Source organism: Maniola hyperantus, chromosome 12 (genome assembly GCF_902806685.2).
Source record: "Maniola hyperantus chromosome 12, iAphHyp1.2, whole genome shotgun sequence".
NCBI classification, from domain to species: Eukaryota; Metazoa; Arthropoda; class Insecta; order Lepidoptera; family Nymphalidae; genus Maniola; species Maniola hyperantus.
This window is the reverse complement of record NC_048547.1, coordinates 13,756,317-14,044,674: the sequence shown is the minus strand read 5'-3', so window position 1 is coordinate 14,044,674 and position 288,358 is coordinate 13,756,317. Positions and strand designations below refer to the sequence as shown.

The following is a 288,358-nucleotide window of genomic DNA, read 5'->3' as shown; positions in this document are numbered from 1 at the left end:
AAAAAAACAAAAAAAAAGAAGTTAATATTTCTTTCTCTCTCTCACTGTTACGTAATCCCATACAAATGACAAAGACAAAAAGTCAGTGGGCGTTAAGCATGTTGATTGACTAACCAATCACAAAGCCTGTTCTTGAAAAAATAAAAAGTTTTAAGTTTTTAGTTGTTGTGCGCGAACTGACTCCTTGAAAAAGGACCCCGGATGGGATCGAAACTAGTCGGGCTAACGTCGACTAAACATGAGTATAGCCGGGTGTAAGATATGTATTTAAAAGTTTTTTATTGTGTTTATTTTTATTTTCTTAGACATGAGGATCAAAACTCTTCAAGGTTTTCTGTTATTTGAGATAAGCGACGACTTTTATTGGTTTTCCTTTTACTAGTTTCTTGGCATGTTAAAGAACTGACGTAACCATAAATTCGTAAGTAAAAAGTCGTGGTAGTTTCTGCCTGGCATTTGATTCACTTCTCACGACTGTATAGATCTTACGTCACCGTTTAAGCTGGAGATTGACTTGTACCGTTTGTTTGTAATGTACCATTCGAGGCGGACTTGTTACATACAAGCGTCACAGACTGACTTGTAACGTGTGTTTGTAATGTATCATTTTTTAAAGAATATTAGCCACTAGATGATGCCGCGTATCAGCAAGCGCAGTGTGGGACGACCTCCAACCCGCTGGACTGACGACCTTAAGAAGATAGCGGGAAGTGGGTGGATGAGGAAGGCGGAGGATCGTGTGTGGTGGCGTGCTCTTGGGAAGGCCTATGTCCAGCAGTGGACGCAAGCAGGCTGATTGATTGAGATGATGCCCACGACTTCGTCCGCGTGGATTTAGATTTTTTAAAATCCCGTGGGAACTCTTTGGTTTTCCGGAATAAAAGTAGCCCATGTCCTTCCCCAGGATGCAAGCTATCGTTGTACCAAATTTTGTCAAAATCGGTTGAACGGATGGGTCGTGAAAGGCTAGCAGACAGACAGACAGACACACTTTTGCATTTATAATATTAGTATGGATGTTTATCATGACTATTATTCCCCTTTCCCCTCCAACTAAGCGTCAAGCTTGTGCTAGGAGTAGGTAAGACAGTTATAGTGCAATGGGTAGGGTTTGAACGGCCGACCTTTCAGATTTCAGTCCGCTCCTTTAACCGTTGGGCTATTGAGGTTGATCATTCGAGCTCTTGGCTCAAGTGTGCTCCATTTTTACGGCTTGCACTTGTCATTTGCTCTCGCGATGACGCGACCTGCATTTACTTGTAACGTAACACTCAAAGGGAATTCGCGAAAAACCCGACAGTCGAGTTGAGCACAATGAATGATACATTACAAACTAACGTTACAAGTCAATCTCAAGCTTTAAATTAATACAATACATGTGTAATGTAAGTTGTAACACCCATATTTCTTTAAGAGAAGTGTCCCTAACGCGTACCCCAGCGCTCTCCATACAAACGTAGTTTGGTTATCATTTGAATAAATACCAATCAAACTGGAAGAAACTTTGTTGACACGTTCTAACTAGTGTCCGTGTCTGCAGTTTGCCAGATTTCTTTAAAAATATCTAGTTTTAAAGTTACACGGGTTTAAAGATATATATGTGTAAATCCTTGAGCCCGTGTTTGAAACTTAATATTTTAACGGAAATCTAGCCATCCACAGACACAGATATTATAGTTCCTAGAACGTATCTACGATAAAATAAGAGAACTAAGTTTGTTTGGAGCGCACTACCAATAAACTCCTTTTAACATCTGTTATGAGCTGATGAGTGATGCCAATAGTTAGCCTGCGGCCGAGGCGGGGCGGGAGCGGCGCGTCCTGCGGGGCGGCCAGCGTGTAGGACAAACTCGAAATACAAGAAATTGTAAGGAAGACGTGCGGACGTGTCTTAGGTAGGTACTCGAGAACGGGTGCCGAGCAGCATTTTATTTTTTATTTTATTAACCGACTTCATTCAGATAACCCAAGTTAACCCTTGACTGCAATTTTACCTGGTGGTCTGGTAAGTGATGATGCAGTCTAAGATAGAAGCGGGCTAACCTCGAAGGGGTATGGCAGTTTTACTGACCTAAATTGCTCGGTGGCACGGCTTTACCGGTAGGGTGGTAACTAGCCACCGCCACAAGCCTCCCACCAGACCAGACCAGTAGAAATTATTTTCAAACCCCTGCCAGGAATCGAACCCGGAACCTCCCACTAATAAGACCACAGTGCTTAAGTGCGCCACGGAGGTCGTCAGAATGGGATGTCATCGCGCCTGCTGCTCGCCCCGCCGGACGCGCCCGCTCCCACATCGCGCCCGCTGCCCGCCCCGCAGGACGCGCCCGCTCCCACATCGCGCCCGCTGCCCGCCCCGCAGGACGCGCCCGCTCCCACCGTGGGCGGTAGGCTTAGTCATACATATAAAACATACTATATTGAAATTTACCGAGGATCTTCCTTAACCTCTGCCTCGGCCTATAATGTATGACAACACATTGTTCAATGATGCCAAGGTCCCCAGTGATAAAGTTAAAAATAATTACCCACATTACTAGCTACAAACCTTAATTACTTAATGTAAGCGATTACAGTAGCCTTTGACTTTATTTTTAGGTTAAGTGTGATAAAAATGGAAAGCCTCCATCCAGAGTTTTATTTATAGGTATAGTGCGCGACAGGTCGAAATGGCAATCGGCGGATGAGGCGGGGGGACGTCCCGCACTGGAATAACGCGGGGGCTGTGCGGGTGTGCAGGGCGTACCCACCCCGATTGCTATTCGACCTGTCTCGTCCTATAGCGTAGTTGTAAGTTTACGACAAAATTCATACTACCTTATGACTACCAGTGCAGTTCAACATCTTAAGATGGTGTACCTAACCTACTGTGTACACTTGCATATTCTGCATCTATTGATCTTGGGCTAAGGCCATGCGTGGAACATCGTGGGTTAGTCAGTAAGAATCCGACATAACCTCCGTGCCTCCCCGGGTACGGTGGTATCCATGAGGATTTCTCCACGAAAAAAAAAGGTCAATATTGGTTGAAAACCCTTGGGCGCCATCACCACGGACTAGACAATTGTGGCGATATAGTCTCGACGTGCCACCAATTTCGATATAACTCTGTAAAACTCACCAGGGTGAGATATACAGAGCGCACTCTGACTTGTTCTCTCACATGTTTAGGTATATTTGTATCTAACTGTGAAAACCTATTATTGGCTTCTATTTACTTAATTTTAAGATTATTAAGATCAATTTAAGCGGTTCGTTTTCCTAATAAAATAAAATAAATCTGTCTCGGTTTAACTCAATCTTAAGTCTGAGCAAAGTCAAAGTGCGCTCTAAATATCCACAGGGCGATACTATCGCCGACGCGACGATAGTAGATGCGACTCATTGCGATTCCCTCGCCCGTGGAGATGGCGCCTTAGAATATAAGTAATCTTACCCATCTGGAGAATGGTAGCGACCCTGACTTCGTTGCGTGCCCAATGGTCCAGGGGGAGCGTTAAAAAGGCAACAATTAATTACAATTCAGCGCCAGGGTTGACAACTCAGCACAATACAGACATGATAATTCATACACCATACAACATCGGGGGAATAATAAGTACTTCGATTATTATGTAACAATGGGTTACGTAGTTACTAATTAATTTACAGAAAGTTATGTTAGAGGTCCTCTTCACAACACAATATACAGCGTGTTTGATAAATCATATAACATGCCAAATGAAGTATAGTACGCGACAGGTCGTAATGGCAATCGGGGAGGGAACACCCCGCACACCCCCACGGGCGGGCGCGGGTGTGCGGGGCGTCCCGCGCCTCATACCCCGATTGCCGTCTCAACCTGTCACGGTCACGGACTATAGTACCAAATAGCCTATAGTTGTTTGCCATTCTATTCTTTCGTTGTCACTGCTCCTTGACAAACGTTCAAACGGTCTTTTGAGTTCACAGAAGTTTTTTACTATACTCTATCCGCGGAAAGAAGTCAATTAGCGCTCTTTCTGTTACGTAATCCCATACAAATGATAGAGACAAAAATCTCAGTTTGGTTGGTGACTGGTTAACACCCACTGAGACTTTTGCCTCTATCATTAGTATAAATAAAATAAAATAAATAAAAAAAATTATTTATTATTTATTTTTCTCCCACGGGTATCACGCTACGAAACTAATTTTTTCCCTGGGTAAATCGACACATCGGTCAAACTGGTCCGAGCAGCAGTTAGCTGGTACTTGGTAGGTAATAATATGGCTCTCTAGCAAACTAAAGTATTACAAACGCTATCGGAAATGGTTATAGCATTGCTACATGGAACGAATAGGTATATGATTATTGTGAGATTTTCTCTGAAAGTCGCTTACGTCAGCGTTGCCTCCAACAAACAATATTGTGTTGTAGCTGATCAAATAGGTATGCTTATTAGTTGACTTTAATGACTTAAGTGGTATTTATCTAAATGTGATTCATAGCGGAAAAACGTTTCAATATAGGTATTTCTAATTATTACACTTTGTATACATACTTACTTAGTCAATTTTAAAATGGCATACCTATACCTTTACCGATCTAAATATATAAAAGGAAAAGATGACTGACTGACTGACTGATCTATCAACGCACAGCTCAAACTACTGGACGGATCGGGCTGAAATTTGGCATGCAGATAGCTATTGTGACGTAGGCATCCGCTAAGAAAGGATATTTGAAAATTCAACCCCTAAGGGGGTGAAATAGGTGTTTGAAATTTGTGTAGTCCACGCGGACGAAGTCGCGAGCATAAGCTAGTTTATTATAATTTGAAAAAATATATAGGTAAGTAGATATGTAAATTAGAATTACTTAGGTACCTAGTTTTTTTAAATTGAAAATGTTGCAATAAAATTTATAAAATTCAAAATTCAAATATTTTTTTCAAAATAGGCAATAAATTACTCTTTTTGATAGTCAGTTGTTGGATTTGTAAGATATATCTACTGGTGATAATTATTACGCGAACTTAACACCAGTGGCGTGCACAGGGTTTGAAGCCAGGGTATGCATTAGTTAAGTAGGACCCTGTTTACTGGCAGGTCATAATGAAAAATATGCATTGAGCTATTACAACTGGGGTAAGCAGTACATTTATGCCTCTATGACCTGCACGCCACTGCTTAACACTAAAGTTCCCAACGCGCCCAGGTTTGAGAAGAGCCCACAATATAGCTAGCCAAATCTAATTACTGTACAAATAATGCTCGCGTGGAATGGTGCTAACAATACTGGCTGCATTTTCGCGCTAGGACTGATTCTTTGCGTAAAAATCCATGTCTAATTTGGCTCAAGTATTAGTTCGGTATTTCGATCTTCCAGTGTAGGATTATGTAACTTAATAGTTTTGCTTAAATCCGTGTAATTTAACAAAGCCAAGCAATCAAGAAGATGCTTATTTTTCCTCAAGTTAAGTAAAACTTATTAATTTATTTTCATTTAAAACACTTTAATGAATCTGATTACGTTTAACTATCAAAAATATTTAAACGATAAAAAAATTAATATTTTCGTCTCGTATAGGACGGCGTGCGAAACTTATCATCAAATATTTAGTTTGCGGCATCTGATAACAGTGATAAGATAAACCGTGCGCCAGAACCACTATGACGTAAGCGCCTTAAGAAATTATGAAAGTAGGTACTCAAGAGCAACACGAACTAGCAACAATATTCACTACATCAGTCCCAAGCCTATTACCAAATCGTCGGCCCTATCGTACGCGGCTTCTTCCTCGTCTTCCTCGGGCGACACCAACTTCTTCACGGCCGTCGTCACGCACCGCGCTGTCTTCTCCACGATGCTCTCTGGCTATATTATTAATCTCTTTATACATATAAATTAAATATCTACGGTAGGTACATTTTTTTGCATGAAATCATGATATATTACATGAAATCTGATTAGTAGGATTAATACCTATTAGTCACATTATAATGGGTAACTTATTAACCTAATACTTTCAGGGGCCAGCTACCATCGCTTAATGTAAGTATGTTTTAATATTGTCAAAACAATATTAATTATTAAAACATGTTGGGCCCCAGGAATCATCTACTTATGGTAGTAGATGTAATTCATTCAGAAAGTATGGGGTCAGTGAGTTTCCCACCTACCTATCTGAATGTACCTACCTACTTATCTCAGTTTGCATTCAGAATACCAAACTTGCAAAATGTTGTGTTTAATATCAATGAAGAAAGTTGAAAAACATATTATTGTTCGTCTTAAGAAACTGCGTTGAACGAAATATCTATAGTACGCGACAGGTCGAAACGACAATCCGGGTATGAGGTGGGGGGACGCCCCGCACGTCACCCGCGCTATCCCGCACCGGGTTAGCGTGTGCGGGTGTGCGGGCGTCCCCACCCCGATTGCAACCTCGAGCTGTAGTGTACCTCGTGTATATAGTTTAGAACATTTACCAATCTTGCAAAGGTCAGAATTCATAGGGCAAAAGGGCTGATTCACGCACAACTGACACAGCGGCTCTATGCTGTTCAGGTTGAGCATTTACTATAGAGCAATCGAGTGGCATGACACTGAGCACTGAGCAGTGAGGTGCGAACTGTGAACGGCGAAAGTGCGGCGAGCGGTCGACGACCCCGCGTTCGCTGCACAATCAGCTGTTCTTGTGCGAACATTCCTCAGGTGCCGGCAGCCGGCCGCCTCTAGCGACGATTGACGACCTCTCTAGTCTCTAGTGCGTTAGCGCAACTCATGAAATACATAATTCCATTTCCGGCGGGACAGATTTTAGAATTCAGCAAAACCATCTGTTACACATCTCTAAAATATCAATAGCATATTGCTGTGTTGCTATTTTCGATTGACGTAAATATAAAGTGTCATTCAACAATGCCTATAAAAGAGAGATACCCCAGCTTGGCAGCTACGGACATGGAATCCATCCAACTAATATTATAAATGCGAAAGGCTGTCTGCCTGTTTGCTAGCTTTCACGCCCCAACCGTTCAACCGATTTTGATGAAATTTGGTACAGAGCAACGGCAATAACGCACTGCAGTTCCGTCATCAGAGTTCTATCCGTCATCCGTGAGAATACCAGCAATTATCTACGACATATAATGTCATAAGCTACCATACAAAACAAAAAGGAACGTATTTTCACGGACTCTGATCGGATGGGTGCGTAACCGCAGTTAGATTCCATCCCGGGGACGGACATAGGCTAATTTTTATGCCGGAAAATTAAAGAGTTCCCACGTGATTTTAAAAACCTAAAGCCACGCGGACAAAGTCGCGGGCATCATCTAATCTTTAACCGACTTCAAAAAAAGGAGGAGGTTCTCAATTGGTCGGAATCTTTTTTTTATTTTTTATGTATGTTCCCCGATTACTCGAAGACGCCTGGACCGATTTTGAAAATTCTTTTTTTGTTTGAAAGGGTATACTTCAAAGTTGGTCCCATTTAAATTTGGTGAAGATCTGATGAACATCTTCGAAGATAGATACTAGAACTCCTCAACGGATAAGAGTAAATTGCTCGCGATCAGTGTAATAGCTTAGTAAACAGTAGATTTTTAACCAGTCATAGCATAATTCCATGGGGCCACTAAAAATTGTGAAATAAATTTTTTTTACAAAAAAAATAAAAACCGACTTCGATACACAAACACTAAAAATTGAAAAATAATTTAATTTATTACCGAATATATTATGTATACAAGAGTTAATATAGTTCCATAATAATATTTTTTGGGGTCGGTGCCAATGAGGTGCCATTGTGGAGTCTCATAAAAATATGAAGTCTAGACGATTCGCGCAGCTAAAGCTAATTGGCACCGGCACCAAAAAGTATTATTATGGAACTATATTAACTCTTGTATACATAATATATTCGGTAATAAATTAAATTATTTTTCAATTTTTAGTGTTTGTGTATCGAAGTCGGTTTTTTTTTTTTTTTGTAATTTTTTTTTTTATAATTATACTTTACAAATGTTCGTTTCAGTTTTAAAGAAAAAACAGTGCATGATGTCATCTCAATGCCTACAATTTATTTTATTAATGGACGCATCTTGGTCAAACCCCCTTCGTCGACTGGGCAACGCATTTCCCTTTAGCTATTAAGGGCCGGTTGTTTCAAACCATTGGTCTTCGTAAGATACGTTCGTTAAAATTTAACAGACGTAGACGAATTTTAACATCTGTTAATTTAAGAGCGTTGCTTCATTATACAAAAAACTGTTCGTCATTGTTATTCTGGTAACGAAACTAACCCTAAAAATTAACTTACTTTTCCGTATCCGTTTTTATGTCATTTTATATTAAATTATATAGTTATTGATATTGCTACTTCGCATTTAAAACACTTTTTCTTTTTTAAAAATTCTCTTTCATCTTCAAAAAAACTACCATTAAAAGCATTGAATTCAATTGATTCCATTATAATTTGTAAATAAAATATTCCGTTTGTAAGAAGTATGAAGTTACGAACTGATTTGACGATCACCAATGGCGCCAGCACTGGTTAACGTAAACGTAACTTTTTAACGAACGTTAGCGCTAATAGATGCTGAATCAACGCTTTTTCTTTTCTTACGTTCGTTAGCGCCATATTTAAAGGTAACGTGTCCGTCAAAATTTGTTGAAACAACCGGCCCTTAGTATTAGTGATGTTATTTGCCTCATGACTTGAGCAGTTAGTCGTTGCTGCGGAGAGGGGCTTTACCGGTCGAATCGGCTTGAAACAGGTTATCGAACGCTATCGCTCGGAGAGCATGAAGATAAACGCGTGTGTGGCTGCAAGGTCGTCTCCAGCCGCCTCACTTTCACTGACCGTCTGCCAATCCTAACTCACTACTGCACTACACGATCAGAGTTGCTGCTTATGATATGTAACTGATACAAGAAATGGTCATACAAATAAGTGCGTTAGAACACAGAGTAAGGACCAGAGAGGGACCACTCAAGCGTAGCTACGTTAGTCTCCATATTCGTGACTTTGTGAATCCACCAAAGTCACGAATATGGCAGTTCTTCGACACGTCATTTGCGGCTTTCGGGTGGGCGGGCGGCGGGCGGACGGGCGGCCGGACAGACAGACAGACAGAGATTTAGCGCTTATATGACGTCATCTTTGTTACTCACTGAAGTTATTTCACTCTGCCGAAGTAACGCAGAAATTAGAAGTTTGAACTTTGACGGTTATTGTTGAACACTTTTCGTAGTGTCACAATTCACGATAGTTTGGGAACAAAACGTCAGAGGCCTCGACGTCACCGACAGGAGTCAAATGTTGCCTACATTTTTTTAAAAGGATATTCGCCAATGATGACTAATATTCCCCTTTCCCCTCCAACTAAGCGTTAAGCGCAAGCGTAAGGCGCAAGACCGTGGCGTGTGGAAGTCCCTACAAGAGACCTATGTCCAGCAGTGGACGTCTATTGGTTGATGATGATGATTGAAAGTTAAGTTTACTTCAGCAAACGTGTTTGAACTCGTAGTAAACACAACAATTATGTTATCTGCAATTTTTAATCATAATTACCGACTACATACACCCACCGCATTAATTGTTAATTGTAATTACAATTATAAATCAACGGATATCGTTATCGTGCGTATTAATTAAAATCAAGTTCAATGCGCTAACATTATTTAATAAATAAATAATTCGCATAGCAGTTCAATGCAACTATAAATGCTTAGGGATTTAGATAACGGATTGTATTATGCGTACAAAATGACTTCTCACGCGCCATTTTATTTTTATGTGTCAATTGTCACGTCAAAAAATATTTAAAAAAAACCGGCCAAGTGCGAGTCAGGCGCGCGCAATGAGGGTTCCGTACTACAGTCGTATTTTTCCGAAATTTTGCACGATAATTCAATAACTATGATGCATAAAAATAAATAAAATCTGTTTTAGAATGCGCAGGTAAAGACCTTTCATATGATATCCCACTTGATATATAGTAATCTTACTTATAAATTGAAAAATTAATTATTAATTCATGACCACCCACAAATTCACGGTTTTCAGATTTTCCCCGAATGTCAGCTATAAGACCTACCTACCTGCCAAATTTCATGATTCTAGGTCAACGGGAAGTACCTACCCTGTAGGTTTCTTGACAGACCGACAAACAGACAGACAGACCAGACAACAAAGTGATCCTATAAGGGTTCCGTTTTTCCTTTTGAGGTACGGAGCCCTAAAAAAATATTACAGCATACCTACCCACTAAAAAACCCAGTAACGGTACCGTCCGCGTCAAGTATGAGACGTCTCAGGATCCCGCTGCAAGTATAGGTGATGGTAAGAAGCTACTTGTAAGAACAGAAGCATTACCGAGAAAAATAAGTTAAAATATAGCCTTTTCCGGTGTCTGGCTTAAGAGTCAGTATTTCAGTGGATAATTCCGTAGTCCGTAGCCCTGACTAACGCGTGCCTTTGTGCGGCTTCGCCAAATCGCCACATATCCATGCCGTAGCTTAGCAACCGTACAGTTCAGAATTCTTCCCAGAGCAAAGGAAACGATGGGTCGCGAAACGCGTTCCACAAACTACAATACGGTATTTGACTGACAACTAGTCAAATCAGTTACTTTTTATCAAACGTCAAAACGCGCACTTAGTATGCGAAATTCTATGAAATAATAGAATGTGACGTCACATCATAATAACATACTTTTTTAGTTTAATCGATAATTTAAAATGGTTAATACACTTAAAACTAACAAAAGACGTGGATTTCACGTATTTTGGAAGACCCTCTATTTAATAATCACTGAGAAATTAGTCAAATACTCAATTGCTTGTAGGCTTTGCCAGCTCATTTGGTAAGATTACTGCAAAGCGAGTTTCAAAGAGAATAAATACTTAAGGAAAGCTGTCTTTGCTAGTAAACGTTTTGAGATCATGCGTTAAGTTTAAAAGACATACGAGCTTCTTCAAAACTTCTTTCACTCTACCTTTAGTAAGGCAGCATGGTGCCGTCTTACCTACTATCCATTCTTCCTTTATTTTGATGGAAAGGTAATCAGTGTAACGATCACGATTCTTAAGGATATTTCTATTGCGATGTGACATGTCAGTTTACGGCAATCGGCCTGCTGGTACTTCTTGCTAACGGCGGCCTATACGACATTGCGGTAGAATGACAGCTACAATGTCACGATCGCAATCACCTCGGATTAGTTGACGCTCGCTCACTATTGGCTACAATGCATTGTTGCAACAAGAATTGCACAAATTCAGCCAATCACAATAATTGAGATTGTAATAATGATTGATGCAGGTTTCCCGCAATCGAGGTGCTTGTTACCGTGAGCTGACAATGAAATCATGATACGAGTGAAAACCCTAACTCCAGAAGGCCTAAAGCGCCAAACAAATCGCGTCACTTATTCGTTCTCCAAAACGGTTTCTGCCATTTGTTTATATTTTAAGTTAACTAAGTAAACTATACCTAGAGTTGTTTCCAAACTGTACAGTAGCTTAACTGCGTGAAGGAGTCAACGATGCGCGACGCTGCGCCGCCGCGTGACCCTGTTCCCACGACCGCTCATCACCAGGTGGCGAGACCTCTGTCATCTCCTACATACCCAGTTAACGACCTTGGTCTACTGAACTGTACGATAGCTAGGCTGTGAGTTTTGAGGTGATAGTTTTCTTTATACGTGTAACCTGGCTTTTGGAACATTTATTGTGCGGAAAGAATGCGTGCTTATAAATCTGGGTTTGATGCGTGTATAACTAGAAAGATTAAGTGATATTTTCATCATCATCATCATGATGAACCCATCACCGTCCCACTACTCAGCACGGGTCTCCTCTCAGAATGAAAAGGGTTTAGGCTAGGGTTTAACGGTGTAGGAAAACATCTTGAGGAAACCCTGACAATTTTCCATAATGTTTTCAAAGGTGTGTAAAGTCTACTTGGTCAGCGTGGAGTCTAATATGGCCAAAACCCTTGTCATTCTGAGAGAAGACCCGTGCTCAGTAGTGGACCGGTGATAGGTTGATGATGATGATTATGCGTCAGGCATCTCTTGCACTAGTCAGTATTGAGGCCGTATTTCGTATGCCAGTCGATTATAATTATCGGCGACGACTAAAAGCAGCATTCCGTGAGCACGAAATCGCGTGCGTGAGCTCTGATGTTATAGAACAGGACTGACAATAAGCGCTTTATGGGTTCTCTTTGTATCGGCTATATTAAAATAATCGTTTAAATAGGGCAAACTATAAGGTACCTAATTAATTCCAGAGTGTGAAGCGACGATATTATGTCAAATAATAAGCTAGGTGACGTGAAATCAAAGAAAAATAGGGCTAAATTATTATTCATGTCGTGGCAGTTTAGTCCGGATAGTGAATAAGAGAGGATCGCGTCCCGTGGAATTTGTCTAGTGCACCTCAATTGTATCTAACGACTGTCTGGATCATTATTTCACATCTGGGCACAGTCTGCGATCTGCGGACAGCCCTTTGAAAAGTGTCTAGTAGCTGTGCGACGTAGGTAGGTAATGACTAATATTTTTTTTTTTTAAATGCAACTTGATATTCAGCGGTTTGTAAAGCAGATTCTAATAAGAAGAGCTGGCAAGACTCAGCTGTTTGCCGAAATGGATGGAAACTTGGTTGAGATGACGCATTACTTTTAAATTTTGATTATAATTTTTTCTGGGAAATCCATGGAACTAGGAATCAGCTTAACTTGGAAGAAGACATATGATATTCAAGCTTTAATTATGCATTTCATTCATTTATTTGATATTTCACCACTTCAAAGAGGATTATGGTAATCTTGAATGATACTCGTATTTGAGATTTTGAATATAATAAATATTCAAATGAAACTAAAAATAACACAAGAATGGTTGAAATGTCAGCGTGCATCAAACGAGAACCGGTATTGTACTTACTAGTAACAAGTTTACAATATTTTTAAGTCCGTCGCGCTCTGGCCACTGCCTCCATCCCAGCTCAGCAAGAACCTTCCGGCTTGTTCAGGGATGACGGCAAGAGGCCAGATGGGATGACTATAGTACCATGGTCGATGGGGCGTGCGCTGGTGTGGGATGCGACCTGCGTCGACACGTTGGCAGCGTCCCATTTATCGGGCACGTGCCATAAAGCGGCTGCAGCAGCCGAGTCAGCTCAAGAGCTTAAGCGCCGTAAATACTCAGTCATTAGTAAGGACTATGAATTTGCGGCGCTTGCGTTTGAGACTCTGGGCCCATGGTCATCGGACACGAAAGCTTTTATAAACGTCGTGTCCCAAAAGCTGATCCACGCGTCTGGTGACCCAAGAGCTGGTGCTTATTTCGCTCAGCGGTTGAGCCTTGCCGTTCAGCGAGGTAATAGCGCCAGTGTTTTGGGCACAATGCCCATAAATGACCATTTGGACGGCGTATATTTTTTGTAAATATAATTTTTTTAGTCATAAGTTTTTCTGTATGTTTTATAGACTAGATATAGACTTTATAATGCATAAGTTTACAATGAATTATGATTATTATGAATAATGACGATAATTGCCGCGACGATACCGACAATATGACGTCATGACTAGATACGAGAATACAGTACGCGGCAGAAAGTATTGTACATAGGCCTTTAGAATGACATTTAGGCTTTGTAGAGCGTTGTCTCTGTCACTCATACCTATATATGACGTTTTGTCGGTCTCAACGACAGAGACAATGCTCTACAAATCCGCTATCTCCTTCTAAAGGTCGATGTACATTATTTTCGGCCGCGTACTGTACATGCCTTATAGCTGCGATAGGCATTCCATTCATCTCATGATCATGATCAACCCATATCGCCGGATAACTATCTACTGAAAACGGGTGTCTTCTCAAAAGTGTTTGGCCATAGTCTACCACGCTGGCCTAGTGTGGATTCATCATCATCATCAACCGATAGATGTCCACTGCTGGACATAGGTCTCTTGTAGATACTTCCACACGCCACGGTATTGCATCGCTGAATCCAGCGGCTCCCTGTGACTCGTCTGATGTCGTGAGTCCTAGTGGGGGTCTTCCAACACTGCGACTTCAGTGCGAGGTCGCCATTCCAGCACCTTGGGACCCCAACGTCTATCGGTTGTACGAACTATGTGCCCTGCCCATTGCCACTTCAGCTTCGCAACCCGTTGAGCTATGTCGGTTACTCTAGTTCTCCTACGGATCTCCTCATTCCTGATTTGATCACGTAGAGAAACTCCGCACATAGCTCTCTCCATCGCCCGCTGAGTGACTCTGAGCTTTCTTATGAGGCCCATAGTTAGCGACCATGTCTCGGATGTGAGTGTGGATTCATCATGAGCAACCCATAACCGGCTCACAGAGAACGGGTCTCCTCTCAGAGTGAGAAGGGTTTTGGTCATAGTTTACCACGCTGGCCATGTGCGTATTGGTAGACTTCACACACCTTTGAGAACATTATGGAGAACTCTCAGGCATGCAGGTTTCCTCACGATGTTTTCCTTCACCGTCAAAGCAAGTGATATTTAATCAATTAAAACGCACATAACTCCGAAAAGTTAGAGGTGCGTGCCCGGGATCGAACCCCCGACCTCCGATTAGAAGGCGGACGTCCTAGAGAGTGTGGATTGGCAGACGCTAATTGCCTAACTCAAGTGCAAAACAGGTGCATAATGATTGAATCGCTAGGAATTCGATAAAGGCTACGTACCTAATTAATAGGCACTCGTTTCTCAATAACTGAGTTATCAAAAACGTCGACCCGTTTAGTCATAGCGGAACTTGGCGGATGAATCAACTTTAAGTATTATACTATACTACATCAACAGGGTTGCCACTCGTCACTTATAAACTACTAGCTTATGCTCGCGACTTCGTCCGCGTGGACTACACAAATTTCAAACCCTTATTTCACCCCCTTAGGGGTTGAAATTTTGAAGTTAGCGGATGCCTACGTCATAATAGCTATCTGCATGCCAAATTTCAGCCCGATCCGTCCAGTAGTTTGAGCTGTGCGTTGATAGATCAGTCAGTCAGTCAATCAGTCAGTCAGTCAGTCAGTCACCTTTTCCTTTTATATATTTAGACTAGATGATGCCCGCGACTTCATCCGCGTGGATTTAGGTTTATTAAAAATCCCTTGGGAACTCTTTGATTTTCCGGGATAAAAAGTAGCCTATGTCACTCTCCAGGTTTTTATCTATACCCATGTAAGCTCACGTCAATCCGTTGCACCGTTGCTACGTGATTGAAGACAAACCAATAAACCAACAAACAAACACACTTTCGCATGTATAATAACGATTTTGAATCTGTAAATGTGTGCAACATTTTCACATAATCGAAAAAATCTTGAAAATAAGATGGCAACTCTATTTAAATAATAACATTTTAAAATATAATTTTAAACAATGATCCCATGTGGACTAAAATGGTAAATGACGTAATACATTGTAATTGAAAACAATTTACTTCGAAGAATCGCGTTTTGACTAACGTACAACGTATAGGTACAAACAATTAGTAATTAAAGAAATATCGACCATTATTCGTCTTACATGTTAATTTTTTATGATAGTGTTTTTTATCTACACTTCAAGAAGATTTCTATTTTTTTTTAAATACATATCAAAAATTGCGGAAGCGGCAGGATTCGAACCTGCGTCTTTTAGAATCGCACTGGACGCCCTGACAGCTAGGTCACGGTTCGCTTGCTGCCAGAGACGAAATTTATTATAATATGTATGTTTAATCAGTACTGAAGCGACTGTTAATGCCATCTAGCGACACTTTGCAGCTATCACAATGTACATCGACATTTAAAGAAGATAGATTTGTAGAGCGTTGTGACCTGTCATTGATACCGACAAAATGTTATATGAGTGACAGAGACAACGCTCTACAAAGTCGAAATGTCATTAAAATAATTCTACTAAAATGGTAGTCACACGCGTCTCCGGAGTGTGGCAACACTGCTCACAGCGGGAAAGTTGACCGAGGCGTCACCAACACGCGTTTATTTACGATTTCTCCGCGTCTAGTGTGTCGTGGAATCGTTACTCAATGGTACTGATTCTGAGCACAACCTAATTTTAGAGCAATCGCATCCTCTTCTTACTAATGTAATATGAAAAGGACAGAAGCAGTTCGACAGTTTTAAATTTAATTTTTAGATGGTAAAACCCGTGATTTTAGCGCACAGTCGCGAGCCTATTATTTAAATTTGTAGCGTGCACTAAAATTTAGAGTCTTTAAATGTAAAGTTCATGTTCTGTACCTTTTTAGCATTGTTAAAAGAAAAGGATGCAGATACTCTAAATTTAGTTTAGAGAAAGACAACGGAATCGGTGCCAATATCGGTGCCGCGCGTGCCGTGAAGCTTTTTGCTTAGATCACGAACACAGCTCGTAACACATAAATCAATAGCTCGTACCTACTACCTACCTATGTCTAACTCAGCGAGATGTTACGCGTCAACCAGGAAGAGATGGGACAGTTAGAAGCTAGCTAAATGAAAAAGATATTACAGTACACGGCAGAAAGTAATGTTCATCGACATTTAAAAGAAGACAGTAGATTTGTTGAGCGTTATCCCTGTTATTGAGACCGACAAAATGTCATATAAGTATGAGTGACAGAGACAACGCTCTACAAAGCCGAAATGTCATTCTGAAGGCACGCGTGCCGTGCAAGCTTTTTGCTTAGATCATGAAGACAGCTCGTAACACATAAATCAATAGCTACCTACTACCTACCAGTTGCGTGCAGGTCATAGAGGCATAAATGCACTGCTTACCCCAGTTGTAATGCTCAATGCATATTTTTCATTATGACCTTGGACGATCTAACCTAAGGACGCGCCTCGCATGATTATTCCCCTCTGTCAATAGTAATGGATTTTTAATCCACTGCGTTTATAAACACTGTTTGCGGAATCGATTTTGTCATTGTCAGAATCGTTTTCGATGTGTGACGACGTCTTACACGCTGGGTGAAAAATGCCTGTTTGTGCCGTTAGTGAGTGCAAGAACAAATCAAACACATCAAATTTACAAAAAGATGGAATTTCATTTCATAAGTAAGTATTTTTGGTGTAATAAACGCTTTCTATAAATTAAATTACTTAAATTATTATAATAAAATAACAATCGAGAACTTTACCGATTCAGTAATTGAGTACGTAATAATTCGGTAGAAACGAGTCACACTCCTCACGAGACTATATTTTGTTTTTTCTAAACAATTGCAACCCTCGATATATACAAATTAGGTTAAAATTTGAATACGCGTGAACAGCATGAAATTACGTAGTAGTAAAAATAACACTAGTCTCGTGGGAAGTGCGGTATACTATAGACGGAGAGCCAGCGCTCAAAAAACTGTTTGAATTTACTAAGGCTAATTTTTGCGCATACTGACCAGCTCTGTCCCCATATTCTGCTGACTAACCATTACAACTTTTATTTATATGCAATATACAAGTTATATAACAATTTTCAGCCTTAGTAAATTCATTTTATTACCTCGCAGGTACGACACCTTTGATAGCGCACCTGAGTCACTGTTCTCAGGTTCACTTGACTGACCGCAGTATGTTTGTGTACGCAACCATTCTAATGAACTATATAAAAATTAGCCTTAGTAAATTCAAACAGTATTTTGGGTCCTGGCTCTCCGTCTATAGTATACCGCACTCCCCACGAGACTATAGTGTTATTTTTACAAAATTTTTCAGTATTAGATTTAATTGCGTAGGACATAAGGTTCGATTTTTAAGAATCATGTGATAGTGATTGCGGTTCGATTATCGATATCGATGAAAACATTTTCTTTATTATTAACGACTAAATTACCGTCTTCAAGTCAAGTAAAGAATAGTTATTATTAATTACCACAATTTTTTCGCTACCTATACTTGTAATAAAACTAGTCGATTTCTGTGATTTCACGTACTTAATACATTTAAAAAAATATTAAAGCAACGCAATTTTAGTGATAGGCGCGAAACGGGGTAGGGTGTCTCTGAACTGGGTAATATGTAGCTAAAAGGTGTACCTTTCTCAAGGATGAGGATTAGGTAATAATTTATCATAATCGTTTTATTTTTACAGATTTCGATATTTTTACAGAGAGAATCGCCAAGAATATACATAACATTAACCTAATGGTAAATAATGACGTGTTAAAAATAGAAGAGGCCACCGTGTGTGTTTACTAATTTATTTTCATAGTATCATATCTGTCTTATGGAATTTTGCTGTGGGGTAAAAGCGCCTGCCGCTTATTGAGAAAATTTTTGCATTGCTAATTTGTAAGGGCAATACGTGTAATATTTAATAACTTACATTTAATTTTTTTGGACAAAGAGTACACCATATTGGAATTACCATGTAAACCCAATGCGCAATAAATAAATGATTGATTGGAAAGAAAAAAACATTTTATTGATTGATATACCTACTAATTATGTTTGGTAGGCTTTTGCGCGGTCAGGTTTATTTTGTATTATATAATAATATAAGTCATTAACTTGGACGATCTAACCTAGATTAGAACGTCCAAGGTCATTAATAAGCACATTTTCACTATCGAAATTTTAAATGAAAATTTCGTTATATAAAAAAATACAAAAGATTAAAAATGATATAAAATAAGTAAAAAAGTATGTGCATATTTTTTTAATATATATTTTTCTTATTTTTACGTTGCATTATTAGTTTTTGGGATAATTACCTATTAAGTGAGGTGAATGTATGCAAGAATACGCTACGCTGACCAAACACTGGTTTTAAGTAATTAAATACGAGTAATAAATTCTTACTTCTACTTTTGTTTCTGAAAAACTATCGATATATTTTAAAATATCGATACGGTAGCATCGCAAATCAATTTGACTGTCTTACACTCGTAATGTTTTTGTATGTTGATGTATATAACTTATTAGTGTGCGTAAAATGTAGTAGTGTTGAAGATTTAGATATGTGTGTGTTAATAATGACACAAAACTTTGTTAAGTGAGTGTGTCAAGTTGTCTATGTAGTGTTTCCTCGTCCCGCACCAAAAGTGACAGAAATTTTTATTCGTAATATTAGGCGCGTTACAAGTCCATAGGTTAGATCGTCCAAGATTATGACCTGCCAGTAAATAGGTTCCTACCTAACTAATGCCTACTCTGGCTTCAAACACTGTGCACGCCACTGCTACCTACCTATGTCTAACTCAGTGAGTTACGCGCTAATCAGGAAGAGATGTGTGACAGCATAGACTTATTATCTGTGTGGCAGTTAGGAGCTAGCTAAATGAAAAAGGTATTACGTATAGTACGCGACAGGTCGAGATGCCAACCAGGGTGGGAATGCCCCGCACACCCGCACAGCCGTCGCGCTAACACGGTGCGGGACGTGCCCACGCCTCATACCCCGATTGGCATCCCGATTCCCGACCTGTCGCGTAGGTACTATATGTATGTCGCCCTAGCTCGATGCGTTTTCGGTACATTCGCTACATAATAAATTATCTACGTAGTGTCTGTGCGACTCGTCGTTACTCGTTACTTATCGCACTTACGTAATCGTCACTCGGCGGCCTCGCGACTCGCTACCAACTACCATAATAATCGACGTTTAGCAATTCAGCACCTCCACGCCATGGCACTATCTTTGTAGGTAGGGTTGCCAGGTCGCCAAACCTACCTAATAGCCGGACAGGCCAGCCAGTTTGGCCGGACATTTGGATAGAAAGGCCGGACACTCTACATTATTGAGGATTATGTGTCTTAGAATTAGTAGGTACGACAAAAAAAATGCATGTAAAATCAAGCTTTTTTTATTATGGTCATAAATCTTGTTGTGAGGCGGCACTGCCGCCTGTGGGAGCGACCGACAGTCGACTCGCCTGCGCTCGGCCACGCTCGTTTGCGAAATGTAAAAAGCCTAACAAAAGCCGGCAAGCCGGACACCGTTTATTATGGCCGGACATGCAATCAAAAAGCCTACCTATGTCCGGCTTTATTCGGACGCCTGGCAACCCTACTTGTAGGTATAGTACGCGACAGGTCGTGATGGCAATCGGGATACGAGGCGGGGAGACGCCCCGCACACCCGCGCTATCCCGCACCAGGGCTGTGCGGGTGTGTTGTTGTGTGTGAGTTAGCGAATCAGTAGACTGCAACCCCTACATTAGAAACGGACACAGTTGCCTAGATACTAACAGAGGCTTTTGAAATAGGCAGCAATGGAACGTGTATTATTTTGGCGCCACATAACTGAGTATAATATGAAGACTAGATTATTTACTTTGTTTTTCAATGCTAAATTAAATACCTATGATAAGGAGCGTTGAGGAGAGCAACGTGATAAATTAACGATTCTATAATAATTCAAAGTTTATACTGCATTATGTTATGATTTATGACTTGTGCGTCTATAACAAATTAGCAAGAGTCGTTTATTTGAAAACTACCTGAAATGCATTTCTGTCAAATTCCACTTTAAAACTAAATATTGGGGCTCCGTAGTCCGTACCTCGAAAGGAAAAAAGGAACCCGTATATGATCACTTTGTTGTCGACTGACAACATCTGTCAAGAAACCTACAGGGCACTTTCCGTTGACCTAAAATCATGAAATTGGCATGTAGGTAGGAAAATCTGAAAACCGTGAATTTGTAGTTACATCACACAAAAAAAATATTAAATTGTGGTCATGAACTAATAATTAGTGTTTTCAATTTTCAATTTTAGTCACGAGATGTTGGTATTTCAATGGGACACACCAGGGTGATGTGTCGGAAACCGCTATAAGGTCCGACGACGCAATAAATTATGTCACTGAGTGCAGTTACACCGTAATAAGGGCGGTATTTAATTGCTGTTAGCTATCAATAGATTGAGAAGTATGGATCATGTCCGTAGCCAGGCCCCCCCCCCCGCCAATAGTCACAGAATGTCGCGTCTGCCAGCCAGCTGATATTCCAAACTTTTATAAACATTCGCCGTATCCCGAATAGTGTGGCCAGTTGATTTGCGGAAAGTAGAACTATCGTAGCCCGACATTTGCCGTATCCCGACAGTGGAGCTGTACCATAATGTAAACCATCTGGTAAAGTGCCACTGTACAAACAAGTAACTTTTTCAAAAAGTCCAACCGTGAAAAGATTAGTCATCATTTGGTTTGTCATAATATTAGTACGAGTAACCGAGGTCACCGGAATCGGTAACCAAAATTAACAATAATTATATTTATTCATGAACATTTATTTTAGGCTCAAATCTATATAAATTGACTCGGCGAAATGTATGTACGCGCATAACTTCCGAACGACTAGGACTGCACCAAATTGGATAATCCTTTAAGGTTCCGTACCTCAAAAGGAAAAACGGAACCTAGGATCACTTTGTTGTGTGTCTGTCTGTCAAGAAACCTGTAGGGTACTTCCCGTTGACCTAGAATCATGCAATATGGTAGGAAGGTAGGTCTTACAGCAACCATGAGGGGAAAAATCTAACGCCTATCAATTTGGGACGACGCGACGCCGCCATCGCTATGTGGATGCCATGGGAGTAATTAAATTTTGTCCGTTAAACTTTGTACGAGCCAAACGTTCGCCGCTCGCCTTTTACGGTGACTAATTAAGATGACACGAGCATCAAATTCAAATAGAGCCAATTAAAACAAAACCGTTTATGATTTAACGGTGAGATGGTGAACTTTGGAAAAGGAGAACCAAGGTCACATAGCCCAAACTATTAGCAAGCTGAACTGGCAGTGAGCAGGTCATGCTCGTCGTAGAGGCGATGGCCGTTGGAGCTGAAAAGTCCTTGAGTGGAGATCGCGTTTAAGCAAGCGTAGTGTGGGACGCCCTCCAGCACGATCGACCGACGATATAAAAAGGATGGCGGGAAGTGGCTGGATGAGGAAGGCTGAGGACCGGGTGCGGTGGCGCTCTTTAGGGAAGGCTTATGTCCAACTGTGGACATCCACAAGCTGATGATGATATGTGATGATATCAAAGTAAACTTGTAATGGTTGTATATAATTTATCATCCAAGCTACCAATAAAAATAAGAACATAATTTAGTTAGGTTGATAAAGATGACCGCATTAACACGCAGCGCTGAGTCACACGCATGTCATTTGCCTTTGAGATCAAGTCGAAGCGAAAACACAATGATATGTGATGTGATCAACCTCGAATGAGAAACACTTGCGGAGCGATCCCGCCTACGGCCTGAGCAATCTAAAACTTTACTCGAGACTAACGAGAATGGAACAATTTATTATAGATAGTAAATCTTTGAAAGACACGTGTAGATTTATTTGACTACGTAAAAGTGTTGGCGTCAAATTTCACTACCTGCAAAGATTCTAGAGTTCTGCGTTCACTAAATTTTCGTATAAATAGTTTAAACCGCCAAATGAATCTACCACTGGTTCATACCGAGAAGAACCTGCAAGAAATTCGGCGGTTACTCTTTCAAATATTCAATCTAAAGTATGCCATGTGTAAAGTTATCACTGTCCCGTGAATTTCTGGACTTATTAGCCCAAACTTTCAAACACATATTTAACGGGTATGGCAGATTTTTTTTATTCATTATAGGTATACGCTTGACCACAATCACACCTGATGGAAAGTGATAATGTGGCCTAAGATGGGACAAAACAAATATAACAAAGATTTCCCTACTATCTACTAAAAATAAATATTTGCATTTCACTTTTAATATTCACGATATCGTCACCTTCAATGTGAAATGATACCATGAATATTATTATTATTATTATGGATATACATCTACTCTCACGCCCGTGTACAAAATAGATACATATAAAAGCCAAAAGAGTTATAATATACTTACATACATAAAAATAAATAAACCTACATAAACATTACATACATACTTATTTGTACCGGGCGGAGGATTACACCCCGGCAGGGGAGACCAATTATTATTATTATTTATTATTATGTCTTCATATTGCGGTCTGCCACATTATCACTTTCTATGATCAGGTGTAAGTTAGATGTAACTCTTTGTTTATTTTTACTGATTGCTCAAGCATAAGTCAATAAATATAACAAACAAAAACACCTCTGTCTATCCTTTGTTAAATAGCTTACTGTATAACAAGGACACTCCTAAAAATGGTATCTTTTTCTATTAAGATAGCTAATTTTGTTACTTTTGTGGTCATTACTTTTATTTATGCATTTCTCAAAAAAAGATTCTCAAGGACGGAAGACAAAATATTCTTTTCTAATCATATGCTTTTTGTCCTATTTTGCGTACATTTATTTACAGTACGCGGCCCAAAGTGATGAACATCAATCTTTAGAAGGAGACAGTAGATTTGTAGAGCACTCTCTCTCGTTGTGACTGACAGAGCATCATATGGGTATGAGTGACAGAGACAACGCTCTACAAAGATAAAATGGCATTCTAAAGGCCACTACAGGCCACTACAGTAACTTTGACGATTAAAGTTGATAGGCAATTTGCCAGCGATTCAACACTCTCTGACTCTCAACCTTCACCCGCCAACACTCTATAAGCATTACTCCATTAAGGAAAACGTGGACTTGCCAGAGACAAATTAGGATGTCATTCACGTCCATGCAACATGTTAGTCATTCGAAAGGTCTGATTTCTGTCTGATTTAGCTTCTGTCTTCGCAGTACTGCTGCGAATGGTTTTAGCAAGAATTTTGATGCTATTTTCCACCCATGTAACCTTCCTTGTTTAAGTTTTTACTAGATTTCAACATTGGGTTATTCAAGGGGCGGCGGATCGAAAATTCCTGAAAGGGCGGCGGTGACCACCACTATTTTTTTAAGAAATGCTTTTTACTTTGAACTGTTAGCCCTAAGGTAATTATAGTCCACGACAAGGCGTGATGGCAATCGGAGTATGCGGCGGGAGGACGTCTCGCACACCCACACTCGTCCGCACCTGGGTAGCGCGCGGGCTATATTTTATAATATACATATTTAAAAGCTATCCAATACCCAAGAGAGACGTAGGTTTGAATCCTGCCGGTTCTGCAATTTTTTATATCTACGTAACTACTAAAATTATTATATTTGTTTGCTGAGTTTGTTGTGGACTCTTCTCACACCTGGGCGCGTTTGGAACCCTCGTAGCTTTAGTTTTAAGTTTGCGTAATAATTATCACCACTATATCTTACAAATCCAAAATCTGACTATCAAAAAGAGTAATTTATTACCTGTTTTGAATAAATCATTTGACTTTGACTTTGATTCAAATGAAACGCTGCTAAAATAAAAAGTACTTCATTCATCAATAAAACAAAGTAGGTACCTACTTAATAGACTTGTTTCTATTAGCTAAGTAACAGTTATCAAACAAAACTCTTCGAGTGGTTACTTTACTCAGAGGCACGTGCCCGTTTCCATTCTCACATTGTAGTGGAGATACGAAGGATTAACGACGCAGTCGCTGTCGTTAACGACGGAAATAGGTTATTAACGACCGCACAAGACACGTAAGTGTCAGCAATCATATATAATTACAAAGTTGTTGCTACGTTGCTACAAGCTGTATCGTAAAAATGTTCAGGACACTGCGTGTACCGAACATTGGCAACTCGACTACGTCAGCAGTTTTCTTAAAGCACAAACCTTGTGCTAGCGGAGTTTTGTTTAAAAGAATATTAGCCATGTTAAATGACTAATATTCCCCTTTCCTCTCCAACTAAGCGTCAGGCTTGTGCTAGGAGTAGGTACGACAATAAAGCAACGGGCGGGGTTTGAACCGTCGACCTTTCGGTTTTCAGTCCACTCCTTTACCGGTTGAGCTATTGAGGCTCAAGCATTTTATATAATAATAATCAATGAAAGTGAAAGAGTTACTCAGCGGGCGATGGAGAGAGCTATGCTTGGAGTTTCTCTACGTGATCAAATCAGAAATGAGGAGATACGTAGGAGAACTAGTAACCGACATAGCTCAACGGATTGCAAAGCTGATGTGGCAATGGGCAGGGCAGATAGAAAACCCGATAGACGTTGGGGTTTCTAAGAGCTCGAATAACGACGACTGCCACAAAAGGAAAGATAAATACTTAACTACATAGTTGTATGAAATGAATAAAGAACATTTTTGGTTCCATGCATAACAGCAAAACAGCATGAGACTATTTATTGGAACAGTTAAAAACAAACTTGATAAACTAAAAAAAAATTAAAAAAAAGATTCCGACGTATTGAGAACCTCCTCCTTTTTTTTGAAGTCGGTTAAAAAGAGCTAGTAAAGGACCAAAGACATTTGACAAGTAAAATAGACTTATGGAATGAAAGATATTACGAATTTAAACCTATTTGTAGGCAGGTTTTCATTCTTTCACTGAATTAAGAATAATATCATCACTTCTCGTTGTAGTTGTGACTTATTTGACCTTTAAAAGATCAGCAATCACTACTATTAATACAATATGTCACGTACTAATAAATATTTGAAATATTTTGCTAATCTACGCAACATATCTATTAATATCCGTCTACGATAGTATGCTGATTGCCGTACAGTACATGTGCCTGACCTATCAGATTTCAAAAAAGATAACGATGATGAGTCCATCTGACCTCTGCAACTGTTTAGAGCTCAGATTTTGCATAACTTACGACACCAAACAAGTCACCAGAGCCGCTGGATTCAGGCGACGCGAGACCGCCGAAGTCCCTACCTATATCCACTATCCAGTCTATCAGTTGATAATAATAAATAAATAAATAAAATCTTTTTATTGAAAGCACCTATGGCTCAATTTGTTAGTAGACAGACGTACTTAAAACTAATGTTAGAATAATGATGACTTCAGATAGAGATCTCTGCTCTCGGCTTAGCCACGGATCGTTATTATTATCAGAAGCGTCTATATCAGAAGTGCTTCGAGTCTTCCAAATGTTTGTCCAATCTATTCTTGAACTGGTTAACAGAACTTGACATAACCACATCATTAGGCAATTTATTCCATATGTGAACAACTCTGTTGGTCAGAAAGTGTTTTAATGGATTTGACGATGGCAATTGATATTGTAGCTTCATATCATGTCCCCTAAAAATGTGTAAATCTAGGATTGCTCCTTCTCGAAAACATGCTCTCAAAATTTGGGACATTATAATAACTCGTAAAAAAAATTCTCAAAAAATATAGTTATAAATGGAAGTAGCAAATAAACGGTCGAGTGGAATTACCACCGCCTTCGCATGTTTGTTTTTAGCACCCTATCATTGTTATATTTATTAATGATAATGTCGTCTGACACTCCTAAATCCGGTTACGAAATACATTTACACAATTATGTTGTAATTTAGATTCTATACACTCAATACTATAAATATCTATCTCTGTTTAGAGATAAGCATTTCTAATGTAACTTAATTTATTACTAGCGTTTGCGCGCAACTTCTTCCGCGTGGACTACACAAATTTCAAACCCCTATTTCTCTATTAAAATCTTTTCTTAGCGGATACCTACGTCATAATAGCTATGTGCATGTCAAATTTCAGCCCGATCCGTCCAGTAGTTTGAGCTGTGCGTTGATAGATCAGTCAGTCAGTCAGTCACCTTTTCCTTTTATATATTTAACATTACTTTGTAAGAACAATTTTGGTACATGAAAAATAAAAAAAAAAATCTTGGACTCAATCATAATAATTATCATAAATCCTTGGTCATTATTAATTCATGAATATCACCAACTCAGAACAAGACGATTTTTTTACTATGTCAAGTTATTGGGCTCCTAAAATAAATTAGATTTTTGCTTTCTCGTTTCCTATACGTGTCGCAAGAATATGAAATACTCTTTTAAAACTGCAGTTTCATCCGCTACTTTCAATTTTAAGAGGGAATAGGGGACGCTCCCCATATATTATATTGAGCCTCGATAGCCCAACGGTTAAAGGAGCGGACTGAAAACCGAAAGGTGGCCGGTTCAAATCCCACCCGTTGCACTATTGTCGTACCTACTCCTAGCACAAGCTTTACGCTTAATTGGAGGGGAAAGGGGAATATTAGTCAGCAATTAACTTGGCTAATATTCTTAAAATAAAATAAAAATATATATATATATATATATATATATTCCCATCATAACTAACTGTGAAAACCTATTTATAGCTCCTATAGTTACCTTTAAGATTGTTAAGATCAATTTAAGCTGTTGGATTTCCAAAGAAAATAAAATAAAGTAAATTTCCATTATTATCAATTCGTTGGGGTCCCAAGGTGCAGGAATGGCGACCTCGCACCGGAAGACGCAGCGTTGGAAGACACCTACTAGGTGGACGGACGACATCAGACGAGTCGCAGGGAGCCGCTGGATTCAGACGGCGCAAGACCGTGGCGGCGTGGTGGACATCTATCGGTTGATGATGATGATGATGAAATTTCCATTAAGTGTAACTGCAGTCAAAAACCTTATACCAAATGTTTGTTGACATTAACTCGAATTCTTTAATATTCAGTTCAAGATTTCTTATTATTACTAATACAAATTCAGTAACGGTAGATAATATTTTCGATATAAACACGCGCACCTTATCTCACCTTTACAATTTTCATCTAACATCGAAAATCAAATATGCAGAACCGATAGGAATGTACCGTAACCCACAACCAACAACTGGTTTGGTAACATTACACCTGTACTCGCAGTCTTACTCTGGAAGGGATTCCTATTTCAATACGATGTCTACAGAGTTTCAACACAATCTTACGATACAAAGATTTTACTCTACGAACAATTTGCACTGCATTTGGAACAAACTCCTAAAATCTCGGTTTAATGGAAAACTACTGGACGGATTGGGCTGAAATTTGAAGTGGAGATAAATTATACCCTGGATTAACACACAGGCTACTTTTCCTGAAAAATCTATGAGTTCTCACGGGCATCGGCTACTTAAAAATAAGTACAACTTGTCAACTTCCAACATACGTAAGGTATTCAATGGCAAGTCAGCGCCATAGTCGATGTAAACCACGTTTGCATTATGAGATCGCAATCGCTGTCGAGAGTATAGACGCTGTTTACCCATTCACCGAGCGGGGACAACGCGAGTGAATAGAAATACGGAATTCGAAGACTCAATTGTCGTAGAAATCGGACATTGTACTGCTTTGTAAGACAATGATGTAGGCCGCCGACATGCAGACAGTCGTTGTCTGTCACTTGTAACATTGTAGTCACTCCATGAAGCTTTGAAGTGCTTAGATTTGACTGCTTTCGCTACTGCTTGTGATTGAAACATCTTTCTATTGTCTAAATATATAAAAGGAAAATGTGACTGACTGATCTATCAACGCACAGCTAAAACTGCTGGGCGGATCGGGCTAAAATTTGGCATGCAGATAGCTATTATGACGAAGGCGTCCGCTAAGAAAGGATTTTTGAAAATTCAACCCGCAAGGGGGTGAAATAGGGGTTTGAAATTTGTGTAGTCCACGCGGACGAAATCGCGAGCATAAGCTAGTAATACATATATTATAACATATAACATACTAGCTGATGCCCGCGACTTCGTACGCGTGGATTTAGGTTTTTAAAAATCCTGTGGGAACTCTTAAATTTTCTGGGATAAAAAGTAGTCTATGTCCTTCCTGGGTTGCAAGCTAGCTCTGTACCAAATTTCGTCAAAATCGGTTGAACGGTTACGGCCGTAAAAAGCTAGCAGACAGACAGACAGACAGACACACTTTCGCATTTATAATATTAGTATGGATTCATCATAGTTGTTTCTTATAATTTATAGACTAGCGCTTGGCTGCAATCAGTCCTGTGGGGTGATTCTCTAACTCAGTGTCTAACACTGAACGATAGCCACAGAGCTCATTTTTTAATCCGTTGAAGGTTTTCTACGAAAAATATTTTACTACCACCCAGTGAAGCAGCAATGTAGAACCAACCAACCTCGGTGGCTATCATTCTGTGTTAGACACTGAGTTAGCGAATCACCTAGCTGGTGGCAAGTGATGATGGAGCCTAAGATGGAGCGCGCTTGCCTAGAAGATGCCTATTCATTCTCGACTCTTGACTGTACGCTTTGCTTGTAGTAGCTATTACTAGCAATTACTATTCGAGCCTGTTCTATAGAATAACAAGACTTAAGTTACAGTGGTCGAAGAATAAATTCTGGGCCTGAGCTAAAACTAGTTATATTTTCACTTTACCTTATACGCGGTCTTGCTTTATGAAATTATCGTTTAGGATTTCCCAACCTGTGCCTCTAAACATCTTAACTTTATTATTTTCCTTTTATTTTTACCCGACTACGGCAAAGCCAAAAGGAATTACATAAGAGTTAACTATTATCGTCATATCAAATCTGTAACCGGATGTCCTTACTTAACTTTACAGCCTACTTAAACAGCTCACACTATCTTTTTGGCAAGTTGTACCTGCATGTACAAGATGACATTGCTTTTAGCGAGTCAATGTCGATAAAGGACATGGTACAGGAAAAACGGCGTAAACCGACGACAGAATAACAAAATGTCGGAAGCACGCCTCGACGTGAATCACAATTGGACTTTGTTGGACAAGTGGGTTAGTAAATTTCCCCGACTTGTTTTTTTTTTTTTTTTAAGAATATTAGCCATATTAAATGACTAATATTCCCCTTTCCTCTCCAATGAAGCGTCAGGCTTGTGCTAGGAGTAGGAGTACGACAATAGTGCCACGGGCGGGGTTTGAACCGTCGACAGTCCACTCCTATACCGGTTGAGCTATTGAGGCTCTAAATCTATTTACCTGCTACATCTAAATATATAAAAGGAAAAGCTGACTGAGTGATCTATCAACGCATAGCTTAAACTAGACGGTTCGGACTGAAAGGCATACAGATAGATATTATAATGAAGACAGGATTTTTGAAAATTCAACCACTAAGAGGGTAAAATAGGAGTTTGAAAATTGTGTAGTCCACGCGGACGAAGTCGCGGGCATAAATTAGTCTAAATATAGAAAAGAAAAGGTGACTGACTGACTGGTCTATCAACGCACAGCTCAAACTACTGGACCGATGGGGCTGTTTAGCATGCAGATAGCTATTATGACGTAGGCATCCGCTAAGAAAGAATTTTTGAAAATTCAATTTCTAGTGGAGTAAAATAGAGGTTTGAAATTTATGTAATCGACGTGGCATAAACTAGTAAATTATACAAATTTATTCAGTAACTAGCTGATTTAGGTTTTCAAAAATCCCGTGAGAGTTCTTTGATTTTCCGGGATAAAAAGTAGCCTATGTCACAGGTTTTTATCTATAGGTAAGGTACCCATGCAAAAATCACGTCAATCCGTTGCACCGTTACGACGTGATTGAAGGACAAACCAACAAACAAACACACTTTCGCATTTATAATAAGGGTACTGATTGCCACGACATGAATTACTTACACCAAATACAGAACAGGCGGTAGAGTCTATAGTTACATACAGACTTGACGGTTCTAAAGAGCCTGAAAAGTAGAGGTTTCTTTAAACTTCGGTTAAAGAAGATACGAAATCATACTATTCGATATTCGCTAGTTTTTTTTTTAAAGAATATTAGCCATGTTTAATGACTAATATTCCCCTTTCCTCTCCAACTAAGCGTAAAGCTTGTGCTAGGAGTAGGTACGACAATAGTGCAACGGGCGGGGTTTGAACCGTCGACCTTTCGGTTTTCAGTCCACTCCTTTACCGGTTGAGCTATTGAGGCTATAAATATATAAATAAATAAATAAGCCTACCTCTAAATTTTTTTTTGTTGATATATTTGGTATATATATACATATTTTTTTATTTAATCTTTTTTTTTTCTTTCTTTTTTTTCAAATTGTTAATACCTTTTTTTTTTGTTTAATATTGCTTATAAGGTATATCTAGCTCTAATAATTCAGAGGTCATCCCAAACGCGGGCAAAGGCCTCCCCCTTTTTCTTCCAGGTATCCCTGTTAGCGACCAGACGCGTCCAGAGCGCACCAAGGCCATCAAATTCCTCCTGGAGGAGGCAATAAATATAGTTGATAATAAATAATGGACACTAGAGGAAAAAGTGGCCAAAGGTCACACTTTTCTTGACGATGAAACTAAAAACATTGAAAACCCGTTCCACGCCACAGAATTTGCCCAATTGACGCAACCGGTGATACAAGTATAGGTCTCATGCTTACAAGGTCACACCACAACACTGCGTCAGAGAGGTGGTCACCACTAATTATATTCATTTACAAAAATAATGTTATTCAAAGTGAAGGAAAAAAACCTTTACAATAATATCTGTAAAATGTCCACGGATTAACTTACGGCATTCAAAATAGTTTCGCATTGCACCAAGTAAAACAAGACATGGAAATAACACATCTAACAGCCGTACTCAGAGTCGCTAATAGAGATTGAGTTAAAACGAGACAGATTTATGCGAGAGATTTATAGCTCTGTCTCGTTTTAACTAAACTTAAGTAACGATTAAGCGACTCTGAGTACCTACGGCTGTAAATATATAAAAGGGAAAGTGTCTGACTGACTGACTGATCTATCAACGTATAGCTCAAACTGCTAGACGGATCAGGCTGAAATTTGGCATGCCGGTAGCTATTATGACGTAGGCATCAGCTAAGAAAGGGATTTTGAAAATTCCACCCCTATGGGGTGAAATAGGAGTTTGAAATTTTTGTAGTCCACGCGGACGAAGTCGCGAGCATAAGCTAGTTAATTATAAGAAGATGTTGCACTCAATACAATTTTTTTTAACATCAGGCGGGTCACCTGATGTTGAGTGATTATCGCCGCCCATGCACATCTGCAGCATCAGAGGAACCGCCTATGCGTTACCGGTCTTTTAGGAATTTGTTGATCCGCCCCTTGAATAACCCCATGTTGTAATCTAATGGGAACACCGCCGAAGGGAGTTGATTCTTCAGTTTGCATGTGCGTGGAAAAAAGGATCTGGCTGCTGGCACAACGGGCGGTCGAAGTGCACCAGGCACCCAGGTGGTGAGAGTGAAATTACTTGCGGTGGCGTGCGGTGCAGTTGTAGAAAAAGGAGGGTGGAATGAGGCCATACAAGTCTTCAGAGCACTCCCCATTATAAAGGCGATAGAACACGCAAAAAGAGCTTACGTCTCTGCGTCTCTGTACAACGATTTGTTATCTGAGGAAGACGTTTTTCAGCTCTCTTTCCCTAAATATAAGCTAAGCGTAAAAGATGTTCTAACAAAAATTGAATAGGTTTTAAGTTACTCCGTTTTGGTTTTTGAAATTTTTGTTAGTAAGTTATGTGCTTATCTTATAATTTTTAATTCACTTATCAATGTAGCGGCTATTGCTATACACAGCGTTTTTGTACCATTTAAAAAATATAAGTGTAAGAATATTCGATATCCACGTCTCCACAAATCACGCCACGAGTAATAAATCGATTATTTATTAATGTAGCATTTGGCAAACGCACGCAAAACCGTAATCTCGGCAATAAATCGAGGAGAACGTAATGTTTTCACGAATAATAATATCGATTCGACGTACGCAAACTTGAACTTATGTTACGCTGGCCACACACGGTCAAGTTTACTGTCAAGTTTGCAGCGGGCTTGAAGTGGCGTCCAGTAAACTTGACGGTGTATGGCTATCAGTCGACTGGACGCTTCAAGTCCGCTGCAAACTTGATGGTGTATGACCAGTGTTACAGCTAAAAATAAGTCTTCAGACGCCTGCGCATGTTCAGGAACATAATATTATGTATGAGAGCATAAAAACGGAAAGTCAAATAAAGGTGAACACTGAACTAAAATTACTTACTGTAAGATTGGTACTGATTCTGAGCACAACTAAATTTTAGAGCATTCACATCCTCTTTTTACTAATGTAATATGAAAAGGACAGACATAGTTTGACAGTGTGGCTAATTCCTTTGTACACAATCTCTAAATTAAACTAAAATGGCACGTCTAAATCTATTGCTATCCCTTTCAAAATGTTGCTTGCGGAAAAGAATAGCACTAGATTTAGACATGACGTTAATTTAGTTTAGTTTAGAGATTGTGTACAAGAGAATCCTCATTTTTAAGTTTAATTTAGAGCCGTCAAACCTCGTGACTTAAGCTGCCAGTCGCGAGCGTATCGTTTAAATTTGTAGCGTGCAATAAAATTTAGAGTCTTTAAATGTAAAGTCAAGAAGTAAAGTAGAGTCTTTGAATTCATGTTCCGTCCTTTTTTAACAATATTAAAAAGAAGAGGATGCAGATACTCTAAATTTAGTTTAGCGAAAAACAACAAAATCAGCGTCAGTGTTTAATAATATAAAAGTAAGAGTTTCGAAACTTTTGTACATAAAGAAAGGTGACTAAAGATTATTCGGCTATTACATTATTTTCCTACTCATGTTTTCTATAATAATAATTATTGTAGTTACCTACTTAAATGAATTTATATCTTGGAATGAAAGTAATTCTGGAATTTTTAACATGTAATCACTAACCGACCTTTTAATTATCTCTAGTAAACAGATCCGTTTAAAAAAATCTAGGAGGAATTGTCATATTTTCAGTCCGATATTTCACCGATAAAATTACACAGTTTCATCTTATGATCTAGGCATGAGCAATTAAGACAATCAAATCTTCTATTAGACGTAGTAAACTTTAAGTCTAAATCTAGGAATCATGTCCAGTTGACATTGTATAGTATACCGCACTAGTTATGAAAGTTACATATTTTCACCTTATGACCTAAGCATGGACAATTAAAACATCTCTTACTAGATATGAGTGATCAAAGTAAACAAACTACTAACCTTCTTGTAGAGCTTAATCCACGTGAGGTCGCCCTTGGAGTCGGTGTACTGGAGGCCGAAGAACCAGACCTCGCGCAGGCCGATGGTCTTCACCACCTGGTCGAAGAGTTGCTTGCCCGTGGTGGTCTGCTGGATCGCGAACTCCAGCTCCGCGTCCATCGTCGTCACCCGGACGTTCATCTGTAATTGACATTACAATTTATTAGTAGGTACACTGGCCGCGTGCTCAATGGGACTTCCCACCATCCCCTATTTCAAAAATCCTTCCTTTAGTGCTCACTTACGTTATATAAGGATTTCCTGTGCGAAATTTCATGTTTCTAGATCTACCGGTTTATACTGTGTTATCTGTCAGTTAGTCAGTCAGTGGTAATTTCGTTATGCAGATATTTCGAAACTATAGTTAGTGATTGACTAACTAGAAACGTAGGCCCCCCACTAAGAAAGGATTTTTCGAAATTACAGCCGAGTGAAACCGGATTTTTCACACCCAGGTTTACACCCGAGGGAAGCTAGTTTTTTACTTTGAGATTAATTAAATAATTAATTTATTTATAATAAAGAATATTAGCCATCTTAAATGAATAATATTCCCCTTTCCTCTCCAACTAAGCGTCAAGCTTGTGCTAGGAGTAGGTGCGACAATTATAGTGCAACGGGCAGGGTTTGAACCGTCGCGTCGACACCTCGTCGTCCACCACATTGTGGGGTTTTCAGCCCACTCCTTTATTGGTTGAGCTATTGAGGCTCTTGAACAATTAATGCACTAGTCTACAGCTTTCAGGAAATATAAGATTTAATGAGGTAAAATAATATAAGACATCTGTGTTACGAGGTTTTTTGGGTATAATGTATGTGTTTAACGCGTACTTTCGTATTTGAATATAATAATATTATGTACATAGTAAAGATACTGTATAAGTATTTCCTCACAGCAGTTTTACGGAAACTACAAAATATAGCTGGAACTTTCACTATAATATAAAGGTAAAAACTTAGCAACTAAAATGAGCCATATTTTAATTAATACCATGTAGGGGAGATAGAGAGTTGTGAATAAATTTACAATTTAGCCATAAAGGCTGTTTTGAAACACAGAAATCGTAACTTCGAACTATTTACACTAATTAGAGCTGATTATCGCTAAGAATGCACAATTACAGACATAAAATACGCAAGATAAGCGCAATAAAATAAGTTAAAATACAACTTTTACATTACTAAGTACGTACAGAAAACTACTAACATACAGCACACCTAATAACAAGTAGGTACACCTCGAAACTATTAGGAAAATTCTTCATAGCGTTTAAACTATCGTGAGTGATTTTCATTATAAATATAGGTTCTTCCCAGTCCAGTGTTCCAGCTATACCCACTTATTTAGTCGACGTAAGCCCGACTAGTTCCGAACCCATCCGGGATCCTTTTTAGGGTTCCGTACCTCAAAAGAAAAAACGGAACCCTTTTAGGATTATGATACTAGCTGACCCGGCGAACTTCGTACCGCCTAACAGTCGATTCTTTAATTTTTTTTAATACCTATTCTGCTATTCGGGACACCGCGCCGGGTCAGCTAGTAAGATGAAAAAAGAAAAAAAAAATTGTTTTGCCTTCCCGGAACCCCTCCACTAACACTAAAATTTTATGGTATGGTATTAAAGTTCAATTGACTTATTACGAATTAGTATTATTACGAATCTTTGGTATGGGAGAATTTAGAAGTGTTGTTTTTAGACTTTTTCAGGCAATTTTTTAAATTTTTCTCTCCGTAAGAACCATCATCATACTTCAAGGAATATTATAAAAAAAGAATTAGCGAAATCGGTTCAGCTGTTCTCGAGATTTGCGCTTAGCAACACATTCAGCGATTCATTATTATATAATAGAGATTTCCTTATGAATTGACCCGTACATAACTATTTCAACACACTTCAAAAACATCCAAATATTAAAATAATTAAGACGAGAAACAGAAATAAACTTGAAAAGGGAGAATCCGTTCAGAAATAGATGCAATTTGTTTTGTATCTATATTTACACTGAGACTTCTGCCAAACGGATGTGATCTTCCGGGCGACGATTGTGTCATTTGTTATATTTTACAAACCTCGCTTCTACTACCGATTCATGAATTAAAAACTAATGTTAGCAATGTTTTCGGGTTATTTACTAATTTGTGAGTAGCTCACGTTTAACTCATTATTTTGACTAATTTCTTAAACTGGACACTTTCAAGTAAAGATTTGTATATATAAGCCTGTGAAGATGATACTGCTAGGGGCTCAATTTGAATGCCATAAGTCTACATTGTCGCATTAGTGTACAAATTGTCAAAAGCAAAAACCAAAATGAATTTGAATTTCGCGGGCAGACGGTGTCTTCCACCTTAAGACATGCACTTATAATAATATTATTGTTTCCTTTTCTCGCAATCGAAATGAAAGGCAGAGTGTATAACTCGGTCATAAAGCCCATTTTATGCCCTTGTTGTACAATCTACTATTATGCGTTCGATAGTCATATTGTTTTTATCTTTGAGAACCCTGCAAGTTGGTTTTCATTATGAAACAGCAGCAAAGTTTAATTTCTCACTCCACAGAAACAAACCGGCTGTGATCATCGATATTCGGGAATATGTTTTTCAATATACAAAAGTACTTATGATTCTTATGAAAGTTCGGTTCGGTCGGTTACCTCTGATAGTGATAACGTATCTTATCAAAGCGTGTAATATGTATTTGGAAATTGATTTCGTTCTAATGTTCTAATCTAGTTTTAGACGCCATATTAGCTAATAACGTTCTCCTTGATATGAATTTTAGGTTCCGTTACTTCTGTCATATCACTGAAGGAGGCCGCGGAGCGGGAACGAGAGCTGGACGCCGACGCCCACCCGCTCCGCAGAAGAAGACAGGGGAGGAGAAGGAGACAGTATGCTCACCTTCTACTGCCCTAGATATTGGGAGTAAACTTGTGCCGGCCCAACGCCTGGACGTCTCAGTCGCATCCGATATCCGGGATCCTGAGACGTCTTATACTTGACGCGGACGGCACCGCTGGGTTTTTTTTAGTGGGTATGCTGATGGCGGTTAAAAAAAACCGCGAGTGAGTCCCACATACCCGCCCTTGTGCGGCATGCCTAATAGCATTTTTACCAGCGGAAAAAAAAAAAAAAAAGGTTCCGTTACTTAAATCAATACCATCTAAAGCTATACAAAGTCAAAATTGCGTGGCCTATTCTAATTTTTTTTTTATCCATACTTGTGAAATATATATAACCGACAGGATGGCATTAACCAGTCGCTTCAGTACTGAGTGAACATACATAATTATCACAAATTTCGTCACTGGCAGCAATCGAACCGTGGCCTAGCGGTCAGAGCGTCGGGCGCGATCCCAGGAGACGCAATTTCGAATCCTGTCGGTTCCGCAATTTTTGATATGTAGATATTTAAAATTATTTACAACTAGCTGCCCCGGCGAACTTCGTACCGCCTAACAGTAGATTCTTTTTCAGGATTTTTTTTAAATTTTTCTCTCCGTAAGAATCATCCGCGTACTTCAAGGAATATGTATTATGAAAAAAGAACTAGCGAAATCGGTTCAGCTGTTCTCGAGATTTGCGATCGGCAACACATTTAGCGATTCATTTTTATATACTATAGAGATATTTTTGCATCTCGGTTTGCATTTTGATTGAAGCTCATTTTGTTTTCGCTCAAAACTATTCCTAGTATAGTGTAGTTAGAGGTTAGTTTATAATCATCATGCGATCGTAAATCTGGGAACAATAGTATCGTGTAAGATATTATCAGTTAACAATGCGCCTTCGCGTTCATTCATCGTTATGTTTGGAGGTCGGCGTCGAGCCATGATTCAACAATCTTCCCCCATTATTAGCTGCATTAGTTACTATTACGACCCACATCGAATTGCATCTACAGACTTGTCAACTTTTTTTCTAAATAGGCATGCGCTGACTGCTATCATACAGAAGTATGAATGAATGAATGAATTATGCTTTATTCTGCAGTACTATAAAAAAACCGGCCAAGTGCGAGTCAGACTCGCGCAAGGTTCCGTATTTCAATCGTACTTTTTCGACATTTTGCACGATAAATCAAAAACTATTATGCATAAAAATAAATAAAAATCTGTTTTAGAATGTTTAAATGATGATACCCCTTTCATATGATACCCCACTTGATATAGTCATTCTATTTCAAAAGTTGAAAATACTAATTTTTTTTTTTTCGTGATATGACCACAAATTCACGGTTTTCAGATTTTCCCCCTAATGTCTGCTATAAGACATACCTACCTGCCAAATTTCATGATTCTAGGTCAACGGGAAGTAGGTAGCCTGTAGGTTTCTTGACAGACAGACAACAGAGTGATTCTATAAGGAAATTACTAAATAATTTTAAATACATATCAAAAATTGCGTGACCGGCAGGAATCGAACCTGCATCTTCTGGGTTCGCGCCCGATGCCTTGACCATTCGGCCACGGTCTCGCTTACTGCCAGTGACGAAATTGGTGATATGTATGTTAACTCAGTACTGAAGCGACTGTTTAAAATTATTTAGTAATTTCCTTGAAGTGTAGGTAAACACTAAAAAATTATAAAAATATAGATTCTATAAGGGTTCCGTTTTTCCTTTTGAGGTACGGAAAAAGTGGCTACTGATCAATTACTTAGTCACCAGTAACGTATTGACATTTGATAGCCAACTTGTTGGCAGATCTGTCGAGGGCTTTAGTCGCATCATTTATGACCCGCATCAAATAAATCGGAATCGATCCTTGATCAATTCACTTTACAATTTAGTGAATCACTTGTGTGACCTCGCCTGCTCCCGCGCACAATCACGGTCTGCTTATTATTCAAAACCAAATTTGAGTTTATCATTATGCATTAATTTTGCAAAGGGGTTGCCAAAATGAGTCACTTGGTTATTCATGAAAAAGTAAAGCTGAAAAACTACACCTCTTACAAATACTACTACGTACGAATAGTTCATTGCTTAATCTAAATACTTCTAAATCTAAATATATAAAAGGAAAAGGTGACTGACTGACTGACTGATCTATCAACACACAGCTCAAACTACTGGACGGATCAGGCTTAAATTTGGCATGCAGGTAGCTATTATGACGTAGACATCCGCTAAGAAAGGATTTTTGAAAATTCAACACCTAAGGGCTGAAATAGGGGTTGGAAATTTGTGTAGTCACCAGCTCACCGACTTTCAAAAATTCCACTCGAGCGAAGCCGGGGTAGGTCAGCTAGCTTGATAATATGTTTTATTTGCTCTAGAACTCAACAGATTTATGTAAATTTTTACTTTGCGTATCTTCGTTGTTCCTATAACTGCCATATTGGATTTCTCACCAACATTCCTTTGATAAGACCGGTTTATTGTAATAAAAAAATAATATTGAAAAGAAAATCTATTTCAATGCGAGAAAATAAATCCAATTCCGTAAAAGAATAATGGCGTGACTTGGACTTGAAGTAAATTTTATTAAATGTTTAGCCTGCTGACATGATTTTGAAAAATATATAAACTACTAGCTGAACCGCCCCGGCTTCGCTCGGATGGAGTTTAGAAAATTGAGGGGGAGGTTGAATTAAATTTTTCTCTCCGTAAGAACCTTCCTCGTACTTCAAGGAATATTATAAAAGCGAAAAAGAATTAGCGAAATCGGTTCAGCGGTTCTCGAGATTTGCGATGACCAACACATTTGGTGATTCATTTTTATATTATAGATAGACTAGCTGATGCCCGCGACTTCGTTCGCGTGGATTTAGGTTTTTAAAAATCCCGTGGGAACTCGTTGATTTTCCGAGATAAAAAGTAGCCTATGTCACTCTCCAGGACTTCGACTAAACCCATGCAAAAAATCACGTCAAGTCGTTGGTCCGTTGCGACGCGATTGAAGGACAAACCAACAAACAAACACTTTCGCATTTATAATATGGGTACCTGATGATGACAAATCTAGTTCTAGCGCCTTCAAGAAAGGAGAAATAGCAGGTAATCTTGAGCACAATGATTCAGCGAATGCAATGCAAGCTGAAGATAAGAGACCTAGCGACAATCTACAGACTTATCAGTGTAAACGTCGACGGATGTGTGCGCCAGGATTTAGCAATTTTCTGCATTACATTTACAAGTTACAACAGCGAATAGCGGATAGAATATGCGACACTGTTATCCAATTGTAATACCAAGAATGGTTGATAATCATTTTGTAATGATTATACAGTACTTGAAGTTTTATTCTTAAAAAATTAAAAATATTTACTTGAAAGTGTCTAGTTTAAGAAATTAGTCAAAATAATGACTAATTTGTGAGTAGCTCACCTCAAACTCATTATTTTGACTAATTTCTTAAACTGGACACTTTCAAGTGAAGATTTGTATATATAAGCCTGTGAAGATGATACTGCTAGGGGGCTCAATTTGAATGCCATAAGCCTACTTTGTCGTATTAGTTTACAAATTGCAAAAACCAAATTAAATTTGAATTTATCTGGCAGACCCGTATCTTGGGCCTTAAGGAAGAAATTTTGGATCATACCTAAAAATCATTTGACAATAATTAATGGCAAACTTATTTAAATGTAGTAGGTGCGTAGGTTATGTTAGCACTAAGCTCTCGCAGTAGTATGAGGAAATAAATTACAAAAAAATACTAATCTTACAGGTAAGATGTATCTGTGCATTGAAGGTCAGGCTATTAGAGATAAACATCTTCCAAGTACGCCTATTAGATAAATTATGGACATTTATAGCATCTCTGACAATGAAACTTATGCAATTTGTATGAGTAGGTAAAATATTTACGACAATTTTTGTAATAAACGTTAAATTTATACTCGGTAAATCACCTTGGTTAATTGCCTCATCAGGTGACAGACAAGCTATTTCATATTTGCGCAAAGGATCAGCCGGGTTGTTCAGCGCGGAATTGCAACTAGTAATCTTGCTACAAATCTACGTGAGCATGATTGTACGCTAATTAGATTAGCACTATTGCCATTGTTGTACTTTTAGTTTCAACGCAATGGACATTGGTAGAACCAGTGGTAGATTTTTTTTGACGATTCAAGAATATAAAATCTTTCTATTTCTATTGATAAGTCCTGAATCATATAACATCTTCAATCATTATCATCAGCCTGTGGACGTCCACTGTTGGACATAGGCCTTCCCTAAAAGCGCCAACACACCCGGTCCTCAGCCTTCCTCATCCAGCCACTTCCCGCCAGCCTCTTTATATCGTCGGCCCATCGAGCTGGAGGGTGTCCAACACTACGCTTTCTTAAACGTGGTCTCCACTCAAGGACTTTCCGGCTCCAACGGCCATCGCCTCTACGACAGGCATGACCTGCCCACTGTCACTTCAGCTTGCTAATAGTTTGGGCCATATCAGTGACCTTGGTTCTCCTGCGGATCTCCTCATTTCGGATCTTATCCCTCAAGGAAACTCCTAACCCTCTCCGTAGCTCGCTGAGCGACTTTGAACACCTTCAGTACCACAGAAGAAATATTGGATTATAATTTTAGCGGAACCTTTACTTTTACATATTCAAAAACTCTATATAACTCACCACTTCACTTGAATTTTTTTCATTTGTCGATACTAACGTCGATTTCCGACTTCTAAACCTACGGAACAAGAACTCGAACATCGCAGTTAAAATTAACTACAATTATTACTGTACTAGTAATTTTATCACTACGACGGCAAAAAGACGTGTCGACCTCACGAGAAGCCTTGGCTCAAATGTGTTATCGAAGTACATATCCCACTTTCGTGACTCAGGCCATGTAAACTGATCATGTATAAACAGATCCTGAGTAATTTAGTATACAAGATAAATCTACGACACCATTTACCTACTAAGCTGCCTTATGACATTTGTGCACTCATCCGTATTCGGTTCGTATCCGTGATTCTTCGAAGTGACCGGCAGGGTAAAGGCTGAAAGTTTCTCTGCGTATTGTCCCCAACACTGGGAGGAACGTTTGTTTGGATCATGGTGGCTTTGGGAAATAACAGGTAATAAAGGTGTAAAAAATCTGACGTCAGAGTACCTATAAAGTATCTTCTTTTATTTCCAGTGGTCGGTTAATAATGTATAGTATGCGTCAGGTTGAGATTGCAATCGGGGAGGGAACGCCTCGCACACCCGCATAGCCCTGCGCAAACCCAGAGCGGGCGAGCGCGGGAACCGCCTCATACCCCGATTGCCATGTCAATCTGTCGCAGACTATAGTAACAAATAGGTACAGTCGGTGTGTTTGAGCTGTGCACCCAAGTCTTGGCAAACAATAAAGATATGAGGGTGACATCATCGTATCTCGTGGCGTACTCGCTCCCGAGTTACAACGAGAATTATAATTTGTTGAAATTTCACTGAACTTGGTAGATAGTTCTATAAATTTTTTATAGATATGGGTACCTTTAATTTTAGAGTTGATGATCCGAAGCAAGATACAAGGCAAAAAGGAAGTGGGACGGAGTCTGGAGAAAACATCCTGGCTGATTTAGGACATTTGAGAGCCTCAATAGATCAACGGTTAAAGGTGCGGACTGAAATCTGAAAGATTGCCGGTTCAAATCCCACCCGTTGCACTATTGTCATACCTACTCCTAGCACAAACTTCACGCTTAATTAGAAGGGAAAGTTTTTATCGAAAAATTGGGTTTTACTTGCTGAATCCATCTTCTACCATACCTAATGCCTTCAGCTCGCTCTTTTCCTCTAAGACTTTAGAGGAAAAGAAGCAACAAGAGTTATTCTATTAAACAGGAAAGATGAGTAAGGCTAAGAAATTTGTTATTTAATGCTAATAAATAATAATATCTAAGGAAATAAATGTTATTTAACAACTGACGATGAAGTTACTGCGGTTGATGTTCGTGTAAACAAATTAAATACGTTTAGTTTTTGTACATGCCAAGTTGAGCAAAAACCAATTCAATACCTGTACGTATAGGTCAAAACTGACTGACACTGACATAGCCCAAACTATTAGCAAGCTGAAGTGGCAGTGGGCAGGTCATGGCTGTCGTAGAGGCGATGGCCGTTGGAGCCGGAAAGTCCTTGAGTGGAGACCGCGTTTAAGCAAGCGTAGTGTGGGACGCCCTCCAGCACGATGGACCGACGATATAAAGAGGCTGGCGGGAAGTGGCTGGATGAGGAAGGCTGAGGACCGGGTGTGGTGGCGCTCTTTAGGGAAGGCCTATGTCCAAAACTAGACGTCCACAGGCTGATGATGATGATGATAGGTCAAAAACAAAGTTGATAATAATAATCAGTAGCAGTTCGCTCGCAGCCAGGATGCAAAAAGCGGTGTTGCTGGACTCCGCTAGGATAGTCCGCCGGTTTCTCATCCTGTCGCCCTGACCCCCGGCCGTTTGGTCTCCTCTGCCGGGGTGTAATCCTCCGCCCGGTACAAATATGTATGTATGTAATGTGTGTGTAGGTTTATTATGTTTATGTATGTAAATCTATATATATAAAAGGAAAAGGTGACTGACTGACTGACTGACTGATATATCAACGCACAGCTCAAACTACTGGACGGATCGGGCTGAAATTTGGCGTGCAGATAGCTATTATGACGTAGGCATCCGCTAAGAAAGGATTTTTGAAAATTCAACTCCTAAGGGGGTGAAATAGGTTTTTGAAATTTTGTAGTCCACGCGGACGAAGTCGCGAGCATAAGCTAGTATATTATATTTCTTTTGGCTTTTATATGTATCCTAGGTATTTTGTACACGGGCGTGAGAGTAAATAATATATAATGAAAATAAATAATAATAATTTTTTTATGAGAATGCAAGTGACATACAGTTAGAATATCAGTTTGAGAGCCTTATACATTCTACCGATAAATTAATAAATTAAGTTAAATAATAACCTAACAAGTAACAACTAATTAGTTACGTAACGTTATAAGCGATAACATGTCACGAAAATATTAATCATCGCGATGTTCACTTTCTTGAAACTGAAACGGTGAAAGTAAAGTATTAATTTCACGATGAGTTTTATTTGCTCACTCGATATGATATTTTCACGTCATTCAATCGATCTAGTAATAATAAGTATTGCAAACGAAAGGTACAGTCTTTCTCTTTTATTCGGTTTATAGTAGTATAGTAGCCGGCAGGAAATATTGTACATCGTAGAAAGAGTTTTCGGCTTCGTAGAGCGTTGTCTCTATCACTCATACCTGTGACGTTTTGTCGGTCTGAACGGCAGAGACGACGCTCTACGAAACCGCTCGTTTTAAAACCCGATGTACAACATTTTCTGAAGGGTACTGTAATGATAGTTATTCAAAATAAGGATAAAATAAAACAATTATACAATATACCCATATTGTATATTTATACTACACAGAAGAATAAGCGGGCGGGAACATACAATGATGAAGAAGAAGGTATAGACAACAAATTATTGGATGGGTTCCGTACCATCGCATGAGAAATAAACATTCTGTGAAAATTTCAACTCTCTACCTATTTTTAAATTTTTATTATTATAGCAAATGCTGTGACAACTTTAATATGTTGTATATCTATTAATGTGTGTGCGTGTGTGTGTATTGATTTAAGTACCTATGTATAGATCAGCGGCGAAGAGTCAATATAACACGATTCCTATCGGCTTCCCTTTAAGAATTGGCATAATATAGCGTAAGTAGGTACTTTTCACATAAATTCGGTAATACGTTCGTAAATACAAAGGTTCGATCGTCACAAATACTAATTTTTTTATTTTTTTTTAGTTTTAGTTATTACTAATTTAAGTTAAAAGCATAACAGCTAATGTAGGTAAGAAACATACACCTACAGTCCTACACCATACAAGCCGTAAAATATCGGATTCCCTAGTTAGATTTTTGCTTAGTATTTATCTTTTTCATTTCCCTAGCGAAAGCGAAAGGAGCGAACTAGGTCTGTCTTGCTCTACGGTTGGAACCCACCAATTTGGAACTCGGACAGGTCAGACAAATTTGACGTAAGTAAGCCGCTAGAATCCGAGTTACCGTATTATATCTCCAAATTAAAAATTATATTAATAGTATTATTTTAACAGGTACATGCTACTATTTTGTATTTTGAAGGGTGATTTGATATTGATTTTGATTGATTATTATTTGTTTTTGTGAAGCGTCCATGCACGTTTGTTTTTAAAGTTGTTAGTGGTGTTTTATTTTGATATAATGAATTGGGGCTAGTGATTAATAACTAATAAGTGTAAGTTCGCGGTAATTTAGATTCAGTTTGGTAAGTCAACATCAGAAATTACCTTAATTCACATAGATTGTTGTTTAACAGATTTCCTGTTTGTTACGTAACGATAGTAATTTTTCTAAATCGAGTTTTGAAAAACAAAAAGCGTCTTTAATCGATGGGGAACAGCTGATATTCTTTTAGGTAAGTAGGTAGGTAGGTACCTTTCCGGCTTCCCTTTTTCAGATTTTCACCCTTCGCCACTGGTATAGATGTAACAATTTTTGGTTGTCCTAATAAATAAATATAAATATCTGCATGGCAACAAGAGATTAGCATGTTACGTAAACAGCTGTGCAGTGTACATCTCATAATGAAGAGTTAGCGGCCATGAGAACAGTACGGCGATTTTCAATGGATATTATTGCAAATGACGAGCCGTGGCACTAATACGGCAGGAAGTCGGTAAACGCACACGTAATGTTCAAGCCATCGATATAAATGACAAGATATGCCCAAGCGAACAAAATTTTTCACGGTTTTGAAACCAAATAAATCAGTGCCACCTCTTAGATACTAATGAACGACCGTTTGAAGTCCAGACGTCACTGAGGTTGCATTGGTGCTAAATAAACAATTTAGGACCAATGACTCGGTGTCATTTTGCTTGTTCAATGGCCCTGTGCTTACGAAGTAATATATTATGTCCATGGTTCAAGGCAATGTAAAGTAACAATTAATTTTGACACACTTTAGTGTCATGACCGAATAAACTTGGATAACCTTTTCCTAAATAATGGAAAAGATTCGCATAGAAGAAAGTGAAAACGAGAACGAACGAGGATCAAATTATCTTCTCTATCCATACTAATATTACAAATACTATCTGTCCCGGCTTACGCACGTGTGTAGTAGTTTAAACGCTAAAATAATATTACAAATGCGAAAGCGTGTCTGTCTGACTGTCTGCTAGCCTTTCACGGCCCAACCGTTCAACCGATTTCAACCAAATTTGGTACAGAGATAGCTTACGTCCCGGAAAATCAAAGATTTTAGAAAATCCATACGGACGAAGTCGCGGGCATCGGCTAATACTATATAGGAAAAGCTGACTGACTGACTGACTGACTGAACTACCAACGCACAGCTCAAACTACTGGATGGATCGGGCTGAAAATTGGCATGCAGATAGTTATTATAACGTACAGTACGCGGCAGAAAGTAATTCACATCGACCTTTAGAAGGAGATAGCTGATTTGTAGAGCATTTTCTCTGTCGTTGAGACCGACAAAATGCCATATAGGGGGGAGTGACAAAAACAATGTTCTACAAAGCCGAAATGTCATTCTAAAGGTCTATGTACATTACTTTCTGCCGCGTACTGTAGACATCCGCTAAATCCCCTAAGAAAGGATTTTTGAAAATTCAACCCCTAAAGGGGTAAAATAGGAGTTTTAAATTTTAGTAGTCCACGCGGACAAAGTCGCGAGCATAAGCTAGTATTCTATATGAATGAAGCCATCAAAACGTAAACGACTCAAAGATCGTAAAACGAAACTTTCTCGTTAGGAGCGAGCGAAACAAAACATGTAACATTTGGTCAATCAACGGCGAGGCTATCTGCTCACTGCAGGACAGGTGCTTGGGCAGGTGTTTGCACCACGTGCTTGAACGACAGACGGGAATACACCTTTAACCCCAATACGGGTTGTTCCGTATTCATCCTATGACGTCTCATACTATTATGTATAATGTTCTTTACTCATCCCAAACTAATATTCCTATCTCAACCGATCAAAATATTTTATTTTCAAACTTTTTTCTTCGTTCTTTTATGGTGACAAATGATTTGAGGACTTGTTTCTTTTACTTATTGTTACTAACAGACGATTCGAATATAATACACACTTAATTTGATACCTAGCATAATGTAATGTCGTGTGAAATAAAGGATTTGCTACCTTAGGAATTAGGATGCAAAAGGATTTATTCAGTTTGGAAGATTGTAGTCTAAATATACTATAATTAAGGAAAAGCTGACTGACTGACTGATCTATCAACGCACAGCTCAAAGTACTGGACGGATCGGACTAAAATTTGGCATGTCGATAGCTATTATGACGTAGATAGAGGACCGGTAAGAAATGTAAAGTACATTCATTAAAATATTAAAACAAGGCAATGAAAACGCACACGGCAAGGGTACTCCATTATTATGCTGAATATTATGAATCTGAATGACGGAATTTCACCAATTTTAATAATATAGTATTAAGCTTAATACATATGCAAGTAAATCCAAGAAACGCCAGCAAGCCGTTCAAGAAATCGAAGAAGAGTGTAAGTGAAACGAAGTGAAACGGGGCTACGTCCGCGGAGCATGTCGACCGTCAAATAAATTCAAGTACAACCAGTAATGAATGAGCGCCTAACGCCACTGTACTAGCGTAAGATCACATGAGGAATCTTCAAGGCTGAGATCTATAAGAGCGCACTTTGACTTTGATCAGACTTAAGATTGAGTTAAAACGAGACAGATTTATGCGAGAGATATACCTCTGTCTCGTTTTAACTCTGTCTTAAGTTTAAGCAAAGTCAGAGTGCGCTCTATAGATCTCACCCAGTGTCAAAGATTCCTGCACAATTTGCAACGACGAAACGACATACAACTTATTCTTTTTTCGATAGGTAACTTAAAAGGTAAAAAAGTAGCTTCTAGAAGAAAACATTTGTAATACACGGCGCATTCACCTACTTACCACTAAATAAAAATTAAACCATGATACAAGTGGAAAAACTAAACATTATCGAACATTTAAAACTTCGGAAAAAAGCGCCAGTAACGCGTATCTCAAAAAAATGTTTTCTGCAATTTGTTTACGTTTCAGGTCAGCTAAGGACAAATAGATCGTAGATAGGTGATTCTAAAATAGATTCAAGAATTGGGATTATAAACAAAGCTAAAGTGAACAGATGATCAAATAAACCACACAGGATTCGACCTGAAGAAGTCTTGCCAGCAATAGAAAACCTAGTAGGTATGTGACCTTTGTCCTTTGTCAAGATACAACAAAGAGAAATGTGACCTTTGTCATGATACAACAGAGAGATGAGACCTTTGTCAAGATACAACAGAGACAAATGTGACCTTTGTCAAGATACAACACAGAGAAATGTGAACTTTGTCAAGATACAACAGAGACAAAATAATATGACCTCTGTCACATTATTTTGTATCTGTTTCTTTATTTGTCTCTGTTGTATCTTTACATAGGTCACATTTCACCTATGTAAATATAAAACAGAGACAAATGTGACCTTTGCAAGATACAACACAGAGAAATGTCTATTAATCACTGAAATAGATCCCAACAAAAAGTTACTAACTTTTCAAGTTCAACATAAAAGGCTTGTTTTGAATTGCGTTGATATGAAAAAGGGACGAAATACAACGACTTAATCAATGAAGCGCGAAACATAGCATCATAAGTAGCCCTTGGGTAGGTACTAGAGACCTTTTGAATTTGATTCAAAACTTTCTAACCAGTTTCTTTCATGCCTCAAACTGTTAGACAGCTAACTAGCCAAGGTGAATAAAATTTTATAGTTCAGAAAATCGTATACTTAGGTAGTAAATAATTATAAGCCACACGTGTCAAAGATACACATAAAGGAGCAAATGTCACAGTAATTATATCTGACGACATCATGCAAAGAGACAATTTTTTGCAATATAAAAGACAATATAAAAATAGCATAACAATGGCGTCTGGTATTGTGATTTTTTACTTTAACTTCTCATGGTTTCCTTGACAACTAACGCTACATAAAATGTTCGTGTGGAACATAAAATATGTAATCATAGTTATAAAATTGTATATAAAAAATAAATCAGTTATTATCACTTTCTTACGTCATCGTCAGCAGAATATACCTAGTGCCGTTTCTAGGCAAGAAATAATCAGGACAAATACTCGGATGAATTAAGTAAAGGTTGTAGATAACGTGTATTGTGGTTCTGATTATGGTAATGTAAAGATGTTGCAAGATCATTATCTCACTATAAACAACCTATCACCGGCTCACTACTGAGTACGAGTCTCTTATCAGATGAGAAGGGTTTGGCCGTAGTTTTCGCAGGCCAAGTGCGAATTGGCAAACTTCACATACCGCCGAAAACATTATGGAGAACGCTCAGGCATGCAGGTTTCCTCTAGATTTTTTCCTTCACCGTTAAAGATGTGGTGAACAGTAAAAACATTTAAACGGCCTGGAGTCTGCGAACTCCACCCTTAGTTGCTTAAAATGCACATATTATCTACGCAAAGTGTTAGAGGTAGATAAATCAAATAAATTAGAAACAATAATTTAAAGCGAGATAGTATGAAAGTAAAGTCTGTTATGATTAAGATATTTGATGATATCGATTAGTTTTCCAGATTTCGGAAATATGAAATGGGACGAATACCTAACTAAGATGACGCGTTTATGATTATAATAATGAAAAATTCGTCTCAAAATAATTATAACCACAAATAGCTCTTATAAGGAAAATGAACTGGCCGAGTGTAGCCTGTAGGTACGAATGAGTCTTTTATTCAGAGAACAGCCGTCATGATCAATGGTAGCCAATTTAATTTATCCAACAAAGGGGTTATCTGAATATATAAAAGGAAAAGTTGACTGACTGACTGATTTATTAACGCAAAGCTCAAACTACTGGACTGGCGAAATTTGGCATGCAGATAGCTATTATGACGTGGGCATCCGCTAAGAAAGGATTTTTGAAAATTCAACGCCTAAGGGGATGAAATAGGGGTTAAAAATTTGTGTAGTCCACGCGGACGAAGCCGCGAGCATAAGCTAGTTGCATATATGGTTCACTAATGATTGACAAAAAACGTATAACAAATTATCAGTTCACCAAAAACTTTTGAAAAACTAATCAAATCACAAACGTCGTATACCGCAAGTAAACATATCATTTTACAATTTTTTTTACAAAAAAAATAAAAACCGACTTCGATACACAAACACTAAAAATTGAAAAATAATTTAATTTATTACCGAATATCTTATGTATACAAGAGTTAATATAGTTCCATAATAATATTTTTGGTGCCGGTGCCAATAGGCTACTTGACAATTTTTTTAAGTTGGTCTTAAATGGTTAATATTTGTCCTATTATATCAAAAAAATTAACAATATATTTTTTTGCGCAATAAAAACCGTAAAACTTTGTTTACAAATGCATGACGTCAGAGCACAGATAATCTATCGGCCAAACATGGCCGACAGTGTTTTCACCTGTCTAAGAAAAATATTTTTTTAAATTAAAGTTTTACGGTTTTTAGGGCGCAAAAAATATAGTGTTAATTTTTTTGATATAATAGGACAAATATTAACCATTTAAGACCAACTTAAAAAAATTGTCAAGTAGCCTATTAGCTTCAGCTGCGCGAATTGTCTAGACTTCATATTTTTATGAGACTCCACAATGGCACCTCATTGGCACCGACCCCAAAAAATATTATTATGGAACTATATTAACTCTTGTATACATAAGATATTCGGTAATAAATTAAATTATTTTTCAATTTTTAGTGTTTGTGTATCGAAGTCGGTTTTTATTTTTTTTGTAAAAAAAATTTATTTCACAATTTTTAGTGGCCCCATGGAGTTATGCTATGACTGGTTAAAAATCTACTGTTTACTAAGCTATTACACTGATCGCGAGCAATTTACTCTTATCCGTTGAGGAGTTCCAGTATCTATCTTCGAAGATGTTCATCAGATCTTCACCAAATTTAAATGGGACCAACTTTGAAGTATACCCTTTCAAACAAAAAAAGAATTTTCAAAATCGGTCCAGGCGTCTTCGAGTAATCGGGGAACATACATAAAAAATAAAAAAATAAAAAAAAAGATTCCGACGAATTGAGAACCTCCTCCTTTTTTTGAAGTCGGTTAAAAAGATCATTTGACAAATATTCTATTCACAAATGTTTTACTTTGCAAATTTGCTGAATGTTAAAATATCATTTAAAAATTTATTATTTCAACAAATAATTTGTTTTTCAAATTCGCGATTTTACAAAATAATAGATGATAAATTTATTATTTGATAAAATAACTAATTAACAAAAAACTATTATACTATCGATATATATTAAAATATGTCCTTTACCATATGTTGCATGAATATCAAATAGTTTAATTATCCAACATTTACAATATTTTTACATACTTAGCACTTGTCTAACTGAATTTTCAAGGTTCTTCCTTGTTGGAAACACTACTTGTCTCAACAAAAACACATCAGCAAAAAACTTATTAAATAGTTGATATTAACGTTTTTCCGCTGGCCCCTATCTTATATTTTAATCTCATTATAATGTTGGATCGTCTTCAATAGGAATCTTTTTTTTTCTTTTGAATATCCAAATCTTTATAGGTAGGTACTAAGTCTATTTTATCTGAGAATACCTTTGCCTCATTTGTTAAAGGTATTTTTGATACTCATCATGTTATGAAAAACGGGCTGAGTGCGAGTCAGGCTCGCGCAACGAGGCTTCCGTACGTACTACAGTCGTATTTTTTCGAGATTGTGCACGATAATTCAAAAACCATTATGCATAAAAATAAATAAAAATCTGTTTTAGAATGCACAGGTGAATACCTTTCATATGATACCCCACTCAATGTAGTTATCTTACTTCGAAAATTGAAAACACTAATTATTAGTTCATGACCACAATTTAATTTTTTTGTGTGATGTAACCACAAATTCACGGTTTTCAGATTTTTCCCCTTATGTCTGCTATAAGACCTACATATCTGCCAAATTTCATGACTCTAGGTCAACGAGAAGTACATACCCTGTAGGTTAATTGACAGACCGACAGACAGACAGACAACAAAGTGATCCTATAAGGTTTCCGTTTTTCTTTTTGAGGTAACCCTATAAATACAATTAAATAAGCCTATAACATAATAATTAGCTTGTCAGCAATTGTGATCGCCTAAGACGAAGCAATAGATTACGGATTAGATACTATTCACTGTACCTAATCACGGCGTTCGTACGTGGAATGCAGGTGGTTTTACGAAATCCACTGATAAGGTTATAATGGAATTTACAACCGCAATGTTATTGATATTATGTACTTGAGAGGTTGATGCGATATGGTTTGAAATCATTAAACCAAGCCATTTTTTTAAGAGCCGCAATAGCTCAACGTGTAAAGGAGTGGACTAAAAACCGAAAGGTCGACGGTTCAAACCCCACCCGTTGCACTATTGTCGTACGTCTACTCCTAGCACAAGCTTGACGCTTAGTTGGAGAGTAAATGGGGATATTTGTCATTTAACATGGCTAATATTTTTTTTTTAAATATTTAAAAAAAACGGAGGGGGGGTGCTACAATATCGGTGTACTAGCTGATGCCCGCGTGGGAACACTGATTTTCCGGGATAAAAAGTAGCCGCCTGTGGAAGATGTTACTCTCCGTCCTTTCAACTATGTCTATGCCATAAATAAAGCCGACTGGTTGCTTAGTTAGGGCGTGAAGGAAGGATAAACAAACACCCTTTCGCATTTATAATATTAGTAGGTATAGATCGCGATTCTGGTATCGCAGGATTTCAACAACATATTAAGGATCTGGTATCGCGTGATAATATTGATAGTATAACAGGCCACTATAGTCGTCTGAGACTTTGTCACAGTCGGGTAAATAGATGAGAAACATAATTGCAGTTGAGAGAGACGAAACCAAAAAGATGGTATGTTAGAGAAGAATAAACATAAAGAAGACAAGAATATACCTATGGAGACGTTAGAAGGATATAATAATAATATGATGATAATAATTACTGTCCCTGAGGGTAATGTAAAAACAATAAATTAATTTTTAATCTCTTAGTTGCAAATGTACCTACTTCACATATCGCTAATTGCATTTTACCGACTGGTTCGCAAAAATAATCGCTGCTTGGTAGTTGCTACCTTAATAATATCGAAAATAAAAGTACCAAGACCGAAAACGAAAGCCGCAGACGCATTAGCGAAACAGGAAATCTGTTCCGTCCCTCTCCTTCCCACCGCGAAGACAGGGATAGGGACAAAATGACGGTTAAAACCGTTCGCGAATAAAACGAATAACAAAAAGTTTTAACCGAACCATCTTGATTCAGATTCTTCGTCTTGAGTTGACGTCGTCATGACATCATCGTGGCATATGAATTTATTACGAACAAAATTCTAAGTAATATCTTGGAAATATAACTTATGTTACTGTTGCTAGGTGAATATAATAGTGCTAATTTTGCACGACAATTTAGAATTTACTTCATGAAAACGATATAATGGCGGATCTGATTTGCATTAAGTATAAGAAATCTTCGAGAAAATTTTACTTGTTTTTTGGAATAGTAGGTAGGTATTAGCTGTCGGTGATGTGGGGGCCTTCATTTAACTTTATATATCACATGTGGTTGTGGATAAATTATAAAAGCAAACTCCTGAGTCTTCCTGGTGAAATGTCGACGGACTGATGGCAAAATCTCCAAATAGTTATAGCCCTACAGAAGTAGAATTACAAATGGAGAAGCCGTTTATCACGACTCATGAGCCTTTAAGATGAGCTAAAGATTTCAGTCCAGCATCAATGAGAGGCCACGAGCAATTGCTTACCTGTCCCTCTCTCTATCCCTATACAAAAGACTGAGTTATTCGATCCATATTCTTTCCTAGAAAGGTTTATCATAACTCGTGAGAAACTACCTTATCTTACGAATATTTGCGGGTAGATCTACTCTAATATTATAAAGAGGAAAGATTTGTATGTAATAAATAAATTTAAACATAATATCAATTAAACTTTTACAAGTACTTTTGAATGGTCAAATGCATTTACCAGTACCAGAGTAGAACCAGTAAGAGAACTCGATTATCTCTGAAACTACTGAACCAATTTTAATAATTCTTTCACTATTAGAAAGCTACTTTATCCAGGAGTAAGATAGGCTACAAATTATATGTGTACCGCGGTCGAAGTCGCTGGCAAAAGCTAGTAATAAGATACGGTGAATAGCGGCGAGACACAGGGACTTTAGAACTTGTATCGCCGCATCACAAAAGGGTTACTTCAAATCTAGGTTTGGAATCGCAAGCAAGATTAATTTAGGGGACACCTATACGCGAAGGGGTCAGGATGTACAGGTGTTATATAATATATGTGATGACTTTGTCCTTTAGATGATTATGTAATAAAAACTTAAGTACCTGTTTACCACCGGCAACCATTTTGCTGTAAAAAGTACTTGCAACACTGAGTACAGAAGTCACGGTCACTGGCACAACACACTAGGTACTGCTAGTATACTGGTACAAGACGCTAGACCGCGTCTGCGGTACGCGGCGGTGGAGTTTGAACTGAACGGTCGTTTGGCTTCGCCGCGGGGATGCGCTCACGTTACGGTGCGCTTGCGCAGGACGAAGGCTGACGCGCACCGGCACACCTGACACAGAATAGCGTCTACAGACGATCCAACTTAGGTCGGCAGCGGGATTTTTTTGTACGTAAAACTTACAAAAATCCTTTAGATTAATTACAACATGGGATTATTCAAGGGGCGGACCAACAAATTCCTGAAAGGCCGACAACGCATCGGCGGTTCCACTGGTGCTGAAAATGTTTATGGGCGGCGGTAATCATCTATCAAAAAAAACGTAAATCTTGAAAACCGTAAATTGTATAGAATAGAAGCATAGTAAAGTGTAAACTGCCTAAGAATTGAAAATATACAGTTTACAATCTAAATTATACCCAAAAAGAACAGTTTCAAACTCTCGCTGCTCGATGTTATTTTCCAAACTGTGCCACACATCACATCTTATAACTAAGAGCTAGTTATTCCGGCGCTTCTTCCACCTGAGCATTAAGTGCTTCAAGCAAACGAAACGCAACTGTCATGTGTGGCACAACCCGGAAAAAGGTCCCAGCTCAGCATAATGCTGTGATAGTCTTATCTACTTATTTCAAAATGAATTTACGTTCAACACCCTGTTTTCTGGTGTTTAAAAGTGTTGTTTGGATGAGTGTCGGTTAGAGAGCACACAAACAAACTTTGAAGTATTCGCAACTACCAACTGTCCGCAGCCGACTTGTTGGCATATATCGGTCGTCTGTCGATACTTTAACACGCAAGTCACATCTGCACAGAATTATAACCTGTCTAATTACTGCCATAAAGATCAAAATCGGGTGCAATAAATGCACCATAATATAAGACCTGTAAAGTTATGTGCAATATAAAATAGCTTCTACCGACCACATCGAACGGCGAAATATGTTTTTTATAGGGGTTGAATTTTCAAAAATCCTTTCTTAGCGGATGCCTACGTCATAATAGCTATCTTCATGCCAAATTTTAGCCCGATCCGCCCAGAAGGTAGTTTGAGCTATGCGTTGATAGATCAGTCAGTCAGTCACTCACTCACCTTTTCGTTTTATATATTTACATGGGTAACTTATCGCTCATTATTCGGGCAAACAGACCGCCTACGGTTAAGCAGTTTTTTTTCACTCTACTTCTATATTGAATCGTGATCGAATCGATGACTATACATTGTCGATGACAAATGTATTGTGTGGTGTCATAATATCACTTGTCATAGTAAAGTTTACACTATGTTTACAACATTGGTAATACATATTAAGTAAATAAGTATCACTTGCTTTAACGGTGAAGGAAAACATTGTGAGGAAATCTGCATGCCTGAGAGTTCTCCATGTTTTTAAAGGTGTATGAAGTTTGCCAATCCGCACTTAGCTATGGTGGACTATGGCCAGTGGCCTAAACCCTTCTCACTCTCCGAGAGAAGATTCGTGCTCAGTAGTGGGCCGGTGATGTGTTAATGATGATGATTGTTATTTCGCACTGCGCGGAAAGCAAAAGGTTGATTGACGGACCAAACACCACCACCGTCGCCCCTAACTTCATACCACGAAATAGATTTGATATCTCCCTGGCGCAGTGGTAAGCGCTATAGACTTATGGCAGATCCCGGGTTCGATTCCTGGCAGGGATTTGGAATTATATAATTTCTAAATTTCTGGTCTGGTCTGGTGCGAGGTTTCGGCCGTGGATAGAATTATATAATTTCTAAATTTCTGGTCTGGTCTGGCGCGAGGTTTCGGCCGTGGATAGTTACCACCCTACCGGCAAAACCGTGTCGCCAAGCGATTTAGCGTTCCCGTACAATGCCGTGTAGAAACCAAAGGGAATGGGTTTAATACAAAATGCCATAACCCTTCCAGGTTAGCCCGCTTCCATCTTAAACAGCATCATCACTTACCACCAGCTGAGATTGCAGTCAAGGGCTAACTTGTATCTGAATAAAAAAAAAGTGGACCTAAGACGACATTAAACGAATCGCAGGGAGTCGCTGAATTCAGGCGGTGCAAGACCGTGGTGTGTGGAAGTCCCCTACAAGAGACGTATGTCCAACAGTGGACGTCTATCGGTTGGTAATGATGAAGTAACTAGGTATGTGAGTTTTTCAACTGCAAAATAAGGTAAAATTGTCTTTTAGCTATGTACATGTAGATTGTAGGGCCTTGTAGAGTTGTGCAATAGGAAGTGAGGCGTTACGGCCGCGCGGTGTCGTAGGAAGGAAGCTAGAAAGTGGGCCGAGAGTTATCTGGTTAGTGGACCCTGCACTCGCCGGCCAGTGCATTTGTGTAAACCGTACGTACCGAACCTATCGACTAATGCCCGTTTTCAATATTCAATTTTTTATATTTATTTACTAGCTGATATCCGTGCGTCTTCGTACGCGTGGATTTAGGTTTTTTAAAAATCCCGTGGTAACTCTTTGATTTCCCGGGATAAAAAGTAGCTTATGTCACTCTCCAGGTCTCTAAAGATACCCATGCAAAAAATTACGTCGATCCGTTGCTCCGTTGCGACGTGATTGAATGACAAACCAATAAACCAATAAACAAACACACTTTCGCATTTATAATAAGGGTACTGATGTTAATTTTTTCATTCATAAACACAGTTAGTTAAATAAAACGTGTTTATCACATAAGCTCAGTCTCACCCATACACTATGATTTATTCACAAATTCACCTTAACTACCATATACTGATTTGATTCTCAGAATCAACCAACATTTGAGAATGTTATTTTAGAATTAACTTATGCAAATAAACTGAGATCCAACTTCAAAATAAAAAGTGAATTATCTTTGGGTTAACAATTAACATGATTTAGTACTTGTTTACTGGATTATAGTCTTTGAATTCAGAGAGATAAGATTCATTTCATTTTAAGTATATTGTTAAAATTCTTCTTTGCCAAGGAGATATACTCAAAAAATTGAGCGATCATTAGTAATTCTTAATATCTAAATATATATAAAAGGAAAAGGTGACTGACTGATCTACCAACGCACAGCTCCAACTACTGGACGGATCGGGCTGAAATTTAGCATGCAGATAGCTATAATGACGTAGACATCCGCTAAGAAAGGATTTATGAAAATTCAACCCCTAATGGCGTAAAATAGGGGGTTGAAATTTGTTTAGTCCACGCGGACGTAGTCGCGGGTATCAGCTAGTTAGTAATATTTTCGTACCAAGCATTTCGATCTTATATGCTAAGTTCCACACAAATGCGAGATTTTGTCTGTTTTTTTCTTTCAAGTCCAAAACTACTGAGTTTATGATAAATAATATATAATATAAGTAATATTTTAGAGGCTCATGGGCCAATCTCACCACTACACTTAAAAATTATATAAATTCTACCAGGAGAACTATATTTTCCATACAACCCATACTTGCAAGTTGTTATTACTGAGTATCTAAAATTGCTGACTAATTTATTGTATTTAAGGCTTAAGTAATTAATGGCTTAATGCCTTAATACATAGCAAAAAAGCCAGTGGAGCCGATTCCCTTGTACACAATCTCTAAACTTTTTTCCTTATGCCGCGTCATGCATCTGCGGCTTTCAGAGGTAGTTTTAAGTATAATGCAACGAAATGTTGGAATAACCTTCCTCCACCTTATAGAAACCTTCAGACTTCTGGCGCTTTTAAAGTAAAATTCAAAAAACATCTTTTAAATATTCAAAAGTTACAGATTTAGTCAAAATTTATTTAATTTATTTATCTTACCAAACTTTACTTTCTCATCCACACCTTGCGAGCTATTTTATTTTATTTTATTTTTTCTTTATTATACTTACAAAAAAAAAAAAACTATCGTACAATTTTCCTATTCTTACAATTTACAACATCTATTTCAATGTATTATTTCTTATTTCTTCTTTTATGTCCTATATCACTTTAAATTTAAAAACTGTAAACACTTTTCATTTTATTTATCCATTTACTCGCCAACTTTATGTATTCTATGCCACTGACGTTTAGGTAATATTTAAAAGGCGGTCACTGAAAATCAGCGTTGGGGCAACTGGTACCTCAGATATTTGCTCTAGAGGTTTGTGTCTGAGGGGCCCGACGTCTCAACACAAGCTGAGTGGCCTACCTGTTCGAGGTGTTGCACTGCTGTACAGGACGATATTGCCTACACCATGTACCACCTATATACCTCGAATAAACATTATTCTATTCTATTCTATTCTATTCTAAACTAAACTAAATTAGCAGGTCTGAATCTAGTGCTATCCTTTTCCGCAAGCAACATTATGAAAGGGATAGAAATAGATTTAGACGTCTCATTTTAGTTTAGTTTAGAGTTTGTGTACAACGAAATTAGCCACATTATTTACATAAAATATTTAAAAAAGTTCCTTAAAAAGTACTGCATACAAAGTATGCGTGTCTGTCTTTTACCTTTCCATTTTAACACCTAAACTGATCATCACGAAATATGGCCAAGAAGAAGCTTGCAGCCTAGTCACTAGTGAAGGGTATGATTTTTTTATCCAGGGTAAACAGTTTCCATGGTACTTCTAAAAGAAACTAAATCCGTGCGGACGAAGTCGCTAGCAAAAACTAGTAGTTGATAAATGACAGAAAAGCGAAAAGTACACACATATCTACTTTCTTTAATTGGGAATTGTTTGTCCTATCTTTCACTAATAAAACATTAAAATATCTCTATTCAAGGCATATCTCTAATCAACCCATCGCCGGCTCACTACAGAGAACAGGTCATTATGGACAACTCTCCAGATGCGGGTTTCCTCACGACGTTTTCCTTCACCGTTAAAGCAAGTGATATTTAATTACTTAAAACGTACATAACTGCGAAAAGTTAGAAGTGTGTGCCCGGGATCGAACCCCCGACCTCCGATTAGGAAGCGGATGTCCCAACCACTAGGCTATTACAGCTTAAACCATAAATCTAACCAATAACAAGGATGGCAACGGGAGCAATAAATCAATCACAAGTTCATAACAAGGGGCAAGGCCTTTGATTGCTGTGACATTGAAAATTTAACCATGCGTGGAAAATGTGTGGGAAAAATCATTATGATTGATGGACACTTCTTGATACAAAATGGTATATAATGCGTCCAAACTAAGAATACTAATGAATTTCTGTTATATTGTGACATATGAACTGGAAACTATATTTTGATGATATGTACCTATTTAAAATTATTTTCAGATATTATTCCACCCACGCGAATCCGGGTGGGTTAACTAGTGTGTAACAATCGCAAATTCAATAGAGGAAATGAATAAATAACGCAATAACGTGAGTATAGCCGGGTGTAAGATATGTATAAAATGGAAATCACTGACGATAGTTTAAACGCTGAAATGGTATTTTTAACAGATAACTATTAGGAAGTAGGGTATTACTATTCCTATCAATTTAGTTTGAAGTTCTGTGAACTGAATAATGTGTAACTAAAGTTAGCACTTAGCATATCGCATACAAAATAGCATTCAAAACTAACTAACAAGAGGAGTATCACACTTCAACACTTCACCCCAAAATCATCACTAACCACATCATCCCCACCAGGTATTATCATTTTAGTTATATACTCAAGTATCTGAAAAATAAATATATACTTAATTATGAACATTTATTTAAAAGTAAATAAAATGGATTCTTAATTATCAGTTACATTAATGTTGAATGTAAAATGTACTAGATAGTTTTGTGATAAAATAATATAATATATATAATGAATGTATCAAACCAAAAATATGTGAATGTAATGAATAAAATACAGCCAAAAATTAAGTATAGTGCAATATTTTGAGATCTCACTCGCCATTTTTGCTGTGTCAACTGTCATGTCAAATGTAAGGTTCAACTTTGCCAATCTCCTGTGTGCCTCTCTCAAGCTACTTGACATTGGCGAAGTGCATTGTGCGATACAGGTTCGCGCACCGAGGGTTCCGTATTACAGTAGTATTTTTTCGACATTTTGCACGATAATTCAATAATTATGATGCTTAAAAATAAATAAAAATCTGTTTTAGAATGCACATGTAAAGCCCTTTCATATGATACCCCACTTGATATAGTTATCTTACTTCGAAAATTGAAAATACTAATTATTAGTTTATGACCACAATTTAATTTTTTTTGTGATGTAACCACAAATTCACAGTTTTCAGATTTTTCCCCTAAAGCCAGCCAGCCAGTAGGTAGTATAAGATCTACCTACCTGCCAAATTTCATGATTCTAGGTCAACGGAGGTACCCTGTAGGTTTCTTGACAGACCAACAGACAGACAGACAGACAACAAAGTGAACAAAGTGAAAGTTCCGTTTTTCCTTTTAAGGTACGGAACCCTAAAAACCACCAAACAAGAAAAGAAAGAAAGAAATTAAGGACTAAAATTATACTTTTCGCATCACAGTTGACACACGAGCTAAAATAGCGAGTGAGATCTCAAAATGTAAGGACAACCATTTTCAAAAAATATTTTTTACTATCAGAACATTTTAAAACTGCAATATATATACTGTGAAATGTGTTTTTCAATTTTAGTGCAAATTGCAATTTTATTGAGACTTACTTATTTGTTTAAAAATAAAAAATATTAGAATATAATCTAAATAAACCTGAATTATGAACAAAACTGTATCGTTATGACTAACTATAAAAGTAGAGATACCAACATACTTTCTGAAGAAAAATTGATAAAGAGTTGTCTTATCTCCTAGACTTTTAAAATTGATAACTCACCACAACTCTTTGATGTTATGACACTTTTATCAAGACTCTGTTATAACTTGTTAACCAAACACTTTTACTTTTCATCACCATCCATGTACAAACAAGTTTATATAAAGGCGGTTTTACTGAGTATGTAAAGAAAGTATATGCCTTTAGATAGATTTACAGGATGTAAGATGTTGGTGCTTGAACTTAATGGAATTAAAATAACTTTTTCTACTTATTTTGCTTTATACTTTATAGCTTACTCCCGCGACTTTGCCCGCGTGGACTACACACATTTCAAACCCCTATTTTACCCCCTTAGGGATTAAATTTTCAAAAATTATTTCTTAGTGGATATCTACATCGTAATAGCTATCTCAATGCCAAACTTCAGCCCGATCCTTCTAGTAGTTTGAGCATTGATAGATCAGTCAGTCAGTCACCTTTTCCTTTTATATATTTAGACTAGATGTTGCCTGCGACTTGTGGATTTAGGTTCCAAGAGAATTCTTTAATTTCAAGAATAAAAAGTAACCTATATCTATATGTATGTATGTATCTCTATACCAAAGAGATGGTGAGTGTAATTTCATCCATGACCACGATTAAGGTGCTTTTAAGAATCCCTGGGAACTCATTTTTTCCGGGACATAAAGTAGCCAATTTTTGGAATGCAAAGCACCTCAGTAACCAATTTTGTCCAAATCAGTTAAACGGATGAGCAGTGAAAAGCTAGCAATCAGACACATTTGCATTTATAATATTTGTATGAATCATAGTGCTACAACTTCGCTAATGTCACCATTATGAAAGAGCCACAGATTATGAAAAAATTACAACACGATAAATGTGTTTACTATAACTTAAACCTAAATATAAAAGGAAAAGGTGACTGACTGACTGCCTGACTGACCTATCAACGCACAGCTGAAACTACGGGATGGATTAGGCTGAAATTTGGCATGCAGATAGCACTTAGACATAGGCATCCGTTAAGAAAGGATTTTTGAAAATTCAACCCCTAAGGGGGTGGAATGTATAGTCCGCACGGACGAAGTCGCAAGCATAAGCTATTTCTTACATAAAAAGTAACCAGAGAACTTTATGATTGAAAAAATTATTTAACTACAAATTTTACATTTTGTATAGGTTTTACATGTTGAATGTGTTGTAATTAATGTATTACTTAAGCTATGTATGAGCAGTGTAAATATTTATTGGTAAGTACCTACCACTATTAATGTCTTGAATAAATAAAGCAAATTAAGAAAATAATAAGTTAAAACAACCATTTTAGAATACTGTCTGGAGATAAGACTGGCTTAAAACTTGGTTACTTAGGATTAGCATTATATGATCAAAGTGAATATAAAGTGAGTAATTATAAAATCATCTGCTATTATGAAGAAGAGAATAATTAAATGAGGTAATTTAGAAGATTTTTGTTAGAAAGTTATGTTATATTTATAATCATTGCATGCCACATGCATCTTTTGGCAAATTACTAATACAATACTATTGAAGCCCTACCCATAAAAACTGCAGTATGCAACCAAGTTGTACCATTGACAATATTTACTTTCATTCACCCAAGTAAGAGCTAAGCAACACTTATTCAATGATTTAATATGCTGCCTGATCACATTGCGATGGTGAAATCACTAAAAACACGCACCGAACGATTACATTCTGACTACAAATGTACGTAACACGGCCAAACGAGATCTGCGCGGACTATTGAATAAACACAAACATCTATAAGTTCTAACAAGTTTTATGATTTAACTTACCGATTTCGGCATGTTTGCTGCTTAGGATATCAATCTGAAACGAGAAATCGACCATGTAAAACATGTTTATAGTAACATCATACGAATAATCTAGCTGGAGGAAAGCGGGTAACAAGTACCTACTGTGTTAGGTCTGTACCGCGTGACATTTTGTGACTGAATCCGCTATTCGTAACGCTCAAAGTCTTCAGTTGCAGTTCAGTTACAGGCAATCTTTTCTAACTAAATAGGCAACGGGTGACTGTAAATATGCAAGTAGTCACCGGCGGAGATTATGCTACGTGCTGCGACACCACCAAGGGGTCACGTATAGGTTCGAAAAGATGGGTCGTGGACGAAAAGGTATTTTGCTGATAAAACTTACCCAGTAAATAGAATAGTATCACCTAATTATCCACATAAGTAGCACAACACACATGAAGAAAGCACACACCCAAAAGAGCCACAAAAATATCGCGACGTGATGTGACAACTGACTGCGTGACGTGGTAAACAGTGCTACTGAATCAAAAGTTTTAAATCCTACCATTTTGAAAACAGTTGTTGCCAACATTAAATTATATAATAAGTGGTAGAAATTATTATTGCCATGTGGCATCCAGTGAAACTGGGTAACTTTAGAAACACAATAAACATTGTCATTGGACATAAAATTGAATAACATAACTAATAATAATCAAAGTCATTTATTTTGCTCGAATATGGTGCATGTTTATTTATTGCTGACGAAACTTGTTGCTAAAACGTGTTGCGGAAACTTTCACGACTTCTTTCGCGTGGAGTAGGTTTTTTAAAAATCCCGTAGAAATTAATTGATTTTGCAGGATAAAAAGTAGCTTATGTGGTAGTCTAGGTTATAATCTATCTAAATTCCAAATTATAGCCAAAATCCGTCCAGTAGTTTTTGCGTGAAAGAGTAACAAACATACACACACACTTTCGCCTTTATAATAATTAAGTGTGTCTATAATATCTGAGATTAAGCGTGTTTGGCCTACTATGCCATGGCTCATGGGCCACGAACCATGTGTATCTTGTCAGAGGTATATTCTAAAAAAATACAAAAGTAAAACTGAGTGAGTAAATCTCTTACCCCGTCGTATTTTTCCGGAGGGAGCATTATGAAAGTTTCAATTTAGTTTATTATATTGTAAACTTAATAATATCGAGTCAGTTTGAAATAAGAGATTATTTATTTATTTATTTTGAGACTACGTACAACAGAAGTATCCGCAATTATTAATATTTGTCTGTCTGTATGTTCATTACCTATGCAATCACGAGTCAATCATCCGATTGGACTGAGCCTTTGTATAGTTTTTGTTGGGACTTGCAGGTTGGTTCCTTGGTTATGACATACCTAGTACCATAACGTACAATAAGTGGCGCGGCAGTTATTGCAATTTTATGCAAAACATTAGCTAGTATTTTATTAAAAGATGTAATAAAATTAGGAGGTAAAGATATTACATTCTTGGTGACATCTCAAATGTTTAAAAAAATAAAAATCATAAAAAGTGTAAAAAATATTTTATTGTGCAGTCAAATAAATCATTATTATTATCCATACATATTCAATCTTTTATGAAGCACAATTAAAATACTTGTTAAAATTAACCTCTTATTATTATTAAATAAAATCCATATTATTGCTCTGATTTTCAGTAAGTATTCAAAATATTTTTATATTACATGTTTCATTTTATAACTAATAAATGCGCAACGCAACATATTAAAATAATTAATTGTCAAAGTTACAGATAAGATACAAACTTTGTATTTCCAATTTTGGAAATTATGGATAAAAAGTTTGTACTGTTAATAATAAGCATTCTTACATTCAGACAAGCTCACATTTTTTCTTACCACTAGTTTTTCTGTTATCTTAAAAATACATAGGTACCTACAAAACTTATTGTACGAAAATTTGAAATCCATGGAATCACATTGTTAAATAAATAGGCATAGATCTAAAAATTCTACCAAAATGGTAGGTATTCAAAATACGTCACGATTCACATAGACTGTAGACAAGACACCAATTTTGCTGCGGTATAAGCATGTTGTATAGTCTGTGTTAGGTTGAGATGGTAATCGGGGTGTCACTGTCGGGGTATGAGGCGGGGGACACCCTGTACCACCGTACACCCGCACGTTACCCGCGCTCCTTCGCATCGGGTTAGCGCGGAGGCTGTGCGGGTGTGCGGGGCATTCCCTCCCCGATTGCCATTTCATTTATCATCGATGTTTTATCTTGTGTTTTGAGCAAGAAAACTTGATGTTAACATTGGTTTACGTTCATCATCAATATCATATACCCATCGCCCGCTAGTGAATCCGGATCTTCTCCCAGAATGAGTAGGGTTTAGGCCAGAGTTCATCACGCAGGCCAAGAGCGAGTTGTCTGGTTATTATTCCGACGCTTCTTCTGCTTGGGGCCTAGCTTAAATACCCAAGTGGTAGACGCGCCAGGATAACTTACTTTTAGGTAAAACTATATTATGTGGCACAGTTTTGAAATAAATGTTTTTTTCTTTTTCATTTCTAGTTCACGTCATTCCTTCTACAAGTATTAAGCATGATTGTCGTCAACTGCCATCTTGAATTAAAAAATCAGTTTCTCACATACAAAATTGGTGTCATATTATTTAGTAGCAGTCTTCAAAGGTCCTATCCTAATACTCGTTCTCTTCGTCCAGCTCCCCCTCAGTGGAGTCCACCCCCACTTCCTCGTAGTCCTTCTCCAAGGCAGCCAGATCCTCACGAGCCTCGGAGAACTCTCCTTCCTCCATACCCTCACCGACGTACCAGTGGACGAACGCGCGCTTTGCGTACATCAGGTCAAATTTGTGGTCAAGTCTGGAAAAAAATTAGATAGGGGTAACTTCACGATCAAAAAATTGGGTGCATCTATCTGGTAGATATGGTAGGTAGTTACTCAACTACACGAAAAAGAAATTTAGAAAAAAACCGCCACCATCCCGTTGGTTCAACGACATCACCAAGCTTGCGGAAAACCCCGTAGGAGGCTCGCCCAACACCGGGAAGAATGGTGTACCTACACGTGAGGAGGCCTATGTCCAACAATGGATAAATAAGGACTAACAAAGAAGAAGAAGTCCGCGATCTTGAATTTGGAAATGGATGCAATGTTCGTGATCAGCATTCAAAGAAAAAAAAAAGGTCGAAAATGACACTCATATAATTTTTCTCAAAAGATGCATGCCCGCCATTACCACGGTTTGGTCATAGATGTCATTTTCGTCATCAGCACACTCGAAATCTTTAAAATTGGTACACATACTTTTCAATAAAGCAACGATGATAAAGCTTCCGGCCTAGACAACTTTGTAGTACGCATAGGTCTTGATAGTTGATGCCACCTAGAATATACCACCAGACACCAGTACCAACCTGGCCCACGCCTCCGCGATGGCAGTGGTGTTGGACAGCATGCACACAGCGCGCTGGACTTTGGCGAGGTCTCCGCCCGGAACCACTGTCGGAGGTTGGTAGTTGATGCCGACCTAGAAATTCAACATGATAAACTTTTAACCACGAGCTTGGATACGAGCCTGGCATGCGTTGCAATGCGACTCGCGCGCCACCTATTGACATCGAAGATACCATTTTAAAAAACCTTCCCGTAAGTTGATTGCGCAACTGCATAGGTAACAGGAGACCTTTTTTTGTTGACGGGGGGGGAGTCATCATTTGAGGAGATCTCGGTTTATGTGGGGTTTCTACCCACTAAACCCCTCTCGGTGGCCACCCGTAGCGCGTATTAAGAGGCTCTGGGAACTCTAAAGAACGTGCGCCACTGGTGGTGCCTCTCTTGATGCCCATTGGGTTCATCTTGGAGATGATGACCTTTTTGATGTTAAAAATGCGAAAGTGTGTCAGTCTGTGTCCGTCTGCTAGCTTTTCACGGCCCATCCATTCACCTAAACGATTTTGACGTTCGGTACAGATATAGTTTGTATCTGGAAATGGACAAAAACAATTTTTTATACCGGAAATTCCATGGGATTTTTGAAAACCTAAATCCACGCGGGTCTCGCATGGTCATCTATCGTTGTCGCGGGTGTCGTCTATCGTGAGCTTGACCTTTCTTGTAGGATTTGGGACTGGGAACTCACCGCATTATCTCAAGAAAATCCCCATACATTATGTGAATAATGGAAGGTGTCATGACTCTAGCAAAGCGGATTACGACGAAAACAGAGACGTGTAAGTTACCTTGAAGCCTGTAGGGCACCAGTCTACGAACTGGATTGTCCTCTTTGTTTTGATGGTGGCGATGGCTGCGTTCACGTCCTTTGGCACCACGTCGCCTCTGCAAAATATAAAGATGTATTATAACTTAAACACTTTGGTAGGTAAGTAATTAGGTTAGGTCTTTACATTGTCAATGGCCCCGATTCTCTAGTCTCTCTCTAAACTAAATTTAGAGTATCTGCATCCTTTTCTTTTTACTAATGCTAAAAAAGGAACGGAACATGACTTTCACATATTTTAAAGACTCTAAATTTTAGTGCACAATACAAATTTAAACAGTAGGTTCGCGAGTGCGTGCTAAAATCACGGGTTTACCATCTAAAAATTAAATTTAGAAATGTCAAACTGCTTCTGTCCTTTTCATATTACAATAGTAAGAAGAGGGTGCGAATACTCTAAAATTAGGTTGTGCTTAGAATCGGTGCCAATATCTCAATGCCTGAAGATGAAATTTTTTAATCCCACGGTCCCTTAGTACAATCCCGTCGTTGGTTCTCTTCTTCTTCCTGACCTTATCCCACGTTACGTGGGGTCGGCACAACATATCTTCTTCTTCCACTCACTTCTGTCATCCGTCAACGCACTATCCATTTTACACGCTTATCGTCTTTTGCGCAATCCATCCACCTCTTCTTTGGTCTTCCTCTCCCCTTTTTTTCCTTCCACTTGCATACTTATTTAACATTCTTCTAGTGATATGATTTTTCCCCTTCCCCGTTACATGCCCATACCATGCCAGTCTATCACCCGGCACCCTTCATCAGCTGCCCTAACATCTACTCTACCCCATCAAACTTCTGATAATAACAGCTGTAAAACCGAAATCTCTTTCTCTTAGTCAAGTTACATATGCGGAAGAATCAGGGAACCCTCTGCTTTATTACCATGAGAGAACTCCTACCTTTGCGTGTTAGAAGAAATAATAGTGTACCTGTATAACATGCAGCACGCCATGTATTTGCCGTGACGTGGGTCGCATTTCACCAACTGCAATAAAAATAAAATATTTTGTGGTCATCCTCATCATCATCATCATCATGATCAACTCATCACTGGCTCACTTCTGAGTACGAGTCTCCTCTCAGAATGAGAATGGTTTGAAAATAGTCTACCACGCTGGCCAAGAGTGGATTGGCAGTCTTCACACACCTTTGAGAACGATATGGAGAACTCTCAGGCATGCAGATTTCCCCACGATGTTTTTATTAATAAGTGATATTTTATTGCTTAAAGCGCATACCTAATTAACTCCAAAAAGTTGCAGTTGCTTCCCGGCGTTTGGAACCCGGACCCCCCACTAGAAGGCCGATGTCTTACCCATTAGGCTATAACCGCTATGGACAGTACGCCGCAGAAAGTACTGTACATCGGCCTTTAGAATGACATTTCGGCTTTGTAGAGCGTCGTCTCCTTTCTCAAACCTATATGACGTTTTGTCGGTCACAAAGACAGAGACAATGCTCTACAAATCTACTTATATCTCCTTCTAAAGCTCGATGTACATTACTTTCTGCCACGTACTGTACCTACACATCTATTGTATGTATCTTGAGCGAGAAAATAGTCAATAGCTAGGCGCTTTTTCATCACCAGACCGGCTATGCTATTTTAAACCAGAGTGACCGACATAGCCCAACGAATTAGCTAGCTGAAGTGGCAGTGGGCAGGCCACGTCTGCCGCAGAACCGATGGCCGATGGGGCAGACGTGTTCTGGAGACCGCGTATCAGCAAACACAGTGTGGGACGACCTCCAACCCGCTGGACTAACGACCTTAAGAAGATAGCGGGAAGTGGGTCGATGAGGAAGGCGGAGGATTGTGTGTGGTGGCGTGCTCTTGGGAAGGCATATGTCCAGCAACAGGACGCAAATAGACTGATTGGTTGATTGATTGATATGCTATTTTAAGCAAATACAAAGGTACTAACAGTAAAACAATGCGACAGAGTCAAAGAGCTTTTACACAAAGCAGCTCTGAATAAGCTGAATAACTTCGCTGCAACATGCCACAGCTTTGCAGCATGCCAAGCATACAGCTGGGTTGTATATTATGTAGCTGACTGATGTAAAATCAATTTTATCACAGTACCTATGCTGCATTGCGTTTGCGGTATGCGGGTATTGAAAACTAGCGACCGCCCGCTCCGTTCCGCTCGATGCGATTTTCGCAAAAAATCCGGCAAGGCTCGGTACCTACCCACTGCATCCGATCCGAATCCGAGAAACTTCAGAGGTCTAGAAAATCCGGATTCATTCTGGATTTCGGAAATAGGTTTACAATAATTGGCAAATCTAAATCACTAAGCCCAGCTGTTCATTTCAATGAAAAACTTTTCTATTCTATTTTATTATTCCATTGATATCGTATTCTCAATTAAAAGCGTGTATTTTTAACTAGCTTATGCCCGCGACTTCGCCAGCGTAGACTACAAAAATTTCAAACTCCCAGAGGGTACCAACCCCCTAGGGGTTGAATTTTCAAAAATCCTTTTTTAACGGATGCCTAAGTCATGATAGCTATCTGCATGCCAAATTTCAGCGGTTATGAGCTATGTGACTGTCCAGTGGTTTGAGCTGTGCGTTGATAGATCAGCTATTAATCTGTCAGTCAGTCAGTCAGTCAGCTTTTCCTTTTATGTATATAGTTCTTACCTGGTTAGCGGGCTCGAAGCAGGCGTTGGTGATCTCAGCTACGGTGAGCTGCTCGTGGTACGCCTTCTCGGCCGAGATGACGGGCGCGTAGGTCGCCAGCGGGAAGTGGATGCGCGGGTAAGGCACCAGGTTGGTCTGGAACTCCGTCAGATCGACGTTGAGCGCGCCGTCGAAACGGAGGGATGCCGTGATTGAGGACACGATCTGTGGAAGACGTATAAGTTTTTATTAGGGTTGTGCTCCATACGTCAAATCTTTTATTCTAGCTTAGATATGATAACGATCACCACAAAGTGAACTACTTATTTTAAAGGATGTATTTGACTGGATCACTACTACACGCAGCTTGAGCACATGCACACGTCCAGTCCATACCGCGACTGGCTTCAGAGTCAGAATGCCGGTTGCCGGATCGAGGCTTACTCTTCCAGCCTCGTGTACATGATTGGCAATGCGCTATTTCTAATATTGTAAAGATACAAAGTACAAACACTACTCCAGCGCTTCTGTTCCTTTTGAGTTGAGCATTTCACTGCGAATGCTTAAATGGTGGAGGAGGAGGAGCGATGTAGAAGCTGCTCTCCATAGCAAAGGAGTGACAGAATTATGGACAGATGTTAGAAGAAAAGGCGGGGAAAAGAAAGAACATCTAGAGGTCTTGCGAGATGGATACGCCCTGCTAAATTTATTTCTTCCCTGAAGAAAAAACGCCAGCAGAAAGGTTTGAAGGTATCTTGGCTCACCTGTCCAATAAGCCTGTTGAGATTGGTGTAGGTGGGTCTCTCGATGTCCAGGTTGCGGCGGCAGATGTCGTAGATGGCCTCGTTGTCCACCATAAACGCGCAGTCCGAGTGCTCCAGAGTGGTGTGCGTGGTGAGGATAGAGTTGTATGGCTCCACCACTGCTGTTGACACCTGCCATAAAGAGTATCCATTATACGATAGGTTTCATATCAATCTCTTCCGTAAATAAAACGGTTTTTCGAAATATGTATCTACCCTGCTCATTGCCACTTCAGCTTCGCAACCCGTTGAGCTATGTTCGGTTATTCTGGTTCTTCTACGGATCTCCTCATTTCCAATTTGATCACGTAGTGAACTTTCAAGCATAACTTTGTTCATCGCCATCCATCGCTGAGCTTTAGTTAGCGACCATGTCATTGGATCCATAATATATTACCCCTGGAAGCACGCAATGCTCGAAGACTTTGCACGTTTAGAAAGTTAAGACTAGGAGCTCCCATTTGAATGCCATTGCGCTAAAAAGGTATTTACCTGCGGTGCGGGGTATATGGAGAACTCGAGCTTGGACTTCTTGCCGTAGTCTACGGAGAGCCTCTCCATCAGCAGCGACGTGAACCCGGAGCCGGTGCCGCCGCCGAACGAGTGGAACACCAGGAAACCCTGCGCGAAACCAACTCAGTCAAAATAAAAATTTGCCTTTACTGAAGAATTACGGGTACATACCAAGATTAATTTAATCTTTTTATTTGTCGATATTGTCGACCCAACTGCACGCGTCGTGTTCACGACGGGACTTCAATGCTGTGAGAGATGAAGTTAGCGAACTACCCTCGTTCTTCTTCTTTTCGCTGGAACTTCACAACCCGTGCAATTGGGTCGAAATATCGTTAAGGATTATATCTTGGATCCATATGTCATCACTGGCAACTTAGTTTTTGAAGCACTGACGAATTTTGGACGAGAAGATATCCCGAATGCGGCCAGGAGGATATTATTACCTGTAGCCCAGTGCACTGGTCAGCCAGCTTCCTGATCCTGTCGAGGACGACATCGACGATCTCTTTGCCGATGGTGTAGTGTCCGCGCGCGTAATTGTTGGCCGCGTCCTCCTTGCCGGTGATGAGTTGTTCTGGGTGGAAGAGCTGGCGGTAGGTGCCTGTGCGGACTTCATCTGTAAAACCAGAGATGAGATGAGAGTATTATTTGACGACCTCCCTGGCGCAGTGGAGAGCGCTGTGGTCTTATAAGTGGGAGGTCTCGGGTTTGATTCCCGGCGCAATTTGGGAATTTGTAATTTCTAAATTGTCTGGTCCGGTGAAAGGCTAGAGCCGTGGCTATAGTTACCACCCTACCGGCAAAGCCGTGCCGCCAAGCGATTTAGCGTTCCGGTACAATGCCGTGTAGAAACCGATAAAGGGTGTTGGTTAAAACTGACAAACCCCTTCCAAGTTAGCTCGCTCCCATCTTAGAGTGCATCATCACTTACCAACCACCAGGTGAGGTTTCAGTCAGGGGCGGCGCAAAACTCTCAGAAAATTAGGTCATATAATGCTACTACCATTTTAGGATTAACAATAAACAAACAAAAAATTGAAATCGGTCAAGTGCGAGTCGGACTCGCACATGAAGGGTTCCGTATTCATATCTAAATATATAAAAGGAAAAGGTGACTGACTGACTGACTGATCTATCAACGCACAGCTCAAACTACTTGGGCGGATCGGACTGAAATTTGGCATGCAGCTATATCTATTATGACGTAGGCATCCGCTTAGGCCTTAGAAAGGATTTTTGAAAATTCAAACCCAAAGGGGGTGAAATAGGGGTTTGAAGTTTGTGTAGTCCACGCGGACGAAGTCGCGAGCATAAGCTAGTTTTTTAAATATTTATGGCAGCCAATTTGGTTTTTTAATTATTTGTTGTCATAGCGGCAATGTGATTACCTAATTCTTTAGACCACATGTAATTAATACCATACCTATTCTAGCAAAATAAATGACTAATTATGATTATAGAAATACACATTCTGTGAAAATTTCAACTCTTTACCTATTAGGTACGGTTTACAAGATACAGCCCGCTGACAGACAGGCGAATGGACGGACGGTCAGCGGAGACTTAGTAGGTAATATCCCGTTTGCACCCTTCGGGTACGGAACCCTAAAATGCTAAGGAAGATTAAGTTCCGTACGCGTTGAAATGGAAACATTTTAACTTCACGAAAACCGTTATCTTACCTCGGCCAAATAAGGAAACTTATTTCGACTGACGACGGAATAATTGCATTTTGATTAAAGTATCCGATAAAACTTTCATCGCCTTATTCGAGCCTTGTTCCCTATACTGTACGCTTAGTAAGTATATGATTTTACGTCTCACCAAACGTGCTAGAATTCGAGAGTCGAAACACAATACCGTCAAAGTGAAATGGACCTAAAGAGCCTTCAATTGAAGTCAAAAATTCAATACCACTGATTTTAATTTCGCAACGTTTCCGCTTGGAGCGCTGACTGTAGATGTGTAAACAAACTTGAGCTTTAAAAAAAGGCACTTAAGATCCAGTTTACTATAATGCGGAAGGTTTTCGACACTCGAATACTATCAACGTTGGTGAGACATAAAATCTCGTACTAAGCGTACTGAATCGCTTATTGTCAGATCAAGTTGCCTCGGCTATATTGACAAGTAAAGACTTTACTCACAAACCGGCCAAGTGCGAGTCAGACTCGCGCACCGAGGTTACCGTAGTACAGTCGTATTTTTTCAACATTTTGCACGATAAATCAAAAACTATGATTCATAAAAATAAATAAAAATCTGTTTTAGAATCCACAGATGAAGCCCTTTCATATGATACCCCACTCGATATACTTAGTTATCCTACTTTGAAAATTGAAAATACTCATTTCAAATCAAATCAAATCAAATCAAATATTCTTTATTGCACATGTGGGTATGTATGTATATACAGATGTTACACTTATTAAAGTTTCACCACAAATAGCCGTATTATGGCATGCAAAAAAATAAAAACTAAAACCAACTTACTGACTTAAATTACAATTGAATTATCTATTATTACTTATCTTTATACAGTTAATAATTATATTTTATACATACCTACTAGATTTAACAATATAATACAAAATACAATTTAAAGACTGCTAATAAAAAAAAAATGCTTCAACTTATTATAAATTTGTGTCTGTTAAATACTCTTTAATGGAATAGTATCTTTTATGTAGTAAAAATTCTTTAATTTTATATTTAAAAGTTTTAATGTTTAGATTTCGGTCAGCCAATGATGCTGGTAGTTTATTGTACAACTGAGGTGCCATATTAAAGATACTATTACCAAAAAGTGCTGTTGTATGTTGCATAGGACACAGTTTATTCTGTCTACGCTCATTCTCAGAATATCTAAACAATTTAACATTTGTTTTAATGAATACAAGTACTTCATAAATTTTTAGTTCATGACCACAATTTTTTTTGTGTGATGTAACAACAAATTTACGGTTTTCAGATTTTTCCCCTAATGTCTGCTATAAGACCTACCCACCTGCCAAACATGATTTGACAGGTAGGTAACGGATCGGGCTGAAATTTGGCATGCAGGTAGCTATTATGACGTAGGCATCTATGCTAGTTAAGTATATTTCACTTTGACTTACCGACTACTGTAGGTTCCAGGTCCACAAAAACAGCTCGTGGCACATGCTTCCCCGCGCCGGTTTCACTGAAGAAGGTATTAAAGGAGTCGTCTCCTCCCCCCAGGGTCTTGTCTGAAGGCATCTGGCCATCAGGCTGGATGCCGTGCTCGAGGCAGTACAGCTCCCAGCACGCATTGCCGATCTGGACTCCGGCTTGGCCGATGTGGACTGAAATGCATTCCCTCTGAAAGAGACGAGGCAAAGTTAGATGAGAAATCCTTAAGGGCTTATTCCACCTTCCTAAATCCTACGTCCTAAATAGTATCATCATCATGATGATGATACTATTTAGGACGTAGGATCATGATGATGATGATACCATTCATCAACTCATCGCCGGCTCACTACAGAGCACGGGTCTCTCAGAGTGAGAAGGGTTTTAACGCATCGGCTTTTCCTCTGGTGCTGCAAATGTTCATGGGCGGCGGTAATCACTTAACATCAGGTGACCCGCCTATCTCTATTTAAAAAAGAAACAAACCTGGGAGTGGGAGTTGGGACCTCCCACTGATAATACCACAGCACGCACCACTACGCCAGGAAGGTAGTAAAATCGCTTTAATTTTGAGCTAAATTCGATAGCTTATCAAAAACCGATTTCAAGGAATGACTTGTCAAATTACAATCATTATCATACCCCAATAGCATTAAACCCATTAGAGCTTGAATCGAAAGCGATTGAATTCCTGCACGATATTGGAAGGAGTTGCAAAGAGTTCATTTCCCCCAATTCACGTGCTGAAAGGCGTACACAGCTTATTTGTACAGGTAATTTGGTTATTCTATACGATTTACGATTCACATTGAAGACTGTCAACGATTTTAGGGTTCCATGACGTCCACTTCTAACTTTATGTTAACTAAATGTATAAAAGAGAAAGCTGACTGACCGACTGATCTATCAACGCACAGCTCAAACTACTGGACAGATTTCGGCTGAAATCTGAATAGGTACCTACGCTAAGTATGGGTTTTTGAAAATTCAACCCCTAAGAGGGTAACATAGGAGTTTGGAATTTGTGTAGTCCACGCAGACGAAGTCGCGAGCATAAGCTAGTGGTATAAAATCGGAGTTATGAGCATTTTAAGCAATTAGGAAAACATCGTGAGTAAAGCTGCACGCGGGAGAGTTCGCAAAGCCACCAATCCGCATTTGGCCAGCGTGGCCGACTTTGCCCTTTTTCGTTCTGAGAGGAGACACACGAGTGATCCTATAAGGGTTCCGTTTTTATTTCAGATAGAAGTTAGTCCTTGATTCAATCTCACCTGGTGGTAAATGATGATGCAATCTAAGATAGAAGCAGCCTGGCTAACCTGGAATGAGTATGGCAGTATTTTATTAAACCCATACCCCTTTGGTTTCTACACGGAATCGTACCGGAACGCTAAATCGCTTGGCGGCACGGCTTTGCCGGTAGGGTGGTAAGCAGCCACTGTCGAAGCCTCCCACCAGACTAGACCAGAAATTTTGAAATTATTAAATTCCAAACTGCTGGGAATTGAACCCGGAACCTCCCACTAATAAGACCACGGCGCTTACCACTGCGCCAGCTGGACGTCGTCAAAAATTCGGACATACGGAACCCTACTCCCGACTCCACTCTTATCCGTCTGTTTGTGATTGCCCTTCTTAGTATAAGTGGAGGCCCGAAAAAGAAAAGTCAGCACGTAATTTATGAACTGTACGCTTAGCTACTAGTACAAGATTTTATGTCTCGTCAACGTTGATAGTATTCGAGTGTCGAAACGCTTCCGCATTATAGTAAACTGGATCTTAACTGCCTTGTTCCGAAAAGTTAGAGGTGCGTGCCCGGGATCGAACCCCCGACCTCCGATTAGAAGGCGGACGTCCTAACCTAGTGGTTAGGACGTCCGCCTTCTAATCTCTATCTTCTAATCTAAGTCTAGTGACTATCACAGCTTTACTTGTACTTTGACGGTACTGTGTTTCAACTCTTGAATTCTAGCAACGTGTGGTGAGACGTAAAGTCTTATACTAAGCGTACTGTCCTTTATCACGATCAGTTTACCGCAAAGAAACAACAAAAAGATACATTGCGTGCGTGACACAAGCACAACTACCACGCCATTAAAATGGGGGTTGTAGCAGGTATTTACGAGGGTCAGTGACACGAACTGTCATTATGAAGCCATGTTATTGCCCTGAAAATTGTGTTGTTTATGTCAATTCATGTGAAATATAAAAAAATCGATGAAGTGCGAGTCGGACTCGCTCACAAGGGTTCCGTACCATCGTACAAGAAATAATTCTTTCATGGCGGCCATTTGGAAATTTTTATTGTTGGTTGTTATACCGGCAATGGAAATACACAATCTGTGAATTCATTTCTCTACCCATTATGGTTCACGAGATACAGTCCGCTTACAGACAGACAGACAGACGGACGTAAGGACGGAAAGCGAGGACCCATTTAAGTTTGTATAAATAGAATAGAAAATAAAAAGATTTTTATTCAAGTAAACTTTTACAAGTCTTTTTGAATCCACGGAATAATTTACCACTGGTTTGGTCAAAATCACCTTTTGAACACAAGTAGTTTTGTCAAAAATCTACCATTTGCTGGAAACAAGAATAACGTAGTTTTCATAATACAAATAATACAAAAGTCCTTTAGCTATCAGTTTAAGCATTCAGGCATCATTTTCAATTTTCTATATTCGATGGGGGAATAAAATGGGAAATGAAAATTCCCGTGTTACTCATTATCCTGGCTTCGAACAGGATATTTGATGGGTTTGATGCACGCACTGATACGCACGTTTGCCTAGTATCCTGCCTAGTATGAGTATTATTCTTTATACGAATATTAATTTTACTGCATTGTCGATATTTAGAATAGTTTGGTCATTGTTGCCTGGAAAATGCATTTTTTATTTTCAACTAGCCTATAAGCTCTCGAATTTGTGCGCATGGATTACACGAATTTCAAACCTCTATTTTACCAATTTAGGGGTTGAATTTTCAAAAATCCTTTCTTAGCGGAGTTCCACTTTATAATAGCTATCTGCATGCCAAATTTCAGTGGGCTAGCCTCATATTCGGAAGGACGGAAGTTCGATCCCGGACATGCACCTCTAACTTTAAAGAAGTTAAGTAATTAAATATCAAACTCAGCAATCATAAATCGATCCCAGGATCATCCAAATAGGAGACTGAAATCTACCACTAGGGTATCACTGCTTAGCGAGTTACTGAACCACAATAAAGGAAATAAGCCAAACAAATTATAGCCCTAAAGAATGATAGAGATGACGACGGATGTCACGCTCGAGATGGCTCAGACAAAAGACCCTGTCAGCTCTGATTCACTATGCAGATCTGTGATCAGTCAATGGAGCGTCTCAGATTATAGCTAAGCGATAGCATTAACGATTTCTTAGTAACTGCGCGGTTTGAAAGACTCTTTGTGTTTTATGGACAAACAGGAATTTTTTTATCTCTGAATGAAGGAATAGGAGTATTCTTCTTTCTTTTTCTCTCGATTCCCGAAGGTCAATCATTATTGTCCTACGCAGGCAGCACCTACTATCAACCATGTCACAAAATATGGCCTCGCTACGAGATCATATGCTGCCGTGCTAGATGTTCTAATTCGATCTTCTACTCCATTCAGGCAAAACCGAAGAGCCATCCAACTTATGTTCATGTCCGTAAAGGCCTAGAGCCTCAATAGCTCAACGGGTAAAGGAGTGGACTGAAAACAGAAAAGTCGACGGTTCAAACCCCGCCCGTTGCACTATTGTCGTACCTACTCCTAGCACAAGCTTGATGCTTAGTTGAAGAGGAAAGGGGAATATTAGTCATTTAACATGGCTAATATTTTTTTTTAAAAAGGGTCAATAAATAAAAAGGATTTTCAGCGTAGGTATCTAATAGGTATGTTTGTATGGACAAGCGCGGAATTAGGTACCTATGTCAATTTCTCAAACATAATCATTCCATTAGATAGCTTTGTTTTATCAAACAATGTTTCTTGAACACGATAAATTACAACAAATCGATTGTATTTTCCTTTTTCGTAACCAATTGGTGTAGTTAGCTGCCTAATTAAGTCTTCTGTACCAATTTAAACTCCTTAACAGTTTAAATTGTAGAAGATTGCAGTTACTACGTGACAAATCTTCGGACTGTAAAAGCTTTAACCAATTACGTGGGTGTATTATTCAATTACTATAGACATCGTAAAACAAGTAACCCGCAATTAACCGCCTACTTCTCTAATTTATTTCCACTATGGCTCTTATTTGGTAACATTTTTCGTATATTCTTGCGGTTTAATTAACGAGGAACTGTCAAGGGCGAGTTCCTTAAAAGTATTTAACTATTTTATTTTATTTTTATTTTTTACTAGCTGCCCCGGCGAACTTCGTACCGCCTAACAGTTGATTCTTTTTCAGATTCAAATTCAATTTCAAATTCAAATTTTTCTCTCATTATGAACCATCCTCGTACTTCAAGGAATATTATAAAAAAAGAATTAGCGAAATCGGTTCAGCTGTTCAGCAGTGTGGTCAGCAGCGATTCATTTTTATATTATACTAGCTGATCCCCGCGGCTTCGCCCACGTAGATTTAGGTTTTTAAAGACCCCGTATAGCCTATGTCATTCAGGAATAATGTAGCTTTCTACTAGCGAAAGAATTATTAAAATCGGTTCAGTAGTTCCAAAGATTACCCCCTACAAACAAACTTAACGACATTACCTCTTTATATAATAGTATAGAGTATAGATAGAGATAGAGATGTACCGAAATTGTAGTTACATATTAGTAATAAATTAAGTTACATTGGAAATGCTATCTAAGTATCATAATATTATATGGCGCTGTTTATGCCCTTCGAATGAAAGTCGTACAGGTTTTTTAACCGACTTCAAAAAAAGGAGGAGGTTCTCAATTCGTCGGAATCTTTTTTTTTTTTTTTTTTTTTTTTTTTTTTTTTTTTTTTTTTTTTTTTTTTTTTTTTTTTTTTTTTATGTATGTTCCCCGATTACTCAAAAACGCCTGGACCGATTTCGAAAATTCTTTTTTTGTTTGAAAGGGTATACTTCAAAGTTGGTCCCATTTCAATTTGGTGAAGATCTGATGAACATCTTCGAAGATAGATACTGGAACTCCTCAACGGATAAGAGTAAATTGCTCGCGATCAGTGTAATAGCTTAGTAAACAGTAGATTTTTAACCAGTCATAGCATAATTTCATGGGGCCACTAAAAATTGTGAAATAAAAATTTTTTACAAAAAATAACCGACTTCAAAAAAAGGAGGAGGTTCTCAATTCGTCGGAATCTTTTTTTTTTTTTTTTTTTTTATGTATGTTCCCCGATTACTCAAAAACGCCTGGACCGATTTCGAAAATTCTTTTTTTGTTTGAAAGGGTATACTTCAAAGTTGGTCCCATTTCAATTTGGTGAAGATCTGATGAACATCTTCGAAGATAGATACTGGAACTCCTCAACGGATAAGAGTAAATTGCTCGCGATCAGTGTAATAGCTTAGTAAACAGTAGATTTTTAACCAGTCATAGCATAATTTCATGGGGCCACTAAAAATTGTGAAATAAAAATTTTTTACAAAAAAAATAAAAACCGACTTCGTTACATAAACACTAAAAATTGAAAAATAATTTAATTTATTACCGAATATATTATGTATACAAGAGTTAATATAGTTCCATAAAAATATTTTTTGGGGTCGGTGCCAATGAGGTGCCATTGTGGAGTCCCATAAAAATATGAAGTCTAGACGATTCTCGCAGCTAAAGCTAATTGGCACCGGCACCAAAAAATATTATTATGGAACTATATTAACTCTTGTATACATAATATATTCGGTAATAAATTAAATTATTTTTCAATTTTTAGTGTTTATGTAACGAAGTCGGTTTTTATTTTTTTTGTAAAAAATTTTTTAAAAGTCCTATGGAAACTCTTTGATTTATTGAGATAAAAATAGCCCATGTCTGTCGGATGCAAGCCATTTCTGTGCCAAATTTCATAAAAATCGTTTAAAAAATGGGCCTGTAAGAATCCCGTGGGAACTCTTTGATTTTAAAGGATTAAAAATAGCCTATGTCCGAGATGTAAGCTAACTCTGAACATACTTCAAAATCGGTTAAGAGGATGGGCCGTGAAATGTTGGACAGACAGACAACAATTTCACACCACATGTATTTCATCTTCATCATCAACCGATAGACGTCTACTGCTGAACATAGGTCTCTTGCAGGGATTTCCACACGCCACGGTCTTGCGCCGCCTGAATCCAGCGGCTTCCTGCGACTCGTCTGATGTCGTCCGTCCACCTAGTAGGGTCTTCCAACACTGCGCCTGTATTAAGTATCGATGTAAATATGACCTATTTAAAATCACCTAAATAATTTTTTTTTTTTTTTTTTTATGTATGTTCCCCGATTACTCAAAAACGCCTGGACCGATTTCGAAAATTCTTTTTTTGTTTGAAAGGGTATACTTCAAAGTTGGTCCCATTTCAATTTGGTGAAGATCTGATGAACATCTTCGAAGATAGATACTGGAACTCCTCAACGGATAAGAGTAAATTGCTCGCGATCAGTGTAATAGCTTAGTAAACAGTAGATTTTTAACCAGTCATAGCATAATTTCATGGGGCCACTAAAAATTGTGAAATAAAATTTTTTTACAAAAAATAACCGACTTCAAAAAAAGGAGGAGGTTCTCAATTCGTCGGAATCTTTTTTTTTTTTTTTTTTTTATGTATGTTCCCCGATTACTCAAAAACGCCTGGACCGATTTCGAAAATTCTTTTTTTGTTTGAAAGGGTATACTTCAAAGTTGGTCCCATTTCAATTTGGTGAAGATCTGATGAACATCTTCGAAGATAGATACTGGAACTCCTCAACGGATAAGAGTAAATTGCTCGCGATCAGTGTAATAGCTTAGTAAACAGTAGATTTTTAACCAGTCATAGCATAATTTCATGGGGCCACTAAAAATTGTGAAATAAAAATTTTTTACAAAAAAAATAAAAACCGACTTCGTTACATAAACACTAAAAATTGAAAAATAATTTAATTTATTACCGAATATATTATGTATACAAGAGTTAATATAGTTCCATAAAAATATTTTTTGGGGTCGGTGCCAATGAGGTGCCATTGTGGAGTCCCATAAAAATATGAAGTCTAGACGATTCTCGCAGCTAAAGCTAATTGGCACCGGCACCAAAAAATATTATTATGGAACTATATTAACTCTTGTATACATAATATATTCGGTAATAAATTAAATTATTTTTCAATTTTTAGTGTTTATGTAACGAAGTCGGTTTTTATTTTTTTTGTAAAAAATTTTTTAAAAGTCCTATGGAAACTCTTTGATTTATTGAGATAAAAATAGCCCATGTCTGTCGGATGCAAGCCATTTCTGTGCCAAATTTCATAAAAATCGTTTAAAAAATGGGCCTGTAAGAATCCCGTGGGAACTCTTTGATTTTAAAGGATTAAAAATAGCCTATGTCCGAGATGTAAGCTAACTCTGAACATACTTCAAAATCGGTTAAGAGGATGGGCCGTGAAATGTTGGACAGACAGACAACAATTTCACACCACATGTATTTCATCTTCATCATCAACCGATAGACGTCTACTGCTGAACATAGGTCTCTTGCAGGGATTTCCACACGCCACGGTCTTGCGCCGCCTGAATCCAGCGGCTTCCTGCGACTCGTCTGATGTCGTCCGTCCACCTAGTAGGGTCTTCCAACACTGCGCCTGTATTAAGTATCGATGTAAATATGACCTATTTAAAATCACCTAAATAATTTAAAAATGCTGCAAAGTCCCATAGTAATCAAAGTCAAAGTCAAAGTCAAATGATTTATTCAAAATGGGTAATAAATTACTCGTATTGATAGTCTGGTATGGTGTTACATTTGTAAGATATAGTGGTGATAATTATTAAGCAAACTTAAAACTAAAGCTACGAGGGTTCCAAACGCGCCCAGGTCTGAGAATAGATTCAAACATTGAGTGAAGTATAGTATTAAGTAGTAGGAATTATATCGTAGAATATCATGATAATAGGTCGTTACTCAGCTTTATTGGTGATTGATGATAGGATAGTAATGGTACCGGATGGTACATGGTATATGGGATTTATAGAAAAACTATGAAAAATGAAAATGGAATCTTTTTACTAAGTTCCATGTTGACAATATTCCTAGCTAAAACCCTAGAATGTTAGTACAAAGTTTACTAGTTAAGTTAGGAGTTTACAAGTTAAGTTAGGAGTTCGATATCGGGCATGCACCTCTAACTTTTCAGAGTTATGTGCGTTTTGAGTAATTAAATATCACTTGCTTGAACGGTGAAGGAAACCTGAGAGTTCTCCACAGTGTTCTCAAAGGTGTGTGAAATTTGCCAATCGTCACTTGGCCAGCGTGGTAGACTATGGCCAGAACAGAACAGAGGAGACCCGTTCTCTGTAGTGAGCCGGCGAATGGTTGATCATGATGATGATGATGGTATAATCTACTATCGTAAAGTGTGCTCTCGATATCTGCGGTCATGGATTTGATTACGATTTCTGATTCAGAGTTTTAAGAAACGTGTCTCGATTAAATTTCAAACATAAACAAAGTATATCTGCATTATTGCAGCACCAAAAAAGGAGTGTTATGTTTTAAGGTATGAATAGGGATACGATGTACCTATATGTAGGGTTGCCAGATCTTAAAACCGAAAAGCCGAGCAGACCAGCCAGTTTAGCCGGACATTTGGGTAAAATGGCCGGACAATCTTAATTTTTCAGTTTTAGTATAACACAAAAAAACAAGGTATATTTTTTACCTTAAAATCTCCTAAAATTCTAATAAAAGAACAATAAAATAAATGAACCAATCTTTTTTAATAATCACTTATTAATACTACTTATTTGAATTAAACAAAATAAAACAAACCTAATGAATAAACCAGTCCTACTTAAATAGTCATCATTCTTCTATTATTGCAAAATGTAAAAAATGGTCAAATTTAAAAAGCCTAACAAAAGCCGGACAGGCCGGACACCGTCTAATTTGGCCGTACATGCAACCAAAAAGCCTGACTGTGTCCGTTATCCGGACGCCTGGCAACACACCAATATGTATGGGGTAAGGTTAAAATCTTTTTACACCCCTCGCTTTAGAATGCCTAGTTCTACCTAATGGTAAAGTACCTCATAACATTCCTACGACTTAGCGGGTTATAATGTTGTACTGAAATTCGTGATGTAATGTAATTTGAATTTAGAACATCCCGCACCCGAAGCAAATTCTGTTCCCTATTAGTTTTTAGTACAAGCTGCTACTGCTGTCTCGCTTCGACGTATGATGGCGTCCCTCTCACTCACCATGGCCTCATAGATTATTGAAAACTAGGGAGTTATCTAGTAACATATGACGCCTTCCAGTAACGAAGAAGCCACGACATTTCGTTAGAAGTTCCCTAATTTCTGTCGTGAACTGTGGCACTACTCACTACATAGGAATTATGATATGGTACTTAGGGCTTCAGTTATTCCTGTAATCGCCTCGGGTCGTATTCCAGAGGGGTGACGTCAGCGTCGCTCCCAAGCCCCGTCTGACTCAACACCACTCGCGAATAAAGGACGAGCTTTTAGGCGAAATAAATTAGGTACTTTACATACCTAGTACCTCTATATCACTACCCTTATCCATACTTTTTTTTTTTTTTTAATACAGATACAAGTTAGCCCTTGACTGCAATCTCACCTGATGGTAAGTGATGATGCAGTCTAAGATGATAGCGGGCTAACCTGGAAGGGATATGGCAGTTTTTATTAAACCCGTACCCCTTTGGTTTCTACACGGCATCGTACCGGAACGCTCAATCGCTTGGCGGCACGGCTTTGCCAGTAGGGTGGTAACTAGCCACAGCCGAAGCCTCCCACCAGACCAGACCAGAAATTTAGAAATTATAAAATTCCAAACCCCTGCCAGGAATCGAACCCGGGACCTTCCACTAATAAGACCACAGCGCTCACCACTGCGCCAGGGAGGTCGTCAATGTCAACTATGTAATATTATAGAGGCGAAAGTGTGTCTGTCTGTCTGTCCGTCTGTCTGTCTGGCCACCTGAGGCGGTGAAATGTCTCGTAAAAGTTTTACCTAATTTATCAAAACTCTTTAACATTTTCGATAAAAAATCAGAATGAATGAATTTAAAAAAACCGGCCAAGTTCGAGTCAGGCTCGCGCAACGCACCGCGCACCACTGTCGTATCTTTTCGACATTTTGCACGATAATTCAAAATACTATAATGCATAAAAATAAATAAAATCTTTTTTTAAATGCACAAGTTACGCCCTTTCATAATATAATACCCCACTTGATATAATTTTTAAACTTTGAAAATTGAAAACACTAATTATTAGTTCATGACCACAATTTAATTTTTTTTGTGTGATGTAACCACAAATTCACGGTTTTCAGATTTTTCCCCATATGTCTGCTATAAGATCTACCTATCTACCCAAGATCTGCCAAATTTAAGGATTCTAGGTCAACAAGAAGTACCTACCCTTTAGGTTTCTTGACAGACAGACAGGTAGACAGACAAAAAAGTGATCCTATAAGGGTTCCGTTTTTCCTTTTGAGGTACGGAACCCTAAAAATCGCTAATCCATAGAGCTGGGTGTTGTCATCGGTTTTTGCCGCTTTTTGTGCGTTGGCGGCGTGCGGCGTGAGGAATTAGCCGGTTCAACAACCCCTCGCAATAAATCACTTATTACCTGCAATCACGTAATGACAGACGTGGCACTATTATTGTAGAAGAGTCCTAACTGTTATGAATTATGATTATGACTTTTTGATGCGTTAGGCGGTAAGGAGTGCTGGAATACCGAACGCGCATCTGAAAGCGCAGCGTTGGAAGACTCCCTATTACAGTACGAGATGGCAATCGAGGAGGCAACGCCCAGTACACCCGCACAGCCCCCGTGCTAACGCTGTGCGGGCGAGCGTGGTTGACGAGCCACAAACCCCGATTGCCATCTTAACCTATCGCGTACCTACTACGATGGACCAGAACAGGCGACATCAAACAAGTCGCAGGGAGCCGCAGGAGGCGCCAGACCACACGATACCACACGAGTAGATATTCCTACTCTGTGGCCAGACCGATGGTCTGTGGAAGTCTCTATAAGAGGCCTATGTCAAGTAGTCGACGTCTATCGGTTGATAATGATGATGATGATCTGAAAGCGCTAGGTAACAACTACATCAAGAATAAAAATACTAACAAAAATATGTCTGAACCTACGTCTAGACCTAAGTATCTTGCTCGTTACCCTAATCTAACATCCGGCGGGGAAAGTGGACACTTGATGTGGGGTGGACTTTCCTTTACATCCCTTCGCTAGCCTACCCCTACCCCTACCCCGATAGGGTTACAAAAAGTCGAGGTAATTCTTGTAAGTTGAAACTGTTTAAACTTCTAAAGTAAACTTGTATTTCAGTTGTTTTTAGGGTTCCGTACCCGAAGGGTGCCAACGGAACCCTATTACTAAGACTGCGCTGTCCGTCCGTTCGACCGTACGTCCGTCCGTCTGTCAGCGGGTTGTATTTCGTGAACCATAATAAGCATAACCATACTAGACTATAGAGACCGGTCACAGAATATGTAGATATTTCTATTACCGCTATAACAAATCCATACTATCTGTCTGTCTGTCTGTGTGCTAGCCTTTCACAGCCCATCCGTTCAACCGATTTTAACGAAATTTGGTACAGAGATAGCTTGCATCTCGGAGAAGGACATGGACTAATTTTTTCCTAGAAAATCAAAGAGTTCCCACGGTATTTTTAAAAACGTAAATATACGCGGGCGAAGTCGCGGCATCATCTAGTAGGTACCTACTTACTAAAAATCTCAAAAATACCTGACAGGCATGCAAAAATAAGACTTTTTACACCTTTATTACCTGCTATCTCCCAATGCCACTATGATCCAAGCTCTATAGTCGCTAATCGTTCCTCCCTGTGTTGGGGACAATAGGCTGCGGAACTTTCAGCTTTTATAAAATAACGAAGGTCTGACACGCGCTGGCTCTTAGTCCATGAGTCACTTTAACATTATTTAATTTCAAGTACAGACGCGTTATAATTAAGTTTGCTGTTTGTGCCGCACATTGTCACACCCCTTTGTATTAATTAAAACAATACGTATATGTAGTTAGGTATAATATAAAGAGCTTTATGACCTAGCGCGGTATGACCTAATCGTGACCACATGCGATGGCTAAATTAATAGCTATTAATACCTGACCCACCCCGGTTCACTCGAGTGGGATTTTTCAAAATCATTGAGGGGATGGATTTTCCTGCATCTAGATTCTAGTACCAACTTCTTTATTTAGTTGTAGTACCTACGTACAAAGCTGTGATAGCCAAGTCGTTAGGACGTCCGCCTTCTAATCGGAGGTCGGGGGTTCGATTCCGGGCACGCACCTCTAACTTTTCGAAGTTATGTGCGTTTTAATTAATTAAATATCACTTGCTTTAACGGTAAAGGAAAATATCGTGAGGAAACCTGCATGCCTGAGAGTTCTCCATAATGTTCTCAAAGGTGTGTGAAGTCTACCAATCCGCACATGGCCAGCGTGGTAGACTATGGCCAAAACCCTTCTCATTCTGAGAGGAGACCCGTGCTCTGTAGTGAGCCGGTCATGGGTTGATCATGATGATGATGACCTACGTACAATTAAAATAAATGTCCAATAGGAGAAATTATTGTAATTGTATTGTCCACGTGGATTTTCGCTTTTCAAAATCCCGTGGGAACTCTTTGATTTTCCGGGATAAAAAGTAGCCTATGTGTTAATCTAGGGTATAATCTATCTCCATTCCAAATTTCATTTAGATCTGTTTAGCCGTTTTTGCGTGATTGAGTAACAAACATCCAAACATCCACACCACTTTTGGTCAGCTCTATCGATTTTTTTACTCACAATAAGCTTTGTCTTGAACTACATGGACTAAAGTGTTTAATATGTTTATAATTTTTTTGTGACATCAACAGCTGTTTGACGAGAGTGGGGGAAATATATCGATTTCAGGACGCGTAGTCTGAGCTTATTGATTCCGTCCATTGTAATACCAATGTAATACTGTAGATATTTAGTTCTAAACTTTTAATTGACTTTGAATGGTTTTGTGCTACATTTCGAATATCAATGTTACTTGTGTGTATTTCGAAATAAATCGAAATATTTTTAGTTGAATTGAAAAAACCTTAATTTTTTGAACAAGTTCTGCTGTCCCAATTTTTTTCTTCAGATACAATGAAATGATCCTTACATGAAACTGAGTCGATAGTCAGTTTTGTGCACCAGTGGCAGACTTTTCCAATCCATAGGTACGATCCATACTAATATTATAAATGCCAAAGTGTGTCCGTCTGTCTGTCTGCTAGCTTTTCATAGCCACATCAGTTGATAAAAATCAACCGGTTTTGATAAAAATTGGTACATAGTACATCCCGGGGAAAGACGTAGGTTACTTTTTATCCCGCAAAATCAAAGAGTTCCCACTGGAATTTTAGAGGCCCATGCGTTTAACCGATTTATATGAAATTTAGTACAACGATAGCTTGCATCCCGGAAGTTGACATAGGCGACTTTTTATCCGTGAAAATCATAGAGTTCCCACAGGATTTAAATACTTAAATCCACGAGGACGAAGTTGCGGGCATCATCTTCTCAGTACCCTTATTATAAATGCGAAAGTGTGTTTGTTTGTTGGTTTGTTGGTTTGTCCTTCAATCACATCGCAACGGTGCAACGGATTGAGGTGATTTTTTGCATGGGTATAGATAAAGACTTGGAAAGTGACATAGGCTACTTTTTATCCTGGAAAATCAAGAAATTCCCACGGGATTTTTAAAAATCAAAATCCACGCGGACGAAGTCGCGGGCATCAGCTAGTAACATATAAAAAATCTATCCAGATTGCAGACTTATTAGTACGGCTGTTGACTTTACAAAAGCTCTGGCAGTGTTTTAATATTTCAACAATAGAACTGCATGGTGCATTGTGAATCCATTGTAGGTATACTGGCTATGGGAAAGTGCTAATTGATTATTTATTATTCCACGACATGTTATAGCTTCATTAATAGACGGCGTGACTGCATACCACGAGCATCGATGTTTAGATAGATGATAGATAAAACGTTTATTTGTTGACGAATCTTTTACAATTACCTCATTAATTTTACAAGAGCCTCAATAGCTCAACCGGTATAGGAGTGGACTGAAAACCGAAAGGTCGACGGTTCAAATCCCGCCCGTTGCACTATTGTCGTACCTACTCCTAGCACAAGCCTGACGCTTAATTGGAGAGGAAAGGGGAATATTAGTCATTTAATATGGCTAATATTCTTTAAAAAAAACAAAAAAAAAACAAATTATGCTTAGGTACAAAAAGTGAGTAAAAACTATTTCTTTTAAAAATTAAAATTTAAAGGCAAAAGACGCAAATGCGATGCGCAGTGCGAAACACGCAATTTTTCATCGAAGGCTAGGAAAATGCAAGATGCAAGAAAACAATTCAAATACATAATACTTATTAATAAAAATCACTCGCTTCTCACTGGAACGGAGACCTTGGGGCCGTGGAGCCCAGGGGCTCGAGCTTTTTTTGGAGGCATTTCAAAAATGAAATTTTGGGCTCGGATTTCGATGAATAATACAAATAAAAGTCTTTTTAAACGACTCCAAAAAGGAGGTGGTTCTCAATTCAGCCCTGATTTTTTCGAGGTTTCTTTTAGCTAGCAAGATGAAAATAATATTTTATATATTATAACAGTTAAGTATATTTTCCTTGCAGTACTTTTAAGTAGGTATAACAGATCCCCTTGTTTATACTTTAAGTACGCGTAGGTACCATTGTACAGTACGACTAGTACGAGGCAGAAAATAATATATCGACCTAGAATGAGATTTCGGCGATTAGAGCGTTGTCTCTGTCACTCATACCTATGTGACATTTTGTCGGTCTCAACGACAGAGGCAACGCTCTACGAAACCGCTATCTCTTCCTAAAGGTCGATGTACAATATTTTCTGCGCGTACTGTATTTATTGAAAGAATAGATTATTCAGGTTTACACTTGAACAGAAATCAATTCGTTGCGATTAAATCAATTCGACAAGTGAACAAGATAGGTTTTTTAGGGTTCCGTACCCAAGGGTGCCAACGGGACCCTCTATTACTAAGCCTCCGCTGTCCGTCTGCCTGTCAGCGGGCTGTATCTCGTGAACCGTAATATAGGTAGAGAGATGAAATTTTCACAGAATGTGTATTTGTATTGTCGCTGTAACAACAAATAACAAGAAATTATATCCGCCTTGAAAAAAAAGGTGTTATTTCTTGTGCGACGACGCGACGGTACGGAACCCTTCGTGTTCGAGTCCGACTCGACTTGGCCGATTTTTATAGTAGTATACGCTGATTTATAAATAGCGGCAGTTGTAGATATTATATCAACTGCAAAATTGTCATTTGCTCTGACATTCAGAGAACTAAAAGTAATAAGTAAGTAGGTACCTCTCTATCAAACGTACCGTAAAATTGAAAAATTGAAAAATACTTCAATTAGTTCCCCTTATATTGGAAGGAGGGATATTCATTATGCGTGCGCAATTTAGAGATTTATTATTTACTAGCTAATACTCGCGACTTCGTCCGCGTGGACAACCAAATTTCAAAAATCCTAATTTTTAAGTTTATTAAGTTTTTAAGGACCTTTCATCCCGTCTCGCGGAATCCACGGGGGACCGGAGGGCTGGCAGTTACCTCGGTCAGCATAATATTAGTCTGGCCATTCAACGAGGTAACGGCCTCGTTGCGGTGGTTTAGATGATATTTTCGATTTGTAATTTTTATGTTCTAGAATAAGTTTGGTATTTTGGTTTTTTGTATTTTCATTTGCAAATAGCGATCTTAGAAAATATGTTAGTAGCAATCACAGTAGATCTCGGTAAATATACTAGAAATTATTTTAACTAAAAAAAAAAAAAGTCCTAAGTTGGTAAGTAAACTTTTTGTGTCGATGAATACACCTAATATTAAAAGTCATTAAGTTTTTCAATGTAAGTAATTTTAGTTTAATTGATTTTTCTTATTTTGCGACTTAGATGTCATTTCGTCCTTTTATTCATAAAGTTAAAAAAGAAAAAAAACATGGTTTAAATGCAAGCCTATTAATATTACTAAGTATAACGCATAAACTTGCTTTTATTTCATCATCATCATCAGCCTGTGGACGTCCACGGTTGGACATAGGCCTTCCCTAAAGAGCGCCTCCACACCCAGTCCTCAGCCTTCCTCATCCAGCCACTTCCCGCCAGTCCATCGTGCTGGAGGGCGTCCCACACTACGCTTGCTTAAACTCGGTCTCCACTCAAGGACTTTCCGACTCCAACTTTTATTTATTTATTTTTATTTATACTATATTATGCTTTTATTTATTTATAAGTTATTACCTAATAATTGTATCACAAAATCAAAAGTAGGTACAGTAAACCGAAAATCGTGTAAAAAAATTCACCCTACCTAAATGACTCCAAAAGCGATAAAAGTTATTGAGGACTTACCATGTTGTCTAGGTTTGGGTCCTTACGGCTGAACTACGAGATGAGTATGAGATGAGTTGAGATATCGGGTGGCGTGGCGAGTCGGTGAGGCGACGCACCGGGCCGGACTGGTACCGGAGTAGGGGGCGACGGCTTTATATAACCACGACAAATTCGTCCACGGCCATACTATGGGTGTTTCAGGCGATAGAGCTTTTATTTGGTGGAGCTTTTAAAAGAAGTCGGATTGCGAACACTCTATTTTCACTGAATTTTAATTCGAACCGCTAGGAACGTTCTTCCGGCATCAGTTTTCCCCTACACACGTTCACGTCATTAGTAAATTAGAATCATCATCATGATCAATCCATCACTAGCCCACCACTAGGCATTAGTTTCCTCTCAGAATGATAGTCCGCCACGCTTGCCAAGTTTGGATTGGCAAACTTCATAGACCTTTCAGAACATTATAGAGCACTCTTAGACATGCAGGTTTACTCATGATGGTTAGTAAAGTTACAGGTTACCCGGACTCCAACCCCCGACCTCCAGAATAACAGGCGAACGTCTTAACCACTAGGCTATTCTATTACGGTTTTTTAGGGTTCCGTACCTCAAAAGGAAATACGGAACCCTTATAGGATCACTTTGTTGTCTGTCTGTCTGTCTGTCGGTCTGTCAAGAAACCTACAGGGTACTTCCCGTTGACCTAGAACCATGAAATTTGGCAGGTAGGTAGGCCTCATAGCACACATTCGGGGAAAAATCTGAAAATCGTGAATTTGTGGTTACATCACACAAAAAAAATTAAATTGTGGTCATGAACAAATATTGCTATTTTCAACTTTCGAAGTAAGATAACTATATCAAGTGGGGTATCATATAAAAGGGCTTCACTTGTGCATTCTGAAACAGATTTTTATTTATTTTGATTTTGATTTATCGTGCAAAATGTCGACAAAATACGATTGTACTACGGAACCCTCAGTGCGCGAGTCTGACTCGCACTTGGCCGGTTTTTTTAATTAGAATAAAACCATAAATAATGCGTACATTTTGAGATCTCACTCGCCATTTAACTCAACTGTCATGTCAAAAGTACGTTTTATCTTTAAAATAAGGGTGTAAAATAAGGATTAAAATCGTACTTTTGACATGACAGTTGACACATAGGGTTAAAATGGTGAGTGAGTTCTCATTTAGTATGCACTATAGGTAGCATACCTAATTACATGCAGTTTCAGAATAAGGACGCCCCTGAATAAGTATTATACTCATCAGACTATAGTGTCCAAACAACTAAGTATCTATACCTAATCAGCGAAATTATAAAAACAATGAATAACCGAGTGAGTAACTGAAGTGAGTAACAACAAATCTAGCTACATTTTTAGAACTTTGTTTTTAATTGTATTTTATTTCTTAGAAATATAAAGCACACCGCATACCGTCAGAGCAGCTGACTTGGCGTCTTTTTTGGTAAAAACTCTAACCAATCTTTACTATTGGTATCTACCTATTGGCTTCATGCCTTGCCATCAAAAAATCTCGACACACTTTAAGACACACGGAAGCTATCATGTGGCTCTAGATCTCAGTTGGGAACACCACTGTGCCATCAGCACAGATGTCCGTGTGGAAAAGAGGTCGATAAAGGAATACACGGGCTGGCCAAAAGAGCTCTGGTAGGCTATCTAAAGGCAAGGCTCTCTTAACGATACGATCAAAAGAGCTCTTGCCACCATAGATATTATTGCACTCACTGAGCCGGCAGAGATTAGTCAGGATGATGGCAAGAGACCTGATGGATTGACGCTGGTTCCCTGGGAAAGGGGACGGGCGCTAATGTGCGACACAACGTGCGTTGACACATTGGCCTCGTGTCATATCAGGGAGACAGCATCAAGACCGGGAGCCGCGGTAGAAATGGCTGAAAACGGCAAGCGATAAGTAGAAATAGCGAGCAAACGAGCAGGCGGGTCACCTAATGTAAAGTGATTATCGCCGCCCATGAACCCACGAGAGAAACTGCCGACGTTTATAATAACGATGACTTTTAGTCTCCTCCAGTTCATCAATAAACCAATTTCAACCATATTTTATCAAAGTACCAACTTACCTAAATAAAGCTGAGATGGATTGCTATCAAAAGTACCCCTCGGTTCTACGTACCACTCCGTAGGTATGCGTCGAGCTTAAGACCTTCTTGCCTATTAAGTATGTATTCTGAGCCTTTACGAATCTATTATTTAAGGAGTCCGCTCTCAATTCTGAGCGTATTTTGAAATGAAAACTTTAGGCGCGTTGGGTGATTTTGGGACAGATAAAAACTTCAAGGTCAACGCGCGTCACCGACATGTTAATAGTACTCCGAGTGGCAATAAATGTACCAAATGTAACCAAACCAATGTTAATGTTTTTAATTTACATATTAGAAAATTTTCATTTTTGGTAGGTACTAAGTACAAATAATTTGAAAATCCAAAAAATAAATTGCGCGCGAAATCATGATTACCATAACGCAAGGGTTGCGACGACATGAAAGGATGCTGGGGGATGTACGACGGAGGGAGTTCGCCCTTGACCCTCTGCGATGTTTTGACTGCATACATACATACATCAAACGTATATAGGTATTGTAGAAGTCTAGATAGTTAGATTTTTAGGGTTCCGTATCTCCAGAAAAAAAAACCATAATAGGATCATTTTTATTGTCTGTCTGTCAAAACACGTCAAGGAACTCAAAACCTATACGGTACATCCCGTTGACCTAGAATCAGCTAGTTATCACTCTACCGGCAAAGCCGTGCCGCCAAGCGATTTCGCGTTCCGGTACGATGCCGTGTAGAAACCAAAGGGGCATGGATTTAATAAAAACTGCCATATCCCTTCCAGGTTAACCCGCCTCCATCTTGGATAGCATCATCACTTAACATCAGGTGAGATTGCAGTCAAGGACCAACTAAAGTAGCACAAGTAAAGAGAAAAATCTGAAAACGTGATGTGGTTAGATCACAAACAAAATTAAAGAGTTTTTGTACGATAGTACTGAACCCTTCGTGTGCGAGCCCGACTTGCACTTGATTGGTTTTATTTATTTATTTGTTTCTAGATTTTAATCAAACGCACAACACGCATGTACCATATAAGTCAAGGGATGAAATGAGAATGGGTATAGCAGGGGATGTCGAGGGAGGGAGTCTGCACTGGGCCTGTACCCTCTGAGTTGGTTTGGCTGCGAACAACAAACGAACGTAGGTAGATATTATATGTGTCTAGAATCTAGATAGTGTGGTAGTTTTTACTAGATGATGCCCGCGACTTCGTCCACGTGGATTTAGGTTTTTAAAAATCCCGTGAGAATTCTTTGATTTTCCGGGATAAAAAGTAGCCTATGTCACTCTCTAGGTCTTTATCTATACCCATGCAAAAAAACACGTCAATCCGTTGCACCGTTGCGACGTGATTGAAGGACAAACCGTCTGTCCGTCTGCTAGCCTTTCATGGCTCATCCGTTCAACCGATTTTGACGAAATTTGGTACAGCGATAGTTTGCATCCCGGGGAAGGACATAGGCTAGGCTCTTTTTATCCCGCAAAATTAAAGAGTTCCCACGGGGTTTTCAAAAAACCTAATTCCACGCGGACGAAGTCACGGGCACCAGTCAGTTTATAAATAAGGGTACTGATTAAAACACACAAACGCTGAAAAGTTAAGGTCGAGAGATAGGACCGGAATCGAACTCCTGACCTCCCAACTAGGAGGAGTTCTTAAACACTAGCGTGGCTCTTAATTTAGAGTTGATGTACAACCGGAAAAGCATTATTGAAATGTAAGGGTAGACCCCTATCAGTGCGGACAAGATGCCACAGGATTTCCACGCGTTTCTTTCGCTCGCGAAATTGTACTATACTTACCTATCTGTCCATAGCCTTAAGCGAAATCTCACATCTGAGACGTCCACCAATGAGTCACTGGTACATATTCGGTGCAAACACAAAACAACTGTTGGCCAAGTAAAGCAAATAGCTTATTAAAGTACAGTCAAATGGAAAAATAATCTAAATATATAAAAGGAAAAGGTGACTGACTGACTGAGTAACTGACTGACTGACTGACTGACTGATCTATCAACGCACAGCTGAAACTACTGGACGGATCGGGCTGAAATTTTGCATGCAGATAGATATTATGACGTAGGCATCCGCTAAGAAAGGATTTTTGAAAATTCAACCCCTAAGGGGGTGAAATAGGGGTTTGAAATTTGTGTAGTCCACGCGGGCGAAGTCGCGAGCATAAGCTAGTTAAGTATAATGCATAAATTTTTAAAACTTACTCGCTGTTTTTGCTCTGTGTCAACAGTTGTCATGTCAAAAGTACGGCTGCTCGATTTAGAATGACAGCTATGTAATGTCACCAATGTCACGATCGCAATCACGTCCGATTGGTTGACGCTCGCTCGACGAATAATAAATACACTTTATGTTTAGTAAAAGAAGGGCGAGTGTTTCATATCGCATGTTGCACGTTGTACCATATAATATAAGTAGATACTAGATTTGTCTGTTCCTTGCCAATTTTATTATATTTGAATTTAAAATGATTAAACTTGTACAGTTTTATGGGCGACTGTACAATGTACATAGATAAAACAGCATCGATTGAGAACGCTTGAAAATAATTATTGCAATCAATTGCTTCTCGTTGTCCCACCACCACCGCCGACCACGTACCGCCATATGCGGCGCCTGGCTTACTACCAGCCATATGTTATGTAGATGCAACGGAAAATTAACTGTAAAGCGTTCAATTTAAAGATCAAAGTAAGTATGCTTTAGATTGCAAGTATGGTGCCTATTGCCTAGAACTAGATTAGAGTCCGGCACTAGGACACTAGAACTACTCCCCAATAATAATTAATTTGCGTTGCGTGATTAGGTATACTTAATACCTAGAACGCGGCAGAAATATGAATCAGTGGCTATTCAAAAGCACTTGTAAAAGTTTATTCAGATAAAAATTTATTCTACTTATTCTATTTTTAGAGTTCCGTACCTCAAAAGGAAAAACGGAACCCTTATAGGATCACTTTGTTGTCTGTCTGTCTGTCTGTCCGTCTGTCTGTCAAGAAACCTACAGGGTACTTCCCGTTGACCTAGAATCATGAAATTTGGCAGGTAGGTAGATCTTATAGCTGATATTTGGGGAAAAATCTGAAAACCGTGAATTTAGGCTTACATCACACAAAAAAAATTAAATTGTGGTCATGAACTAATAATTAGTATTTTCAATTTTCTAAGTAAGATAACTATATCTAATGGGGTATCATAATGAAAGGTCTTCACCTGTGCATTCTAAAACAGATTTTCATTTAATTTTATGTATCATAGTTTTTGAATTATCCTGCAAAATGTCGAAAAAATACGACTGTAGTACGGAACCCTCATTCACGAGCCTGACTCGCACTTGCCGATTTTTATTTTATTATATTAATGTAGCTGTGATGAACATTTACCTATTTTGTTCTGATATTAAATAAGTAGTTCATCAAACAATGGGAAAGACTGAGCCAGAAGAGCAGAGGTGGGGCTGCAAATGACCCGTGACATTACTGACAACATTATGACTAGGACTGCCTTGTAGTCGGTACTCCATTCAGGTAGGGTTGCCATACATCCGGGATTCCCCGGTCACACTGTCCGTGTTTTAGTTTTTAGGTTTCCTCACGATGTTTACCTTCACCATTAAAGCAAGTGATATTTAAACAAACGCACATCTCCGAAAAGTTAGAGGAGTGTGCCCGGTACCGTACCTTGGAGCTTCAGAACTGGAGGCGGATGTCTTTAATACTAGGCTATCACGTCACAGTTGCAGTACCCTACCCTAGGCGCCAAGACGAGCCAAACTAAAGGACGGGGCACTACGTACCTTTTCTCGAAGCGTTTCCTGTTCCTCGTATTTTCGAGCTGTCATAGCTTCGGTCTGGATGACGCTAGAAAGCTGAAATTTTCAGGATAAGGTGTCCTCAGCAAAACTTATAAAAAAATATTAAGTATCTATATTACACAGCCTACGTTTGTAACTTGTAGCGCAGCAAGTGATTGCGCCTGATTATTTATACGTTAGCGAACAATATGATGAACGGCGTAGTGTTGCTAATTATTTATTTGCAGGCAACATCTTAAGCAGTGATTGACGTTCGGTCTCCTAGTCAACAACGGTCGGTCGGTACCTAGTTCCTAGTTTCTCCTTTCACCAAAGGTTGCCTGTGGAGATTACTCTGACTTCAGAGTAATCGCCACAGGCAACTTTTGCCGCCTTTGCATACAACTGTTTTAGTTTTTAGTTTCTTAATTCTTTGTTTTTGTCTTCTTTATTTCATGTTTTGTTTGCAATAAAGTATTTCTATCTATCTATCTATCGAGCGGTCTGAGGTTCGATCCCGGGCTCATTCCACTAACTTTTCAGAGTTATGTCCGTTTTAAGCAATTGCTTTAACGAGGAAGGAAAATATTGTGAGGAAACATGCATGCCGGAGAGATTCATAATGTTCTCAAAGGTGTGTGAAGTCTGCCAATCTGCAATCATTCTGAAAAAAACCCGTGCTCAGTGCCTAGTGAGCCGGCGCAGGTTGATGATGATCATGATTTCTATTGATCTTAGATGCATTTCTGCGAACAAAATAAATAAAAGACAGACAAAGTTTATTTTCAAATTTATTTCCAACATTAATATTTACAACATACAACTGTAGCAGTTAATCCACGTATTAAATTAGTTATGCTATAGAATAAATTTCAAAAGTTTCAACAAAAATTCGTATATAATGGCACAATAAGTATTTTTAACCGACTTCAAAAAAGGAGGAGGTTCTCAAGTCGTCGCAATTTTTTTTTATCGTCACGACTTCATAACAGCCATATATTTAGGTTTTAAATTAAAAAATTCTTAAATTAATGAATTTAGTTATTTAGGCTGGACGCATACTTAATCAGCTGTTAACTTTATCTGAGCGATCGTTTCTTACCATTAACTGAGTGTTATTTTTGGATAGAAACAGGCGTTAGGTACTTTGCGGAAATCTATGATTGACAAAGAACGCTAAGCATAATTACCTAGTCATAATCTGCCAAAAATAAATCTATATAGTAGAACGTGCACCATGCGATATGCACCGCCCGCCCTTCCACTACTAAACACTCATGAAACGTAAGCGTTTTCTTTAAAATAGCTGCTTTTCATACTCAGGCGATAGAATCCAATAATATGCGCTTAGCCTTAGGTACTTAGATATCATAGTAAGTAAGAATAATAATATTTTAATGTAGATATCTGGTACATACCACGATTAATTTCCGCCTCTATATACCTAGACTAGTGCGTGAAATGATTGAAATTCGCAAACACCAGAATTTCAATCGTTAGGATGGTTTTAAACTAGCAAGTTATGTGGAATCCAGTGGTAGAATTATGCAAACCAGGACAGCATCGTACGCCATCGAAAGTTAATAGTGACGTTGTAAGTATATTTTGCCGGACAGCTAGTGAAGTTGCAGCGAAAAGAACAAAGAGGGTAGTTCACTCTGCGCATGACAGCTCGAATTTCATCTCTCACAGCACCGCAGTCCCGTTGGGACCACGACCCGTACAATTGGGTAGAAATATCGACAAATAAAAACATCAAATTAATCGTGGTATGTACCCGTAATCTTCATTAAAATATGTCGTTAAACCACGAAATAAGCTTAAAATCATAAGAATAATAGTGGTAAAATGTGGCAACAAATTCACAATATTTCTCCTAGACTAGCTAAGACTAGTCACGTTGTTTTAACTCTAAAGCTAAGGCCACACCTGCGCGCAAACCTGTACGCAACTACAAGGCGCACCGCCACCGCCGCACGGCTGACGCGACGCTCCCGCTTCGCAGTCGCTTTGGTCGCGCAGGTTTGGATGAAACTTTATTTTATAGATTTTTTTTATATACATACCTAATATTAAAAAACCGGCCAAATGCGAGTCAGACTCGTGCACTGAGGGTTCCGTACTTATAAGTATGTTATCGTTAAACAATCGCACGATAAATCAAAAAAGGGTTCCGTACTTATAAGTATGTTATCGTTAAACAATCGCACGATAAATCAAAAACTATTAGGTATGCACAAAATAAATAAAAATCTGTTTTAGAATGTAAAGCCCTTTTATATGATACCCCACGTGGTATTGTAATCTTATGTATAATCGTGGTATAGTACCTATTTTTATGATTCTAGGTCAACGGGAAGTACCTACCCTGTAGGTTTCTTGACAGACAGAGAGACATACAACAAAGTGATGCTATAAGGGTTCCGTTTTTCCTTTAGGTACGGAACCTTAAAAATTTCTGAAAAAGTAACAGACAGACAGACTGACACACTTTCGCGGTTATACGTAGGTACTTTAGTATGGAGTTATACCTACTTACTAATAAAAATTAATGTAAAATTACTAAATTAAGTATGAACGTTTTAACCTTTGGTACAGTACTTTAGTATCAAATATTGAAAGAATTTACAAATTACTTAACTTATATCTAAGTACAATATATAGTCCGTACAAAATGACTCTTCACGCGCCATTTTAACTCTATAGGTCAACTGTCATGTCAAAAATACGGTTCACCCTTAAAATAAGGACTAAAACCGTTTGACATGAAATTTGACGCAAAGTTAAAATGGCGCGTTATACTTAGGTACCTGTAAACATACATTATTCCAAAAACTCTTTCTACATACTTTATAGGTACTTACTTTTTTTTCGTTATTAAAATAATTAAGTTAATAAGTAATATATTTCTATTTTCTTGCCACATTATTTTCATTCTTACGGAGTAGTGAGGTATGTAAAGATTTCAATATATTTTATAAATTAAAGACCTAATCTAGTCTACCTATAAATCTGGAAACTCATGTGAAGTAATCACTCATTCACAGTTCATACCTACCTACATTATCAATAGTAGCTTTTTTGCCAACAATTTTCGATGTTGGGTGCCGTTCGGACCCCATTTCGTGTTGCGCAGTGCATCTCAGATGTTGCATCAAAATCTGCTGCACTGCTTTCGACATTCAGCAATTCCAGTATGTTGACGAAGGAATGCCTCAATGTCATCTAATGTTTCAGTTCGATATTATTGGAAAGGAGAAAATTGGGCCAAAGGGCCAAGGGATGCCTATGTGGTACCACATCCTTTAATCATCATAATTATCATAAGATATCAATTCTTGGTTGGGGAAATTCAGAATCCCAGACGTCATCGGAGCTAGTCAAAAGTGCTCTGAACCAGTCAGTCCTAAGGAATTCCTGTGAGTTTGGTCCCATGTTGAAGGGAGTGCTTTAGTGTCTGTGCTCAATATGTTGAATAGTTAAAGCTTTGCTAGAACATTTTGTCTCGTGGTTCAAGAGGAGATTTTTCTTTTTTTTCTGTGAAGAGAAATTCACATCTTCGTATACATACAACTTACAGCAGCTCTGATAGCCTTCTCTCGTGTCACAAGCGACACCCAGTGACATGAGATGAGAGTCTCATTGTTCAAGAGGAGGTTCCTGTTTCGGCTGCTCATTGGAGTTAGTCAACAGCGGAAATAAGCACGAGAGGTATGATGTCAGACTTGTCTCAAATTCGCTGGCTGAAACATGTCTCTTGATTTAGATGGAAGTTATAGTCCTAGTCATAATGAGTCAAAAGCGCCCTTCTGTTGCCCAGTGCTGAAGAACTCCTGCAAGTTATTTCCAGTAAAAATAAATGGTGCACTCCACGAGGGATTGCGGTCTCTCTTGCGGGGTCTCTTGGTAGAGAAGGAAGTCTTGCCAATCGTTGCCTCATCATATCGAGTCAAAAGCGCTCTTCGTTGGCCAGTCCTGAAGAATTCCTGCGAGTTCTTGGCAATGAATATGAAGGGGTTGCGACGCGAGGGGCAGCGGAAGGCAACTTGTCTCAAATTCGCTGGCTGAAATATGTCTCTTGATATAAGAGGAAGTCTACTTCCAACACTTGCGTCATCCTAGTCATAGTGAGTCAAAAGCACCCTCCTGTTGGCCAGTCCTGAAGAACTCCTGCGAGTTCTTGGCAGTGAAGATGAAGGGCGTGTGACGAGAGGGGCAGCGGAAGGAGTTCATCAGTACAGGAGGCACGTTGTCCGACTTGTTGCCGACCGGCTCCAGCAGGTTGTTCCACAGGAGATTCGCAGCTGGAAGGAGAACAGAATGCTTTATAGAGATGCTATGCAGACAATATTAACTATTGGTCCTGAGTTCTTAAAACTACCTTCTAGTTACTTTAATAATTTGAGTTATTCGGTTATTCGGAAAAATAGCGGTGATAGTGAGATAGTGTTTAAAACGTTCGAGAACTTAGGGGTCAAGATCCCGGGCACGCACCTCTTCGGGGTTATGAGTGTTTTAAGCAATTAAATATCATTTGTTTGATAAACCAAATATTCGTGAGGAAACCTGCATGCCTGAAAGTTCTCAAAGTTCGCAAAGGTGTGCAAAGTCGCCAATTTACACTAGAACAGCGTGGCGGATTATCATCTAAACCCTTCTTAATCTGAGAGGATACCTGTGCTCAGTAATAGGCCCGATAGTGGCATGATGATGATGTTGCTGATGCGGAACAAAATATGTTTTGGAGCTCAGAGCGAACCACACGTGGATACGTACCATTATCAGCCACCCGCATCCACTACTAGCCAATTTTTAGGGTTCCGTAGGCAAATGGCAAAAAAAAATCCTTATAGATTCATCATGTCTGTCTGTCCGTCTGTCCGTCCGTATGTCACAGCCACTTTTTGCCGAAACTATGAGAGTTATACTGTTGAAACTTGGCAAGTAGATGACGTGTTCTGTGAACCGCATTAAGATTTTTACACAAAAATAGAAAAAAACAATAAATTTTGGGGTTCCCCATACTTAGAACTGAAACTCAAAAAAAATTTTTTCATCAAACCCATACGTATGGGGTATCTATGGATAGGTCTTCAAAAATGATATTGAGGTTTCTAAGTTTTTCTAAACTGAATAGTTTGCGTGAGAGACACTTACTTCCAAAGTGGTAAAATGTGTAACTTCTAAAATAACAGAATGATAAAACTAAAAAAAATAAATGATGTACATTACCATGCAAACTTTCACCGAATATTGGTTTGAACGAGCTCTAGTAAGTAGTTTTTGATTTATCGTGCAAAATGTCGATAAAATGCGAGTGTACTACGGAACCCTCAGTGCGCGAGTCTGATTCGCACTTGGCCGGTTTTTGTTAAGGTTTTAAGCAAATTAGACCGGCTACTATATTTCTAGACTGAGAGCTCACATGGCCCGAGTATTCCAGTTATCGGAATCCGCAACAAAAGGAATGGGGCCTACGTTGTCTGTTAGGCCACTTGTCTATAGTAAGGAATAAGTTAATTACCAAGTGCATGTCCCTTCTGCGAGAAATGGAAACAGTCATGCGTGATGTAGGACTGGTGGATGACTAACGACAGCGGTTGAGTCGGCGGCATCGGCGCGTTGAACAGCCGCATGAACGGCTGCACCACCACCGTGAAGTCGTCGCGCGTGTCGTATCGACCTGAGTCCACCTGAAGAAAGAGGTACCTACAGGAATATGAAATCGACAAGCACAACACTGAAACCCAGTACAACTGCGAAAATCTTTATCAATCAATTTGGTTGCCTCAATTAGAAATTAAATGAATATTGGAAATGTGTGAGTGTTTGTGTGTGTGTGTGTGTGTGTGTGTGTTTGTGCGTGTGTGTGTGTGTGCTTGTACGTGAGTGAATGTACCTGTGTTTCGAGATCAGATGATATTGTGTGCAATGTACGGATGTTTTTAATAGTTTTCAGAGACTTAACAGGCATGGGTGTCAAATAACTCACTAGAGCAGTCTCCGCAGCCTGGTACCGCCTCGCCTGCCGCACCAGGTCCAGCAGTTCTCCTCCCCCTCGGTGGAAGCAGGTGCAGAACAGAGGGTGCATGAGGCGACACATGAGCGGCCGTAGTACCCGTACTGATACCGATACGTCTGTAAATACAAGAGTTACTGTTAGAATCTAACTTGTAGAAGTAGTATAATCTACTCGTAAGTCTGCCAATCCACACGTGGTCAGCGTGGTAGACTATAGCCAAACCTTTCTCTTTCTGAGAGGAGATCCATGCTTAGAAGTGAGCCAGCAATAGGTTGATAATGAAAAACTCTAGCTCACAAAGTAAAAGCTTTGAAAAGCCTCCGGTTCTAAAATGATTGTACTGTTTTTTTTTTATGATATGCCAATGTCCATGCAATCCAGTTATCAACAGTACTTTTGGTGGTAAACTTACCTAGGACAGGTATAAGGTTGACGATAGTCCTGGGCAGATGTTTGTGGAAGTAGTCGAGCGCCTTGGCCAGCTTGCGGGCGTGCGCGGCCGGGGACCAGGCCACGGGGGACAGGCAGGAGGCCGAGCAGAGGTCGTTGGCGCCGATGAAGACTGTTATCATCTTCCAGTCGCGCGACACGTCGATGTCAGGCGACGAGCGAATGCGGGCTACGAGGATCTGAAAAGTTTGGTCCAATTGGGTAAGGATAAGGTAACTGACTGAGTAACTGATCTATCAACGCACAGTGCAAACTCTGGATGGATCAGGTTATTTACATGACAGCTATTAATATGACGTAGATATGAACTAAGAAAGGATTTTTGAAAATTCATCCCCTGAGGGGGTAAAATGAGGGTTTGAAATCAGTATAGTCCACGCGACGCAATCGTGGGTGTAAGCTATAGTTTTACTAACAAGTTGGAGTTTCTCTACGTGATTAAATAAATCAGAAATGAGGAGATCCGTAAGAGAACCAGAGTATCTGACCGTATAGCTTAACGGATTGCGAAGCTGAAGTGGCAATAGTGAGGGCACATACTTATACTTAGTTCGCGACAGGTCAGGTCATGCCAATCGGGGTATGAGGCGACGGAGACCGATGTCCAGCTATTGACGTGTACCAGTTCATAATGATGAAAATAATAATTTTTATCACTTGTTTGTCACTTTAACAGCAGCGAAAAAATTGGAAGAAACCTAGCCTTAACGATTTATGAAACAAAAAGTGTTGTTTGAAAAACAATCGGGTCGGCTAAAAGTGTTACTATGTATTTAGTTAATTGCTTTGTAATACTTATTATTTCACCGGTACGGTAATTTCGTCAAACCAGTTATGTGAGCAGTCATTCAGCACAGTTCACACGGGTCATATTATTGTACATATCCAATACGTTTTACTATACTTTAAGTATAATAATTGCTTAGCCTGAACCATGACTTGACCTGTACTTTAGTATGGGCCGAAAGAACGTAGGAAATTTTGACCTTGATAATTTTATGGCCTACATATTTTAAGCTGATGAAATTAGCAAATAGCTGCTTATTACGGGTCTATTAATTATTATAATGCATAATGAATTCTTCTTATTTTACACTCTAATAAGTCCGAGGTCAACAAGTAAGAATAAAATTATTACAAACGAAGATGGTATGATAACGAAACATGTGATTTTGTATGTTGAAATTGTCTTCTTCTTTATAGAAAACTTTCTTATTGATAGAAATAGAAAACGTTTTCTTCAAATCAATATAAGACGTCTTCAAAAGTACCTTTGAATCTTAAACTGAATCTACGTAGTTTGGCCCTTGCCTTTCCCAACCAAAAATACCTAGTTGCACATCCTAATTTGCCGTCAGAAAAATCATGGGGTCCGTGCTTCAAAAGGAAAAAAGGAACCCTGATAGGATCACTTTGTTGTCTGTCTGTCTATCTATATGTCTGTCTGTCTGTCCGTCTACATGTCCGTCAAATAAACAGAGGATAGAAACCTTGGCCTGCTTGTAAGCGTCCTGATCAGAAGCGACAGGAAAGGCCACATTGAGTCGAGAGTTCTTCGCGAGCCATTCCCCCGTGCCCGTGGAGTAACCACGCAGGTTGGGGTTGTACTCCTTGAGGATGTTGGGCAGTGTCAGGTACTCCCGCCAGGTGCTGTCACCACCTGGAATGTTCAGAAGTATCTAAATTTTAGAAGTAAAAGAATTCTGCAGGAACCTTCAAATGCTCGTGGTACACTAATATGGGGACCTATCTCGTTCATCATCATGATCAACCCATCGCCAGCTCACTACAGAGCACGGGTCTCCTCTCAGAGTGAGAAGGGTGCCATAGTCTATCACGCTGGTTATGTGCGGATTGGTAGACTTCACACACTCTTTGAGAACATTATGGAGAACTCTCAGCAGGTTTCCTCACGATGTTTTCCTTCGCCGTTAAAGCAAGTGACATTTAATTGCTTGAAAACGCGATAACTCCGGAAAGTTTTGGAAGACTACCCCTTACCCCAATTCTAATTTGTCCTAAGCTGTAAACCCAAAAGTGATGAACCTACCTGCACACCACGAGACTCCTCGATATTCCACGATGGCTCCAAGGGCGAACTCCTCAAGTGCCCCACTGCCAGCGACCAGGGAGTCACCTATCGCAGCCACGACGTCTATGTCCCCTGGCCTCAGCCGGTGGACGGATGTGGGGACCTGCCTGCTGCGGCCCCATGGTACGGAGTCCTGGCAGGGGAACGGTGTGGACGGCGGGAAGGTGCTCTGCCGGCGCACGTTGGACTTGCGTGCTGGGTAGTGGACTGTCCACTGGAAAAAATAGAAACCAGATTAGTTGGACAGCGAATTAGGTAATGTAATAATTTATTCATTTTCTATTACTAAGTATGGAAAGATTAAAAAAAAAAAGAATATTAGCTATGGTAAATGACTAATATTCCCCTTTCCTCTCCAACTAAGCGTAAAGCTTGTGCTAGGAGTAGGTACGACAATAGTGCAACGGGCGGGGTTTGAACCGTCGACCTTTCGGTTTTCAGTCCACTCCTTTACCGGTTGACCTATTGAGGCTCAAAGATTCCCAGATTTTCTAAATTCCACCCGAGCGAAGTCGGGGCGGGTCAGCTAGTACATTATACATTCGCAAAAGTTTAAATAAAATAAAATAAATAAATAACCTTTTATTTGGGACCATAGCGCATAATAAAAAACACAACAACACCAGACAAACGTACATAAACAAAACAAAACAAAAAACAACAAAAAACAAAGCATGAAGACAAAAAAGATCACAAATACTTATCTAATACGTACGGCTTTCCATGCATTTCAACCGAGAAAACCATCGCACTTACTTAGCTCCTATAGATAGTGTACGACGTGTATAGAGGCGGCGAGTTTCGCAGCCGAATTGCATGGAATTACAGTAAAATTAATCTAAAATAAGGGCCAAGAGGCGCAAATATGAGAATATAGAAAATAGTTTCATATTTGTGCCTTTTGGGGTGGAGGATGCTAGATCCTTTTTAAGGACCTTCCATCCCGTCTCGCGGAATCCACGGGGGACCGGAGGGCTGGCAGTTAGCTCGGTCAGCATATTAGTCTGGCCATTCAACGAGGTAACGCTGCCAGCGTTCCCAGCACCCTGCCTCGTTGCGGTGGTTTAGATGATATTTTCGATTTGTAATTTTTATGTTCTAGAATAAGTTTGGTATTTTTGTTTTTTGTATTTTCATTTGCATTAAAAATCTATATATATAAAAGGAGAAGGTGACTGACTGACTGACTGACTGACTGACTGACTGATCTATCAACGCACAGCTCAAACTACTGGACGGATTGGGCTGAAATTTGGCATGCAGATAGCTATTATGACGTAGGCATCCGCTAAGAAAGGATTTTTGAAAATTCAACTCCTAAGGGGGTTAAATAGGGGTTTGAAATTTTGTAGTCCACGCGGACGAAGTCGCGAGCATAAGCTAGTAAAATATATATTTAAATAAAAATAAAAAATAAATCTAAAATAAAATAAAATAAATGTCTGACATAAACCCGAATGCGTGTCTGTACATAAACCCGAATGCGTTTCGCGTTCTTTTTAAAAGTGGGTCAAATAAACAGACTTATCAAGTCAATAGTCATGTACCCAATGCCCATATAAGAGCTAAAGAATAGCGTACAGTAGTATCTTAAGTGCGTGTTACATCACACCGGTCATCTGCATGCATGAAGTGAAGTGTTTGTTCTTGTGTTCGCTCACACTGGGAGAGTGTCACGACGTCGTGACTCGTGACCAGGAAGAGTGTGACGTGACTTCGCAAGTGAAGAGGTGACCTTGCTGATCTAGGGTAATCGCAGTGTAAGAAAAGCCATACATTGACCCAACGTTTATGATGTATGCGGAAGAGCCGGCGCGTCACAAAAGGGGGCCTTATTCGTCCGCGTGGACTACATAAATTTCAAACCCCCATTTAACCCCATTAGGGGTAGAATTTGAAAAAATCCTTTCTTAGTAGATACCTACTCTTTATAAAGAAAACATCCTCCCATGTCTCTAGGACCAGCGGCTTAGGCGGTGCGTTTGGTTGATATATAAGTCAGTCAGTCAGTCAGAACTTTGAATTTTATATAAGTTACATATAATTTTAATCCAACCATTCTAATAATGTAAACGCCAAAGTGTATTTGTCTGTCTGCTAGCTTTTCACAGCCCATCCGTTGAACCGTTTTTGACGAAATTTGGTACAGAGATAGACATCCCAGAGAAGGATATAGGCTCCTTTAACCCAAAAAATTAAAAAAAATCCGCGATTCAAAAAAAAATACTCGGACGCGACGATGTCGCAGGCGTCATCTCATTTATTATACCTAGGTATTTTGTATTCATCCGCGTCAATTTAGGCACAGAATATAATAGTAAATAGGTAGGTGCTTACAGGTTTATTTAGGTTTTACAAATCCCGTGGGAACTTTTTTAAGTTCCAGTGTAAGTTGCCACGTGCCAGGTCTTTGTCACTCTTTTAATTACTATAAAACTAGGAGTTACTTATCTTACCTTATTTTGGTATTCATTTGTTCTGTGATTGGTCACGTATTACTTAAAATAAATCAGGAGAAAGCTCATTACAGTGCAGTGCAATGTCCAAGTTGCTCTTTATACCTGTGTATTGACTTATATATTACTTCACATGGACAGGGTTATTGAACAAACAAAATGGCACCGACTCAGTGGTGCTTTAGCACTCCAATGCAACCTCAGTGACGTCTGGATTTCAAACGGGTCGTTTATTAGTATCTAAGAGGTGGCGCAAAATCTTGTTCGCTTGATTATATTTGGTCATTTATATTGATGGTTCCAGTGTAAGTTGCCACTTGCCAGTGCCAGGTCTTTGTCACTCTATTAATTAATGTCACATGGAGCTAGTAATTATGTTACCTTATTTTGGTATTCATTTGTTCTGTGATTGGTCATGTATTACTTAATTTAAGTCTGGAGAAAGCTCTTTACAGTGCAGTACAATGTCCAAGTTAAGTAGGTACTCTTTATACCTCAATATGTAAAGTAGGTAGGTCGGTATGTCCACACAGTAATTTGCGAATCGTATCGCGAACTAGTTTCGCCAGGTCACAGACATCGTTGGCTTTGACCCAGAACAAACTCCGCATCACGATCACAAAAGAATAGCAAGTGAAATTACTTCATGGATATTTAAAGTACCATCAAACATGGATGACACAATAAAAAAACTTCTTGCATACCTACTTGATGTGCTTGATGTACATGCTCATAGTAGGTACAGTACGCAGCCGAAAGTGATGTAGGTACATCGACTTTTAGAATGAGATAGCAGATTTGTAGAGCACTGTCTCGGTCGTTGAAACCGACAAACGTCATATAGGTATGAGTGACAGAGACAACTCTCTACAAAGCCGAAATGTCATTCTAAATGCCAATGTATGTACGTACATCACTTTCGGCCGCGTTCTGTATATGTATGATGAAATTGAAAAATTTAATCTTCTTTTCTTTACTTTAACGAGTATTACTAGGTATAATATTATAAAAAGGTAAAGTTTGTAAGTTTGTTTATAGGAGGTAATCTCTGGAACTACTAAAGCGATTTTGAAAATTCTTTCACACTGGTGAAAGCTACATTATTCCTGTTGAAAGGCAATAACTAGAAGATGGTTTTAGAGTGTTTTTTAAGTTTTTTTAGCGTAGTAGCCACGGAACAGAAAAAACTGTTTTTTCTGTTCCGTGGTGTGCGGGGCGTCCCCACCCAAATTGCCATCAACATCTGTCGCGTACTATACTTAGCATTCAAACCAACGTAAATAAAACTGGTTCCATACGACAATTTTAGGGTTCCGTACCTCAAAAGGAAAAACGGAACCCTTATAGGATCACTTTGTTGTCTGTCTGTCAGTATGTCTGTCGGTCTATCAAGAAACCTACAGGATACTTCTCGTTGACTTAGAATCATGAAATTTTGCATGTAGGTAGGTCTTATAGCAGACATAAGGAGGAAAATCTGAAAACCGTGAATTCACACACAAAAATAACACATCACACAAAAAAAATTATATTAAGGTCATGAATTTTTAATTTTTGAATTAAGATACTTAACTATATCAAGTTTGGTATCGTATGAAAGGGCTTTACCTGTGCATTCTAAAACAGATTTTTATTTATTTTTAGGCATAATAGTTTTTTAATTTATCGTGCAAAATGTCGAAAAAATACAACTGTAGTAGGTACGGAACCCTCGGTGCGCGAGCCTGACTCGTACTTGACCGGTTTTTTTATGTACTCCAAAGTACTTATAAAGTGAAAAGTGGCACACAATACATAAAAGTCGCCGTAATAAATATGTGTTTTATTGCAATAACACTATATTATATATTTGTTGTTATGGAAGTAACCTATAGCTTGAACTATGGCATCCGCGTTCATCATTGACATACATACAGACATACATCGATGTAGCGTCAAACGGTTATTACTATTGTTAAGTATCAAGTAGGTACCGCGTTTACAACTTCGATCGTCAAAAAGACATTAAATTTTAACAATTAAGTTAGGTATGTAATTTTATTTAAGTATATACTTAGGTGGTAGGTATAATAATAATCATTCAAAGACAATTTATTGAAATAATTTTAGATATATCTTTGTTATGTAAGTAAGTAGGTTAGTCTTGATCTTCTCAATAATTATGCTGAAACCTTCTTATTAAACTTGTTAGTTAATGAATTACCTAAAGCTTATTTCGTGGTTTAACGACATAATATTTTAAGGTAGATAATATGGCTAATTCCATTGTACACAATCTCTAAACTAAACTAAAAAGGCACGTCTAAATCGATTGCTATCCCTTTCATAGCGTTGCTTGCGGAAAAGGATAGCACTAGATTTAGGCCTGTCAATTTAGTTTAGTTTAGAGATTGTGTACAAGAGAATCAGCCCCAATGGGGCTGATTCTCTTGTACACAATCTCTACATTGGGTACATATACTACGATAAATTTGATGGTTTTATCTGTCGATATTTCGACTCAATTGCACGGGTCGTGGTCACGACGGGACTGCAGTGCTGCGAGAGATAAAGTTTGAGCTGTCAAGGGCAATAGCTTAAAAAAAAAATATTTTTCATTCAAAAAAAAGCTCTTATCATTTTACGGTGGGTTCATCTCCTAAGTAACTTAATTATTAATTGTTTAGTTAAGTAGTTAGTTAAGTTCTTTTTATTTGTCTAGATATTTTGCTGTGTACACATTTTATAGATACATTTATCAGCCTGTGTTTGTCTATAAGTGTCGTAGTTTGTGTTAAATTAATGTATTGTGTGTGTTCCTAAAAAATAAAAAAATAAAAATAAAAATAGCGAACTACTTACCCCATAGAGTTATGACCCTCTTTCTAGTTCTTTTCCCTCACCCCGACACCCACCGGGGGACACTCCACACATCTGCATCCGCATGAGTCACCCGCGCTATTCCGCACAGAGTTAGCGCGGGGGGTGTGCGGAGCGTCCCTACCTCGATTGCCACTATGAAGTACCCACTATTTATTTCTCATGTAGTTAGCCAATGCTCTCTATGTACATAATATACATTTTCAGCATCAGAAGTTATGATTGTTTATTGACAATGGAAATGCAATGAAAATTTTGAAATGTCATCTCGACCTGTCGCGAATTTTGTATTTGTATCTATTTATTTTATTAAAGAAGAATATTTACAGCTTACAATAAATTTGGTGCATTCATAAACTTTAAATAAGTTTTTCCGTGCACCAGTGCCGTCGACAGTTGATAGGTACCTACACGTAACACATTAATTTATTAACAGCTAACTAACAATTACTTAATAATATAAACTAACAACATTGAGCTAAATGTGGGTTATTTTAAACTTAATATACATTAAAAAATTATTTTAAACTTAATAATACTACGTACTATACATATACATGGGGTTTTTAGGGGAGATAAACGGAATAACCCGCTCTACCAGTGTGCATACAGCCTTCGATTTCACGTCTGTTTATTTATAAATTATCGTATATTTTGTTTCATTTATCGAAATAATGACCCAGTTCCGTGGCCCGTGGTCACGACGATACGTAACAAATTAATTTGTGATTATTATATCACTATCACAACCGATATACATATATAGTATGCATACGATAAGTACCTACTATCGTAATTTATTTAATGTGCCTATTAATCCTACTGATTAATTAATGAAATTATCTTTTGCATAAACGCGCTTTTATGTCATTTTTATAATTTCTAAACAAATCAGATAACAAGTAAAATATGTTAATTATGCACCATTCTGTAGAGCAGGCCCGTAGGTATTCATCATCATGAGCAACCCATAGCCGGCTCACTACAGAGCATGGGTCTCCTCTCAGAGTGAGAAGGGTTTCGGGCAAGGGTTTTGGTCTACCACGCTGGCCATGTGCGGATCGGTAGACTTCACACACCTTTGAGAACATTATGTAGAACTCTCAGGCATGCAGGTTTCCTGAAATACAAGTTTTAATTTGTCAAAAATCCATAAACTTTTTGACAGTTGCAGCTGTGACAGCCTAGTGGTTAGAACATCCGCCTTCTAATCGGAGGTCGGAGGTTCGATCCCAGGCACGCACCTCTAACGCACTTTTCGGAGTCATGTGCGTTTTAATTAATTAAATATCACTCGCTTTAACGGTGAAGGAAAACATAGCGAGGAAACCGGCATACCTGAGAGTATCTGGAGTTCTCAGAGGTGTGTGAGGTCTGCCAATCCGCACTTGGCCAGCGTGGCAGACTATGGTCAAAACCCTTCTCACTCTAAGAGAAGGAAGAGGTTGATCATGATTATTCGTAGGTAACATAGGTACCTACTTACTTTGTGTTTGTATATTTTGGTTTCTTAGCCGCACCCGAATGTTAGATGCTTCGAATACTAGTACACTAACCAATAGTTCTAGACTAGGTAGGTACTAAGCTATGCAATAGGTTGATCTACTTTTGAACTATAATTGCCTAAGCATACCCGAACGGACTTTTGATTTCGAAAGGGTGCAATTAACCTCCTTGATCCAAACATGCTCAAGATGAAAGTTTCTTCAAAATACCCGTTCCAGGGGTAGGTATGGGTTTAATGAAACTGCCATAACCCTCCATGTTAGCCCACTTCCATCTTAAACTGCAGCATCACTTACCACCAGGCGAGGTCGCAGTCAAGAGTTTACATCGGAATAAAAAAACGCAAATATACCTACTAAAAACCGGTCAAGTGCGAGTCAGGCTCGCGCAATGAGGGTTCCGTACTACAGTCGTATTTTTTTGACATTTTGCAGGATAATTCAAAAACTATTTGAAAGAGCTTTAAAATGTGTCGTCGGTAGCTTTTTCAAGTTTGTATCTAATTTATTATAAATTTTAATGCTCATTGCGTAAGGCGATTTTTGAGTTTGCCTAAGATTATATTGTGGCATTATTAGCCATCAAATGCAATGAGCAAATACCTACTTATTGATTTATACTTATAGGCCTAAAGCCTCTGCAACGGGGTCAAAATATCTATTTAAAATGCCTCAAAACCGCGCCGGTCGTTACGAAATACGCATAAATTGTATGGAAAGAAGTAACAAGTGTCGTTATGTAACACAACAGGTTCATGTTGATACGTTGATACGTTAAAAAATGTCGTCGACTCAATCGACATAAACTACGCCGTTTTTAGAACTTTAGGATCTGTGGCTTAGTATGAGATGCAGTGCGTATAGTTTGACGACCTCCCAGGCGCAGTGGTGAGCGCTGAGGTCTTAGAAGTGATAGATTGTCTGTTGGGGGGCTTCGGCCGTGGCTAGTTATCACCCTACCGACAAAGCCATGCCGCCAAGCGATTTAGCGTCCCGGTACGATGCCGTGTAGAAACCAAAGGGGTATGGGTTTAATAAAAACTGCCATACCCCTTCCAGGTTAGCCCGATTCCATCTTTAAGGCAAGTCACCGGACCGGGCAGCGCGGCTTGTTATAAAACCCCTTAGCAACGTTCAAATTCATTGTTTCAAACGTTAAATATGAATTTTATATATAGAAGTCCTGTTGAAAACCAAAATTTAGCAGGTTCTCTGTAGTACTTAAAGACAAATATTTCCATATGAAAATTATTTGCCAAGTCAGAAATTTTAGTATTAAATAATTCATTTTAGACTTTTATTTCGGCTTATTTCAAGATTTTATTTGATCGAGTGAAGTACTTCCTATTGTGTATCAAACTAGCACAATTAGAGAATGTCTTTAGGTATATTGTATATTTTTAGCAAGGCCGTTATTTAATAGTAAATACCTAAAACATTTGATCTAGCAAACCAGTTTTTTCCGCTTAGCCTCGGTGACTCGCCTTAAGTTACTTTACATTACATTTCAGCGTTAGCTGAATTTTTTCGACGCTCGAATTCTATCAAAGTTGGTGAGATATAACTCATACTAAAGATACGGAGTAAGATCATATAACCGTCATGTCTTACGCCGTAATTTCATCCACCTGGAATGGCTGGAATTCTTCTACTTCCCGCTGGAAAAATATCATGCATTCCAACATTAAAAGCGGTGATAGCCTATAGTGGTTAAGACTTCTTTTCAGGAGGTCAGGGGATTCGATCCCGGGCACGCACCTTTAACTTTTCGGAGATAGCCCGGCTAAAAATAAAGATTTAAAACAAATATTAAAATATATCACTTGCGCTTTTTCGGAGTTTAAGCAATTAAGAATCACTTGTTTTAACGGTGAAGGAAAACATCGTGAGGAAACCTGCATGTTTGCAAGTTCTCCATAATGTTCTCAAAGTGAAGTCAACGCACTGGGTAAGCTTGGCAGACTATAGGCTAACTGCTTCTCATTCTGTGAGGAGACCCGTGCTATTGCATATAACTGCTTTCCGTACCCGTGGTTAATTAAACTATTTGACGGTTCAAAAGCAATCGTCAAAAGCAATTGTAAAAGTTTACTTAAATAATTTAAAAAAAAATACTAGAAAAATAAAAACCGACCACAAACCTACCCACTTCAATACTTAACCACAAAATAGTATTTGTGTCGTGTATTGAAGTCGGTTTTTATTTTTTTGTAAAAAAAAATTATTTCACATATTTTAGTGGCCCCATTATATTAAAATATGCTATGTCCGGTTATAAATCTACTGTTTACTAAGCTATTACACTGATCGCGAGCAATTTACTTTTATCCGTTGAGGAGTTCCATTATCTATCTTCGAAGATGTTCATCAGATCTTCACCAAATTTATACATATATCCTTTAATAAAAATAAAAAAAATTGTAATCGGTCCAGGCGTCTTCGAGTAATCGGGGAATATACATAAAAAAAGATTCCGACGAATTGAGAACCTCCACCTTTTTTGAAGTCGGTTAAAAATATATTCTATTCAATTCTATTGAAGTATGGTAGCGTGTGCTACAGCAAGCTGCCATCTTCGCTTCCAACTAAAGGAGGAGCTATTGCGTTACTCACACCATTAAACCTAAAATGTTGTTCGTAATAATTTCAGGCTTGGTTTACGAACAATAATAAACATAAGCCAACAATGTATGAAAGTACCTTTACTTGCAATCACTACAAAGTGACAAAGTAGCAGGTCAAATAAGGGAAGAGACACACTTAGCTGGCTGCATAAACATTAAAATAATTAGGCAGCAGTGGCGTGCATAGGGTTTAAAGCCAGGGTAAACAGTAGTTAGGTAAGCAAGTCAAAGAATAATGAGCATTGAGCAATTTCAACCGAGTTAACTATTTCTTGGGTAAGCAGCTTTTATGCCTCTATGAGTTGCACGCCACTGTTAGGCAGGTAATAGTATTCATTTACTAAGGTGTACCCGACTGATTGAAATGGATCGTAATTCGTAGGCATCGATATAAATGACAAGATATAGTCAAGCGAACACATTTTTCAAGCTTTTGGAACCAAATAAATCAGCGCCACCTCTTAGATACTAATGAACGACCCGTTTGAAATCCAGACGTCACAGAGGTTGCTCTTAGAATGTGGATTAACAGACTTCACACACCTTTGATGGCATTATATTATTAGTTTACCTACAATTAAAAATGTATTAAGTTGTTACTCGATAGAAATATCACGATAAATATCGCACAAAACTTACAAAACAGGCTTGCACATTTAGGCTCTAAAGTGTAAACCGATTTATCCGATATGATGTAAGGCGCTAGTACTCCCTATCAGCTAAATGGAGCGATCAAGACCGGCCCAGCGTCCGTCTCGACCGGTATCGTGCGAGCTTTTGAGTTACCACATTGTCACAGTTTAACAATCATACAGTAGGGGTCTTTTTTAAATCTAAATATATAAAATTCAAAGTCCTGACTGACTGACTGACATATATATCAACGCACAGTCTAAACCACTGGTCCTAGAGACATGAAATTTTAAGGGTATGTTCTTTGTAATGAGTAGGTATCCACTAAGAAAGGATTTTTCGAAATTCCACCCCTAAGTGGGTTAAATAGGGGATGAAAGTTTGTATGAAAGTCCGTCATTTTTCAAGTTATTTGCATGAAAATTGGTATTTGGGTATTCGGTCACTAATGAAGAAATACGTGTTCCAGGATTTTTGGAAATTCATCCCCCACCTCGATTTTCTAAATTCCACCCGAACGAAGCCGGGGCGGGTCAGCTAGTTTTTTTATATCATAGGAAACCCTCCGATTTGTGTCAGAGTTCTATTCTGGTTTTTTTTTATTAGTCTCTTATATTATTTATTTACAGTTTGTTTGTTCTATATCCACTATATTATTACACCTATACATTTTTATGAAAGTTTATATATATTATTCTTATAATAAACATATTAAGCCTCAATTAAGCCTCAATAGCTCAAGGTAAAGGAGTGGACTGAAAACCGAAAGGTCGACGGTTCAAACCCCGCCCGTTGCACTATTGTCGTACCTACTTCTAGCACAAGCCTGACGCTTAGTTGGAGAGGAAAGGGGAATATTAGTCACTTAACATGGCTAATATTCTTTAAAAAAAAAAAAAAAAAATTACCATGGAGCGATCAAGACCGGCCCGTGGCGTCGCCCGTCCCGCCCGATGTAGTGCGAGCTTTCGAATTAGGTACCATGATATTGTAGCATTGCCACAGCTTATAGTCACAGAGATAATACTCATACAAATAACTGTCAAAACAAAATGCTTACGCTGATGACACATACATCCTCATTAATTTGGCATATGCAGACTATACGAATCGTGTTATTAATGTCATTCAGACACACACTTTCGCATTTATATTATTAGTATGGAAGTATGAATAAAATTAGCACTCTCTTATTTTGTTTTTGATGTCTCATTCTATACAAAAAGTTCTGAGTCACCTTATCGTAAATATTTTTGTGCATTTTTCTTCGTTTCCCCGTAGTGTTCTAGAGCTGTTGCACTGTAGCAAAAGTTCATATTTCATTTACCAACTATTTTTGATAGTTCGAACATTTTTGATGGTTGCCGTACTGTATGTTTGCTAAACAGTAACACTGTAAATTGACCAGTGCCCAATCTTACACTGACAAATAAAGAAAATCACAGACATTGCTGCATTTGCGATACCTTGACATTTCGGATCATCTTACGGTCAGCCTTTCTCTCAATAAGGTTAACAAAACCAATAACGGTACAGTATTTAAAGTATGTATTTTTCGTCACTAGACCTTCCTTCGTGTTGACTCATGAGACAACATGACTGATCCTCGTGTTTAAACATCTTGTAGAATAGACTAGCGACCCGCCCCGGCTTTGCACGGGGTGCAATGTAGATACTAATGTTGTCACCTGATGGTTATTTTGTTATATTTCAAAACAATAAGACAGCATTTTCGATGAAAGCTCTCAGTCAGCGCTCTGACTTTGCTTAGACTTAAGACAGAGTTAAAACGAGAAAGAGCTATATCTCTCACATAAATCTGTCTCGTTTTAACTCAATCTTAAGTCTGAGAAAAGTCAAAGTGCGCTCTATAGATCTCAGCCTATGTTTTCGCCTTGTTGGCCTACCGCTATTGCCGCGGTCTGACTCATCTTCCTTCTCTTTCATCTTTCTCCTTTTAGGGTTACGGAACCCTAGAAAAGGAAAATTGTAAGAGAATTTTGCAATAAAAGATAAAATCTAATGCCAAAATTATCGTACGACGAAAGAATTAACCGAAATAGTGAAGTACCGCACCCATTAAGCAACGTATCTCATAATAATTACGAACCATAAAATAATAATTTGCACAAAACATTACGCACATTAATTCATCATAGCTCAAAACTCGTTGAATGAAATTATATGCCAAGTTGTTATAATATCTGTTACGAGTACCTATAGATTGTTAGATTTTGGGGGATCCGTTTGTACAAAATAAATGTATCTAAGCATATTTTTATCCAAACATTTTACGAAGAAAAAGAAATCTAATTATGATTGACACAAATAAGTATAAATTGAGAGAAAAAAGTGTGATTTGTTTTTTAAATTTTAATACACTTATAAAATGTGGATCTTTGTTAAAAGAAAAAACCTAATTTATGGCTCTTTTTTAAATCATTTAAATTATTCATTACTAGCTGATGCCCGCGAAATTTCGTCAAAATCAGTTGAACAGATGGGCCGTGAAAGGCTAGTAGACAGACAGAAAAACAGACACACTTTCGCATTAATAATATTAGTATGGAAGTATGGATATAACATTAGGTTTTTCACAATAACATTATAATATTTTGAGTAAGAAATCGTATCTGTACTTACCCATACTCTCAAATCTCAACAGATTTAGACGTTTGTTAGTTTAATAGATAAACCTGTATCCAAACGTTAGCATCGACGAAGTCACGGGCATCACCTATAGTTATTGTAACTAGATATTTTAGATGGAATTATTAGAATTATGTTCATAACTAGTAATCATGGCGTATTTGTAGGCCACGGAGCCCTCTACAAAAGAGTTCAACGCGCACTTGGCTGCTTATTTTATTATTTGTCAAATTAAAATTATAAATTACTAGCTTATTCCTAAAGATTTCAGTTTTTAAAAACGGAACTTTTTGAATCTGGAACTTGACGGATCGGACTGAAAAGCATGCAGATAGTTATTATGACGGAGGCATCTAAGAAAGGATTTTCGAAAATTCAACCCCTAAGGGGGTGAAATATGAGTTTGATTTTGTGTAGTCCACGCGGACGAAGTCGCGAGCATAAGCTAGCTAAGTATAAGTACTAATATTTTTTGGAGCCGGTGCCAATTAGACGCACGAACAGTCTACTCTTAATATTTTTTGTGACTCCACATCACCTCATAGGCACCGACTCCGAAGTATTCCATTTTTTCCAACTCTTTTAGAACTTTTTCCTGGTTTCCAAATACTTTTAGACGGCAACCCTGTCATAAATACCTATATAGTTAACGGAAAAAACCCGTAAAGCACATGAACCTAATCGTTACGGCTTGTAAACTATCAGAGACAAGTCAGTTTTTGTGTGGTACTTTACTACTTTGTATTTGTTGTTAGTTTTTATATGAGTTCGTTACGCATTATTAGCACTATGTACAAATATGTCGGCCTTACGGGCCGGACGGACGCCCTCGTTGCTATTCGATGATTAATTCGATAATTATTATCTATTTGATTATTCCGATTATTTATTGGATACAAAAAACATAATGGATTATTATTTCTAATGTTAATATAATTAGTATAATTAGCACATTTTGCCGCTCTGGTTGAGTAGGTTTTGTTTTTGTTTTTGTTTGTTTGAAAAAATGTCTTTATTAATAATTAACAAATATATACATAGTTTATGTCCTATTAACCTAGGATAAACACATAAAATATAATTAAACATAGTTTGGCAGGCTAAGACGCCCTTTCAAACTTACCAGCTTCATATTTTAACGTTCTATTTACACCATAAATACACCAACAATAGGATAAAAATTTGTTATGCTAACCTTAGTACATCGGTTATCACTTGTAAACATATTTTTTACATTTAAAGCACTATTTCTAATATTCTATCATAAGTACAAAATTTAGGTAAGTAGTTAGTTTAACTAATCACTAATCTTATATTTTTTATTTAACGCTAGTTGAGGGTAAAGGGTTGAGTAGGTATGTATAGGTACTATGTACTTATCTATACCAATGATTAAAATTGAATCTAAATATATAAAAGGAAAAGGTGACTGACTGACTGATCTATCAACGCACAACTCAAACTATTGGACGGATCGGGCTGAAATTTGGCATGCAGATAGCTATTATGACGTAGACATCCGCTAAGAAAGGATTTTTAAAAATTCAATACCTAAGAGAGTAAAATAGGGATTCGAATTTGTATAATCAACGCGGACGAAGTCGCGAGCATAATCTAGTTAATATTATATTTCAGGTAGTGTAAGGGATGATTTATGCTAGACCGTGCCAGGCCCGAGCCGTGCCGCGTCCGAGGCACCAGATTGTGAATATGTGTGAGGTCACATCAGACCGTGCCGTGTCCTAGTCATCCGAGCCGTCTGTGAATACGTTTCTTCATACAAAATTGCAATCCGTGGATCGTCCGCGCATCGCATGTGCCTCGGACGTGGCACGGCTCGAGCCCGGCACGGTCTAGCATAAATCATCCCTCATACGTAGGTTTGGCCATGATAGCCTTTTTTTTCGAGGGGAAATCTTCTTAAGATAGCTAATCGGGTTATGTGGGATTTTTTATGCACTAAAACCCCCTCGGTGGCCCTCCGCGTTATTGAGAGGCTCCGGGAACTCTAAACTCTCTCTAGCGCTATACCCGTTGGACTCATCCTGGAGAATGTCCAGCCACTCGCGACCTTTAAGTCCTAGCGCCACGGACTATTATTATTATTACGGGATAGACGGATCAGGACTTTGATCAACGCCGCCCTGATGTCTCTGCCTCCGAGCAGGATCGGCTCGCTCACGAACCCGATGGCCATGATAGCCCAGTGGTTAAGACGAAGTTATACCTCTATGTATCCCACTCCGGGATTCAAACTACATCCGTGCCTTTCGACAGAAGACAAACACTATTTCGCACTATTTATATATTATATAGTAGGTAATATTTTATGGATGTTAGTAAGGCAATGTTAGTTCAACCTTGAGATCTTTTTGGGTTTTCACCAAATGACACACAAATTAGGCTTGTGGCACAGGATGTCCTTCCTTAGCCAAATAAAATCATTTCGAACTACTTACTTAGGTAATATTGACAAATCGTCAGTTGAATAAGTAATTAGCGCTCTGAGTCTGCATATTTATCATGTGATAGAGTTTGTTGTGGGCTCTCCTCATCAGACCTGTGGGGTGATTCTCTAACTCAGTGTCTAACACTGAACGATAGCCACAGAGCTCATTTTTTAATCCGTTGAAGGTTTTCTACGAAAAAAATATGTTTTACTACCACCCAGTGAAGCAGCAATGTAGAACCACCCAACCTCGGTGGCTATCATTCTGTGTTAGACACTGAGTTAGCGAATCACCTAGCTGGGCGCGTTCGGAAGCCTCGTAGCTTTAGTTTTAAGTTTGCGTAATAATTATCACCAATATCTTACAAATCCAACAACTGACAATCAAAAAGAGTAATTTATTATACCTATTTTGAATAAATTATTTGAATTTTGATAGACGTCCACTGTTGAGCATAGGTCTCTTGTGGGGACTTCCACACGCCACGATCTCGCGCCGCCACCATTCAGCGGCTCCCTACGACTCGTGTGAAGTCTGTCCTACGGCTGTCCTAGTGTGGTGTTTTTCAATGGTGCGCTTTCCAGTGCGAGGTCACCACTACAGCATTTTGGGACCACAACGTCTATCCGCTTTTCAAACTATTTGTCCTGTACAACGCACATTGCCCTTCAGCTCCGTATCCCGCTGAGCTATGTCGGATACTCAGTAGGGCGATTTCGTAAAACCTGCATCAATCGTTATTACAATCTCAATTTTTATGATTGGCTGAATTTGTGCGATTCTTGTTGCAACAATGCATTGTGGCCAATAGTGAGCGAGCGTTAACCAATCAGAGATGATTGCGATCGTGACATTGTAGCTGTCAAAAAACCGCGGTAGAGCCACGGGAGAATGACAGCTATACAGCAGAACAATTGAGATTGTAATAATGATTGATGCAGGTTTTAGACAATCGCCCTACCGCTATCGCGCAGCTGGTTCTCCTACGGATCTCCTGATTTCTGATCTGAGTAGGTACGTAGAGAAACTCCAATTCATCTCCCGCTGAGTGACTCTGAACTTCCTTATGAGGCTCATAGATAGCGAGTAGCGACCATGTCTAGGATCCGGATCAGACGGATATGACATCACTGGCAAAACGCACTGTTCGAAGGCATAATGGTCTAATAACATGGTCACATTGATAGCATTTTATGGACATATAAGTTAGGCAATGTTTGTCCAACCTTGATGTCTTTTTGGGTTTCCCCATATGTCACACTAAGGTAGGCTTGTGACACAGGATGTCCTTCTTTACCACATGAAATCATTTCGAACTATATTGACCAACAGTGAGTTGAGTAAGTGTAAGTAAGTGCAGTCAAGGTTATCGAAAGGTGATGGTTGGATGGTGTATTAATATTTAATTATAATTAGGTATTGCGTTTTGAAACGCGATGGCTATCTCACTGGCTCAGACCACAGAATAAATATTATGTGCCAAGATTGTGTGTGACTAATGCAGTAGGTAAAACCACAGTTAAGGAAAATAATTTTTGGTTGTTGCACTGTGGCAACAGGGTATTGCTCAAATACAGTTTATTTTGATCTGGATTGGTTTTATTTATCATAGTCCTATTTAGTCAGTTTTACGACTGATTTTAAGATTCAAAATCGTAGATATTCATTATGCTACATTTACCTGTAGATTTTGGGTACCCCTTTGAACGAAACCGTCACGCAAGTTCCAACAACAATGTTATTCAATTCAAACGGATGAACGATGCGCTAAATTTGTAGTCAGCAAACTAACAAAAAAAAAACCTGCCCCGGCGAACTTCGTACCGCCTAACAGTCGACTCTTTTTCAGGTTTTTCTCTCCGTAAGAACCATCCCCGTACTTCAAGGAATATTATGAAAATAGAATTAGCGAAATCGGTTCAGCTTTTCTCGAGATTTGGGATCAGCAACACATTCAGCGATTCATTTTTATAATATTAATAGAGAAGATAAGATAGTACGAAAATACAGTTAAATATTAGACAATATTATATACCACTGTTCACCACATGGGCTCAATAAATATAACATGGATTTAAAATTCTATCATTGCGATATTGAATAAATAGATTATATCGAAATGTCTGGATACAATCTATAAGTACTAATATTTATAACAGGTAAAGTTTGTAAGAAGTAATCTCTGGAACTACTGAATCTGTTTTGAAAATCCTTTCACCAGTAGAATGCTACATTATTTTTGAGTCATATAGGCTATATTTTATTTTCAAAAAAATTAGGGATCCCTACGAGAATTATAATAAACTACCCGTGCGAAGCCAGGGTGGATCACTATTTATTCATATTATGTACCTACTTAGTAACTTAATTATTGTAAAAACACGACTTAGAGTCTAGAGTACTACAAAACATGCCTTTTTAGGAAGTCATGACACAACTTGGCACAAACAAGTAATTTGTTCTATTATTTCACCGTTTCACCACAGCAACGCGCGTTCAGTAAAGTTTTAATGATGTTGTAACCACGGTTTAGCCATCATACAGTTCAGAAACTAATAAACCCAGCTACTTGCGGCACATTCCACAAAACTAAGTTTGTGGGATCTTTTTAGGGTTCCGTACCTCAAAAGCAAAAACGGAACCCTTATAGGATCACTTTATTGTCTGTCAGTCTGTCTATCAAGAAACCTACAGGGTACTTCCCGTTGACCTGGAATCATGAAATTTGGCAGGTAGGTATTAGATCTTATAGCTGACATTTGGAGAAAAATCTGAAAACCGTGAATTTAGGGTTATATCACACAAAAAAAAAAAATTGTGGTCATGAACTAATAATTAGTATTTCCAACTTTCGAAGTGAGTGACTATATCAAGTGGGGTATCATATGAAAGGTCTTCACCTGTACATTCTAAAACAGATTTTTATTTATTTTTATGCATCATAGTTTTTGAATTATCGTGAAAAATGTCGAAAAAATACGACTGTAGTACGGAACCCTCATTGCGCGAGCCTGACTCGCACTTGGCCGGTTTTTTTTATAAAAAACTAGATGACGCCCGCGACTTCGTACACGTGAACTTAGGTTTTTTCAAATTTCATCATCATCAAAATCATTTTCAAATGTTAAAAATTTTACTTTTTAGTCTGTATGTCGGCAGGGCAGTTGTGTAGTTTTTTTTTTTTAAATTACATCTTACTTTGAAAAAAAGTAATATTAATTATTATGATAATCCAATATTTTCACACAATCTAGGGATATTTCCCAACTGTACGATGACTAAACTATGGTAGTAGCGTAACAGCTTATACAAAACACCGCAAAAGCACATCCACTGCCTCTAACCTCTTGCTTATGAAACGATCAGCGTTTCCTTCCTTCACCCGGGCAGGATTAAAGCTTGAAACAAACACAACACGCGGCAACTTCTACTAGGCAAGAATTTACACAGACACAAGGAACTGTAAATTAACAGCTATAGTGTGACGATTGAAATCACCTCTAATTGGCTGCCACTCTCTTACTATTGGCTGAAATCCACAGAGCTGCTGCAAAAATATCATAAATTTATGCAATCATAACAATAATTGAGATTGTAGCAATATGACAAGTGACAACAGCTTAATAGTGGGAAAGGGCTATAATAGCAAGCATAAAAAACCGCAGACTGGAAATCAATAAAAGAATTCGAAGTGTTTTATGGCTTGTACAATTTGGAGTCAAGAGAGAATAAGCATCTTCTACGCAAGCGCGCTCCATCTTAGGCTGTATCATCACTTGCCAGCAGTTCTGATTGCAGCCAAGCGCTAATCTATTTGAATGAATGAATGAAATTATTAATAATCTATATATATATATATAAAAGGAAAAGGTGACTGACTGACTGACTGATCTATCAACGCACAGCTCAAACTACTGGACGGATCGGGCTGAAATTTGGCATGCAGATAGCTATTATGACGTAGGCAACCGCTAAGAAAGGATTTTCGAAAATTCAATCCCTAAGGGGGTGAAATAGGGGTTTGAAGTTTGTGTAGTCCACGCGGACGAAGTCGCGAGCATAAGCTAGTTAATTATAAAAAAAAACTGGAAGCCGCTGCCATGACGCATTCTGTTTTCCTCAGCCTTAAATCTCTCAAGAATAACAAACGAGAATATTATTAATTTAAAGTGAATGACCTCAAAATCACTAAATTATGCGCTACTTTATTTAGATACACAGTTATATAACCTTTTGGTATTTCGAAGTTATTGTTCGTTGGTTTTCAATCTACCTATCGATATGGCTAGATAAGGCTGAGACCCATTAGGTATGGTTTTGACTTTCCCAAAATCGCAGGTTTCTACGGTGTTTAGGGTTCCGTACCTCAAAAGGAAAAATGGAACCCATAAGGGTTCCATTGTCGGTCTGTCTGTCTGTCAACAACTAAGTAGTATAAGTAAATTACTAAATCAGAAAACCGTGAATTTGTGGTTACATCACAAAAAAAATTACATTGTGTTCTTGAACTTTCAACTTTCAAAGTAAGATTACTAATTATATCAAGTAGGGTATCGTATGAAAGGGCTTTACCTGTACATTCTAAAACAGATTTTTATTTATTTTTATGCTTATTAGTTTTTGATTTATCGTGCAAAATGTCGAAAAAATACGACTGTAATACGGAACCCTCGGTGCGCGAGTCTGACTCGCACTTGACCGGTTTTTTTATTATCACAGCTTTTATCGTGCCCATACCACCCCATACTTAGTATATTTAGCCCAAAATGTGCATGGAGGCGGATCAACAGACATGAATATATTTGAGCCCTCAGCTAACAGCTTGCATCAATCCGAGTTAAATCGACTTTAATTAGACGCATGCCGGAAGTAAAAAAAACAAAAAAATTCAATACAGAACTTTTAATTTTTTGGTTCTTGTACTTATACAATACTAGCGACCCGCCCCCGCTTCGCATGGGTGCAATGTAGATACTAATAATAATTATTGTGGTGTCATTGAGGTGTCATTGCCTCGGAAACTCAAATGAGATGATTTTTTCTGACCAAATTCACATTATTTCAATTTCTTTAGGGATCTCTAATTTTTTGAGAATTAAACTGTACCTATAAACCTTCCTCTTGAATCACTCTATCTACTGGTGAAAACCGCATTAAAATCCGCTGCTTAGTTTTAAAGATCTTCGCGTTCATACATACATACAGACAGCGGGAAGCGACTTTATTTTATACTATGTAGAAATTTTACCCTTGCTAAATATAACTTGATATGGACGTAATTTGTGAACGTTAAACATAAAATATCGATAAAAATATAAGGAAGCCAATAAATATAATGCATGCACGAATTTCTCTATACGTATATTATATAATGCGTATTATATAGCAGGTATATGCTGTATGCAAGTAGAACAATGCAGTAAGAATACCGTCCTTGAATATCAATTCAAAAGTTCACCGCGTACGGTCCTTCATCAATGGATGCAAGGCGCAATTATGTCGCAAACCGAATAGGTTGCGTTTTCTTTGCAAATTAATCAGTTATATAAACTTCTGTATGATTTACATTTCGTTAATGTGTGAATTGTACCTTGCACGTCTTGCAATAATTATTATTTTCGCAAGGAAAGTCGTAATGTAAATTTATGTAACTAATGAAATATATCGCAATGCAATGCCCTAACGGGGTGTCATGACATTGTTAACATCTTAATAAAAAAAAAACATACAGACGAATTGAGAACCTCCTCCTTTTTTGAAGTCGGTTAATAATAGGGTCTTGGACTGTATTAATAAAATGATGTGATTTTTTGTATAGTGGTAGTTTATGGGGCCAGACTAGAAGCAATATTAAAGAGTTAATTTAAAAAAATCTTGATTTTTATTTATTTTTGACGGAAAGCGAATTCCTAATGACGACACCATGCCTAAACGCCAAATATTTTTCAAACATAAAAATAGAGTTATTGTTGCTGGAAAATATTTTTTTATGCGAAAAAATTGATAAATATGTAGTCAAAGTAAATAGTAATTGGATGTAGGTATGGGATATCGCCCGTATCGAGAATCCTTACATCATTGCGAATGACACGGGCTATAGCTTTTTAGAAAGAAGTTTAACTATCTATGGCGGCTGTATGGCGCCATTTTCAAATGTGAAATTTTCCCTTTTTAGTTCGTTTTTTGGCAAGGCAGCGGTGTTTTAATTACGACTTGTTTCTTTATTAGCATTCAAGCAAGAAATACAATAATAGGGTCTTTGACTGTAGCAACGAAATGATATGATTTTTTGTATAGTAGTAGTTTATGGGGCTAGGATTCACTATTAAAGAGACAATTTTTAAAAAAAACATGATTTTTAGGGTTCCGTACCTCAAAAGGAGAAACGGGACCCTTATAGGATCACTTTGTTGTCTGTCTGTCTGTCACTCAAGAAACCTACAGGGTACTTCCCGTTGACCTAGAATCACGAAATTTGGCAGGTAGGTAGATCTTATAGCTGGCATTTGGGGAAAAATCTGAAAACCGTGAATTTGTAGTTAAAAAATTAAATTGTGGTCATGAACTAATAATTAGTATTTTCAATTTTCTAAGTAAGATAACTATATCAAGTGGGGTATCATATAAAAGGTCTTCATCTGTGCATTCTAAAACAGACTTTTATTTATTTTTATGTATCATAGTTTTTGAATTATCCTGCAAAATGTCGAAAAAATACGACTGTATTGCGGAACCCTCATTGCGCGAGCCTGACTCGCACTTGGCCGGTTTTTATACGGAAAGTGAATAATGACGTCACAATGCGTAAACGACGAATATTTTTGAATTTTGTAACATAAAAATATTTTCCCGCAGGAATTGCTGTATTTTAGTTGCAGTACGTAAAGAGCTTACAGAAGCTTCCGTCGCCCTGTCGTCTACGTCGCCTCTTTGCGTAGGTAAGTTAAGCTTCAATAGCTTAATGTTCAATGCTCAAAGCACTTTTAACCGACTTTACTAAAAGGAGGAGGTTCTCAATTCGTCGGAATCTTTTTTTTAATATTGTCTACATACTCCCAGCATTTAAGCTTTTCGCTTATATTCGGAGAGGAATGGGGAATATTACTCATCACTACCCATATTATTGTAAATGCGAAAGTGTGTTCGTTTGTTGGTCTGTTGGTTTGTCCTTCAATCACGTCGCAACGGAGCAACGGAGCATCGTGATTTTTTGCATGGACCCTGAACCGGAATTTAGGAGGTCGGGAATTCGATTGACTTGTCGTGTTCATCTCTCCTACCTTCTTCTTTTTCCTTCCTGGTCTATCACTGCTATGAGATTATGTTTGACGGGAACTCACCACATTGTTGAAGGCCACAAAGCTGCCGTTGCGGGCGAGCGCCTCACTCAGCAGCAGCAGCAGCAGTCCGAGCGTCCACATGCTGGCACCATCACGACACAGCACAGCACGACCTACCGCGCCGCTCCTGACGCAGCGGCAACAAAACCGATCGACATCCAATACATATTCTCTTCAAAACTGTCTTAGAAAAGCTGTTTTAACCAAATGAAAAACTTCTTTATTTTATCTCGAAAGCCCCTGGGTAATTTTTCAAACTAGTAAAGAAAAGGAACACTTTATAATACCTATGCTTTTTTTTATATACGTAGGTGCGTACACAAAACTTTCAATATTATTCCATGTATAAAAAAACTTATGAAAACCATAAACTTATTGCGTAACTTTTAACCCAAAAAAAAACAGATTTTTTAAAAGTTTTTGTTGTAAAGTTAAGAACTAGGAGTATAAAAACATTTTATATCATTATTAATATCACCAAATTTTTTCAGTGTTTTCAAAATAAAAAACCGTTATTCAAAGTTACGACTGCTACGTAAAAAAATTTGAATCACCACAAACTTTTTCTATAAAAGTAAACCAGAAAAGAAAAAAAAATCACCAAACTTTTCCTATCTGTACTTGAAAAAAATTCAACCTTTTTTAAACCACTTTTTTTAAACGTTCGAAATTGGAATCCAGGACGCGTGTGCGCGTATCGCGCTTGGCGGGAAAATGCGACGCACGCGCGCGGGTGCGCGGCGCGCGCAGTGTTGCCCAACAAGTCAACAGCGACGTATCACACGCTATCACGACCTTTTGCGACTATCCCCACGTTTTGATTTGGTTAGCGAGATACAAGATCTCATAACATCACACACTTGAGACTTTTTGTTGCAAAGCTTTTTCTTGTCTCGGAGGTTGTTAATTCGACTGTACTTACTTGTTTTTTTTCTTGCGACGCGATTAATCTGCCAATTAATAAATAAATAGTTTATATTTTAAATAATTATCGAAGACAGGATTTCTATATTATATACTAAACTAAAACTAACTAACCAAGGCTTTATTTGGGTGTCTTAGGTCAAACAGTTTTAAGTTTCTAGATACTGTGGTTAGAGCTGTGCGTAGATATTATGTCAGTCAGTCAGTGACCTTCAAAATGAAAAATAAATGAATTTATTTTGGTCCCTAATCTTTATTTATTTGGCAGGTCATATTACTTCAGAGGTAGTCCTATAAATTTGGCGAAGGTGAATGTCTGATGAATACTTAACTTCAGAGAACGAGAACGGAACCTTTAATACGGAATGGAACCGGACAAGAGTAAATTGCTCGTGATCAGTGTAAAAGCTTAATAAACAGTGGGTTTTTAACAGTTTTTCAAAGCAAAGCAAATCTTTCGAACATAAACGTTTTTCTTTTTTTCTTTCTATCGAGAGGTTACAGATAGAATTGATTATTATTAATTTCGGCCGTAAATCAACATTTTCTCCAGCGACTTGTCTCAAGACTGTCGTGCTAATTAGCGACACCCACACCTAATCAATCAGCCGGTTGACCGACTGGTCGTGTTGTCAGTTGACCCTCCGCTAAATCCGTCGAACACGATGTAATAATATTTCTATTATAATGTACCGGATTTAACTTTCGAAATCTCCATTACATACCTCCTGTTTGTGTGAATTCGATGCTCGGTAGACATGATGGCACCAATCCAATACTCAATGAATAATCATTAATCTATATCCATACTTTTCCATACTATACTATAATGTTATGAATGCGGGAATGTGTCTGTCTGTCTGTCAGCTTTTCACAGCCGAACAGTTCAACCAATTCTGATGGTTACAGAGGTAGCTTATAGGGTTCAGGGTACCAGCTGAAAATCAGCGCTGTATGTTCTTGCGCAACTAGGCATACAGCATAATGCTAAGCTGGGACCCTTTTTCAGGTTGTGCCACACTTGACAGCTTGTTTCGGCGCTTCTTTTGCTTGTTCTCAGATGGAAGAAACGCCGAAACTAGCTCTTAGTTTTAAGATGTGATGTGTGGCACAGTTATGTAAATAAACGTATTTTCTTTCTTTTCTTTCTTTCTTATATCCTGAGGAAGTACATAGGCTACTTTTTATCTCGGAAAATCAAAGAGGACACACAGGATTATTAAAAACCCAAGTATATAAAAGGAAAAGCTGACTGACTGACTGGCTGATTATCTTTGACATGACATTTGAATATCTTAGCTCGAAAGTAAAGTTCGCATAGTCAAAGTACGCTCTATAGCTCTCAGGTCTTCGTTGAGATCGGCTGCCGTGGCCGAATTTCGGTTAGGAGAACATTAGGTATTATCTAAGAATTTCAATTTTTTAGTGAGCACATTACGAGTAGGTTTCGGAGACGACGCAACCGGTTATAAACACATGTGCAAACATTACGTTAGAAGAGTTTATATAAATAGAATAAACACCGGCCAAGTGCGAGTCGGACTCGCGCACCGAGGGTTCCGTACCTTGCAAGGATACGTGTAATAATTTTGTTGCTTAAATTATCTTCTAATGCAAATTATGTAAGTTTGTACCTAATTATATTGTTAATGTTATCATCACGATCAACCCATCGCCGGCTCACTACAGAGCACGGGTCTCATCTCAGAGTGAGAAGGGTTTTGGCCATAGTCTACCACGCTGGCCATGTGCGGATTGGTAGACTTCACACACCTTTGAGAACATTATGGAGAACTCTCAGGCATGCAGGTTTCCTCACGATGTTTTCCTTCACCGTCAAAACAAGTGATATTTAATTAATTAAAACACACATAACTCCGAAAAGTTAGAGGTGCGTGCCCGGGATCGAACCCCCGACCTTCGATTAGAAAGCGGACATCCCCTAGGCTATTACAACTTTTTTTTTGCTATATTTTTAATGTGATAACTACAAATTAATCAACGTTTTAGATAACAAAAGTTTTCGTGTGGCTCTAGGTCTCAGTGTGGAAAAGAGGTTGATAAAGGAATCCACGGACTCTCTTCTGTCACGGAACGCCGGAACGATCGTATTTTTAACCGACTTCAAAAAGGAGGTTCTCAATTCGTTGGAATCTTTTTTTTTTAAGTGAGCAATGCTCCTTTGGCAAGAGAAATGAAATGAAATGAAAATTTATTTATAACAACTATGTCGGTTTACAATTTAGTGTCGGGAACCCTGAAGTAAGTTTAATAAACCTGTGTCTCAGGGTCCCCGCTCCTCCTCCTCAGTCTCAAAAGAAGAGAATCACGAAGAGAATTCTTGGCATCATTCCATTTTTTTTCAATAACAATAAAAAAAACATGATAGTTAATTAACGTTTTTCGGGTGTTTTAATTTTTTTTTTCAAATTTCATTAAATTTAATTTATTAAAAATTTAATTTATTCAGATAGAAGCCCTTGACTGAAATTTACCTGTGCCTTGCGTCTTGTCATTCATGTTCTAGAATCTAGATCAACGGGAAGTACCCTAGGACTTAGGACATTTGAAGACTCACTTAAGACGACCTCCCTGGCGCAGTGGTAAGCGCTGTGGTCTTATTAGTGGGAGGTCCCGGGTTCGATTCCTGGCAGGGATTTGGAATTTTATAATTTCTAAATTTCTGGTCTGGCCTGGTGGAAGGCTTCGGCCGCGGCTAGTTACCACCCTACCGGCAAAGCCGTACCGCTAAGCGATTTAGCGTTCCGGTACGATGCCGTGTAGAAACCAAAGGGGCATGGGCTTATTAAAAACTGCCATACCCGTTCCAGGTTAGCCCGCTACCATCTTAGACTGCATCGTCACTTACCACCAGGTGAGATTGCAGTCAAGGGCTAACCTGAATCTGAATTTAAAAAAAAAGACACTGACCACCACCGGATTGGAGCAGATTCTACTGAGAAGCGTTGGCAAAAACTCAACAGTTGCTCTTTAAAAAAAAAAATTCAAAAAAAAAAATGTCAAAATATGAAGCAATATAATTGGCCGTGTTTTTTTTAACGTTGACTTAAAAGCTCGATTTCTAAGCTCCAAGGGACCGCAGACCTAAATATGTAATTTTCAACTTGTACTATGTTCTTCCACGCGTTCTAGAGAAAAAGTTGTTTTGACGAACAAGGAAGTGGTCCTATAAGGGTTTCTTTTTTCCTTTTGAGGTATGGAACCCTAAAAGTTCTATAATACAGCTTATTTGCTCACGCTTTCTTTTATAATAACCAAAAGGCTTTGAACTATGAACAATGGCCAATAACCTAGTGCCGAATAGCAATTAAGTATTGTACTTGTATGTTAGTTAAAAATGTCATTAAAACGAGGTAAGTGCCGCCTGATTATGCTCTTTTGTTTTTCTTTACATAATGTTATTATTTTTGTAGCGTATGGTGCGTATAAGTCCCGCAAATTCCTAATGCGCGTGGCCGCCATTTTAGTGACGTCAGCACTAGACTGAAGTTTCGAGCTGATGGTATCATCGTCATCATCAACCAATAGACGTCCACTGCTGGACATAGGTCTCTTGTAGGGAGCTGATGGTATATTTTTACTGAAATATACGAAGGTTCCAGCGCAGTAGCAATTTGCAGGACTTATAGGTAGGTACCTACCATTCCGAATCAGTGGTCTTTAAACCGATAAAAAATTGGTCAAGTGTGAGTTGGACTCGCACAGGAAGGGTTCCGTACCATCGTCATAGAAACAATTACTCTTTTGGAGTTTTTTAATTTTCATGGCGGCAATTTTGAAATTTTTAGTAGATATATTTAGGTATACAATCAACCAAAAGCTTAATTTGCTATAATCCGCTGAAACAGGTCGAATCTGTATGGTGCAACATGCAGCATGCGAAATGCACCGCCCGTCCTCCCACTGCTAAACATGCAGGAAAAAGCAGCCATCAGGCAAGGCACCACCACGCAGCACCACACAAATCGCAAAACACACTCGAAGCACATTTGGTCCCGACATACACCGGAGCATCCTCATGTTTTAGGGAAATTTGTGTACCTAGTCTACGTGGATGGAGTCGCGAGGGTGAGCTAGTAATTTATAAATTAGCACAATCGGGGAACCGAACTCTGTACCTTCCGCTTATAAGCACAGCCATTGCAATGCACCAGAGCAATCGACCTACATAACCAAACAGTTTCAATTAATTAAAAGATGATATTCGGCTATCATCATTAGGTACATAATATTATGTGTGTCATAAAACAAGTAAATAATCTATTCAAAATTACTCGTGACGTAACTTGCACTTAGCAGAGAGTTGTCAAACTCCTAGAGCAGCTATGTTCCGCAAAATGAGTTCAATCTGAATGTGGAAGGCTAGATTTAAGTTTTATTGTAATACTAGATGATGCCCATGACTGGATTTAAGTTTTTAAAAATCCCGTGGGAATGCAAGCTATCTCTGTACTTACCAAATTTCGTCAAAATCGGTTGAATGGATACACCATGAAAGGCAGACAGACAGACACACTTTCGTATTTATAATATTAGTATGGATTTTCATTAAAAAAAACAATTCAGTTCAATTCAATTCATAGTTACAACTGTATTGCACGCGACAGGCCGAGATGGCAATAGGGGAGGGAAAATCCTGCACACCCGCACAACCCAGTGCGGGCGAGCGCGGGTGACGTGCAGGTGTGCGGGGCGTCCCTCCGCCTCATACCCTGATTGCCATCTGAACCTGTTGTGGACTAAATCTACAGTAGGTCATCACCATCATCATGATCAACCCATCCGGCTCACTACTGAGCACGGATCTCCTCTCAGAATAAGAAGGCTTTAGGCCATAGTCCACCACGCCGGTCAAGGCAGACTTCACACACCTTTGAGAACATTATGTAGAACTCTCAGGCATGCAGGTTTCCTCACGATGTTTTTCTTCAGTAATATTTAGTTGCTTAAAATGCACATAAACCTGAAAAGTTAGAGGTGCCTCCCCAGGATCAAATCCCCGACCTCCCGAATAGGTGGCCGATTTCTTAACAACTAGACTATTATCCCTTTTTTACTTATTATATGACTAAGTACCTACATAAGTAATATCTATTTTTTATGTATTGATGTTCATTAGTTCTTTCTAAGCTTTCTAAGCTAACAAAATATTAATATGAATAAATCCGTTTATGAAAACGATATTGCTTTGCTAGGAGAGTCAGATTCAGAATAATATTAATAATTGATTAAAAAGCAAATTCGTGACTTTTGCTTTTAAAAATGACACGGTAATTTACACGGTATTCTTTTAGTTAATCCACCGTAATTTAATCTAGAAACACCGTAATTTAACCCTTCAACACGGTAATTCTCGATTTACATATGGAAACACTGGTACCATCAGACAATGTTAAAATTGACAAAACTGTTTTGTTATATAAATATTTTTCATTTTCATTTTCATTTTAATTTATAGTTATTCTTATTACAGTCTACTATTCTATGTTCGAACTCAATGGCCACTAATAGTTACTTATGGAGTGATATTTATTACTGAGGAAAAAATCTATCAATCTAAGCGATAAACATTGAATTAATATGAAATCAACAATACTATCAAAAAGAGGCTAATTTAAACTAATGAGCCCGTGGGCTATAGGCCATACCTACTTTTGGTTCGGGGCCAAAGGTATAGCCTATATAGATCTATTTAACTGCAATCACACCTGGTGGTAAGTGATGATGTAGTATGTATCTACGAGTATCTGTAAGAATAGCCTAAGTATGATCAAAGAGTTCCCACGAGATTTTTAAAACCCAAATCCACGCGGGCAAAATCGCGTACATCATCACTACCCAATACCCACATTAATATAAACGCGAAACTGTGTCTGTTTGTTGGTTTGTCCTTCAATCACGCCTCAAACGGATTGGCGTAGTTTGATGGATAGATATAGTTAAAGACCTGGAAACTATCATAGGCTACTTTTTATCCCGGTAAATCAAAAAGCTTCCACGGCATTTTAAAAACCTAAGTTTTTTAATAACCTAAACCCTAAACCTTTTAAAAACCAACGCGGATGAAGGCTGAAGGCTTTTTGTTATCGTTGGGGAATGCGTTTACGCATCCCTCCCGTGAACGGGCAGGGTATGTGGGACTCGCCGGCCGAGAGGCGACACTAAAACCCAACGGCGCTCCTGCTCTGGCGGCTGGGTCACGGGAACACCGAAGCATTTCTACCGCGCCCAGCCAGCGACGTCCACCGAGGCGGACCCTCCACCGGGACCTTTAAATCTGGTCACTGCCCGTCCGAGGCGCACTAGTGCGTCTCCCGACCCTGGGTCTCAACGGGCGACAGCTGATAGGTCGCCCGGAGCTCTCGCTAAGGCGGCAGGCGGCGATCGTGCGCATGACGCCTGCGCCCCGTCCTTCTTCGACGGAGAGGATCAGCGTTTGGGTCAGCCTCCCGCTGTCGCTCCGCCGCCTCCTTCTGGGTCATCACCTCCTCGCAGAAGCATCAACACTTGCCAGCAGGTTGATTGCAGCCAAGCGCTAGTCTACAAATTAAAAAAAAAGCTCCAAAGTCCAAATTAAAACAACTTTTGTATAGTGGCCTAGTGGCAAAGATATTTATCCGGTAACGCGGACTTCCGGACTTTAATGAAATTATAAAAACCCGAAAATCGAGTTTTTGTGTAAATGATGGCCTACTGCCTGCCCAGTACCCACCGTGACATAATGTTTGTTTGAAATGGTTCGTAAAGCCAATACGTAATGTCTACTTTGGCTTGTTATACAAATCGAGACCGATGTGGATACGACCTCACTTCATCACATTGAAATAAAATGCTCAAGAAATAATAAGTGCTTCAAATGTGGTCCGAAAAATATCAGCCAAAAAGCTTACTTCAAATTACTAAACTTGCTTAGGTGTTAAGTTTTATTTTCAGTTTATTTAAAGTCACAATTATTCTATTAATAAACTTAAATCTAAAAAAAAACAAAATTAAATTAAAACTAAAATAAATTAAATTAAATCTAAAACCTCATCGAGACCACCGCGGCGAGGCATTGTACCTTGATGCTGGCAGCATTACCTCTTTGGATGGCCAAACAATTCTTTCTTTCAGTTTATTTTACTTTTATTTTAGAATAAATATTTTTGCTGTCATTTGAAAAATTCGAACATTTTAAATTTATTGTCTATGACCACAGGTCTTAAATATGTCTTAAATATAAATATTTGGCAATCGTTATTAAACTTTATGTTCGAGTGTTTGTTAAGGTTTATAATAAACTGAAATGGTTGATATTATGAGACTTTTTTCTACATTTCGTAATAAGAAACATAGATGTATAATACGCACTTTCGCATTTAGTATACTAAGTATATGTACAGTAATTAGAGTAGGCTAACAAAAACATGTTTAATTGTAATTAAAAAAAATAGTTTTACATAATTTAACATCCAAAAATTTGGTATGCGCTGTGCGCTGTACCTAACTAGGCCGTAGCAAGCTCGTAAAATGTTACCCACTTGCCCGGAGTTGTCTAATAACTAGCGATGCTTAACAGATGGCCTCACATGCAATAGTGGACTAAGAGCCCATGAGGGCCAGACCTTCGTTATTTTATAAAAGCGGAAGTTTCTATGCGCATTGTCCCTAACACAGGAAGGAACGATCAGCGACTCTGAAGCTGATCAATCATAATCATCATCTCAATCATAATTATCAGCTCAATAATCATGGGCTATGACAGGTAACAAAGACATAAAATTCTACATAAAACTATAATTTTTTTCATATTTTCGTCGGAATAGTACAATTACGTCATGCATTCCCAGACACTTAGTATCGTACCCAAGAGTGTCTGGGTGTTGAAAGATTTTATACATCTTTGTTACCTGTTATCTGCCAATGCAACGCCACCATGGTCCAAACTTCATTCAATCATCATCTCCAAATCATTTCTCCATGTGTTGGGGACAATGCGCAGGGAAGCCTTCAGCTTTTATAAAATAACGAAGGTCTGACCCTCACGGGCTCCTTCTCCATAACGTCATATAAATTATAATTGCCTTCGATAATATGCTGTGGTCTAATAAAATTGGCTGTTAGGTTAAAACATAAAGAGTTCAAACGACCAATAAAATATATGTAGGAAGTACTTAATCAAGCAAGCATCGGTAAAATAAAAGGGCCCCATTAATAAATAACGGACTATGAGAAACCAATGAGAAACCCTGATCAATTAAAAATGTCCAGCATGATAACCTAAAAAGTGCGTGGCGGGCCACGCGCAGTAGGGTTCCGTAGTCACAACTACAACTGAGCCATGATAGTTCCCTTTAAAATTGATTACTTATATATACTGCTGCCTACTGCTGTGAACATTTTCACGTTCCTATATTATACTACCATTTGGCTGATAAAGAAGGGGGGGGGGGGGGGGGGGGGGGATGACACAATTGATTCTAATCATCTTGACCAAAAATCATCCCAACTTTACATGTAGGGGAGCTACCCTAAAAAAATATTTATCACAATTTTATTTCACCACTTTGTCGGCGTGATTAATATTTATACCCATGCCAAATTACAGATTTCTAGCACTAATAGTCTCTGAGATTAACCGAGGACGGACGGACGGACAGACGGACGGACATAGCGAAACTATAAGGGTTCCTTGTTCATTTACTACGGAACCCTACAAAATCAGACCACCACACTAGCTCGGTCGGCGCTATAGTCGTAGAACTGTTAAATTAAGTATTGTTAAAAATTTATGTAAATTTCAATTAATCCTCAAATATATTTCAATAATACTTGCTTTTCTGAGTGATTCATACAGTAGATAAATACTCACTTAATTAAGTAGGTACTTAGTCTGGAGAACACGTAATTTCGCAAAATTAAGCAATAAGGCCGCCTTTGCATGCAATTATTTTTTAGTTTTAGTTTCTGTAATTGTTATGTAATTATTTTTGTGTGCAATAAAGTATTTCTATCTATCTATCTATCTATTAAATAAAAACTTGAAACATTAATAGGCAAATACTACGTACAGACTACAATAGTACCCAGCAGGAAATATTGCACATCGAACTTTCGAACGAAAAGAGATACATAATAGTTTTGTAGAGCGTTGTCTCTGTCGTTGAGATCGATGAAACGTCACACATGTGGCGAATGCTCGTGAGGCGTAACATCTGCCCTCAAAGACGTTGCGTCGTGATGACCTCGACCGCTCTGCCAAGAGTGCTATGACGAAGAAGAGCCCATTTTACCAATTTTTTACAGATTGGGCCATTTCTAAACAGTCAAAGTATTCCACGCACATCAATTAGTATTTCCTATTCACAGTGTAAAGTGTGTACACATTATTATATACGAGAATGAGAAAGTATATTATTACCATGAATTTGAATATTTCACGTAGATTTAGACGTACCAAAGATTCTGAATGTAACAGATAGGACTAAGCGACAAAAGAAAAGAGGCTATTTCTCGTTATTCAGCGTTTCCAGCAATCGCTATAGGATAAAAACCGGTCAAGTACGAATCAGACTTGCAGACATACCTAACCTAACCTAACTTTATTATTTAGGCCATTAATTAGATTTAGTTTTTTTTGTGATGTTACCATAAATTCACGGTTTTCGGATTTTTTCCTTTACTTGTGTTATAAGACCTACTCTACCAATTAAATTTCATGATTTCAGGTCAACGGGAAGTACACTATGGGTCTTCTTGACAGATACAAGAGACATACCACAAAGTGATCCTTATCCTTTTTTATTATTATAAGGGTTCCTTTTACGGAACCTTAAAAAAACTAGAAAAAACGTGTACATATACCTACTTATTATGTAAATAATGCGGTGAGATGTATTATACATTAGATGATTTAACATCTAACTAGCTCATGTCCGCAACAGTAAAATTATAATTTTTGTGGTTAATTCTGTTATAAACAATCTCTAAACAAAACCCACAAAACTAAATTGACAGGTCTAAATCAAGTGCTATCCTTTTCCGCAGGCAGCGTAATGAAAGTGATAGCAATTCATTTAAAACTGTCAAATTTTTTAGAGATTGTGTATAACATGAAGTCGGTTAAAAATAAGCCAAATGCGAATTTCCGCATGTAGGTATTTATGTTTTTTAACACACCCGTTGTTGGAACTCTTTGAGTGTCCGGGAAAAAATTATTCTTTGTCCGTCTCTGGGATGATAGTTATTCAATGTACCTACCCACCAAACGTTAGTGAAAACCCTGTGAATTTCTGGATAAAAGTGTTAAAACCTATTAAGGTCATGTCGATTAAAAGGCATGGGTTGTGAAAAGATAACAGACATGCACACTTTCGCATTATTAATATTCTCATCATCATCATCACCCGCCTCATTATATCGTCGGTCCATCGTGCTGGAGGGCCACGCGGTATACGCAGTCTCCACTCAAGGACTTTCCGGTCCATCGCCTCTACCACAGGCATGACATGACTGTCAGTGACCTCGGGTCTCTTGCGAATCTCCTCATTTCGGATCTTATCCCCCAGGTAAACTTCTAACATAGCCTTCTCCATAATTAGCTCGCTGAGCGACTTTGCGTTTGTGAATTAGTGTCATTTATAATATTAAAAAATTAAAATTGAAAAATGTGTATGAAAGTATATTATATACCTACCTACATAGATGAAGCGAGAAATTATAATTGGCCGAAAAATAGGCCGAAATGTTGGTAATTTTATGTAATGTTTACGCATTTTATTGCATAAAAATTACACAAAACTTTTAATTTTATTACACAAAACTGGAGTTATGCAGATTCAATTTCCTTGTCATAATGTTACACTTAGTGGTTTGTCCTTGACTTTATTATAAAACAAAAAATATGTAGGTAATGAATTACCTACTAATCTAACTACGTACAATGAAAAGCCATATTATACAAGGTGTAAGATAATATCCGTAACATCCCGGCAAGCTGTCGCAAGTCTGGTGCATTTCGACCGCCCGTTGTGCTAGATGCCCATGCAAACTGTGGAATCAACTCCCTTCGGCGGTGTTCCCATTAGATTACAACATGGGGCTATTCAAGGGGCGGACCATCAAATTCCTGAAAGGCCGGCAACTCCGGCCGGTTCTTCTGGTACTGCAAATGTTCATCGGCGGCGGTAATCACTTAACATCAGGTAACCCGCCTGCTCGTTTGCCCGCCATTCTATATAACCTTTAGCCTCAATTTGTAGTTTTAGTGATTTAGTATTTTTCAAACACGCAATGTATGGCGTGCAAACTTGGGTCAATGCCCCGCCTACGACGCGGCATTGACTCTGAGTGGTCGACTTACGCAACGTTCGTGGACCTTTAGCGTCAGTCAGCTGTTTTATTTGCAATATAATATATTATCGTAAACTTTTACAAAATTATAGGATTTTATATATTTTTTTCGCGTTTTTTTGTGGTAATCATCAGTAATCATCAGTACTATCACCTGCCTTCATTTTTGCCAGCGTTCTGGTTACAGCCTTTATTTAGTAGGTATTTCAAACAAACTGATTCCCTTTTGCAGGTTTGCACACCGCACTACTGAGAGTTCTTCATAATATTCTCAAGGTGTTTGAAGTCTGAATCCGCACTTGGCTAGCGTGGTGACTATGGTCGAACCCCTTCTCATTCTCAGATGGGTTGATCATGATGATGATTCACTTCGCTTGTATTGAGAGATGCCGAAATGAAAGGCATGAAAGGCCACAATGACATTGAACGATTCACTTTCATTAAGCGTATATGGTTCAAGTTGCTTCATCCGAATTATACGGCAGAAGTGAACCGTGTAATATGGTTACTCACACAGATTATTGTAATGAATATCGTTTTTAGGGTTCCGTACCCGAAGGAGCTGCCGGTTGCCGTCGTAACGCACTGTGTGGCATGCTACAGCGATGTCTATGTAGGAATTAGGATGCCGCAGCGGACGCAGCTTCAACGCAATTCATCGTGCTGCTGTACTCTATTCCTTGTTTTACTGCGGTACCCTAAAAAGTGTAGAGTAATTAACGCGGGTGACATAATTGGATCCCTCGTGTCGCAATACATTGATTACGACATTAGAAAGCCGCGGACGACGCGCCGGGTCCACGGGTTCCTGCTGGCATGCCTTAAACAGAACGAGCCGGCGTTGCCACCTGAAACTAGGTGAGATAGATATCATCATCATTATCAACCGATAGACGTCCACAGCTGGACATAGGTCCCTTGTAGGGACTTCCATACGTACGGTCCTGCGACTCGCTAGTCGCCTGATGCCGCAGCCGTCCGGTTTTCCAACGCTGCGCTTTCCGTCATGGCAGTCCTATTCTAGTGGCGGCCTCTTCGGCGCCCCGGTCGATCTGTCTGCTAGCTTTTGACGAAATTTGGTACAGAGATAGCTTACATCGCGGGGAAGGACATTACGTATGTCTTTCCCCGGGATGTAAGCTATCACTACTTTTTATCCAGGAAAATCAAAGAGCCTGCTGTTGCGGCCTGCTTGCTACGGTAGATATTTTACTTACTCGTTATAGGAAAACATATAAAATGAATCACTTTAAAATACCTACCTACCTGTACCTACTCACTGAAAGTGCAGTATTTCATAATGCAGATCTAGGCTGCGAAAGGACAATAATTGGACCAAGGTAACAGGACAAAATCTCAAAAACACAATTTCTAGGGCAAACATATCCAGTTAATTACATAACTTTTTGAGTTTTCGTGATATGTAGTATTTTGTGTTATAGCACAGGTAAAGTGAGTAAAAGTGGTTTAACACCTACACGCCTTGGCTTTATTTTATAACAAACTAGTTGATGGACCCACGACTTCGTCCGCGTAGTTAGTTACTTGAGTTCAGTTTTTTTTAATCCTGTGGGAACCTTTTAGTTTATACTTAATATATTTCTATTTATCTATTTATAATATAATTTATGAAATAAAGCAACATCCGAAAGAAACCGGTCTAGTGGGAGTCAGGCTCGCGCACCAAGGAGGGTTCCGTAACTACTACAGTCGTACTTTTACCACATTTTGTGTGTAATGGTGATGGTGTAAACTGTAGACTGACCACATAATATTGTGTAGGAGGTGTGGTGTACACCGTGTAGACCATTTCCGTATGTAAAAAGTACTCTGTGGTCTAACCTTAGAGTTATGTATATCTCTGAGTCTAACAAGCAGTTGCTGTCACCATCCAGAGCCGTAAAACCAGTTTAAAAAAATGCTGTCACCGTCTGCCTGTCATGTCATGTGCTGACTGCTGTCATTTGTCAGTGTCAGTGAGTCAACATTTCGATTTCACAGTTTTATTTATTTCAGGATTTTAAATCTGTGTTTTAAATGGAATAAAATCTCCAAACCATGGCGTATTTAACTCAACCAGATTATGTGAAATATGTTTGCTCTTGCGGCCAGTTGAAACCAATAACGAATCTATATTTCTGCCGGCACTGCTTGAAAATACGATGCGGATTCTGCATCTGCCATGAAGTAAGCTTTTTACTGTTATTTCTTTACTTATCCAGAAACTATGCTTAGAAACTTGGTCTATTAACTTAGAGATGTCTATAATGTTCATTCAATGTCCTTAAAGTCATATAAAGACGTCCAATTGGTACAATTTTCTAAATTATACATGACCTACCTTTGCTGTACATTCATTGTTATTTAGGACTAGCTGACCCGCCGAGGCTTCGCTTGATAAGAATTTCTTAAAACTCTTTTCTGAGCGGGGTTCTATGTTATGGAAAGAACCTTTACGAACAATTTCAAGTTCCTAAACCTAACCTTTGAAGCTGTACATTGATGTTTCACTCAGTCAGTTGCTTCTTTTATTTATGTTATAAACATCGATATGAATGACAAGATATGCCTAAGCGAACAAAATTTCTCACGGTTTTGGAACCAAATAAATCTGCGCCACCTCTTAGATACTAATGAACGACCCATTTGAAATCCAGATGTCACTGAGGTTGCACTGAGTCAGTGCCATTTTGTTTGTTCAATGGCCCTGCTCAAATGAAGTATTATATTATTATTTTTTTAGTTATTTTTTTAGCATTACAGGAAATTGTCCTAATTCACTAGACTGAACCTTACATTAACTAAATCTAATTAATATATTAAATTAAAAATTTGAAAAAAAATTATATCAAAATTATATACCCTCACTATCGTGGCAGATAGTCAAGTGTATATTTAAGTCAATGGTTATAAATGAAACATTTATATAATAAACTTTTATATTATAATGAATGCACACATGTTTCATTTTCTTTCAGGTTGACTCCCACTACTGTGCAAACTGTCTGGAGAATATGCCATCATCGGAAGCGAGGCTGAAGAAGAACCGCTGCAGCAGTTGCTTCGACTGCCCCAGCTGCTTCCACACCCTGTCGACGCGGGCCACCTTCGCGCAGCCACGGCCGGACCCGGCGGCTGGGGACGCCAAGGTGGAGAACAAGCAGGCCAAGAAGATGTATTATCTGTCGTGTTTCAACTGCCGCTGGACGTCGCGTGACGTTGGAATCCCTGACCAACCTGTTGGTAAGGATTTCTAAAACAACTACATATATGTGCGGGAGAGCGCGGACGACGTGCGGATGTGCGCAGCAGTTCCGCGCATCATAACCCGATTGCCATCTCGACCTGTCGTGTAGTATAGATGATGGCCATGACTTTGTCCGTGTTGTTAAAAAGTCCCGTGGGAATCATGGATTTTACGGGATAAAAAGTAGCCTATGTGTTAATCCAAGGTATAATCTTTCTTCATTCCAAATTTCATCCAAATCTATCCAGTAGTTTTTGCGTGAAAGAGAACACACACACACGCATACAAACTTTCGACTTTATAATATTAGTATTTAAGTAAATACAAGTACGTTAAAAGAGTATTACCTATTTTGAATAAATCATTTGATTTTGACTTGATTTGACTTTGACTTTGACTTTGTTAGTGTGATAAGAACACTCAGAGACACTAAGTGGGTGATGGAGAGAGCTATGGTTGAAGTTCGAGAGAGTCTTGGAGAGCCATCGGCATAGCTAAACTGGATAAGAAATTGGATGTATAGTATGTAAAGACATAATGTAACTGGTAACAGCTTGTTAAAAAATCAAAATTTTGTATATTGTGTTTTTACATGCATTTTTGCTTTGACTAGACTTGACTTTGAAATTTTTAATTCATTAGCTTCAGGAGGTTGGCCAGAAAGGAACAACCCATTCTCAGCACGCATCAACCAGCTCCTTGACTACTACAAAGCTATAGCGCAGCAGGAGAAACAGGAGAAACTGGATAGAGAGCGGAAGAAGTTCGCCATCAGAGGGAAATACATCACTCTCACTGTAAGTATCTAACTGCAGAGAGGAACAACCCATTCTCCATTCGCCTGAAAAAAGGTTGAAGTGGCCTAAACAACATTATTTAAGTAGTATTCATGTTTCAGGATAAAACAGGTTTGACTGGTGCGATGGCTCGCAACATAGCAGGGCTGCCGTCCAGCGAAAGCTCTTCCTCAGCTATCGCCAATTTCGTGCCCAGCGTGGCCAGTGCTGAAGTTGAGGAGTTACCGGAGGACTATCATCTGAAGGAGGTCAACTTGAAGCAGGGTGAGTAGTGACAGGGAACAACTCCCTGGTAACATAGCAGGGGTGTCTAGTAGTTTAGCTCTTCCTCAGCACCAATTTAATCACAGTAAATTGGCATTTGCTGTTGGACATAAGTGTTTTATGTCATTTTCGTTTCCTAACGCTTTGTCTTCAACCATTATACAATACAATACATTTTTTCTCGCTTGATGTTAAATACCGTATTAATTCATTTTCGAGTTCAAAAACTAATCAATTTATGCTTACTTCAGTAACAACAATGGCCCAACGTCTGGCTTCACCTGAATGGCAACCAACAAGCGTGTCGCGGCTACACCCAGTCGCGCGGCCGCTGAGCGTGAAGCGCAGCCAGCGTTGCCGCGCCTGCGACCACAACCTCACCAAGCCCGAGTACAACCCCGGCTCCATCAAGTTTAAAATTGAACTGCTCGCATTGTGAGTATACATTCCTTGACTTATAAAAGGCCTTTGATATTGTATCAATCCCTATCTTGCTTGACAGACTCGAACATGGGTGTTAGGGGTATTACTTTATATTGGTTCAAAGTTACCTTAAGAATAGACAGCAATGTGTTAAAATTAGCAATGCTATCAGTGAATTTTCTAATACTGTGTCCCCCAGGGGAGTGTTTTGGACCCCACCTTATAACCTACTTTGTAACCTGTCCTCAAAATCTGGACGCTTTTTTGGTTTTGCTAATTATACTGTGGTTTTAGCCAAGTCGCTTGATAAAGGAGGACCTACTTATAATCGACACCGCGAAAACTTGAATGCCTTCAAGGCAAGAGTGAATAGACATTTTCTAGGCAACTAGACCTGATCATTGCTCTGTTTCTCAGGCACGAATTCATCAAGCGCAAGCCTATCTCTCAATAATTAAAAAGATATATGTACATATTTCCAGTTACCACGTGCCAGAAGTAAAGATAATATCTCACGAGAGTGTGAAGCCGGGTCAGACGTCCGCCTTGCTACTGAAGCTGACAAACCCCACGGCGCATGAGATGACGCTGCGCATCCTACCGCCCACAGAAGACACCGAAATCATACCCGCAATCGAAGAAAAGGAAGAGCCGAAAAGCATCGAAAAGTCACTGGAGAAATCTCTTAATTTGGAAAAGGTAAAAATCTTTTGTTAACCTTTTAGGTTATCAAGACCTCAAAAATGTGTTAAGTAAACAATCTATAAGGTGCCGTGGGGCACCCGACCGAAACGAATACTACTCAATCTCATTCAATCACAAGTGCATAATATGAGAGAGCGATAAAATCATTTATTTTTGTTGGGTTGTCCTAATGTGACAAATTAAAATTTACTTGTTGAAGCTCGCGTTTAATTTATATTTTATCAGGTTATGGGCCCAGAGAGCATTAACTTCCAAAAACTCCCACACAAAATAATATTCCTCTCTCATTCGTCAGGACACGTCGTGGAGCAAAGTAATCGAGAGGAAGCCAGCTCTTCCAGCGTGCAGTCAGATCTGCGTTCCGGACGTGACTCTGACACTCGCTCAAAGAGACGACGCCGCCGAGTATGATGACGATCCGCAACACGATACTAGCGAGTGAGTGCTATTGTCTCGTATCTATAACTATCCGCATCTGTCATGCGCGTGCCAGCGTGGTAGACTATAGCCAAAGCCCTTCTCATTCTAAGACTCCGGCGCTCTGTAGTGTAACGGCGATGAGTTTTTTTTTTAAATTATTATTTCCACAAAAAAAAAACAGTTTTACAATGTTGGTTTCCTCGTGCTCGTAAGCGCTTGTCGGCTTATCTGAGCACAGCACATTCCTCTGTCGTTAGCTGAACAAAGTATGCGGTTAGTTGTACCTATGTATGTAGTTAACAATAAGAATACATGTATATATAAAACTAGCTTATGCTCGCGACTTCGTCCGCGTGGACTACACAAATTTCAAACCCCTATTTCACCCGCTTAGGAGTTGAATTTTCAAAAATCCTTTCTTAGCGGATGCCTACGGCATAATAGCTATCTGCATGCCAAATTTCAGCCCGATCCGTCCTGTAGTTTGAGCTGTGCGTTGATAGATCAGTCAGTCAGTCAGTCAGTCAGTCAGTCAGTCACCCTTTCCTTTTATATATTTAGATTACTGCAAAAAGTTTAAACAAATTTTATAATTACATACCTATTAGTGTGATGATGAAATAATGAATTACGCGATGTATGTTTCCAGCATAATCATGTGGAGAAAGTCTAACAAGCTGGCCCTCAGACTGAAAGTAGCAACGGATTCGACGGCCGAAGTGGGCAAGCCTGCACTGGTGGCGTTCTCCCTGCAGTACTCCTACCGCAACACCGTGCCCCCCTCGGCGCAGTCGCTGCAGCACAGGGACCACACGCTGCACACCACCGTGATGCTGGACCTTGGCGTTATCCGCGAATAAACAACTTGCAAACTACATTATACAGCTCCAAACTCAAATAACCAGCTGTCAAACTCCAATAAACAGCTCCAAACTCCAATAAACTGCTCTAAACTCCAATAAACAGCATTCAAACTGAAATTAACAGCTTACAAACTCAAATAAAAAGCTTTCTGCCTTAAATAAATAACTTTCAGACTCAAATAAACAGCTGTCAAACTCAAAAAACTGAAAAATAAACCCAAAACTCAAAATGGAAAATAAACTGCTGATGGCTTCCACACAACTTTGTCATGCACAGCAATTTAGGTATAGGAAGTATAATTGCCTTGACTTTTTAATTGCGTTTTTTAAGTGTAATGGCAAATCTAATGACTCTCGTAACCATAATATTAAAACCTTTGATTTTGAAATAAACAAAATGTAGATTAGGCAAAATGACTTTATTAATTAAGGCTAATAACCTGCGCTCCTTCTCTATTCGTATTAATCTGATTATCCTATTATTTATTTCTAGATGGCATAGGTACTATAATATTAAATTACTTATGTATTTTTTTAGGGTTCCGTACCTCAAAAGGAGAAACGGAACCCTTATAGAATCACTTTGTTGTCTGTCTGCTGAAGACAAGTCTGTCAAGAAACCTATAGGGTCCTATATAAACCTATAGGGTCGAATTGACCTAGAATCATGAAATTATAGCACACGCAAGGGGGAAAATACGAATACGTTTTCTTGACAGACAGACAGACAACGAAGTGATCCTATAACGGCGGTTATGCCGATCATCATCATCATTTCTCATCCGATCAGAGTCCGTGAAAATACGTTCCTTTTTGTTTTGTATGGTAGCTTATGACATAGTATGTCGTAGATAATCGCTGGTATTCTCACGGATGACGGATAGAACTCGGATGATGGAAGTGCAGTGCGTAATCGCCGTAAGGGTTCCTTTTGAGGTATGGAACCCTAAAAATCTTTAATATTGTTTAATTAAGTAGGTAGCTAGTAATTTATCGAGTAAAATATACACGCTTTTTATATAAATTGTTCTAATTATACGCTATTAACTAATATCAGGCAATTAATAGCTGAATAAAATAGATTATTTATCAATTTGGATTTTAATTCTAACCTATCATGTAAACTGTAAATTTATGTATGTATTATCATATTCTTACCTACTAGATGAAGCCTCCGACTCTGGCCGCGTGAGTTTAGGTTATCAATAATCCTGTGGCCACTCTTACATTTTCCAGGATAACAATAGCCTGTTTTTAACTACAGTGCGACAAGGCTCTCTTGGCATTTGAATGACTGACAGGGGGGCGCTGTTGGAGAACAAAGGCTGAATATTCAAACAAAAACAAAGGGGACACTTGACGGTAACGTTAGTTCCGATTTTCGCCACGCGCCAAGATAGCCTTGTCGCACTGACATTCATACAAAAAATCACGTCAATCCGTAGCTCCGTTGTGGCGTGCTTGAAGGACAAAATAAACACTTTCTCATTTATAATGAGGATAGTGATTAGTGATTTATTAAAATGAATGAGGTCAAATCAAATACATATAAACTGTAGAAAAATATATAATTTATTAACTTTGTAATAAAAACAACATAATATAATTGGTGTCACGTGTCTAGTAGTTCATAAGACGTGCATTCCACAAATTTTATAGGACAGACCCTTTTAAATGACATCAACTTTAACATAATATTTACATGTAGGTAAAATCATTTGAACATTAAAAGTAAATTATTGTTAATTCAACAATAAATTAGGGTCAATTCATACTAGCGCATAGCATCAAATTCTTCACAATTAGCGAAGTTGCACGAATGCGCGCGTATTGCACGCTTTTACATTTACACAGGTCACCTTACACCAGCTTGACGCGTAAGAATATGTTGGCACCATTGCAAATCACACAATAATAAGCCCTAATTTCTAAGGAACAAAGCAACAATGGTGCCAATTTTCACGCGTCAATTTACGATAAACGGACTATAGAGCCATCTAGGTACTCCTGTTTGATTAAGTAATGTTCTAATTAATTATTGAGATGGTATCCTCAGACCATGTACAGTCCTACTTTGTAATTATGTAGAGTATTATACAGTAGGATCAATATTACATTAGTGTCTTTTTAATTGTACAAAAATTACTTAACTATAATTATGTATAGTGCATAACTGAGTAGGCTCCTGCGATAGTGAGCGGTGCGGGAGGGTGACAGTTGTCACAAGTTGACGAATCACTGAGCTCTCGCGTCACGTCATCACACCCCTCCCGTACCGTTCCACTTCCGCAGGAACCTACTCAGTTATGGGTTATACCTTTAAAATAGGTCTAAAAGTAGTGCTATCCTGTTCTACTGGAAACATTGTGAAAAGGCCCTTCTCAATTTACGGCCAAAATTCTCATGCAATCCTTCCTGTAGTCTATAAATAAGTTACTTATAAGTCTTGCAAATTGCTATTGCGCTGCGACCATATCTCATTAACATCGAAATGACGTCAGCCGAAATAAAAACGATGGCCACGCGCATTAGCAATTTGCGTGACTTTATGCAACATAGACATTAGTCCAAAATTGTATGGTCTTTTTTGTCAAATAATGTTGCCAAGTAATTTATTGACTTAAATTACAGATTGAGTACAAGCCTATAACAAATAAATATTAAAATTACAAATCAAAAATATCATCTAAACCACCATAGTCCGTAACTATGCAGGGTGCCCAGAACTCTGGCTGCGTTACCTCATTGAATGGCCAGACTAATATGCTGACTGAGGTAGCTGCCAGCCCTCCGGTCTGCCATGGATTCCACGAGACGGGATGACAGGTCCTTAAAAAAGGATATTGTAAACTGATCGCTTGAAAAGAGCAAATGCAGAGTTTGTTGCTGGTTCTTCTTAGTAGGGACGGCATTTCGAACCAGTGGTAAATTAAACTAGTTGATGATTCAAAAGCACTTTTAAAAGTTTACTTGAATAAAAAATATATTCTATTCTATTCTATCTAGCACCTTCGCCCCATGAACCCATGGTCTTCCAAATGGCACAAATATGAAAATATTTTCTATATTCTCATATTTGCGCCTCTTGGCACTTTCCGCCTTAGTAGCCGCCACTCTGGAATATAAAATACTTAAATAAAGATAGATCGATAAGTATTAATTTTGGCTGTTAGACTATTTTAGTGGTTACATACTCTTTGGACTATACATACAAAGCATGTCATAAAATATGTCTTATTTATTAACATCCTCTTCAACTTGAGTCTTAGCAGAATAAATAACATCATTGATACCCACTCCATCATAACTACTACCAACTAAAGATATAGGCAAGTTATTTTTACACACATACTCTCTTATCTTACCCACCCTCTCGTAATGACCTATCACATACTGAGGTATACATTTGTGTAAAATATTTACATGAGATGCTGACACCGCTTCATCGATCTTTAAAATCGTTTTTATTTCTTTCACAGCTATATCTAAAAGTTTTTCTTTGGTCACGTCAGCCCCAAACTTTTCTACAAACCACCTACCCCCTAACATAACTGTCAAAACAGTGCCGTTTTGATCTGGAATGCAGCAAGAATCAAATACAACACCCAATATAGGAGAATTCTCAACAGGGGGCACTAGAAAACCAAACGCTGGCGTTATCAAAGGTTTCTGCGTCGAAAAATACAAGTTTACAATACCGACAGTGACAAAAGGGATATCATTTAATAATTTAGTCAAATCTGGGTGCTGTTTTGATACTAATTTGGCCAGAACATGCGATGGTATAGATGAGTATATGTGGTTTGCTGATAGAACTTCTCCGTTGCCTTTCTTAAGATTGACTAAGCTCGAGTCAACAAACTCTATCTCGTTGATCTTGCTGTTGAGCTGTAGATCAACATCATGGTCTTTGAGGTACTGTTGCATGGTTGCCGGGATGATGTCCAGGCCACCTCTTATTGAGTACACATTCCATTTTTCGTCTACAGCTCTTTTTGCTAGTTCACTCAACTGTATCTGAAAGAAGCAAATGAGAAATAGCTTAATTGCTGAGCACATAAATGATCTCTTGATGTATAAAAAGATATTTGATCTGGGCATCAGGCATGGACGTTTGGAGTTACGTACAACATACATATTTTTAAGCAATTAAAATATCATATACAATGAACCAAAAGCTTAATTTGCTACAATCTGCTGAAACAAGTTGAATCTGTATGGTGCAACATGCAGCATGCGACATGCCCTGCCCGCCCTCCCACTGCTAAACATGCAGGGAAAAGCAGCCACCAGGCAAGCAATACACAAATCCCAAAACACACTTGTTCTATACAACATTAAGATATTGCCTTAACGGTGAAGAAAACATTGTGAAGAAACCTGCATGCCAGAGAGTTCTCCATAATGTTTTTAAATGTCTGCCAATCTGCACTTGGACAGTGTGCTGTGTGGTAGATTTAATTGCTAAAGAAGAAATAAGAATGTTGAGGTTCTTACCCCTTGCTGGTGGTTGGATCTGAAGAATGACTTCATTACACCCCTTAGCACACCTCCATCATTCTGTTCATACTCAAACAATGTTTTCATCAGGAATTTAACAGATATCTCCTTCGCATCACCCGCACATATTCCACAAATCATTGGCGCAACTGCATAGTCTGCTATCTCTTTGCCAAACCTCCTCTCGACAAAATTATAAATCGAGTCATCTTTCAACAACTTCTGTGGCGATCTAAGATCGTTAAGGGCAGCGTAAATGAGTGGCTTCGAAAAAGGCTTGCGCTTCTGAAAAACTCCTTTCAAACTAGATGGAAGCATATGTAAAGTGTTATTAACATAAATCATTCTGTTTCTAGCAGCAGGGTGGTCCGGTTTTATAGCAGAAATGTGCTCGCTGAGTCCTAAATCTTGCATCATATTTAAAGTATTCAACCCGATCGTACCCTTCGGCCGGATCGTCCGTGGACCTTGTTCGAATATGTAGTCTTTAGTTTTAATAGACTTTATCCATCCGCCACAGTAGTCCGTTGCTTCGAGAAGCATTAATTTCAAGTTATTGTTGTTACATAAATTATTTTTCAGCAAATAATAACCTGTCGACAAGCCGCCTAACCCGCCTCCAAGAATAGCTGCCATTTGTTCCGTTTCGAGATAAATTTAAATCTAAAATATTATTAGTTTATTATTTAATTAATCAAATCACAAATGACTTAAGTTCATTTAAGAACGATCCTTAAAACACGCGTTAAACATTTTTATCAAACACAACAAAAATAAATACGACTGGCGAGTGGCGGCATAAATATACGGCAGACGACCACACATAAAACGTAGTGATTATATACTCTTTGACCACACACACAGAGTTGCACACATATTCAATGTACTCTGTGTATTCAATGTACTCTGTGGTTGCACAGAGTTGAGACCACCGACCAATAACATCACATCACAATAACATTTAAACATACACAGATCAGTAACATAATGAATATAAGCGGCAGATCACAAAAAAAATTAAAATTGGTTCGTGAACAAAATACAGTTAGTATTTTCTAATGTCCAAGTAAGATTAATAAGTACCTATACCAAGTGGGGTATAATATTATGAAAGTGCTTTAACTATACCTACCTGTAGCTAAATTCTAAAACAGATTTTTATTTATCGTGCAAAATGTTATTTTATTTTTTGTTCTTTATCTGTATTATTAATATTTTTCTGTGTTCCTTATATAATTTATGTCAGCACTCAGCAACTTATAAGCAATAAAATTTATGATTTGACTAGCTTATGCTCGCGACTTCGTCCGCGTGGACTACAAAATTTCAAACCCCTATTTCACCCCCTTAGGAGTGGAATTTTCAAAAATCCTTTCTTAGCGGATGTCTACGTCATAATAGCTATCTGCACGCCAAATTTCAGCCCGATCCGTCCAGTAGTTTGAGCTGTGCGTTGATAGATCAGTCAGTCAGTCAGTCAGTCAGTCGGTCAGTCAGTCAGTCAATCACCTTTTCCTTTTATATATATATATATAGAATATAGATATAGATAGATTTGAAAAATATGTCGAAAAAATACGACTGTAGTGCGGAACCCTCGTTGCGCGAGTCTGACTCGCACTTGGCCGGTTTTTACTTCTTGTGCGAGTCCGACTCGCACTTGGCCGAACGTTTTGGAGCGAGGCGTGAAGGGACGCAGCTGTGTCGCGGCCGATAATGAATTCCAATTTCATAGCCATTGCACTCACATCGCGTTGTTACTTGCTCGTTACCCATCTTACCACGCGCTGGATGAACCAGCCACAGAGCTGGAATACTATTAGAGAGTACTTCACGATATGGCTTGCTGCGGCTTTCGCTAACTCAATGTCTTAGGCTGAGAGCACAACACTGCGATGCGACGTCGGATCGTAAAATTCTACGACGTCGCACAATGCACTGTGCAAATTTCCGATGCGGTGCCGCACCGTACAAACTTGCGATGCGACGACGTATTCCCATTCAGTCGGTGTCCACACCACTCAGTGTGCCATTCTGTGCTGTGTGTGTTTTTCTTGATGCATCTTAACGTGTAGTGCGGTCCATGGCTCACTAGGAATTGATGGTCAGAATTTTCTCGTACGACGCCATAAGCGATGAATTAATTTTTGCGATGCGTCAACGCAACGGCATCGTTTTTGCGATTCGATGTCGCACCGCAGTATTTTGGCCACGCCCACAGTGCATTGTTCACGTCAACTCGCGGGTGCGGCCACGAAATATACATACAAAACGCAGGTGCGGTGTAAGTAGCGGGCAAGCTGGCGGTAAGATCAAACGTACCTACCTATTAAGTTGTTGAGGCAGGGCGAAATAGCGACGGAGCGCGCCGCGTCATTGTATTTTTTAGTTCGCCCGCTCTATTAACAAACTAACTCTATAATATCAAAGACATGATAGTATAAAAATCAGCCGCAGGATTCAAACCCTTTCATTCCTCCTCAGAACACTTAGCTAAGATGACCTCAAATCCTCATCAAACTAACAAAATATGCGAGAAGAAAATTAAATTAGCGGAGTTAAAATTGAGTAAAGTTCTACATAAGATAGAAAGTTTGAAACTCAATAATTATTTCATATCTCGTTTAGAGACTTCGAGTTGTAAGAGTAATTGGAATTTCCTTAAAGGCGCAACTGTGAAACATGTCCTGGTAGTTATTATTGCTGTTTTCGTGATAGGTTTTTGGTGGATTTATTCAGAATCGTTGATTACGGTAAGTGCCTACATTGATTTGAATAAGTAACTATGATTTTAAGCTTATTTAGTGGTTTAATGGCATATTATTTTAATTATGATAACGAGTACGGTACATGCCACGATTAATTTGATGTTTTTATTTTCGACTCATCGAAAGTAAATTAATAGTGATGTTGTGAGTGTATTTTGCCGGACAGCTCGTGAAGTTCCAGCGAAAAGAAGACAAGAAAGAGGGTAGTTCGCTATTGCCCTTTACAGCTCCGAACTTCAGCTCGCAACACCGCAGTGCAATTGGATTGAAATATCGACAAATAAAATCATTAAATTAATCGTGGTATGTACCTACCCGTTATCATATTTAAAATAGGTACCTACCTACTTATATTGATTTGAATAATTTTTATTTAGGTATTTAGAAATCTTTATTGCACATACAAACATATAATATGTATACCTACAGAAAACAATAAAAAAATACAGAAGAAACCCTGTAATTATATTTTTTAGATCATAAAACTTACAACGATTTTATTATAACACATACAAACTAAGATAGGGAAATCGTGTCCGCCATAAATTGTTGAGTTGTGACGTCCTACCTAGATATATAATATTTTGATGTATTTTTTACCGGATTACGGCAAAGCCAAAAGGAGGGTTATGATTTTAGCAGCGTATGTACCTACCTATTTTAATTTTTCATATACACATTTTCAATGGATTTGGTTCCTACAAAATCCATTGCAAAGTCCTACTAAATCCATTGAAAATAAATTCAATCAAAATGCATTTATTACGAAAAAAATGGTTGAGCAACGAACTTCAGTTCCTGCAATTCACTAAGGCGAGTGAACTTTACTTATGGTTAAGCGTTTACATGAATATTGCGTAAGTGTGCGTGCCTGACGGACCAATCAGTTTCGAGCAAGCGCTCGCAAACGCACACATTTACTTTACGCCACTTACCCTCGTCACTCGTGCAATGCAAAAACTATAGGTAACAGTACGCGGCCCAAAGTGATGAACATCGGCCTTTAGAATGACATTTCGGCATTGTAGAGCGTTGTTTCTGTCATTCATACCCACATGACGTTTTGTCGGTCTCAACGACCGATACAGTGTTCTATAAATATGCTATCTAGAGATGTACCTTCCATTCTAAAGATCGATGTTCATCACTATTGGGCGCTAATTTTACTTGCTTGAGATTATTTCAGGGATGTTTCCTCAAACTCCCCTACGAGACAAAGTCTCTATTCCGCGCCCCGGAAGACTGCTCCATGTGTATAGGCGTCAGTGACGTCACCCGCCTCTCCAACATCAGCGCCGAAGAGTTCGAAGACCGATACGCGTACACCACGCAGCCCGTCATTGTGACCGATGCTACGACCAACTGGAAGGCTATAGAAGTAAGATCTTAATGTCTCATGTTCTCCTAGTACCTGCTACATATTGTTCGCGACAGGTCGACATGGCAATCAGGGTATGAGTACAGTCAGAGATAACTTATTACAAGTTAAAATATTATCTTTAAAAACGTAACGTACCATCATCAACCGATATACGTCCACAGCTGGACATGGTTCTTTTATAGCGACTTGCACAAGCCAACTGTCTAGCGCCGCCTGAGTCCAGAGGCTCTCTGTGACTCGTTTGTCCACCTAGAGGGGGTCTCTTAACGCAACGCTTTCCGGTCACCATACCGGCACCTTGGGACCCCGATCCCTGACGTCTATTGGTTTTTCGACCTACGAGTATGATGGCGCTTAATAATTTACCTTTTAATCAGCTACCTAAGTGTCTGCTACTAGAAATGGACTCCCACCTTAAGAAATGTGAGCCCATGTAATAATCTCGTGAATTAACTTTAGTTTTATGGTTAATGGTTATGCTGTATGTTTTCTTTTTGTAAAAAAATAAAAAATAGCTACTTTTTTTTCAATTTTTTTAGCAATTCAATTTCAAATTTTTCGCCAACTTCTACCGGAACAACAAGATGGGGCGACGCATCAACGAGTGCTTCTACTTCCCGTACAAGTCGGGCTTGCGGTCGTTGGACGAGGTGTTCCGTATGGACGAGCAGCGCGCTAATCTCTCCGGCGATCCATGGTACTTGACCATCATCATTTCACTTGATAGCTACTTTTAAAATCATTTGTATACGGGACTTAAAAGAAATTTTACGTTCACTATCTCATATCATGATAGGTACGTGGGTTGGAGTACGTGCCACGAGGAGGAGACGCGCGCGCTGCGGCAGTTCTACACGCGGCCGTACTTCCTGCCGCGCACTGCAGAGAGCGACATGCTGGACTGGGTCTTCATGGGCGGGCCGGGGCAGGGCGCGCATATGCATGTGAGTAGTGAGCAAGATTTTACTAAAATAAGGCTTGATAATCAACGGCGTCTGAAGCTGCTATTGTTGGTACTTAGCGGATCCATCCGACTCCATGCACGACTTTTTGGCTGTCTAAATATATAAAGCACTATATGGTTCCCCAGGTGGACTCGGTGCGCCACATGTCGTGGCAGGCGCAGGTCCGCGGCCGCAAGCAGTGGCAGCTGGCACCTCCGCCCGAGTGCCTCTACTCCTGTCCCTGGATCTCCTTCACCGTCGAGCCGGGAGAGATCCGTAAGTTGTCTGCAGGTGGACTCGGTGCGCCACATGTCGTGGCAGGCGCAGGTCCGCGGCCGCAAGCAGTGGCAGCTGGCACCTCCGCCCGAGTGCCTCTACTCCTGTCCCTGGATCTCCTTCACCGTCGAGCCGGGAGAGATCTGTAAGTTGTCTGCAGGTGGACTCGGTGCGCCACATGTCGTGGCAGGCGCAGGTCCGCGGCCGCAAGCAGTGGCAGCTGGCACCTCCGCCCGAGTGCCTCTACTCCTGTCCCTGGATCTCCTTCACCGTCGAGCCGGGAGAGATCTGTAAGTTGTCTGCAGGTGGACTCGGTGCGCCACATGTCGTGGCAGGCGCAGGTCCGCGGCCGCAAGCAGTGGCAGCTGGCACCTCCGCCCGAGTGCCTCTACTCCTGTCCCTGGATCTCCTTCACCGTCGAGCCGGGAGAGATCCGTAAGTTGTCTGCAGGTGGACTCGGTGCGCCACATGTCGTGGCAGGCGCAGGTCCGCGGCCGCAAGCAGTGGCAGCTGGCACCTCCGCCCGAGTGCCTCTACTCCTGTCCCTGGATCTCCTTCACCGTCGAGCCGGGAGAGATCCGTAAGTTGTCTGCAGGTGGACTCGGTGCGCCACATGTCGTGGCAGGCGCAGGTCCGCGGCCGCAAGCAGTGGCAGCTGGCACCTCCGCCCGAGTGCCTCTACTCCTGTCCCTGGATCTCCTTCACCGTCGAGCCGGGAGAGATCCGTAAGTTGTCTGCAGGTGGACTCGGTGCGCCACATGTCGTGGCAGGCGCAGGTCCGCGGCCGCAAGCAGTGGCAGCTGGCACCTCCGCCCGAGTGCCTCTACTCCTGTCCCTGGATCTCCTTCACCGTCGAGCCGGGAGAGATCCGTAAGTTGTCTGCAGGTGGACTCGGTGCGCCACATGTCGTGGCAGGCGCAGGTCCGCGGCCGCAAGCAGTGGCAGCTGGCACCTCCGCCCGAGTGCCTCTACTCCTGTCCCTGGATCTCCTTCACCGTCGAGCCGGGAGAGATCCGTAAGTTCTGTTTTAGTACCTTCTCTTAGATACTTAAGTCTATTTTTACACCACTGCCGAAAAAAGGAGTGTAGTACCTAATGTTTTTATGGTTCGTGTATAGTACGCAACAGGTCGAGATGGCAATCGGGGAAGGGAACGCCCCGCACACCCTCCGCGCTTGCAACCTGGTGCGGGCGACATCGCGGGTGTGCGGGGCGTCCCCCCACCTTATACCCCGATTGTCACCTCAACCTGTCGCGGACTAAAATAGGTATAGATATGTAACCAAGTGAGTTTCTTTATTCCATTTTCTAAATGCCTGAACAGATTTGGTTGTACGGGGTATCGTTAGATCCTCATAAAATCATCTCAAGTAACACTTACTGTTATTTAAAAAAACCCGTAAATATTGTAAAAGCCTAATTGAATAAAAAAAATCTATGTATATCTATGTAATAGATTACATATTGTTGTCCACAGTGGTCGTGGACACCAACCGATGGTACCACAAGACCAACGTGCTGCCCGGAGACATCAGCATCACCATCGGAGCCGAATACGACTAACTTACCAACATACCAATCACTCATTTTTAGGGTTCTTTACCTCAAAAAGAAAAAGGAACTCTTATTAGGATCACTTCGTTGTCTGCCTGTCAAGAAACCTTTAGGGTACTGCCCGTTGACCTAGAATTATGAAATTTGGCAGGTAGGTAGTTCTTATAGCACAAGTAAAGGAAAAAATCTGAAAACCGTGAGTTTGTGATTACAACACAAAAAAAATGTAGGTACATGAACTAATAACAATTAGTATTTTCAACTTTCAAAGTAGGTAAGATTACTATACCATGTGGGATATCATATGAAAGGGCTTTACCTGTAGATTCTAAAACAGATTTTATTTATTATTATTTTTTATACACATAAAAGTTTTTAATATATCGTGCAGTGTCGAAAAAATACGACTGTAGTACGGAATCCTCGGTGCGCGAGTCTGACTCGCACTTCGCGGTTTTTATTCTTGTCAAATATTACTACCTATTAAAAATAAATTATATCACTGAGAGTTTGGTTTAAATCAACTCCCACATCCATAAGACAATGTACAGACATTACCCATACAGTGCGACAAGGCTATCTTGGCGCGTGGCGAAAATCGGAACTAACGTTGCCGTCAAGGAGGTTTCCAGGCAACGTTCGAGAAACTTTTCATAGATGGCGCTGAATACTACCACCACTAAAGATGAAAAATCATACCTATATCTACCTATAATGTTCGTGTCAATCAATGACATAGATGAAGAGGAGCTAGCGTGCGCTGCAATTTTCCTTACGTTTCTTCGCCACAAAATCTGTGAACTATAATAGAAGTAATTAATTAATTTCGCATCGGATTTAAATTTATTTATTTATTTATTATTATTATTCTTCTTGCATTCCAATAATGAAATCCCGTTGGGGCACAGCAATTTTAGTAGGGAGACGCCGCTAAATTAATCGTCAAGTAGATAGTCATTAATCTTGTAATAGGCTTCTTCGATTAACAATTTTTTTAATGTATTGATGAACGCTATATTATTCTCAATTTTTTTGATGTTGTCTGGAATTTTATTATAAATTTTCGAACACATGGAGTTGGGAGTTGGGACCCGTACTGTGCATTTTTAGTTTAGAGCTTGGCACGATCATATTAAGTTTACGTGCAGGACGAAGTTCATATTGACGCGACACGGACGAATTTGGCTGATTTAAAAATTTAAAGCATACAACATATAGATATAGGTATTATTTTTCATCTTTAATGGTGGTAGTATTTAGCGCCATCTATGAAAATTTTCTCAAACGTTGACTGGTTGCGTTGCCTCCTCAGTGTACCCTTTGTTCTTGTTTGAATATTCTAAAACCTTTGTTCTCCAACAGCGCCCCCCTGTCAATGTCATTCAAGAAGACAAGAGAGCCTTGTGTCGCACTGTAACCCGAGGGATTAAAATAGGGGTTTGAAATTTGTGTAGCTAAAGCGGACAAAGTCGCGAGCTAGTAGATAGAATTGTGATAATTACCGATCATGTCTGCTTAAACTTCAAATACCCACATTTTAATTTGCAATTAGCTTATGCTCGCGACTGCGTCCGCGTGGACTACACAAATTTCAAAACCGTATTTCACCCCCTTAGGGGTTGAATTTTCAAAAATCCTTTTCTTAGGGTATGCCTACGTCATAATAGCTATCTGCATGCCGAATTTCAGACCGATTCGTCCAGGAGTTGTGCGTGGATAGATCAGTCAGTCAGTCTTCATTATTATTATCCATACTAATTTTATAAATACAAAAGTGTGTATGTCTGTCTGCTAGCTTTTCACGACCCAACAGTTAAACCAATTTTGATGAAATTTGGTACAGAGTTAGCTTATATTCCGGAGAAGGGCATAGGCTAGTTTTTATCCCGAAAAACGAAAGAGTTCCCATGGGATTTTTAAAAAACCTAAATCCATGCGGACGAAGTCGCAGGCACCATCTAGTAATAAATAAAACACGACTATTTACTACGAATATAATTTATTTAAATAATCAGAAGTTAATTTCACTGCCCTACTTTCGTAAACACGGGCTACAAAGTTACGACATTTATTTTTCGTATTTATTATTTTATCGTTGATCTGTGGATATGGAAAAATCTCAAAAATGTTTTGCTATTATACACATAAAAGAGAGCCTCGGATTTAAAACAAAATTCAAAAACAGCTTTTAAGTACATTTGAACTTACTAAATGAAATTATATAAAAAAGAAATAAAAAAACATTGATTATATTTTATTTACCTCACACAACTTTTCTACCAATATAATTCTCTATACAGTAACTACCACTTTATACGTCGCATTGGCAAACCTCATTTGCGCAGAAAAGCTTCTCAAAACATCGTCCATCTCACTCTTGAGCATGTCCCGCCCGTAAAAGTTGATTGAAACAGCATGCACTCTCACTCGATTTGGTGCGACCACGGAGAGCACTCTTAGGATGAGACAGAGCGCAATCTGAATTTCTGAGTCAAAACGAGACAGAGCTATATATCTCTCATAAATCTGTCTCGTTTAGTTATAAACACAAGTTATACAATTCTAACATTGCCAAGGCGAAAAGGATTCTAATACAATAAGTACAAAGTTAGTATCTCGATTACTTTGAACCCTAACAGGTATCATTTACGGGATATTTTACGACGACAGAAAAACTAACAAGTGTGTCTAACATTGCCAATGCAAAAAGGACTTTAAAACGAGGCAATAAAGTTCACAATAACGTACGGAGCTAGTATTATATGTTACTTATCTCATTTACACCACATATGATTACAGGTGATATTTTGAACCCTATTTGTTACCGTTTAAGGTATATTTTACGACGTAAGAATAAATAACAAGTTTCGACTAACATTGCGACGACAAAAAGGACTCTAATACAATGACGCGATAAAGCTCACAATAACGTACCGAGCTAATATTTGTATCTCATTCTCTCTACACTTGATTAAAGACGATAATATAATTTGTACCTTAATAGGTACTATTTAAGGGATAATTTATGACGTCAGAATAAATATTAGCAAGTCATAATTTTCTAACATTGCCGCGGCAAAATAGACTTTAATGCAGTGCGCAATGAAGCTCATAATAACGTACAGAGCTAGAATTCATATGGTTCATCTCTTCTACCCTATACTTGATTAAAAATGATATTTTGAACCCTAACATGTACAAGGTATATTTTACGACGACAAAATAAATATTAACAAGTTATAATTTTCTAACATTGCCGAGGCAAAAGAGACTTTAATACAGTGAACAATAAAGCTCACAATAGCGTACAGTAGTGTAGTGTTTACTCCTCTGCCTGCCCGGCGGAGTCGAGAATGATCTCGAAGGAGAAGGGCTGGAAGAGGTATCCCTCACCCGCATAGAATTTGCTCTGGAACTCCACCCTGAGAAAAAAAGAATAAAATTAAAAAAAAAAACTGGATAAGTGCGAGTCGGACTCGCACACGAAGGGTTCTGTATCATCGTACTAGATATATATATTATGTACTTTATAAAAATGATCGGCGGCCATTTTGAAATTGGCTATCTTTATTTTTTATAGTTTTTGTTGTTGTCGATAGAAATGACAACTCTCTATAGTACGCGACAGGTCGAGATGGCAATCGGGGTGGGAACGCCCCGCAGCGCGGCGAGCGCGGGCGCTTTGCAGCCGTGCGGGACGTTCCCCCGATGGCTATCTCGACCTGTCGCGTATTATACATATTACAGTTCATGAGATACAGACCGCTGACAGACAGACGGACGGACTGCGGAGGTTTAGTGATAAGGTCCAGCAAAACCGCAAAAGGTTTTAAAACGTATCATCTAGTAAATAAAAATAGAACTATTAATGAATGGTTTTAACTACTGAAAGATGGCACTCGTTCGAAAAAGATCGGAGACCTGAGTTCTGCTAGAAACTTTTGAAGTTTCTAGCAGAACTCTGAACTGAACATCATACAGCGACATATAGTTAGCAATAATAATCGCGACTTCAAACAAATTTCAAACCCCTATTTCACCTCCTTAGGGGTTGAATTTTCAAAAAGACTTTCTTAGCGGATGCCTACGTTATAATAGCTATCTGCATGCCAAATTTCAGCCCGATCCGTCCAGTAGTTTGAGCTGTGCGTTGATAGATCAGTCAGTCAGTCAGTCAGTCACCTTTTCCTTTTGTATACTTAAGATTTAAAAAAATTACCAGTGCAATCGCAACGTGTGCAGGAAAGCGGACAGCCCCTCCATGAGCACGAGGATGGACACGGAGATGGCCGCCCAGCCCGCGAACACCACGTACAGGTATATGCCGCCCTCGTAGCCTTGCGACTGCAAACCTGACAACACACACATTTTTATAGTCAAAGTCAAAGTCAAATGATTTATTCAAAATAGGTAATTAATAACTCTTTTTGATGGTCAGATGTTGGATTTCTAAGATATAGTGGTGATAATTATTACGCAAACTTAAAACTAAAGCTACGAGGGTTCCAAACGCGCCTAGGTCTGAGAAGAGGCCTATAAAAACAGAAATAGTTAAAAAAAACCGGCCAAGTGCGAGTCAGCCTCGCGCAATTAGGGTTCCGTACTACAGTCGTATTTTTTCGACATTTTGCACGATAATTCAAAAACTGATGGATAAAAATAAATAAAAAATTGTTTTAGAATGCACAGGTGAAGCCCTTTCATATGATACCCCACTTGATATAGTTATCTTACTTAGAAAATTGAAAATACTTATTATTAGTCCATGACCACAATTTGATTTTTTTTGTGTGATGTAACCACAAATTAACGGTTTTCCGATTTTTCCCCAAATACCAGCTATCCACCTACCTGCCAAATGTCATGATTCTAGGTCAACGGGAAGTACCCTGTAGGTTTCTTGACAGACAGACAACAAAGTGATCCTATAAGGGTTCTGTTTTTCCTTTTGAGGTACGGAACCCTAAAAAGAAGAATATTAGCCAGTTTATCATGACTAATATTCCCCTTTTCCCCCTCCAACTAAGCGTAAAGCTTGTGCAAGGAGTGGGCACGACAATAGTGCAACCGGTGGGGTTTAAACCGCGGACCTTTTGGATTTCAGCTAGCTATTGAGGGACAAATATTTATTTGAGGCATCATGCAAGGTGTAACCAGAACGCTAGCAAAAACTTTGGGTTATTATTATACTAGCTACTAAACACAATCCTATGATAATTAATAACTATATTTTGCGTTATCTTGTAGTTTTAGTGATTTAGTATTTTTCAAACCAGCAATGTATAGCGTGCAAAACTCGGGTCAATGCCCATTCGTTTCCAATATGGAAATCAATAACGATAGTTTAAACATGTCGCGATTGCCATAGATGCAATTAGATGGCGCTGTTCAATCGATAACATTTCATGACGTAGTCCCGAACAAATGTACCGCCGACAGTAATCGCACTAACGGAGTTTTCTGCAATCTGTACTATATTATATAGAAGACTAGCTGATGCCCGCGACTTCATCCGCGTAGAATTAGGTTTTTAAAAATCCCGTGGGAACTCTTTAATTTTCCGGGATGAAAAGTAGCCTATGTCACTCTCCAGGTCTTTATCTATACCCATACAAAAAATCACGTCAATCCGTTGCACCGTTGCGACGTGATTGAAGGACAAACCAACAAACCAATAAACCAACAAACAAACACACTTTCGCATTTATAATAAGGGTACTGATTCAAGATACAACCGTCGGCCCAGCTGGCGCTACCGAGCACAATCAACCGCTCGGTGGGAGATCTCCCTTTGCTACGGTCGAGCCTGCACACCGCTCCCGTACAAACATAATTACCTTTCCTCAGCAGCATGTTCCAGGCGACCTCGGCCAGCTGCGCGTGCGCAAGGGACAACGCCCACAGGCGCAGGTACGACGCGGTGTGCGACACGCTGCCCAGCACGTACTCGATCGTGTGGATCGCCTACGAGTACCAAATATAAAACTATTATTTATCAATCAATCAGCTAGTTTGCGTCCACAACTGGACAAAGGCTTAGAATATTAAAACAAGAACAAAGGGGATACTTGATTGATCTTTAGTGGTGGTAGTGTTCAGCGCCATCTATGAAAAGTTTCTCGAACGTTGCCTGGAAACCTTCTCCTTGACGGCAAAGTTAGTTCCGATTTTCGCCACGCGCCAAGATACCCTTGTCGCACTGTATACATATAAGCCTTCCAGAGAGCACGCCACAAACGAAATTAAAAATGTCAGTAAAGTAAGAAAAAACCGGTCAAGAGCGAGTCGGAATTGAAGGGTTCCGTACCATCGTAGAAAAAATAACAATTAAAAAAAATTGTGATGTAAGCAAATTCACGGTTTTCGGATTTTTCCCATTACTTGTGCTAACCTACCAGCCAATGACAGACACAGACAGAGAATAAAGTGATCCTATAAGGACTCATTTTTTTCCTTTTGAGGTAGGGAACCCTAAAAGTTGGCAGTCACTGGTCACTGTCGAGTGACGACAGAAGAAAACTGACCTGGTGGATGAAGACTTCGGTGATGTCCTCGTCGTTGTGGCCCGAGGTGGGCACGGGGGCTCCGCCCGCGGTGCCGTTCTCGGCCGTCGCCTCGATGCTCTGGTGGCCTTGGCTCTGAGATACACAATAAAGATGAAAATATGCTCGCTCGTGTAATCTAAATACCTATGTGACGTTATGTCGTTGAGATCGATATAACGTCACATAGGTAGGAGTCACAGAGACGCTGAAATCTCTTTCTAAAGTTCGATGTGATTTCCTGGTGGGTATTGTAAGTAGAACGCTAGCAAAAACGAAAACCATGATAGTGTCAAAAAAAAAAACGCGAAAAAATAAAGTTCGCAATGTATTGCTAATAAAACACCTGACTGACAAAACAGCACGCCTAACATGCGCCTAAAATTTTGTCTACGCATTTACTCGTATTATCTCTATGAATAACATGAGAAAATGCGTAGACAACATTATCTCGTGGGATGCATGCAGTTCAACGAACGTTGCGTAGATAAATGCCGCGGGGTCAATACCCCGTCGCAGGCGGGACGGGCATTAAACTTGAGTTTTGCATGCTATACATTGTGGGTTTCAAAAATACTAAATCACTAAAACTATAACTATTGTTATTGGTAAGTATTGTATTGTGTTTAGATAGTATAATAATAGCGGTAAGTTCTTGCTAGCATTCTAATTACATAATCGTTACTCATACGTTAATGAATTAATGGAGAGGGGTGAGGGGGGGAGGGGGGGGGGGGAAGAGGGAGAAACTTTCCCATATATAATACTAGCTGATGCCCGCGACTTCGTCCGCGTGGATTTAGTTTTTGAAAATCCCGTGGGAACGCTTTGATATTCCCGGATAAAAAGTAGCCTATGTCCGTCCCCGAGATGCAAGCTATCGCTGTACCAAATTTCGTCAAGACAGACAGACACACTTTCGTATTTATAATATTAAGTATGGATTAATAGTATTTGCTTCTATGTGCACCAAAAAAAAAATTATAACATGTAATATTTGGCTTTGTTGGGTTATGTTTTTTTGAAGCAAGACATAAAAGCAGTGTGTACTCACGGCGCGCGCCTTCTGCTCCTTCATGATGTAGTAGGGCTTCCCGAACAGCATCACCGGCACGCACATCAGGGCCGCGATCACGAAGAACTGCACACAAACACGTAATTATATAGTTGTTAACTCACACCCACATTACCCTTTCACAGTGCCTTTATTAGCCTTTACACAAGTTTAAAAAATGTGTTAAAAGTATGCTCCTAAAAAAAGCATATTATACAGTCGCAGACTATGTAAACGATAAAAAAGCTTGGATTTGACTCGCTCCAGCAATACACGGGGTTGCAATGGCTTGTATAGTACGATATAATAACATTGTAAATTGAAAAATTAAAAAGAGCAACCGCCGAGTTTCTTGATGGTTCTTCTCGGTAGGAACGGCATTCCGAACCAGTGGTAAATTAAAACTACCTGACTATTCATAAGTACTTGTAAAAAGTTAACATGAATAAAAAAACATTCTATTCTATTCTATTCTAGTGGTAGGCGAGTATATTACACATTTTTGAAAAGTGTCCTAAGGTGGCAATAAACTACAAAAAATCACAAAATTTTTATTCAATCGTGTATCGATAAGACTTATTTGTTTATTAAAAAAATAAGTGCAAAAAATGCATTTTTTATTTTATTTCAAACTAGCTGATGTCCGCGACTTTGTCCGCGTGGATTTAGATTTTTCAGATCCCGCCGGATTTTCCGGGATAAAAAGTAGCCTATGTGTTAAAATCCAGGGGACACTCTATCTCCGTTCTAAATTTTATCCATTCAGCCGTTTTTGCGTGATTGAGTAACAAACATCTAAACATCCACACTTTCACATTTATAATATTAAGTAGGAATTCCCCACGAAAACTCACCTTCTGCAGGCCCATCTGTCCAGCGAACATGGTGTCGTCGCACTCGGGCCGCGTGTTGGGGTCCGTCTTGAACAGCATCATGTTGATGAAAGTAATTAGAATCGATGGTGCGCAGTAGCCGCTGGTCCTCACGTCATCTGTGCATTCATAATCGTCATTTTATATCACAAGTGCGCAAAGTAAAAAGTTAAAGTCACAAATGTGATATTATGTACGAGTTCTTAGTTTGAACGTAACATCACATTAACTGTAACATAGATGCAACTCCTCAATAAATCGATTTAATTGGAAGACAGATGATAAATAAAAGACAGTCAAATTTATTTTTTATTTTGGAAGGAATTATTCTAAATATATAAAAGGAAAAGGTGACTGACTGACCGACTGACTGACTGATTTATCAACGCACAGCTCTTGCAAACTACTGGACTGATCAGGCTGAAATTTGGCACGCAGGTATTGGCCAGCGTGGTGGACTATGGCCAAACCATTTTCATACCGAGAGGACCCGTGCTCTGTAGTGAGCCGGCGATGGGTTGCTCACGATGATGAGAAATTCAAGATGATATCAACTATTAAGGGTGTTCTGCTACTTACTGAAGTCGGGAGGCGAGGGTCCGTAGCTGGTCCACTTGATGAACATCAGCAGCACCATGTAGAAGAACAGCAGGATGAGGAACAGGATCTGGGGCACGAACTCCACATACACGCTGATGCGCCGCTTGAAGTACCTGCCCATACAAAGTACCATTGCTGTATTATGAACTAAAACTAATTTGTAAAAGTGCAGTTAGTTACATAGTGCGACAAGGCTCTTTTGGCGCGTGACGAAAATCGGAACTAACGCCGCCATCTTGTGAAAAATGTGTTGACGAGAGTTTTTGTACACACATTTTAAAGCGCCATCTATATGTGATTTGATAAATTAATTTTAATTTATCAAATCACATATAGATGACGGTGTTGTCATTATCTTGCAGTGCTGCGCATAAAAATGTAAAAATATCTTGTATATAGTACGGAACCCTTCGTTTGCGAGACCGACTCGCACTTGGCCGGTTTTTCTGCAGGTTGTGCCCACACATGACATAGTTTATTCCGGCGCTTTTTGGCTTGCGCAATTGTGAGACTGATCTAACATTTAATTTTATTTCCGTTGACCTAGAATAATGAAATTTGGCAGGTAGGTAGATTTTATAGCTGACATTCGGGGAAAAATCTGAAAACCGCGAATTTGTGGTTACATCACACAAAAAAAAAATTGTGGTCATGAACTAATAATTAGTATTTAAGATAACTATATCAAGTGTGATATCATATGAAAGGTCTTCACCTGTGCATTCTAAAACTGATTTTATTTATTTTTATGTATCATAGTTTTTGAATTATCCTGCAGAATGTCGAGAAAATACGACTGTAGTACGGAACCCTCATTGCGCGAGCCTGACTCGCACTTGGCCGGTTTTTTTCTTTCCACATGCATATTTAACATTCTTGTAGTGACATGGCTAGTTAGATATATGTATGTATGGGCGTATATGCGTATGTGATTGTGAATCTAGGTGTGCATGTGTGTTTGTACTTACAGATGGTTCCACAGCGACAGACAGACGCCGAATAACATGTGGAAGACACCGATGATGATAGAGATTTTCATCTTGTACGCGTTCATGAAGATAATCTTGTTCGCTTCAGCCAACTGTAGACAAATAATTGTTTTAGCCATAATTCCGCTTTCCGTTTCTACTCAAATGTTAAAATATTTATATAGATATCTATATTCTTCACAATATATATATTTATATATATTGTGAAGCTGTTTTTCTTTAAGAATAAGGAACTCAATACCTTCAGTGTCAATAGACAAACACAGAACAGCTTGGGGGTGAAAACTTTTCTAGCGAGATGGAACTCCATACAGCGACATCTAGTTTTAATTTGGTAGGTTGCTGCTATAATTGTCGCTATAAGTGCGACGGTTGTATGGTAGACGCAGAGTTGAAGAAAAGGACACTAAACTGCTGTCAATGCAATGCAGTTTAAAGGGCTTCCGAGACGGTCAAGCAAAAATTTACGTACTTGCCGTACGTAAATTTTTGCTTGAGTCAAGCCGGTTGCCAAACAACCCGTCCAACAGCTCGTGGATGAAAACTTTTATAGCGAGATGGAGATCCATGAAGCGCCATCTAGTGTCATGCCAATAACTCACCTGCCATACAGGGTCAATGCCGAAGGGATAGGGAGACTGCAGGTAGTCTTTGGAGTCCGGGTTGAGTTGGAGATCTTTGGTGGTGCGCAGTGTACCCTCATCGTAGTTATTGCGCCACGCCGAGCCAAATATGTTGAGACTTTTGGAGAAGATGTCGTTATAGATGAAGCCGGTGTACATGGAGAATAGACCCATGAGCAGAACTATGTAGCGACCGCCGAAGAAGATGTTCCAAATCTGAAAATGGAAGTTTTCGGAAGACGTTTAAAAGACTTGCTATGCATATAGTGCTCGGCAAACTTGGACCTGAAGCAGCCTAGTGGGAGAAAGATGGCGAATCCGGGAAGTTAACGTCGACGTATCAACCAATCGAGTGCACCCGCGCCAGCTGATCAACCAATCGTGTCAATGCTCAAGTTGTTTGCCGGACATTGTACTATGCAACGATTCGTTAAGGATTTCGTAACATCCAGGGAAAGTTTCTAGTATAAGTCCCGCAAATTGCTATTGCGCTGGGCCCATGTCTCTTTAACATCGAAATGACGTCATTTTTACATCATTTGACGTATATTTAAGTAAAAATATACCATCAGCTCGAAACTTCAGTCTAGTGCTGATGTCACTAAAATAGCGGCCACGCGTATTAGCAATTTGCGCGACTTTCTTTATTCGTGATAATGGATGGATGCTGCGATCCTTGGAACAGGACACCACATGCTTGGACTAAGATACCAGTGACGAAGATCTGCAGGAACCATGAAGTAAACTGTGCGGTACCTCCGAGTCGATCTTCCTGGCCTGCAGCGGCTTCTCCTTGTAGCACATCCAGAAGCCGAAGGCCGCCATGATGGCGCCGTGGCCCAGGTCGCCGAACATCACCGCGAACAGGAACGGGAACGTGATGATCGTGTACGGCGCTGCCACAAACAAAAACTTCAATGCATTCTAAAGTTAAAAAAAAACAGGCTTTTCTCAGTCACATACTTCACCTCTTCTGGTCATTGTGTATGCTCTAACCATACATTGATAAATCACCCACTGCACAGGTATAACGCCGCCATTGAGACGCCAAAATACAGATCGATATATCACCCGCTGCGCAAGATCAAGGTCAGTGACCTTTTGACGTGACACCATCTGTCGTTTACATGAATAAAGTACCAGGAGTATAGGAGAATAGGAGCATCTATCAAGGAAATAATGTATATCGACCTTTAGAATGACGTTACGGCTTTGTAGAGCGTTGTCTCTGTCACTCATACCTATGTGACGTTATGTCGGTCTCAACGACAGAGACAATGCTTTACAAAATCGCTACTCTTTCTTAAAGGTTGATGTACATGAAGGTACGGACAGACGTGCTCATTACTAGCACGAAAGCATGCTTTTATTGAGCAAGTGCTCATTAGTAGCACGTGTGTCATGTAATGAGCATGCTTATTTCGAGCATGCTCAAAAATCAACCGACGTTTGATTTTCGAGCATGCTACCTGAGGCGCGGGTAGAAGGGGGCGTGCTCCGAGCGCGTCTGAACAGGGTTTGCTTATTAGCATGTACTCAGTACAACATACAACATATAACTCTACAGTTTATTTAAGCATGCTTATTGCTGGCAAATGTGAACAGTTGCATGAGCATGCTAACATTAAGCTAGCATAAAAGCACGCTTTTTTTGAGCACGTCTGTCCGTACCTTTACTTTCTGCCGCGTACTGCACCGTTTTTGTTTTTTTAGTGTTTACCTACACTTTAAGGAAATTACTAAATAATTTTAAATAATTTCGCTACTAGATGGCATTAAACAGTCGCTTCAGTACTGAGTTAACATAGATATCACCAATTTCGTCACTGGCAGTAAGCGAAACCGTGGCCGAGTGGTCAAGGCATCGGGCGCGAACCCAGAAGATGCAGGTTCGATTCCTGCCGGTTACGCAATTTTTGATATGTATGTCGGAGAACAAGGGGGATGGCCGACATCAGAAGGTAGTAATTTCAATTACAATCATTTTAATACTCACTTATCACACGTGAAAACCACTAGCGTAACGTAACGTAGCTAAACCTAACCCTACCTAGCGACCGGCTCCACCATGTCCCCATACCGGCCCCAGACCAACCAGCTAACCTAGCACACCAGAATTAGTTCAATTAACATCAACTACAACGATCACGTTTGTCTAATACAAATTGGAACGATACAAAAGGACTCACCCGATAAACAACCTGTCTAGATCGCCAAAACACACTCACAGCAACCTTTCACAACCTAGTAGTATAACCTCAAACAACTGAAACCACATTAGGTCACAACGACAATGATAATAATAAAACCTACAGTACGACACACATAGTATCCACTGAGAAGCGACTCTGGCCAAAGCCAAACGAATAATGTCTCGAGACACACTGCGCATCTCATTTGATAATCTCACAATGACGGTGGGGACGATGACGCGATGTTCAATGAGCAAAGTCTTTACAATTAAATGGCGGCGAGCCTACATGTATTTAAAATTACTGTACCGTTATCTTGCGAATAGCCTCACTGACCTGGGTTGACCTCCCGGTATGTGGCGACGCCGTACGCGTAGATGAGGTTCTGGAAGGCGGAGGTGAACTTGTTCATGCGGTTGTATGTGGGCGGGTCTTCCAGCGTCTCCATGCGATTCAAGATGGGCGGCACTGAACTACCACTTCTCTCCTGCAAAGATTATACTAATTGGGTATTTTTTTACTTTAGAATTTGATAAATATTATAACTTTATTATAAACTGGGATAAAAATAATGACGTACGCTGAAAAAATATTAAAATCCAACAAAGATTTACAAAGTTACAGGCATTTTAATTTTGGAGTGGGAGGGTCTTCTATCCCTTTCTCGCAAAACGAAAATTTGTATGAAACCGCACGAAGCTACTATGGCATTAGTAAGGTGTGACGTCAAAATGCTATATCGCTATCTCTGTCTAATCAGAAATATTTAAATGTTTATAACTTTTTTGTTATTTGATCGATTTAATTAGTTTTTCAGTTTACGTCATTATTTTTATCCTAGTTTATATCATAAAGTAATAAAAAAATGGAGTCAAATACCCAATTAAATGGTTTTTACGGTTCCGTATCTCCAGAAAAAATGGAACCTATTCGTTGTCTGTCTGTCCGTCAAGTGAATTAAAACCTAAAGGGTATTTTCCAGTGACCTAGAATAATGAAATTTGGCAGATCGAAATGTCTTATAGCACAATATAACTTGCTTTAACGGTGAAGGAAAACATCGTGAGGAAACCTGCATGCCTGAGAGATTGCCATAATGTTCTGAAAGGTGTGTGAAGTGTGCCAATCCACACTGGGCCAGCGCGGCAGACTATGGCCTAGACCCCCTCATTCTGAGAGGAGACCCGCGGGGTGATTACGTAAAACGTTGCAGTAGCGACAGCAACGCGACAGAAGTAGCAATGCGACAGTTCATTTGCTGTCTCTCTTCTTATTTTGCTTTGTGGCTATTGCTGTCTTTCTCTAGCCGGACGTTTGACAGCAATGATCGCGTGATTTACGCCTGTCGCAAGCCTGTCGCGAGATACCCCGCCGAGCTCAGTAGCTGGTCCAGCGATGGGTTGATCTTGACGACTGCCGGATAGCCGAAAAGACAGCAAAACTTTTAGATTTGCCTTTACACAAGAGTATGCTCCTAAAAAAAGCATATTATATACAGTCGCAGACTATGTAAACGATAAAAAAGCTTGGATTTGACTCGCTCCAGCAATGCACGGGGCTGCAATGGCTTCTATAGTATGGTATAATAACATTGTATATTGAAAAAATAAAAAGAGCAACCGCCGAGTTTCTTGCTGGTTCTTCTCGGTAGGAACGGCATTTCGAACCAGTGGTAAATTAAAACTACCTGACTATTCATAAGCACTTGTAAAAAGTTTACTTGAATAAAACATATTCTATTCTAAAAAAGATGAATTTACCGTTCCTCTCCTCAGAGCTAGTTGGATGGTCTCCATGTCCAGAGCGGGCACCCAGCACTCAGCAATCAGGCACTTCTGCGTCACGTCCAAGTTGAACAGGTTGAGGGTGTGGTAGATGGCCTTGATCTTGCGCACCTTGACGAACCAGTTCTTGATGTTCTTGGCCGCTGCGACCAGCACGCGGTGACGGTGGTCTTGAGTTTGTCCGAGGACCTGGAAGAGGAAGGATTATAAGCTTATTTCGTGGATTAACGATAAATTTTAACGACATATTTCTATAACGTAGATAACGGGTACATCATCATCATCATCATCAGCCTGTGGACGTCCACTGTTGGACATAGGCCTTCCCTAAAGAGCGCCACCACAGCCGGTCCTCATCCAGCCACTTCCCGTCAGCCTCTTTATATCGTCGGTCCATCGTGCTGGATGGCGTCCCACACTACGCTTGCTTAAATGTGGTCTCCACTCAAGGACTTTCCGGCTCCAACGGCCATCGCCTCTACGACAGATATGGCCTACCCACTGCCACTTCAGCTTGCTAATAGTTTGGACTATGTCAGTGACCCTGGTTCTCCTGCGGATCTCCTCATTTCTGATCTTATCCCCCAGGGAAACTCCTAACATAGCCCTCTCCATAGCTCGCTGAGGGAACCACCACGATTAATTTGATGATTTCGATTTGTCGATATTTCGTCCCGTCGTGACCATGACCCAAGCAACAGGGTCAAAATGTCGACAAATCAAAACCATTTTTTTGACTGTAATTTTATTTTGTACGTATCGTAACGACGTTTGATAAGAAAGTTACTGATTTGACTAGTTGTCAAACACCGGATTCAGGAATTGTTAGTGGTGAAATATTATTGTAGGTACCAACTACCAAGCGTAGAATAAATCATTGGACACCGGATGCCGATTCCCAACTTCTGATGCTGCAGGGTGCCTACTGTACTACGTTAAGAGTACTTAAGCCGTAGAGATATCGGTTTTTTAACGGTGAATCGTTAGAATTAGTTTGGTCATCCTAAGGAGCAATGCTGCCAACATTTTGTGAGCATGAAAGCCTAAGTCAATTGAGAAATAGATCAATTTTCGAAGTGACCCCTTTTCTCAAGGTTTCACCACAAAGGTCGTCGAATTAAATCGATATAACAAAGCAGTTAACTTCGACCTTGTGTCGATTGTGTTAAGATTGTATTGCCTGTCGTTAAGTATTAGGGCAATATACAATATTGCTAATTTTAAATCATTTCGTAAAATTATTATTTTTCTTCACAGGCGATTTTTCACGGAATGTGATTTTTCAATTTTCGCACTTACAATCGTTGGCTACATTAATAATTTTTTTTATTTTTTTTTATTTTTTTTTTATTCAGATACAAGTTAGCCCTTGACTGCAATCTCACCTGGTGGTAAGTGATGATGCAGTCTAAGATATTTAACTAGGAATTATATGATCAAGATTAAAAGCGCTGATATTTATGCTACCGAGCACAACCAACCGCTCGGTGGGTCCCTTTGGTACGGTCGAGCCTGCACACCGCTCCCGTACAATTTGTTCATGAACACGTTTTAATTTTTTTTAATGATGTAACCACAAATTCACGGTTTTCGGATTTTTTCCCTAACGTGTGCTATAAAACCTACCAACCTGCCAAATTTCATGATTCTAGGTCAACGGGAAGTACCCTATAAGTTTCTTGACAGCCACGACAGACAGACAGACAACGAAGTGATTCTATAAGGATTTCTTTTTTTCCTTTTCAGGTACGGAACCCTAAAAAGAGCAACTGCTGAGATTCTTGCCGGCTCTTCTCAATCAAATCTTCTTTCCGAATCGGTGGTTAGTCTTTACACGTCATAAAAGTGGCTCAAGCAAATCTCAAGATTCTAGTTCCAGCGGTTTAAGCAGTAAATATGTCAGTCAGTTAGTTTATCCTTTTATATGTATAGAATACATAATATGTAAAGATACATAAACATGTACATTAGGACATGGTTATATTTTAAAGTGGTTTATTCAAACAATTTACCTTATGTGGTCTGGAAACAACAATATTATTATTGGTTACACATAATGATTCGTCACTAATAGATAAATAATTATAATAATTATTATTGTTAATTACCATTTACCTTATGAATTATGACTTCAAGTTGTTTGTACACTACTTGCAAATTAATATATTATTGTAAAACATATCTCTATATATATTAAACACAAAAAATGTTTCTACCTGTGTCCGTTATAGACTTTGAAACCATACAACCGAATGGGCCCCAAACCGGTTTCATTAGAAAGGCAATAATGCGTAGTTAGTTTCAGACCAACAAAAAATGCATTAGACAAATTTTTTTTAGCGCAAAAGCACACGCCCGGTATCCGCTAGTACTTAATATACATAATTCTCATAGCCATCTTCTTTCTTAGGACAAAGGTACATGGTTATCCTTGGTATACCTTCAAAGTAACTCTTACCGTGTTCAAGTCCTCGATCCTGGTCATAACCCCCATGGCCATCTCCCTCCTGTCTGCCGGTGCCTCGGGACAAGGGTACAGGGTGGCTCGGAAACCCTCGCATATCTTCTTGACGCGGGTCTTCAACTGGTCTCCTTGGAAGAAGATGATGAACACGGATTTGTACACCTGGTCCGACTGTGAAAAATAGAGATAAAGGATTAATTTTATAAAAACGGTCAAGTGCGAGTCGGACTCGCACAGGAAGGGTTCCGTACCCTCGTACAAGAAATAACACTTTAATTTTTTTAATTTTCATGGCGGCAATTTTGAAATTTTTATTTTTTTCGTTATTCGCTACTTTCGTGGCCTAATTTATATTTTTCTACTATCTAACCACAGAGCTATGACCCTGGAGGTAAGATTTAAGAATATGCTTGAAACTTAAATTCAATAAAATTTTAAATGTTTCTTCTGTGGTGTTACCACAAAATATATTATGGGTAGATAAACGAATCTATTCGAAGTTTCTACTACTTCAGATGTTCAGGATAAGAGATAATTAGGTAATCACTTCAATCAGATAATCTGCTTGCTGGTTACCTGCCTATTTATTTATTAAAATAATTTATTAAAAAATTAAAATTAAATATGTTTTATTTGAAAAAGCAGTCGTCATGTAGATTTTGCACTAATGTATGATTACAGATTGTGTACTGTTTGCGGAAAACACGCTTGCATAATATATTTTATGAGCGTTTGTTTTTAAGTACTAAAGGTACTTAAAAACTAACGGTCATAAAACATGTATTTCTTACATGAAGTGGAAAAGTGTTCTTTATGATCAAGGTAGGGGGAGTATAATATGGTTTTTTTATTGTGACATAGGCTTCCGCTTGACGACAATTATGCCTTTGAAACAGAGCAATGATGAGGTTCGTCTAGGAGATTAATACTTTTTTTACCACTTTGTGACATACGGACGAACAGACAGACAGTTCAGTTTTTCGCCATTTGACTACGGAAGCCTAAAAATGTGAAAGTGTGTTTGTTTGTTGGTTTGTCCTTCAATCACGTCGCAACGGTGCAACGGATTGACGTGATTTTTAGGGTTCCGTACCTTAAAAGGAAAAACGGAACCCTTATATGATCACTATGTTGTCTGTCTGTCAGTCTGTCAAGAAACCTACAGGGTAAACAGGTTCTAAAACAGATTTTTATTTATTCTTATGCATCATAGTTTTTGAATTATCGTGCAAAATGTCGAAAAAATACGACTGAAGTACGGAACATTCATTGCGCGAGCCTGACTCGCACTTGGCCGGTTTTTTTTGCATGCAAGCTACTTTTTATCCCGGAAAATCAAAGAGTTCCCACGGGATTTTTAAAAAACCTAATTCCACGCGGACGAAGTCGCGGAAATCAGCTAGTGCAAGATAATTGCTCCAGATTGATCCATACGTAAATTGCTTGGAATTGCCAAATTTCAATTGCCCGTGTAAGTGTTATAGTATGCGACAGTTCGAGATAGCAATCGGGGTCGGGTCGCCCCGCACACCCGCACAGCCCCCGCGCTAACCCGGTGCGGGATAGTGCGGGCGACGTGCGGTGTGCGGGCCGTCCTTCCGCCTCACCCCGGTTGCCATCTCGACCTGTCGCGTACTATACCTAACAGCGCGTGGTCTCACATGATGTTTATATTTAGCGGTATTTACTATTGCTGTTTGGCCTTGAGACAAACTAAACGTAAAGCTGTCGACTAATCTAACCCAACCCATCTTACCTGATCGTTTCAATAATGCTCAATGAATCGACGTTTATAATTCAAACCATTTCAGTGAGATCATAGAGACGGCCTTTCTGCTTGGAAAGGTATATTCTGCCGATCTACTTGTGCTTAAAGGATCTTTTTTCGTGTGATCCAGTGTAAACACACTTTAGCGTAGTGGTACAGCTGGCGTCAGGTAAAAAATAACTTTGCTGAACTTGAACTTGCGCAGTGGGTGATTTATACCATTTGGTGGTACAACCCATAGGTACTACGCTTAGGTACTTGTGCCCCGTCTTCACTAGGACTCTTCGGCTATAACGGTTATCGCTTCTACGTCATGCCAAAACGCTAAAACGCTAAACCTTAAACTACTAGATACATTTGCAGTTATTTCGCACTATTGGCAAGATCACTAAAAATTGATGATCGTAACTCTTGATTTATTAAGATTAACTAATTTTATTATTTTAGAAATATCAAGCAACTTACCGAAGAAGGGTCTTCTAGCGGTGTATCGATCTCGGCCTGTCTGAGGAAAACGTTTCCACGGCAAGCTCGCCACAGCATGCGCTCAAAAGCCGGAATACGCTCTCGTAGAATTACACCCGCAACGAAACTGTGAGTAAAACACGGTTAAAACGTACTTTTGATTAATACACCGATGCTGCTTCAACAAGGGGTTACTTTGGGACCACTTTTATTCCTTTTATATATCGATGATAAAGTTAATGTTATTTCAATAGTAAATGTTAAAATCTTTTCCTGTTTTATTTAAAGTACGGAATATAAAATTCAAGAAGTTGTCCCACTTATAACAACCTTGTTAAATATATTAGTAGCTACTAATATAATCCCAATGAACAATGGTAATGGCTGGCTACATTAGGAACTCTACGAATAAAGTAATAACTTATTTGGGTCTGTGAATAAGTTATTTCTAGTGTTTCAAAGTAAGCAGTTAGATTGGAATATTGAATCGATTTTGATTTTTCCTCTTTTAATGGTACTAAAATGTACTATATCTTACAAGCTAACCCTTTTAAATGAATAACATAATAAAAGTTAAAACATATTACACTTTTTGTTAGCGTTCATTTAGACTAATATAGAACGCGTTTTCAAGATTTATCTGAAGTTCAAATGTACGCTAACAAGATTATAATAGTTTTATTTACACGGTTGATATTTAACAAAATGCAGTTTGTAAATAATCGAAAGTGTAAATGGAAGTGCGTTAGTCACTGTGCTATTGGCCACTGTCACTTTTGGCAAAAACAAATAGTTTTTTTTGTGTAAAAAAAAAATCCGTCTATTTTAATAGTGGTACGAAATACGATTATAGCCTTCACAAACGATATTAAATTCTAAGTAGGTATTTAGTGTACTCGTGGCCTTTTAATGAAGCTTTTTTACTGAATTAATTTAACGAAACTTTTTATTAATGCACGGCAATTATACCAAGCATTGTACTGTGCTGAATTTACGCTTCTACAGTTATAATAATTAATTAGATGATTGACATATTATTAAATTTCATGGTCAGATGCTTCTCTTTAGACAACAAAAATTTTAATACAGGTGTTTGATAAATCATTTCACATGACAAATGAAGTGGGTAGTACATAGTTAGTGCCATCATTATCATAGATTCTAGCGTTGTCTCTGCTATTTGACCAAACACACAGAAGTTTTTAAGAGTTCATATCCGCGATCAGCTGTTTGCAGGATTGTCACATTGGAGTTTTAAACAAATGCTTAGTCCTCATATCTCCCACGGATATCACATTAACCGCCGTACTCAGAGTCGCTAATCGTTACTTAAAATTGAGTTAAAACGAGACAGATTTATGTGAGAGATATAGCTCTGTCTCGTTTTAACTAAACTTAAGTAACGCTAACGATTAAGCGACTCTGAGAACGGCCGTACGAGGCTCATTATTATTTTTGCTGCATCTATTCATCGGTCTTACCCTCAGCTTGCCGGGAAATAAGAACATTATTTAATACCATTGTAAATACAAAATGTTCCATTTTTACTTTTTATTCTTGAGACGCTAAAAGTAAAAGTAACTTTTAGTATAAAAAAAACCGTTCATATATATGTTTTGCCAAAGGAAAATCCGTTTGTGAATACATACGTCATTGCAATGTGATGCGTACAGTAAACACAGGACTGACTATTTACAAACTGCATATGGGAGACATTGATACGCGCATCTAATTACTGTCGTGATAAACGTATAATATGAAATTGTCGCCATACATAACTCGCCCTACATTGCCTTATGATGATACAAATTCTTCTGCTATTACAAAATGTCAAAAAGATTCCATCGTCAGGATTAAAAGTGATGCCCACTAATGATGATCTTATATTATGTAAAAAAGAATTAGATACCTACGCTACTACATACGCGTCAAGTGAAGACTTGATTTGGTTAAAATTTGTAGAGTGATATCGATCTCTTTCTATTTTCGTGCGTTTTGTATCTTCTGTCTTACTCATCAGCGATAGATAACGCATTTTATAGACTTGTAATATGGGTTTAACATATTATTTATGGTACAATATCAACGTAGCCGTAGCTAGGGAAGTTCCCGCAAAATATTCGAGGATATACCTACGATGGGGAATAATCCTAATCCTAATAATATGATAAATGTAAAAGTGTAGATGTTTGGACGTTTGTTACTCAATCACACAAAAACGGCTGAACGGATTTGAATGAAATTTAAACTGGAGATAGATTATATCCTCGATTAACACATAGGCTACTTTTTATCCCGGAAAATCAAAGAGTTCCCGCGGGATTTTGAAAAACGTAAATCCACGCGGACGAAGTCGCGGGCATCAGCTAGTACTTGAATAATTGCCATCGTCTACTATAACATAACTTTGCGTCGATTAATTAGGTAGGTAAATAGATTAGCAACGATTAAAAACATCGATCTTTCAAGCTTAACAGATTATCATTTATTCGTTAAGCCCCTTTTGAAATTATATAATTGAAATTGGTCAATTTAGTTAGTTTCTTTATATTCAGTACATAATATAAGAATATTACTAATTAATTGACAAAGGAATTTATATATCGTGACAAACAACGTATCCTTGTACCTAATTCATGTAAATTGTACCTACATTATTTTTTAGTACTAAGTGTATGCGTTAAATACATTATACCTACTACACATATAAAATAAATAAATATATAAAGCCTTTGATACTGAAAATATAGAATAATTTCATTTACAATCTTAGATTGTGTAGTCAGATACCTATATGTTTACTTACTTACTTAATATTATAACATGACATAAGAATTTCATAAACTAAAATAACTATATAAGTAACTATTATGAAATATATATATGAAAGAGAAATGTTTGTTATTAACTTATTGTCGGTTATATAGAAACTACACATATAGGTACTACATAAATATAATATACTAACTAATTCAAGCAAGTCAAAATATTAAATATACAGCTTGAAAGATATAACATGTAGGTATACCACTTGATATTACATTGGATACTCGATTAAAAAAAAAAAAACTTCATAAACGTACTTACTAATGATCGAATTCTAATCAAGCATATTTTTATGGTAGTTAAAAACTATTATTGTATATTATCTACTTACTTATTATAATATGAGTATAATATTATTGCTTAAAGCAAGTTAGTACATGTTTTTCATGTACCTTTTAATGGCTTGTAACAAACTAAATAATTTTACTTTTTACTATGGTTGTTTCATGAGTTTAGGAAAAAAATATGTACATGTTTTAAATATTTTATACTTCGTTTAAACTAATTAAGATAAAAATGTATCACCAAGTCATGTGGTAATTAAAATTTATTGAGTGGAAACACTGTAACTAATCATCTTTTCGTGATTGTTGTTTATCTGTTTGTGTATTAGGTAGGTAACTAATTGTATAATTTATCCCAGCAACTACATAATTGTAAAAAAATTGCGGTGCGGCGCCGCAACGCATCGTGTGCCCCCAGTCTCACTTACAAAGTTGTAATATAATCTTTTATTATAATATCGTAATTTATGTCTGAAAGACGATTAAAGCACTGTCTAGACTCTTTTTATGCCTATACAGAAATAGAAACTATTGTCATTAATATAACGCTCAAATATCTTTGTTCGCAACTTGATACACAGCGCATGATTGAGGAGCAAGAATAATGCAAGGCCTGTCATTGTTCTACAGTACTATGTCATTATATATTTAAATCTCTACATAGCTATACTAATATTCGGTTGATGTCATATATGAGTTCATTATGAGTTGGACAATAGGCAGTTCTTGGCTATTATGCTTCACAAATTGCTAGAACTCTGGATTTTTGTGTCTACTAGGTAGATCAAATCCAATGGATTTAACATATTTTTTTTAATTCAGATACAAGTTAGCCCTTGCTGCAATCTCACCTGGTGGTAAGTGATGATGTAATCTAAGATGGATACGGGCTAACCTGGAAGGGGTATGGCAGTTTTATTAAACCCACACCCCTTTGGTTTCTACACGGCATCGTACCGGAACGCTAAATCGCTTGGCGGCTCGGCTTTGCCAGTAGGGTGGTAAGTGCGAACTCATTGTTTTTTTCATATCGAATCACACGGTTAGGTACTAGTTGCAACTTCTTTATTCGTTGTAATTTCCAACGAGTCACACTGTAGCTTGGGTGCGACTCCCAACAAGTCACAGTGTTACACGATTGGGTGTGACTCATTGGGAACCCATCGTCTGATGATGTACTTCAAGAAGATGGCGGGAATCGAGTGGATGAGGTAGGGAAAGTTTGGTTGCGCGCTTTCGAAAAGGCATAAACGTCTAGCAATGAATGAATGAAAGAATGCATGCCGGCTGGTGGACTGGATTGGTCATAACTCATAAATACAGTGATATTTCTACCTATATAATATCTTTAGATGGGATTGGATCATGTCCAAGATTTGACATCGACCAAGAAGATGGGTTACGTCACATAGACGGCCAAACTGCTTACGTCATTTAGCTCACAGGCGGGACAAAACCGTCACACTAATTTAAAGACTGGATAGCGTCTGGACTGGTAATTTGTAGATATAAATAAGTATTTACTTTTATTAGTCATCACTTATCAGCTATATTCCTACAATCCTCTAGATTCCTGGTACTTATACGGGGGTATGGAAATGGTTTTTTATTGCGCTCGAGGGTATTATTTTAACTTTGATTTTATTTTAATTGCTTTAACGGTGGAGGAAAACATCGTGAGGAAACCTGCATGCCCGATAGTTCTCAATAATGTTCTCAAAGGTTTGTGAAGTCTACCAATCCACACATGACCAGCGTGGTAGACTATGGTCAAGACCCTTCTCACTCTGAGAGACCCGTGCTCTGTAGTTAGCCAGCGATGGGTTGATCATGATGATGATGTATGTGTACTATGTATGTACCTACGTAGCAGCATACGATAGTGCGATGACAGCTATTCACATAATCACGTGAAGTAATGAGTAATGATTGTATTTACGAAGTGATTGTCGACGTAATAATGTACCTATTATAATACGTGCATCGATTGTAGCCTACGTAACATTTTGATACTCATTCCTTCAATGAACCTATAGGTTATCTATTGCTTCATCATGATGATTGCCGGTGATGGGTTCATCACCGGCTCACTACACAGCACGGGTCTCCTCTCAGAGTGAGATCTATAGAGCGCACTTTGACTTTGCTCAGATTTAAGATAGAGTTAAAACGAGACAGATTATGTGAGAGATATAAAGTCAGAATGCGCTCTTTAGATCTCACCCTTGGAGTGAGAAGGATTTTGGCCATAGTCTACCATGCTGGCCAAGTGCGGATTGGCAGAATTCACACATCTTTGAGTACATTATGGAGAGCTCTCACGCGTGCAGGTTTCCTCACGATATTTTCCTTCACGAATAAAGCAAGTGATATTTGATTGCTCAAAATGCTTCGAATAGTTAGAACTGCGTGCCCGCGTGTCAACTAGGTCGAGAAAACGAAGTTCGATGTCGAGTATACGAAAGTCGACTTCGAGGTAACGACGTTTAATGTCGAGGAAACGAAGTTCGATGTCCAATTTCCAGGTCACGATGGTCGATGCCAAGGTACCGAAAGACGATGTCGAGGGAACGAAAATAGTCTTCGAGGTAACGATAGTCGACTTCGAGGAAACGATGGTCGACTTCGAGGTGACGAGGTTCAATGTCGAGGAAAGTTTAAGTTCGATGACGAGGATACGAAAGTCAATTTCTAGGTCACGATTGGTCGATGTCAAGGTTACGAAAGACGATGTCGAGGGAACGAAAATAGTCTTCGAGGTAACGATGGTCGATTTCGAAAAATCCGGAAATCCTTAATGCGTTCTTAAAGTTATAGATAAAAAAATATTTTTCGATCACAATGCAATTGGAGATAATTTAAGCAACAAAATAATTAGGTACACGTATTCTTGCAAAATACGTAACCCTCGGTGTGCGAGTCTGATTCGCACTTGGACGGTTTTTTATTTGGCATCAATCGACGGGAAACCACCTTTGAATTCTGCAAACAGATTACACTCGTCTGGTTTATTTCTGATTTCCTCAAACTACTGTTTTGAAGGAAAATGTGCCTTGTTTACTTAACTTAAGGGCGAAATTTTATTGGTCATTCTCCAAAAATGTTCTTTTACTGAATTTTGATATTTGATACATAGGGATTTGGGTATAAATTTGTGTGTATTTTTCTTTCAATGTTAAAAATGATGTAAGATAGGGGCGCTTTACATTGGCACATGACCAAGTCGGTCTGTATGGACGTGTTGTTTTAGGGTACCTTCTGCAATTCGATTGCGAAAAAGCTGCATAAATCATTGCTACCATCTCAATTGTTATGACTGGCTCACTTCATGGTATTCTTTCTGCAACATTTTAGGTAATAGTGATTGCGATGGTTATCCTGTATCTGTCAAACTACGGCGGTAACCCACGCAGGGACTGTATCGCGTATATTTGACAGCTACACTGTGACGATCGCAATCGCCTCTGATTGACCGACACTACTCACTATCTATTGGCTACAATGCATTTTTGTAACATGAATAAAAGACCTGCAAAGTCGATTCCGGAAAACCTGTATCAATCATTATTACAATGTATGTAATACTCTTCTTCTGTATTCTTAGTAATTTGTGCTTCAAAAATGCATTTCAGCCTTATGTATGACATACAACTGACGCAGACACGAAGGCCGTTAGAATGTAATTGACGTCAGAGGCTGCAATATCTACTTCGAAAAACGTTAACCCCTATAGAGCGCCACTTAATGATTTTAAGAGTTTGTTTATGGATGTAATAGAATAATAATTAAACCGTGGTTACAGTTGTATAGAACCCGCAGAATCATATAAATTCTTACGTAAAACTGTAATCCAAGCATCAACTATATTTAGGTACGTATATTATGATGTATTTGGGAATAACCGCTTTTTGCATCGAAATCGCATTTAGTGGAAAAAGCTGGAAAATCTTGAATTTAAATCTTATCTAGATTCAAGATAAAGTTAATAATTACGTAGGTAGGTACTCATGTTGTAGGTAATATGATTTGGAAGATGTTTATTATGTGTTTTGTGTGTTACGAAGGTCATAGCAATATACATAGTTTGCCTGACAGTTACTTTTCCCACGACCTACCTATTCAAGAAACTTACTTACCTCTGTAGTTTGTACCTGATCATGCGAAATCCTGCAAGTAGATACAGTATAGCTGAGTTTCATGATGGTTCTTCTTGGTAGAAAACAACTATCTGTTTGAAAAATAGTGGTAATAATAGCGGTGTGGTTGGTGACGATGATTATGAATATAACTAATATTATTATTATGTCGGGTTCCTCCTGAAAACCAGCGCTGCAGCTTATTTGCTCCACGTTAATTTGAATGATTTATAAATTTACCTAGGCTTACAGAATTATAAATATTTGGTGGTGGTTGATTTTTATTTATTTACATATCATATCTACTAGCGACAATTCCATATTTAGTGTTCATGTTCATATAGCTTCGCCATTTGCGAGATTTTTGCATATCAATGTCTCCTGAATGTAAAAATATTTGATGGCTGCAGCCATACATTGGCACGTTTATATATTGTTGTTTAAAACGTACAATATTCATTCAGAGTATAACGTATACAATGTAGATAATGTGAAAAGTATAGATTTAATATAGCGCGTCACTAATATTGCATATCGAACTTTAGAAAGAGATAACGGTTTGATAGAGCGTTATCCCTGTCGTTGAGACCGACAAAACGTCACATAGGTATGAGGTAGTGGTACGCTCTACGAAGCGGAAATCTCTTTCTAAAGCTCGATGCGCAAATATTTCCTGCCGCGTACTGTCATTATTATGATTACGAATAAATAGAAAATCGAACAAAGTACTGTAAATAAAGAAAAATTTGAACATAATAAGTTGTCTGCTCAAATTATAAGCATATATTTAAAGTATATAATTACCGAATTATCACATTTGACGCATAAACGCTAACGTGTAAGTCACGACGGGAAATGGAATCGTTTACTGTAGTGGAATCGGTGTTAAAGTACAAACTATGACTAACCAGTCTACTGATTCGCTAACTCAGTGTCTAACAGTGAATGATAGCCACCGAGCTTATTTGACATTTATTTTTAATCCATTGAAGGTATTCTACGAAAAAGAAATAATTTATCTACCACGGGTACCACCAGCTTTTCCATGAAAGGATAACCGCAAGACGTGCCGCGCAACGCCCCGCGTCTCCCATTACGAGGTCGAAGTCGAAGCAGTATAGTCTGATATCAAAGTTTGATGACCTAATTTATCGCAGAAATACTACTCAAGTAACAGACACATTACGCTGATTTGTTGACTCGAGTCGGTTTTGTCTGTGTCTACTAAATTAACTCAGTTGCGAAGAATGTTATGAGAAAACTAGTCCATTGCAAGGAAAAATTAAACTTATTTAGGAAATCTTTCTTTCTTCAATTGAAAAAAAAAGTTATTTTTTCTCTGGTGAGAGACTTTCACTGTTTCAAAATTACTCATATCTGGCAAAGTCGTATTTTAGCCGTATAAGATCTGCGAAGAAAAATCTAAATCGAAATAGAAACCAACATAAAACATAAAAAGTAAGCAGTATAATTTATTGATGATTGATTGATTGAAATCAATACAAATTGTGATTGATCAAAAATATTTTACCAATTACATCGACACTAGAAGCATTTATATTTTGAAACAATGTAAGGCAAATATGAAATCTGTTTATTCGATTCTATTGGGGAAACAAACTGGATATTTTATAAACATTGAAGAGTTATTTAAACTGCGTAAAACCGTAACAAACGTTGTTCTTGAAAGTGTTGAATACGGTAAGAAGTAAACTATTACCATGCCTAGCTCCAGTTACAGTACAATAATATTAAAATCTATTTACATAAAAAGAAAAGCTGACTGATTGACTCAAACTACTGGACGGATTGGGGTGAAATTTGGCATGCAGTTAGCTATTATGACGTAGGCATCCGCTAAAAAAGGATTTTTGAAATTTTCACCCATAAGGGGTGAAATAGGGGTTTGAAATTTATGTAGTCCACGCGGACAAAGTCGCGCGCATAAGCAAGTAAAATATAAAACTATAACACAATAATTGTATTGTATCAGACCCAGATAAGAAAGCAGAAACATAAGTCAATGTTATTGTTATTATACACAACTCTCAAATTCCCATCATTGATATCGAATTTATTGAAAAGATTTAAGATAACAGAACGATTGAATGTCATGGTAGTTTGTTTTCGATCAATACCGGTTTTACAAGGAAACATTTAATCTTACATCTCGAGAATCAAGATTCAAGAGACCTAATCTCGTAAGATTATTTAAATGTTTAAATCGATAGCTAAATATTACGAAAAGAACCATAACTTTACAATCACGGATGGAACTATCAGAATCCAGGATTGTAATTTAAAATAGGTCAGAAATATATTATAATATACCGAGTTAAATCAAATAAGGAACAAAATACGCATCTCTGATTACAAGAAAGGTTAGAAATCTTTTTCATAATCAAAATCTTTTTTAAATATACAAGCATATTTAAGGATCCTGAAAGACAAACATCAGGGGGGCTTTTGGAGAAAACAACAAAAGAAAAGTGTGCAGGGCATGAAATGAATATATTCAGAAGATTTGCATGACCTACAAAAATACAGCATTTTAAGTAGTTATGTAGCGAGTGCACGCTTTTGAATATAAACTACAAAGTATGTAAGGAATGGGCATTACAAATCGACGCAAAGTAGCCGGCAATATACGGCGATAAAATTTAAAATTTACCGCATTTTTTATGCATTGTAAACCCTTCTGCATGTCTAACGAGGCATAGATAAATATGATAGGCCATTGTTAGCCGTTTAAAAGACACTGACGGCTCTCTATGGCCATTGTGATGCAAAATTAAACGCCTCTTAGATACTACGGGCTTCCAAATACCTACCGCTGATATAATAAGACACTGGTACTGGCTTCTTACGACATTGCATCGAATTACAATTTACAACACGGTATCAGCCCGTGTTTGGTTTTGAAGCAGGATAACATAAAAAAGGCATATTTATTAATTCTCGTATCCATTTGAGTTAAACCGAAAGAGCCAAATTGAGATTGCTCAAATGGATACCTAACACGTTAGTCGTTATGTCCGAAGGCCTAACGAAGGCTCCCTTGAGAACATAAAAACGACGAAATATGGCTTAACGAAATATGCAGTGCAGCGTGCTTAAGGCGGAGCTTTTTATAGCTATTTATAGATGAAATCTATACTACATATAAAATTTGTAAGTTTGTGAATTTGTTTGTATGAATTTTTGGAACTAATGATTCAATTCCGAAAAATCTTTCACTGATAGATACATTACCCCCGAGTGCTATATATATTATATATAGGCTATTAAAGTATAAAGTATCGCGGTAAAATATATTATATAAAATTGGATGAATAGCGAAAATGGATTACAACTTACAAGTTGTCATCGCCTGTTAAGTAGGTCTTAATTGAATAAAAATATTTAGGTTATTTATTTCACATGCATCGCATGGTAAAAGTTCACATTTCCCTAAAATGCGCTTTGTTCGAAAACCTAGCAAGATAAGCGGTGATTATTATCGTTAACAAGAACGTTATCACTCTGAATAAATATCGTAAGTCCACTGAAAACACAAAAATAAATGAAAAAAATAACAAACATTAATAACTAAGACACTCGTACCAAGACGCTGTTAGATTTTGATTTGGAAAAAGAAATAGTATCTGCAAGTTTTCGTAGTCACAACGTTTTCAAAAAAAGTATGCCATACGAAGTTTTAACGTAAGATCACATTAATGACATATCAAAAAAGTTGCTTTACGTACGGCCGAAATTAACACTCAATCTATCCTTACACTATCGATAAGTTACTTAGCAATATTGTTTTTTGTCAAAAAAGATCATAAAATATTTGATAAAAAACAACGATGCCAAGAAACTTATTGATAGATTAATTTAATTAATTTTGGCCGAATAATGGATCAGTCAAGTTGCAATGGAAGCAAAGCGTAGTGGAGCGTAAACTTGTGTGCTTCAACAAATAGATAATTAAGAGAAAACGACAAAATCCATCTTCTGGAAGCATTAAAATATTCTTAAGATAAAATGAATTTTGTCAACAAGCTCTGAAAGGCGATAGAGCAAAAAGTTTTGAGACGAAATTTCTCTAATATGATCTTAAGCGTGTATTACATTTCGTATCAAGGCAAGCTAGTAAAAGGGTCAACGATTAAAATCAACCATTAAGTAACCATTAAGACCTGTTCTAAAATTTAGGACTTCGAGTTATTAACGCAGTAATTGAAGTGAAACCGTGTGATTACGAAACACAAATACCTCCAGCATTTACAAAATTCGCACCTAATCCGTTATCTATTCTTGAAGTCCAAATTACCTTGTATAAACATGAAGAAACGCATAGTGATATCAGAGTGATAGAGTGAGGTGTTAATAAGCAGAATGTCGATACAGTTTATAAGACTTAATTAAATCGTTGAAATCGTCACTATAGCAAAAAAATTGCTCAAGAAATCAAGTTTGGTCTTTGATTCAAAGGTCTTGATGCTAATTCGGTTTCAAATAAAATTGAAAACAACAGAACTGTGGGATTACCTGAGCTTCAGGCGGTCACTGGTGAGTGGGGATCTGCTCCTTGCTGATGATGACCTTTGGGATGACCTTCCGATACACTTAACTGCACTGATTTTAATTAAGGGGTTTCGATAGCAAGATTGTTTAGCGATAATATGTACACGTCATAGGTTAATTTTGCACTTTTTATAGGTACCTATTTTGCTTGACGGTTTGTTCAGATCACTTATTTTAGCGGATTAATTAGCGTTTATTTATTAGTTGCGGTTTTCACTTGATTTCGCGAGTTTACACACTTTTTGGAGCGGAGCGGGTGTTTTTAATTGCGTGGCACATTCGTTGTGCAAAACAGGAGCGGTTTTCAGCGTGCGTAAGCGCCAGAATGCGGAATCGGACTGAAGGGGGAATTTGAAAGGAAATGTCATTGCGTACATGCTTATGTGTGAGTTTGAATGTGCGTGTGTGTGTGTATATAATAGATTATTTGCAAATATAATAAATGGCGTAAACAACTCCCCCGGCCTAGAGGCAAGCCTCTAAACAGAACGAAAAGCGTGATAAAATTAAAGCGTTAAAAAAAACAAAATTAAAAAATTAAAATTAATTAATAGAGTTAGTAGAATTAATAGCAGCCTATTGAGAAGGTAGAGGACATATCCGTACTACTGGTCTGATGTAGTTTCCGGAACGCGTTCTAACTTTGACTGCTCGAATTACACTGTCTTTCCCTGGATAGAGTTCTTCTATAACTCCTAAAGGCCAGCAAAGGGGATGAACGTTAGAATCTTTGATAACAACAACAGCTCCAAGACCTACAGGATTGGAGGGAGTATTCCATTTCTGTCTGTGTTGTAGAGAAGTTAAATATTCTTGGCTCCAACGTTTCCAGAAAGAACAAGTGATTTTAGTTAGTAATTGATAGCGCGATAAGCGGCTGTCGGGAATATCTGATAAATCCTCGACAGGTAAATACTTTGCGGGAGTGAGATTGAGAAAATGGTTAGGCGTTAGCGCGGAAAGATCTGACGGATCAGAACTTAGAGTACATAATGGTCTACTATTTAATAAGTTTTCAATTTGAACTAGAACTGTATTCAATTCTTCATAAGTAAGGATTTGTGTCCCTATAACTTTATACAAATGAGTTTTCACACAGCGAACGTTAATTTCGCTGAGGCCGTTGAAATGAGGGCCATAAGGTGGACTATGCTTAAACTGAATACGATGTTCTGCGAGACGATTCTCTATGAAATTTTTATGAGCATTGGACTGTATGAGAGTGTAAATTTCATTTAATTTGCGTTTAGAGAATCTTAACATGTAAACCATGGTGCGCAGTAATTTAGACCAGCTAGAAGAGCGTTCGGCTAAATTTTCAATGGGATGTTGAGCGTCAGAAACAGAGGTTTCAACTGCTAAAACAGTAGTTTTTGATTCTTCAAGATCTTGATTGTGAGCGTTTACTTGAAAAGGCGTAACGGGCCATTTCGATATAGGATGCGTCGTCCATTGAGGAGAGTTGAACCAGAGTTTGCGTTCTAATAATTCTTTAGGCGTGATTGGACGAGATATTATGTCAGCGGGATTTTCGCATCCGTTGACGTGAAACCAATGTTCAGAAGGTAATTTTGAATTTATTTCTGTAATTCTATTAGCGACGAATGTGTGGAATTTATATGCGGGAGAATGAATCCATGTAAGAGTTACTGTTGAGTCCGAAAAATCGTAAATATTATTTATTTTGCAGCGTTTACTAAGAGTTTCGCGTACCAAATTGATTAAATTGGCTAATAGAAGAGATGCGCAAAGCTCGAGGCGAGCGAGTGATGTCTTCTTAAGCGGTGCGACTCTAGATTTTGAAGAGAGTAAATGAACAGTTCCAGGCGAATGTTCATCTGGGCTCACACGTATGTATACGGTGGCTCCATAGCATTTTTCACTAGCGTCAGAAAAACCTATAAGCGTTACATGGGATTCAGAGTTCATACCAACATGGCGAGGAATTTTAATTTTTTCTAAATGCGGTAGTTCTTTACAGAATTGTTCAAATCGTTGAGCGATCGAGCTGGGTACTGGTGTATCCCAGGCGAGATTTAATTTCCAACATTCTTGGACGAGAAGTTTCATAAAAGCGGTAACTGGACCTATAAGACCAACAGGATCAAACAGGCGAGCGGTAATAGAAAGAATTAAGCGTTTTGTATAATCGCGGGGACTCTCATTAGCGTTAATTTTAAAAGTAAAAGTATCGAGTTTAGGATGCCACTGCATACCTACTATTTTCGTAACATCTTGAGCATCTGAATCAAAATTAATTGCTTGCGGATTTTTATGAGAGCTAGGAATTTCACTGAGAAGTTTGGTGTCATTGGAGATCCATTTAGTTAAATTGAAACCACCTGCGTTGAACATATTAACCATTTCATGATAGGTTTCTTTGGCTTTCTCAAAACCATCGATTGAGTTTATGTAATCGTCCATATACATGTGATTAGTGGCTTCATTAGCTGCGAGCGGGTACCTGTCAATGCTATCTTCAGCTAGCTGACGCACTACTCTCATGGCGAGATAGGGTGAGCTAGATACTCCAAATGAGACGACAGTGAAATTATAAGTGTCGATAGATTGATCAGTGTCAAATCTAAAAAGAATCCTTTGAAAAGCATGATGCTCGGGCGTTAAATTTAATTGAAAATAATGTTTTTCAATATCTGCGGTTAGTGCGAATGAGAATAATCGTAGATTTATTAAGAGTTCAAATATATTATTCTGTAAGTTAGGACCTACATATAATAAATCATTAAGCGATTTTCCGGATGTAGTCCGACTGGAAGCGTTAAGAACAATGCGAGTCTTAGAAGTCTGCTTATCAGGGCGATAAACAGCTCTGTGCGGAATATAATAACAATTTATATCGCGTGAAGGATTATCTACTTTAGTGAGATAACCTTTGTCAATGTATGACTGAATAGTTGCGTTATAATCTTTTCGAAGAGCGGGATTAGCGTTTAATTTCTTCTCTAATTGAAGAAGGCGGTGTTTGGCAATCGAGTACGAGTCGCCGAGTTTAGCGGGGTCATCTTTAAAGGGTAAATGAACAGTATATCGACCTGTTTCATCGCGTGAGTAAGTATCTTTAAAGATGCGTTCACATGCCTCATCGTCTGGGCTTATGTGAATTTTATTAGGTACGTTTTCTAATGACCAAAAGCGTTCAGTAATTTCTTCGAGTGAAGGTGCGTCTACATTACATAAAAATGTTTTATCAGCGTTAGAGTGGTGAGTTGAGTGGCGAGGTTCACAATCCGCTTTCCCCATGAGAATGTAACCTAGCGTGCTTTGAATTGCAACAACAGAAGAATTAGGTGAGACTACTTTGTCACATCCAATTAAAAATGGAAACAATTCGTTGCCTATCAGGCAATCGATTGGTCCAGGAGTGTGATAACTATCGTCAGCCATTGGTAATGAGTGCAAAAATTTCAACTGGGAGACATCGATGTGAGCGTTAGGTAAGTGGTCGGTAATTGTGTCTATTACCCTAGCGGTAATAGTATAAAAGCAGCGTGGATCAAAGCGAGAATAAATTTTAAAAGTTACAAATCCCAGTGATGTGCTTTCTGTTTGACCAATGCCTTTTACGACTGACGGAGCGAATTTAATTTTTAAATTTAAACGTTGGCAACATTCTTTTGATATAAAATTAGTCATTGAACCTGTATCTAAAAATAAGCGGATAGGGTATTGCGTATTGTTACTATATACATGCACTGTGGCGGTAGGTAAAAGTACGGTCGTATTTTTTAAATAATTGCCCGAGGACGTGGTCACCGACAGTGCTAATTCGGTAGGACTAGTTGTTTGAGTGTGAGACGCGGGGGGCGGTGCTGTAATTTTTGTTAAATCACTAGATCTCTCGTTCTGCGGTAGCGGCGGCATCGGAGCGCTGCTATTATTCGCACCATAGCGGTTCTGTGAGTAAGAGGGGGCTTGCGACTGTGAGGTCCCAGGTTCGTACCTAGATCTAGAAAAAGAGCTACATAAAAGGCTGTGATGTGAGCTAGATGCACAATTTCCACACCTTCCCTGGCTTTTACAGCGGAATTTTAAGTGAAAACCTAGGCAGAATTCACAAAATCTATTTTTCCTCACTATATCTAGTCTAGTTTTTGCGTCTTGACTTTTAAAAACCTCACACTTATAGAGCGGATGAGCGTTCTGATTTTTGCATATAATGCAAGTGCGTTGAGTATTTTGCGAATTTAAATTATAATTATTGTTGTTGCCGACTGTACTTGTATACGTTTGAGTTTGCGATTTAGGTTTGTATGAAATAGGTTTTTTATTGGGAGTTTGATGAACTTGAGTGCTTCGCAAAGTTTGAATCTTTAGTTGTTCTTTTAAAAATGTATTTAAATCAGAAAAAGTAGGAATTTCAATGTGTTTATGCGTCTGTTCAAACAATGAAACAGTCTCCTTACTTAATTTCGAGAGTGCGATATGCGTTATCATAAAATCTGACAAATTCTTAATAGGTAGACGTGTCAAAGCTGCTTGCGCAGAGCAGAATTGATCAACAAAAGATTCGAGCGGTTGATTTTGTTTACAATTTAATAGTGTATCAATATATTGAGCTGCCTGTACCCTCGTGTCTTGATACTTTTCTAATAATGCGTTCCATATAATAAGATAGTTTTCAGATGTAGGCGGGATTCCTGAACAGACTAAGAGCGCCTTATCAGTTAAACAACTAATCAAGTATTGAACCTTCTGTATGTCAGAGAGTCTGTTGTTATTATGAATAAGATTCACAAAATTTTCATAAAAAATTGTCCATTTTGAAGGGTTGCCATCAAAACTCTTCAAATCTATCGGAGGTAACTTTTTGTTTAACAAACTGTATTGATTATCACACTGAGACAAAGTGGTGGACTCAGTCTTAATCTCATTAAACGTATATTGTATTTGACAGTATAAAGTATCAAACGCGCCAAGAGCGGAGTAGTTCGGAACATACTTAGGGTCAGAGTTCAAATAGGCTGAAATTAATTCATCTAAATTCGTAGTAAAATCTAGACGTAATTTCTCCAAAGATTGAATGCGGGACATGAAAGTCGTTCTGTGTGCGTGGTCACTCACCTTAAGTGACAAATCATAAATTTGCTGAACTGATTGAAATAAAAATTCCCTTTTTGCTTCCAATTTAACGATTTCTAGATTAGTTGATTCCTTTGTCTTAGCCATTTTGACTTTTGATATACGATAGTAAGCGTTATTTCAAGCGAATAAGGTCGATTATAATTATGGATCAAAGAATAATTTATCGAACGGAATGCAGGTAGAATTAAAAAAACAACTTAAAACCTAAAATACTGAGAAATACATGTAAATAATTATATATGATGCGTTAATATAATATAATGCGATGATCTGAACACAAATATGCGTAAATATACAAAATTTTTGTATATTTTTTAATAAATTCGGTACTCGATGTATGAAGCGTGATTCGATTCTTACCTATGAAATAAGTATTGGAATATATAAATAGCGTTTTCAGTGTTTTGTTGTAAGTGTTTTTTGAGGGAATATGGAAGGTTTAAAGGTCAAACGGGATAGTTAGGGAACAGATTGGATCCAGGACGATGGGAACAAAAGGATCGGATCCCGGTCGATGGAACAAAAGGATTAAATCCGGTCGATGGAACCACAAGGATTGTGGGATTACCTGAGCTTCAGGCGGTCACTGGTGAGTGGGGATCTGCTCCTTGCTGATGATGACCTTTGGGATGACCTTCCGATACACTTAACTGCACTGATTTTAATTAAGGGGTTTCGATAGCAAGATTGTTTAGCGATAATATGTACACGTCATAGGTTAATTTTGCACTTTTTATAGGTACCTATTTTGCTTGACGGTTTGTTCAGATCACTTATTTTAGCGGATTAATTAGCGTTTATTTATTAGTTGCGGTTTTCACTTGATTTCGCGAGTTTACACACTTTTTGGAGCGGAGCGGGTGTTTTTAATTGCGTGGCACATTCGTTGTGCAAAACAGGAGCGGTTTTCAGCGTGCGTAAGCGCCAGAATGCGGAATCGGACTGAAGGGGGAATTTGAAAGGAAATGTCATTGCGTACATGCTTATGTGTGAGTTTGAATGTGCGTGTGTGTGTGTATATAATAGATTATTTGCAAATATAATAAATGGCGTAAACAAGAACTTAAAGTTATATTGTAATTTTTGTCCACATTTTAGTAATAACGAATACTAGTTTTAGACCTGTGAATTTATTTTAATTTTATGTTGCTACCGAATTGGCCATGTTATTATTCTGAATTCTACCCTCTTAAGCACAACATTAATTGTAATTATCCATAGGGCTACAATCGAGATTGTTGTAATTGGCTGAATTTATAGAACTCTTGCATAAACTGTGTATTTAAGCCAATAGTGAGAGAGTGTCAGGCAATAGTCACACTGTAGCTGTCAAGCTACGGTGCTTAACCGGCTGAAACCTGAACTTCAACAGCAATAAATTTGTGGATCAGAATTGTGGATCATCCTTCTGATTGGCTGCCACACTACCAATATTGGTTTTACCAAGGGTACTGTCAATTCACACAAAGACAACAATTGCGATTGCAGTTAAAGCAATCACAAGTTCAGGAGCTAAGGGCCTGGCGAAAGAAGACAAGGCTTCTAAATTTCGATTTCAACGATTTCTAAATCAGAACCACACAAGCGTCGATCGTACATCACCACAAACCAGATTTCCTCATTACATCCCAACTACGTATTTACATTGTACACTACTAACCAAGGCAGGAATTCCAAGGATTCTTGTTTATCCCGAAAACTAGGGAGTAAATCAAGCAAACATTTTAGCAAATCGTCAATATTACATCTAAATATTTCTATCAAAGAACTCGTAAGTTAACTGCGCACATGGATAAGATTTTGGCAGCGGTCAGAAAGGTTGATTGAAATCTTTAAACGCAGTTTGGCTTTTCTTTCAGATTGATGGTGGCTTAGTTTGTAAGGCAGACTTGCACCAAACTGCTTCAAAACACATATAACAGGTTGCCTGGTGGTGTAAATGGAGTTGTTTCTTTAAACATGGTTCCCACGTTGTTGCGGTAGCTGTTCAGTCATTAGAACATTATTGTAACTATGCTGATTTTTTAAAGTTTGCTTGTCAAGCATGTCACTAAGCATGTAAGCGGGAAAACATCTTAAAAATCCCGTTTTCGCCTCATAGACCGCTTCCGAAATTTCACCGTTGGCTCGTTATTTCTTTGAGCAAAACTATTATTAGGTTAGCTAGGACAATTTTTTATTAGTTCTATTAAAATCAACATCACTAAAGCAGTTTTCCAAATTTTGCAAATTTAGGCTTAAGCATGCAATTTAGCTGTTTCTTTACAATTATTAATTAATGTCAATATTCTAGAATCCTAGTCATCAAAATCTAGGCATTGATTAGTTCAATAAGTATTAAATTATATAATATAGTAATATATATAAATAATATAATATAATATAGTGCGGAGCTTATCAATCGCAAGATTTCTTTTTATTCGATGACAAATTATCACTTGACTGCGATCCCCTGTGATATCCAAGTTAGATGCAGTCTAAGGTGGAAGAATGCTAACTGAAAATGAGTATCATTATCATCATCAATATGGTATGAGAGTTTATTAAACCCATACCCCCAATCGATTTCTACGCGTCATTGTAACGTGTTTTAATTCTAAGTTGCCTCAAGTAGCGTAAAGAAAATTAATCTAAATGTAAATATTTACATCGGAGGCTTGTTGCCTACACACAAATAATAAAAATGTCAAGATTGTGTGAGATATTGGATAGATTATTATACGTCGTGGTTAAGGGGATCGACTTTATATGTTAGTTTCTTGGTACAAAGAATTTAGTTCATCAGATTTGGAGGTTAAGCCAATTTATTTATTCAGTTGAAATGTAGCTGAATAGCAGACAAGCAAGACTGTTCCTTATTTGTCAGTGCAGCAATTGCGCAGTATTCGGTATGCTCAATATACCGAAAGCTTACCGAGCGCTAATAAACAATGAGATTCTAGATTGCCCAGACGAGATAATTCCGGCATAGAGCGTCTCGGGAAAACATCCAGTATCATAACTTAGGATTACTAATCATACACTCATGCGCTTGCAAAAACATAATGATTCCAAAATACACCGATAGGGAAAACAACACGAAATCATTTCGATGATGGAGGACATCGACGCTCACTGACCAATCAGGAAACTTTTTTAGTATTGCCAAACATTGTTCCTGAAACTTTTTCTTCGCTTCATCGTGCTTTGAAATTATATTGTGATTCTGCTGATCAGCCGCAATTCAACTTGTCAACTAGTGCAGTATGTACACGTATACATACCCTAGTTGGACCTGTCCCATATGTCGGTTGGGGTCGTCGGATATCAGGGCTCGCGTCATCGACTCAGTGGTACTGGCCCCACCCTCGTGCTAGCGGACAAACAAACATGTAGACAGACACACGCCCCAGTGACGTCACAAGCCGGCAAACGAAACCCACGAGTATAATGACATGTCCATGATAAGATAGACTTAATGAAAAAGATAGACAGGAAACGGGGCGACACAAAAACCGCGTCCGGAGAAAACCATCTAAAAAAAACGATTACTCTAGGCAAATGTAACGAGGCTTACAGCCCACCCACGACTCTTGAAGAGCGTGAAACAAATGCATTACTCTGTCCAGAAGCTAAAAGGAGTGGAGCTAAGAGGTAAGTGTACTTCAACCAGACAACCAATGAGATTATTAAGAGATGACGTGAAAAAATTATCACGGCATATATCAATAATCTGATTGGTCTGCCCAACAAATTTTCTTGGCCCTAAGGCCTCCACGCTCTATTCTTAATAGACATAGCAGCTTATTAGCATTTAGACGGAGAAATGTGGGCAATGCTCATGAACTTAAGCAGCGCGATTGGCAGCAGCATACCATGCTTCATCATAGTTTTTATGATCCCCGCGCCGCTCTAAGTCACCGCTCCTAGCGGAAAGTTCGTGGGCAGGCCATTAAGTGTACATGGACGAAAAGCAAGTGGTCTGTCAAGTTTTATGAATAAGTTGTCTACTACGTTCCTTGTCTAGCTTTTTTAAGTCTGTGGATAATGCTAAGTATAGATTGCTTGTTGTAGTAAAAAAATAGCGCCAACGCGTCTTTATTTCTATCAGTCTAGTTTCAACCAAAAAAGCTTTTTCTATGTTAGTAGTTACAACGTCTACAAGTGTTTGATACATTTTCGTACAAACATTTCAGTAACTCTAATTTGGCAGACGGAAAAAGAAATGTGATGCTACGATAAAATGAATACAAACTCAAAATAGCATGCAAATATGACAGAATACAGAAAGCATGGCGGTATGGAAACGGAAAAGATTTTTGGAAAATTCCAATGGAATCATTCGACCCGTGTTGATACGCGGATGGACTTCAAAAATAAATCGTGTTTTCACAAAACGTTGTTAGTTAAAAAACTCACTCAGGCAGCAGTCGATTAGCACTCTATAGGGGGCTCGGACTATAGGAGATCATGCCGCAAAAACTGCAAAACCCGCAAGAGCAGCAAAAGCCGAAATTTTCAGTACTGAAGATGCTTGTGACATCAGCATTATTACCGTGTAAAATGCGTGAGAAGACGTCACGACAGCACTGAAGCAGTCATTAGCATTTTAGTAATGGCCCCAATGCAGTTGACTCTTGCTGACACACCGTTCAGTGCTGAAAAAGTATTGCACACCTCTTGCGAGCGCCTCGTGGCATGCGATCTCCTAAAACCTATAGATAAGCGTCGTATTAGAACTCTCAATTATTGGGGTGACGTCGGTGCTACGCTAAGCTGGTCATTCCATCACACAAGAAGTATAGAGGTGTTAATCTGATAATGTACTATAAACGGGCTGTCTCCAATGCTTGCCTGAGTGGTGAGCCGTAGACTCCCGTATCAGCGTCACAGTACAAGCGCTGCAAAGATAACATCGCTCTGAGACCTGCTCTGACTGCTGAAGGACCAGCCCCTGGAGTCAGAGCACGTCGGAGAACAGTAAAGCTGACCGCGTACCAATCAATGCACCACACGCGCCCTCACGCTTTTTCAGTACTGAAAATCCGAATAACATACAGTACAGTTGGCGTAAAGTAAAAAGAACTCTGATCTACGCAAGGTCATTCATCGACCATTGGTGGTACGACAGCGTGAATGCCTGTACCGCAGATAAATTGATTATTCAGTCAACCTTAGCTTCTGAAGGAACATACAGTAGGTGCTTCGGTACTGTATGCTCTTTCACAAGCTAAGGTTACAACTAAGGGGACATTACCCTTCGGTGTCGTTCAGACCTCTTTTTACCTACGCCATCTCTACGCATCTACTCAATTGGTTTAATCAGTACGTATTGGTCGCATTCTATAGTCGCAATGGGTGCACAGTGCCCGAAATTCGAATGACGATACTATAAGGACTCGAAATTCGAATGACGAATTCACATACTCGAAATACGAAGGACAGATTTAAGAGTGCTCGAAATTCGAATGACGAGTATTCGAAATACTGAAAATCCTGATTGGTCCGCGATCAGCGTTAAAGTTTGTCAGTTGGTCTGCATACCCCAGTTTCAGCGCTTGCCCTCCCGCCATGAGGCCCTCCTCCCCCAGGAGCGTCACTTGTTCCTCCTCGCGCGACGGGTCCGCCATCTTGTGCACACATGCGCCGAAATGGCGCCAAAATCAATGCCAATCCCGTTGTACACATCTCCGAACTTATTTAACAGGTATAAGACTGAGATTTGTAGAGCGTACTTTTGTCTTTGCTCAGATTTTACTTAGCTCCGTATTCAGAATAATGTCTATGTAGTCTCACAAACGCATAGTAGGTTCCACTAATTCGATTATTGAATAATGAATTACCAGTCCATTTTTAATAATCTGATTGATGAAATCGTACGAAGTGCGGACTACGGATGCGCTGTGAGACTAGTGTACTATTGGGGGGGTTTAACTATCTTATGTGTGAATAAACGTAAAATATTGATCTCAGCCTAAAGGCGACAATTTTGAACTTAACCGTTGAACAGCTAACACGGACCGCTCGAGCAGTCTTTGTCAACACCTCGCAATTGTTTAGCCAATGGGGCAGTTGACAATTAAACTGCCATTTCTAATTCAATGTGCAACTTAACTGTGTTCAACAATGTTCAACTGCAATCAATTTAGTAATTGGAGGGGGATAACTGCTTACTGCGTCAGAACAGTCAACAGCTCGGTCAGTCTTGTAAGTTGTAACTGCTCGGAGCGGTCGCGACTGCTCGAATGGTCTCGTTTATGATAATGAAAGGAATAATCCGCTTTACAGTCGCAGCTAGCGATCAGTCATGCTGCACAGCTACGGCCGCCCTTAATGTAGTGCCATCCTTTTCCGCAAGGATCATTGTGAAGAGGATAGCACTATGTAGACCCATCAATTTAGTCAGGAGAATCGTGTACAACCGAGCTAGCATCAAAAACAAGTTCAATGTCAATGCCACATTTTATTGAACCGGTCGAGACCAGTTTATTATCAAAATGTCCCAGCGAACTTTCGAATTGAATGCTAAACTGTCAATCAGGTAGCAAGTCGAAACGATCTATAAAGCTGGAGATTGACATGTACCGTTTGTTTATAATGTACTATTCGAGGCGATGTTACAATACAGGCGACACAGACTGACTTGTAATGTATCATTCGAGCTCTTGGCTCAAGTGTGCTCCATTTTTACACCTTGCGCTTGAGATTTGCTTTCGGGATGACACGACCTGCATTGACTAGTTATGTAATACTCAAAGGGAATTCGCGAAAAAACAGACAATCGAGTGAATGATACATCACTAACTAACGTTACAAGCCAGTCATTGGTGTGAGTTACAAAATACATTACGCCAAAATGTTACAAGTCAATCTCCAGCTTTGAGCTGGGCGCATATTACGAAACGAGCCACAAACCACACATTATTCGAAGTTAGATTAACTTTGATAACTAGCGAATCTGTTACGTATACGCATTTCTTTGGCGAATTCCCTTAATGAATTTGCCACGTGCGGCTCGGGTTTCCTGTAATATGCGAACAGTTTAACCGTTCTAGAAACCATATTTTATTAAAATGTCTCGCAGAAGTTGTGAATCGTCTATCGTCGTATGCCAATCTAAACGATCAAAGACAGGTCAAACTAAGAATATGACATTGACTTTGGACTTTTTGAATCCTTTCAAAGACACCTAACAGTATATCCGGTTTTTAAAACGCTGTTCAAGTTGTACTATGATGAAGACCCACGACCTCAGATTTAATAGACAGAAAGTGTTAACAAACTTTGAACAGAGAGGCAGTGCGAAGAGATTTAGTGTTCTGTGGTATTTAGAAATTGTTATACAGTCAAAAACTGAAACTTTTTCGCTCTTATGTTTGCTTAGTCAATCCTCAAAGTATGGCAAGAGGTGTTAGGCAAAGCTCAAACCTTCGACTTCTGCCTTACATAATTCAATTTAAAGCTTGAGCAGTAAGTAAAATAATCTGCTCCCCGATTGTGTAAGAAAAACGTGTACATCGTAATCGTAATCGACAGCAAATTCTGCCTCTTGATTGGTTGAATTCGCTGTTCACATTTTTCACATCCAATCAAGGGGCAGAATTTGCTACCGATTACGATGAATACTTTATGTTACACAACCTGGAGGCTTGCAGCTGGTCTGGTGTGGTCTTTGACAAAAGTTAGGTTGAAGTTATTTTTTTAGAAGCAATAAAGTTACTTGTATGTATTTATAGGTTACGGGCCGATCAAACTTATTTGGCATTGGTTAGTTCTACATTGCTGCTTTAATGAGCGATATAAAAGTAATATTTCGTAGCAAATCTTCAATGGATTAAAAATAAATGTCAAATGAGCTTGATGGCTTTCATTCAGTGATGATCACTGACTTAGCGAATCATCCCGCAGGAGCCAATTTAAGTTTTTAACCTTAGACTGTCCGACATCGATTCTCTCTTAGAACTAAAGAAAAGTTCGTTTATTTCTAGTTCGTTAATAAATTCGCAAATTTCGAAAGTTTGCACTTTACCTAAAATCTCTTGCCAGACCTCAGAATTGATTAGACAAACCTGGGATCGCCTAAGTTTCAGACATTAACTGTAACAGTTATTAAAACCTTGTCTGGGCTTATAAGACCGTTTTAAATGAAACATTGATTGTAAAAAAAGAAAATAATAATAATTTGGATGGTTCAAACTAAACACCAATGATTCAATAAATAAACATCGATTTGGAGCTAGTTTTTTTCTACAACAGCAGCATGGCATCGACTGTTAACATTACATAAGCCTAACTTCTCAAAACATTTTTTTTAATCAATTACTTCATTTTAACTTGTGCCATCATAGATTCCGGTGTTTGTATGATTTGCCAATTTAGACATATTTAGCACTAACTTGTGATTATTCATATTGCGATCATCATAATAGTGTGGCTATAGTAACGAGGAGTTACCAAAATAATGGTGTAATTGCATGAAACAAAATAGGTAGTAGGTACTACAGGAGCAAAAAACTCAATATCCAAGGGAGACGCGGTTCGAAATCCTGCCGGTGCCTGCTGATCGGCGGCGGGGTGATTACGTAAAACGTTGCAGTAGCGACAGCAACGCGACAGCAGTAGCAATGCGACAGTTCATTTGCTGTCTCTCTTCTTCTTCTTATTTTGCTTTGTGGCTATTGCTGTCTCTTTGTAGCCGCTGCCGCTGTTACGTGTGACGTGTGACAGCAATGATCGCGAGATTGACGCCTGTCGCAAGGCTGTCGTGAGATACGTAATCACCCCACGGAAAATCTACCGGATTAATAGGTAATGACAGTGACTAACCCCAATGCCGAATTCGAGAAATTGAGGAGATTGTAAACAAAAATATGCCTTTGGGATACAAATATGTGTTTATCTTCGGAATGTATGTTCCCGGATTCAGATGCATTGGCATTTAAAGCTAGAGAAACTAATAGAAAACCAAATAATTGTGACGTTACGGCTGACGATAGAGTAGACCTGACATACAGTACGCGACCGAAAGTAACGTACATCGACATTTAGAAGGATATATCAAATTTGTAGAGCGTTGTCGTCATTGAGATCGACAAAACGTCATATAGATGTAAGTGACAGAGAACGCTCTACAAAGCCGAAATAGCATTCTAAAGGCCGATGTACATTACTTTAGAACGTAGTGCTACAAAACATCTTTTTTATTGTTAATAATTAAAGGACTATCATAATGATTTTTACGCGTTGATTTGATACGCAACACAAGTGACGGTGACTAGTATCAGAGATCCCTATTATCTTATCTGAACGATTAATTTACAAGTTACAGTGAACTGAACTACAGGTGGCTTACGTAAACAGCAAATATTATAAAGATTACGATTTTAATAGAACAATTTTTTCCGATAATTGCAACGCAACGTGATTCGAACAACTGCAGATAGCCGCTTCGGCTCGTGGTAGCGAGAAAAAACGAGAATTTTCAAAAAGCCCGAAAGAATTGGGATGACCGCAATATAAAGTGACTTTGAGCTACGCGACTGACACTGAATTGTCGCACGATCGACTGATATGTCCATAAAGCCGGGAATATACTAGTATGTCGTGCTGTGTCGTAAGTCGTAACGCATCAGAAGCATATCGGTTTCATACATTTAGTTTGGTTAGAGACGCATTCGATTTGGGGTGGCGTGTCGTGACGCCTTGTGTCGTATCTCTCTCTAACCATCAGTCTTCTTATTATTAATGCGAAAGTGTGTTTGTTTGTTGGTTTGTTCTTAAATCACGTCGCAACGGTGCAACGGATTGACGTGACTTTTTGCGTGCGTATAGATAAAGACCTGGAGAGTGGCAGGCTACTTATTTATCTTGGCTTTATTTCGGAAGATCAATAAGTTCCCACGGGATTTTTAAAAAACCTAATTCCACGCGGACGAAGTCGCGGACTCAGATCAGCTACTTAGTAGTAAAATATATTGTATGAAATCGATGTGTTGTGTTGTGTTGTTACGCGGCAGAAGCTACACGCTAGTACATTTCCGGCTGAACTGTGTCGCGTGTCGTGGCCGCTCACCTCAAATGCTCTCCATATTATATTTCTACACAACGCAGTGTACGCGTCGCCGTCGCGCGTCGCGGTCGCATAACTCAAAGGCTACCTTCATAATCACAAGTTTTGCAATGGAAACGCATATCCTATTGACTGGCAGATAATTTTCAAGCTTTAAGATGTAAAACTTTTAACATTAATTGATTACGAGTTAAAGAAAATAAAAATATATATTTTCAACGCCAGAAATCTGTTTGGTGGCTTACCTCGTCGAAGAATACTTGCGTCTTCCTTAGTATGTGTTTGAGCTCGGTAAGCTCTAGGTAGTTCCTCTTCAAGGCTTCCGCGTTCTGGTTCACTTCGCGAAGCTCATTCTCCAGCTTCTCGAATGTGGCCTGTGGGAAAATATCAAAAAGATGTCATGGGACAGATCGTTTTTGGCTGAGATCTATAGAGAGCACTTTGACTTTGCTCAGACTTAAGATTGAGTTAAAACGAGAAAGATTTATGTGAGAGATATAGCTCTGTCTCGTTTTAACTTTATCTTAAGTTTAAGCTAAGTCCTTCTTCCTAATGCTCCTTGATCAAGACTCACAATGAAAAAGCCTATAGCAAATTCTTTCGTCGTTCGTTGGCAATCCTGGTAAACGGAGCTGGGAGACACCCTACTATAGTTGGGCAGACGATACTAAGCTACTCTTTGGAAGCCGCTGATGACCATACTCAGTAGAAATCCTTGAAAGAGAACCAACTTACGTAGTATTAATTATATTTTGTGCCTATGTGGAGTGGACGCCTTTCCATTGAAACGACGCTCATTGTGAAAGAATAGAATAGAATCGTCAAATGCATCTACCACACTGGTTCGGAATGCCTGTCCTACCGAGAAGAATCAGAAAAAAATCTTTCAGTCCTGATCTCGGCTTTGTTTCAGTTTTGTAAACTGTGAGTTGATTTAGGATTTGTATTTTTTATCTGTATTAAAAAAAAGTTATCCAGCATTAAAACGAATCAAGCTCATTAGAAACACAAAAAGTACGTGGTTCATTTATCCAATCCTAAAACAGACGTTTAAGCAACAGATTAATGAAAATTATAAGGAAAACAATCAAATTTATTACTTGATGCAAATCTGAATCAGATTCTACCTACAACGACTTGTCAAATTAAGTCTTGAGAGTTTGAGACACGTGATAAAAGTTCAAGGTAGTTATTATAGTCATGTCCTTATGGTATGGTCAAATCGATTGTTGCTGCTAGTGAGATTGCAGCTACCAGCCTGCACTAGCATAACCGCCAAGAAATTGTTCACGCATAGTCGATAAAATACCACTATAGTCGATTTTTTAATTAAACAACATTTTTGACGTCTCCAGTGCTACCAGATTTTTATGAAAAATAAACAGTGCAGGGGGGGGGCAAAAAGAATCACCAACTGCTGAGGGCTGAGGGAAACATAATATCCTGTAGTATAAATCTCCTGATCTAGCAGAAAATTCTACCCATAATAAATGGCAATGGCATAATAAATGGTTGGCAAGATTACCTCAAGATCAATCATCTCCCTGGGCTGAGGCGCTTCGGGAACTTCCCCAGGTATCTCCAACATGGGGATGCCGTCCCTCCTGATCTCCTTCTCGAGGTAGCGGAGTTTCCGTTCCATTTCATCGCACCGACGCACCTCATTGACGAACTTCCGCTGGAACGCGTTGACATCTGGGTTTAGCTGATGAAGAATAAAACTGGTTAGTTGGGTATTTGAAAGAAAGAAAAAAAAAAAACCGGCCAAGTGCGAATCAGGTTCGCGCAATGAGGGTTCCATACTGCAGTCGTATTTTTCGACATTTTGCACGATAATTCAAAAACTATGATGGATAAAAATAAATAAAAAATTGTCTTAGAATGCACAGCCTCTCGAGTTGATTCAATGAAAACCTCATTTGACGTAACATTTATCGAAGTTCTTATATGACATCCAACTTCAAAACGCGTCCGCAATAGCATTTTTCATCCAATAAATTTTATCGATAGTGTAAATGAACTGTCAAAACATGTTTTTGTCCACATCTATCCTTTGTGGGCTGTCTCAATGAACCGTGCTAGGAAAACCATATTTTGACATTGATGCTGTCATTAAATGATAGATGCAGTCGATTCGCAATCGGCCTGCAGGTGAAGCCCTTTCATATGATACCCCACTTGATATAGTTATTTTACTTCGAAATATGAAAATACTAATTATTAGTTCATGACCACAATTAAATTTTTTTTGTGTGATGTAACCACAAATTCACGGTTTTCAGATTTTTCCCCTAATACCAGCTATAAGACCCACCTACCTACCAAATTTCATGATTCTAGGTCAACGGGAAGTATCCTGTAGGTTTCTTGAGAGACAGACGGACAGACAGACAACAAAGTGATCCTATAAGGGTTCCCTTTTTCCTTTTGAGGTACGGAATCCTAAAAACACTGAATCCACGCGGACGAAGTTGCGGGCATCATCTAGTTACTTATATGTATATATTGAAATTATGTAATCATTACATTCAGTTTTTAATTATATTGTCTTCATTCTGTTTCCTGATACAAAAATAAAACAATACCCAATTCTGTAAGCATAAAATCTGCTTTTGAAGCACATGGTTGGATACAAAGAGATAAATTTTCAATTTTTAGGGTTCCGTACATCAAAAGGAAAAAGGAACCTTTATAGGATCACTTTGTTGTCTGTCTATCCATCTGCAGGCCGATTGCCGTAAACTGACATGTGACATCTCAATAGAAATATCCTTAAGAATCGTGATCGTTACAGTTGATAAATTTGCTATCGCGGACGACTAATGCACTATATCGCAATTGGTCATTATCGACATTTTGATGACGTATTGGTAGCACGGACCTATTTATAACCCGACTAAATCGAATATCTATGGTAATCACTTGGTAATCTAGCAATTTAGATGGACATAACAGTCTCCTAAATTTGGCTACGTTACTTATTACAAATAAGTAGTTAGTCTGTGGTACCTAACTATTTAGAACCCCAGACCACAGAGTACAATTTTTGTTGTTTTTCCTTAGTTTACCCGTTTGTTTTTTGTGATTAATTCTGCAACTTTGCTTGCTCCTCGGACTCCGGAGACTTAGTTTTTCTCACTGAACTTATACGCAAATGCCTGGGCACTGATTTGCCTAAGTATTGGGACCCTTATTGACGGACTGTGGCTGCTTCGAGAAGTTGTTGTGTGACGAGGTGTGGTAGAAGTTAGAACTCGTAAGTTAACAAACGTTATCATTCAATACAAGTAAAGGCTCTCATGCGGGTTTCCTCACGATCTTCCTTTTCCTTCACAGCTAAGCAAGTGATATTTAGTTGTTACAATGGTATTAAACTCCGAAAAGTTAGAGGTGTTTTAACAGCGTTTCATAAAGTAGGTACCTATTATACAAATTGAGTCCATTGCTACTGGTGGTTATGACTTCATAGTAAGTACCTCCACACTACAAGTGCTTTCTCGAGTATGTTTCCTTATGTATCTAGAGCTGCCTAAAACGTTGCTCTTCATATGAAAGTTTGGATGTTTCTTACTCCTTCGCACCACAAATATTTAAAGAAACAATTTGGATTAGCTAAATTAGTAACAAAGATACCATATACACTGATTCTAAAGTCTTCGCAGACAACGTCATACCTAAACAGAAGCTGGTAGTGCCTAGTGGTATAGATTAAGCAACACAGTCAGTGGTCACTTACTCAGTTATCATAATTTTTTTTCAGGCAAAGGTGATACAGTGCTGCATTCATTTCTTCATCCTGACAAAGATATGGATTGGGATATGTTGTGAACTCGAGCTCTTGGACACCGTGCAGAGACAAATAAAATAATGAACGGTGCCAGATTAGATTTATAAGAAGCAGATGGTGATATAATTAAAATGTCAGAATCTAATCTACTTTAATAAAAGAAAACATAAAAAACCATCAAACTGTTGTTTTATTTGCCTAAATAATTTAAATTCCAAAGTAATTTCCAAAGCTAAATCAATTAAATCAGAAAATGATTCGACTTTTGGACATTACTTTGGGGAATAATTTTAGAAGAAGTCCCCCGAAGAGCCTAGTGGTTAGGATGTCCACCTCTGAATAATTGAAGGTTGGGGGTTCAATCCTAGGTACGCATCTCTAAGAGTTATGTCCGTTTTAAACAATTAATTATACTTAACTTGATTTAGCGGTGAAGGAAACATCATGAGGAAATCTGCATGCCTGAGAGTTCTCCATATTGTTCTCAAAGGAGTCAAAGGTATACTATTATGGTCAGCCTGTCGCTGGCTCACTATAGAGTACGGGTCTCTTGAGTGTGAGAAGAGTTTTGGCCATAGTCTACCATGCTGGCCAAATGCGGATTGGTAGACTTCACACACCTTTGATAACATTTTGGAGAACTCTCAGGCATGCAGGTTTCCACACGATGTTTTACATCACCGTTAAAGCAATGATATTTAATTATTTACTTAAAATGCACATAACTCCAAGAAGTTATAGGTGTGTGAAAAAGTACTCTGTGATTCTCATTTCTCAGTGTTAGTATACCTCTATATTTAATGTACTCTGTGCATCAAACCTACTAATGAAAGAGTCATCACATATTCTTTTAAAAGTACTTATGAGACTTATATTAATCTAAAAATGCTTTTATACTATTATACTAGCTTCTAAAATTAATAATTGATTTCTTATTTAGCAGAAGAATTACTATAGCCTTTTTAAATCCCTTTAATAACTTTATTTTAATTAATATGAGTAGTAAAACGATTTGCGGATAGCTTATGTCACTGATAAAAACACCCCTCGAGTTGATTCAATGAAAACCTCATTTGACGTAACATTTGTCGAGATTCTTATATGACATCAAACTTCAAAACGCGTCCGCAATAGCATTTTTCATACAATAAATTTTATCGATAGTGTAAATGAACTGTCAAAACATTTTTTTGTCCACATCTATCCTTTGTGGACTGTCTCAATGAACCGTGATAGGAAAACCATATTTTGACATTGATGCTGTCATTAAATGATAGATGCAGTCGATTCGCAATCGGCCTGCTGTCTATCCTGTCTTTCAAGAAAACTTATATGGTACTTCCCGTTGATCTAGAATCATGAAATTTGGTAAGTAGGTAGATCTTATAGCACAAGCTATTAAGCAAGTAATTAAATGTATTATTATTATTATTATTTTTAATAGACTAAGCAGCTTTCGCTAATGCGTCTATATCAGAAGTGCTTCGAGTCTTCCAAATCTTTTCTTGAACTGGTTAACAGAACTTGACATTACCACATCCTTAGACAATTTATTCCATATGTGAACAACTCCGTTGGTCAGAAAGTGTTTTAATGGATTTGACGATGGCAATTGATATTGTAGCTTCATATCATGTCCCCTAAATCTAGCATTGCTCCTTCTCGGAAACATGCTCTCAAAATTTGGGACATTCTAATAATTATTTAGTATTTTGTAAGTTTCAATTAGGTCGCCTCTTTCTCGCCTGCTTTTGCGGGTGCTGAGTCCAATTTTTGTAAGTCTTTGTTCATGTAGATTTTTTCATCATAATTTATATTATATTATTATTGTAGACATTACGTAGTTATCATAATCTCAACATTTAATTTTTATGATAAGTAAATAACTAAAATGATAAATATTGGGTGTGTACTGTGTTCCAATTAATCTAATAAATTATATAAATCACATGATTGGATTAGCTGTTCACATGATTTACTTGATTTTGGAATATTCCAGATTTTTTAGGGTTCCGTACCTCAAAAGGTAAAACGGAACCTTTATAGGAAGGATCCTTATACGAACTGAACTTTCGGCACCATACTTTCGGCAAGTGTGTCGCTACACTTAAGATGTGCCCGAGATCGAACCCCCGCCTCAAATTAGAAGGCTGACGTCCTAACCACTAGGCTATCACAGCTTCTATATTGTTTCAATTCACTGGCCCAACATGCTGGCCTAACAAGTACATGAGCAGTTTCTCTAAAGATGTCAATTCATCATCATCATGATCAACCTATCGCCAGCTCACCACTGAGCAGGTGTCTCCTCTGACAATGACAAATATACATAGTACACCATGCTGGGCAAGTGACAACCTCCCTGGCGCATTGGTAAGCGCTGCGGTCTTATTAGTGGGAGGTCCCGAATTCGATTCCCGGCAGGGGTTTGGAACTGTATAATTTCTAAATTTCTGGTCCGGTGTGGTGGGAAGCTTGGCCGTAGCTATTTACCACCCTACCGGCAAAGCCGTGCCACAAAGCGATTTAGCGTTCCGGTATGATGCCGTGTAGGACCCAAAGGTGTATGGGTTTTATAAAAACTGACATACTTCCAGGTTAGCCCGCTTCCATCTAAGACTGCATCATCACTTACCACCAGGTGAGATTGCAGTCACGGGCTAACTTGTATCGGAATTTTAAAACAAAAGTGGCATGGCAGGTTTGATAGATGTTAACTGAAGCCTTTATATGGAAGCCATAAAAGTCTTAAATAAATCACAATATGGATGGGTGACACTTGCTATCTAGAAACATTAAATATATATCATACTAGATGATGCCAGTGACTTTATCTGCTTGGAAATCCTGTGGAACTCTTTAATTTTCCTGGATAAAAAGTAGACCATGTCCGTCCCCAGGATGTAAGCCAACGCTGTACCAAATTTCATCGAAATCAGTCAAACTGTTGATCTGTGAAAAGCTAGCGGACAGACAGACACACTTTCGCTTTATAATATTAGTATGGATATGGATTTCCTTACCATAGTTACAAGATGATAATGAAAACCTTATAAGTATATTTACAAGTTTTATGTTTGAAACCTGTCATCCTTGGAAATTCCAAATTGTTTTATTTTGGCCAGCAATCCTTAACGCTTCATAGTGAGGTGAATCACTTATTTGTTTGTGAGAAAATTAAATAATTATACATTTATTATGTAACATGTACAATGTACATACATTACATACAGTGTTATGTTCAAATAGTTAATTTTAGATTTAGAGCCCACTGAAAAATGTGGCTGCTTTTGACAAAATAAATTCTTATGTACTTGAGTAGTTAGGTTTATCTAAATATATACAATTCAAAGTTTAAAACTTATATATCAACGACAAGACATGAAATTTGGAGGATATGTACTTTGTAAAGAGTAGGTGTCCACTAAGAAAGGGTTTTTCGAAATTCCCTCCCTAAGGGAGATAAATAGGGGATGGATGTCTGTATGAAAGTGTATCATGTTTAAAGTTACATAGATAAAAATTGGTATTCAGGCTTTCGTTTAAGAATGAAAAATAGGGATATATCACCATTTTTGAAAATTGAACTGCCAAGGGGGTTAAATAGGTTATGAAAGTTTGTATGAAAGTCCATCGTTTTTCAAGTTATTACCATGAAAATTTGGGTTTTCGGTTACAAAAGAAAAATATGTAGGTACTTATTTCAGGATTTTTCATAATTCTACCCCCACGCCGATGTTCTAAATTCCACCTGAGCGAGGCTGGGGCGGGCGGCTAGTTTAATATAAAACTTCAAAAAATAAATTATCATGTCAACTTATTTACATGTCCTTTTTGTATCACAGTTTAGTTAGAGTGATCGAGGAGTCCAATCTGACGTTCCTACATGGCTCAGATAGAGTAAGGGTTAATAACACATAAGTACACCTCATGTTCAGCTTTGACTACTTGTTTTATGCACACTATGAATCATTTACATTCTTGTTTCTTTCCATTGAGTATCAATGATATACCTATGCAATAGCCATGACCATATTATAAATCCATAAATTATATCAATAAACATGTCGGCTAATCAAGTTTGATAACATGGGTACTAAAAATATAATTTTACACATGTGTAACACCATAAATAACTATAAAATTAAAGCAGGGCTGGTAAAATCTACACCATCTCATAAACTGTATAAAATTAGGTCACAGTTTAGATTTTCATGAGATTTTGAGAAATAAATTGGGTCACAGAACCGACACTTTCTATTCTGTTATGAAGTCATGTTCTTTCATTGATATCAGTATTTTAAGGCCTATGATGTTATAATTTGCTTTTGTACTAGAGCGGTAATAAAAGGGGGCGTAATGTACTCACATCGCGGAACTGCACAAGCCCTAATTCTCCAAGTTCGGACACGCAAGCATAAGCTGCTTCACTCTGAAGAAAAAGTTGACACAAAGTCATTTCCTCACTACGGAACAACGACCCCATTTTGGTGGCTTTTCTATCACAATTCACGGAAAAATAAAACCAAACTATTAACTAGGTCCGTCGCATTCGCCGGCGAACGGACTTCGGCGGCGACGAAACCGAAATAAAATGGAAATCGATCAATAAGTTTTTGCAGCAACGAGCGAACCTGTCATCCGTGCGCAACGCGACATTTGAGTAAGGATACCATACTAAAAAAAAAATATGACCAAAAGAATAAAAAAGTCTAACCCTTAATGTCATAGGTAATTATTGAAATCTTCAAAACCTGCTAAATAATTTAAAAAATTGCGCTAATTTTATATAGTACTTTAATAGCTGGAACAGTAGATTATGCAATTTAGGAAATTAGGAGTTTTTTTGACAAGAAACACTGGTTTGTGGTAATCTGTGTAATCTGTCAATTAGCTGTCGATGCATCAAATGTCATTGTAATTTTTTCTTGCATTTACAAAGCAAGCTGTTGTTCAAAAGTTTGAAAATGAAAATAGATCAATTTTTTTTCATTATTTTTTTGTCATATAAAATTGGGTAAGACTAGCTTTAGGCTCATAGGCTTAATTAGGCTATATTATAAGTACTTGCTAATAGATAAAAAAAAATATTTTCTCTTTTCAATAATAATAATGCTTTAAGAACATTCACGAAGATCGTTAATTCATCGTCAAGTTAAAATTTGATACCCATTTAAATAAAAAAGCGCTTGCTGTGACGTTTGATTTATATGTCTATCTCTTTTGGCTTTATTACTTCTGAATGCTGCTCTTTCGTGAAATTCGTCATTATTTTGACATAACTAGTCTTCTTAAATTAATAGGGTTTGCTTATAAATCAAAAATTGAGGTTATGTAAAGATCCCGGAGAAAATTAAAAATGCAGGATTAATTTTAGACCAAGATGAGTTAAACTTATCGTCAAACCACAATTTATAGCAATGGTATGTTTATTAATACTTTGGTATACACAGACTACAGAGTGGTATTTTCGTCCATGAACATTAAAAAAAAGTGTCTTTATTTTAGGCGTTGCTCGGTGCTCAGCTGGTTATTACCTTAATAATGGTATCAGCGATACAAAAGCTTGGGAATTACTCGTTTGCAAGGTGGTTACTATGTTCGCAAGGGTTATACCGGTATTTGTACCCAGATAATAGTGAATTAAAAGCTTTGGCTGGTGTCCCAAAAGATAAGCCTAAAGGGAAGAAAAGTTCGAAGACCGAATCAAATGGTAAACCAGAAACGTTCCACATACCTCGAAGCCTTGATATACAGTTGGAGACGGCCCCTGTTACTCCGTCAGATGTGGTACATTTGAGGTTTTATACAGAATACATATGGATAGTGGATTTTTCATTGTACACTGCTTTTGTTTATATTATGTCTGAGGTTTGTGTTTCTTTTGTATTTAACTAGCTTATGCCCATGACTTTGTCCGCATGGACTACAAAAATTTCAAACCCTAACCCCTGCCTACGACGCAGCATTGACGCCGAGTGGCCTACTTACGCAGTGTTTGTGGACTTCTAAGGCTCTAGCGTCAGTCAGATGTTTTGTTTGCAATATATCGTGAACTTGTACAAAATATATTTTTTCGCGTTTTTTTTGTGGTATCATACCAGTAATCATCAGTGCTATCACGTCTTCGTTTTTGGCAGCGATTACATCCTGTATAATAATCATCATTGTAATTTTCAGATTTACACTGCCATATTCCCTCTAAAAGATGAATTCAATTTAAGTATGGTGTGGTGTTTGCTGGTGATATTATTTTCATTGTATCCTTTTTTATAAACTTCAGTCATCATCATCATGATCAACCCATTTTCGGTCCACTACTGAGCACAGGTCTCCTCTCTGAATGAGAATAGTTTAGGCTATAGCCTGCCACGCTGGCCAAGTGGGGATTTGCAGACTTCACACACCTATGAGAACTTTGAGAACATTATGGAGATCTCTCAGGCATGCAGGTTTCCTCACGACGTTTTCCTTCACCTTTTGAAGCAAGTGATATTTAATTAATTAAAATGCACATAACTCCGAAAAGTTAGAGGTGCGTGCCGGGGATCGAACCCCCGACCTGCGATTAGAAGGTGGACGCCCTTACCACTAGGCTATCACAGGTGAAGAAAGATATGTCACAATATTTCCTTAGCATTTTGCCTCAGTAAAATTCTACTCTCTCTCACAAAACTGTACTTTACTAGTGAGGAGTCCATAGGAGAACGTTCAACCTGCATCGTAGCGTTTTGCGTGTTCCTCCTCATAGCTATGATGGTGCTGATAGTCGATGAGACAAACCTGGAAGTAGGTGTGGACCCCGCTTATGATAGCTTCTATGAAAATGCGTCGAAATTCCTGGAAAACCAAGGATTGACTTCTGTGTAAGTTGACTATTGTGGCAATTGCTAAGTAATGCAGTAATAAAAGTTTCTTTAATATAAATAACAAGCAGCAAAGCTGGTGGGTCACTTGATTGTCTCTTACCATGTTGTTTCACCAACATGCTAATTGGCAGTGGCGTGCTCAGGGTTTGAACCTAGGGTAAGCATTAGGTAACTAACTACCTATTTAATGACAGGTCATCATGAGAAATGAGCACTTAAGCCATTTCAACTAGGGTAAGCAGTGCTTTTATGCCTCTATGATCTGCACGCCACTGCTAATTGGGTATTTGACTACATCAAAAATAAATTATTTCTCAGTGATTATTAAATAGAGGGCCTTCCAAAATACGTATAATCCACGTCCTTTGTTGGTTTTAAGTGGAATAACCATTTTCAATTATTGATTAAACTAAAAAAAGCACGTCAAATGATTGTGACGTCACACACCGGTATTTCATAGAATCTCGCATACTAAGCGCGCGTTTTGACGTTTGATAAAAAGTTACTGATTTGACTAGTGAAATACCGTATTTTTGGCTAAATAGTTCTTAACTACTTTCAGAAATAAAGTTTAAATTTAATTGCAGCAAAATCAAAATAGTTTAAGTTTGAATAAGACATAATATAGGTACCTTTATTTGATACTATAGTAATTAATTTCAAAATCTCAAAAAATAACCGCTGTTAACAACACACTGTTATTTCATAGTTTCAAGTTTTCTGCCAATTTTTCCCCTGATACCAACTTTGCTGTGAAACTTTTTGAATTCGACGTATCATTCTTTATTATTTACTAGCTGATGCTCGCGACTTCGTTCGTGTGGAATTGGGGTTTTAAAAATCCCTTCTTTGATTTTCCGGGATAAAAAGTATCCTATGTCACTCTCCAGATCTTCAACTATACCCATGCAAAAAATCACGTCGGTCCGTTGCTCCTTTGCGACGTGATTGAAGGACAAACCAATAAACCAACAAACAAATACACTTTCGTATATTTATAATAAGGGTACTGAGTACTAGCTGATGCTCGCGACTTCATGCACGTGGATTTAGATTTTTGAAAATCCCGTAGGAACTCTTCGATTTTCCGGGATAAAAAGTAGCCCATGTCACTCTTCAGGTCTTTAACTATACCCATGCAAAAAATCACGTCGATCCGTTGCGACGTGATTGAAAGACAAACCAACAAATCAATAGACCGACTAGTAAACATACTTTCGCATTTATAATATGTGTACTGATCATCATCATCAACAACCGATAGACGTCCACAGCTGGACATAGGTCTCTTGTAGGGACTTTCACATGCCACGGTTTTGCGCCGCCTCAATCCAGCGGCTCCCTGCGACTCGTCTGATGCTGTCCACCTAGTGGGTCTTTATTATTTACTTGTAATAATTTCCAGTGGTCCAGCATCGAAGCTGATCATCAAGTTCTCTCTAGCAGTCTGGGCGGCCCTCATCGGCACACTGTTCACCTTCCCCGGGCTGAGGGTGGCTAGGATGCACTGGGACTCATTGAGGTAAAGATTCTTTTATATCCTAGTTTGTCTCTGATACTTAAATATACAGTAGGGCGATTGTCTAAAACCTGCATCAATCATTATTACAATCTCAATTGTTCTAATTGGCTGAATTTGTGCGATTCTTGTTGCAACAATGCATTGTAGCTAATAGTGAGCGAGCGTCAACCGATCAGAGGTGATTGCGATCGTGACATTGTAGCTCTCATTCTACGGCAATCGTGCAGCTGTACGCAGCCGAAAGTGATGAACATCGGCTTTTAGAATGACATTTCATCTTTGTAGAGCGTTGTCTTTGTCACTCATACCTACATGTTCATCACTTTTGGCCGCGTACTGTACCTTGTTCAATGAGTCAAGCTAATAGGGAAGTAAGAAACCGCACATCATTGGTCATAGATAATAGACATAGGGTATGTTCACATTGTGACTAAAATATGTCTTAATTTCACTCTTAACATCCTGCGCGGCGGCCAGCGTGGATAACAAACTCTTAATATTTACAAGGAATTGGAAGATGCGTGGAGTGTGGACGCGTCCTAATCGAGAGTGGGTCGGAGAGTATGGAATAGCTCCCGCAGGACGCACCCGCTTCCAGCTGGGCCACAGACTAGCTGTCTGTTGTGTGGTCAACGTGACACAGGGTCTGGAAAAACCCTGCACAGCTGCCAACATTCAAGAAGAGGAACAGCTTTTTTTTATTTATTTTTATTTTTTATTCAGATACAAGTTAGCCCTTGACTGCAATCTCACCTGATGGTAAGTGATGATGCAGTCTAAGATGATAGCGGGTTAACCTGGTAGGGGTATGGCAGTTTTTATTAAACCCATACCCCTTTGGTTTCTACACGGCATCGTACCGTACAGCTGTTTCTATACAACACATATGATTATATTTTTTCAGGTACTGCAGCGATAACAAAGTAAAATCTCTGCTGCTCAATGTCAACTTTGCGATGCCGTTCGTGCTGGCCTTACTGTGGGTGCGGCCGGTCGCACGACACTATCTCGCTGTGAGGATCTTCAGTGGGATGACTAAACCTCTGTAAGTGTTACTAACTGTACTCTATCCATGGAGAGAAGTTAGTAAAATCTCTGCTGCTCAACGTTAACTTTGCGATGCCGTTCGTGCTGGCCTTGCTGTGGGTGCGGCCGGTCGCACGACACTACCTCGCTGTGGGGATCTTCAGCGGGATGACTAAACCTCTGTAAGTGTTACTAACTGTACTCTACCCACGGAGAGAAGTTAGTAAATTCTCTGTTGCTCAACGTCAACTTTGCGATGCCGTTCGTGCTGGCCTAGCTGTGGGTGCGGCCGGTCGCACGACACTACCTCGCTGTGAAGATCTTTGAAGGGGCATTGTGGTGCAACGCCTCACCTTAAAATACGAATGCCCTACCTTGAAAAATACCGTCAAATAAGTAAAATGTTTGTTGATAAAAATGATATTGAATGGATAATTTCCAGGGAAAAAGTCCGGGATTGAACCCCGACCCTCCGAACAGGAGGTATTAACCACTAGGCTATCACGGCTCTTATTAATACTAAACTATTTACAGTAGGGAATCCTTTTAGGGCTTATAGTTTCATCCAGTCCATCCATCCGTCACATCTATTTTTGTTTCAGTATGACCTCTGAGGCATTCGACACTCTTCGCCTCGTGCTGCTAGTGTCCAGTGTGGTGGTGCGAATAGTGCTGATGCCGCAACAGTTGCAGGCCTACTTGGACATGGCGCAGAGGCGGCTGGATGTGCAGAAGAAGGAAGCGGGCAGAATCACTAATATCGACTTGCAGAAGAAGGTCAACATTCTTTATTCATCTATACAAGGTGTAATTAGATTAGAACGTTAGCAAAAACTAAAACAGGTCATAGTACTGATGATTACCTACTGATACGATACCACAAAAAAAATGTAAAAAAACTTGTATTTTGTAAAAGTTCACAATGGGTGACGTAGATAGATGCCACGGGGTCAATGCCGCGTCATAGGTGGTAGGCGGGGAAACAAAACTTGGGCTATAATTCGCCATATGGATCTTCTCATGTTCTCACATAGTTTTGGACTTTCCCGAGGTCGTAAGATCTAAAAAAAATTGAATTTTTTCTTCTAGGTAGCGTACAATATTCTATTACCTATGCGTAGTACATGTGCCCGTCATTATGTGCCTTTATGTCGCACGTATGTACAAGACACTAGGGTACTCCTGGCCCGCCCTCTTCACTAAAGGGGAAGAGGTCTAGAATGGCAATAAAAATTAGGATATAAAAATCTGAAAACCATTTTAAAATAGGGCCTCAAATCTTCCATCGTGTTGGTATCACATTTTATTGAACTTTAGTGGACTGTCGCAACTTTTTCTTGTTTCGACAAAAATGCGCCATCTTGTATTATGCGCCATGTTGTTTTTGTTTCGACAAAAAAGCGCCATCTTGGATAATGCGCCATGTTGTTTTTTGTTTCGACAAAAATATGCCATTTTGGAAAATGCGCCATGTTGTTTTTTGTTTCGACAAAAATGCGCTATCTCTTTTTTTCTTTTTCCAGGTAGCGTCAGTATTCTACTACCTATGCGTAGTGGCGCTACAGTACGTGTGTCCCATCATCATGTGCCTTTACTTCGCACTCATGTACAAGACACTAGGGGGGTACTCCTGGAGCGCCCTCTTTACTGGAGGGGAGGCGGTGGCGAGTGAGGACAAAGCTACAGTTACTATGGAAGGGATGGAGCAGTTCCAAATGGCTTGGGAGAATTTGAAAATGGTAAGATATTTTTTTTGAGAGAATACCCGGGATCAGTAGTGGGCCAGCCGTATTAAAAAATTTTTTTTTTTTGTAGAATCACTTAATTGTCTGTCTGTTTACCTGTCGTGTCTCTCAAGAGTATCAGAATCTATAGTGTATGGGAAGAACACTAGATTTTGATACCCTTGAACCTATAGGTAAACCTATATCTAACCTATCGGATACTTCCCGTTGATCTAGAATCATGAAATTTGGTAGGTAGATAGGTCCCGCAAAATGCTATTACGCTGGAACCATGTCTCGTTAACATCGAAATTCCGTCATTTTGACGTCAGCCGAAATAAAAATATACCATCAGTTCGAAACGTCAGTCTAGTGCTGACGTCACTAAAATGGCAGCCACGCTCATTAGCAATTTGCAGGACTTATACCTGTACATTCTAAAATAGATTTTATTCTATTTTATAAATAATAGTTCTTGATTTATCCTGCAAAATGTCGTAATATACGACTTTAGAACGGAACCATCGGTGTGCGATTCTGAGTCGTACTTGGCCGGTTTATATTTTATTTTTAGGGTTCCATACCTCAAAAGGAAAAACGGAACCCTTATAGGATCACTTTGTTGTCTGTCTGTCTGTCTGTCAAGAAACCTACAGGGTACTTCCCGTTGACCTAGAATCATGAAATTTGGTAGGTGGGTCTTATAGCTGGTATTAGGGGAAAAATCTGAAAACTGTGAATTTGTGGTTATATCACACACAAAAAAATTAAATTGTGGTCATGAACTAATAATTAGTATTTTCATATTTCGTAGTAAGATAACTATATCAAGTGGGGTATCATGTGAAAGGGCTTCACCTGTGCATTCTAAAACTGATTTTTATTTATTTTTACGCATCATAGTTTTTTAATTATCGTGCAAAATGTCGAAAAAATACGACTGAATTACGGAACCCTCGTTGCGCGAGCCTGACTCGCACTTGGCCGGTTTTTTTTCAACAGGTGTTCACGGAAGACGTGCACCGCGGCGTGTTCGGCTTCGCGACGTGGTGGTGTTGCTTTTCCTGGTTCTTGACCACCGCGCTCGGCTCCATGTACCAGTCCTACTTCCGCATCTCGTGATCTGATCTGACACTCGTGGCCCTTAGGCTGAAGCCCTTGTCGGACACCCTTCAATGTGGACGTATCTATGTCTAACACAGACCAACTTCCTAGGCAAGCGCGCTCCATCTTAGGCTGCATCAGCTGCTGATTCGCTCAGTGTCTTTTATTTATTTACTAGCGACCCGTCCCGGCTTCGCACGGGTAGCTTATTACAATTTTCGTAGGGATCTCTAATTTTTTAAAACTAAAATATAGCCTATGTCACTCAGGAATATATATAGCTTTCTACTGGCGATAGAATTTTCAAAATCGGTTCAGTAGTTCCAGAGATTACCCCCTACAAACAAACTTACAAACTTTACCTCTTTATAAAATTAGTATAGATTAGTATAGATTTTTATTCAGAACAAGTTAGCCCTTGACTCACTCTCACCTGGTGGTAAGTGATGATGCAGTCTAAGATGGAAGCGGGCTAACCTGGAAGGGGTATTTAAGTGTTTATTAAACCCATGCCTCTTTGGTTTCAACACGGCATCGTACTGGAACGATTAACCGCTTGGCGGCACGTCTTTGCTGGCACGGTGGTGACTAACCTTTAGAGCCTCAATAGCTCAACCGGTATAGGAGTGGACTGAAAACCGAAAGGTCGACGGTTCAAACCCCGCCCGTTGCACTATTGTCTAACCTACTCCTAGCACAAGCTTGACGCTTAATTGGAGAGGAAAGGGGAATATTAGTCATTTAAAAAATGGCTAATATTATTTTTAAAAAAAACTAACCACGGCCGAACCCTACCACCAGAATGATTGCCATTGAGCTCATTTGACATTTATATTTAATTCATTGACTGTTTTCTACTTAAAAATTAGTTTAATATCACTCAATCAAGCAGCAATTAGAGCCTCGATAGCTCAACGGTTAAAGGACTGAAAACAGAAAGGTCGCCGGTTCAAATCCCATCCGTTGCACTATTGTCGTACCTACTCCTAGCACAAGCTTTACGCTTAATTGGAGGGGAAAGGGGAATATTAGTCAGCTAACTCGACTAATGTTCTTAATAAAAAAGAAAAAAGTATAACCAACAAATGTCAAATGAGCTCGGTGGCTATCATTTCGTGTTAGACACTGAGTTAGCGAATCATCCCGCAGGTCTGTTTGCAGCCATGCGCTAGTCTATAAATTAAAAAAAAACTTCCTTATCCAAAGATGCCCATAGTTTTTATTTACTACTGCATATCGTTTGATATGAGTCCCGCAAATTGCTATTGCGCTGGAACCATGTCTCATTAGCATCGAAATGACGTCATTTTGACGTCAGCAGAAATGAAAATATACCATCAGCTCGAAACTTCAGTCTATTGCTGACATCACTAAAATGGCGGCCACGCGCATTAGCAATTTGCGGGACTTATACCACTGGAATTGAAAATCTTATTGTTTCATGTGCTAAAATATTATAGTGCATAAATACAGTACGCAGCAGAAAGTAATGTACATCGGCCTTTTTTTTTTAAATTTATTTATTATTCAATTAGAACGGCCATAAAGCCCAATTACACTAATTAAACTACGAGTACTAACTAACATAAATATACTTACAAAAAAATGTTAAAATTATAAATTTTAAAAAGCAAAATTATAAATTTTCACAAAAGTACAAGATCTGACCCGTGAGGTCAGCCCATTTGTCTGCAAATATGTCACAGCGAGGACATATTTGCGGACAAATTTTATTTTTCGCTAGAATGACATTGCGGCTTTGTATAGCGTTGTCTCTGTCACTAATACCTATATGACGTTTTGTCGGTCTCAATGACAAGGACAACGCTCTACAAATTTGCTATCTCCTTCTAAATGTCGATATACATTATGCCGCGTACTGTATTTGTATTTACGTGTCAGGATAGTATTATAAGTTACCAGCCCAGAATGAAGAAGAAGAAAGTATTTTAAGTTTACTAGCTTATGCTCGCGACTTCGTACGCGTGGACTACACAAATTTCAAACAACTGTTTCACCCCCTTAGGTGTTGAATTTTCAAAAATCCTTTCTTAGCAGATGCCTACGTCATAATATCTATCTGCATGCCAAATTTCAGCCCGATCTGTCCAGTAGTTTGAGCTGTGCGTTGATAGATCAGTCAGTCAGTCAGTCACTTTTTTTTTCATTTTATATATTTAGATAAGTGTTTGTTGAATTTTTATAAGCTCAATGCCCTTTATGGTACTTGGTTTATTTGTTAGGTTTGACTGTTTTTATTAAAAGTTTTGCATTTATTGATGTTTATTTCGTGCACACCCCACCGACCTATTAAGTAGTTAGCTAACTTTATGGTAATCTATTTTTCCTCTGACTTAAAAGGTAAGCAAGTTGCTTCTCTTTTATTTTAGCGTTTAAACTATCCTAAGTGATTTTCATGATACATATTATATCACACAACGGCTTTACTTACATGTTAAGTCTACGTTAGCCCGACTAGTTTCGAACCCATCCGGGGGGGTTTCAGCAAATTTCAGCTTGATCCGTCGGGTAGTTTGAGCTGTGTGTTGATAGATATCAGTCAGTCACTTTTTCCTTTTATATTTATACTAGCGATCCGCCCCGGTTTCGCATGGGTAGCTTATTACAATTTTCGTAGGGAACTCTAATTTTTTGAAAATAAAATATTGCCTATGTCACTCAGGAATAATATTGTAGTTTTCTACTGGTGAAAAACTTTTCAAAATCGGTTCAGTAGTTCCAGAGATTATTTATAGACTATTATAGATTGTGCCTATTTGAGCCATGGCTCTTGGACTTTTGCAGTTGCACTACTGTTCGCTGCCCGATTACATCATCATAATCAACCCATCATCGGCTCATTACCTACTGAGTAGGTCTTCTCTCGTAAAGAGAATCCACCGCGCTGGCCAAGTGCGAATTGACAGATTTAACTATAAATTATCAGATCTAGGCACAAACAGCTCAGGCATCAGGCATGATGGGCAGTTCCTAGTCTATAATATAAAAATGAATCACTAAATGTGTTGCTCATCGCAAATCTCGAGAACAGCTGAACCGATTTCGCTAATTCTTTTTTTATAATATTCCTTGAAGTACCTACGAGGATTTGAATCGACTGAGGCGGAACGAAGTTCGCCGGGGCAGCTAATAAGTAATAATGACTTGCTATTGCAATTTTTTTAATCTAAAGATCTCAAATTATTACGCAATGGCATAAAATAACATTGCACCCTGATTGCACCGCAATGCACAAAACCGAATAATAGTGATGCAGTTTGCACGTGGTACCTAACCTGTATTGATTTTATTATGCTAGCTACCTACCACTTAGGCACTTGTGATATAACTTATAAAACCTACCTACATGCCGATTTCATGATTCTAGGTCAACGGATTTTTTTCTGGTCGGTGGTCAACGGGAAGTACCCTGTAGGTTTTTTTGACAAACACGACAGACAGACGTACAACGAAGTGATCTTATTCTTATGTTACTTTTTTCCTTTTGAAGTACGGAACCCTAATAAATGGACTGCTAATGAATAATATTATATTGATTGAATTATGTTTACAAGGTCGACTTTCTAAAATTTATTTAGCCTAATTTAAATTGATTTTCTTTAAATCATAATGCAGCTGAGTTGAAACTGTCTCTAGACTATAGGTTATCTGTGGTATCACTAATGTCAACTTCTTGAAAAACTGTAGGTTACCTGTGGGATACAATGGCGAAAAGTGATAGATCACTAAGTATCGATAACTATTTATTTTAAATTCAAAATAAAAATGAAGGAAATAAAGACTAAACAGCTTTTGCTGTTTATAGCTGTATAATTTGCACATAGTTGGTGTGCCTCGGACGTATGGTGGGGGACCTCGTGAGTGGGTCCCCGGTGGAGGATCCACCTCGGCGGATGTCACTGGCTGGGTCGTGGTTGATTGCTTCGGTGTTCCCGTGACCCAGTCACCAGGCTACATGCAGGAGCACCGCTGGGTTTTAGTGGGTATTCCGGTCACCTCTCGGCCGGCGAGTCACAAATACCTTTCTCCAGTTGGCTAATTGGTTGGGTAGCTGGCTGGCTTCCAGGTGGGGTTACGTAAACGCGTTTCCCAGCGATAAAAAAGGATTTACCGAGTTACCGATTTACTAAACTAGTAAAACATGCTGAATAATTATCACAAACCAGTTCAGGCTTCTACCACTAAGATTTGATTGATCTTGAATTTTATTGAAAAATAATTGTTCGAGCTTTCCTTGTTGGTAAAAAAACATTACGAGCTATTGAAGTTATCGATAAGATTATTTATCGATACGAGCACAGCCATAGGCTTGACCTATGACAGTTCTGTTCGCGATGACATTGGAGTGACGCTTTCTGGAATTTGGTGTTACCTCCAATCAGCGTCAAGCGCGGCAAAATATATTTGATCCTATTGGCTGACGTGGCGGAATATTCCAGAAAACTCGAGTGACCTCGGGCGATTACGCCGATTGCATATAAAGTGCTTCATCTGCGTCAGGCGCCATTTTATTACGTGAAAAGAGACCGACAATCGCGCACCTTTGCTGAGTGTACTACTATTTAAGTCTACTGAAGTTATAAGCGAAGATAAAACAGTGAGTATTTCTTTTCATTGCATCCCCATTTTGATTGAATTGTGTAATTTTTGTTACTTATTTTCCCCAAAAAGGTTAGCATTTTCTTATTGGTTGTTCCGTTTTGGGACTTCCTTGTACTATCTGATGAGTCATTTTATTGTAACTGCTGAACTACTGAATAAGTCATTAACTTCTCATGTTCTTGACCGTGTTTTAGAAATACGATAACCCCATGTTAATCCTAATTTCTGCCTATTCATTTTTGACCATTCAGCATATTTTGGCACGTGGTTACGCCCTTTTTAATCATCAAAACCGGCTTGAAATGTAGGTTATATTCTGTGATTTTCTTGGTTATACATTTCCACCATTGTTCTGCTTCGTTCTGAATGACCCATGGCCGACTCGATAACGTGTTTCTAGAATATGCCTGCCATGCGTTTTCCCGCGTGACAGACAAGTGACTAACCTACACGACGCAGTCAATTTTCCATGCGTTGACACTTCTAATCTATGCTGATATTTGATCTAGGTTATGCAATAGAACTTTGAACTGCAAATAGTTCATCAAACCCACCCACGCCAGCACGCCTATTCGTACAAAAGAATTTTCCATTGTTTTCAGTAGATTAGGTGTGACCATGCCCCTTTTAACGTAGCTAGAGACAGTCAAAAATCTGATAAAACAACCTTGAAGGTACCACGATATACCACAAAACCAATAAAAACGGGTGTTTAAGTACTTAATCCTTTGTGCTACAAAATATCTGAGACTTGGTTTTTGCTCATTATATCTGATACATCGTTATTGGATTCTTCTTCTCTTTGGGGCTATGCAGGTATCGTTATTAGTTAGTATACCATACGTGATAATTTAAGCTGTAATGTTCATTTTAAAATAATAGACACCCTTTATCTTAAATATAATAATTAAATATACATACATATAAAAGCAAAAGGTGACTGACTGATCATCCAACGCATAGCTAAAACAACTGGACGATCAGGCTGAAATTTGGCCTGCAGATAGTAGTTATGTCAGTAGGCATCGCCTAAGAAAGGATTTTTGAAAACTCACCCGGGTTAAAAATAGGATTCATAATTCGTGTAGTCCAACGCGGACGAACGAAGTCCAAGTTTCCACATAAAAATGTAAATAATATTATTTCCAATTTCATGTTGTGTGTAAAACATAATTATTCCTAAAAAGTTATACTAGGTTATGACTAAACACAGGCAATTGCACAAGATTTAATCAATAAATCAATTTTTGTATTGTTCCAGATGGCAAAAAGCACCTGCGGGTAGGAAATTGATCTGGGGACCACCTACTCCTGCGTTGGAGTGTTCCAGCATGGGAAGGTGGAGAGATCATCGCAACGACCAGGGCAACAGAACAACACCCTCATATGTCGCGTTCACAGACACTGTAGCGAGCTCATTGGTGATGCCAGCCAGAGAACCAGGTTGCTATGAACCCCAACAACACTATTTTTGGTGAGTGACCAAGTCCTTTTTAATCTGGTCTAATTTTTAGGTCTCTAGACTTGGTTTTTGCAACACAGGTAGTAGGCACAACAGTTGGTAGGACATGACTTGGACAATAGTTTAGGCTTGAATTGATGCTGAGCTGTGGTACCCTAGTGGTTAGGACGTCCGCCTTCTAATCGGAGGTCGGGGGTTCGATCCTGGGCACACACCTCTAACTTTTTAGAGCTATGTGTGTTTTAAGTAATTAAATATCACTTGCTTTAACGGTGAAGGAAAACATTGTGAGGAAACCTGCATGCCTGAGAGTTCTCCATAATGTTCTCAAAGGAGTGTAAAGTCTACCAATCTGCACATGGCCGGCGTGGTAGACTATGGCCAAAACCTTCTTACTCTGAGAGGAGACCCGTGCTCTGTAGTGAGCCAGCGATGGGTTGATGATGATGCTGTGAAGAATAAGTACTAGGGCAACAGGACAACAACCTAGTATGCCGTGTTCATAGACACAGTGACTCATTGCCTGAGGCATAACCAGGTTGCATTGAACCTTCACAAGATTATGTTTGATGAATCACAAGTTCTTTTTAATTTGGTCTATCTGATAAGACTAGTAGCACCTATAGACAATACTCTCCTAGCAACAGGTTGTAACAACAGCAAGGTATAAGAACATAGAAGCAGTATATTTCCATGACCTTGAATGTAACATTACCACTAGGGGGATAAGTACATAACTACATACAATAGGAAACTAGCTGATGCTCATGACTTTGTCTATGTGGATTAAGGTTTTTCAAAAATCCTATTTAAGCAATATACTCATTTTCAAGATGCAAACTTCATGATTCAGTTCAGTAGTTGAACCATCAATAGATAATAGACATATTATATTTGCATTTATGTAAAGATACTTGCATTTAATTTAGTATCTAGATCGAACAAATCCACAAAATTTTTAAGACAGTTGTGATTGTTTATAATTTTTGATCAGAAAACCTACTTATAGAAGCCATACAAGGTAAATAAAACTAAGTATCGGGAAAGGAATTAGAATAATTGATTTAAAAAAAAATGAATAACCAGTATTTAGCATCACATTAGCTTATACCTAGTTTTGAGATACCGACTGTTTTACTAGTTTGTGATAATTGATTAAAAAACTTACAAAACTCGAATCATCCTATCAAGTTTTATCTGAAGGGATGAGTCATTTGTTTTGACCAAATAAGTTAGAAATGATACTATCATATTGAATTCATGATAATACCAATGTGTATTTCTAATTACTCCTGCATAAATAAATTATTCTTATTCTTATTCCTCGATAAAGGAAAACTTCCTGAGGAAATGCATTTGTTATGAAAACATTTTTCTTTACATACAAACTTGATTCTAGTAGGCCATGTTTGTTCTACATTTATACTTCCATACTAATATTATAAATGCAAAAGTGTCTGTCTGCTAGCTTTTCACAGCCCATCTTTGTCTGATTTTGACGAATTTTGGTACAGAGATAGCTTGCATGACAGGGATGGATCGCCAGAAAATAACTAAAGGATTTAAAAAATCCTAAAGTCTAAACCATCCTAGACATACCTTGCATCGCTGAGTTGGATATACATAGGTTACTTTTTATACCCTAAAATAAAAAATAAAAAAACCAGACGAGTCGCGGCCATCATCTAGTTGATACCTATACCGACATCGTAAAACAATTTTGGCTTTATAAGGTATAAAAATAATAACAACTTCCTTGACTTGAAATGGTGTTGCAAGGTTTTATGAGTCATTTAGCATTACTTTGATTTTTTTCATATGCTTATGTGGCATTGAAGTGTGTAATAGTAATTGCTCCTTTAATTTATTATGACGTAGCAACTTAGCTAATTATGAAATGTTTACCTGCTTAGCTTTATAAAAAAGTAGTTTTGCTTCTTTTTAGGGTCTCATACCAAAATGATTAAGGAATTAGAGCCTCAATAGCTCAACGGGTAAAGGAGTGGACTGAAAACCGAATGGTCGACGGTTCAAACCCCGCCCGTTGCACTATTGTCGTACCTACTCATAGCACTAGCTTGACGCTTAGTTGGAGAGGAAAGGGGAATGTTAGTCATGGAATTAACATGGCCAATATTCTTTTTAACTTTTTGGACTGAATCCGTCTGTCTGTCACACCTGGTTATTACAGTAATTACTAATGGTTATATTTATACTTGTCCAACTTCATTGAAAATGAAAGAATTCAAAAAATATTCACACAACAAAAGGAACCGAAATGGGGAATCCGAATTTTAATGTGGGGCTACTAGATCAGGTCTGGTATCATATGAATGGGCTTCATTTATATTATATACATTCTAAAATAGATTTGTTGTGATCCCCAATAAGTGATTTGTTATTGAGATATACTGTTTCATTCCATAGATTAAATTAATCAAATAAATAGGTTTCTTTTCAAGCTATGGAAGTTGGAACTCTTGGTGAGCGAGTCTGACTCTACTTGGCTGTTTTTTTTTAATTATTATTTCATGATGATAACCAATATACTAGACTAGAGTCTCTGAACTTAATGAATGAGACCAATACTCTGATAATTTTTCAACTAGACATTGAAGGATGGAAGGAGCAGCAAGTACAACAAGTAACCGATGTCTCTCTTTGTTACAGATGCCAAACGACTCATTGGCCGCAAGTTTGAAGACACAACTGTTCAAGCTGACATGAAGCACTGGCCATTCGAAGTGGTAAGTGACGGCGGCAAACCAAAGATTAAGGTAGCGTACAAAGGCGAGGACAAGACCTTCTTCCCTGAAGAAGTAAGCTCCATGGTGCTTACCAAGATGAAGGAAACAGCCGAGGCTTACCTCGGCAAAACGGTGCAGAATGCAGTCATCACGGTTCCAGCGTACTTCAATGACTCCCAGCGACAGGCCACGAAAGATGCGGGTACCATCTCTGGTCTGAACGTTCTCCGAATCATCAACGAGCCGACTGCTGCTGCGATTGCGTATGGTCTTGACAAGAAAGGGGGAGGAGAACGAAATGTTCTGATTTTCGATCTCGGCGGCGGAACCTTCGACGTGTCCATCCTCACCATCGAGGACGGCATCTTCGAGGTGAAGTCCACCGCTGGAGACACGCATTTGGGAGGCGAGGACTTCGATAACCGCATGGTGAACCACTTCGTCCAGGAGTTCAAGCGGAAGTATAAGAAAGACCTCACCACCAACAAGCGGGCGCTCCGTAGGTTGCGCACGGCTTGCGAGCGAGCGAAGAGGACTCTGTCCTCTTCCACACAGGCGAGCATCGAAATCGATTCTCTCTTCGAGGGCATCGACTTCTACACGTCCATCACCAGAGCTCGCTTCGAGGAGTTGAACGCTGACCTGTTCCGATCCACCATGGAGCCCGTCGAGAAGTCCCTTCGCGACGCCAAGATGGATAAGGCGCAAATCCACGACATCGTCTTGGTCGGTGGGTCCACCCGTATTCCCAAGGTGCAGAAGCTTCTTCAAGACTTCTTCAACGGCAAGGAGCTGAACAAGTCCATCAACCCTGACGAGGCCGTGGCGTACGGTGCCGCGGTCCAAGCCGCCATCTTACACGGCGACAAGTCTGAGGAGGTCCAAGACCTGCTACTGCTGGACGTGACGCCGTTGTCGCTCGGTATCGAAACGGCGGGTGGCGTCATGACCACGCTCATCAAGCGGAACACCACCATCCCAACCAAGCAAACGCAGACCTTCACCACGTATTCTGACAACCAACCCGGCGTGCTCATTCAAGTATTCGAGGGCGAGCGTGCCATGACCAAAGACAACAACCTGCTGGGAAAATTCGAGCTGACCGGCATTCCGCCCGCGCCGCGCGGCGTCCCGCAGATCGAGGTCACCTTCGACATCGACGCCAACGGTATCCTCAACGTCTCCGCCGTGGAGAAGTCCACCAACAAGGAGAACAAGATCACCATCACCAACGACAAGGGCCGCTTGTCCAAGGAGGAGATCGAGCGCATGGTGAACGAAGCGGAGAAGTACCGCAACGAGGACGAGAAGCAGAAGGAGTGCATCCAAGCCAAGAACGCACTCGAGTCCTACTGCTTCAACATGAAGTCCACCATGGAGGATGATAAGCTAAAAGACAAGCTGTCGGACGCCGACAAGCAAACCATCCTGGATAAATGCAATGACACCATCAAGTGGCTGGATTCCAACCAGCTGGCTGACAAGGAAGAGTACGAGCATAAGCAGAAAGAGCTGGAGGGTGTATGCAACCCGATAATCACCAAGATGTACCAGGGTGCGGGCGGCGCGCCCGGTGGCATGCCCGGTATGCCCGGATTCCCCGGCGGCGCTCCCGGCGCGGGGGGTGCGGCGCCCGGCGGCGGTGCCGGCCCCACCATCGAGGAGGTCGACTAAACATTCCAAACCTTCCGTATAGTATCACCACCCACTGATTCCGATTTCTTTAAGATGTTGAAAGTTCTGTCAACTTAAATAAATGAACCTAATTTAAAATTCATTAATGGTTTGATTTGCCTATCTAATCCTGTACAGTACGCGGCAGGAAGTAGTGTACATGGGCCTTTAGAATGACATTTCGGCTTTCTAGAGCGTTGTCTCTGTCACTCGTACCTATATGACGTTTTGTCGGTCTCGACGACGGTCAACGCTCTACAAATCTATCTCCTTCTAAAGGTATCGACCTTTACACATTACATTACATACACATTACATTACTTTCGGCCGCTTACTTTAGGTATGTTACTAGTAAAAGCTCGAACTACGATAAACCATAAGATTTTTCCAAAGTCACACTATCACAGGACATGGATGGGGTTTCATGAAATCTTAGGATTTGCCATATTTCGAGCTTTTTCAGTAAATTATAATTTAGAATTTTGCGTTCTTACGTAGAGCGTCTGCAGAAAATCTATTCGCGAGAGGTGGGCATGGGGGCAATCGGAGTATGAAGTAAGCAAAGAATTTCTAAGTACTACTTCGAGGTAAGTTGTTGGGAGGGGGACCCCCCTGCACGGCTCGCTTCATACCCCGATGTCTGACATAATATCTATACAATTCTGTGTCGCGGGGTTCGAATCCCAGATGGACATGGATTCTAGAAAGGAGACAGAATAGAAGTAATAAAAGCAACATCAGTACGCGACAGGTCGAGATGGCAATCGGGTAGGGAACGCCTCGCACAGCCCCCGCGCTAACGGTGCGGGTACCCGTATTAGTATATTATCTATGGTGTGGGGCATCCACCTGCCTCATACCCCGATTGCCATCTCGACCTGTCGCGGGCTATACCTACCTCTTGAATAGGTACCTACAATATCATTCGAAAACGTGTTAAAATCCCTAAAAAGCGTAGATCGTGGAAAAGGTGCTGGTCCTGATGGCATACCGCCTATGTTCATAGCATCGTGTGCTTCAGCTTTGGCTACGCCACTGTGTACTATTTTTAACAAATCGTTAACCACTGGTATATTTCCAAAAGCATGGAAGTCAGCAAAGGTCGTCCCCATTTATAAATCAGAAAAAGATACCCTAGTCCAAAATTATAGGCCTATTTCAATTCTTTCCACTTTTGCTAAAATATTTGAATGCATGGTTTGCCCTCTCATACAAAACCACCTCAAACATTTTCTTACTATCAACCAGCATGGATTTATTAGTTCCAGATCCACTAGCACAAACCTAGTAACTTTTACTGAAACTCTCGTCAATGCAATTGACAACAATAGTCAAATTGACGTTATATACACGGATTTCAGTAAGGCGTTTGACAGTGTCCCACATGAGATTCTTGTTTCAAAATTAAAGGCATATGGTTTTACTGGAAATTTCCTTGATTGGCTAAAATCTTATTTACAAGATCGCACATTCTTCGTAGTCGTTAATGGATACCAATCCAAAGTTTGTAAGATTTCTTCCGGTGTACCCCAGGGTTCACACATTGGTCCTATATTATTCAATGTGTTTATCAATGACATCTCTAATTGCTTTCAATATTCATCTCCATTTCTGTATGCTGATGATTTGAAATTTACCAGAAAGATTAATGCTGCTGATGACTGCATGCTTTTACAAAAAGACCTTGATGCGTTGATTATGTGGTGCTGTGACAATAAAATGATGTTAAATAAAAAGAAATGCTTTTATATCAAATATACAAGGAAATTAAAATCTGTTAACTTTGACTACCACATAGACGGGCATAAATTAGACGAATTGGAGACTATAAGAGATTTGGGAGTAGTATATGACCAAAAGTTGACATTTGTCCCACATATTGAATATATTACTAAACGAGCGTCGAGGATGCTTGGTTTTGTTATTAGAAATGCTAAAGTATTTAAAAATATTCGCACAAAAAAGCTTCTCTACAATAACTTAGTCAGGAGTATCGTGGAATATGGTTCAGTGGTCTGGAGACCTCACTATGCAACACATATTTTGAGACTTGAACGCATCCAAAAAAGATTCCTTTGGCACCTAGCTACTAGTGTTGGAAAAGGTAGTAGAAATTTTGCATATAAAGAAAGATTGTCTTATTTCCAAATGTATTCGTTAGAAAAACGTAGGGAACTTTTAGATCTGCAATTCTTGTATAAAATTTTTAATGCTAAGATCGACTGTCCTCAACTATTGAGCAGCTTCAAATTTAAGGTTCCTGTCCATTATCCACGTAAACCCATTACACCACTTTGTCCACCGTTGTGTAGAACTGTCCTTGGCGCCAATTCTCCTGTCTCTAGATTATGTAAAACTCTTAACCACCACAGCTCTGTCATTGACATTAATTCTGACTCTTTATATAAGTTTCGGGAAAAGATCTTTGCATATTGGAAGTCTTGAGTAGGAAGTATTATCTTTAATCTTATTGATGTTTGTTTTTTATTTTGTCACATATGTTTGTAAATGTTGTATTAACTTATAATTGGCGACTGCACTTAGTAAGTAATATTTTCAGAATTAAGTTTTTTTAAAAATGTATTAGTGTAAGTAGCCGTTAGTTAATTTAATAAATAAAATAAAAATAAAATAGGAGGTGCCTGCAGAAGTGGAGTGATACCTATTCAGGCCGCTACGTAAAGATGGGCGTTTTTGGCTATTTCTGGCAACGGTTAATCAACAGTTATTTAGTTTCAATACCAATATTGATAACCGTCGCCGAATATCGGTATCAGAGTTGTGTTTCAACTAATTTAATATGCGCAACGCGCAGCGGTCTCCGTAGTAGTAACTATCTAGTAGTAGCTGCCGTATCAATACCGTCTGTATAGCTAGCGCGCGCATATTCACTAAAATAAAACCAATTTTACTTTCATGAATATCGTGATGTAATCACAACCTTAAGTTCATAGCAGCAAAGTTTAATTATAATGATCATTGACATAGGTCAAACTATAGTGGACGCCTGCACGAATAGTTTGCCACAATCCAGTTAACCAAAAACATTTCACGAAGATTGATAAACCAAAGAGGACCTTATCTCTATTACTCTAAGGCTAACTGTATTAAGATTGATAGGTCAAAGTGTAATGGACAAGTACTTGTACAGTTAAGCCTTAGCGTAATAGAGATAAGGTCGGCTTTGGTTTATCAAGTTCTTAGTTACTAAGCCGGTAGCCAATAACCGCTCCTTCTCAGCTTTCAGTGGAAGAAAGAAAGAGAAGGCATAATTATTGCGTTTCTAGTTACCAAAAAACCAAACAATGCATTGTCAGTTGCCAGTTGGCAGCGTTGCGTTGTCAGGTGGTTCGTCATAGATGTTAGCTGATAACCGTTGTTAGCTACGACAATAACGCTACGGTACGCTATAGGCACGGCAGCGGTCTTCAGTTAAGTTAAGCTATAGCGGACACATGTCTACCGCTACGTGAATGCCTAGTTTCCTGGGCATCTTCAAACATCATGACTAATATTTCTTCGGGTCTATCTGTTGCACTCCATTATGAAATTTAGATTGTAATTTAGGTTACGATGGGGCTGGCGTGTCCGTGTCGGGCAAAAGTCCCAAAAAATAAAGATAAAAAAAAAAAAAACATCATGACATATTTCTATTAATTCCTCAAAAACTAAAATAGCAGCAGCTACCTATGCAGGAAGAAACTTATCTCTCGGTTTCCGTTTTTGTTAGAGGTTAACCAAATTCATGTTGTTCAGTCCAGTACCACCTATTACTAAGCGCGACGCGAGGGCGGCCGTAAACGAAATGCTTATCTGCCCTTTTTCGTTTTTAGGGTTCCGTAGTAAACACAAACGGTTAATCTCAGAGACTATTAGTGCTAGGAATCTCATTTGGAATTGGTATAAATATTAATCACGCCGACAAAGTTGTGAAATAAAATTGTGATAAATATTTTTTTAGGGTAGCTAAAAAAATTGGTATGGTTTTTTTCATGTAGGTACTAGGCGCTGATGCCCGCGACTTCGTACGCGTTTCGGATAATTAGGTTTTTAAAAAATCCCCTGGGAAATCTTTGATTTCATATGAAATCCGGGATAAAAAGTAGCCTATGTCACTCTCCAGGTCTTTAACTACGTATATTCAAAAAATCACGTCTGTCCGTTGCTCCGTTGCGACGTGATTGAAGGACAAACCAACACATTCGCATTCGGGTACTGATGGAAGCCCTCTGAAAAATAATTCAATTGAATTTCTAATTCAATATTTGGTTTTGGATCAACGAGCTAGAGACCTGTGATACGCGGACAGACAGACAGACAGCAGAGTGACATCAATAGGGCTCGGTTTATACCCTTTGGGCACGGAACCCTAAAAACAGATCTCAGCCAGGCTTTTGTTATGTCTTTAGTCTGCACGTCTTCAATAAGTATGACCTGCGCAAACCGTTGCAATTTCAGATTGAACTAGGTACTTGTTTAGGTAGATCCTAAGTACCTACCTACTTGTTTTGCGATCACTGTAGTCTGTACCTCACAGTGCAGCGCTCGAAATGAAAGATATTTCATATACAAATAACATTTATTTTGTTTTAATATTAACATAACACTTTGGCTTACGATTACAATACTACCAATCAAATAATGAGAGTAGGCTAACATTTGTATTCGAAATTCATTTTTTGAATTAAGAATATAAACTTTTCCGGCCGCCACTATTCAATTTGTCTTACTGTACATAACAGCTAAATAATATAATTTACTTTTTTATAATAATTATTATAACAAAATTTTGTACAAAGGCAAAAACCATAGCGCTAACATTAGGTACACATTTCGCCAATTATTGCCAACTTAATAACTTAAGTTTAGCAATATAAGTAGGTACATTACGGTTAAAGTCTTTTGTATGACCACCCTCTATTAATAAACGTAAAAAATTGTTGGAATAGGTTCCCAGATCCTTCAGCAACTATATGCCTTTAATACCTACCTAAGGTAAATCATTTATTAATAGAACCATCGAAACACATCCAAACATTTGTCATCATAAGTCGCAAATAGTTACCTACTCCTATCACAAAATTATTTACATAACTTTCTTAGGCTCAAGACACATTGACAGAGTTGTAGGACTGCGTCTTTCTAAAGTCCAAAGTACTTTACGTGACTTTACTCATATGAAAAAGACGCGCATTGTAGGGAATTTTTTTCACTTTAGTTCATTAACCAGTTGCAAGTTCACTAACAGAAGAAGTAGCCAAGTTCAGTTTACTTTCAAAAACTTTAGAAAAGCGTCGCTACCCGCTGGGTATTGCGTCACGTGCTTAGAATTAATTTGGAAATGTTTAAGTGTTTCTATGGCATGCACGGGATTGTAAGGACTGGACAAAGTAGTTTTTTAGGGTAGGGTTATAGGTTTTTTCCTAGAATATGTTACAGATTAGGCCGTTCCTTTAGCTTAGCAAATAAATTAGGTATCATTTAATGTTTTTGATGTCACACTGTTAAAAATATCAAATACCTCCACAAATAAAAACCAGACCAAGCGAAGACCGAAACTCAAAACCGCGACTCCATTTCGCATCTTCGAAAATTGAGATCTTGTTCGACTCGATGATTTTAGCTTTTACGAAGAACAGCTAAAATCATCGTGTCTCCTATGGCCCTGAGCCATACAGAACAGAAACAATAACTCTATAATATTTTATAATATCTAAATTTAACGCTTTTTAACAAATGTAGTCGTCCTTATTACATTATTATTTAAGGTGCAAACACATTACGATTCGTGACGTGACTTAATATCACATAAGACGATTAAATTCAATTCACTCATTTTACACGTGCACGTCTTCTGATGAAGATTTTTCCACAAATTTGTGCAATTTGTGAACAATTATATTAACTGTGCACATCTTCATCAGGGGACTCTCAATGCGCACTTCGATAGGTCACAAGTACTCGTCAGATTCAGGTTCGTGAGATAAGCTCGGTAGGTAGGACTCGTCAGATTGCATTTCAAAACACATCAACACAGTAATGTGTTTGCACCTTTATTTAAGCTAATCGATACATAACCGTCCACCTATTTCTAAATTCAGCAAAGCTTCTTTCTAGAAGCTTTAAGCACTTCGTTTCTATATCAATTTGTTAATTTTAACTCTGGGTAGCATTCGGATCCTGGCGACCGCAACTGACGACTGCGACGGTCTACTTCACACACTACCCTTACGTAGTCGAAGTTCCACAGATACGTAAGAAGCGATTTGCCTCCTGGTTTCTAATTCGAACCGCAAGGATATGGAATGCTCTTCCAGCATCAGTTTTCCCCTCCAATTTTAATATTGGAACCTTCAAGTCCAGAGTGAATGCCCAAGTCTTCTAGCGCGTTCCATCTTAAAAAATAAATGAGAATCATGTTTTTTTTTAAATTATTTTCTTTAATAATCAATAGGCTAGTTGACACTTTTTTTAAGTAGGTCTTAAATGGTTAATATTTGTCCTATTAGATCAAAAAAATTAACACTAAATTTTTTTGCGCCCTAAAAACCGTAAAACTTTAATTTAAAAATATATTTTTCTTAGATAGGTGAAAACACTGTCGGCCATGTTTGGCCGATAGATTATCTGTGCTCTGACGTCATGCATTTGTAAACAACAGCATAACCTCCCAAAGTTTAATAAACATGACTTCTATACTAGTTTACATGAAAAATATAGTAATTATCGTTATTGTATCATCCGAGAATGTAAAAACGCATCGATAAAGACCACAGGAAAGTTGTGGATTAGAGTGCCCAGTGAAATAAATATACGTAACACGCGAAGACTTGCTTAAAGGGATCCTATATCACTAACAACTGCAACCCAAATTTATTTTTGCAAAGATCACTTTGTTGTAAGTCTTACTTAATAACTTATTCAATTTATAAAGAGAATACGATAATTTTTTACGTTTACTATGAGTTTTTAGAAATATATAAAAACTAGCTTATGCTCGTGACTTCGCCCGCGTGGACTTCATAAATTTCAAACCCCCATTTAACCCACTCAGGGATGGAATTTCAAAAAATCCTTTCCTAGTGGATACCTTCTCTTTACCTACAAAGAACACACGCACCAAATTTCATGTATCTAGGACCAGCTGTTTAGATGTTTAGGCCGTGCGTTGATATATAAGTTAGTCAGGACTTGAAATTTTATATACATATATGGATACTACGTTAGTCAATAGGGATGACATTTGTTTGTTTACATATATTTTAATGACGTCACATCATGGCTGACAGCGTTTTCTGAGTTTCAAATAAAAATAAAAACTGTATTTTTTTAAATTGGATTTATATATCCATCCTGCGTTTTTAATAATTGTTATTGATATATTTCGTTGTCTTAAGCAAAATATTATAATAAATAATCATTTATTGGACGAAATTAGATATGAGTCAAGTAGCCTATTCTAGCCCCATAAACTAACCGCTATACAAAAAAATCACATAATATTATTACTTCAGTCCAAGACCCTGTTGTGTATGTTTTCTGCGTAGGTAGTTGTTTAATCTCTGTTGAGTTTGGCTGGCGTAACTTACCGAAATTCGTTTAGAAGGACATCTTTATTACTTATAATAGTATGAAGTAGTCACACGAATGCTTTATCAATACTTACTAAATAGCTAGTCGCGGTCACCAGTCGTGGTCGCCAGTCGTAGTCGCCAGTCGTGGTCGTCAAGATATGCCACCTTTACGCCTTTACAGAACATAATAAATTCAGCTCACAATTTATCTTTATTCTCTCTTCAAATCCGTCATCAGTATGTATTTTATTCACACAGCATTGAACTGTATCACAAATTATCTGTACTGGTAGGTATTTTAATTCAACTTATTCTACAACGGTGTTTTCGTCAAAATTATCTATATTTTACTATAACTCTTTTTTGCTATTATTAGGTATAACTATTACGGACATTCTGAAATCTTAAAATCTAATCTTTAGGTACATGATCGAGAAAATAAACATTTTTTATTTAGAAAACTTAAACATGTGTATTTTAATCTATTTCGATATGGCGTTTCTTCGCGGGGTTTTTGATTTTTATAAAATTAATATGTTATTGTGCTTTTCGATAAAATCCGGTCGCTGGATACCTTTACTCCACGTTTTCTCGTGATATTCTTCTAAGTCTTCAATCTCGTTTTACTCATCTACATATGAATCGTTCATTAGTTTCCATCCACTACTTGGGGTTGTGCACGCATGCAATTCATTAATTTCTTTACATACCTACTAGACATATGACAATCCTTTTTCCTACTGGTGCTACTTTATCGTGTTGCTAACGCTTATCAACTTGCTGGGGTAACTAAATCTTTTCTTTGACCAGTACCCAGTTTCACAATACAACGGTTGCGATTTTCATAGCAACCAGGGTATTAAAAAATTTCTGTGTATTCTTAGCATTGTTCTTTATTCTGCACGCATCTACTGCTGGCCATAGGCTTTTTCGAGAGTATTGGAAATACAGTCTCTTCATCTAGCTGCCTCCTGACACCAAGCTGTAATTTGTAAATCCAACCAGTGTATCTATCGTACCTGTACCTATCGGTATGCGCTCTCAACTCCAGAACACGTCAGCTAATCTTAGTCAGCCTCATAAAGAAGCTGTATTACTTACATCAGCTTTCAGCAAATTTCTAATTGATTTTCACCTGTCGTATTTCCCATTTGAACCCTCTAAAAATACTCGCGATGCCAAGTCCCATGTAGTGAATGGATTTTTCACGTAATGTTTAGGGAACTACATCCAGGCGACGGCAGGAGTGCCGTCCGATGAGAGGGAATCCATCGACCGAATGGTCGTGGATCTTTGCTGTCAGTAAAGTGACGAGCTCGAACACGGCCCGTCCACGCCTTGCAGCTGTTGGTCAGAATTGATGACCAGCTGGAAAAAATATTGAGGTCCCTTAAATATGTTGAAGATAAAGCCTGTTAAAGAAGGTACGAGTTAAAAAAGTTTAAAAAGCGAAGCGGGTAGATACTGATCAGGTGCGGGTTCCATGGTTGGAACAAAGGGCTCTCCGCTCTACTGCTATATGATGCTAGGACAATATGCTTAAAAATCTCAGCGCACGATATGCCAGATAATAAGATGAAAAATAGACTGCGCACTGTTGTGACGAGACAGTAGGTCTTGTCAGATTGTTAGAATTTCTACATTATGAGTAAATTGGAATTTAGGATAAGCAATACAAGTAACGAAGTCCAAGTTAATTCAATAGTAGGTACTAAGACAGGGAGTCCGAAAGAAAATCTACGTTAATGCACAGGTTAAAGAGAGTACTAAGCACTTATATGCAAAAACTCAAATTTATAGACCGAATGATTTGAGCTGGATATTAATATGCCAATTAGTCAGTTTTTTCCATTATATGTTAAGAAGATAGATGTGTTTACTTCTCTAATTTCACACACAGCTGGCAGCAGCCCATCAGTAGAGTTGTTTGGTGATCGAGGAGACGGAGTAGGCGCATGCTTCGGAAGGTCCCTGCCCGCCGCCATCTTGTCGTGCAACTGAGCGAGACGCATGCTCATCTGCCGTCTCTCTTTCTGCTCCCTTTCTCTCTCCCACTTCTTCGCACTATAACTCCTAATAGACGATGAGCTGCTCTGGACCGAGCTTAGACTTGGACGTCTCGAACCTAGATGGAACATTTAGGTAAGAGTTAAATACCACAGAGTTATGAAATAAAGGGTGCCTAGCTAACTAGTAATAAGTGCTGGTGCAAAGCATACTATAATATCTTGCTGTAAATTCTAGAAATGTTATCAAAACGATATTGCTGTAATTGAATTCCAGACGGAAGTTGTTATTTTTAATTAAGTTGTTACCTACTGTTAAAGCATGGTAGCCATTGTACCACAGATGTGCGCGATGTAAAGCGAGGGATACGCGTGAATCCCAGAAATAAAATCGTCTCATTTTTATAAAATCTTCTTAATCAACCGATAGATATCCACTGCTGGACATAGGTATTTCACACATAGGTATCTGCACGCCCTCACATATCTTGTAAATAGACAGCCATAAAAATTCTTTACGTTATAAAATTTTCTATTAAGACATCAGTCATCTATGGAGTACAATAAAGATGTTTTCATTTTGATCAAAGATTTTAATTTGCATGCCGTTGTTTATCTAACTTGGAGTTTTTTACTTCTATTTGAAATCTTCTGTGTGTATTAAAGTACTTTCTTTTACTCTTAATTTCTTGTCTGTTAAACTATGTAGACGAATGATATCTTATAAGTAGAGGCTGGTGCACTGCAGAAAACTATAATTATTAAATTTAATTCTGTTACAATAGGGGACGCAAGAGAGAGAACTGATATTTAGACGAGTTTGGATATGCTAATAACATAGTGATACTTACAGAAACAAACATAGAAGGCGGGCATGCCGTGGTCAAATGCTATTTTGAAAAATGTAATCACACAATAAATTCGTTATTTCAAATGACCCCATAACTAAGTACTACTTTTCATAAATTTCACTTACCTACTAGATTTTATATAAAAATGTATGAGTTGATGTGAAAGTAATGAGTTACCATTTCCATATATCTTGTATTGTAGAAGTTGATTTACAAATCCAAACTGCATAAAAACTATCAAGTATTGAAAAAATAACTTATACTTAAGTAGAGCTTGTAAGTATCCAAAAATATTCATTACCACGTGCTCAGAAAGCATTTTCCATGCAACACACACGTGAAGATACAAACGAAAAGCGAGAAGCGACGTGCTTTGAAACTGAAGCTTCGGCGCGCCTAAGCATTGCAATATCAAGTCAATCTTAGCTTAAATATATTAATTTAAAAAAAGCAAGCAGTGGCTTTCAAAAACCTAAGAGGTTCCTTATTATAATATTTGCATTATTTTTGATATTTTAAAACTTGTTTAACCAAGTCAATCAATTATTAAGATCAGTTTAAAGCCAAACCTTTCAGAGGTTTTATTGTAGATGAGGATCTTGCAATTATATTTATGGTGATAATGGTTCCAATTTTGTTGGGTAGAAATGAGTTTTTGCGATCAACGATTGTGTAAGTGAAAAGTTATGTGAAAGCGGCAGTATGTTGAACAGCCGGAAAACTCAATGTCAACAGCTCAACGGTATAAGGGACGGAATGAAACCCAATAACTTGTGGGTTTGACCTATGAAGTCCCCATTTATTGAACTTCTGTCGTAAGTTATCGCATAGTTGGAAGAAAAAATATAATGTTCATATAATAATGATGCGTATACGACGGTCCAACGAAGGAATTAAGCGATGGACATCCAAAGTTAGCTAGCTTATGATATTTTGTCTTTAGCCTTCGGTAATTCGTTGTTACCACCGTCGAGAACCGTTGGACCGTTGTGGTTGCGCATCATAAAGGCGTACACCACCTTCAGTTTTTCGACAATACAAAAGCTGATAGACACACGGAAGAGAGAGACACAGGACCGGCCATCTTGCTCGCGCCACACGAGTTAAACGAGCGTTATGCGCCTGCGACTTGCACACCACAAATCAATTCTATCGCACACTTCTAAAGCAGTTCAAAATCAAACAGCAAATTTTATTTTTCTAATAATTGTGGCTACAATAGCTCAATACTCAGGAAATCCTAAAGTTTAATGTTGAAACTTCACCCGTTGCACTATAAGTTTATTGTCGTACTTTATACAATAAACTTAGCTAATATCCATAAAAAACATTATTTCTCTATAAAACTTAAATTTTAAAATGAACCCTACAGGATTGTGTAAAAATAAAAGGTACTGGATTTGTTGAGACAAAGCTGAAAAAGAGGTTTCTTATGCAAAACCTTTGGGTAAATAACGAGTAGAATTCAGTTAGGTCTTGCTATATTATATTCAGTTAGATCTTATTTCAATGTTTGCAAGCATGCAAGTTCCAATCTCTCAATAGAACTATCATAGTTAGTGATTCCAGTATCCAGTTATGTGTTCACGTTAGTATATTTCTTTCGGGATACTTTGTCAGTCTCAGAAACATCTGCTGTTATTTTTACTTTTGTTTAATTCAAGTTTTGGCTCTATTAAAGAAGGTCACCAGAAACCAGTTTGTTTTTCCATAAATATTTGTTTAACTACTTATGTTTTAACAAGAAGATTCAATCATGTGTCTTCTTAAATCAGCATCATCATTAATCTTAAATTGTGTAGTGTTTTTAACAATATGAATATTGTAATCAACCATTCGCTGACACAAACAATATTTTATTTTTTATTTATGAAATTATTGGCACAACTTCTATCTCTACTAAAACGTCTGACACTTTTTTCTTTCAGTGCATCTAATACGAGATTTATCTAGATTATACTTAGACTAGATAGAAATCTAGTATTAGGTGGGTTCTACTTTTTTCTATAACAAATTATCTATCGAGGTAGGCAATTGTTTCTTTCTCTATATTAAGTTGTCTACCGAGATAGGCTACCTCTAGTACCTTTTCTTTTCTATATTAACTTGTCTATCAGGGCAGGCTACTGTCATTTTCTCTTTAATTAAGTTGCCTATTGAAACAGTTGCTGTTTCTTTTTCTTTTATAAGTTGTAAAGTACTTTTATATAGAACTAGTTGTAATTAATCGTCTGTTGGTAGGTACTGTTATTAATTTAAATTTGAAGCAGTTGGTAATGGAACAATTTATTTGTTCATTTGCATGTTAACTGAATTACGAATTGATTATTGATCTAGTATTAGATGGGTTACTGTATCTTTTTCTACAAAAAGATGTCTACCAAGACGAGCTGCTACATCTTCTTTTACAGTTGACGGTCTTTCATGTTCTTCTGCATGATTACTGAATTACGGATTTAAATCCAGTATTAAATGGGGTACTATTTCTTTTTCTATAAGTTGTCTATCTATGATATATCTTTTTTTATAGTTGACTGTCTATTGGTAGGAATTGATAAGTGATGATACAGTCGCACCGTCGCCCAGTGGCCGCTAACATCAACACGCGACATCTAACGCACAAGAGCGACGTGGAACATCATGCGACCCTACGCTGACGCTCCTCTAACGCCCACTAGGTTCAACAAATCACATTCACTGTTTAGTTGACACCACGTAAAAAAAACTCTGGATGACAGTGGAGAGGATGTCTGTTCATCAGTACTGGTCTTTCAAAGAAAGTTGACTGATGGCGGAGATACTCAGAGCGTGTGTGTGGTAATACTTACTCTGCGAGGAGATAACACTACGGCAGACATCCCCACCGCCACTCCTCACTTAGGCAGTGAGGAGCGGCGGTAGGGATGTCTGCCAGCATATAAATCGATGAACCATAATGTTCAAGGTCAGAGTTTATTTACTTGATGTCAACGGTAACAACAAATTCCGTAAAGGATCTTCGTAATTAGAAGTTTGGACTAAGGGAAAAATTTGTCGGTACGACTGCGCCAATTACCATCTTCAGGCAATGTCGAGATCACTACTGCATACTATTAACTTTAAAAAAAATGGTGAGTACTCACCTTAATTAAATTAAGTAAGCAGTTAAACCACTGCTCTCCTGTTCCCCAGGGACTTTTGAGGTTTTCACGAAAAGGAGCAGCAAGATTTTTCGAAGCAGGAAAATTTGGAAGAAACTCTTTTTGCTGAATCTAGCATTTTTAGCAATAATAGAGGCGGATAATAGTGCAAATGGGTTTTTACTTTTTAGTATTATCGAGAGTGTTAATTTTGAAGTACGGAACTCACGCCAATTTTGCCTCAATTAGAGCTTTTGAATTGCGATAATTTTTAGAGGTATGGAAAATTTCAAAGCCACACAAATACCAATAATTCTTCTTTCAAGCATAGACTTGACTAGCAACGGAAGTACCAATTCTTGTTCTTAGGGTTAAGCGCAGACTTGACTGGATAGAATGAGCTGAGGACTAGAAAACCTTTACGTGGATATAGCACAATACAGGGCGTTGGAGGAGGTAGCGCCGCCCACCGCCGCCCGAACACCGAACCGTGCATATAGGGCGCGCATACATCATCCGGATCACCTTTGGCGGCGCACTTGGGCGGGTGCGCGCCGCCGTCCCTTACGGCCTTCAGGTGGCGCGAGATTAGCAAGATGGCCGCCGTGCGCGCCGCACCTGCGCGCGACGCCGCGCGCCGCGACTCGCGCCGCGACGTGCCGTCCAGCTCCAGCGTGCCGCTTGTCATGCCACTACGCGATGAGGCACGTGACGACGCGCGAGTCGCGCTCAGCGTCCCACCTGCCAAATAACAGTCCAAATCAGTTTGTGACGAGACAGCAGGTAAAAGAAGAGAAAGGACACATTACATTAGTACTCCTCACAAGTGTACTTCTATAGTCTAGATAGTAATATAATAATAAGTAGATAGAACTCTACCTTCACTATATTTAGCGAAAAATGGTGAATTTGTCGACAAACAGCATTTGTCTCAAACCCTCCTAGCAGTCTAATTAAGCTGATTTAGACCAAAACTTTTCTGGCTTCCAAACTGGGTTAACTTTTTGTAAGTATTTCCCTTCATAGCGTTATTAAGCTCAAACAGCGTTTGAGGCTTACATACATGGTATGTGTTCCTCAGTTCAAATTCTAGTCTTATTACTTCAGTATCAATACAGAATGTTTTTAATTTTTTCCAATCGTCATTGGAGTCTTGTTCAGCTGAGTTAGAAACGCTAACAGCGTCGCCTATCCCTCTCAACTCACCAGTGTCGTTCAGCGAGTACAAGCAGGGCGGCGTGAGCCTCGCGTCGGCCAGGTGGGCCGGGTGGTAGCGCGCCTTCGTGTACAGGTGCAGCACCATGCACAGTAGCCCAGCCAGCACGAAGATGCCCGACGCCACTCCTAACAGCGTCGGCATGTCCGCTGTCAGCAACACCAAGTCTGCACACGGAGTAAGAAATATTAATTTAAATCATCCTAGGATTCCCTGAAATTTTGAAGAACGGTTGTGCTGAAGATGAGATACCTGATACTGAAGAAGAAACAATCAGATTTTGTCAGTAAATCTGTTATCATCTTAACAAAATTGCCTCTCAAAACAAAACTGTAAGAAAGATCTAAATTCCTACCTTCTTTTTAGTTCATCCTCTACTTTTTCCTCAGAATTTTGGAGTAGGTACTCAAAGATTACCCACAGGACGTGATGAAGGTGATCGTTACTGAGGAAGTTTTAGGCAACCAGAGATAACTCCAAAGTCCGAATAAATCAGTTATCTTTCATCATCATCGAGAAGAAAGGAGGTAGAAGAAACCTTCAGTGCAGAATATCCTCTGCGTAGGCCTGGAGTGGCTGGTGGTGTGGTAGCCGGAGTTGCACTGGCAGTACGCGTTGTGGTTGACCTGCACGCACGACGCGTGCGGGTCGAACGCGTAACACGTCTCCTGGTAGAAGCATTGCTCTCCCAGCTTCTTTGCTGGAATGGAAACAGAGTTTAACTTGAAATAAATTGCACTGTAGCAAGACCATAACTAGTAAGAGTAGCGAGTTGCACGCTAACACGATGGACATGCAATATAAAGAGGGTGATGGAAAGCGGCTGAATGGAAAAGGCAGGAAAGTGGACTCACTTGGGAAGTCTATTCAACAATAGACGTCTACGGGCTAATGTTGGTCATAAAGGGAAGGTCTTCACTTGAGGAGGATGCGAACATGAAGAAGAAAATTACACAATCGTCTGCCTAAATAAACTTTTTAACTGCTTTTTTAAAAATAAAAACCTGGTTATAAATTTTGAGCAAAAGTCTTCTTATTTCCCAGAGTGATTTGGGGTTTGCCAAAATTTTCCAAAAGACGCAACAGGCTTTAGTGGAAGTAAACTCGCACGGGTAGCCCAGGTATAGTACTTGGCACGATATTAAGGCATGACCTGGAATGCGCAGAACAAATATGTTGGGTCTCATTTGGTCTCATTAGCGGGCTCTAAGGGCGCGGTGTCCGTGATTGGTTGGCTGTCAATCACGTCATACACTGTATACCATATAGTCTGCCACCGACACATATAATCCTTTAACACGCCACGCCCTCAAGTGGGCGAGTGTCCAAGCTCATGCCTTGAGAACTGCTGTTGCTATGCATGACTTCTTTGATAAAATGTGATAGTCCTTACGTTTAGCGCACCCCGTCGCAACGCCAAGCGACACGGGGTGCTTGGGCTCGCACTGGCAAGAGCTGGTGCGTGGCTCGCAGTACACGTGCAGCAGGCTCGGGTTGCACGTGAACTCGCACGGGGAGCCCAGGTACATGCCCTTCTCTGAAAAAAAATAAAACCATCAGTAAATCGGTTGTTACAATAAAACTTATAGCTTAGTGGCATGGTTAAGAATACTGGCCGTATTTTCAAGGTATAAAGCCAAACTGAGGCCCAAAATATGACGGAGATCTGCTGTTACCGAAAGAGTTAATTAAGTGCCGTCGTGAATTTTATTTTATTGCAGGATAGGCTTGCGCTTGATGACAATCATTGTCAAGCGCGCTTGCCTAGAAGATGCCGATTCACTCTTGCCTTGCCTTGTTTTGTAGAAGACAGTAGAAAAAGTAGATCGCATATCGTACAAAATAACAAAAAAATCCGACATGAAGAATTCGACTGGGTATCGCAAAATAATATTTTTTTTGTTTTAAAAAGTTCTAGACGAAACTGAATCGAATTCGAAAACTCTATTTTATGCAACGTAAACTATCCCTTGACGATTCTCAGTGTCGAACACCAAATTTGAAAACTCGTGTTGTTGACTCTACGAATGAATAAAATATCAGTTATTTCCGTGAAAAATGGTAATTGGTCTTTATGTTAAAAATAACATACACGTTTCAAGATTTTTGGAAATTATAAATAGGCTGGATAGATCAGCTAGTAGTTAATAATTCAGGGTGCCGTTGATCAACGGGTTCCAAAGCTATAGTGGCAAAGGGAAGGGCATATAGTTAAAAGAATCGACGTCGTTGGGGTCCCAAGGTGTTGGAATGGCTCTGACCTCGCACCGGAATGCGCAGCGTTGGCAAACCCCCACTAGTCATCTAAATATATAAAAGGGAAAGGTGACTGACTGACTGACTGCCTGACTGACCTATCAACACACAGCTCAAACTACTGGACGCATCAGGCTGAAATTTGCCATGCAGATAGGCTATTATGACGTAGGCATCCGCTAAGAAAGGGTTTTTGAAAATTCAACCCCTAAGCGGGTGAAATAGGGGTTTCAAATTTGTGTAGTCCACGCGGACGAAGTTGCGAGCATAAGCTAGTCAAAATATACGATACTCGTTACACAAGCTACCTTAGTACGAGTGTCTAAGCACTCCTGTGGTTAAACTAGCATTATATTATTGGAACTATTTGTAAGGAGGAAAAATTGTTAGTCACTTATCTTTGTAAACAAAAATAAATAAATTGAATTGAAATTGAATTGATAAAAAATTGAGTCGCAGGGAGCCACTGGTTCCAGACGGCGCAAGACCGTAATTTAATTTAATTTATTTATTTATTGGCATCCAAAACAGATTACAATAATAATTATAACCTAATTCCATAATACAAAGTTTCGTCCTTATTGTAATCCTAAATGGTTGCACAGCATAACCAGAGTTTAAAAAAGCACGCAAATTATAAATAACAATAAAAATAAATAATAGCCTAATAATTAATTATGTAAGTAGAAATTTGTTACTGAATTAATTTAATTATTTTTCTAAAGAAGATTGGAAATCTGTGATCAAAAATATCTATATCTACATCCAGCCGTAGAACGTAGCGTGTGGAAGTCGTTACAAGAGACCAATCTACAGCCGAGGACTTCTATCGGTTGATGATCGAAGTCTCAAGATCACAATAAACCCATCCCAAAGTGTGAAAAGTGTGTGAAGTCTGCCAACCCACACTTGGCCAACGTGATGGAACCCCTTCTCATTCTGAGACGAAACCCATGGTCAGTGGTGGGCTCGCGATGGGTTGAGCATGATGATGATGAACCTCTTAAACGTCACACGTCGTTTCAAAATGACGTCATTTCGATGTTATGTTAATGAGCCAGCGCAATAGCAATTTGCGGGACTTATATGGTGGTGCGACGAAAATTCTCAGTTACTCATAAATCAAGGATTTGCTTTTCCAAACAAACCCATTTCTCCCGATAGACGTTAGATATTCAACAAAATTTACATAGTAGGTACCTACAGCTTAATACCTTCCTTATCAGACACGATCTGGCAATTTGTTTTCGCTGCGGTGCCTACCGTGGCCGAAGCAGGCTGACCTTTGCCGTGACAAGGTCGCCGCGACACATCAGGTGAACTAACTAGCTGCAGCGAAGATTGGCTTATGACGGTGACAATGACTGATCGACACAGCAAAACACCGAAGGGAAAAATAACTTTGCTTGGTGACTTATCTATAGCTTTTATAATAGGGTATTTTACCCTTTTTTTAAAGTGTCTTAATTTGATACTAATGTGATAATAAACTACCAAAAAATTCACAAAAATTTTATTCGATCGCATCGATATCTTTCGAATTTATCGAAAAACGCATTTATTGCACATAAATGCGTTTTTTTTGCATTTCAAATTTCACCGCAAATGCTATCCTTCATCTTTATAGGTTCATGAGCTGTCATGACGTCACACGAATTGTTAAAAAAAACTCGCAAAAACTCCATTAAACTAATAAAACCATTCAGAAAATAAAATAGAAAACGCCAATCTACCCGCTTTTAAAAGCGGGCACGCGATGTTTCTATTGTCATGATTTTCAAATAATAATTTATCGTTTGAGTCAAATCACATACTTTTTACAACTCCATTAAGATTTAGGAATAATCTCATTGGATGAAATTTCAAAGAGGCTGTTATTGGTGGGTTGTTTTCGATTCAGACCAATGGCATACACTTTGCATTTTTCTGTGGAATGGATGAAAAAAAAGAAACGTGACATTTGGTCGGCATAAATGGCGTTTTATAAAATTAATTCGTTTGGAGCTTTAGAGCTGGGAGGTAATCTCAAAAAGTGTGAAGTATGGTTGTAAGTGGTGATAAAGATGTAAAAGAAGTGTTTCATGTGTTTCAATGAGCATAAATGTGTTAAAGAAGTATTACATGGTGTTTCAATGAGTTACCTCATAAGTATTTACGAGTGTATTGAATTAAACATCTGATACCGACGTTGAAGAAGGCATATTCTTTATACTATGCGGCCGGTGATGTTCTATGCAACTGATACATTGCTATTAAAAACAACTTACAAGAAGTGCCTAAGTGACACGTAGTGACCACTACCACTTAAAAACTTTCAACAACTTAAATCCCAAAAGTTAGGTTGCAGGTTATTCGGGCGCAGGAGTAAATGCCGTCCGCCCACGGTCATCGCCGCGAAGCGGTTCCAGGCAATAGATATGGGGAGTCTGTCATCCTCATAAACATCGATATGCTGTCATTATTTGTTCGATATATCGATAATTTTGACCGATATTTAAATTATAGATATACTTATCGATGTATCGATATAAAATTCCAACTATCGCAGAGGTATAAAAATCGATTTTAATATCGATATCGATATTTTTTGGCACTTCCGATAACCCAATCCGCACGTCACACGCGCTCGCCCGCACAGGGTTAGCGAGGGCCCCTATTGCCATCTCGACCTGTCGCGTACAAGGTTTCTTTAAATAACAAAAATATGTCCGTATATTCTGTACATATGTATAATTATCGTTAACAAAAAACAAGAAATAAACAAGGGAAGTTTCCGGGAAACCTTGGATATTATAATCTTTAGAAGGGCTTCAGGTGAAGCGACCCTGTCTTTGAAATCCGGTAAGCGTGGTCATTAATTCTAAGTGAAACTTAATATTGTTTTTCCCTTTAAAACATCAAGCTGAGTGCTCAAAGGATTAGCGCGCTGAAGTGGCAATGGGCAGGCCATGTCTGTCGCAGAACCGATGGCCGATGGGGCAGACGTGTTCTGGAGTGGAGACCGCGTACCGGTAAGCGCAGTGTAGGACGTCCCCCCGCCCGCTGGACCGATGACCTGAAGAAGGTGGTGGGGAGCGGTTCGATGAGGAAGGCGGAGGACCGTGTTTGGTGGCGCGCTCTTGGAAAGGCCTATGTCCAGCAGTGGACGCAAACAGGCTGATGGATTGGATTGGATTGGATTGGAGTGCTCAAATATAATATCTAACACAATTTTCCTATGCCTTCTTCCCCAGGATGCAAGCTATCTCTGTACCAAATTTCGTCAAAATCGGTGAAACGGATGGGCCGTGAAAAGCTAGCAGACAGACAGACAGACTTACACTTTAACATTCATAATATTAGTAAGTATGGATAGTATGGAATATCTCTATGATCGTGAGTCGTGCCGGCTTGTCCCATCGGTAAAGACTTTTCGCTGACTTAGTGTCGCTACACCCGCAGGCACACTTAATATTTTGCTTTTATTATATTATTTATTTTATTAAAAAAAATATTATTTGATTTATTTTATTTAAAAAAAAATTCAATGCGTTTGATAAATAGATGTTTACTATTCTTAGAATATTATTCTTATGGTTTTTGTACATACGAATATAAATAATAAACACAAGTTGGGTAGCGACACTATGTTAGTGAACAGACTTTATATGTGAGTGAAGGAATAGAGAGCGTACCTATAACCGTACTATAAAGCGCTGTATATATATCTATCACGTACTAAATACTACCCCTGCATAAAATGCTTAAGAGCCTTTTCCGACACAAGCGCCTATGGAAAGTTTTACTGCTATGCTGCCATATAGATTCCAAAAATAGGAGCTCAAAAGTATTGACGTGAAGGTCGTCGATAGCTATCTGTCTATTAGCTAACCATACCTTTAGGGCTTGGAGAGGCACACCGCGGGACGGCAGTGAGTCAAACGCCGCTCACAAAACAGAATCACAGAACTCTAAAATAAAGAAACAGAAATGGTATCTGAGACCGTATGTCATACACTTCCGCACGTACCTACTACTGAGATCTCTACGCTGGTTTTTTTTTACTTAGATAAAAGGTAATTGACTGCAATCTCACCTGGTGATAAGTGATGATGCAGTCTAAGATGAAAACGGCTAACCTGGAAAGGGTATGGCAGTTTCTATTAAACCCATGCCCCTTTGGTTTGTACACGGCATCGTACCGGATCGCTAAATCGCTTGGCGGCACGGCTTTGCCAGTTGGGTGGTAACTAGCCACGGTCGAAGCCTCCCACTAGAAAATAATCCTCAAAGGGCTGAACCAATTTTCATCAAACCTAACTAAGAAGTGAGAACCATCAAGTATAGTATATGATCAGTATATCCGTTTAAACGCTACGATGCTATAGATCCCAGTGAATTCCATAAATGAATTCATCATTACTGATTCTCGAAAATGATGCCGAACCGAACTTGGTCTAATAGCTTAACTGCTGCTCGATTGCGGTAGAGTGATAGCTACAATGTCACGATCACCTCTTGCTTACTATTGGTTACAAAGCTATTGTGCCTGTGATGTTCTGCCACATTCTTGATGCCGCTGGCTTCGCGCTTTATCTGTCCAAGCCTTTATTCGTTCATGGATAAATAATCAATCGGTTGGCAAGTTGCTTCACAAACTATAATCGTTCTGTACCATAAAAAGGCAATCACGCCTTTATGTATTTGGTGTTGATTAAAAATCGGATATTATAGATATTATAGATACCTACAGCGTGTTTGATAAATCATATAGTCATCATCATCATCGTCATCATCAACCAATACACGTCCACTGCTGGACATCTAGGTCTCTTGTAGGGACTTCCACACGAGGGGCTACTGGCACAGAATATATAATATGGTTGGATGCTATGGATTCATAAGTATTTAGAGATCATAGAATATTTGTTATGTTAACTATACTAGGTCTATTGCTAAACTGCAGCTCTTTAAAAAATTGTTAACAAAATGTTAAAATCATTTGTGCGTCGCTCGCCTAGAACGCGCTAGCCCTGACTGAGTAAACATCCCTGGGAAGCGCGCGATTGTAGGTACTTATGTCTGGCAAGTACCAAGAGTGAGACAGGCCTGCTAGTGGCTAGGTAGGTACCTCATACCTATAAGGCAGCTGGTCGGTAAAACAAAGCACCGGAAGTGGAGCGGACGCGGCGGGCGGAAGCTTGGCCCGCTGAGGACACACTCTTGCCTTGAACAATTTCTGCGCACAATACAATTACGTAGACTTTTCTTTTATGGCGAATGTCGCTTTTAACATTCTGTTCTCTACGGTAACCAGCATTGTGTTTAATTTAAAAAAAATCTTGTGCAATCTGCCCCCGTATAGGTCTGGTCTAGAAAGTCTGGTATAAATTGGGTGCCGTACTTCATATCACTTTGACCACAGAATTTAGAAATAAGTATATACATATTACGGCTGCGTTATTGTAATAAAACGTACTTAGATATTGTTGTACGTCTACGTTATGCTTCATGGCAATGAATAAACTAGTTACTAGATGATGCCAGTGACTTCGCTAGCGTAGATGAACAAGATAAAGTACCAAATAAAATAAACGGATGAAACATGAACAGGTAACAGTCGTACAGACTGATACATTTTTGTATTTATAATATTATAATATTAGTACAGATTCTGTTAAAAAAAGCTGTGATAGCCTAGTGGTTAGGACGTCCACCTTCTAATCGGAGGTCGGGGACTCGATCCCGGGCACGCATTTCTAACTTTTCGGAGTTATGTGCGTTTTAAGTAAGTAATTAAATGTCACTTGCTTTAACGGTGAAGGAAAACATCGTGAGGAAATCTGCATACCTGAGAGTTCTCCATAATGTTCTCAAAGGTGTGTGAAGTCTACCAATCCATACATGGCCAGCGTGGTAGACTATGGCCAAAACCCTTCTCACTCTGAGAGGAGACCCGTTGAACCCGTGCTCTATAGTGAGCCGGCGATGGGTTGATCATGACAGATTCTGTTATCCAAACCGAGGTTCTAACAGAAACAGATGCCGCGTAAAAACCGATCAGAGAAATAGCATAAACTTATTATCTCTCACTGCATAACTTACCATAATATTATGTCACGGTCAACCGCAAATCAATACAGAAAATGCTTAGGTAGGTTTGGGAACCAACGCTGAGTCTTCAAGCACACATGATCGACTTTTTAAATTCATTGTACCGTAATAATAATGTCTTCCTGAAAGAATTTCGGCCACAATTTCGAAGGATTAATCAACTACGCAGAAAATATTAAGTGCATAAGACGGTCTTAGTAAGACCCAGAAAGTATTAAATTAATGAACAAGGCTACGCAAACACAGACCTGTGCACTGTCAATTCCCTCACTATAATAGTCCAATAGGAGAGAAACTACTAATTATACATATCGTGTTATACATGCAAAGTAACTTTAACTTAAAGTAATTTTTACTTTTGCCCGCAACTTCGTCCGCGGTACATATCTATTAAATACTAGCTGGCCTGGCGAACTTCGTACCGCCTAACAGTCGATTCTTTAATTTTTTATTATTTTAATACTTAAGTACTTACAAAAAAACCATCCTCGTACTTCAAGGAATATTATAAAAAAAGAATTAGTGAAATCGGTTAAGCTGTTCTCGAGCAACACATTCAGCGATTCATTTTTATATATAGAGATATAAAAGGAAAAAAAGGTGACTGACTGACTGATCTAGCTACGCACAGCTCAAACTACTGGACGGATCTGGCTGAAATTTGACAGGGCAGACATTCGTTACATCACTAGTAGACAGTAAGGTTAGTTAGCTCTTCGGCCTTACCTACCTAGGCACTTATACTACTGGATAACGGCTTGATTCGCGATTTTATTAATAGTAAAAGCGTCAGCCCGGTTTTATGATCCAATTAAATTGATATACATTTACTGACGACGCCATTTAATTATTATGCCTGGCTTGAAACGCGTTTTATTTATGAGCATCACGATTCACGGATGTACTTATTAAAACTGATTTTCACACTGTGAAATGTAAAATTAATCTGTATATATAAAATTCAAAGTCCTGACTGACTGATATACCAATGCACAGCCTAAACCGCTGGTCCTAGAGACATGGAATTTGGAGGGTGTGTTCTTTGTAATGAGTAGGTATCCGCTAAGGAAGGATTTTTCGAAATTACACCCCAAAGATGGTAAAATAGGGGTTTGAATTTGTGTAGTCCACACGGACGAACTCGCGGGCATAGGTACTTTCTTATGCTAATACTAATAAGCATAAGAAAGTTGGGCTTTGTACGTAGAATTATTGTCGAAAGATGCGTAGGAATATATTATTATAACCAATTGGAATACAGGGTTCTTTTGACAACTAATTAAATTGTTAAAAAAGTCTCTAAGTAATTAATTTATTTATGTCAATACATTAGTTTTTTTCCTTTTTTTTTCCCAACGGAGCATGTGAGTTATGACATAATGTTTGCCTTTTTATTGAAACGTTACAATGAAATATAAACAGAAGCCTATTATCTAATTACAGGAAAAAAATCGGGCATGATTTGTTACAAATCATGCTTGGAATAGTGTAAACAATAATTAGTTAATTTTCCTTTTGTATGTTTCGCTTTGTTTATGTTTGTGCAATAAATTATTCAAACAAACAACAATCTTCAAATAAATTAATGTTATGTCCATACGTATTAATGAAAAGCAAACTAATGCAAAATAGATATTTGCTTCGATAAATTGATCAGACTCAACTCTATAGTTCCAATAAAACTAGGTACGTATATCACACTAAGGCTGAAATCTATATGTGGCGTGCTTTGACTTTGCTTAGACTTAAGTCACAGTTAAGACAAAACAGATTTATGCCAGCTATGTAACGCTGTCTCGTTTTAACCGTCTCTTAAATTAGTCTGAGCAAAGTCAGAATGCACTCTTTGGATCTCACCCTAAGTTATTACTTATAAGTACAATAATTTATCCAACTTTTCTTTATCCATAATAAAATAACAGAAACATAGAGTGAACTCGTTTCTATTTAATTATACATAGCAAAACAATGTGTAAGACAAGACATTGCAAAAGTTGTTCTATGTCAACGTAGCAAGGTACGAAATACAATGGCGATGTTCTTGTCATTAAATCAAAGTACGGGATGTTAGCTCATTTTCTGACTTGAGACAAGTACCCGTTAAATAAAGAGCTCTTCTATGGAGCGTACTAAATGGAATTTACAATTGACTACGTGAGCTACAATGCTGTTTTTAATTGTTTTCTGGGATTGTCTGTAGAAAAGTTTTTATTGATACAAACTTTTACTAAATGCTTTCGTATAGTCAAGTGACAAGCAGTGATAACCTAGTACTTAGTAGTAGTTGAATTCTGTCTCTTATTGGGGGGGGGGGGGGGGGGGGGGGTTTTCTGGTCTCTTATTGGGGGGGCAGTAAATATACCTTTAGAAAAGGATTTCGGCTTTGTATAGCGTTGTCTCTTTCACACATACCTATGTGACGTTTTGTCAGTCTCAACGACAGAGACAACGCTCTACGTAACCGCTATCTCTTTTTAAAGGTCGATGTACCAATATAATTCCTGCCGGTTACTGTATGTGGTTTGAAGCAGTTCAATGTGAAGGAAATATCGTGAGGAAACCTGCTCCGTTGCGACGTGATTAAAGGACAAACCAATAAATAAACTCACTTTAGCATTTATTACATTATTATTTCGCATTATAGGGTTATTCAAGGGGCGGACAAACAAATTCCTGAAAGGACAGCAATGCATCGGCAGTTCCTCTGGTGCTGCAAATGTTCATGGGTGGCGGTGATCACTTAACATCAGGTGACCCACCTGCACGTTTGCTCGCTATTTGTATTTAAAAAATGGATAGTGATGTGAAAGTTTGGATGTCGGTTACTCCTTCACAATCACACCACAATCTGGAATGGATATAGTTTAATAGGAAACTTCCCACGGGATTCTAAAAAAACTCAAATCACGGGAAGTCACGGGCTTCATCTGTACCTAAATGATAAATCCGAGAGTGAACATTTAAAATAAAATGCGACAAAAGTTGTCCTTGACTGGAATTTAGCAGATTTTCTCGTTATAGAGATCAGTCGTGCGTGCTACGGGCTACGGGCTACGGGCTACGGGCGGCGCTGCAGAGTGGTTGCATAACTAACTTTGCAATATTCCTATTTTTCAACTGGCTTTTTTAATACTATTTATTCCGGTTATACTGTCAAGTTAATACCGTACGGGACAAGAATGTTAAATCGATGTCTTAAGCCAATTTAGACGTGTGATATGATATTATGCCTGTAGCACTCGGGGATAATGTAGCCATCTTTGATCTTATAAAATGGTGCCATCGCCCGCGTCGATTTAGGTTTCAAAAAATCCCTTGCGAACTTTATGATTTTCCAGGACAAGACTATAGCCTATGTCCATCCCCGGGATGCAAGCTATCTCTGTACCTTTTGTCAAAATCGGTTAAACAGATGGGACGTGAAAAGCTAGCAGACAGGCACACTTTCGGATTTTTATCATTAGTATGGATATGGATTAGATATTATTGGAATAATAATATCTATTAAAGACCTTCCTGGCGCAGTGTTAAGCACAGCGGTCTTATTAGTGGGAGGTTCAGGGTTCAATTCCTGGTAGGGGTTTGGAATTTTGTAATTTCTAAATTTCTCCTACCAAAGCTGTGCCGCCAAGCAATTTAGCGTTCCAGTACGATGCCGTGTAGAAACTAAAAAGTGCCATGCATGGGTTTAATAAAAACTGACACTAACCTTCCAGATTATCCCACTTCCATCTTAGAGTGCAGCATCACTTACCACCAGGTGAGATTGCAGTCAATGGCTACCTTGTATCTGAATTAAAAAAAACGATCCTTTTACAAACTTCCCAAGCCATGCAATATTGATGAAAATGTCCACAAAATTATTATTATTGCAAGGTCTCCGAATAAAACAAAAGAGAATTGACCAGCTTAATTAATAATCACTGACAAAATAATTACGAAAGAACCTTGAAATGCAAAGTGCTGGCTACGCTACGGTCGGTTTCCTCTTGAAAGCGCCGTAAAAGCTTATTTTAGCCACAATAGCTCGGCTGCGAAAGCTGTCGCATTCAAAATGGATTATCTCGATGCAGAATGGCCGCCGCGGCCAACATCGCGCCCTGCGGGGGGGGGGGGGGAGGAGCGGGGCACTTGACGATGCAATTTTTCGTTTTAATGTGGTCTGACATCTTTTAAAATATAACTTTTAAAATGCCACTTGAAAAGCATTTTTTAAATTATTTTAGTTGAGTTGTTCGAAACAAATCTAAATATATGTATAAAAGGAAAAGGTGACTGACTGATCTATCAACGCACAGCTCAAACTACTGGACGGATCGAGCTGAAAGGTATGCGGATACCCGAGATATGGACGTAGACATCTGTACCCGTAGTACAAGATTTTACGTCTCACCAAACCAAACCAAATTTCGAGAGTCGAAATACTTCCGCGTTACAGTAAACTGGATCTTAAATGCCTTGTTTAAAGCTCAAGTTTGTCTACACTTCTACAGCCAGCGCTCCAAGCGGAAACATTGCGAAATTAAAATCAGTGGCATTGCATATTTGACTTCAATTCAAGGCTGTTTAGGTCCATTTTACTGTAACGCGGAAGTATTTTCGACTCTCGAATTTGGTTGGTTTGGTGAGACGTAAAATCTTGTACTACGGGTACTGATAGCTTCGACGTAGACACCGCTAAGAAGGGATATTTGAAAATGCAATCCCTTAGGCCTCATTTACGGAGACGCGGGGTGTCGCGCGGCGCGTCGTACGTTTTTTTTGTTACGTGTAGGCGGGGCGTGAAGTGGCTCTTAGCATCGCACGCGTAATCACAACATATGGCAATATACACCACGTATACGTTGCACGTGGCGGGCTCGTCTGCGTTATGCGATTTCCAAATAAAGACTGGCAGGAGGTTCCGCTGCGGGCAGTCGCTTCATCGAGAATTGCCGCCGCGTGCGCCGCCACGATGAACGCCGCGTGAGGACGCGTCGATGCCATCCGCGGGCTCGGCCGCAAAAAACGCTCCACTCAACAATCGCGTATAAAAATTGCTTCTTCGTAAACGCACTCTGCAACGCATGTTTAAGTTCAGTGCGGGCCGCGCCGCCCATCGCAACGCGCGACGCCCCGCGTCTCCGGTAAACGAGGGCCTTAGGGTAAAATACGGGTTTTGAAATTTGTGTAGTTCACGCGGACGGAGTCTCGGAGCATCATTTGTTTCAAGTAGTCAAAACCAGCACCTATATTTTTAATATCAACAAACCTTAAAAATATAATAAATTGGACAAAGCCTGTACCCGTAGTACAAGATTTTACGGTCTCACCAAACCAAACCAAATTCGAGAGTCAAAATACTTCCGCGTTACAGTAAACTGGATCTTAATACCTTGTTTTAAAGCACAAGTTTGTCTAAACTTCTACAGCCAGCGCTTCAAGCGGAAACATTGCGAAATTAAATCAATGGCATTGAATATTGACCTTCAATTCAAGGCTCTTTAGGTCCATTTTTTACTTTTGATGTTATTGTGTTTCGACTCTCGAATTCTAGCAACGTTTGGTGAGGACGTAAAATCTTATACTACGGGTACTGTTAGTTTTCATATTCCTAGCTACGCTACGTGTTACGTCACTTACGCTACGGTTTCGTAGGTATTTAAGTTTTGGTCGTAGCATATAAACTTTTCCTGTCCTTGTATTCCGGAATCTTGTAAACATGGTAGTAATATTATGATTTACACTTTTTATCCCGAAAAATTAAAGAGTTCCCACGGAATTTTAAAAAACCTAATCCACGCGACGAAGTCGCGGGGCACGATTTAGTTTCAAATAAGTCAAAACCCAGCATCCGTTTTTTAAATATGGAGCAACCTTAAAAATAGAGTAAAATTGGCAAAACTTGAATTTCATAAATATATGTGAAGCCTTTTAGTTCATATCCTACCATTTATTCTAGATACGCTACGTCTTCGTCAATTATACTACGCTTCGTAGGTATTTCAGTTTTTAGCGTAGCATATAACTTTTTCCTGCCCTTGTATTCCGAAATCATGTAAACATAGTAGTAATAAATTATGATTTACACCCAATAGTCAGCACAAATCATTTCGCGTTGTCACAGGCCTCTATATCAACTGGAACATCTGAAACTTCTGATAGCCATAAATCAAGAATAGAATTGTTTGTTTATTGTTTAGCTAGTATGGTCAGGGTGAACTAGAGTAACGGAACTCTGGTTTGATCCCGAATCGACGACATGTCAAGTATTAGGCTAGGGGTGGCGTGATATCAAAGAAAAATAGGCTACTCATAGGCTACCTACCGTCAAATGTAGGACCAATTGACGCCTACCAGTGACGTCGAAGGCTCGACGTTTTGTTACAATAGACTAAGAGCCCGCGAGGGCCAGACCTTCGTTATTTTATAAAAGCTGAAAGTTCGTGTCTAAGTGTTTGGCACTGCATGGCCTGATTTCTAATACTATTCCGAAGAAATATTAAAACTTGAAGGATGCCCGCCTGAATTCGTCCGCGTGGGGGTTAGGTTTTTCACAAATCCCGTGGGAACTCTTTGATTTTCCGGGATAAAAAGTAATTTAGCTAATTTAATGACAGACAGACAGACACACTTTCGCATTTATAAATTATAATATTAGTAAGACTTTATACTTTGACGTAAGATTTTCTACACGTTTGTTACCTGTTATCTCCCAAAGTCACTATTCTAATGTAGATAACGGGTACCACGATTTATTTGATGTTTTTCGACCCAATGCACGGGTCGTGCTCATTCTAATACTACAAACTGTGTCAAAGTGTTTTAAAGCTATGTCAGGGATCGTTCAACACTGCGAATTGAATTGGGCCGCGGTCGGAGAAAAGTGGCCATGTGTTATTTGCCCTCGGAAACGATTCGCTTCCTCACCCTTGGTAGTTACGACCTTATAGCACGATAGCCAAATCAAGAAATTGCGAAGAAATATGAAGAATCTGGTAACCCATTATTATCTCAAGAAACTATCTACCTATGAGAAAAACGATGAATAGACAGAGAAACCCATCATCATTTCAATACAGAACGTTTTAGGCCATAGTCCACCACGCTGGTCAAGTGTGGATCTGCAGGTTTCTTACACTTTTGGCAACATTATGGGGAAGTCTCAGGCAGATTTTTCGCTATGTTTTCCATCACCGAGGAGCCCATAGTTAACTCAAACTAAACACCGTGTCAAAGCAAAGTTAAATAAAATTGTTATTGTTTAATGTAATGGCTATATGGTTATAATTAATTACGTTGACTTAAAACTAAAACTACGAGGGTTCCAAACGTGCCCTGATCTGAAAAGCGGCCCACAACAAACAACATTCTTTTTGAACTTCAGAAATTCCAAACTACATAAGTTTGGTGTGGGCTCTTCTCAGACCTTGGCGCGTTTGGAACCCTCGTTTAGTTTTATTTTTACGTAATTAATTATCACTATTACATAATTGTCTTATAAATTCAACAACTGACAATCAAAAAGTGTACAATGGTAATGGTACCCAATTTGAATGATAGATTTGACTTTGACTTTGAAACTTTAAAGACGAAAATATTATTGTAATTAGCTAAACTAAGTCAGGGACCCTTTAACGCTAGAACTGAACTAGGTCGCAGATGGGGCCATCTCATTTTACCTTGGAAACGATTCATTTCCTTACCCTTGATAGCAGCTGTATGACCTTGGAATACGACTATAGTATAATATTATAGCGGGAAGCAGGTAAAATGGCGAAACCGAATATAATTCTTCATTGTTGTTTATATATATAATATATATATATATATATATATATATATATATATATATATATATATAAACAACAATGAAGAAGTCGCCAGTTTTTAAACTCCGCCTGAGCATCGCCAAGAAAGTTTTATTTGGCAAATTTTTTAGGGTTCCGTAACTCCAAAAAAAAGAAACCCTGAAAGGATCACTTCGTTCAGTCTTTCTGTCTTGTCTGAAGAAAATAGCTAAATGATTAAGTCAGGGATTCGTTGACGCTAGAATTAAACTAGGTCGCTGATGGGGCCGTCTTATTTTACCTTGGAAACGATTCATTTCCTTACCCTTGATAGTTATGACCTTGGAACACGACTGTAGTATACTATTATAGCGGGGAGCAGGTAAAAGGGCGAAACAAATAAAATAACACTAGAAGTCGCCAGTTTTCAAACTCCGACTGAGCATCGAGATCCGACTTGCTGGAAAGTTTTAGTTGGGTAATTTTTTAGGGTTCCGTACCATTGTACAATGTATGTATAGGAAGGGCAAACTAGGCTGTAAAAAATATGCATTCGAAATCGTCGTTTTGATTATTTTTTATTCGTTATCATAGCGGCAATAAAAAGCTGTGATAGCCTAGTGGTTAGGACGTCCGCCTTCTATTCGGAGGTCGGGGGTTCGATCCCGGGCACGCACCTCTAACTTTTCGGAGTTATGTGCGTTTAATTAATTAAATATCACTTGCTTAAACGGTGAAGGAAAACACCGTGAGGAAACCTGCAAGCCTGAGAGTTCTCCATAATGTTCTCAAAGGTGTGTGAATTCTACCAATCCGCACATGGTCAGCGTGGTAAACTATGGCCAAAACCCTTCTCACTCTAAGAGGAGACCAGTGCTCTGTAGTGAGCCGTTGATGGTTTGCTCATGATAGCGGCAATAGAAATACACTTCTTTTTAAAAAAATTCAACTCACGAGATACAGGTCGCTGACAGACAGACGGACGGACGGCGGAGGCTTAATAATAGGGTCACGATGGCACCCTTCGGGTACGGACACATATAAACATTCAGGCAAGCATTACCTCAGCGTTTCCTGCCAATTATAATGTGGGTATCTTTAAAATAAGAGTGAATAGGCACCTTCTAGGCAAACGTGTCCCATCTTACGCCACATCATCACTTCCCATCAGATGTGATCGTGATCAAGCGTGCGCCTATAATTATTTTAAAAAAACCTCATTTCCCCTCAGCTTGTAAGTCGAGCCATTATTATTTAGCGCCAATAAACTACCAAATCCATTTGTCGGAAGCAGTAACATACGCGGTTAGTTAATGAGTTTGTCTAAACGTTCTAACTCGGTTACGGCTTAGTACGAGTCATCGCTTCTCGATAACGATAATTAAATCAACGAGTGGTAGGTATATCCACAACCACATACGGACACTATCATCAATCACTCACTATGGAGTCTAAAGACCCAAACGCATTTACGCTGCACTCATATAAACCATGTTTGTCGCGCAGCGTCGCTCAAAGCCACTTTGCTACATACAAACTTTAATAAAAATTATGTTTGACAGCCACGTCACGTCGCGCAGCGCAGCGTAAGTGCAATAGTTTATATGGGTTTGTATGGAGCAAAACGCAGTTAAGCGACGCTGCTGCGTCGCGTCGCGTTGTGAAGCGCCGTCGTTCGTGGAATTTCTGAAAATTCGGTCTTATCGGGGATTTATTTTATAGGGATTACTTATAATAATATGTCAAGTTATTTTTAAATGCGAATATAGCGAGCAAACGAGCAGGCGAGTTTCTACACCCGCACCCGTCCCCGTACGCAGTGCAAGACCGTGGCGTGTAAAAATCGCTACAAGAGACCTATTCGCATGTCCAGCAGTAGACGTCTATCGGTTGAGGATTATGATTTACTTTTCGGTTCATTTTTCTCTGACGTCGCGTCGTAGTGAGTCGATCCATCATCATCATGATCAACCCATCGCCGGCTCACTACAGAGCAGGGATCTCTTCTTAGAGTGAGAAGGGTTTTGGCCATAGTCTACCACGCTGGCCATGTGCGGATTGGTAGACTTCACACACCTTTGAGAACATTATGGAGAACTCTCCGGCATGCAGGTTTCCTCACAATGTTTTCCTTCACCGTTAAAGCAAGTAATTAATTAAATCGCACATAACTCCGAAAAGTTAGAGGTGCGTGCCCGGGGTCGAACCCCCGACCTCCGATTAGAAGGCGGACGTCCTAACTAATAGGCTTTTACACAGTGAGTCGATACACGTTGTCGATATGTGCAACTCGTTCTACGCACACCGTAGCTCGTAGCAGCGAGGAAGCGACCGTTTTCGAGGACATCAAACATGGCCGCTCGAGCTTCGACCCCGAGCGACGCCCTATTCCCATTGAAATGGTGTTAGAATAGCTATTCGCTCCCTCCGCGCGCTTTGACGATGTTTTGTGACGTTTTGGGGTCGTAAAAACGATTGGTGCCAAATTCATTCTATTGATTATTACCTACTAGCTGATGCCCGCGAATTCGTACGCGTGGATTTAGATTTTTAAAAATCCTGTGGGAACTCTTCAATTTTCCGTGATAAAAAGTAGCCTATGTCCTTCCCCGGGATGCAAGCTATCTCTGTACCAAATTTCGTCGAAATCGGTTGAACGGTTAAACCGTGAAAAGCTAGCAGACAGACAGACAGACACACTTTCGCATTTATAATATTAGTATGGATTAGATGACCCGGCTCGGCTTTGTTCGTGGAATTTCTGAAAATTCATTCTTAGTGTTAACCTGCGTTATAGACAGAATCTATCATAACTTAAGTTCTAACTTCTAACACCCATGTAAGTCGAAGTTAGCAACTTTAGAGGAGGATAAGTTTGGTCTGGTGGGAAGCTTCGGCTGTGGCTAGTTACCACTCTACCGGCAAAGCCGTGCCGCTAAGCGATTTAGCGTTCCGGTACGATGCCGTGTAGAAACCAAAAGGGCATGGGTTTAATTAAAACTGACATACCCCTTCCAGGTTAGCCCGCTTCCATCTTAGACTGCATCATCACTTACCACCAGGTGAGATAGCCGTCAAGGGCTAACTTGTATCTGAATTAAAAAAAATCTTTTTTTAAAGAAAAACTTGCTGTTTCCACAGGTTTTGGGTTGTTTGATGCATAACCTTGCAGTTATGGAGAGGGAGAGAGACAGCGCGTACCAGACCTTTGTTATTTTATAAAAGCTGAAAGTTTCTTTGCGTATTGTCCCCAACACAGGTAGGAACGATCAACCACTATGAATTTGGATCACGGTGGTTTTGGGAGATAACAGGTAATGTTAAACTAAGCTAAACTAAGTTTAAGGGTTTTTGGCAGGGGGTTGCCACGACAGTCGGTCGGAGAAAGTCGGTTAAAAATTAACTTGTGTTACTCCTTGATTAATTCTCTACTTGTATGTGAAAGTCCCGTCAAAATAGGTTCAGCCGTTCCAAAGATCAGCCCATTCAAACAGACAGATAGACAAAAATTTTAACATTGTGTGATTTAGCTATGGTATAGTTCAAATAACCATATTATGAGCTTAATATGAGGTATTTATTTCGAAATTACGGACAGACACTTCAATTTTAATTATTAGTATATAGAAGTATAAATAATATACAACGAAAAGATAAGATACTTGTCTTGTTTCATCTTTTTACATGGTCGTAATTTTGAAATAATTACACGGTATTGTTTGAAAAGTAAAATAATATATTTTACTTAGTATTTTCTCTTTCCGCTGAATTTTTTACTTTTTTTATTTAAGAAGAAAACAAGATTTTTTTCTTAGTAAGTGGGTAGGTACAAGATCACAAACATCTTTCTTTGTTCAAATTTTTTAATAATTTAACTTTACTTAGTTTCTTATTTTTTGTAGCCGATTGGTTAAGATTCGGCCTTCCATTCAGAGAATTCCAACCGCACACCAAAGTCACCGCACCGCAAAGTCTACCAATCCGCACATGGCCAGCGTGGTAGACTATGGTCAAAACCCTTCTCTGAGAGGAGATCCGTGCTCTGTAGTGAGCCGGCGATGGGTCGATCATGATGATGATGACAAGGAATTCAACCTCAAGAGTACGCATATACAAGGTTTTGCATGAAAACAAAATCGTAAAATGTTGGCGGGGGACAGGGGAGAATGCTTTGTTGTGGTGGACTCAAAAGACACGTAATCAAGACAATGTGCGGAATGAGGGTACCGAGCGGGCATGGACTGACTTTTATGCTAAGCAACAGCTTAAGCTTGACGCTTGGCGATCGAGGGTGTCCGGCTATTAAGGGTCTATAGGTGTATAATGGTCTAAAAGGACGCATATAACTCCGAAAAGTTAGAACGTGCCAGGGATAGAACCCTGAACCTGCTGAATAAGAAGCGGACGTTTTAACCACTAGGCTATTACGGCTGCAATATTAGTAAGATATTACGATCATGATCGATTACTCCACAGATCAGAGAAGATTTCTTCTTGTCGTCGCAAAGTAACTTGAAAAACACATTTAAAAATAAGTTCCCTTTTCAGTCATTTCTTACATTTACATTTTACAATCTGTGAAATAGAGTAACTCAATTTCATATATTAATCTAAGATAAAATTACCATCAGATCATTGAGGAACCCAATAATAATAATTGAATTCAGAGAAATACAATCAAGATCAAATAACCACTTTAAACCTTGGAGACGGGACGAAGATGGTATTCCGGAAAAACCGTTACTCTGCGAGAAAACGAGAATGTTTCCGCAATAAAATCAAATTAAAATTATTTAGTTTTCAAAGTATGGTCGAATTAGTTGACCAGCCCCGGCTTGAGAGTTTGGAATCCGGAAAATCGGAATTTCTGAAAATCTTTGAAGGGTGGAATTTCTAAATATGCTGAAACACTGCAAAATTATTTTGCAAAAACCGTGTAAGTCGGACAGTCAGATAGACGCGGACGGAAAGACGCATAGTTGGAGAGACGGACGGACGAACAGACGGAAGTGGATGAAGTGGCAGTTATAGGGTCCCGTTGGCACCCTTCGCGTACGGAACCCTTAAAAGCTATAATCGACATTAAAAAAACCGGCCAAGTGCGAGTCAGACTCGCGCACTGAGGGTTCCGTAGTACAGTCGTATTTTGCGACATTTAGCACGATATTACCTATTATGCATAAAAATAAATAAAAATCTGAATTTAGAGTGCACAGGTGAAGTCCTTTCATATGATACCCCACTTGATATAGTTATCTTACTTCGAAAATTGAAAATACTTATTATTAGTTCATGACCACAATTTTTTTTGTGTGATCTAACCCTAAATTCACGGTTTTCAGATTTTTCCCCAAATGTCAGCTATAAGATCTACCTACCTACCAAATTTCATGATTCTAGGTCAACGGGAAGTACCCTGTAGGTTTCTTGACAGACAGACGGACAGACATACAACAAAATGATCCTATAAGGGTTCCGTTTTTCCTTTTGAGGTACGTAACCCTAAAATCTGAGAGCATTAAAAACTATAATATAAAAAAACATACAGTCGAATTGAGAACCTCCTCCTATTTTTGAAGTCGGTTTAAAAAGTCGTATTCGTGAATCCTAGTTAAGACAAGCCCTTGGCCTGAAAAAAACACGATAATATCTGGACAGTCTCGAAGCTATACAATCGATATGTGACTTTGGCTCTGTGCCATCCGCAACAAACAATGTTCCAATAATGGCTAATGGAAACCAGATACTGGAACTTTGGAAACAATTCCATGCATCCAATAAGATTTTTTTATGTAACGTTGAACTTCATTTCACTTTAAAGTCAAAAGGCCCAAGAGGAGTTTATTCGTAGCGCGCTAAGAGCGCCAATAGCTCAACCGGTAAAGGAGTGGACTGAAAACCGAAAGGTCGACGGTTCAAAACCCGCCCGTTGCACTATTGTCGTACCTACTCCTAGCACAAGCCTGACGCTTAGTTGGAGAGGAAAGGGGAATATAAGTCATTTAACATTGCTAATATTTTTTTTTTAAAAAATGTTTCAATAATGCCTAATGGAAACCAGATACTGGAACTTTGGAAACAATTCCATGCATCCAATAAGACTTTTTTATGTAACGTTGACCTTTATTTCATTTTAAAGTCAAAAGGCTCAAGAGGAGTTTATTCGTATCGCGCTACGTACAAATGTAGTATGGTTCTCATTTGAATTTAAAGAAATTTTGTAAACACGTTCTACAAATAAATATCCATTAAAGAGCCATGTTAAATGACTAATATTCCCCTTTCCTCTCCAACTAAGCGTAAAGCTTGTGCTAGGAGTAGGTACGACAATAGTGCAACGTGCGGGGTTTGAACCGTCCACCTTTCGGTTTTCAGTCCACTCCTGTACCCGTTGAGCTATTGAGGCTCTATTTATTATAGTTACTACGTAAGTTACAAGTAGGTATACGTTACGTAGGCACCAGTGCAAGAACTAAAAATAAACCATAACTATGAGTAAAACCTCCAATTTGGGAGCAATTTTCCCGCAGTTTAAATTTTCTGCTGAAAGTTTTCTTTTTCGTTTTATTCCAGTAATGCGGTAAAGTCGAGAGTCTCGCTGCAAAGTAACAAGAGCTTGTTCTCTAAACTCGCTTCATACGAGGGGTCACGGCACTTAGTGTACTGCATGCTACTAACTTTCACATATACGCTTGACTATAGTTTATTAACACTACTCATATCAAGCGATGATACCTAGACGTCGCGACGTCCTATTCGGGGATCCCAGCACGTACCTCTAAACTTTCAGAGTTGTGCGTCGCATTGCTCGTCGCGACAGTCGCGTGTCGGGTGGTATAGGTCACTCACCGGATATGTTGATTTTGGCGTCATCGTAGTAGTCGAAGGTGTGGTCGTCCTCCTCGTCGGGCGCGAGCGGCTCGTGCGCCTCGCGGCGGTGTGTCGCGTCGCTCGCCGCGACAGTCGCGGGCTGGTCGCGCGTGTCGCGGCGGTGGGTCGCGTTGGGCGCCGCGCTCACCACCAGCGCGCACACCACCAGCGCGGCCACTTCCATGCCGACATCACCGCGCCACGGCGGAGACACTCCGACGCGCTGTAACAAACGGTTTCCGTTACAACATGCTCCACGAAATGCTTGTAGTTGTGGTGACATTACAAAAACAAATTAAAATTTTATCTACAGCACCATCTATATGTGATTTGATAAATTAATTTTCATTGTTCAAATCACATATAGATGGTGCTGTTGTCATTAACTTGCAGTGTTACAAATTACAATGTTAAAATATCTTGTACGATAGTACGGAACCTTTCGTGTGCTAGTCCGACTCGCACTTGGTCGGTTTTTTGTTGGTTGGTTTCAATAAAGCATAGTTACTTATTTCATTTCATATCCTCTGACTGAGTAGTGCCCAAAACTTCTCGTCAGAAAAACACAAAAAACAAAAAGTATCTATTTCGTTGCATAAATCAGTCTGTGATATAATCCAGCACAGAAGCTCTACAATATATGTACAGTACTACTTACTACTAGATTATCTCTTCTGTGCTACTAGCATCTCTGTATTCATTGGATTACCATAAAAACTGTAAAATCTTGAAATAATACAGTACATCGTCCGTAAGTAATTCGTACTCACTAGTAAATAAGTGCGCCCATGTCGACCGAAAATACGATTTATGTACTTTTATTTGTTTTCTCCAAAACATACTTTATGGGCCTTTGGAATATACTCAAATGTCCTACCAAAGGTCGATTTCTTTTCGAAACCGAAGACGAATAATCGGCTATCGCTAAGTCATTAGTTCAAGATGTTCAAGATAGCTAAAAGTGAATAAATTATTTTGGCGTTTAAACTATCGTGAGTGATTTCCATTATACAGGGTTACAGGAAAATAGGACACGATCCCGTTAAGGGGTTATAGTACAGGATATTAGCTATCAAACGACCCCTAAAGTGCTTATGCGAAAGTGTATCGTTTTCGAGTTATTGATTTTTTTATTTTTTTCTCGGTAAAGGGGTGTTTGCCTCTTTAAAAATTAGTAAAAAAAGGAACAATGTGTTTCATCAGATTTTTTTTATTTCTTGCTAGTACATATCCTTGTTAATAATAAACAAGTATAAAACAAAAAAAATCTTCAAGCATTTTAAAATTACAGCCCAACATATGTACAAGTTTTCGATTTTTAAATTTAACTCTTTGAATAACTTGCAAATTTTCTGTAAAAATTACTATGGCACTTATCCTGCGGATTATTTTAAAAACATCTACGTTTTGTTAACTATCTATTGGTACAAAAAAATTACAAAAAAAAACATAAAATCAAGAAAAAATTACACAACAAAGAGACCAGGTAGAAAATTCTACCAAATGCTATTGCCAAAGAATTAAATCAGAATCAATGTAAAAACGAGTTTAATGCAAAATCGTTAAAGATTATTTTTCAATGGGTCAAAAGGTAATATAAAATCAGTCAAGTGCGAGTCGGGCTCACACACGAAGGGTTCCGTACCATCTTACAAGAAATAACACTTTAATTTTTATGGCGGCCATAATATAATGTCTGTCCCGGCTTTACTCACGTGTTTAGTTTTTTAATATTACCATGTATTAAAATAAAATCTAAAACTGCCACTTTCCACTCGACATACTACAGGCAGTGCCTGCAGTAAGTAGGCATAACATAGAGAGAACGGAGAACCACCTGCTCGTGAAATAAAATATTTCCATTGTTGCGATTAAAATGTACCGCGTAGCGGTGTAAAACAATTTTGTTTTTACATCCACCTGTTGAACAACATCTGCACGATTACTGCCTACAAATTATTGCTATTATTTTAATCGACCTGTCGTAAAAATAGGCTCTTTGGTTATTGTTTAGTTACCACCTCTAGGGACTCTGCAATGACATACTCGCATAATGATTTGACAAAATGTAGATCCTGCCTGCTCGTTTGCTCGCTATTCTTATTAAAAAGAAAATTAAAATATGTGGATGAATTTCCTTACTTAGAATAATTTATTAGCAACACAATTCATTTGTGCACACTGCTTCATCATCATCATCATCAACCGATAGAAGTCCACTGCTGGACATAGGTCTCTGGTAGGGACTTCCACACGCCACGGTCTTGCGCCGCCTCAATCCAGCGGCTCCCTGCGACTCGTCTAATGTCGTCCGTTTACCTAGTGGGGTCTTCCAACACTGCGTCTTCCGGTGTGAGGTCACCTTTCCAGCACCTTGGGACCCCAACGTCTGTCGTCTATCGCACGCTGAATATGCGTGTATATTTTGTACGTGCCGTACTGAAATATTTATGCGACTTTTAGTAGCCCATAGCCCCTAGAAGAGTATAATTATTCTGTTGTGCACAATTTCATAGCCTAGTGGTTAGGTAGATCGTCTCCTAATGGGAGGTGGAGGGTTCGATCCGGGGCACGCACCGAAACACGCGAAACATTTTTCCAAAACCTGCTTTAAAAATAATGTTTAAGTTTTAAACGGAAAACAAAGTACGGTAGTTAATTTTACAGTGTTTTTTTACTATGTGTGTTACAATTAATGTAATTAATAAATTCTTTTATTCAGCCTTTCAAAGATTCTGTTTATTATTATAGTTTGTTTTTAAAAATGAAATAATTTGATTTTTGCTCACGTCGCAACCGCTATCCATTACTGCCATCCTTTCTCGGTGCACGATAATAACTAAATCTATATTTTTCACATTTATTGTAAACATCAGTTTAGTTTCAGCCCTGTCACGTCACACTACCGGACGCGACGACAACGACGCACGACTACCGTAGCGCGGCTTCTACGTACCTACGCAGTGTGAACACCTTCGCACAATCTCGTAGCACTACTTCTAGACGCTGCGTTGGACACGAGTCGTGTGGGTATAAGGTTCATCGTCATCAACCGATTGACACCCACTTCCTGATATATCTAGGTCTTTTAGGTCTCTTGTAGAGACCCCCACACGTCACGGTCTCGCATCGCCTGGATCCAATGACTCCCTACGGGCTGTGACTCGTTTTATGTCATCTGTAAGTGACGTTTAGTTTTAGCCCTGTCACGTCACACTACAGCACGCGACGACAACGACGCACGACTACCGTAGCGCGCCTTCTACGTGCGAGTGTGAACACCTCCGCACAATCTTGTAGCACGACTTCTAGACGCTGCGTTGGACACGAGTCGTGTGGGTATACGGTTCATCGTCATCAACCGATTGACACCCACTTCCTGATATATCTAGGTCTTTTAGGTCTCTTGTAGAGACCCCCACACGTCACGGTCTCGCATCGCCTGGATCCAATGACTCCCTACGGGCTGTGACTCGTTTTATGTCATCTGTAAGTGACGTTTAGTTTTAGCCCTGTCACGTCACACTACAGCACGCGACGACAACGACTACCGTAGCGCGCGTTCTACGTGCGAGTGTGAACACCTCCGCACAATCTTGTAGCACGACTTCTAGACGCTGCGTTGGACACGAGTCGTGTGGGTATACGGTTCGTCGTCATCAACCGATAGACACCCACTTCCTGGTATACCTACCTAGGTCTTTTAGGTCTCTTGTAGAGACCCCCACACGTCACGGTCTTGCATCGCCTGGATCCATGGCTCCCTGCGGGCTGCGACTCGTTTTATGTCATGTTTAGTTTCAGTCCTGTCACGTCACACCTATAGAACGCGACCATGATGAGGACGCACGACTAACTACCGTAGCGTGGCTTTTACGTATGCAGTGTGAAAACCTTAGTACAAACTTATAGTTACCACAGCTTCTAGAAGCTGTTAGAAGAAGTTAGAAACGAGTCATGTGAGTATAAGGTTTGTCGTCATCAACCAATATATGCCTACTGCCTTCTGGATATAGGGACCTCCATACGTCGCGGTCTTGTGCGCGCCGCCTGGATCCAGCGGCTCTCTGTGACCCGTTTTATTTAGCCTGTCCACCTAGTGGGATGTCTTTCAACGCTGCGTTTTTTGGTGTGAGGTCAGCATTCTAGCACATTGGGACCCCGTTGTCTATCGGTTTTTCAAACTATGTGCCCTACCCATTGCCACTAGAGCTTCGCAACCCGTTAGGCTATGTCGGTTAGGTACTCTGGTTCTTCTACGGTTCTCCTGATTTCTGATTGGATCACGTAGAGAGAAACTTAGAGCATAGCTCTCTCCATCGCCCGCTGAGTGACTCTGAGCTTTCTATATAAATATTGCGTGTCAACCATATTTAAATTGTACAAAAAAGCACATTAAAATGTTAGAAATAGTTTAATTTACAAGGCAGCTAATTGCCGTTAAATTAGAATGGTTGTTAACTTTTCTGTACACTCAAACTTCAAACACGCTTTCAATACCTACCTACTAAGTAGCTAGGTACTTATTGTGAACAATAATTAAGTTATAACATGCCTACTTTGAAATAAAGTAGGCATGTTATTACTTAATACCAGCCATTACTCGGCTCAACGAGCTACATACCTGTCTATGGAAGGCAAGAAAGAGCCATTTTGATATGTCGCTAAGACTTTTTATCCCGGGAAACCAAAGAGCTCACACGGGATTTTTGAAAATCTAAATTCACGCGTACGTAGTCGCGGGCATCAGCTAGTTACCTTATCGAGTAACAGAAGGGCTGACTTTTTTTTCTGCGCACAGCATCAGCCTAGCTGTTCGTATGCATAGAAACACGCAGAAACACGGGCGCCGGCGAGAAAACGACTAACTGTCGGCGATTTTCTCTCTCAAGAAACGCACAATAAATGTACACCTCTACATTCCGTGTAAACGAAAGAGATGCATATATCAAAAGTTGCTCTCTGACTGTTCACACTGCCGGCGACGCGACGACTCGCTTTACTAGATTTGTCGCTGAGCGACGAGCTTTCAAAAATAAACTCGCTCAGCGATATTCGTTCAGCGATGCTCGCTTGCTTGAACATGTGTAACGCGCGCGCAGGTTTGCACAGGACTGAGCGACCGCAGGCGAATGGCGCGAGTAATCGCTCGTCGCACTTGCACACTCGCTTATAGCCCGGCGACAAAACTATCGAAACACTCGATTCCCGCTGATCGCCAACTCGTTTATAGTTTCTAGTTCTACTCGTTTCTCGTTCATCGTCGGCGCGCGGCGGTCGGACCACTGCCAATGAATCGTGGTACGTTTGGCTTGGCTCCACTGGACACAACACGTTTGTTTTGTTCAGAGTTCACTGCTCGGGGGTGTAGACTGTAGAATATTTGCCCGGACACCGGATGTTTGCTGTCTGGGGACTATCTACTAGGTATTTGTTTTGCTTAGCACATATGAAACACTTGTTTTAACAAATAATTAAATGTTGACGAGAAATACGCAAATAATTCATTGTAGAGCACTGCAGCCCATTTCATTCCTACAGTAACTAATATTTTAGCGTTTTAACTCACTTGAGTTCAGCCGGCTTTTGTTTAACTGATATTTTTTGGTATATATACCAAAAACCATCAGCGCGCAGTGTGGTAGATTATAGCCCAACCCCTTCGCACTCTGAGAGGAGACCCGTGTTCTATAGTGAGCTGGCTATGGGTTGACCATAATGCGGTGGTGGGCCACATCGGTCGGCTGTTCTGTTTGCACGATGTACCTACCTAGATATTGAAACTAATTTACGTAATGTTTTGCGTGCTCCGCGAGACGCCACGTCGAAAATAAAGTCGCGTTCGTGTTCATTTCAACCCCAAAAGGATGGTAAATCCGTGTTCGCCGCTGTTCGTCTGAAATACGCCCTAAAGTCTCCCGTGAAGTGAACTGTGCATGTGCGAGAGACCCGTAAGTGCTTGTGAGTTGTGCCCGCATCCTGCCTGTGAATTGAAGTTAGTGCACGAGTCCATTAAATCCTTCATGTGCCCTTTGACGCGCGTGAACACCTTCTAAATTCCAAAATAATCCGCATACAGTCCGTTATATCTCGCGCGTCGAAGGTGGACAGGGGCAAATAATATACCTAACCACTTAAAGAATGGTGTAAATTTATTATTATATTATTTGGACGTATTATTATTATTTTATTTAAATAACTGGCTTATGCTCGCGACTTCAACCGCGTGGACTACACAAATTTCAAACCCTTATTTCACCCCCTTAGGAGTTACCTGTCAATACAACAAAAAAAAACTATATATAGTATATACATACAGAAAAACATCACTAAAAATTTATATTTACAAAAAGTTTACGCCGTCCAAATGGTCATTTATGGGCATTGTGCCCAAAACACTAGCGCTATTACCTCGCTGAACGACAAGGCTCAACCGTTGAGCGAAATAAGCACCAGCTATTGGGTCACCAGACGCGTGGATCAGCTTTTGGGACACGACGTTTATAAAAGCTTTCGTGTCCGATGACCATAGGCCCAGAGTCTCAAACGCAAGCGCCGCAAATACATAGTCCTTAGGAGTTAAATTTTCAAAAATCCTTTCTTAGCAGATGCTTACGTCATAATAGCTATCTGCATGCCAAATTTCAGCCCGATCCGTCCAGTAGTTTGAGCTGTGCGTTGATAGATCAGTCATTCAGTCACCTTTTCCTTTTATATATTTAGATTATACCTACTTCAAAGAAACTTCAAGCAACTAAAACAGGTGTTGCACTTGCGTATAATATAATGGTGCTATATAAATTATTACTCACAGCTTCACGGCAAAGTTAACCGTATGTCGAGCGGGTTTCCAGCCGGCAAAACCCACAATTTAATTACACAAATTGCAATTAAATATGAACTCTATTTATAAAAAAATTAAGGTCGTATTTCAAAGAGTTTCGAGCACTGCAGTGGGTCGAGTGTGACGCAATGCATCAGGTTTGCATCTACTCGGCTTCTGAAAGCCGATTTGAATGGAAAAGAGCAACTAACACCTACAAAGAAGTTCATGTTGGTACAATAGTAAATACTGTGTACCAGGTCTTGGAATGTTTGCCAACTACGGCTTACTACCGTCCGTGCAGGAATTCGATTTACAAACTGCTTTTTATTTTTTTTATTTTTTATTCAGATACAAGTTAGCCCTTGACTGCAATCTCACCTGGTGGTAAGTGATGATGCAGTCTAAGATGATAGCGGGCTAACCTGGAAGGGGTATGGCAGTTTTTATCAAACCCATACCCCTTTGGTTTCTACACGGCATCGTACCGGAACGCTAAATCGCTTGGCGGCACGGCTTTGCCGGTAGGGTGGTAACCAGCCACGGCCGAAGCCTCCCACCAGACCAGACCAGAAATTTAGAAATTATAAAATTCCAAACCCCTGCCAGGAATCGAACCCGGGACCTCCCACTATTAAGACCACAGCGCTCACCACTGCGCCAGGGAGGTCGTCAAAACTGCTTTGAGAGTTTTAGCACTGTGCAGTGTAGGTATAGGGTGTAACCAGAACGTTGGCACATACGAAGACAGGTGATAGTTCTGGTAATTACTGATATGATACTACAAAAAAAAACGCGAATAAATATATAAAAAATCTTTATTTTGTAAAAGTTCACGATTTATTGCAAACTAGCTTATGCTCGCGACTTTGTCCGCGTGGACTAAACAAATTTCAAATCCCTATTTCACTCCCTTTGGGGTTGAATTTTCAAAAATCCTTTCTTAGCGAATGCCTACGTTATAAAAGCTATCTGCATGCCAAATTTCAGCCCGATACGTTCAGTAGTTTGAGCTGTGCGTTGATAGATCAGTCAGTCAGCCAGAAAAAAAATCAAATTTCCCCTCCAGGTATTGAACCCGGGATTTTCCACTAATAAGTCCACAGTGTTCACCACTGCGCCAGGGAGTTCATCAAAAAAACTTGCACATTATCTCAATACTCAACCAATCGCAGGCCCTCTAATACAAACGGTCTCCACTCAGAATGAGAAGGGCTTAGGCCGTCGTCCCCCACGTTGGCCATTGTGGATCGGCAAATTTCAAACATCTTTGAAAACATTATGGAGAACTCTCAGGTATACCTACAGGTTTTCTCCGATGTTTTCCTTAACCGTTTCAACATTTCCAAATCTATTGTATTTATAAGTATGGGCCTGTGAAAACTCCTTGCACTTAAAATATTTCTGGTTATATTTAACCAGATAGATGTGGAGCCTGTGAGTGCAAGACCTTCGTTATTTTATAAATGCTAAAAGTTTCTCTGCGCATTGTCCCCAACACTGGGAGGAACAATCAGTGGCATTAGTGGCAACACCTAGCGATGATGCCACGATACAACGTTAGTATTATTATATATATTCTGTGACGATATTAAAGAGTCCGGCAATGTATGACGCGATTTCTAATACTATTCCGAAGAAAATATAAAAAAACTAGCTGACGCCCGCGACTTCGTCCGCGTGGATTTAGTTTTTTAACAATCCCGTGGGAACTCTTTGGTTTTCCGGGATAAAAAGTAGCCTATGTCACTCTCCAGATCTTTGACTATACTCATGCAAAAAATGACGTCAATCCGTTGCTCTGTTGCGACGCGATTGAAGGACAAACCAACAAACCAACGAACAAACATACTTTCGCATTTATAATAAAGGTACTGATTACGAAATTTCACTTTCACGAAATATTTTATACTAGCTTATGCTCGCGACTTCGTCCGCGTGGACTACAAAATTTCAAAACCCTATTTCACCCCCCTAGGAGTTGAATTATCAAAAATCCTTTCTTAGCGGATGCCTACGTCATAATAGCTATCTGCATGCCAAATTTCAGCCCGATCCGTCCAGTAGTTTGAGCTGTGCGTTGATAGATCAGTCAGTCAGTCAGTCATTCAGTCAGTCAGTCAGTCAGTCAGTCAGTCACCTTTCCTTTTATATATATAGATGTCTTTGTTACCTATTACCTATCTGCCAAAGCCACCATGATCAAAACTTCATAGTCGCTGATCGTTCTTCCCTGTGTTGGGGACAATGTGCAGAGAAACTTTCAGATTTTATAAAATAACGAAGGTCTGGTTCTCGTGGGCTCTTAGTCCAAGAGGTTGCCTGTTCTAAACGCATTTGACAGGACAAGTACTCAGCTTTTATACGAAGCTTTTAGACGGAGTATAAACTTTATTGACTCTGTTATATCATGACGCACCTTGAAAGAAGTTTGTACCTATATTTTTATTCTGTTCCTACAGCATATTATATTATTAGATACTAGCTTATGCTCGCGACTTCGTCCGCGTGGACTGCTCAAGTTTCAAACCCCCTTAGGGGTTGAATTTTCAAAAATCCTTTCTTATCGGATGCCTACGTCACAATAGCTATCTGCATGCCAAATTTCAGCCCGATCCGTCCAGTAGTTTGAGCTGTGCATTAATAGATCAGTCAGTCAGTCACCTTTTCCTCTTATATAAGTTATTTAGATACCACCTATCTATAATAAATTCCATCTGAAACTCTAAATTATCTTTATTTGGGTACACAGACTATAAGAAGCTATTGGGAATCATTCTTAAATAGATTATAAGTACGCGACAGGTCGAGATGGCAATCGGGGTATGAGGCGCGGGACGCCCTGCACACCCGCACGTCACCCGTGCTATCAAGCACCGGATGCGGGTCCGGGTGTGCGGGGCGTCCCGACCCAGATTGCCATCTCGACCTGTCGCGTATTATAGGTACCTACCTAATTTCCTATAGGTATCTCTTTGTTGTGAAGCGATGTTTTATTTCCGACAATTTTCAAGGATTTAGGGGTACAGAAATGGTTTCTAAGATTTAACCCATATATATATATATATATATATATATATATATATATATATATGGGTATATGGGTATGGGTATATATATATATGGTATAAATATATATATATATATATATATATATATATATATATATTTTTTAATAAAAGAATATTAGTCATGCTAATCAGGACTAATATTCGCCTTTCCCCTCCAACTAAGCGTAAAGCTTGTGCTAGGAGTAGGTACGACAATAGTGCAACGGGTGGGGTTTGAACCGCCGACCTTTCGGAATTCAGTCCGTTCCTCAACCGTTGAGCTATTGAGGCTTTATATACCTACTTACTTATTGCTCTACTAAGCTTGTTATCTTAAACAACTAATACAATTGAGTAGGTAACAATTGGGTTTTTAAAGATTATAAATATAGATTGTAGCTTCTCCATATTTTCCTATTTAAAACCTATAAAGTAAAATCAATATTGAGTTTGAGTTCAAAGATTTCTTTATAAAATACTAGCTTACTAGACTACTAAATTTCAAAACCCTATTTCACCCCCTTAGGAGTTGAATTTTCAAAAATCCTTTCTTAGCGGATGCCTACGTTATAATAGCTATCTGCATGCCAAATTTCAGCCCGATCCGTCCAGTAGTTTGAGCTGTGCGTTGATAGATCAGTCAGTCAGTCAGTCAGTCATTCAGTCAGTCAGTCAGTCAGTCACCTTTTCCTTTTATATATATAGAAGAAGACTAAGTAAGTCTACTCACCGACTTTCAAAGTTACGCAAGCCCCTTCGGCAGATACCTCATATTATCCCAACACAGCACTCCCTTACCATCGGCACATCCCTTCGCGATCAATTAAACTACACTTTATACTACAACTAGTGTATTAATTGATATAAATATATAAATAAACTAATATAACACTCATCACATCACTGTTTTAGAGTTTTATGAATGTATTTTCGGTTAACTAAGACGTGTAATGAGTTCAACGTAATTTGGTATAATTTAGTGTATTTTTTTAAGTAATTCGGTAGTATTTTTTTGGAAGTTTGTATATTTCGTTAGTTTTTTTAGGGGTTTTAGTGATAAAAAAGAAGAAAGGTTTATTTTTCAGGGGTGTCCGAGCACGCTATGTGTGGTCCGCTAGCGAGGCGGTGTCGCGCGTCGGCGGTGCGCGTGCGCGAACACTGCACCCTCGCACAGGGATGGATTGGTTTGGTTGTTGAAGGATTTTCTTTCTATGATTTTCTAGATTTCAGTTTTTCTTTTACATAAATTCACCTCTACTTTTTAAGTACCATAAAATTTTGAAGGACGGACGCCTACAGGAAAAGTTCCTAAATCCATACTAATATTATAAATGCGAAAGTGTGCCTGTCTATCCATTTGTCTGACTGTCTGTCTGTCTGTCGTTCTGTCTGCTAGCTTTGCACGGCCCATCCGTCCCATCCCGAGGTAGGACATAGGCTACTTTTGATCCCGGAAAATCAAAGAGTTCCCACGGGATTTTGGAAAACCTAAATCCACGCGGACGAAGTCGCGGGCGTCATCTAGTATGTAATAAATTAAACAAGTCATTTATTAGTAGCATAATTACATTACACTTATTATTAAATATGTAAGCATTATAATTTATAACTTAATTTAGTAATTCGCAAACTCATAATTAGCTGTGATAGCCCAGTGGTTAGGACGTCCGCCTTCTAATCAGAGGTCGGGGGTTCGATCCCGGGCACGCACCTCTAACTTTTCGGAGTTATGTGCGTTTTAATCAATCAAATATCACTTGCTTTACCTCGTGAGGAAACCTGCATGCCTGAGAGTTCTCCATAATGTTCTCAAAGGTGTGTGAAGTCTACCAATCCGTACATGGCCAGCGTGGTAGTCAAAACCCTTCTCACTCTGAGAAGAGACCCGTGCTCTGTAGTGAGCCGGCGATGGGTTGATCATGATGATGATCTTGATGAAACTCATAATAATATCCTAGTTATGGTCACTTGTAATAACACTTATTCTAGCCGTTATAATTGGATAAATGACATCAGAGAAGTATATACATTGTGTAAATATTGAAAAAGGGTTTAAAACTATCTGACTGACATTCCAAAGTAGGTGTAGCTAAAAGCTCGTTCTGATCTATATAATGTAAACCGCCTCTAGGTTGAGATCTGTAAATGAGTACTGAAAAATGCGAAACATGTTGCAAAATTTGTTTATACTGGCTGAATTTGCGGTAGATACTCTTGCTAAGTCAGTTAAAAGGTCAAACACACTTGCGCTGTGTTACGCGGTGTCCTGGGTGAGCGACGAGTACTACGCTACGCGACGACGCTGCGAACGCGACGAACGCGATCAACTCAACGGCATACCAGACGCAGAGTGCCATATAGGCCGCATTACGTCGCGTCGTGTCGCGTCGCGTCGCGTCGTATTCGTCGCTCACATAGGACACCGCGTTACGCGATGCGGTGCGGCAAATGTAGTTTAGGTAGGTAGGTATATAGTATGGAGAAAGAGCTGCCGCGTCGCGTCGCGCAGCGCAGCACCAAATATCCAAGTCCGTCCCATTACATAAACTACTGAGGCCCTCATAGCACGAGTGTTACCGACAGGGCCCGAGCCGCGAGCCGACCTGTCTGACTGAAGACCCTCGACCACTGAGTCCTGACCCCCCCGCCCCTCACAGCCGTGTCTCGGTGCTCAGAAACGGCATAGAGCATCCCTGAAGAGTGTGTCAGGATATAATGGACATGGGGCTACGGAGCATGCGCCAAGTGAGCCAACACATCGATGGGAAAGGTTATATTGTACAAGACGTGTGTAAAATTAAGTTTTTTCAGGCGCTTGTCTGCAATCTCACCTGATAGTGACGTTGCGGCCTGAGGCGGAAGCGTGCTATAGTGCGCGCAAAACAAGTAGACCAGTCTGAACACGAGGCGTATTAATGTGCATTGTACAACAAATAATTTGAAAAGTTAAATACAACCTGCGATTTGCTCTGCATTAAGTTTGATTTTTAAAAAATAGCGAGAAAACGAGCAGGTGGGTCACCAGATGTTAAGTGATTACGCCGCCCATGAACATTTGCAGTACAAGAACCGCCAATACGTTGCCGGCCTTTCAGGAATAACTAACATAAAATTCGGTGTCTATTTCTAATAGCATAATATTATCTCCTAACAACATTTCGTTCGAGCCATAGTCTACACGTTGGGTGACCCCGGAAAAACTGGAAAAAAAGGAAAATGTAATTATTGGGTGTGAACAGAAAGCGAGAGCATATTAAATTAAATTATTAAAAAACGTAAAATCTCAAGTTTTTAGAAATTCTAGACCCCGCGGTTTGAGCTGTCATCATCGTCATCATCATCAACCAATAGACGTCCACTGCTGGACATAGGTCTCTTGTAGAGACTTCCACACGCCACGGTCTTGCGCCGCCTGGATCCAGCGGCTTCCTGCGACTCGTCTGATGTCTGAGATAGTGGGGGGTCTTCCAACGCTGCGTCTTCCGGTGCGAGGTCGCCATTCCAGCACCTTGGGACCCCAACGTCTATCGGTTGTAGGTACGAACTATGTGCCCTGCCCATTGCCACTTCAGCTTCGCAACCCGTTGAGCTATGTCGGTTACTCTAGTTCTCCTACGGATTTTCTCATTTCTGATTTGATCACGAGAGAAACTCCGCACATAGCTCTCTCCATCGCCCGCTGAGTGACTCTGAGCTTTCTTATGAGGCCCATAGTTACCGATCAGTGGCCCTACCGCGGTTGTTTGACAGCTACAATGATCGATCACAATCATCGATCAAATCACGATCGCAATCATCTCTGATTGGTTAATGCTCGCTCACTATTGGCCACAATGCATTGTTGCAACAAGAATCGCACAAATTCAGCCAATCAGAACAATTGAGATTCTAATAATGATTGATGCAGGTTTTAGACAATCGCCCTACAGGTCTCGGATCCATATGTCATCACTGGCAACACGCACTGTTCGAAGACTTTGGTCTTCAAGCACTGAGGAATATTGGACAAGACTCTTTGAGCTGTTCTCTCATATAAAGACATACCTACCATAGGTGCCAGACTGTAGCAATGCTGTCACCCCCTTATAGATGAAGAAAGCAGCAACAGCAGTGCCCCCCACTGCCAGTGTGGTGGCTGCCACGATTATGGCTGTCTTTTTACCTGAAAAAAATGGATATAATGTTAAACTTGGTGATGATGAGCTTTCTTAATATGAAGCCTATAGAGATAACTAATCTCTATATATAAAAACCGGCCAAGTGCGAATCAGGCTCGCGCAACGAGGGTTCCGTAATTCAGTCGTATTTTTTTGCATGATAACTCAAAAACTATGATGCATAAAAATAAATAAAAATCTGTTTTAGAATGCACAGGTGAAGACCTTTCATATGATACCCCACTTGATATAGTTATCTTACTTCGAAAATTGAAAATATTAATTAGCCCACAAATTAATTTTTTTTGGGTGATGTAACCACAAATTCACGGTTTTCAGATTTTTCCCCTAATGCCAGCTATAAGACCCACCTTCCTGCCAAATTTCATGATTCTAGGTCAACGGGAAGTACCCTGTAGGTTTCTTGACAGACATACGGACAGACAGACAGACAGACAGACAACAAAGTGATCCTATAAGAGTTCCGTTTTTCCTTTTGAGGTACGGAACCCTAAAAATAAGTCGCCGAATGTGTTGCTGATCACTAATCTCGAGAACAGCTGAACCGATTTCGCTAATTATTTTTCATAATATTCCTTGAGGTACGGGGATGGTTCTTACGGAGAGAAAAATTAAAAAAATTGGCATGTTCCCACGGGATTTTTAAACACCTAATTCCACGCGGACGAAGTCGCGGGCTAGTTACCTACTTATAATATTATGCCCTAAAGTAATTGCTACAAATGGACTAAGAGCCCGTGAGGGCCAGACCTTCGTTATTTTATAACAGCTGAAAGTTTCTATGCGCACTGTCCCTAATGCCTCCAGACACTTAGTATCGTAGCAGTGGGTTGCCGCGATGCTAAGTGTCTGGCAATGCATGACGTGATGGCTAAAACTATTCCGAAGAAAAAAAAAAAATACACTTTAAACTTTGACTAATGATCTTATAGATACACCGATAGATATCTGCCAAAGCCACGATGATCTACACTTCATAATCGCTGGACGTTCCTCCCTGTGTTGGAGACAATGCGCAGAAACTTTCAGCTTTTATTAAATAACGACGGTCTAGCCCTCACAGGCTCTCTACATCCAATAAGGGCTATAATTTTTTATTTTATTTTAATTATTTACCTTCACCGCTATCTTCTTGTATCTGACTTCCAGTTTCGGAACCTGTCAAGTTCTTATTACTTTCTTCGTTTCCTTCTTTGCCTGAATAAGAAACAAGAAAGATCTTTAATTTTCTAGAAAAACAACAAGTTTTAATTTCATTGTAATAGATGTGAAATCTCATACTAATCCTGCTGAACGAGGGTGTGCGCTACCCATACTCATTAGTGACTGCTAAAAAAAGAAGATCATCATCATCATCATCAACCGATAGACGTCACCTGCCGGATATAGGTCTCTTGTCGGGACTTCCACACGCTCCGGTCTTGCGCCGCCTGAAGCCAGCGGCTCCCTGCGACTCGCTGTTGTCCGTCCACCTAGTGGGGGTCCTCCAACGCTGCGCTTTTCGGTGCGAGGTCATCATTCCAGCACCTTTTGACTCCAACGTTGGGTTTTTCAAAATAACTTTGAACTTAAAGGAGCGGACTGAAATCCGAACGGTCGCCGCTTCAAACCCACCCGTTGCACTATTGTCGTACCTACTTCTAGCACAAAGGCAGCAAGATAAACTTAGCTAATATTCTTTACAAAAAAAAAAACGTAGAGATCTCCTCATTTCTGATTTGACCACTTAGAGAAATTACTATAGAAGCATACTTAGCGTAAAAAGAAGCGTAAAAAGAAAATAGTAATTGCAAATTAACTCATTACCTCCTGACGTTGTTGTAGTATTGTCTTCAACTTCATTATCTGTACTGGCAGTATCTATGATGGCAGTATCTGTGCTGGCACTTTCCGTGCTGGCAATATCTGGCAAATCTGTAGTGTAGGCAACACAGAAAACCTGCCATCTGTCACCCGTGAGTGGAGGTGTGACAGTGGTAGCGGCGTCGGACGGACGCAGCGAGAAAAAAAGATGGACGATATAAAAGTAATTAAGCGAGATATAAGTACTAGGTGATTAATTAAGCTAGATATAAACTAAGTGGATGTTACTAGTGTACCTGAATATAAGACTGTGGATATCGGAACTGCGTTTGATTCATATTAGGGTCATCCCAAGACTAATAAACCCGGATTGGAGGTTAAGTTGTTTATATCAGAAGATTGGATGTGATTCATGCCCAAAAATGCGGGTCTATCCTGGAAGATGTTAAAAGTGCCTGTACAAGACGCATAGCAACATATTTATTAGGTACTTATATCGGAAATTATATGAAGAAACCTACCTGAACGAATAACAAAGTGAATATGAAATATAATACAAACTGCAATGGTGCTACACTATTACTTTGGGAGTACTTGAGTAGACCTGTGTCGAGTTGGAGGGCTTGTCTCCAACGCAACTACTCAAGAGATTGGTTTGAGGAAAGCACCTTGCACTGTCTGGAACAAGCAGAAGTACGTAGGTCGATGGGTCCAATGCATCCATAGGTTGTATTGAAACGGTGAATCTGTGTACTTACCTTCTTACAGTGGATGTTCATTAAAGCATGGGTGAATATTAAGAGTGCCTAATGTTAGATTACTGCATCAAAATACCTAAGTAGGTATTTGATAAGTTACAATATTACCAATTGATACTTTTAGAACAGAGTAAGTGAAGGCTATAATTATTAATAGTAAGTAGATATCAGCATTATGACTTATTTGAGAGTTCAAAGTAAGGGATTATAGTTTTGTTCTGACCGCTTTAATGGATTATTATGTAGGGACATACCTAGCCCAAGATTTGATCTATGAAGTTATAAGTATTAATTTCAAGACTGGATGCAACGCACCGTAGTACTAACACCTTGTATTTTAAAATCGAAATAAGGTAATAAGTGATATGAAATACTTTAAACCAAATAGGCACCTACCTATATTAAAGTAGAATCAAGAAAACAATTAGATTATTATGTAGGTAAGTACTTGATACATGAGCTAGTGTAGAAATATAAAAAATAGAGTTTATTTGCTAGAATGTGGTACAATTTGGTCTTAAATCTGTTTTGATCTAACACATTCAACCAATAACTGAGTGTGCAAATTATTACCTATAGTACATTATCATAGCATAATAAAATGTGAAAATTTAGAATGAATATCTACTTAACTTTATCTATCTAGGAAGTAATGTTAACAATATAATTTTATTCAAGTCTTAATTTAAATCATTCAACAATCATTTAAAAAAAGAAATATGTACATGTGCTTTAGTTAAAAATAGAAATAATAATCTTACAATAACAACGGTCATATCTACATCAATGGGTCAATCAATGGTTTTAGTGCAAAATTTGGGTTATATACAGGGGTCTGATATAATCAAGTAGGTATGTACTTGATACTGGTGTCACTTAAATGAAATATTTCCGAGATTATTCACTGTTACCATTTTTTTCATGTTTTGACAACTTTTCTGATGATGTCCACGACCCTGTGACCCCGACTTGACGATGAGGTCGACGAATGTGAGATGAACAAGTGGTTTTGGCCTGCATCTGTGGTGGAGAAGTGCACATAACCTTCAAGTTGTGATTGGAAGCAGTCATGTACCTGCATGGATCGGATAAGAACACAGTAACTCTTGGTGTGAGGCCTGTTGTAATGATACAAAAAAAAAAAAAAAGCCATCCCGGCCTGCCTCATTATGATGGAGGCTGTAACCTCAAGGTATTGTTATGTAATACAGTAATAAGAAGGTAAGAAACATCTGAATACTACTATGGTTAATTGAGGCAAATCTAGTTTACCTAGTAACTAAAATAAAGTCTTAAAACTTTGAATTGAATAGTCTCAATATGAGTAGTTATTCTTCTTTAATTAAATAATTACATACTTAACTATACACATAGTAATATTTTAGTACAATTTAAGGATAGAATGCCTGAAATATGTGTCAGGTGCATGTGTTTTCATTACCTACCATTTAATGTAAGATTTTTGGATTTGGGTCTATGGTAGGCATGGTATGGTTGTGAGAATGATAGACAGTGATAGGGAGACTAATAGAGTCGATTGCCAGATGCACCCATTGAATACCTATCTACCGACTGAATAGTCTGTATTATGTACTGACAGACATAGATCAACCCGCAGGCCCTGCATAATCAAATATGATTTGAGTTCTCTACTAAGCTACTACTGGACATAAAGAAAAGATTTTGGAAAATGAGACCTGGGGTGGATCAGCTAATAAATAATTAATTGGTCCACTAGATAAAGTAGGTAACATTGAACCTATTTTGAATCTGTAGGTTTACTTATTCGACCAAATTAGAGTTATTAGATTACTTTGAATACCTAGTAAGTATGGGGTATGAAATATCAGGTTTGAATTAATCTAACTATGTACATACCAGAAACAGAAAGACATACAACACTCATGCTCACGAAAGTAGCCATGTGGATGTTGGAATTTTATTTGATTCTTATACCAATAAAATTTATATTAAGTGCTAGTATGTACTTTTGTTCCGTTTGCTCACCCTTGTGGAAATTATAAATTACATTTGCTGCAACCACCATTTAAGGAGAGGTGAGGTTATGAAAGGAAAATGAATTGAATCATTATTATATTAACCTAAAGTGAATTTAACTGATCAGATCAGATGAAAATAAATAAATGGACTTGAATTAAAATATTTATTTATCAGCATAACAGTGGTTCTTTCAAATGTTCTTAGAGTTTTATAATTAAAAAAGGTAAAATTATGTGAGCTATCACATTCATATAAAGTCACTAGTAGCTGACATCCTCTTATACTAATAGATGACATGCATTCGTGATTTTTAGAATTTGGAAAATAAAAATAATAATAAAATAAAAACACGTTTCCACTTCTCATGCTCGTAAGGTTCTATTTTACGCAGGCTATAAGAGGACTAAAGTGCGTTTCATGCTGTTATACACAAGGTATTTAGAGGTAAACAACAGTCTCTCTGAATGACATATGGATGAGAAAGAATTTATGTAATTTCTATGGTGCCAGTGAACTTTTGCACTTGTATTGAGGTTGCGACCTATACCTACCTACAAACTCATTACAGCACCCTCATTTAATCCCTACTCTTTTCGGTCAATCTATAGATATGTACTTATAGTAATATTATATTGTTACATTTCCTCGCAATCGAAGTGAAAATCAGTGTTTATAA

At 39.0% G+C, this 288,358-nt stretch overlaps 10 protein-coding genes and 1 long non-coding RNA gene across 18 annotated transcripts in view; 4 read left to right on the top strand and 7 right to left on the bottom strand.

Annotated features, from left to right (window-relative positions):
• The window catches only part of Moe (moesin), a 74,899-nt gene extending 11,379 nt beyond the window's left edge, over positions 1-63,520 (bottom strand). The window contains exons 1-4 of one of the 3 annotated variants that reach the window (XM_034974342.2): positions 63,384-63,520; positions 63,020-63,053; positions 60,057-60,104; positions 33,789-33,968 (exon numbers count right to left, since the gene is read on the bottom strand). In XM_034974342.2, the coding sequence (XP_034830233.1) occupies positions 33,789-33,968; positions 60,057-60,104; positions 63,020-63,031 (240 nt within the window). In that variant the 5' untranslated portion in view covers positions 63,032-63,053; positions 63,384-63,520. Of the gene's footprint in view, positions 1-33,788; positions 33,969-54,341; positions 54,502-60,056; positions 60,105-63,019; positions 63,054-63,383 lie in introns of those variants that run through there. The other 2 variants (XM_034974344.2, XM_034974343.2) reach the window with 2 other exon arrangements.
• A 1,014-nt stretch (positions 63,521-64,534) lies between these two features.
• Positions 64,535-91,158, bottom strand: LOC117987344 (tubulin alpha-1A chain). The gene is made up of 10 exons (XM_034974345.2): positions 91,057-91,158; positions 74,366-74,588; positions 71,690-71,862; positions 71,223-71,351; positions 70,692-70,862; positions 69,949-70,152; positions 68,229-68,284; positions 67,259-67,355; positions 66,434-66,546; positions 64,535-65,878 (listed from the first exon to the last, which is right to left on the bottom strand). Exons 1-10 carry the CDS (start codon positions 91,057-91,059, stop codon positions 65,695-65,697), a joined length of 1,353 nt encoding a protein of 450 aa, XP_034830236.1. The 5' UTR covers positions 91,060-91,158; the 3' UTR covers positions 64,535-65,694.
• Positions 91,159-99,348: 8,190 nt separating this feature from the next.
• Positions 99,349-128,219, bottom strand: LOC117986869 (phospholipase B1, membrane-associated-like). The gene is made up of 7 exons (XM_034973790.2): positions 128,041-128,219; positions 105,483-105,738; positions 104,923-105,092; positions 103,395-103,611; positions 102,953-103,098; positions 102,485-102,653; positions 99,349-101,264 (listed from the first exon to the last, which is right to left on the bottom strand). Exons 1-7 carry the CDS (start codon positions 128,119-128,121, stop codon positions 101,083-101,085), a joined length of 1,221 nt encoding a protein of 406 aa, XP_034829681.1. The 5' UTR covers positions 128,122-128,219; the 3' UTR covers positions 99,349-101,082.
• A 14,113-nt stretch (positions 128,220-142,332) lies between these two features.
• On the top strand, positions 142,333-147,998 carry DCTN4-p62 (dynactin subunit 4). Its single transcript, XM_034974259.2, has 8 exons — positions 142,333-142,503; positions 143,295-143,559; positions 144,206-144,360; positions 144,462-144,624; positions 144,876-145,059; positions 145,530-145,746; positions 146,048-146,190; positions 146,822-147,998. Exons 1-8 carry the CDS (start codon positions 142,375-142,377, stop codon positions 147,030-147,032), a joined length of 1,467 nt encoding a protein of 488 aa, XP_034830150.1. The 5' UTR covers positions 142,333-142,374; the 3' UTR covers positions 147,033-147,998.
• A 588-nt stretch (positions 147,999-148,586) lies between these two features.
• On the bottom strand, positions 148,587-152,361 carry Ppox (protoporphyrinogen oxidase). The gene is made up of 2 exons (XM_069502359.1): positions 151,533-152,361; positions 148,587-151,052 (listed from the first exon to the last, which is right to left on the bottom strand). Exons 1-2 carry the CDS (start codon positions 152,169-152,171, stop codon positions 150,270-150,272), a joined length of 1,422 nt encoding a protein of 473 aa, XP_069358460.1. The 5' UTR covers positions 152,172-152,361; the 3' UTR covers positions 148,587-150,269.
• A 1,538-nt stretch (positions 152,362-153,899) lies between these two features.
• LOC117987292 (uncharacterized) lies at positions 153,900-158,964 on the top strand. The gene is made up of 7 exons (XM_069502054.1): positions 153,900-154,288; positions 155,490-155,681; positions 156,224-156,381; positions 156,481-156,628; positions 156,920-157,056; positions 157,125-157,339; positions 158,382-158,964. The coding sequence occupies exons 1-7, from the start codon at positions 154,034-154,036 to the stop codon at positions 158,465-158,467; spliced, it is 1,191 nt and encodes a 396-aa protein (XP_069358155.1). The 5' UTR covers positions 153,900-154,033; the 3' UTR covers positions 158,468-158,964.
• A 1,474-nt stretch (positions 158,965-160,438) lies between these two features.
• Positions 160,439-213,225, bottom strand: Vha100-1 (V-type ATPase subunit a family protein Vha100-1). Of its 5 annotated transcripts, XM_034974253.2 has the most exons (19): positions 212,934-213,225; positions 206,303-206,482; positions 205,023-205,151; positions 197,993-198,081; positions 196,390-196,428; positions 177,812-177,938; positions 175,573-175,749; positions 173,091-173,303; positions 171,667-171,817; positions 169,895-170,034; positions 169,118-169,354; positions 168,495-168,607; positions 167,506-167,639; positions 166,909-167,045; positions 166,055-166,141; positions 164,983-165,096; positions 164,296-164,422; positions 162,678-162,810; positions 160,439-161,880 (listed from the first exon to the last, which is right to left on the bottom strand). In XM_034974253.2, exons 1-19 carry the CDS (start codon positions 213,048-213,050, stop codon positions 161,781-161,783), a joined length of 2,544 nt encoding a protein of 847 aa, XP_034830144.1. In that variant the 5' UTR covers positions 213,051-213,225; the 3' UTR covers positions 160,439-161,780. The 5 variants fall into 5 exon arrangements, with proteins under 5 accessions (XP_034830144.1, XP_034830146.1, XP_034830148.1 ...); XM_034974255.2 differs by lacking the exons at positions 196,390-196,428; positions 197,993-198,081 and adding an exon at positions 200,253-200,338; XM_034974257.2 differs by lacking the exons at positions 196,390-196,428; positions 197,993-198,081 and adding an exon at positions 199,536-199,609.
• A 630-nt stretch (positions 213,226-213,855) lies between these two features.
• On the top strand, positions 213,856-223,085 carry emei (transmembrane protein 161-like emei). Its single transcript, XM_034973985.2, has 9 exons — positions 213,856-213,987; positions 214,073-214,435; positions 214,745-214,824; positions 215,215-215,430; positions 216,839-216,955; positions 217,860-218,000; positions 218,584-218,758; positions 219,505-219,720; positions 220,708-223,085. Exons 1-9 carry the CDS (start codon positions 213,985-213,987, stop codon positions 220,825-220,827), a joined length of 1,431 nt encoding a protein of 476 aa, XP_034829876.1. The 5' UTR covers positions 213,856-213,984; the 3' UTR covers positions 220,828-223,085.
• Positions 223,086-226,693: 3,608 nt separating this feature from the next.
• LOC117987273 (heat shock 70 kDa protein cognate 4-like) lies at positions 226,694-231,418 on the top strand. Its single transcript, XM_034974233.2, is given in 4 exon segments — positions 226,694-226,838; positions 226,841-226,864; positions 226,867-226,906; positions 229,565-231,418. Coding segments are annotated over 4 exon segments (1,890 nt in total). The 5' UTR covers positions 226,694-226,763; the 3' UTR covers positions 231,316-231,418.
• A 7,359-nt stretch (positions 231,419-238,777) lies between these two features.
• LOC117987270 (uncharacterized) lies at positions 238,778-280,069 on the bottom strand. 2 transcript variants are annotated; one of them, XM_069502067.1, is made up of 8 exons: positions 279,673-280,069; positions 269,049-269,292; positions 247,475-247,618; positions 246,620-246,781; positions 246,072-246,248; positions 245,391-245,606; positions 240,770-241,014; positions 238,778-240,257 (listed from the first exon to the last, which is right to left on the bottom strand). In XM_069502067.1, the coding sequence occupies exons 2-8, from the start codon at positions 269,251-269,253 to the stop codon at positions 240,189-240,191; spliced, it is 1,218 nt and encodes a 405-aa protein (XP_069358168.1). In that variant the 5' UTR covers positions 269,254-269,292; positions 279,673-280,069; the 3' UTR covers positions 238,778-240,188. The 2 variants fall into 2 exon arrangements, with proteins under 2 accessions (XP_069358168.1, XP_034830123.1); XM_034974232.2 differs by having other exon boundaries at positions 245,484-245,606.
• Positions 280,070-280,616: 547 nt separating this feature from the next.
• On the bottom strand, positions 280,617-285,038 carry LOC117987271 (uncharacterized). The gene is made up of 4 exons (XR_004674285.2): positions 284,927-285,038; positions 284,237-284,317; positions 282,991-283,104; positions 280,617-282,142 (listed from the first exon to the last, which is right to left on the bottom strand). It is a non-coding gene; the product is annotated as an uncharacterized lncRNA (long non-coding RNA).
• Between the last annotated feature and the right edge of the window lie 3,320 nt (positions 285,039-288,358).

Excerpts from the sequence above, each read along its gene's own strand:
- LOC117987344 (XM_034974345.2), bottom strand. Across the intron at positions 71,352-71,689 it reads ACCAGTGCACTGGGCTACAG|GGTTTCCTGGTGTTCCACTC; the intron begins GTAATAATATCC and ends GGTTTCGCGCAG. Across the intron at positions 68,285-69,948 it reads GCTTCGAGCCCGCTAACCAG|TTGGTGAAATGCGACCCACG; the intron begins GTAAGAACTATA and ends TTTTTATTGCAG.
- LOC117986869 (XM_034973790.2), bottom strand. The coding sequence starts at position 128,121 with ATGTGGACGCTCGGACTGCTGCTGCTGCTGCTGAGTGAGGCGCTCGCC. Across the intron at positions 103,612-104,922 it reads ACGCTTACAAGCAGGCCAAG|ATCCTCGTAGCCCGCATTCG; the intron begins GTTTCTATCCTC and ends CAAACTTTTCAG. Across the intron at positions 103,099-103,394 it reads CAACCTTATACCTGTCCTAG|ACGTATCGGTATCAGTACGG; the intron begins GTAAGTTTACCA and ends TTGTATTTACAG.
- DCTN4-p62 (XM_034974259.2), top strand. The coding sequence starts at position 142,375 with ATGGCGTATTTAACTCAACCAGATTATGTGAAATATGTTTGCTCTTGC. Across the intron at positions 145,747-146,047 it reads AATCTCTTAATTTGGAAAAG|GACACGTCGTGGAGCAAAGT; the intron begins GTAAAAATCTTT and ends CTCATTCGTCAG. Across the intron at positions 146,191-146,821 it reads CCGCAACACGATACTAGCGA|CATAATCATGTGGAGAAAGT; the intron begins GTGAGTGCTATT and ends GTATGTTTCCAG.
- Ppox (XM_069502359.1), bottom strand. The coding sequence starts at position 152,171 with ATGGCAGCTATTCTTGGAGGCGGGTTAGGCGGCTTGTCGACAGGTTAT. Across the intron at positions 151,053-151,532 it reads GATCCAACCACCAGCAAGGG|ATACAGTTGAGTGAACTAGC; the intron begins GTAAGAACCTCA and ends TGCTTCTTTCAG.
- LOC117987292 (XM_069502054.1), top strand. The coding sequence starts at position 154,034 with ATGACCTCAAATCCTCATCAAACTAACAAAATATGCGAGAAGAAAATT. Across the intron at positions 156,382-156,480 it reads AATCTCTCCGGCGATCCATG|GTACGTGGGTTGGAGTACGT; the intron begins GTACTTGACCAT and ends ATATCATGATAG. Across the intron at positions 157,057-157,124 it reads CCGGGAGAGATCTGTAAGTT|CTGGCACCTCCGCCCGAGTG; the intron begins GTCTGCAGGTGG and ends AAGCAGTGGCAG.
- Vha100-1 (XM_034974253.2), bottom strand. The coding sequence starts at position 213,050 with ATGGGGTCGTTGTTCCGTAGTGAGGAAATGACTTTGTGTCAACTTTTT. Across the intron at positions 196,429-197,992 it reads ATGGGACAGGTCCAACTAGG|TTTTCGGGATAAACAAGAAT; the intron begins GTATGTATACGT and ends TTTACTCCCTAG. Across the intron at positions 161,881-162,677 it reads CACACGTTGCGATTGCACTG|GGTGGAGTTCCAGAGCAAAT; the intron begins GTAATTTTTTTA and ends TTTTTTTCTCAG.
- emei (XM_034973985.2), top strand. Across the intron at positions 214,436-214,744 it reads TTGTTTATATTATGTCTGAG|ATTTACACTGCCATATTCCC; the intron begins GTTTGTGTTTCT and ends TGTAATTTTCAG. Across the intron at positions 215,431-216,838 it reads AACCAAGGATTGACTTCTGT|TGGTCCAGCATCGAAGCTGA; the intron begins GTAAGTTGACTA and ends AATAATTTCCAG.
- LOC117987270 (XM_069502067.1), bottom strand. The coding sequence starts at position 269,253 with ATGGAAGTGGCCGCGCTGGTGGTGTGCGCGCTGGTGGTGAGCGCGGCG. Across the intron at positions 246,782-247,474 it reads TGCGACGGGGTGCGCTAAAC|CAAAGAAGCTGGGAGAGCAA; the intron begins GTAAGGACTATC and ends TTTCCATTCCAG. Across the intron at positions 246,249-246,619 it reads GAGGATATTCTGCACTGAAG|ACTTGGTGTTGCTGACAGCG; the intron begins GTTTCTTCTACC and ends CTCCGTGTGCAG.